Source organism: Musa acuminata, chromosome BXJ2-4, assembly GCF_036884655.1.
Source record: "Musa acuminata AAA Group cultivar baxijiao chromosome BXJ2-4, Cavendish_Baxijiao_AAA, whole genome shotgun sequence".
NCBI lineage: Eukaryota > Viridiplantae > Streptophyta > Magnoliopsida > Zingiberales > Musaceae > Musa > Musa acuminata.
Genome location: NC_088341.1, coordinates 36,070,413 through 36,314,205, shown reverse-complemented (window position 1 = coordinate 36,314,205; position 243,793 = coordinate 36,070,413). Strand labels below are relative to the sequence as shown.

At 40.3% G+C, this 243,793-nt stretch overlaps 24 protein-coding genes, 4 long non-coding RNA genes, 2 other non-coding genes and 2 pseudogenes across 75 annotated transcripts; 16 read left to right on the top strand and 16 right to left on the bottom strand.

Annotated features, from left to right (window-relative positions):
• Window positions 1-1,557: 1,557 nt before the first annotated feature.
• On the top strand, window positions 1,558-3,262 carry LOC135608773 (LRR receptor-like serine/threonine-protein kinase FLS2; annotated as a pseudogene).
• A 4,546-nt stretch (window positions 3,263-7,808) lies between these two features.
• Window positions 7,809-21,800, bottom strand: LOC135610600 (sucrose transport protein SUT4-like). Of its 2 annotated transcripts, none has more exons than XM_065105300.1 (14): window positions 21,283-21,800; window positions 19,845-19,910; window positions 16,047-16,145; window positions 15,897-15,961; window positions 15,739-15,823; window positions 15,142-15,175; window positions 14,945-15,044; window positions 12,017-12,092; window positions 10,594-10,953; window positions 10,324-10,467; window positions 9,666-9,899; window positions 9,520-9,583; window positions 9,404-9,447; window positions 7,809-8,323 (listed from the first exon to the last, which is right to left on the bottom strand). In XM_065105300.1, the coding sequence occupies exons 1-14, from the start codon at window positions 21,559-21,561 to the stop codon at window positions 8,153-8,155; spliced, it is 1,821 nt and encodes a 606-aa protein (XP_064961372.1). In that variant the 5' UTR covers window positions 21,562-21,800; the 3' UTR covers window positions 7,809-8,152. The 2 variants fall into 2 exon arrangements, with proteins under 2 accessions (XP_064961372.1, XP_064961371.1); XM_065105299.1 differs by having other exon boundaries at window positions 7,885-8,323; window positions 9,400-9,447; window positions 21,283-21,735.
• An 805-nt stretch (window positions 21,801-22,605) lies between these two features.
• Window positions 22,606-27,819, bottom strand: LOC103979933 (probable prolyl 4-hydroxylase 3). Of its 2 annotated transcripts, XM_009396200.3 has the most exons (8): window positions 27,465-27,819; window positions 27,304-27,385; window positions 25,165-25,262; window positions 24,974-25,071; window positions 23,924-24,053; window positions 23,619-23,806; window positions 23,357-23,444; window positions 22,606-22,744 (listed from the first exon to the last, which is right to left on the bottom strand). In XM_009396200.3, exons 1-7 carry the CDS (start codon window positions 27,686-27,688, stop codon window positions 23,371-23,373), a joined length of 894 nt encoding a protein of 297 aa, XP_009394475.2. In that variant the 5' UTR covers window positions 27,689-27,819; the 3' UTR covers window positions 22,606-22,744; window positions 23,357-23,370. The 2 variants fall into 2 exon arrangements, with proteins under 2 accessions (XP_009394475.2, XP_064961370.1); XM_065105298.1 differs by lacking the exon at window positions 22,606-22,744 and having other exon boundaries at window positions 23,356-23,444.
• A 1,010-nt stretch (window positions 27,820-28,829) lies between these two features.
• Window positions 28,830-43,762, bottom strand: LOC135582245 (splicing factor U2af large subunit B-like). 6 transcript variants are annotated; one of them, XM_065105292.1, is made up of 18 exons: window positions 43,578-43,762; window positions 41,026-41,300; window positions 40,289-40,402; window positions 37,119-37,177; window positions 36,537-36,607; window positions 36,403-36,447; window positions 36,267-36,326; window positions 34,947-35,007; window positions 32,677-32,789; window positions 32,097-32,212; window positions 31,772-31,870; window positions 31,366-31,441; window positions 31,197-31,285; window positions 30,977-31,043; window positions 30,786-30,887; window positions 29,780-29,861; window positions 29,621-29,688; window positions 28,830-29,208 (listed from the first exon to the last, which is right to left on the bottom strand). In XM_065105292.1, exons 1-18 carry the CDS (start codon window positions 43,665-43,667, stop codon window positions 29,059-29,061), a joined length of 1,737 nt encoding a protein of 578 aa, XP_064961364.1. In that variant the 5' UTR covers window positions 43,668-43,762; the 3' UTR covers window positions 28,830-29,058. The 6 variants fall into 6 exon arrangements, 5 of the variants coding, with proteins under 5 accessions (XP_064961364.1, XP_064961365.1, XP_064961366.1 ...); XM_065105293.1 differs by having other exon boundaries at window positions 40,289-40,399; XM_065105294.1 differs by having other exon boundaries at window positions 41,026-41,323; window positions 43,578-43,718.
• A 6,197-nt stretch (window positions 43,763-49,959) lies between these two features.
• On the top strand, window positions 49,960-58,137 carry LOC135586673 (MLO-like protein 14). The gene is made up of 15 exons (XM_065105291.1): window positions 49,960-50,815; window positions 52,108-52,165; window positions 52,363-52,604; window positions 52,799-52,915; window positions 53,535-53,595; window positions 54,722-54,819; window positions 55,040-55,114; window positions 55,743-55,828; window positions 56,025-56,074; window positions 56,241-56,281; window positions 56,369-56,533; window positions 56,628-56,663; window positions 56,789-56,856; window positions 56,945-57,005; window positions 57,560-58,137. The coding sequence occupies exons 1-15, from the start codon at window positions 50,690-50,692 to the stop codon at window positions 57,971-57,973; spliced, it is 1,698 nt and encodes a 565-aa protein (XP_064961363.1). The 5' UTR covers window positions 49,960-50,689; the 3' UTR covers window positions 57,974-58,137.
• Window positions 58,138-58,877: 740 nt separating this feature from the next.
• On the bottom strand, window positions 58,878-75,456 carry LOC135582239 (K(+) efflux antiporter 2, chloroplastic-like). Of its 5 annotated transcripts, XM_065105286.1 has the most exons (22): window positions 75,168-75,307; window positions 73,286-74,914; window positions 70,555-70,720; window positions 70,266-70,356; window positions 68,861-68,997; window positions 68,692-68,751; window positions 68,484-68,603; window positions 68,308-68,376; window positions 67,801-67,866; window positions 66,132-66,221; window positions 64,955-65,059; window positions 64,755-64,883; window positions 62,992-63,201; window positions 62,562-62,711; window positions 61,652-61,705; window positions 61,469-61,527; window positions 60,158-60,224; window positions 59,902-60,078; window positions 59,696-59,752; window positions 59,502-59,576; window positions 59,242-59,376; window positions 58,878-59,015 (listed from the first exon to the last, which is right to left on the bottom strand). In XM_065105286.1, exons 2-21 carry the CDS (start codon window positions 74,875-74,877, stop codon window positions 59,257-59,259), a joined length of 3,594 nt encoding a protein of 1,197 aa, XP_064961358.1. In that variant the 5' UTR covers window positions 74,878-74,914; window positions 75,168-75,307; the 3' UTR covers window positions 58,878-59,015; window positions 59,242-59,256. The 5 variants fall into 5 exon arrangements, with proteins under 5 accessions (XP_064961358.1, XP_064961361.1, XP_064961362.1 ...); XM_065105289.1 differs by lacking the exon at window positions 58,878-59,015 and having other exon boundaries at window positions 59,100-59,376; window positions 75,086-75,456; XM_065105290.1 differs by lacking the exon at window positions 58,878-59,015 and having other exon boundaries at window positions 59,100-59,376; window positions 75,168-75,456.
• Window positions 75,457-76,147: 691 nt separating this feature from the next.
• On the bottom strand, window positions 76,148-80,747 carry LOC135582237 (probable ascorbate-specific transmembrane electron transporter 1). Of its 5 annotated transcripts, none has more exons than XM_065105284.1 (5): window positions 80,190-80,744; window positions 79,951-79,999; window positions 79,676-79,875; window positions 79,430-79,605; window positions 76,148-76,441 (listed from the first exon to the last, which is right to left on the bottom strand). In XM_065105284.1, exons 1-5 carry the CDS (start codon window positions 80,337-80,339, stop codon window positions 76,423-76,425), a joined length of 594 nt encoding a protein of 197 aa, XP_064961356.1. In that variant the 5' UTR covers window positions 80,340-80,744; the 3' UTR covers window positions 76,148-76,422. The 5 variants fall into 5 exon arrangements, with proteins under 5 accessions (XP_064961356.1, XP_064961357.1, XP_064961353.1 ...); XM_065105285.1 differs by lacking the exon at window positions 76,148-76,441 and adding an exon at window positions 76,636-77,653 and having other exon boundaries at window positions 80,190-80,743; XM_065105281.1 differs by lacking the exon at window positions 76,148-76,441 and adding an exon at window positions 77,822-78,989 and having other exon boundaries at window positions 80,190-80,747.
• Window positions 80,748-81,849: 1,102 nt separating this feature from the next.
• Window positions 81,850-84,923, top strand: LOC135610598 (uncharacterized). Its single transcript, XM_065105279.1, has 6 exons — window positions 81,850-82,245; window positions 83,107-83,678; window positions 83,749-83,941; window positions 84,015-84,079; window positions 84,155-84,365; window positions 84,442-84,923. The coding sequence occupies exons 1-6, from the start codon at window positions 82,093-82,095 to the stop codon at window positions 84,808-84,810; spliced, it is 1,563 nt and encodes a 520-aa protein (XP_064961351.1). The 5' UTR covers window positions 81,850-82,092; the 3' UTR covers window positions 84,811-84,923.
• Window positions 84,924-85,205: 282 nt separating this feature from the next.
• On the top strand, window positions 85,206-89,877 carry LOC135610597 (uncharacterized). Its single transcript, XM_065105278.1, has 6 exons — window positions 85,206-85,562; window positions 87,346-88,004; window positions 88,117-88,309; window positions 88,772-88,836; window positions 88,917-89,127; window positions 89,224-89,877. The coding sequence occupies exons 1-6, from the start codon at window positions 85,392-85,394 to the stop codon at window positions 89,560-89,562; spliced, it is 1,638 nt and encodes a 545-aa protein (XP_064961350.1). The 5' UTR covers window positions 85,206-85,391; the 3' UTR covers window positions 89,563-89,877.
• Window positions 89,878-91,587: 1,710 nt separating this feature from the next.
• Window positions 91,588-94,518, top strand: LOC135610596 (FT-interacting protein 3-like). The gene has a single exon (XM_065105277.1). The coding sequence runs from the start codon at window positions 91,588-91,590 to the stop codon at window positions 94,414-94,416; it is 2,829 nt and encodes a 942-aa protein (XP_064961349.1). The 3' UTR covers window positions 94,417-94,518.
• A 1,117-nt stretch (window positions 94,519-95,635) lies between these two features.
• Window positions 95,636-95,707, top strand: TRNAC-GCA (transfer RNA cysteine (anticodon GCA)). The gene has a single exon. It is a non-coding gene; the product is annotated as a tRNA-Cys (tRNA).
• Window positions 95,708-95,844: 137 nt separating this feature from the next.
• TRNAC-GCA (transfer RNA cysteine (anticodon GCA)) lies at window positions 95,845-95,916 on the top strand. Its single transcript has one exon. It is a non-coding gene; the product is annotated as a tRNA-Cys (tRNA).
• A 1,084-nt stretch (window positions 95,917-97,000) lies between these two features.
• On the bottom strand, window positions 97,001-101,683 carry LOC135582231 (uncharacterized). The gene is made up of 3 exons (XM_065105276.1): window positions 101,165-101,683; window positions 99,774-100,033; window positions 97,001-97,838 (listed from the first exon to the last, which is right to left on the bottom strand). Exons 1-3 carry the CDS (start codon window positions 101,168-101,170, stop codon window positions 97,223-97,225), a joined length of 882 nt encoding a protein of 293 aa, XP_064961348.1. The 5' UTR covers window positions 101,171-101,683; the 3' UTR covers window positions 97,001-97,222.
• Window positions 101,684-102,939: 1,256 nt separating this feature from the next.
• On the top strand, window positions 102,940-105,143 carry LOC135582228 (glycerol-3-phosphate 2-O-acyltransferase 4-like). Its single transcript, XM_065105275.1, has 2 exons — window positions 102,940-103,628; window positions 104,172-105,143. The coding sequence occupies exons 1-2, from the start codon at window positions 102,999-103,001 to the stop codon at window positions 105,051-105,053; spliced, it is 1,512 nt and encodes a 503-aa protein (XP_064961347.1). The 5' UTR covers window positions 102,940-102,998; the 3' UTR covers window positions 105,054-105,143.
• Window positions 105,144-105,413: 270 nt separating this feature from the next.
• LOC135610595 (probable anion transporter 4, chloroplastic) lies at window positions 105,414-112,441 on the top strand. 2 transcript variants are annotated; one of them, XM_065105273.1, is made up of 12 exons: window positions 105,414-105,698; window positions 106,076-106,294; window positions 106,419-106,999; window positions 107,125-107,232; window positions 107,405-107,560; window positions 108,675-108,890; window positions 109,396-109,605; window positions 110,312-110,449; window positions 110,796-110,897; window positions 111,289-111,354; window positions 111,684-111,768; window positions 111,914-112,441. In XM_065105273.1, exons 3-12 carry the CDS (start codon window positions 106,568-106,570, stop codon window positions 112,009-112,011), a joined length of 1,611 nt encoding a protein of 536 aa, XP_064961345.1. In that variant the 5' UTR covers window positions 105,414-105,698; window positions 106,076-106,294; window positions 106,419-106,567; the 3' UTR covers window positions 112,012-112,441. The 2 variants fall into 2 exon arrangements, with proteins under 2 accessions (XP_064961345.1, XP_064961344.1); XM_065105272.1 differs by lacking the exon at window positions 106,076-106,294.
• An 806-nt stretch (window positions 112,442-113,247) lies between these two features.
• Window positions 113,248-116,774, bottom strand: LOC135610594 (probable xyloglucan endotransglucosylase/hydrolase protein 32). Its single transcript, XM_065105271.1, has 4 exons — window positions 116,331-116,774; window positions 116,146-116,246; window positions 115,740-115,957; window positions 113,248-113,807 (listed from the first exon to the last, which is right to left on the bottom strand). Exons 1-4 carry the CDS (start codon window positions 116,527-116,529, stop codon window positions 113,444-113,446), a joined length of 882 nt encoding a protein of 293 aa, XP_064961343.1. The 5' UTR covers window positions 116,530-116,774; the 3' UTR covers window positions 113,248-113,443.
• Window positions 116,775-121,683: 4,909 nt separating this feature from the next.
• LOC135610592 (protein WALLS ARE THIN 1-like) lies at window positions 121,684-124,424 on the top strand. The gene is made up of 6 exons (XM_065105270.1): window positions 121,684-122,700; window positions 122,774-122,836; window positions 122,917-123,033; window positions 123,102-123,498; window positions 123,840-123,991; window positions 124,079-124,424. Exons 1-6 carry the CDS (start codon window positions 122,492-122,494, stop codon window positions 124,278-124,280), a joined length of 1,140 nt encoding a protein of 379 aa, XP_064961342.1. The 5' UTR covers window positions 121,684-122,491; the 3' UTR covers window positions 124,281-124,424.
• Window positions 124,425-125,592: 1,168 nt separating this feature from the next.
• Window positions 125,593-132,467, bottom strand: LOC135586557 (protein SOSEKI 3-like). Of its 2 annotated transcripts, XM_065105268.1 has the most exons (9): window positions 132,318-132,467; window positions 129,906-130,267; window positions 129,577-129,810; window positions 129,394-129,463; window positions 129,198-129,313; window positions 128,143-129,100; window positions 126,265-126,574; window positions 126,114-126,174; window positions 125,593-126,036 (listed from the first exon to the last, which is right to left on the bottom strand). In XM_065105268.1, exons 3-9 carry the CDS (start codon window positions 129,788-129,790, stop codon window positions 125,990-125,992), a joined length of 1,776 nt encoding a protein of 591 aa, XP_064961340.1. In that variant the 5' UTR covers window positions 129,791-129,810; window positions 129,906-130,267; window positions 132,318-132,467; the 3' UTR covers window positions 125,593-125,989. The 2 variants fall into 2 exon arrangements, with proteins under 2 accessions (XP_064961340.1, XP_064961339.1); XM_065105267.1 differs by having other exon boundaries at window positions 129,577-130,267; window positions 132,318-132,466.
• Window positions 132,468-133,785: 1,318 nt separating this feature from the next.
• LOC103980100 (zinc finger protein ZAT5) lies at window positions 133,786-135,334 on the bottom strand. Its single transcript, XM_009396387.3, has one exon. It carries the CDS (start codon window positions 134,705-134,707, stop codon window positions 133,907-133,909), a length of 801 nt encoding a protein of 266 aa, XP_009394662.2. The 5' UTR covers window positions 134,708-135,334; the 3' UTR covers window positions 133,786-133,906.
• A 1,883-nt stretch (window positions 135,335-137,217) lies between these two features.
• LOC135610591 (uncharacterized) lies at window positions 137,218-140,653 on the bottom strand. The gene is made up of 2 exons (XM_065105269.1): window positions 140,276-140,653; window positions 137,218-138,741 (listed from the first exon to the last, which is right to left on the bottom strand). Exons 1-2 carry the CDS (start codon window positions 140,366-140,368, stop codon window positions 137,578-137,580), a joined length of 1,257 nt encoding a protein of 418 aa, XP_064961341.1. The 5' UTR covers window positions 140,369-140,653; the 3' UTR covers window positions 137,218-137,577.
• Window positions 140,654-144,710: 4,057 nt separating this feature from the next.
• LOC135610590 (AT-hook motif nuclear-localized protein 20-like) lies at window positions 144,711-146,207 on the bottom strand. Its single transcript, XM_065105266.1, has one exon. It carries the CDS (start codon window positions 145,634-145,636, stop codon window positions 144,836-144,838), a length of 801 nt encoding a protein of 266 aa, XP_064961338.1. The 5' UTR covers window positions 145,637-146,207; the 3' UTR covers window positions 144,711-144,835.
• Window positions 146,208-147,068: 861 nt separating this feature from the next.
• LOC103980131 (uncharacterized) lies at window positions 147,069-153,375 on the bottom strand. The gene is made up of 6 exons (XR_671295.3): window positions 153,102-153,375; window positions 151,361-151,701; window positions 148,799-148,837; window positions 148,621-148,675; window positions 148,088-148,543; window positions 147,069-147,981 (listed from the first exon to the last, which is right to left on the bottom strand). It is a non-coding gene; the product is annotated as an uncharacterized LOC103980131 (long non-coding RNA).
• A 1,710-nt stretch (window positions 153,376-155,085) lies between these two features.
• LOC103980144 (uncharacterized) lies at window positions 155,086-158,807 on the top strand. The gene is made up of 5 exons (XM_009396430.3): window positions 155,086-155,327; window positions 156,735-157,018; window positions 157,287-157,376; window positions 157,679-158,049; window positions 158,154-158,807. The coding sequence occupies exons 1-5, from the start codon at window positions 155,153-155,155 to the stop codon at window positions 158,416-158,418; spliced, it is 1,185 nt and encodes a 394-aa protein (XP_009394705.2). The 5' UTR covers window positions 155,086-155,152; the 3' UTR covers window positions 158,419-158,807.
• Window positions 158,808-159,679: 872 nt separating this feature from the next.
• On the bottom strand, window positions 159,680-172,117 carry LOC135610589 (uncharacterized). Of its 7 annotated transcripts, none has more exons than XR_010486240.1 (5): window positions 171,503-172,117; window positions 171,147-171,417; window positions 170,637-170,798; window positions 170,222-170,349; window positions 168,016-168,571 (listed from the first exon to the last, which is right to left on the bottom strand). It is a non-coding gene; the product is annotated as an uncharacterized LOC135610589 (long non-coding RNA). The 7 variants fall into 7 exon arrangements; XR_010486238.1 differs by lacking the exon at window positions 170,637-170,798 and having other exon boundaries at window positions 168,016-168,432; window positions 168,533-168,571; window positions 171,503-172,110; XR_010486241.1 differs by lacking the exons at window positions 168,016-168,571; window positions 170,222-170,349; window positions 170,637-170,798 and adding exons at window positions 159,680-159,969; window positions 160,259-160,355 and having other exon boundaries at window positions 171,503-172,110.
• A 191-nt stretch (window positions 172,118-172,308) lies between these two features.
• Window positions 172,309-175,588, top strand: LOC108952140 (uncharacterized). Of its 2 annotated transcripts, none has more exons than XR_010486242.1 (2): window positions 172,309-173,186; window positions 174,687-175,588. It is a non-coding gene; the product is annotated as an uncharacterized LOC108952140 (long non-coding RNA). The 2 variants fall into 2 exon arrangements; XR_010486243.1 differs by having other exon boundaries at window positions 172,329-173,186; window positions 174,726-175,588.
• A 6,581-nt stretch (window positions 175,589-182,169) lies between these two features.
• On the top strand, window positions 182,170-184,799 carry LOC135610588 (uncharacterized). Of its 4 annotated transcripts, none has more exons than XR_010486233.1 (3): window positions 182,211-183,148; window positions 183,237-184,010; window positions 184,298-184,799. It is a non-coding gene; the product is annotated as an uncharacterized LOC135610588 (long non-coding RNA). The 4 variants fall into 4 exon arrangements; XR_010486234.1 differs by having other exon boundaries at window positions 182,229-183,148; window positions 183,237-183,500; window positions 184,596-184,799; XR_010486232.1 differs by having other exon boundaries at window positions 182,236-183,148; window positions 183,237-183,500.
• An 18,658-nt stretch (window positions 184,800-203,457) lies between these two features.
• On the bottom strand, window positions 203,458-210,822 carry LOC108952327 (uncharacterized). Of its 16 annotated transcripts, none has more exons than XM_018823291.2 (6): window positions 210,669-210,822; window positions 209,504-209,551; window positions 207,934-207,971; window positions 206,618-206,756; window positions 205,023-205,175; window positions 203,458-203,831 (listed from the first exon to the last, which is right to left on the bottom strand). In XM_018823291.2, the coding sequence occupies exons 1-5, from the start codon at window positions 210,762-210,764 to the stop codon at window positions 205,101-205,103; spliced, it is 396 nt and encodes a 131-aa protein (XP_018678836.1). In that variant the 5' UTR covers window positions 210,765-210,822; the 3' UTR covers window positions 203,458-203,831; window positions 205,023-205,100. The 16 variants fall into 16 exon arrangements, 2 of the variants coding, with proteins under 2 accessions (XP_018678836.1, XP_064961334.1); XM_065105262.1 differs by having other exon boundaries at window positions 203,458-203,826; XR_010486229.1 differs by lacking the exon at window positions 206,618-206,756 and having other exon boundaries at window positions 205,023-205,184; window positions 210,669-210,821.
• Window positions 210,823-212,474: 1,652 nt separating this feature from the next.
• Window positions 212,475-213,319, bottom strand: LOC135609170 (LOB domain-containing protein CRL1-like). The gene is made up of 2 exons (XM_065102264.1): window positions 213,028-213,319; window positions 212,475-212,954 (listed from the first exon to the last, which is right to left on the bottom strand). The coding sequence occupies exons 1-2, from the start codon at window positions 213,304-213,306 to the stop codon at window positions 212,604-212,606; spliced, it is 630 nt and encodes a 209-aa protein (XP_064958336.1). The 5' UTR covers window positions 213,307-213,319; the 3' UTR covers window positions 212,475-212,603.
• Window positions 213,320-216,399: 3,080 nt separating this feature from the next.
• LOC103980168 (uncharacterized) lies at window positions 216,400-222,956 on the bottom strand. Of its 4 annotated transcripts, none has more exons than XM_009396469.3 (8): window positions 222,840-222,956; window positions 221,793-222,095; window positions 221,296-221,498; window positions 219,552-219,902; window positions 219,218-219,418; window positions 219,037-219,107; window positions 218,457-218,596; window positions 216,400-216,942 (listed from the first exon to the last, which is right to left on the bottom strand). In XM_009396469.3, exons 1-8 carry the CDS (start codon window positions 222,865-222,867, stop codon window positions 216,635-216,637), a joined length of 1,605 nt encoding a protein of 534 aa, XP_009394744.2. In that variant the 5' UTR covers window positions 222,868-222,956; the 3' UTR covers window positions 216,400-216,634. The 4 variants fall into 4 exon arrangements, with proteins under 4 accessions (XP_009394744.2, XP_018677735.2, XP_009394752.2 ...); XM_018822190.2 differs by having other exon boundaries at window positions 216,400-216,939; XM_009396477.3 differs by having other exon boundaries at window positions 221,296-221,495.
• Window positions 222,957-227,666: 4,710 nt separating this feature from the next.
• On the top strand, window positions 227,667-229,205 carry LOC103973975 (uncharacterized). Its single transcript, XM_009388679.2, has one exon. The coding sequence runs from the start codon at window positions 227,667-227,669 to the stop codon at window positions 229,203-229,205; it is 1,539 nt and encodes a 512-aa protein (XP_009386954.2).
• An 11,068-nt stretch (window positions 229,206-240,273) lies between these two features.
• LOC135610587 (probable inorganic phosphate transporter 1-8) lies at window positions 240,274-242,451 on the top strand. The gene is made up of 2 exons (XM_065105261.1): window positions 240,274-240,384; window positions 240,618-242,451. Exon 2 carries the CDS (start codon window positions 240,645-240,647, stop codon window positions 242,244-242,246), a length of 1,602 nt encoding a protein of 533 aa, XP_064961333.1. The 5' UTR covers window positions 240,274-240,384; window positions 240,618-240,644; the 3' UTR covers window positions 242,247-242,451.
• Window positions 242,452-243,138: 687 nt separating this feature from the next.
• The window catches only part of LOC103980920 (ruBisCO large subunit-binding protein subunit alpha, chloroplastic-like), a 3,774-nt pseudogene continuing 3,119 nt past the window's right edge, over window positions 243,139-243,793 (top strand).

Below are 243,793 nucleotides of genomic sequence, written 5' to 3'. Positions count from 1 at the left end.
ACTTGACCGAAGAGACTTATATGCTATATTTTTTAAAAAATATAAAGATTAATACAGTAAACTATAATGGCTTAAGTCATCCATAATCAAATCGTAGGAGCTAAAATAAATTTTAATTATTTTTTAAACTTAAATTACACTTGTCATTTTATTAATAATTTATTGTGAGTCTATATCCACGTAAGCAGGCTATAACACCTATTAACTTAAATTTGACAAAAGAAACTTATATATTATATTTTTTTATATAAAAATTATTTTAAATATAAGTAAATTATAAGAACTTAAGGTCAATTAAAAAGGACTTCAACAGACTTGAACAAAATTCATAATTATCTGATCATAAATTCGGCTTAGGTTCGATTCTTATTGGATCTGTGATTTCTTTATAAAATCCATGTCAAACAAAACAGTCGGTCCCGATCCAATTTAGATATGGACCTGTGATTTCTTTATTAAATCCGTGCATATATACACACAACATAAAATATAAAGAATCGGATCAGATCTTTCGAACAGTAGATAAAGTATGAAGTTGTTATAATGCACATAAATGAACTGAGAATAAGCAAATTCTACCCGTTAGTGGCCACCTCATGTGAGCTACATCCAATTGAGACTCTTCCAGCATCATCACAATTGTTATTATAATATGTATTGCATATGTTAGGATAAACAACTCAATTGATAGAAATATGTTGGAGATGAGCAAACACAAAAGCCAGAAAATTTGCTGTGTGACCTTTTAGTGGTGAGCTCAGAAAAGCCATAAAGCTTGCAAATTGTTTGAGAACTCAGTACTAAAGAACCAACTGAGAACAAACAGCGACCAGGAATGCAGGGGCAAAGATCCTTTTTGGACCACTGTTCTTAGTTGAAGTGGAAAGACTTTTATGTGATTCTTCTCCATTTAGAAATATTTATTGTGACATTGGTCAACAATTTGATGTGCTCCTGTTGCTAAAGAACACAAAGACTGCAACTTGCACTTAATCAAGGCAGCACATTGCTTAGGCCCAACAGATCTCCATGGTTGAGCCATGGAGAAACCAAACGTATAAGGGCCTATCATTCTCTTTGATGCCCCCACTTTGATGATGGCAGCTCCGCGAAGCTCCACCATGTAAAGGCTACCCAGCTACTGATTTCATCACTATAAGTGTGGTAGATCATAGGCAATTCAATCCTAATTTGACATGATAATACTTGCAGTGGAAAGCATCACCTTCGGCTACCAAGCATGCATGTACCGGACACTGCCATCAGTTCCTTCTGGTAATTGCTCTGAGATGAGTTGCTGCAACTCCTCTTATTCTGAAGGCTTTTGATTTGTCATGGGCTTTAATGGAAGCTGTAGAGGGACAAGTGACGAGATTTTAACAATAGAAAAAAGAACAAAAACACCATTACCTAGGAAGGGGACAGTATACCTTTCATGAACAGGAAAGCTCCACCTCCATTCTGGGCCCTCTGTAGCTCCAAGGCTGTGACTCTCCCTGCGATGAGGTGGCAATCGAGGCCCCATAGCAATCGAGGCCGGTCCATGAAGAGAGGAGGATGACTGTGGCGTCCTTCAGAATGTTAGATTAGTGGAATGAAGAAGATTTAAGTGGGAGCATCCCTGAGAGATTCTTAGGCTTGAACCGCCTCACCCAGCTCTACATTGAGGATAACATCATGCTTCAAGGCTCGATACCTTCAAGCTTGGGGAGGCTTACCTCCCTGAAGACGCTCTCATTGAGTGGGAACCTTCCGCAAGGGCAGTTGCCTCCAACTCTTGGGTCTATCAAAGGTTTGCTCCAGATCAACATGGGGAGGAATCTTTTGACGGGCCCTATACCATCAGCCTTTAGCAGTCTTCATAGTCTGGAATCCCTTGATCTAAGCAAAAACATGTTGTCCGGAGAGATACCTAGCTTTGTTGGCAAGTATCAAAACCTTACCTTCGTTGACCTTGACTTTGACCTACATCCACGGAAGAAAGAGAAGCAAATTACTACTATAAAAGAGGGACACTTACAAATGCCTTAGGAAGATGTTCCTAGGCCATAAAACACCTTCAGCTTCCTAAACAAGAAGACTTCAAACCATAAGCAGGTTTTCTTGTGATGCCTGCTGTACTTCTTGTGGTGTTTGTGGTACTTCTCGTGGTGTCTGTGGTACTTCTCGTGGTGTCTGTGGTACTTCTTGTGATGTGTCTAACATCAAAGCTCAGGCCCTTATTTATAGTTTCAAGACGAGACAACAAGTCTGATTTTCCCGATGTGACTATGGGACTTGCCAAACTAACACTATGGACATCTCATTGAGTCAGAACAAGCTTACAGGTCAAATTCCACACCAGATTGATGGCCTCAAATCCCTCACTTCTCTTTCACTCAGTGCCAATTTGCTTAGTGGCTCCATTCCAGAATCCTTGGGCAGATTGCAGAAGCTATGGTATCTCAATCTGTCTAGGAATGGGTTTTCGGATCCCCTGCCTAATGAACTTCCTAATGGCTTGCCTTCTCTCTCATCCATACATCTGTCCTATAATGATCTCCATCTACAAACAATACCACATTGGATTTGGTGCAGAGAGCTTAGAGATGTACACCTTGCAGGCTGCCACATCAGGGGAAACCTCAAGCCATTTACATCACCAGAGTCCTCGAACTCCTTAGACCTGTCTGAGAATTATATCACAGGAGAAATTGGTGAGTTCTTCACAAACATGACAAACTTGTAGGAACTCAGACTATCCAGCAACATGCTCAGCTCTGACATCTCAAGACTTCAACTGCCTGACCTCCGCATGAATCAGCTCTATGGATCAGTATCAGGACTCCTGCAGAACGCCAACAAGTTCTTGCAATTAGTGGATATTTCAAACAACAGGATCACTGGAAGATTGCCAGAATTTAGTGGTTAGTTGGGCTTGAAATAGCAGGTCGTGTCAAATAATGGGATCTGGGGCCAAATCCCAACTTCCATAAGTCTGCAAAGGATTGATCTCTCAAGGAATCAAATCAAGGGGATGATCCCACCAAGCATGGGCCAAATGATGAAACTGGAATGGCTGGATTTATCAAGTAACAGGCTTAATGGCAGTGTACCAAATAACCTCACTAGATTAGTGAACATTAGGCATGCAAGCTTCAGGGCAAACAGATTGTGTGGGCAGATTCCTCAGTCAAGGCCTTACAACATCTTTCCTACTGCCGCCTATGCTCACAACATGTGCCTATGTGGGCAACCATTGTCACCATGTAAGAAACCCTAATTGGGTTGTATGAATACTCAGCAAAGTGCTAACCTAGCTATAATCAGTGAGGCTTCACTGAGAACAAGTTCTCCCTGTTCCCAATTCCTTTACCTTAATATTTTTGTATTGGAATCACTTACATTCACAAAAAATGTCATGAAGATGTCAATATACAAATGTTTTGTATCCTAATAAGACCCTAAATAAGGTAGCATCCTGAGCAATATGATGAGTGGCATGCATTGATATTTATACTAATCATTGTTCCAGTAATTGGTATGTTGCTGATCTATCACAAATTGTTGATTGTTACTGAATTTAAGGCATAATGAGACATATTTCAGTAATAAACTTTGTCAAGGTCACCTAACAACTCATCAAGGAGGTCCTTGTCCATGTTTGGCAAATTTCACTAGTAGTTCCATGACTAAAATCCAACAAAACATATTATAAGAACACTTAAATTTGGAAACAGATGGGGGCATAAGCACCACACAGAATTTGGTCCTAACACTAAACATCTTGAAAATGGTTTAGCCATATTGAATAAGCAACACATGAGAAACAAACTATCCAAAAGCAGTTAACGAGATTCTTAAATTTACAGAAAGGAGAAACAATTCTCATATGAATCTCTACTAGTAGTAGTCTCTTACTCCTCATTTTCTTCTTCTATATCTTCTTCTTCCCTATACGACCCTTTCTTTTCCTGTAAAAAGAGGAAGAAGCAATCACTTTACACATAAAAAATAGCAAATTGTGATTGAACTAGGGTTGATGAACAATCCACATACTTCCCATCATCTTCTTGATTGTGTTTCTCTAATGCTTTCCCTATTTTCAGCTCTACTGCCCTTTCAATGTAGGGTTTCTTTTCCTAGTTTTAGGCAATAAGAATTTAAATATGGCCACTCATAAATTATATTTAACAAATTAATAATCCAAAAGTCTATAAAACACTCCATCTGACATGGCCTTCCACTTCTCATCACCTTCCTTGGACACCTGTTATGATCCAGTCAAAAAAAGTAACAATGGAACAAACTGAAGAATCTTAATTTAAAATCATGAGCAGAGAACAAATCAAATTGTTATCGGGGTTAGCCTCTTTGTATGACTTCCTAAAGTCTTCCCTACAGCAACATTACATAGATCGAAATTAGTTAGGGGAGTCCTAAAAAGGCTTAACAATAGTTTAAATGAGAACTTGAGCAGTTGGAGGGCGCTTGGGAGCACTAGGGTCTTTGGACTTCTTCCCCTTCTTTGCCTTCTTCTCCTTACTCTCAGATGAGGCGACCCTCTTTCTGCAATCAAATGGAATGAAAAATTGAGCAGAAAGCAGAATGATCACATATGATTGTGCACGGACATGTTGTATGAGAATTACTTCTCTGTCGGCTTCTTTGCCTCAACTGCTTTCTCCCTAAGACTCTGCTGCAGTAACACTATCAGAATGAGACATAAGAAATCAATAATACATGAAATCACAAAAGAGCGTAGCAAGGGTCATTTTGGTTTTGGAATCGAGACCGCAGCTGTGCATGTCTATGAGAACAACAGCGACATCCTTATTGCATGCCTGGCTATGACCAAATCATAGATTTCAGCACCGGTGATGAAAAAGTCATGACAGATCGTTGCCCAACGAGTGCCGAAAGAGGAAGAAAGGAACGGATCATACCATCTGGTGAAGGCCCTCTCATCCTTGGCGTGCTGGCCGTCTCCGCCTCCACCCTCTTCCGCTGCCTCGACGGGTTGGACCTGGACGAACCTCTCCCCATCGTTAGACCTCACGAGAGAGATTGAGAAAGAGAGCGACGAGATCGGAGATGAAAGCGCGAGAGCAAGAGAGGAGAATCAGGGGAAGGTTTAGAGGAAGGACGACGGGGAGTTGAGTAGGAAAAGGGCGGGCTTCGAGATGCGTTTCGATTTCGCGTGCTCGAGAGTTCATGGGAGAAGGGTCGGAATTTTAGTGGTGCGGGTCGAGGAATTGGGTTGGTTTGGGTTTCGCTCCCGTTCTTTCCTGGTCGTGGATGGATGCATCGAACGGTTGAGGGAAATAGCTTGTTCCGGAAGATTTGCTTGGTTGACTGCTCGTAATGGACTGAACCGAATCCGACCCAATAACATGCAAACATCGAGTCACGCCACACTACGCTGTACAACACACGCTATGAGCGTTCGTCACCGTTTCAGTTGCGTACGATCAACATCAGATCACCGCATCATGGATCGATGAGGCTCATCAGATGGCTCTCACCGGTCGGCACTTGTACGTACGACGAGAATATTCCATCGAATCAAACAGGCAGTTCGAATTCTTAAACGATGACATGTGTTTCGTTACTTCTGTTTCGCTTGAAGCCCCATCAGGACGTCGTCTTCTCTCCCGAGTCGAAAGGCGGTGAAGGAGCAGAGAGGAGTAAAGGCGAAGAGCTAGGTCAGATATCTAAAGTTCTTCCTTCGCTTTTAATCTTTGATGACATCGAGCCTCGACTTGGGAGGAGAAGCGGCAGAGTAAAGGCGAAAATCCAGGTTAGATATCTAAACTTCTTCTTATCTTTGATGGGCCTCGAAAGCAACGATCTCAACTCCGATATGCTCGATCTCAAGAATCTGTCTCGAATTCCTCCGATTTCACTTTTAGGACACTTGGTTTCCAATCTATCTTGACGAATCCTACCTCATCTCCTTTTGATTTGAGTTGAATCTTCACATCCGATGGGTTTCTCTTTCGACCATCATCATTTGATCTATCGAATACTTCTTTCGTCGTGGAAATCACGGCTCATTTGGTATGATAGGATCCATGGCGCACGTAAGCATCGAAGGATTCTTTGCTCGTTCCTAAGCACCGTGAAACACGAAAACGTTCGGTAAAAAGTAATTTTAAAGTTGCATTTATATTTTGGGTTATGACTGAGAGAAAAAAAAGTAATTTTAAATGTTGATACTCTACGTTTACGTCAATAACTCGGGCTTATGAATCGAGCAATTCGTGATGTGGTGATAACGATTAGCCTCATAAGCACTCTAAAGCATATCTTTAATCACTAGAGACCTATAGTTAACATGGCAACCAGTGTCAAGAGAGTGACAAGTGACATAAGTAACTCGACGGATGTGGTGAGTCACGAGGAAGTTGACATCGTAAATGGATGTGTCATGGGTCAAATAAAGGAAGGTCACATCTGGCTCATAGTAGATCATCGCTCTTTTGCCACTTGCATTTGCATCAGCGACGATGCAGATGTCGAGTAGTCCTTTCATTACTTTACATTTATATCGACGTTGACATATATGAAAAGCATCATCTGCATCATTCTCTTTCTTTCCATTTATCTCACCTCTCATCATTAATCTCTCTTTTCATATGTAACATTCATTCGTAGCCTATAGTGATGTTACTATCCATCATCACCTAAAATATAATTAAGATATTAAAATTATTTTTTTACTCATTGTTTTCGTGTTTTTATCAATAAAACCTATAACGTTACGGTAAATGAAGCTAAATGTTACACTTACATAACTATAAAAATTTCAATATAAATTTTTTAAATCTAAGGATCAGGATACTGAAAAAATCTAATTAAATGAATAATGAGGTTAAAGAACCGACATTATCTATATATATATATATATATATATATATATATATAAGCTTTACTTATTGTTACACGCTTAGGGAGTAACGGCTGCTACATGGATAACAAACTAATCACGACACCCTCAAAGACGGTTGGCACAAGAGGTTGGCACGTGGCCGATCACTTGTAATACACTCGAGGCGACATGTCTCCTAAAAATAAATGAACGAGTATAACAAATTAACTATATCCAGCATAGTTTGATGCTACTTTGGAGGCATTTTTACCCATATCGGGTGCCACCGATAGAATGCATGTGCATATGCATATGATCGATTGGTTTCGATGATAAAACAAGATAGAGTCGTGTGATCAACTGCTCCAAAGAAAATATGTGAAGGTGACCTTTCAACAGCAAAAATCAATGATAATGAGATCAATGACAATCGTGCCATCCCTATATGGATTATTATGTACACTCTTTCTAAACCAAGAAACTCCAAACAGATTGAAGATGTTTGACACACTTATACAAGGTTACACGATTCCACCATAAATTCTCAAAATCAAAAAGAGAGATACAATTTCATTCAAAGGGATGCCGAACCTATGTTCTACAGAAAATAAATGCTCGGAGGCACAGAAAAAGGGGGATGAGTAGATTTCGATAAGGAGGCAAATGACATGTGCATCAATTATCCTTTACGCGACCATGAATGTTGTGCGTGTGAGGATGAAAACATACCTCCTGGCTGCGGTTGGTGAAAGAACTGATGACGCTTTACGAGAAGTCTACACAATGTGTCGAGCACACCAAACAGGATTAACTCATGACATGAACAGCACATAGCCATAGAACACATGAGATTTCATTTTCGGCAGTAAGGAAGAACTGTTCAAATATTACAGGATCATTCACAAAAACAAAACTATTACAAGGGTCAACAAACACCAAATAGTGTTAACTCATGACATGAACAGCACATAGAACATATGAGATTTCATTTTCAGCAGTAAGGAAGAACTGTTCCAATATTACAGGATCATTCATAAAAACAAAACTATCACAAGGGTCAACCAACATCAAATAGTGATATAATACAAACATGAAATATCCTCAAGTAATGGTTCCAGTGGTAATGACCCTATACCCTTCAAATGCACATGAATTTAACTCATTGACATCTTAATGATAAAAATTTTATTTTACCTATTATTGCATGCAACCTATAAATGGAAAAAGAATAGGAATAAATATCAATTGGCTGTGGTGCTTGACATATGAGATCCTAAAATATAACTCTGTATCGGTAGTAAGTCAACCAAATCCGTGGAAGCCAACAGAAGTGTAGGCATTTGAAAGTCCTGGTAATTTTAAGACAGCAAAAATGCCAGCTGCACAAGAAAAGACAGAAGCTAAGGCAAAAGCAGGGATGTTCCCTCCCCCGAAGAGGGCGTCCCAAGGCCCTGCACCGATAGCTACAATCATCTGTACACAAAATGCATTTAGTTAGTACACACTACAGAACATTATCAAGAACACACATATTTTTTCAAAAGAAAACTATTTACTGGAAAATATGTATAAGTAGACATATAGCGGCCACACAGTAAAGGTGTCTCGTGGACACGTATCTTTCTAAAATTAATTCCCTTTTCAGTAATTTGCCACTCTGTCCTGTATATTTACAGATTGCTTATATGAGCTACATGGTAATTTGAATGCATAGTTACTATCAGAATTAAAAGTATAAATATGACCTACTTTTGAATGTTTTATTTTAGTTGTCCATCGAGATTCTTTTTGCCATATCTGAAATTCTTTCCAAATTTTATTGGAAACATGAATAGAACATCCCTTTAATATCTGATGGGTTAATCATAAATGTCAGTCATAAAAACTGGTTCTTTTAAGAGGTAAGCTGCATAGACACCCCCTGAAATTTGACCCATTTGCAAACTCACCCACCCAATAAGGGCATTCACTAAATCTGTTAATACACAAAATTGTAAAGCATCTATAGATGCTTTCCATTATCTCTTCCTTCCAACACAGAACATTGTAAAATTAATTGATTCACTTTGACATATATCTAGCTTCACTCTTGCCATCTTATTACCAAGTGAGAGCATCTTCATACTCTTTAAGTAATTATGGCAACTAAAATTAGCACTTTACATTTGCACAATTTGCAAATTTTGAAATAAAAAAATTAAGCATTTCTGCTACAAACCCTTGTGCAAAGGTTGCTCACTTAATGTAATTTCCCCGATACGACAACATAACTACATAAGTACACAGACACAAAAGAAAAAGCCTCATGAAGTTCTGAAAGATGATTGCTCAATGAATGAGAAATAATTATTCTAAGAGACAAAGAAAACATTTATGCCTTAAAGAAAACATGTACAAGAAGTGTTGGGTGCACTAGATGAATTTATGGGAGTACTTGTGAAGTTATTCCAGCCAAAAAGTGAAAGAAGCTTCGTTGGTTAAAAATGAATTCTTTACCCATTCAACATTCAAAACGTATCAAAAAGATGCAAATAAATAAAGAAACAAACCAACTTGAGGAATGACGATCGCAAGATTCAGAACTCCAGTAGCCAGTCCTGCAAAATACATGTCAATTAGAAGAGATGTAACACAAGTAAAAAGGTAATAGCAAGTCAGTGCAAACTGACCTTGTCCTCCACCTGAGCCAGCAGTCAATTCTGCTGTCACAGAAAATGGAACACTATACGTAATCTGCCACATAATAAAAGTAGAATGCTTTTTAATCAGGAAGTGCAGATTATAGATTTATATGACTATGAAGATTGATGCTTACAGCTAGAGGAAACCCGAGAACTGAAAAGATAACCAATGCTGCCACCTTAATGGCCTTATTTCCTCCAAGGACATGTTGAATTCCATTAGAGTATTCACTGATAGACAACAAGCTTATGACTGTAGTAGCTGCCATACAAATAAACACGGTAAAGTTGCTCATTGCCCACACTAATCTTGCACCCATTTTCCGGCACATTGGATCAATAAAGAAAGAGCTAGCTCCAAGAACAACCTGTTGGAAGTAAAATCTTAGTGAAAAGCTTACTTTCAAAAGCATAGATATGTCTTTCAATAATGTTTGATCACACAAATAACATCACATATACACCCGGTTGTAGAATTACATGGTGAACCATCCTTATCAAGCTAAAATTCAGGTGCTACAACAAGATTTGAATGGTCTTAAGTATTTCTAGACTGCAGACCTTAAAAACCATTCATGCATTCAAGCAGATTGTATCATGTCAGCAAAGCACAAGAAATCTGTCCACACCGTGCCAGTGTAAAGCATGCACCAACTCTTACTGGTTTAACATGGGCTTTTGCCACACTGTGCCAGCTCATGTCTATCATGGACTTGCATGAGGTGGTTTGACCAGCATTATAATATGTATTTTATGTATGTATGTATGTATGTTGAATCACAACAAACTTACTGAATTCAGTAGCAAACCGAATGCACCTTCTCTGACGCCATTTTGATAGTCAGCTTGTTGGGTTGTATCCCCATTTGGATTCCCATGGTATACTTCTCGTCCCATCCAATCGGTATCAAAAAGGAAGAAGGGGAACCACGACAACTACATATGCGAGAAAAAAAAAACAAGAAAGCCAATCATGGAGGAAATGAGAATCCAAGCAATCAGTTATAAGCCGACTCTGAAAGTAAAAGATAGCCATAAACATGTCAATTCCAAACCACATACCCAGGTAAGGGCCATGACAAGAAGCACAGAATGCATTCCAGGCGGCAGATGCCTCATGCTTGTTAAAATGTTAACCAAAACTGCAGTAGGTCCATCATCAAGGGCTTCAATTTGCCCCCTATCACTGCCATGCCCAAAGTCCACAGAAGCATCTGTGCTAGCTCTATCATCCATCATATTGATTCTAGAGTTGTGGCCATTATCTAATTTCTCCCACTTAGCTTGTAATGATAGATGCTGGTACTGCTCAGGATCTTTTAATAGAGGTGAAGAATCGGACAAATGTTGTGCAGGCTTTGGTTCGAGTGGGATTTCTTTAGCGAAATATAGAGTCACGAGCATACAAAATGTAAGGAACACCTGCATGTAAAAATCATTTGAAATTTTGTTGCAAGAATATAAAATCTTAATAACCAGAACTAAATACTAGTCACAAAACCTAGAAACTGAAAAGTAACAGATTCTGATAGCAATCTGACCAGTAGTTAGATCAAGAATAATTAACATATTGCTTCTCAAATAAAGAATACTGAAGCATATACATTTTCACAATGCAGCTTGATCAACTGATAAAAATGTAAACATCAAGTGAAATGACCTCAACATAAGAGGTGACAAAATAATAAATTGCAAAAAACAGCTTTTGAAAACAATATGTAATAGCATATCAGTGCTTAGAGGTTTCAGAAAGCTAAATGGCAGCAGAAGACAAAGCACATGTGACACAATGGCAAGACCCAAGACATGATTGACATAGCACTAGAACATAGAGGGTTCCTTCAAAATGTACACAAGATAAATAAAGCAGGAGAAACTATACCTAGAAAATCCAAACAGCATGGCATTAAAGATCTCCAGCAACAAAGGGAAGTCATCCAATTTATTTATCTGGAAAATTCACAGAACCTTATCCGAATTCTAAATGCCTAACGCTGCTAATTACTGTATCATCTGAGATGCAAATGGCATAATATAAATTACAAAGTGGTTTATGTAACACAATTAGTCTAACAAATAACAACTTAGAACTGTATCACTCCTGAAATTTTTCAAAGAATGATGTGGTCTCTGTGTGTCCAACAGCAGGATTTCAGAGACCAGATCACCCCTGAAATTTTTCTGGGTTGTTTAAGTTCTCTTACAATTCCTCATCTAATAGTCAATCCTTTTACAGAACATCCTGCAGATGTAGTTACTCCTTAGTTGTAATGAAGAATAAAAATGACTAGGTTAGATGTATTACGCTATGAAAGAATGAAAGAAAAGATAATTCAATGGATGAAAATAGTATTAAACTAAAAAGAAATTCTTTGATGTTTTTATCAATTGTTGTACAAATTGGCAGTATTGAAAATTTGTCACTTGCAAAGAACACGGTATCAAGTCATAAACACCCCATGCTCCAACATAACAAATAACTCACCACAGCAACCAGAAAGGCAGCCTTTAGATTTCCACATACTTCACAGCAAGCCTCTGTTGTCAGAAAAGGAAACCACCTGCATGAGTTAAACTGATTACAAGGACTATGGTAAGGGTTTACATGGTGAAAATATTTTTTTTAATCAATGGGTAAAACTCACATTTGAACAATAACTTGTGACTTACAACCTCCTTTTTCAAAATTTTCTTAAATCAGATATGACACCCATACTCATTGTTGAAATTAATGATTTATCACTTTGTTCAAGGAGTCTTGTCCAAGCTTTGAGATTGAAGTTTGCAACTTGATCATTTAGGTGTCAGAAATTATTGTGTACAGCTATAATTTGTGGAGGTCATCAAGATCTTGGTTATGCAATTTTAGTTAAGAAAGTTGAAAAAGAAACACAAAATGGAGCTTTAGAGGTGAATCAAAATGATTTATGAGAAAAAACACGTAAGTGGTTCGTTTTCTTTAGCATCTTTGTTGGTAAGATATATGTAGTAATGTACAGTATGGAGAACCTGATCCACTATTAGCAGAAACAAAGAAGAAGATCAGATTGAGTTAAAACTAATGGAAATTGTCATGGATAATAGAAGTTGACATAGTAATGCAAATTATTTATTAGCAGATGCAATTGAATAACTATAAAACATTAAAAAGTTTCCGTAGCAAATCTGTGTTTAAACAGTCAATTCTTATTTGTAATGTTCTTTTCATTGTAGTCTAAACCAGGGAGGCAAACTTTATGACATCAATATGCAGAAAGCATAAAACTTTGTGTTCCTATACAGCAAGCAACATAGTTCACCTATATGTAGAGGCCAACATCCGGGTAGACACCAAGCCAAACACTCACAAATTAAAAAAAAGTGAGCAATGATTTCATACAATTTTTCAGATGTGCTTGGAATATGTTGGGAGGAAAATTAGATCACATCAGAGGGGAGAGATTCTGATCAAGTGGCTGTAATAAGTATTTCTCATCTTGAAACTCCATTATCTATGTGGTGCAAATCAAACAAGCACAAAAAAAAAGTAAGAAGTAATTGGAAAAGAAGAGGAGCTTGAAAAAAATTTATACAAGCTTCTTAACACATACGTGGTTATTTTGGGGTCAAGCAAACAGAGAAACAAGGAAAAGAAGGGAGTTCCAAAGGCTTTCTACAAGCTTCTAAACATACACACACATGGTATTTTGGAAGTTATAGACAACCTATGAGGACTCTCTAGCAAGTGGTCACAGAAGTTCCACAATGAAATTGATTTGTGAACGCTCAATAAATGCATGGCATTTACTTCAGAACGAATCCTTCTCACCAAAAGGAGGTAGATACAAAATGCAGAACATGTCATCATTATGCTACCATGATAGCATATTGGATTGTGCTATGGACTGGTACTTAAAGAAACAGTTTGTTTGTAATTGAAAGATAAAGGGAATTTCTTGCCCAAGAAGTATTTTTTTCCCTTGTCTCTATCTTTTTCAGTACATACTTTTAGTGGGTCCTAACCCAAAGACCCCTGTTACCCTTAGGATTAAGAAAGCAATTTAGTGTATCATAGCACAACCACGGGGAAATTTTATAGGTACAGCTAACTCATTAGGCAGTTTATAGGTGATTAATTTTCAATACGACATCTGATTGGTAGTTAGATAGTAACGTCACCAACATTTCTGCAATGATTTAATTGTGCAAAAATTTAGAAAAAAATAATCCTTAAAATGGGACGTCACCAGCTACTACAGCATCATTCTAATGGTTGTGAAAGTTCAATAATTTAGCAGAATAGGGTGATATGTTTACAAATATTAGCTTCCCAATAGTCCTTCAGTGGTTTAATCATGAGAATTGGTGTGTCACAGATAACTGCTTGAAAGACCAATTTTCTTCTCAAGCTGTATGGCTTTGCACATGGCCGTTCCCATATAGTTTCACTGGTTACTCCCACATTGTGTGCCAAACAACCATTTTGACTTGATGAGGTGAAGACTGCCCATGGTAAAACAACTACCCTACCAAACCTTGACCGTAGAGGTACGGGATAACTTGTGCCTACAAATGACTTCTATCATGATAGAAGAAGTCACTAAATATATACTGTTTCTGTTGTCTTATACAAAATTTGGTAATCAGAAACTTCGAAAGTAGGATGACTTTACAAAGTTGGAGAGTTTGGATTACCGCAAGTGAGTACTTTTCTTGCTGCAACCTACTAAGAGAATAACCAACGAATCAGGAAATTAGATCATGTAAAGTTACCTCTTGTATTGTTTCTCAGCTCCTATCTCTCATACCAGTTTGTCATTAACTTGTCAGAACTCTTATTAAAACTCTAAATAATTGTATGAAGTCATCATCATTCATTACATTATATTCCATACTTGAACATATATAAGTACATAGAAACAAATAAGACAAATACAAGCCCAAGTATATTTACAAATGGGTTTGCACATATACATATACTTTGAGGTATATGTATATGTAGATGTACACACATACGCATACATATACATGATATATATATATATATATATATGTGTGTGTGTGTGTGTGTGTGTGTGTGTGTGTGTACATATATACATGTATGTATATATATACATGTTCATATGTAGTATATGGATGTACACATCTTGTTTAACAAAAACTTGAACCCAAAGAAAAACTGAATGCAACACAGATACCCATGACCAGGTTTTCAAAAGTCAATCAAACCAGTACCAAAACATATAGCTTAGTAACAGTCAGTATCCATTTTTATACAGTCAGTATCCATTTTTATTGTGTTTGCAGTGAAGCAGGATTGTACAGGATGGTATATCATTCAGTGTACTGGTACCATATCGATCTGGCCAGGTGTCGAAACTAGTCTTAGACCAAAATTTTAAACTTGGTCATCATTACAGAGTTTGTCATGTACCTGTGCCAAAGTCCACTTGAACCAGATGAGAACCCTAAAATATTTCCAAGAGCCATCCATGAGCAAAATATGGCATTTGCAGAATTGCATTGGTCAGGGCCTAAACACAATATACATTGATTCAGTTCATAAAAGTCACATTATTCGACTAAGATAACTGTAAATAACACCTAGCAGAAGAGAGGAATACGTCTAACCTGAGAGATCTGCTAGAAGAGCACGAGCTGGACCCTAAAATTCATGCATACAACAGTATCAGAGAACTTATAAAGATGAAGTGTGCAACCTAAACCTATTATGACCAGTGTTCTAGGACTTCACGTGGTCACAAATGCAGAACCAGTAATGTATCCACCTTCCATGAAGCCCTTGCATTATTAAACAGGGCAAAAAACTGCATTCTGTGGTGGCCACATTATCAGTTATGCATCTGCACATGGTAATTTTTCTTTCTTCTTGTTATTATTTTTTATATACTTTCATATCATTGATATCGTGCTATATTAAGTATATGCTTGTCTTATTTCTAGTTAACTAAACAGATTCATGGAGTACCAAAAAGAACTCATACATGATATTGTCATAATTATTATTTATACTTGATCCTGTGTCCCTGATATGCATTATACGTTATTTATACTTGATCTAGTAGTTAAACAGATGCAACTACATGGTGGTACCTTGACCAACAACAGATTGCGGCCACTTTAAAGAACATTTACTTGTATAAAGTATAAACTCAAAAGTACGATTGGAGAAGCAAAGGAGGAATAGACAGGTTTGAAGTGGCTTACTTGCACTGTATTGTTAGCAAGATCCAGCATCCAAAATCCAATCACAAACACAGCAGCTGCTCGCCATCTGGGACCTTTATAATTTCTGTTTTTCGTAATGATTTAGGTTACAATCTAGTGCATTCAAATTTATGAATAATAATAATGAGAAAAGGTACCTGCAATGTTCCTTAGTATCACCTAGAATGACGCCAATATCAGCAGAGAACCCAATCAAAATTACCTAGATCAAAATATAGTTGGATTCAATCACTATAGGACAAGCAACAATTAACAGAGACAACAAAGGCTGATTTCTCAACACTCACAGCAAAAGAAATCATGACGCAGCCAACAAAAATGAATGGTCGCCTCCTTCCATATTTTGAATGGCATTTATCGCTCCATATACCAACACAAGGTTGAACCTAGGAACCAAATATTAACTTAGACAGTACCCAAATTCCTTAGTAAATAGGATGTTTCAGCACCAATAACCATCAGCAAAACAATAAAAAAAGACAGTCCACATTAATAAAAAATATGTATAGGCAGGAAAACTCCAAGGACGAACTATTTTAAAGTCAATAATTGCAGACAATTGATTGATGATCATGATGGCTTCAAAGTCATTATAAATCAACAATAACGAGAACAAAGCCAAAAGTCCCAACTATTTGAAGTCGACTACATGAATCTTTTGCCGTCATTGAGATCCGTAAAAAAATCATATGTCTAGTTAAATTTAAAGTACTTAAATCTTTATTTATAGTTTTCATTAAGGTCTTTTTATATCTTCCTCTACCTCACCTTGTATCACTAACACTAATCACTATAAATCAACACCATAAGCAAATTAATCATAAAAGGAGTTATGTCAAACCCATCACCCTCAAGTGACTCTACACAAGATAATCACTTTTTATAAACTCGGCAGGACTTACTATTCTCCTAGCAAGAGATTAGTAAGAAATATAAATAAACAACAAAGTTATGGGTGTCACATTATGAAAGAGAAAGACAATGGACCTTGAAAACTATGGACTTCAACAAACAGTCTAAAACCATATGTAGCAATAAAAAGGACATAAAGCTCCAAACACACAAAAAATTCATTAAGAAATGCTTCAGATTCCAATTGGAAAAGTAAGAATTTAGAATTATTATATCCTGAAAGAGGATCTTGATGCACAACAAATGCACAAGAAACCTACAAAAGCTTAAGATTTGCATTCCATAATAAGATAAGCAAAGCACTAACAATCATAACACTCCCATAGGAAAGCATTAAGACACTTCAAAAATGAAGTTTTTATGAAAAGAAGAAGAAAAAAGGTGTATCACTCGCAAGGCCAATAGTTAAATGCGTAGAACTTAATTTTGCTAAGATTAGTCTGTATCGACTGGTATTTACCGATCCTGGCATGAACCAACATGCTGTCACGAACTTAGCTGATTTTACCTAAGTCGTGTGGCACCCTTGCGTGTCTGTCCGCAAAGGTTAGCCTCCCCAAAACCTCCCACGGTCCCTTAGGACCTACAAAAGAGAAAACGGGTTAGAGAAAGCGCCTCACTCGGGATCCACAAGCAAACATCTCCGAAAACACTTCATAGCCAATGCAAATTACAAACGGACTTTACAAGCTCTGAACGGTTGCACAACAAAGGGTCAAAATGATCCACTACAAACCGAATATCTCTTACAAGTGTCCACATGACACAACCTTCATTTACAAGCCTACAACGACCACCAAACCCAACTAAAATGGGGTTATTAAGCCTTCGATCGTCCCTCTACATGTTGTGCAAAGTATAAACAAACCAAAAAACACGGACATACATAAGCATTACATCAAACATCTTGTTTAGAAGTTTGTCCGTGACATTGTCCCCCACCCATTCCTTCGACGTCCTCGTCGAAGCCTTTGCCGACACTGCAACTCCTCGCTTTCGCTGAGTCTTCAATCTTCTGCTCCAGCTGCAATGCGCCTCTTGGCTCCCAACTGCTCTCCGCTGCTGTTGTTGAGTAGTCGAACTTTAGATCCGTCATGCTGCTTCAACTCGCCAATGACTCTGACTCTAGTGTGGGGTTGGCTGAGTTGTGTTGATCTCTGTTGGTTCCTACGGATCCTTCAGATGAAGGAAAAGACCATCTTTACTTTGCGCCTGTCTCTTAAATACCTCAGGCTATTTGAACTGGGTGGATGCTTGTTGGAGCTTTAACGAGTATCGCCTCGCAAACTTTTTGAAGTTTTGGATCCTTCCTCCACAAAATTTGCCTATTGACTCTTCTTTCGCTTAGTTGTCACTTCCAAGTACATTCGCATCACTTCCGCTTTCGATTGGCATTCTGTTGGGAAATGAAACGAATAATCTGCTCTAAGTAGCACTGATCACCATTGGTGAAGATTTGACAACTATTATCTTCCATTATTTTCGAAGGGTCTTTAAACCTGTGCAGAGCTCCTCTGTTGGATAGATAAGAGAATTGGGGTACTCGGTTTCACCCATTCTCTTAAGAGTTGACAAGGCAAAGGTTACTTGACTTCGCCCACCTCCTCGAGGGTTGTACTCCATGCATCGAGCTGGTTACTGGCATTCATCTGCTCTTTGCTCACACTTCTGAAGCACTTAAAGTGTTTGCACTCCTCGCGTTGAGTTAGCTACTATAATTCACCTTCTCAATGCTATTGAACTTCTAGAATGCATGAAGTTTTTACCCCAACTTGGAGTAAGTCTCTAATAGTTTTGGTCGCCTCTAGGATTGTATCGTCTTCTCCATCAACCTTGCCGCCTACTCCACTGAGTAGCATAAGTATAGCACCACGTACTGCCTACTTCGTTCCTTGGTCGTGCAATCTTGCATGACCTGAAGTCCTTCACTTTCGACTATCTTGATGAAAAGCTCGTTGACACCGGTCTTACGAAGTTCCTTGGCCTCTGCCTTTCAACCTTGTCTCGGTACTTGGAGTTTGTCTTTGTATGCTCCACCTCCTTGACCCCTTTCATGACCAAGCGCTCTCCCTCCATAAGAGCAAGGGATCAATGACTTTCATGGAAGTCCCGTCTCTGCGGTACCATGGCGCTGCCATGCCCATGGCCCTACTATCTGTCGCCTCGCATTTGCATCTCTTTTCTTCACGATCAGTAGATATATCACTGTGGCACTCCTCCGAGTCCACCTCCATTCTAACTTATGCTTGATTTTGGGTAGCCAAGTCCCTCTGGACTCATCGTCGCTTCCTCGCCCCTTTCGACCCCCTGCTTCAACACCTCTATATTCTCCAAGCAGCTCCCTTTGGTCGATGGAAAGACAAACTACAAATCTCATGCATGGCCTCTGCCATCATATTGTAGGATTTGCACCAATTCTGTTCTCCTTAGCTTCCTTGGTAGCAACGTTCGCTTATTAAATCATCAAAGCCATGAATCTATCACAACTTTCACTATCTGTATCATGGCAGTATTTTTCTTCATCATGTATTAATTTCTTTTTCCAAAAACTAGTCACTCACATGGCACATCTCAGTTTTTTATTTTTTTCTTTTGAACTTTTGTCTTCTAAAGGCACACTAACAGATCAATGTTTGCACACATATGGCGGTCTAGGCAATGCAGTGAAGCATCTTAAAACATAGAAAATATGCACCTGCTTATCAAGTATCAACAAGCAAGTTTAAGAACCTATCTAGATCATAAAGCATTTTCATTGCACAGCTAAGGAGCATAACTAAATGCACCAAAGATTAGTTAAAAAAACGAAAATATATACCTTCCAATTCAAGCAATTGTGTCTAGGATTAATTTTTCTTTGAGAAAAAAATTAAGACATTTTACATGATATTTCTTCATACTCAACCTCTCTTTTATGACGCTTCGTCCAATGAATCTATGCCAAGAACTTAATACCAAAATAATGATTTAAGGTCGGAATATCATGAAACAAGATAATATCAGCTCATTCAGAACTAGTTATGACCAATTAACTCCCACAAAGCTATTGAGGAGAAAAAACATTTACATACTAAATGAAGCACTGTCCACATAATAACTAGCAGTATCAAGAACAAATCACCAAATTAATATCTTATTGCTGTTTCCTGGATAAACAAGCTGTGGATACTTACAACGAAGCCAGTTATTGGTCCACAAAGCCAAATGAATGATGAAAAAACATGCTCTATTCCTAATGTCTGCATAAACCAGGTTAATCAAATTTAGTAATAGATCTAAAATATTCAAGCAGGAAATAGAAGCATGTAGTCTATGACAAACACCCAAAAAAGAAACATTAATATTTCAAAATATTATAAATCTAAACCTATGTGTCAGACAGAACAAACCACAATAATAGCAAGTTTCAACAAAAAATTCTACACAATCAAGGAGATATATTGCTTTCAAAATTATCATTTATCAGTGGTGCATCAATGCAGGATAGACTGAGACATAAGAGTGAAAATCATCATCGTCAAATGGAGGTTTTCCTAATACCAAGGTTGTCACTCTTGACACAAAGGAAACAAACATTCAACAGGAATTCATATTTCTTTTCTGAATTTTTTCTTTTGTGCTCTCAACCAGAATATAAAAATTAAAATAATCCCCCTTTCCAAAAAAAAAATTCCCAGATGCTTACTTTACTAGTTTTTTTTAAACCACTTATCAAGGAGTTCATCATGTCAGCAACTTTAAAATCATCAATCTCCCATTCCTTTTGTGATAAATTCCTTTCCTAGATACTGGATTAGCTTAATGTGTTCTCTTTGTTGAAAATCTATGATACTTTGTCATAGTTCCTATATTTAAAATGATCCTTGTTATGGGCAATCACTTGAGAATCTGGACTACTATTTAGGGGGTAAACAAGCATAGTCTGACGTATTTTAGCCTAGGCCAACCATATATCAATATACAATCTTACATTATGCACAAGTACAGAGAGTCATGCACCAACATCTCCAATATTTCTGTGTCTGGTTACATTTATGAGCCACTTTAAAATAATAATGAAATACTAATTTAATAACAACTACAGATTTTTCTTCCAAGCTAAGGTAACATGAAATACTAATTTAATAGAAATAGTATGATATTTCCATAACATAGTATTAGTTAACTCAGAAAATGATGCATAAACTTTGTCATCGAAATCCTCTGAGTTATTAGCTCGATTTGGGACAGATTTATTGCCTGGCACAGCCTCAGTTATCTGATGAGTGATGGCTATCTTTAGAACTTCACAGAGCACCTGGGCATCTGTCTGGGGGCTAGATGAACACTTATTCATCATCAACCTATCTCGGTAATTACCTCTTAGATAATAGATATAAAACTGTGTGATCCCAATTCCACGAACCAAATTATGGAAAATTCAGACTACTTATGAACTCCCGCTACATAATTAACGGGAGTAAACATCCTAAATTTCTCATAATTCTTCAACCAATGTTACAGTTTGATCTTTTCTTTTTTCCTTCTAATATGTAATCCACTTCTTACTTAACATATATCAAGAGATCTGATTAAAAAAGAACAATAAATCACTAGAGAAAGCGATCCCACCTGGATGTAGGGTGTAAGCAGCGAAAGCTGCAAGGCCCAACCGAACTGCACGCCGGCGGCAACCATACAACTAAGAATCAACGTCTTCCAACCGGTCCTCTCCCGCGGCCGCGAAGGGCTCGAGGAGGAAGAAGGCGAAGAGGAAGGGATGGGGACGCTGCAGGAGACCTCGGATTCGTGGATCTGGCCGTTGGGATCCCCGTCGAGGCGGGCGAGTTCGACCTCGGCGTCGTCAAGGTGGCGGTAAGGGAGGCGGACTGGGACGGCCTCCGTCGCCATGGCGGGCTTGGATCTGCGGCAGGAATTCAAGATTTCGGGGACGGGATCCCCATGTGAGGGAGGACTCGTTCTTGGAATTTAGGGGTACGAAATAGCAGCAGATCTGAGACGATCGGGGGCCGAAGCAGAGGGTTTGTGAGGCGGAGGGAGATTTCAAGCGGAAGAAGCGTGTGGCACGTGCGAGGGGGGCCGGCTTGAGCCTTCGCTTCCTCGGCTTCACACAGGTGGGTGTGGTGGCGTCGGTGCGCTATGCTTGCACCCGCACAGCCACTGTTGTTCATCCTTCACGGCATGGAAAAATCTCAATTAAATAACAGTATTGCCCCTCCGCCTCAGAAAAGATCCTAACCGCTAATCTACGTGAAGTGCTAATCTCAGATAAAAGACGGACGGTTAGATGTAGTAGGAGCAGTGCCCCTATCCGTCAAGTTCTCGAGACATATACACAGCACAAAAAAGTAAAAGGTCATTGATGATTGATTGATTGATTTGTAACAAAATTATTCAAAAAAATATTTCAATATACATTGAAAGGAAATAATTATGATGTACAGATGATCGTTTATAATAAAAAAAAATTAGCAGCTGTAATTGGCCAAATGGCAACGTAATGATACTTGATAAAAGATCATGTCACACATCACAATCAAATAATATTCAACTTCACAGAACATGATCACAAGAAATGCTCCAGATGTAATAGACATTGAAGGTTAATTTTGTGCTGTAGATATAAAAATATGAAACTTTCACTGTCAGATCCATTATAAGCAGCCATTCAACCTTGCTTCAGATGGAAGCATGGTATTTTAAAGTGAAGTGGAAAATGCCTTGAAAGAAAGTTTGCACCATTTGGACAAAACACAGATGAGATTAATAACAGGAGTAGGGTCCAAAATCCATGAGTAGAATATTAAAGTCTGCGTATCAACGATACATTATTTACTGTATTTTCGGTACAAAAAAATACTAAAACATAATTCTCAAATATTACAATAAAACATCAGCACTCGATTTCTAAAACTAAAACAGAACTGCTGCAGGAAATAAGTATTCTTTTTTTATCATGTATGCTACACACAAAAAAAAAAAGGCAAGACTGACAAGCAGCACGATTGTTTCGAGTTGGGCAGAGACTTTGCTGATAAACACAGTGGAGATTGCAGCCACTTGAACTTATTTCCTGCAAAAAAGAAACAATGTAGAAAGATTATTGACATGCATGAAATATAACTCCTCAATTTTCAATTAAGAGCCTTCTTTCTCTTCACACCATCAGCAACTTGAATGAAAGAGTGTTCACATGCATGAAAAACGACATTCATGACAGAAGCAAAACAAGAGGAAGAAAAACAGATGTGATATCCATTACAAAAAGATCGAAAGAATTGTCTCTTTTCTAGGATGTCCTATGTTCCTACTCAATTTTGAAGATTTTATCAATCGAAAGAGTTTTTTAGTGGTAGGAACACTTAAATCTTAAGCATAACAGAGGTACTAATAGGTAATCAATAATGTTTGCAAAAATTGTGCTGTTTGAAGCTGTAACTCATGTCAGGCTTTGTGATAAAACTCCACCTTTATGATTTCAGCATCACAATCTTGTAGATGTTTTAACTTTTAATACATAAAGTTGAGGAATAACTCATACTTGGCAGGGACACAATAAATTCCAAAAGATGGCTTTGGACCATGAGATCTTGTGCAACAGGCAACTATTAGTTTATTAAGGAATATTTAAATTTCAGATGTTAAACTTTTATAAGATATTGCGGATGTGGAAGCAGGAAAGTACCTTCAGTGAAAATATCAAGCTTTATACTCATGGAGACGCATCCACTTTGGAGCAGACCACTTATTTCCCTTAATTACAGGGCATGCACCTGCAAGAATGAATCAGAAAATCTTCTGGCATAAGCTTTTAGTCAATAAGGAATTTTTCAGAAGATACAACATAATTTATAAAGAAAGAATCATTATTGTTACATCAAAAGATACTTTATGTCAGGGTTCCTGAATAGAAACTTCTCTGAATAAAGATATGATGGGCAACAAACCATGCAAACTTAATGGGTCCATAGTAGCATCAGGTTTCATGCTCCAGAAGAGTAAGGCATCTCCCATCTTTGGTTTTAGAGCAAGACCTGCCTTTCCACAATCCGATAGCTCATTGTACCCTGGCAACGAACTGCTGTTGACTTTGGCATTAGGAAACACTGTCTCACCACCTTCTTCAACATCCGAACTGTCCATAGGATATCAAAAGGAATAAAGGAAGAACCACAGAGATGGCTTCAGTGATAAGCAGTTTAATGCAACCTTAACACAGTCTTAAGGGAATCTAAGATGTGAAGTCACATACAGATACATCAAGAAGGTAGCTATCCGCTGACCCCCATTCTTAGTGTTGAATTCATCGGCGAAGTAGTCCAAGTGAGGTTCATATTTCTGACCAACTTCATAATGAAGAACTTGGAGTCCCTCCCCATGCTCTATATAATTAGATGAATCAGATCGGAGTAGGAATCCATGATGGAAGTAAAGGTCAAGTGCAAAAATATTTTACAAGCCGAATTTAGCTTAACTGGTGATCTTTAGTTGATATATTACAGCAATAAACTATGCTCCTTGAACTAAATAAAGATGTCAAGAAACCTAAAGAAAAACATCTTGCAGTTTAGCATTATATATATTCTTTTTCTGAGAATCATTCAGCGTTTTACTTTTTGCATTAATGCGATGGAAATAACTTTATCGTTCAACAAAATACATTTAAAATACCAAAAAAAGTTATCATGTTTTATGTCTGAATCATTTAGACTCTCCACAGTTATGTTCTAATTTTCCCTTGTACCAAATTGTAAATTGCCAAGTTCCCATCATACTTCCTCCTGCACATATATATTGTATAGAAAATATCAGATAAGGAAACAATATAAACAAGAAACTAAAGACGATTATGGATTTAAAATTTCCCATCTAAAACTGCTATGGTTATCCTGAAATGTTCTGCATATCCTACAGATTTGTATTTGTCTTTTCCATATCATTTCCGAAAATTTACACTGCCCAATGTTGTTGGTTCTAACCATATAGCCTCCTCCAAAGCTCATCCCTTTTTTCCTTTGACCAAATTTCATTAATTGTATTGTTCAGATTTCATAGGCTGCCTTTAAAGCAGGAAAGATATTAATTGACTAGTGGCTCTCATGAAGAAAACAATGTATAAGAAAACCATGTATAATCTCACTTATTGAATGTCTTCCAGATATGTAGATTTTCTCTTAGATATTGATCTCCTTTATAATTCTGTATAAGGCCTTTAAAAACTGAGAAAATTGGTTCAAGATGTTGTATCAAAGAAGAAGCAACAGAAACTAGTATCGATCAATTTCATTTGTCAATAACTTACCTACAGGTATGAAGGTATAGTCTGCTATCCTTTTTTCGATGGATCTGATTATCTTATCACGTCCTCTTTGAAGAAACATGCCTGAGCTTGTTCGAACACTATCAGCAAATACATATGTGAGTACTGACTGTTGAGAAGCTCTTGATTAAGTCAAAATTAGAAGTTTTGACAGATGGATGAAAACTGATAACCTGTTATCTTCACTCCCACCAGTAGTGCTATTGACAACTGTTGATTTTTTCATATGAGGCTTTGCCAGCTGAATTATGTACTCACATTCTTCCTTGGACTGTTAGAAACACATCTGAATCAATATGTAAATAGTGCACAGATAAAAATCCACCCGCCCTTAAATAGAGGCACAAGAAAATGAGGAAGTTGTAATTGATAAACCTCATGCAGACTAATAACATTTGCTAAGAAGTGTTTTCTCGTGGAAACAACTTAGTTTCCATCAAACACAGTGTATGACACTAACAGCAAAGAATTTACAGCTGTTGCATTATCTAAAATAAAACATTTAATGATCATCTTAGCTGCCAAGACAGAGTTGAAGAGATTTGCATAGAAAAAGGCTATGGAGGAGGAATAACAATTAGATACCACCTTGAAATGCAATCTGTTTGTTGTGTTCTCAAGTGAATTAAGGAAAACATCATGAAAATACTGTTAGTTGATTACCGCAAGGGGTTTGACACCAAGTGATTGCCAGGGAGTGTAAACATTAATGATGTGACCAAAAAATACATCTAAATCATATGCCTAAAGCTGAGTTCAGAATATGATGGTTAACTTAGCAGATTGTAGGAATTTCAAGTCATGATGACTTTCGGTCGTCGCATGCCACCACAGAGAACTGATATCAGCAAAGGAGCCAAAGAGACACAATGAATTATGAAACTTCATGCAATAACGAGAGACATCTCTAGATGAGGTATTGGGCATATGATTATATTTTGATCAGATTTTGTTTATACATTGATGAGTCAACATTTTTTCATTGGTGTGAGCATGAAGGCTCGTGAGGAATTGTCTGTTTTGAATGAGCCCGCACGATTTTACCCTTTCAGAGTAAGCCTCAAAAAGCACCTTTGATGGTAAGAGTGATCCTAGAGATTTATTAGCCCTTGATTCCCCCTACTCCTTAACCAATGTAGGACTCAATGCCCTTATCGATGCCTCCCAATAGGGGAGCTGAGGGCTCATGACCCTCCTAGCACCATTCTGATAAGTCAACATTTTGTTATCATTGGTGCGAGCATGAAGGCTCATGAGGAATTGTCCACTTTGGGTGAGTCTGTACGGTTTTACCCTTTTAGGGTGATCCCCAAAAGGTATCTCTAGTGATAAGGGTGATGTTAGAGGGTTTTAAGCCCTTGATTCCCCAGCTCCTCAAAGGTGCCTTTTGGGGCTTATCCTAAACAGGCAAAACTGTATGGGTTCACCCAAAGCAGATAATTCCTCACGAGCCTTCATGCTCGCACTAATGATGACAAAATATTGACTTATCACTTTCAACGGATAAGGACATTGAGTCCCATATTGATTGAAGAATAGGGGAACTAAAGACTTATAAGTCTCTAGCATCATCCTTACCCTTAAAAGTACCTTCTTGGAGCTCATCCTAAAAAGATAAAACTGTACGGGCTCATCCAAAACGAATAATTCCTTATGAGCACGTCATATGTCACATGTCACCGACTTAGTAACAGAAGTGAGGCAAAACACATGTCACTATGTGCAAGATTGCACAAGAAGAAAGTTAATAATATTAAATAATCCCCAAACTATAACGTCCCCAAAAGCCTGATGGAAAAATCCTATGATAAGGAATAGGAGACTTTGTATTCTTTACCTCTGAGCAATTGGAGGTCAATTTCATAAGCATAAAAGCAGGAGAGTAAAAGGAAACATTTGCATGACCTGAACTAATCATGTCATGAAATCTAATGCAACTTCAACAAGAATCGATTCCATGAAATCTAATCAAGAACAATGGAAAACAAAGTGCATCAAGTGCCAGCAAGTCGGAAAAGGGAAACTTGAACTTCGCTACATTCTTCATCTTCTCCAAGTATCAAGTAAGCATGTTTGCTGTTGGACAAAATGCATGAATACAGGACAGCTCCAGCATCAATCCTCCTACCAGGAAGATCCGAATCGATTAAGGTTTCAGAGCTTAAATTCCCACAAAAATAAGAAAAACCACACAAAAAAGAAAGAACCTCTCTAAATCCGTACTGCCCCAATCGCACAAATCACATTAATTTAGCTCGAACGGACACATGAATAAAGAAAACAATAAAGAATGGAAGGAGAAATAAACTAACCAAGAAATTATGGTAGACGAAAGCTCTGGGCTCCCAGGAGATGACCTCCGTCCACTGACGCCCGCTCTGGACGAACCCCTCCCTGCACCAACAAAAACAAAGCGGTCGAATCATCATGCCTGACCGCCAAAATCCACGAGAAAGGGATCGGAAACTCTTACGTCTTCTCGCTGTGGGAGCGATCGTGGGCGCGACTGGGTGCGAAGAGTGGGCCGATGGGGAGGGAGAGGACGTCGAGGGTGAGGAGCACGAGAAGGACGACGGAGAGCGCGAGGAGCGACGTCAGGGCCAGCGTGTAGGTCCTCGACTTCCGACAAGGGAAGAAGAACCTCTGGTTGGAGAACCGCGCCTCCGCCTTCGCCATGAGCGGCCGCAGCAATGCCATGCCCCACTACGGCTTGCGTAGTCGATCACTTTAAAACAGGAGGAGGAGGAGGAAGAAGAAGAAGAAGTGGTGACCATCGACAGCACGGTGGTTTGCGGGCGGGTCTAAAGAGTGGCGGACGGGATCAGCGGCGGTGTCGCCCACAAGGTCGTTTTGAGCGGGAGAAAACGGGAGCTCAGCGAGCGAAAGGGGAGGCGGTGGCGGATCCTCTTCACTTGGAGCTTGAATCGGAACCTTCCAATTGCTGCATCGCATCCGTCAGATCGTAGGGGCCCACCTAGTCTTCATGAATACCACGATACGGTGTTTGGAGAGGATCCGGAAGTGTCGGGGGAACGACCTGCCCCGGGTCGCAGCTGATTTGATTATGTTAAGCTCACATGTCTCGGCCGAGACAGGGAACACGGTTCCTCTGCCACCACTTGTCATGTCGGGCCCACGCGGTTGAGCCCCGACCGCGTCCTGCGTTTCCGGGGTAGGCGTCAAACAAAGGGCTGCTTTCCGATTGGTCTCCACCTGCGGGATCCGTCTTGTGGGTTCCATGGCGGAGTACCAATGGGTTGCAACTCCGCGTTCTCACCACACCAATCCGGTTGGTGCTACACCAAACCCGTGGGAGCCACCGCCATTGTGGCGTCCGGTAGCTCAGCAAAGTCGGAACCCTGACCCCACCGACCTGACATCAGCTCGATGGCAATTGACCACCCCGACGACGAAGACGGAGACGACGTGGTCAACCGGTTTTAGGAGGGTGGGCTTCTGGTGACCGCCCCCCCCCGAGCTCACTCGGCTAAGAAAAACCATGGAGTTCTCTCTCGTTTCTCTGTGGGAGCGTGGAACGAACGATACGTCGAAAAGTCAACCGTCAGATTCAAAGGTCTGAGAACTGAGGATCAAATACGCGTGCACGGGGGTAGAAAGACACGAGGTGGGCCTCACCTTGGGATCACGCGTGCGAAGGTGGCGCAGAAGGAGCGAGCAGGGTGGGCCGAGTGGAAGTAATGGAGCGTGGCAGCGATCAGCATGGTTGGAAGATCATCGATTCCAAGTTCGGAGTGCAGTCGAGAGAAGTAATGGAGAGTGGCAGCACCTGCATCGGCATTCCATGGAACAAAAAAATAAAAATCTTGCCTGGCGTCGCTAATAGGAACACAGAAAAGAACAAATCAGCTGGCATATAAAATACAGAGTTGCTCTGGAATGCACCCGATGATTATGATCGACAACTCACACTGATTATGAGCATGAAGCATGGTGAACAATAAATGGACGGGTGTTACAGGCAAGAAGTTAACGTTTAGAAAGGCACATGGTTGCAGAGCAGCGGAAAGATGGAACAAAGACGAGAAAGAAGGCAGCAAAAATCCTGGTCAAGCCACAACCATTGCGTCGTAATCTCCTGTGGCGAATTTTTCTTCGGAATAATATGTAGCACTGACAACATTTCCCCCAAACCTTCTACCATGGAGGGAAACTTTCGCCCTAGCCGAGTCCGTGACATTTGCAAACTCCAAAAAGACCTGAAACATAATTTTTTTATAAAAAAAATGCTGTAAGGCAGCATAATCTATTGAAAAGACAGAGAAGGTAATGCCTGGAGTTCACTTTCCCTTGACTAGAAAGTCTTGTAATTACAAATTATAGTAATTAAGAATAAGTTTGTGATTGGATGTCAGAAGACACAGTCATCCAACTATAGTAATTAAGAATAAGGCTAATTCAGTGCTTGTCGAACCCTTTACATGGCCAATGGAAAAAATAAGGACTGACAATCCTAATCTCACGGGTTGAGGGTCACTTCTTGATCCACATTGTGCTACTATACCATGATAAATTATAACTTCTACATTAAAATTATAATATGATCTTGTAATTCAACCATTTGACCGATTTACCGACTGGTCTCAATTAGAACCAAGAAAAGATACGTACCTTTCCGACTCCAGAAATCGATTCTCCAGTTGGACCAGGGCGAGGTATGACAAGATTTATCAAAGAACCTTGACAAACAACAGGAAAGAAGGGATAACATAATTGAAGGAAGAAAGCAATTGAAGGAAGGCATCCATAAGCAGTAACTCCAGAACTTACCAAACTTCTCACTTTCTTCTCTCATGTCCTCTAGTATTTCTTTGTACACCTCCTCATCTCTCAGTTCATCCACAGAAACAACCTTTAAACACCCAGTTCAATAAATTAATAAAAAGGAAACAACAAATTATCAAGCACTATGAAAATGAGACAGAATGCATCTGGCCGTATTATTATTTTTTTGAATCAAAGAACAGAAATAACAGACTTGCTAATATGCAGGTACACAAAATTAGTTTGCAAATGACAGAATGATAAGGTCATTTAATGTCACCTCAATTTGTAGATAAATAATCTCAGGTATCCTTCTTTATATACAATGATAACAGTTTCTTAAACCAGAGGTAAATTCTAGTCAGGATCTATATGTATCATGAACTAGCTATTTGTTGCATTATGTCAAAAGTTTGCATTTTGTCATGCAATGAAAACCAACACATAACAAGATGCAAGGCTAGCACATGAAACCCATGCCCATCAAAATAATGATTAAAGTAGTTTGCATTAATAATTAAGCAATAAAATTTAATAAAATAAGGAAATAAATTATATTTTTTATGAAACCCAATGTGGTGCCACAAATATAGCAGTAAAAAAGTAAAATAATAAAATAATATAATTTTTAGACTCTACTATTGTAGTATTTAAAAAATAATACAACGATAATAATTTATTAGTCAGCATCAAAGGCTTTGTTTGGAAAATTATATTGTCATAAACCTACAATAATATATTGATAAAATCATAATATTACTTGAACATTTTTCCCATTATGCAAATTGATCCCCGAATGCATCAATACAAATACCATATCTATATCTTCAGAATCTGCAAGTGCAAACATCTAAATAAGCCCTTCTGCATCAGTAAATATTGCACATCCTAATGTATGCATTTGCAGACGTTCTTATCAAGTTTTAGACCAAATGCCCCGTTCACTATAAATACTCTGTTTGCCAGGCGCCTTTAACAATGTACCAAGTGAAGAAAGGGCGGCAACGGCTACCTCTGTTAAGCATACAACTTTGGTTGGCGGTTCTGCAGATGTGTTGGCATTCAAAGCAAACCCCGGAAAATGCGAGGCACCACCACTTTGCAAAGCTAGTTTCTTCATGGAGCAGCTTCAAATTAGTGAAGATTATGCATGAAGAAATTTAAATGGGTTTAATGCCACCTCGATGATCTAAATCTATATACCTGAATAGCTATGTGTTCATGTGCCTGCTGTAAGATCAACTCCTGCTCTGGTTTCATCTGTCCCATGCTGCAGATTAGAATGAGGTATCTCCATCATAAGATACTATACTTGGGCATATAAAGTTATAAACAATAAAATTCACACAGAAGTTCCATTTACATGGACCGACACTAGACATTAGGATATGCCACTATTGCACCATTGAGCATACATACAAACCTGGCAGTGGCACGTCGGACTGTTAGTGTCTTTTCACCCATTTTGAGGCCATTAAGTGCAGCACATGCAATGTCAGTCACTGATGGATCCTAAATTAACAAAAGAGCTTTCGGATGGCATTAAAAATGTAGATAAAAAGGCAACACCATAATATTCAATTTAATTTTACCTGATAGACACAAAAACCATAACCTTTTGAGTTTCCTGTGTCTCTATCTTTTACAAGATCAAATCCACGCAGGGGTCTGAAATAAAAACAAGCCACAAGACCTCATTAGTATACAGTACAATAAAACAAACATATAACAAAATCCCTGCAACCAAGGTACTTATTTCGGAATCACTGAGGACTAAATCAATGGAAAAGAAAATTATATCAGCAGAAATTATGAGCCCACAAGTAATACATGAAGGTGGGTCATGCGGATGTGACACTTGAAATGAGGACAAATGTAAGGTAAGAAACTAAATGTATATATTTTTCAGAATATTCTCATCCCTTTTAACATGAGATGCTAAAAACATAAAAATACTAGGACAAAAACAACCAGAAAAAAGGGAATTAGTATTCACACCCAAACGATTCTAGGAGCTCCCTTATTTGTGCATCTGTGAAATAGTATGGCAGCCCACCCACAAAGACACGATCGGGTCCCTCCGATCCGCCAATTGCACTGTCAACAAAGCATATGATAAGTGTCCAGTAACTAAAGAAACTAAAGTATTCTAATACTTCAATTGAGGGCCACGTGAAATCAAACTGATCAAAAATACATAGAAAAACATCATAATATCAAGGCTGTCCAAATTTATTAAGTAATACTTCTTTTCCAAATCTCATTATTGTGAAAATAAACAAGATATTGTATCCCAGCCATATGAAAGAATGTGATGACACACCTGGGTAAAAGACCAACAGCAGCTAAGTTAAGATGCGGACTGGGTTGACTGGGTCCAAGTGTTGCAGCCAAGGAAGGATTATAGTCTGTAGGCCTTCGAACTTTCACTGGAACTCCCTTTCAAGATTAAAAGAGGTACACAAATGTAGATTAGCAAATTTGCTCTGCTGAGCTGGGGACAGAGAAAAAAAAAGAAAAAAGAAAATATTCCTAATCTATAACAAAGTACAGAAAATGATGACAGAGTTAAATGAGAGATTTAATTTTCCACCAAAGAGAGAATTCAAACCATTAACCACATGATAGGTGCTAGATAAGACAGCTAAAAATCAAAGGACAGTATGTTTATCCTCATAAAATACTGAGATGATCTTGTTGTATTCATTGTTGACACTAATTTCATATTTCATCATAAGCAGTTAAGCACAATATAGTTAAGTCAAGCTAGCACGAAATGACAGCAAGAGGATAACCAACTGTTAAGTCAAGCTAGCACGAAATGACAGCAAGAGGATAACCAACTATATAATTATGGATACCAGATGATGACAAAAAGGATGGTTTTTAGAATGTTAATGTACCTCAAAAATTATCCCATCTAATGCCATCGCATTACTTGCTTCTTCTACTGATCTCATCTCCACAAAAGCAAATTTCTTTTCGTGATTTATGTATACATTGACAACAGCATCACCTAAGAAACAAATATATCAAACTCATTTCTGAAAGAAAGTGTAAAAAAAATCAGCTTCCGAAGTAAAAGCAATAAACTGGATTACTAGAGGTTACGGGACCTTAGAGACTCAAAAGTCCAACCAAGAAAATGAATGTCGCAAATATACTCTACATAGCAATATATACCACTAACATGTTGTTGTGGTTACTAACTCTTTCCTTACATTTGATATTTTAGTACAATATAATACTTTTAGGTTTTTAGCAAAGTTATCTAGTTACATCCTAGAAGGAGATAGGCACGCTATCGTTTTATCCTTTCCAACAAATTAAACTAATTTGCCAGTTTGCTTTCAAATCCTTTACCAAAATATTAATGGCCATGACCTCTTGCAGATATAAGCATGTTGTCACCGTGTTAAAAAAATAAATAATTAAAAACATTAGAAGGGAAAGTCAGAGGAGACAGGTGGAAAGCCTACAGAAGAGAAAATGCAAGATATGAGCGATGCAAGCACAGAATGGTGCTAACGAGTAACAACAAAAGATTTATATGGGAATATTCAGGCTATCAGAGAGTTGAGTGCATATTGGAGGTTGATGATCTTGGTATGTGTACCTAGGACTGATTCTGTTATGAATCTGTTACCCAAACCAGCGGTTATGTTCCAAACAACCAGTTTCGGTCCAACCATGGTATCGAAGACAATTGAATTGGTATAAACCAAAATTTAAGGCTTCAGTCTTCCAAATGCCTTTTCACCTCATTCATATTACCTCACACCTTTTTCACAATAGACTCGGAACTGCCATGGACAAGATGGAGGGGGAACAATAAGCCAGTTAAATAGGCCAACTGCTGGAGGAGGTGTGCAAGTCATGCCACCATCATGTGACTGTCAGCAATAACCAAAACAGCAGGTGTGGTGCTTATGGCACTTTAAATCTTTCAGACAGTGACCAACAGAACAGAGAATAGAATCATGTAATGAAGGAAATCCCTGAGCGGACAAACTCCAAATGTCATGTGGGCTCCCCACCTCTAAGCATATTGCATGTTCACAACATAAGAGGGAAAAAGAACACTCTTGTTTGCACAAAGTCATATGCATGACTATTCGGAAATAGGCACAAGAAAATTATAAAGAACATAAGTGCATGGTCAAAGTACATACATTAAGAGAAATCATAAGATATTAGCTTTTAGGTTCCATAAAGAATTTACTTGTGTCTATTTCTACCTCCCCATGCACCACTAGTCCAAATTGGCTCATCTAACCAATGCATTTACACATCATAAATTTATTGCCCAAACAAATTCAATTAGTTTTCCCTTGATTTACCCTAATCAAAGCTGCCTTCTATTATTAATGAATTGTAAACACTTCTTTTTAATTTTTTTTATTCAAGTAAATCTGCAAATCAATGAACATGCAAAATCTAGCACAAGGATGAACTACAGAGACTAAAGTAAAGTAATTAGGTTCTCATCATCCAAAATCTAGGTTGTAATGACAATCTGTACCAAATTAAGATGATATATACACCCAATACAGCACAAGGATCAAAACCAAATAATTTAAAGAAGCCCTATTCATTAGTCAAGCCATAAAAAAAAAAAGCAATTAAGTGTCTAGTAAGAAACTAAATTCACATGAAAATTTATTTGAATGTAGCATGAACTTTTGCCTGCCACATATACAAGATTAATTGCAAAAGATAGGCTCATTAGAGTGCTATAGAAAAAACTATGGGCTTAACCTAAAATGCAGAACCCAATGTTTTTGTTTCTTCTTATGCACAAAACATGCACAAGAATTTTTAAATGGGGTGGAATGTGGCATAGCATCTGTGACAACAACAGTACAAGCCTAGTTGCAAGGCATGTCTGATCAAGTGGAAGGCCTCAAATAAAATTATTGGCTTAATCTGAAACATAAATTCTAATACATTTCTTCTTTCTTTATCATATTTGATACTTCACATGCAAAAATTACACCGCGTAAACCTAACTTGTAATGTTTTTCCTTTTTTCCTCTCTGGTGCACTGCCATCAGAGCATTTGAGGTTAACCGGACGCAAACACAATAAAAGTATAAAACATGTATCGCCACAGTTAAACAACTAGAGAGAGAAAACCATTATGGAAAAAGAACGACTTGGAAAATGTTTCTACCTGGACCTGCAGCATTTCCTCCTATGGCAGACATTACATGGCTAAAAAATGTAGCAATTGTCTGTTTAGAAGGCCAAACAAGATATAAGTTACCACATGCATGGTAGACAAGGAATATCAAGTTCTGATAATACACATAATTATGCAACAAGCTGATCCAAGAAACAAAGATCAGGGAAATACAAATAACTGCTCCACTGACTAGACTAATCATGAGGAACCTTCAGAGAATACAACTATGGAGCATATTTTAGATACTGGAGCATTTAGACAGAATTCAACTACACATGCTCTGAAACAAACTTAACCTTAAATGTCTATGCTCATCTGTGCATATTAATATGCTCTTAATATAATCCTTGATATTTATGTGCTCATCTGAACTGGTGTACATAAATATTGCAGGCAGGTTCATATACTTCCCATTTTCATTAATGACATTCTAAAAGCTCTTCTAATTTATGATTATTTTACTAAAGAAGCATTGTATAATTTTTTATACACATACAAATTCAGATGTCGGTAAACATACACAAAGGTCATTTATTGTAAAGACATTGAAACATAGATATACTACTATTGCATGTATGGTTGCAGTGACACAGTTACGTAAATAGTGAATCAGCATACCCAAGTTGTATATCCGGTGCACGAGATTCCAATCAATACGGGGTCTGGGGAGGGTCAATGTAACATAGAGGATGTTTCCGTACAATAGGTAAACAAAGGTCACAAGGGAGCAACCAAGACAGAGGTACCAAGAATACAATAGAAAAGCTCATTTGATGCATAACAAATTTCTATATACTTATATGTGTTCCCTAAAAACAAAAACAATTATTTACGAATAACAGGATGAACCTGGAGAATCTAGAGTTGTCACAAGGGAGCAACCAAGACAGAGGTACCAAGTATACAATAGAAAAGCTCATTTGATGCATAACAAATTTCTATATACTTATGTGTGTTACCTGAAAACAAGAACAATTATTTACGAACAACAGGATGAACCTGGAGGATCTAGAGTTGTTACATATTACACCAAATAATCACTTGAAAAGGAATATATAACATAATCTGATGTACTTAAGTCATATCAGTACAAACAGAAGATGATATGAAGCAACATAAGTTTGTGCAGGTGGAAAATCAAAGACGATTAATGGCTGGCATGGTCTTCTTATATTGTCAACTAAATGGTAATGCTTTATATTTTGGGAACAAAAGATCTTGTGGGAACACAATGATTAAATAATTTGTGTCTTGTCTGAGAGTATCAGGAAAATTGCCACTTAGAACAAAATGCAGTCAGAATAGAACCTGCTCATTTGCCATGGGAGGTAGGCCTCCAACATATACACGGCGTGCATGCCTTGTTGCCTAAAACGAGAGCATCTTCAAATCCTAGGCATTTCAATGAAACAACTTAAGATCAAAAGAAATGGTCACAAGTTACCTGTTGAGTCACCGCTTGTGCTGGCATAAGTGCAATTGATCCAATCTATGCCAAATAATTCAATTTTATGTTAACAGAAACATCATATGCATGTAATGAACAAGGTATCTGAGAAAAGCAAAATTCTTAAGTACCTGATGGGTTGCAACAGGTAACATGGTTGGTAAAGTTCCTGTCACAAGTTGTGGAACAACAGGCAGTGACCCTATATAATGTAAAAACAAACAGCAGGGAATTCAACAACACAGAAATTTCTGCTTCTGACACTTGTTCACTCCTCTTTTAAGGCAAACATTCCTACTTAATATGACTTGCATTATCAACAGCAAAACTCAAAAAGAAAATAATACACCACTGCAGCTGATGGGGATATTTCTCTTAAGTCTACCAAAGTGTGATAATTCCCGGTTGAAGCCGATTCCACAACTCAGTGCATTGGTTCCTTGAACATATATTTGTCCCTCGAACATAAAATCTACTGTAGGCACGCCTTTTGATAGCATCTTGGGATACGTAGCCCAATATTGCCTTCTTACCCATACGAAAACAGAGTCACAGAGAAAGACACACACACAACAGCCAACAACAGAACAATGGTTCTCAGTCTCCATATAAAACTATTATAAAGTAATAAATAGTCCTATATAATTTTCATAAGTACGAATTTCCAATTGCTGATGATGGACAAAATAGCAATAACTTAACAGGACACACACCTGCAATGGCAGTATCAGACACACCAAGAGGAGCCATGTCAAAACCACTTGTACGCTTACTGCAGAAGGAAAAGGAACAATAAACTCTCCGCATCATAGTCAGAACTTAAATAACCTAAGGGAATAAATTTTGGTTGAATGTATGCATTTTCAGGGTCTTAATAAAATGACTGTTGGCCTAATGCACTTTTTGCTGTGTAAAGCATTGCCAACTCTGTAATCGAATTAAGCTTCCCAAGAAAATTATCTGGACATGTAATAAATTGTGATTATTCACGTTTTAAAGATAACATAGTCCAAGAACAAATGCAGACAGGTTTATCTTTTAAATTATCTTAAAGATCCCTAAATATTTGATCCTATACCTAATTATCGAACTCTGCATGGAGGAAAACCTTCCTATATAAAAGTATATATTGTCCGAGAATAGAGATAATTAATTAACTGTCGCTCTATCACCAATATAAGAACAACCACAAGAAGAGTAATTGGCTGGACGTAAGGTGGCCAAGAAGAACACTTGGTGCCAGTGTAAAATTGAAGATTGAGAAATGAAGATGGCCGGACAGAAATACGTGAAGAGAATAACCCCATCCATAGTCTCGTGTCATATAGACGAAGTGCTGAACATGCCACCTCCATTGCCTTAATTTATCTAAGGGTACATTATAGGGCCCTAATTAGTGTTATCAAGTTAACTACACCTGCTATTTACCCCCATGGCATGTTGTCAAAGACACCAGGTGTTAAAAAGGCACCAAGGTTTCAAAACACCTGAGGCATTAGGCGTTCGCTCGAGCGAAGTGAGGCACTCATCAATACAAAAATGAAAAAAAAAATACGATTAAGATCATTAAAATAAAATTTAGACAAAATAAGAGTTCCATAAAATTTCATATTAAAAATATCACCACTAAATATCAAACTATATTCATTTAACCACCAACAAAACATTAAAGTGCTAAATTGTCTGAATCTAATAATGAAATAACAAAACAAAAGAAGATTAACATCTAAATTAATATTATTCAAAATTATAGCAAAAATTAATAATTCAAAATTAACATCAAAATTAACGATTCAAAAATCTAGCAATCGCAATAAGGGAGGAGGGAGAATGAAGGAGAGGGGGCTATGGTCTGGGAGCAAGGAGGAGGAGCACGCTATCACGAACAGGGGAGCGGGGCCTGCAATGAAGGGGGATAAGAGGGAGGGGAAGAGAGAGAAGGGAGGAGCTGTAGTTTGGGAAGGGAAAGGAGAAGGGTGATGGTCCGGGAGGGGGAGGATGGTGTCAAGGAAAGGGGGGAGCTACGACGAAGGAGGAAAAGGGAGGAGAAGTGGGAAGAGAAGAGGGTGGGGAGCTGCGATGAAGGGGGGTAAAGGGTGGAGGGAGGAGAGAGGAGAGAGTATGTGATGGCGAAGGAGGAAAAGGAGAAAGAGGGAGATACTAAGGAAGTGCTCGCTGGAGGACGATAAAATCGTCGTCGCCATTCATCGATGGAGAGGAAGACAGCTGCCGTTTGCCAAGACGCTACACCATTCACCGAGGAAAACGCTATAACGACGAGAAGACCAGCTCGGGTGTGCGCAGGGGAGGGGTGTGTTGATCCTGTTTCATTTGGTTCAATCAAACCAAATGACTCTCGATTGACTTGCAATCGATAACCAAGGCTTAACCCAACCATATTTGAATCAAGCAGGCACCTGTGTCACCCAGAACCTAGGCTAGGCGAGCGCTTGGGCTGCACCTAGTAGAAGTCGCCTGCTTGGCCCATTTACCAAGCTTCGGGCCTCACCTCGCCTCGGTTGGGTGCCAAAGCGAGCGCCTAAGTGTCTGTCTGGTGACTTCATTGCTCCACGGTACAAACATCAAAAATGGACTACAAGTCTTAACAACTTTCCATATTCAAAACTGACTCTTCAATTTTTAAGAATCACGACCCATTTCAATCCGTAAATGGTGCAAACTATCAATTAACTATGACTTCTAACATTTCTTTTGAATGGACAAAATAGAATTTGGGTTCAAAATTTCAGATAAGATGTATGATATATGCCTGATGTCAACTTTTATCTGGCACACAGAATGAGAGACAAGGCTGCATACTTCTTCAACAGTTCCAAAATGAGGTAAGGTGCAAGATGAGCAGCCATGCAGGTCTTTTCAGTGAAGGAAACAATTGATTTAACTTCGAAACTATAATAACAAATGACTCAAATTATAATATGACTTTCTAAAATGTCAGCTAGCAATTTCTTAGCCAGTGTAATGTATTACCTCAAAGATAGAGAAAATATTTAGGAGCAAGGCTGAGAGTCAGACCTCATGGTAGCAGGCTATGCTCAATAGCATAAGAATAAACAATTATTTGAGCATTTAAAGCATCCTCTAATTCAAACCACACATGGTGTAAAATAATACACAAGTATATATTTTACTAACAATTTTAGTATGAAACTATTTATGCACAACTTTGCAAAAGCAAGATGGATCGTACAGCAGAATGAATTCTGTGGAATAAGATCTCTATTGCAAAGTTGAAAGTGCGTCAAACTATCTAAAGGTGTGACCAATGCTATGCATCCAACTCACTGTATGATTTTAGGCATGCACTGATAGATTAAGAGGGATTGGGGTTGGGAAGAAAAATAGAAGACACGGATATACTCTCTTGCGGACTTGCTCCATAACAATGAGAAAATGGGCTTTCAGATTTTCTGTTGAGTCATTCCTCAGTTATAATCAGTAAATCTCCTACTGAGACAACATAACACTTCCAGCTCCTATCCTCCGTCCTTTGTGCACAATATACCCCGTGTGAACTCGCTATGGCTTAAATTTTGAACATCTAGCATAATACGTAATTCTCTCAATATTTTCCCTATATGTGTCATTCTTAAACCTTCTGTAATCAAATCAATCCAACAGCCACTTGCAGAAGTTCTTACCATACCAATTGTTAAAAAATTTCTTTTATCGTATCCCTACATCTGCAAATTGCATCTCAAAAAAAAAAAATCATTCCTAGTAAGCAAGGCCAGAGCCAAGAACCTCCAAGACCTGCTATATGATTCTTATGCACAAAAAGGAGAGAAAACAACAAAATATGATAAATAATGATTAAAAACAGAAAAAAAATATAAACGTAAAGGAAGAAGAACAGAGGTACCTTTTAGAAGGAGAAGGTGATCGTGACTTAGTCCTCTTGCTGAATCTATCCTTTGAACGTGAGCGTGACCTATGTTTTTGTCTTTTCTCCTTTTCAATATCATATTTCTGCCTGCTAAAGAAGCAAAAGAGGCATGCATACCCTTAGAATGGATCAAATATGGCATACTATTAAAAACTCGAAACAAGGCACTTGTCAGTAAAGTATTCACTTCTATCAGAAATAGTAAATGTATATCCAGTGAAGTGAAATTTCAGCAGAAAAGGAAAAAACTAAGTTTTAAAAAATATAATAACCAACAACAAGATGCACCAGTATATTCGGTTCAATGTTTTTAAGTCATACAAAAATAGATATGCTTACATGTAGAAAGACCATTATTGTCGCGACTAGATAGAAAAAATCATACTTCATTTTTTTCATAATAATCTAAACTATGTCAGGAAGCAATGTTTTTATTTAGGTTAATATCCGTGTTTCAGTCTAATATAGAGCCTTATTGCAGATATGTTCACATTCTATGTAAGTTAAAGTGAAAGAATTTGATTATCCCCCACCACCCCACCCAAAAAAAAAAAGGAAAAAAAAGATAAAGCAAAAAAACATTACAAATTGAATTAGGTGTAAGACTATTGATGATTAAGGATAGTAGAAGAATGAATTTCTAGTATCGTAAAAATTAGAATAATTAATATAAAAGCTGCAATCATCACATCCGGAGACATAATCAAACATACCGATCATTATCACGGTTGTGGAAGCGATCCCATTCATCAAATTTGTCCCTTCCTCTCTCATCATTTGTGCTTCTACCTCTTTCATAGTCCCTACGTCGATCCCGATTTCTTTCTTTCTCTCGATCCTGACCTCTCTCCTTTCTTCCAAGTCGACTACTATCTCTTTCCTTCTCTCGGTCCCAATCTCTCTCTTTATCTCGACCGCCTTCATTTTCCCTATCTCGACTTCTCTCACTCATCTTTAGCTTCTCCCGTATTGATCCATGAGAATTGCGCTGAAAGATGAAGCCAAACTTCTCTATAAAGTAAAACAAATAATAACTGTACATTAACTGAATTTCACATGTATATATCAACATACCAAATGTGAGGATGAAACTGCAATTCATAATGAATATTCTTGCGAGACCTAAAAATGTTGTGACTTGTCTAAACCTTAGTTTTGAATTAAAAATGTGCATGCAATTGAACTCAAGATATGTTGGGCTCAAAATTTTGTCAGTAATGGAACACAAATTATCAACTATGCATGTCTATATACTATATGCTATACTGCTAGGACGTGGGAAAGCAGATAACTGCATCTGGAGATTTGTGCTTAAGTTCTCAGTTTTAGCAAGATAATGATTCTAAATTCTAGGAAAACTAAAGAACCATAAATGAAGTTGTTACATGATGGTTGAGCTCACTAAAAAGTTTTTAGCTCAGCAAAAACATTTTGGAAATTGGAAACATAATTTGGAAAAAGTGGTTCATCTTGGAGCAGTAAATGCCAAGTTCCCATGCCAGAGCAAGCAAGGTCTTGACACTCTGGAATGAATCCAAGATTCTGAGGCTGTCTTTTCTACACTGCAAATAGGAATACTGCACTGAACTATGACATGGACAGAAATGAATATCATTATGTTATTACATGATTTGTACATATAAATGTGCAACTGAAAATTTCTACAAAAGGACAACAACCTTTATGGTACATGAGTATAGGTTATTTTTTGGTAGGGTTTAGCTTAATATTTACAGTGCTTGAATATTTACACTAAATAGTAAATAACATTATGTTATTACACTGAGAACACTCAGACAATTATTCATATAAATAGAAAAAATAAGCAATAAAAATACTAGCAGAACATGAAAGAAAAGAAAATATCCTGAAAAACAACAATAAGATCACGAACGAACTCTAGTACGCTTAGTAAAACTAATAGAATATATAGCTAAATATAAACTACATGTTACATATTCCAATAGTGTATGCACAACGTGATTGATCCACATCCAATATATAGACTATCTATTTGATATACTAGGTATCAGGTTTACACTTTTGGTACATTGTTGCCGTTTCTTCATAATCTTCTTTCTTGTTAAAACTCGACATCCTTATTTTCAACTTTCTCAATAGAAGATCAGAAGAAAAATATATATTGGTTTTCTCTCAAATTACCAACTATCAGAGCGGAACCAGATCTGAAGAAAAATTAAGGTTTGCACTGTTTTGCAACCCCCCAGCCCTAAAAAAAAAACAAAAGACAAAAGAAAAAAATATATTAACAAAACAAATTATGCAATATGCCTCCAAATTCAACCAAATTCTAATGCAGATCATGATCCTGATCGCCCAAACCCTATCTCCTAACCTATGCTTTATCAGCTGAATTAATATGTTGAGTGAGTAGCTAGATTTACAAATCACAGTGAAAATTTAAGTGGAGTCACCAACTGTACGAGAGAAAATGAGACAGTTTTTTGGTGGACTTCGACACATTGCATACATGGATGAATAAGAGGCTAAATGCAAGCAACCTAGTCTCACATTTATTTTGATAATTTAAACGAAGAAAAGGTTAATTCTTAAAACAAAAATATTCCACCGATGAACCCAAAGATGTCAATGGAACACGTCTGGTCCAAACTGGGCTTATGCCATGATGAGTAAACACCCCATATATCCGTATCTGACCAGATCTATAATCATGCTTCATCATATTAATCCACAATAAATGTTCATTTTATAGTTCAGTGGAATGTACAAAAAAATGAATTCCATTATTCGAGTTAGAAAAAACAGCAGAAAGATGAAAGACTAAATAGTTTACGAACAATTATCCAATATTTTTATGTTATTGTTGCTCCTTTAAGCTAATTGCATAAGTTCTACAAGTATTTACAGGTACCAACCTCGGCCTGTATATGTTACCAAAATGTGCAGTAGGATAAAGGAGCTGGTTTCAAGTCCATCAGGTTCATGTGGAGAATCCGTGGCAGATTAACTTATAATCAAATTGGATATTTTCCACATATATGTCTGTTTATTAAAGATTACCAAGAAACCGATGTTGTATTCTACGAGCCAAATTTCTGGCGTTTGGGAATGCAGATTCTATATAACCTATTCGACTAAACAACCGATTGGTGTTTTCTCAGCATCTTGCTGGACCAGTTCGTCAGCGTGAGAAAAATAAGGGGACTTCCTTTCAAGATTCGGAAAAACATCGAACCGATCCGAGAAAAACATCGACCGAGGGGAAGATAAAGGGAGACTCGACCTCGCGATGGGATTCTCTCTCCTCGAAGGCGATCCGATCGCGTCCTCCACCTCCGGACCTGCTCTCGCGGCGGCGATCAGAGGCGGACATCTCGTCGCCTGTGTCCCGGACGGAATCAACCCTAATATCGATCGGGACCGAGGTAAGTCGGTGACGCCAAATAGGAGGGCAATGGGAGGACAAACCGATTCGACGAGGATGAAGCCTTGTGCCCACCGAGTTGAATCGGACGGGTGAACCCAGTAACTCGCGTTGCAACCCGAGTTTCGTGGCGATCCTGAGTGGACTCGTTCATGCATCCGAGTTTCCGAGTTGTTGTACGATACATGAATTGAAAGACCTTTTAGTTAAACTCGGATTCTTATACGCTGCGAATTTTTTGACATACAGAAAAATATATTCTTAAAAACGTTAGCACGAGTCATTTAGGCATAAACTTGTAGGGGATATTTAAGTGGAAGCATTTATAGAATTCATTGATTTTGTTAATCTAGTGCATCTTAGTTGTTGCTATCATTTTTGTATTGATGTTATAATTATGTTATAATAAATTTTATTTGTCAATTCAATGCGATCGAGTTGATTCGATTTTTTTTATTAAATATTATGGTTCAGAGACAATTGACTTTTGAAATGATATACAAATTCTGTCATGTTTATAAGTTTTTCAATGTTCTATAATAAAATTTGATAATCCACTTGTATTCATATGTGATAAGTTAATAGTTAATCGTCATTGATATGATCTTATGAGAAATTATCCGCTTTGAATATATCCGTATGATTTTTATCCTCTTAGGACTCGTGAACTCCAACTTTGTGGGTTAGGATAATCCGACGAACTTATAAATCATTTGTTGTCCTACTCACTAATCAATGTGGACTAAATATTTTTATCAATGCTCCCTCGTAAGATAGCCAAGAACTCATAGTCCTCCTTCTAGCGCTAATCCAATAAATCAATATTTGATCATCATTAATATAACTTCATAGGCTTAAGATGAATTATCCACTTTTATTCATATGTGATAAGTCAATAGTTAGTCATTATTAATGCGGTCTCATGCGAAATTATCTGCTTTGAACATACCCATACGATTTTTATCTTATTGGGATTCACAAACTCCAACTTTACGAGTTAGGATAATCCGACGAACTTATAAGTCATTTGTTGTCCTACTCATCAATCAATATGAACTAAATATTTTTATTAGTGCTCCCTCGTAAGATAGCCAAGGGCTCATAGTCCTCCTTCTAGCACTAATCCAATAAGTCAATATTTGATCATCATTAATACAACCTCATAGGCTTAAGAGGAATTATCCACTTTTATTCATATGTGATAAGTCAATAGTTAGTCGTTATTGATGCGGTCTCGTGAGAAATTATCTGTTTTGAATATACCCATACGATTTTTATCTTCTTGGGACTCGCAAACTCCGACTTTGTGGGTTAGGGTAATCTGACGAACTTATAAATCATTTGTTGTCCTACTCACCAATCAATATGAACTAAATGTTCTTATTAGTGCTCCCTTGTAAGATAGTCAAGGGCTCATAGTCCTCCTTCTAGCCCTAATCCAATAAGTCAATATTTGATCATCATTAATACAACCTCATAGGCTTAAGAGGAATTATCCACTTTTATTCATATGTGATAAGTTAATAGTTAGTCGTCATTGATGCGATCTCATAAGAAATTATCCGCTTTGAACATACCCATACGATTTTTATCTTCTTGGGATTCACAAACTCCAATTTTGTCGGTTAGGATAATCCGACGAACTTATAAGTCAGTTGTTGTCCTACTCACCAATCAATATGAACTAAATGTTCTTATTAGTGCTCCCTCTTAATATAGTCAAGGGCTCATAGTCCTCCTTCTAGCCCTAATCCAATAAGTCAATATTTGATCATCATTAATACAACCTCATAGGCTTAAGAGGAATTATCCACTTTTATTCATATGTGATAAGTTAATAGTTAGTCGTTATTGATGCGATCTCATAAGAAATTATCCGCTTTGAACATACCCATACGATTTTTATCTTCTTGGGATTCACAAACTCCAATTTTGTCGGTTAGGATAATCCGATGAACTTATAAGTTAGTTGTTGTCCTACTCACCAATCAATATGAACTAAATGTTCTTATTAGTGCTCCCTCTTAATATAGCCAAGGGCTCATAGTCCTCCTTCTAGCGCTAATCCAATAAGTCAATATTTGATCATCATTAATACAACCTCATAGGCTTAAGAGGAATTATCCACTTTTATTCATATGTGATAAGTCAATAGTTAGTCGTTATTGATGCGGTCTCATGAGAAATTATTCGCTTTGAATATACCCATACGATTTTTATCTTCTTGGGACTCGTGAACTCCGACTTTGTGGGTTAGGGTAATCTGACAGACTTATAAGTCATTTGTTGTCCTACTCACCAATCGATATGGACTAAATATTCTTATCAGTGCTCCCTTGTAAGATAGTTAAGGGCTCATGGTCCTCCTTCTAGCGCTAATCCAATAAATCAATATTTGATCATCATTAATATAACCTCATAGACTTAAGAGGAATTATCCACTTTGAATGTATTTGAATGATTTTGTCCTTCGGGGCTCCTGAGATTAAGAGTGATCAGAGAAATTTTAAACATTTGGTTTCCTATTTATGGGATTAAATATCCTTACAAACATGGAGTGTTAGTTATTGTTTATTAAATTTATTTTATTTTCATATTAATTTTAACATTACCGTATAAATCGATCATAAAATATGCACCAAATGAGCTTACGAATCTTCCTTCCAATGGAGTCGGATTGATTCCGACACCGCCGACTTCATCCCTATCCTCTCCCATTGATGACATCGATGAACTTAGTAACAGAGGGAACTGAGTTACTCTCGCAAATCATTGTGCATGTACTCATCTCGCTGCTTTCCTGCAGTACTCAGCACTGTCAGCTGTGGATTAGGTGTCTTCGGTGAGCAGAAGCAGAACCAAGTGAGCATGTGAAGGAGAGACATGCGTCGCCTTCGCATTTCAATTTCAGGAAGCACATCACATGGGATTGCCATTGTCATTCAATGTGATGGAAATCATCGCTAAGTTTCTGATAACAGATAAGATTTTTTCAACACATAACAGATAAGTTTATGAAATCTCTCTATTTTGTTGAGATAAATTATCTATTCTGTTGAGGAAAATTTTCCATTCTAATCTGTATAAATAGGAAATGGACATATTAATATATTCAAGCTTCTTCAATAAAGCTTCTTATCTTATATTCTTTTTAACAGTTTTATGAGAAACATGTTGAACTATCAATGCATCCCAACTTATCTCACGCGACCCTTTTTTTATTTGTCTGACATGTTAGGAAGAATCACTCTTATAAGGTTGATAATATGACGTCGAGTCGAGGAGGATGCTGATTCGACCTCACGAGTTTAGAAGATTGATTCGATAAATCGTTATTTCATAATCAAATTTGATGCACTATTCAATTATTCACTAATGATCGGATGATACATATAACTTCACATTATAAAAAAAATTATTTTGATGCTGTTAGATTATATTATAATTTATAATTGGATAAGATATATAATATAACTAATTAAATTCTGATAACCTATATTGACTAATAGAAAATAATTTATTTTATAATAAAAAATAATTTATTCGAGACCTTTTGCTCTTAGTATATTATGTTTTGTAATTAAGATATTACAAAACGTAAATTCGATATAATGTTATTTGATTTTAATTATGACATAAAAATTTATATTAAAAAAATATCTTTTAACCGAATACACTCGTTTATTGATTGTGTGCTAATAAAGATACGATCACGAATCACGTGTTAGACATCGATCGACGAAGAATATTCGACGTATCAGCCCGGACAGAAAGGCGTAAATAATGGAATCACGTCGGAGTCAAATGAAACAGCAAACTATTGTTTGAAGTCGGACCATATCGTGTCGGCGTCGGCGTCGGCGTCGAGTCGCTCTCACCCAATCGTTTTCCCTTCTCACGTCGGATTCCAGCTTCGTCGTCGCGTCGCCCTCACCGCCGATCCCCCTGACGTCACCACGTCCATTCCTGCGCTTCAGCTGATACCTTTACGTCGTTCCATCTCTCCACACCGACGGCCACCGCCACCCATGTCCGTCCAAGGATCGCATGCATGCGTCCATGGCGCGCGGACGATGACAGCAGAAGGTGCATGGTTTGTTGGTGCGCCGACGAACGAGTGACGCCGTGTGGTGTGGCGCCCCGCCCCCACCAGCGACCGAGAAATCGCGTCGGAGAGACGGTCTACGTTCGTTCTTCCCGGTAAATTAGTTGATATAGAAGACAACAACAACGAGTGAGTTATGGAGGCTAAGCATCCATCGGAAGTGAGATCGAAGGCTGGAAATTAATGAGGTCGGGTTGGTGCACAGTTGATGGATTTGGTCGAGCGATATCAGCCAAATAATTCCACTGCACAAGTATTAGTGGAAGAGGTCGTGTACATCAACACAGGTGGCTTTTGTTCATTAATGTTCGTGGCCCCCACTCCCTTGTACTTCCAAATTATCTATATATATAATTGGCTTACTTGGTTCCATTATCATAAATTAGCTTTGTTCCAAAGATGTTGAATCTATGTCAAATCATCTTTCATGGCACAAGAGTTGATATTTCTTACTTTTTTTTTTTAAATGATTTGACCCAATAACAAATGATCTATATATATTTTATTTTGTAATAATCGACCATATGTATAGAATCAATCTGGATATTAGTCATGATAAAAAAATATAATATTATGTGATATTGATCACAAACTCTTTTATCCTTACATACTTCTTTCTTATCCTTTATGATAAAAAGACAATTACAAACTCTTTTTTTTTATATATAAAAAAATATCTTAAATCTACATTTGGACAGATCAAATCTATTCAAATCTACATTTTGAGGTATCATATTATTAAAATCTATATTTTTACCTTGGAGACATCTCGAATAATCCTACGCATATAGGTCCAAATCATGTTCGACATATCAAAACGTCAATGATATTTTTTTAAATATTTTAAACATAAATAAAGATCTCCGACGAATAAAATCATATATATATATATATATATATATATATATATATATATAATTAACATGCAATTTTACCTCTACAGGACAAATATTGTTCCGAGTCAACATCCTTATAGAAGGGATCATTCCAACTTACATGGATGAAATGATGAACACAATGACTATTAGCTGTCTAATGATATCGGTATACTCCAAAGTCAATTTAATATCACATGGAAACGAAGACATGCCACAAAGAGCAATGTGAATTATATGAATATTCTCAATGATTTAGCCAATAATGTTCCGAAATATGACTACTTCATTCATTTAAATACTCGAACGAGTGTAGCCAACATAATGACTATCCTGTCTTTGTTTTTATTCTCAAACACCACACCAAGTGGGAGAAAAAAAAATCTACATCATCAATCTTCCGAGGAAGAACATGAAATTGCTAATTACATTATACATGTATGACCATAAATATGTAAAAAATGATTCTAAAATTTCAAAAAAAAGAGGGATTCGATCGTAAAAACTTTTACTCGATAAATGAATTATTAATTAATTTAAAAGATTATTAAAGATATTATGAACCTTTTGCCTTGGATGAGATAAGCCTATTGGATAATACTGTAAATTTAAGGGATACAAAATGAAAATTTTAAAAATATTTTTTTAAGAAAAAGGTCTAAAATGATAAATAAATTTCTTATAAGAAAATCATCATCTTAAAAAATATATATTTTTATTTATTTGTTTGTGTTCCTTATTTATTTAGTCAGGCACGATCTATTTGTTGGGCATGTGATACAAATAGTATAGTAGTGTTTATGATCATTTTATCATTCGTAAAATCGATAATTCAACCCTCGACATAACGTATTATATGTTATATCAATATAGTCGATGATATTTAAAAAAAATAAAATTAATTATTTTATTTTTATAATTATCCTAATATAAAATGTTAAAATATAAAAATTATGATACAACGACTAATATATAATTAGCCTAAATTTAAGGGATACCAAATTAAAAATCTAGAAATAAAGGTTTTATTGAAAAAGGTCAAAAAAAAGATTTTTTTTTTCTAGAAAAAAATTATCATAATAAAAAATATGATTTATTTTTATTTGTTTGTTTGTGTTCTCTATTTATTTAGTGAGGCTAATTAGTTGTAAGCCATTTGTTTGGGTTGGGCATGTGAGACAGGCGGCAGCGTTCATACTCCTTTATTTTACTGTACTACTACTGTGTTGGCCATGCAATGATGGCGAGAAAGAAGGCAAGGCAAAGGAGTATTGTATTGAGCCGAGGTTGACCGGTGAAGCTGGCGACTGATAGTTTATAGCTCCACACACTCGTTCCCCGGTCGCAGCTGCCTCTCCCTCCTACTATTTTGGCCCTTTCGTTTTGCTTTCCATCTCGTGCGTGTGTCAGGCGGGGAGTGTGGGAGAGCGTCTCGGTTGCAACCCCGAATCTTCTCCTCCTCAGGGAGCTCCTAGAAGGGCCCTTTCTCTTTGTGTCTTGGCACTTCGTAGGTCACGGACACCGGAGGGGTCCGGTTCGTCTCGGGTGGGTGTGTCCTGACTCATGAGGTAGACCTCCAGGACGCTTCCAGTAATGGTGTTCCTGTAGATGAGATTTTGGTTTCTATTTCTTGTGTTTCTGATATATTGGGATCTTTCAAAGGAGGGATTTTTACCCCGCCCCTCGAAGTGTTTGTCTCTGAGAAGAAAGAGAAGAATAGGATTTCTTGTTGGCATTTAAAGAATCTTGACGTTGTTGGTGTGAGCGTGGGAGAAAGATGAGGTTTTGATTCGGATTTTTTTTCTTGGTTATCTGCTCTGGGAGATGCTTTTTGTGGTCTTATCGGAGTAGTTATCGGAAGAAATTAGTAGGAACGCGAAGGAGAAGGAAAGGGGGAAGAAGGAGGGTAAGAGGTTGATGTAACTCTGCCTGTGATTTTTGCTACTTAATGCCAGAGATTAGAGAAATCTCCTGAGAAATCGAGGTCTGGAATGTCGACCGAGTTGCCGGAGTCGCGGTCATTGGCACTGACGCCTACCTGGTCGGTGGCCGCTGTGTTGACGATCTTTGTGGCTGTTTCTTTGCTGGTGGAGCGATCCATCCACCGCCTGAGTTCTGTAAGTGCTTCTGGACTTTCTATTTCGATTCTTATGACACCTTGTGATCTAATCTGTGTTTGTTTGTGTGATCGATCACGGTGATATCTGTGTCTTCCTCATATGTTCTGAAACCTGGTAAGAAGAGTAAACGATCATAAATTATCTTGGGAACTAAAGCGTTGTTTGCGAGATGTGTGCCTCACATGATGTTGCGGACGTTTATGCCAAAAAATAAAAAGCTATTGTAGGATTTGGGTCATTTCGCTGCTTGAGCTTTTATGCTTGCACAATGAGTTAGCAGCTTTTGTTTTGGAACCGGAGAGGTTCGATTAAATATTCTTGCCGTTTCCCTTCCAAATCGCTCTGTCAGTATTCTAAATTTTGATGTGAACTTCCATGGTTCCATCTAACTGGATTCACAGGTTTGAGTATCCTATTGTCTGAGTTCTGCCCTAACTCCAAAACCTTGGGGACAAGAAAATGCAAAATCATTGTCGCACAACTTTATATGTAATTGTTTTCTTAGTCTACTTATTTTCTTGCTTCCTTGTAGGTTGACTGAAATTTCAGACATCCATGTGATGTTTTTGTTGATATTGGCAGCTGACATACTTGTCCTGAAATTAAATGCAATCATATCGCTTCCCTTTATTTTTTTACTTCATCAATGTGCAGTCTTTTGCTACATTTTTTCTCTAATGAAAATAGTGCAATCATATGATTTCAGGTACCTCTGTGTCTCCGTTTCTTGCGGGCCAGTCCATATATTTCTTCATGCTTATTCCTGTGCTTCACATAAGATTCTAATTTGTGCATTAGCAATTCTGTGAACGTTGAACACTTATTTTCTTTCTCTTATTTGTTCTTCACTAAACTATATGGTCGCTAATATAGTAATGCTAGTTATAGCAGCTTAACTTTACCATGATTTTTCACAAAAATCATCAATATACTGGATCGAACAGCTCTTCATGGAGATGCTTTAGTGTATATTGAAGTTTACTTGATAGATTGACATATCTCGTGCTTCATGATATATTAATCATCGCTATAAATTACTTGCGATTGTAGATGTTTATAGTTTCTACTGAGTCTGATTTTTCACTTTGGCAAAATGTAACTCTCGGACTAGCCCATCCGATATAACATTTGCCAACCTGAGTTGATTCATGTGGCACACTGCTGAAACCTTTTTTTTCTCTTTTTGTAAATCATAACCACTGTAACATCGAACAGGAAAGTAGTTTCATAGTTTTGTTTCAACTAAAGTCTTAAGTATCTTACTTTGTTTTATCTCACTTTTTGTCTAGTGGTTGAAGAAAACCCATCGGAACCCACTTTTTGAAGCACTAGAGAAAATGAAGGAAGGTATTCGCCTTTTTTTTTTATTAAGTGCAACCAAACAAAGTTGCCATTTTGGTTTATTGCTGTGAAAATGTTGTGAGGACTACAATTCTTCACCTCTCTATTTTTTCTCTCTTTCTCATGTATTGGCACAGTATATACTTTTGTGACTGTAATGGTGCTTGCTTGATCATCTTACATGTTGATCTGTTGTGCTGCAGAACTAATGTTACTTGGATTTATATCGCTGCTCCTGACGGCCACCTCAAGAACTATTTCAAATATTTGTATCGATTCAAAGTTCTATAATAGTAACTTCTCTCCATGTACCAGAGATGAGGTTGAGGATGTGGTGAACACCGAGAATAGCCCACCTCAACATCACAAACAGCTTATGGGCATTGTTCATCATCTCTCCTTTAAGAGGACTTTGACTGAGCTCAGCCGGAAGACCTGTTCAGAGGCATGTGTTCATCCATTACGAAATTAAGATCGTATGAAGTAATGATGAAGCTCTCTAGTACATTGCTGTTTGTTCTTTATATACCTTATTGTTTTCCAGCTTGTTTCTCATGCTTACAAGTTGTTTTCATTAATTTTGTTTAGTTAATTCTGGGAAGTCTTGATTACATAAACTTGAGTTCACATGATCTGCAGGGTCATGAACCATTTGTTTCCTATGAAGGCCTGGAACAGCTACACAGGTTTATATTTGTGATGGCAATAACCCATGTGTCCTACAGCTGCTTAACAATGTTGCTTGCTATTGTAAAGGTTAGCGGATATGGTTCACTCATCCTGGAAAACAAAAAAAACACTGATAACGTTGATGTATAACCTACAAATGTTCTGTACACATAGACGTGCTTATTTGATGAAATATCTTTTTTTTTTTGTGCTTTTCAATTTGCTATTCATTTTTTGTTCATTTTTTGTCTCATAATAATGCCACCAGAGACATGTTAACACAGAGATAAGGACAGCAAAATGTGTCAGGCATGTACCTTAACATCTCTGAGTTAAGACGACAGCTCACTTTAATGAAGACATTAATGACTTGGTCGATTGATGTTATTGCATTGATATCTTTTTGGGGCTTTATTTTGGGGAATTCAGTCCCTTTTCTTTTCTCAGGTCTTTTTCTTAATATTTTATTCTTCTTTTTAATCTCATAAAACAGGGTGTTAGTTTCACTGTGGGAATATACATCCTTAAGCCATATACATTTACATGAATAACAGTAGAACTCATAAAATCTTATATTTTTATACTTTTTAAAAGAAACTTATTTTTTTATAGCACCTCATTCTTATATGCATTTTAGCTGTTTATTTTAGTTGCATATATATACTCGTGGAGGGCTAATATTGTCGTTGCCATGTTATCTGAACAGATACATACTTGGAGAGATTGGGAAGAAGAAGCTCGTAGAGATCACTATGATTGTTATGGTGGTAAGATGCCTGATGGTTCTTTGGTCAATGGTCTAGAGTGAAAAACTTTTAAATCCAAGTTTCAGATATGGAGCAACTATAATTGATTCCCGCCTATTTGGAGCAAGGCTTCAACATTATGACCACGGAATATAGATTCATGTTTCTTGACACCTTGAACAAACTGGCGTAACAGTCTACTATTTGGTCATTGGTTATGGTTCAGTGCACATGCATTCTTAGAACTCTTAAGTAGATTTCAATAAACAATTATTGTCTCCCTGAACATTATCAATGGCTACATAGGAAGTCTATCTTTGTTATCACCCAGCCCGATGGGCTATCCCAAAATGCAGAAGCCCAATTTAATAGCATCAGTCCTCAAACCTTACATAACAATCCAACCACCATTCACTTCCAATGTAAGACTAACTGTAGTACATTAAGATTTGTTTTTATCATAAGACCAGATGACTATCCTACTAATAGCTAGGGTTTAGGTATCTTGGGCTATGTGGTTTAAGGCTCATTTTATCCGAGTTACTAAGCCAATGAGCCAATTGGGCCATTTGTGATGGTCTCCTGATGTAGTTATTGTAATCTGTCTTCTTTCACGAGGAATATCCACTGCAACACGAAGTTAACTATGTTTTCATTATGTCAATATCATGCCAGTTATCAGTGACAGAGCTACATATTGTGCGACTGTGATTGAAACTTGTTTGCTTGTCCATAAAATATTTGTTCAATATATGTTTAGATTATGCACTTGTTAGTTATTTTTGCAGTTCTAGTTGATGCTTCACATTGCTTGTTGACAAATTGTTGACGATAAAGTGGAATAACTTACCAGATCCTAGCTGGTTACAACCTTCATAATGTTAAATTGCTCTTGATACTAATGATATCCTCCTAGAGGAGTTCTTCCTTTAACATGATTGCCATCACCTGGTTCTGGAATTTCACTGAGCTGTTCATCTTTGGCTATCGTTAGTTGATTTTCTGGTTGGTTGCTTGGTGTAATCTGTCCAAATTCTCTATCTTATCCTTCGACAACAATTCAATGACTTGAAAGATAGTTAGCCACATTGATTTCATCCTGCTTTTCTGTCTTCAATCATCATTATTTTTTAATTTCATGTTTCAGCGGAAATCACAAGAGCATTGCAAATTAGAAGGCAGTCAAGCTTTATGAAAATCCATTCATCAAATTCGTGGACCAGAAACAAATTTGTTATTTGGGTGGTAGGTGCAAACTATTAGGTTTATTACATTAAAAACCTAGTCTATATTTTTGATACACGAGGAAAGGCATATGAGAATCAATAAAAGCACAGTATTCTTTGTTGAGGATAAAGTGAGTGAACTTAGAGAGATTAGGTGTGTTTACTCTTGGCAAGTACTGTTGTTCAGTTCTGCAATTGTATATTAACTGCTTTGCGGTGTCCAATTAATTATTCTGCAGACCTGTTTCTTTCGCCAGTTTGGAAGATCGGTTGTACGAGCTGATTATCTTACCCTCCGTCGGGGATTTATGCTGGTACACCATAATCTGAATAGTGAAGTGGTTTGGATGCAGATTTACTTCCTGTTTACTCGTGAAGGCATCTGTAGTTATTAAGTCATAGCGCTCATCTGTTATTGTGCTTTTATTCTTTCTACTATAACAATGAATACAAGCCCCTTATGTTTTGTTTTCTTCTCCATATTTTTTATAGTGTTTTTCTTCTCTAAAGTGTACTGATTTTGGTATAAGATAAAATAACATGAATAATTTTAACCAATTATTTACAAAAGCTTGTTTGCATCTCCCTTTTGACCAAGCATGTGTTAGAGAAGTAATGTGAATAATTTTAAATTTTCAAGTTGCAAGTAAACCAATTATTAAGTGTATTTCTTAAAATGGTACTGAAAATTGGTGACAATATCCATGTCATTCCTTTCTCTTTTTTTTTCAGAGAGAAGTGGTGGAAGTAGTACACTGACAACTGTTTGTTTAATTTCTTTCCTTCTAAGATAAAATTTGCAAAAAAACAAAAAAGAACCGTGTATCATTATTCATTAGCACCTAGTAGTTGACCTAGTCACCATACAATGACATACTTTGGTGAAGGAAGATTCTTGTCTTTTCTCGGAGACTTATCTTTTTTCTCATGTATAAATGGCAGAACCACCATCTGATATCGACATATGATTTTCATAGCTACATGATACGCTCGATGGAAGAAGAATTTAAAAGGATTGTTGGTGTAAGGTTGGTTGAAGTTTGCGATGCGTCATGTCCATTTAATCTAATTGAGCATCTTTATTCTTCATTGGTTATTATATTCCAGCTAATTCTACTGAACTATATTAAAATATTTATGATTAACCTACTTTGAACTGTATAATTAAATCATCATGTTCCTTTGATATACATTAACTAACATTCTAAATTTTAACTTATGCAGTGCACCATTGTGGGGTTTTGTTGTTGCATTTATGTTGTTCAACATAAATGGTAAGTTTTAATGATACTTATTCCTCAAAATTCCTTCACATGTAGGTGTGAAATTTCCAAAATTGGGAATTTGTTATTGATTTTCCCCCCAGCACTCACATTTTGATTCTTGGTGTTACTCTAGTCTTCCAGTTGCTTATTGCAACTACAACCATTTGTCTTGCAGGATCTAATCTTTATTTCTGGATTGCCATTATTCCTGTCACGGTAAGTACTAGATTGTTCATTACTGTTAACTAGTTAAGAAATTAAATTGATCGCATAGTTCTACCTTTCATTTGTCCGTCTATGCAGCTTGTGCTCCTGGTGGGTGCAAAGTTGCAGCATGTTATTGCAACTTTGGCACTTGAAAGTGCCGGCTTAAGTGAATTTGGTGGTAGATTAAAACCTCGAGATGATCTATTCTGGTTTAAGAAACCAGAGCTCTTATTATCATTGATTCATTTCATTCTTTTCCAGGTATGTGCTTTTTCTTTATTTTATAAACACTTGCATCCTTTTTACTTACATGCTTACGAATGAATAAAAATTAAAGGCTTTTTGTCGCCTGCAGAATGCATTTGAGCTCGCTTCTTTCTTCTGGTTCTGGGTATTCTCTCTCCCTTTTGATCTTTGAGTAAATAAAGTTGGAAATATGATTAATCTTGTTGGTCAAGTCAAATTTAGCTTCAGTACTTAATTGCATCACTACACCTTTTGGCTGTTATTTTACAGTGGCAGTTTGGCTACGATTCATGCTTTATTAAAAACCATTTGCTGGTATACTGCCGCCTTATCTTAGGGTAAGCAATTGCTGGCCAATGATGATTTAACTGGTTTGGTAGGAAGACCTAAAATGGTCAGTTCGATGTTTGTTAATGTGCCTCTCAGGTTTGCCGGTCAGTTCCTCTGCAGTTACAGTACGTTGCCGTTGTATGCGCTGGTTACGCAGGTATTATGCCATGAAGTGATAATTAGATTTCTGGTCATTAGACAAATTTATTGCTTCAGTTCTAGAATAAATTTTGGAGGGACAAAGATGAATAAATTGATTTATGTGAATATATATTGCATTATGCAAAGTGTAAATGCATGCATGTATATGTTATAAATCTAGACCATGCATATCTGTGTATACAACTTTTTATATTCTTCAAATAAATGTAATATGTGCTTAACAAATACTTCTATTAAGCGGGCAGCTGATCTATGTTTGCTCCCTTGTAAAAAAAAAAAAACTTGGCCTCAAATTTATGCATATGGATACTTGTTTGATCCGAAACTTCTACGTTATTATTTCTTCCTTGAAAATACTTGTCATAGCCAGAACTTATAAACACATGCATACATACGAGTGGCAACCAAATCATCGGTATGACTATCAAAATGTGTAAAGTTATACCAACCTGATTGCTTTGAGGACAAGGTTGTTTGGTTTCTGGTCACTCTTCTCCATTTACATATATGTACACGCTTTGCTGACTGCTATATGTTTTTGTTGATCAGATGGGATCAAACTACAAAGCTGCACTTCTTCCGCAAAGAATCAGAGACACGATCCATGGATGGGGAAAGGCAGCAAGGAAGAGGAGAAAGCACCGACGTGGTATGGATGAGTCGACGATCCACACGGAGACGAGTACCGTGTGCTCCATCGAAGAGGATGAGCAGGAGTTACTCGAGGATCCCTCCGACCATTCATATATCCGGATTGAGTTGCAGCCCTCTTCGACCATCACTACTACCATTACCGATAGCGACCATCCCACAGTTCGTAATGGGGGTTCCACCTACATCAACGACGATGTCGCTCTCCTTCATTCGTTATCGGTACCTTCTTCCCCTGCCCTCTCGGGGCGAGGAAATGGAATATCAAGGTGTGCTTCCATGCCAAATTGGAGAGGATCAAGAGATGCATGAAAATTTAGAGAGACTCCTGAGAGAGAGAGAGAGATATATATGTGTATAATGATCGTATGGTAATAGGTAGTCTAAGAGTTAGCTGCAAGTGTTTTCCTGTAATTCCCCTTGGATGAATACCTGATGTAAACAAGATTAACTGATGATGAACTTGTTTTACCCGAGGCTTAAGCATCGCAAATATTTGATCTCTGATAAGTTTTATCATGGATGGTGTTGTCTGTAATAGTTGCAGCAGCCATGTAGAAGCTCGTTATTGATTTGACAGTCTTTATCTGGCAATTGAGCTTAAGTATCAGACTTACTGCAGAAGGAAAACAAACATTGAAGCCGGTTCGATTACCCCGAAAGTAGAAAAAAAAACCCGGTCCGAGGGGCCACAGAGCTTTATATATACCAACCAACCCACGTGAGCTCATGATCGGCTCAATTTAGCTCGAATACCGGTCGATTTGAGGCCAGCCTTCTCTTAGATGGGTCAATGCAGTCAAACATGCCTCATAGATCATCATAATTCTTAACGGTCCGGGTCGGGTCGAATTTGGCTCGCCGGTTCACTTACACCGAGGGTAGAAATAGAGTCGGATCGTATACGCTACATAGCGTTACGTTATGCATATGTGGTTGACCTGAACAAAAAATAGCTCATGGCCGATTCTATTTTGACCCGAGTTCAGGTTGGTTTTGGTTTTGCGACCACCCTTCTCTCAGACTCGATCGATCGATCACGCAGGAGAATAAGAATCATAAGTCATACGCATCAAACGTTCAGGCCGGTTCAATTACATCGACCGGCTATCTGATGATCATCAACATGCACGTATGACCCATTTCCCAGTCTCGAACAATAGGGACAAAGCCAACCCATACGAATTAGGCGCTCACTGATGCTAAACTCAGAAGAGCAAGATAGGAATTACCTGTAACATTACCTCTTACTGCAAGCCATAGCACATCCGGAGTTTTTGCTCCAACTTTGGACGCCAGTGGCTAGTGAGCTTATGTGAAGAAACAAACTTGCGAGGCTGAGGATTTCTGCATCCTGCAAGGTTATTTTGGAAGTATGAAATTTTAAAGCTAGGAATTTTCTCCAATACACCATCCTGAAACAGGAATTCAAATTGCATGAAGCAAAATTTTGATGTCATATAACCTATGAATGAAGTATTATATCTTTTGGGTTCTGCAAGTATTTTATTTTTTCCTATACAAATTAGATTTTCAAAATAAATCGCCAACTGTACAGCTAAACAAAATTTTATTATCACCTAATCTGTGCGAAATTATATTGCCAATGTTCCTTCAATAATTTCATTCTCATCAGAATCTGAACTCTGGGGCTTTGGCTTCGACGCAACCCGTGAAAATCCGTATCCGAGGGAGCTACCACTTGTTTGACATAACTGCAAGTACAGAAAGCTCATCGCGTGAAGGTCAGGGAACTTGATGCAGCATAAGAAATTAGAGGTTAGCACACAAAAATAAATCAATTCAGCAAGTATAACATGAACAATTTGTGATATTTTACCTCCGTGAGCTCTGAGAGATGACGATTTCTGAATTCATTGATTGTTGCAGCAATTTCTGACATAGGCAACTTGGCCTGAAGGGGAACATAATTCTCACAGATTCAATGAACAAAATCAAGCCAATGTTATCTATGACCAAGTACTAAATATTCAGAATCATGTAAGTTCAATCACACATTGATATTCAGTTTACCTGTGCAAGAACAGCTGATGCTAACTGGAGACTTGGTTCCAAAGTTTCAGGGACAACCTTGACAATATTCAATAGAAAATCTAATTAGAATGTCAAAATGATCTTTTCATCATGATATAGTGATGTCTATATAACTGAAGAAAACATGTTGACACTTTTTTCTCTCTTCCTATGCTTTGAAATGGAAAAGGGATCGCATAACCTACCGCGGATGCACCTGCCTTCTCCAAATTAATGCCATGATCAACATCATGGGCCCGAACAAATGTCTTAACATTTGGAAAGTATTTGCTCAGTGCCCATACTGCTCTATAATTTGCACCAGGAGTATCTAAAGCTATTGCAGCAGCACAAGCTCTGTCAGCACCAACTTTATGAAGAACCTGAAAATTAAGATTCCTGAATCTATGCCACAGATTATTTTATATTATAAGTGATAAGCAAAATTAAAGCTTTTCTAACCTCTCGGCTCCCTGCATCTCCAAAATACACAGGAAGGTCAAGCGCACGTCCAACCGCTACCCGGTCACTGATAATATGGCATGAAAGATAAACAACTTAACAAACAAAAAATAATTGGAAACAAGTAAGAGATTTAAGTCAAAGAAAAGTAGATCCTTTCTGATGAGACCATTTAAAGTTCAAAGTATTGTAAAGATGTTCTATCAATTTTGCCATCTCAACTAATATGACTAAGAACTTCAACTGTCACAACGTTCAAATGTACATGTCAAAGATTTTAATTTAATTTACTCTCCAAACAACCCAGAGGATCTTCACCATTCCTTTCTATCTGAGGATAGTTTTAATCCTGTTGTCCTATGCCATATATGGCTGTAGCATAACAGTGATATGCAATAACCGCATAATCAGATGCTTTGTTTATATCCAAAATAGTTACAAATGTAAATCCTCTGATACATATAATCAGATTTATTTTAGTGTGCCAAAAATTATGCTTTGTTGGGTATAAAATTGCTCCTATATCCTTGGACAATTTAGTTGGTAGTGGTAAGGCTTAGCCATGCCAGTATCATACAACTAAAAATTCTGATGCTTCTATATTAGGTAAAATAATGCAGATGAATGAGGATTACATTTCAAGAAGTGCTTTGCTAAAATATTTCAAAGTTTTCTATTGAGTACTCATGTATATACTACTAGTAGTGATCATTTCTGTGCAGGAGACACTCGAAAGCACATAGGTCAGTAGCTGGCAAAGTTGTGACCATATAAACACTAAATCAAGATATGCAATTTCGCCTGGTTCGGTATGGCATGACCAGTATTTGCCGGTCCGATTGCCAACCGGCAAGCAGACCAACCCAATTTCGAGTGGTTCAAGTGTAACACAGGATTACGGATCGGTAAGCCCTATGAACCGGGCAGTGAGGGTTGTGAATTAAAAATTTTAATTCAGGCTCGGTTCAAGTTCAGGCCCGGCAATGGACCTGGATCGGACAGTAAGCCCAGCCAGATTTTTTATTTTAAAATTTAAAATTTAAAATTAAAACCCCAACTTATCGAGTCGTGTATTCTTCCCCATGTCTGCCTATACCGTGCTGATCCAACCCGGGACCAGTACAGGGGTTCGGTATGAGATTACATTCCATGCACTTAATTATACAGAAATGTAAGAGCATGCCTATCTACTTCATGCCTGAGTTCATCATGCAATTTTTTTTATGTAAATACATTTGTACTTTAAAGAGCTCATATCATTAATATAAAAGTATAACATAAGCCATATAAGAGAATACAAAAGAACCTTACCTTCTGACGTCAAGGGCAACAAATGGAATTAACCTCTCGGAAAGAAGTTGGGCTATAATCTAAAACAGAGAGACCGAAAAGCTGTTACATTTTGAAATGAACATAATACTGTGGGAACATCATATATTGGCCTGGTTCGAGATAAGCAAATTAATGTGTCAAAGAGGAGGGTAGCAGAAGTACCTGACCAACACGTCCAAATCCACATATGATTATATGGTCTTGCAGATCATCAGTCTATACAAGAAAAGATGATAACGAAGATTAAACTTCTGGCTAGCTATAAGTACATAGTAACAATTGTGGGATAATACAAAAAATAAAATATTTATGAACCATTTATACGTGTAATTTACTTCCAAGCCTCAAGTAAAATATAAAAAGAATTGGGAGCCAATCCGTGGCTAATAGTAAGACACTAAGCTGGAATTTCAAAACATGCAGTATTCCCATAACAAACCAAATATCAGTTAGCATCCACAATTCTACTTTTCTTTTTTTGCACAATTCTACTAATATTAATCATCACAAAAAGTGTTTCGCTTGCAGAACACTAGGTTTACAGAAAATTAGAAATTGGCAATTTTCTTGCTAATCAGTTGTATTACCTAATTAAGGACATGAAAGTCATATTCCAAAACAACACTTTAATAATTGTTAAATAAATATTGTATATGGAGTTCTTTATGCTCAAAGGTATGTGGACGTTTAAGTATGGCAGGTCAGACCATTGTTGCAGAAACCTTCTACCAGTATTTCAAAGAGCTTCACAGGTGTCCAAGTGCCGGACAAATATCCAACTCAGGGGCATATCTAAGATAAAGATACACGAAAGTTGATGCAGAATCCAGGCTAACAATTGGTTGAAAATATAATGTAGTGACATGTGTATAAACATACAACATGAAACAGATTATCACAATTTTGCAGAATCCTGCAACTTTTACCCAGAAATCCTTAAGAAGTAATGAAATGTGTGTGCAAATATATTTAAAAAGCACTGAATATCCTTGCTGACCAGATTCAAAAAAATGAAAGAAACTTGTACCATAAGATCCTATTGTATTTGAAATGAAATGTCCAATTATTTTACCTCACTTTCTACTGGCAATAGACTTCTGACGTCATGCTGCTCAAATCTAGAAGCAAGCAACTGACCTCCAGCAGCTAACCATGGCGTAAGAGCCATTGAAATACCAACAACCAGAAACAACAATGATGAAAGCCGAGAAGATAGGATACCCTATATACAAAAAATAGAATAAATAAGTTTCATCTGTCAATCAAAACTATCTAGCCATTTCTATAACAGGAAAAGGAAAAAAAATCTATAACAGGATAACCCTTAATTTTCCCCTGATGGCATAATTATGTTACTGATGGAGCCAATGCATAATGACATGTATAAGCATGCTGCAACCTAAACAAACACCAATTAATATATATTGTATGGTCGCGACATATTTGGAGAAAATAAATAGTATAAAAGAGCTCTTAAAAAACACCAAATTCAGAAAGATCACCTGATTTACAGCTTCTCCGAAAGCAACAAATGCAAATTCTCCACCAGGAGCTAGGAGAAGACCAACTCTTATTGCCGCTATAGGCGAAATGCCAAATAGTCTACCCACTAAGGCAACCAGCACAGTTTTTCCAACAATTAAGAGACTCAGTGTCCCCATAATAGCTGGAAAATTTCCAAGCAGCAGTTTTGGATCAATGGACATACCAACCTGAAAAAAAAACACACATGAAGTTTATGAACAAGTTTGTCAATGACATAGAAAATTATACACATTACATTGTACATTCAGGCCACGGTATACAGTCCAATAACTGGCATAGTTTTCTCAATATAACCAAAGTTCAGAAACTTCTTATACTAAGGCTAAAGCTGACATGATACTAAATGAGAAATGCTATCTACCATGGCTCATCGCATGTCCTAGGGAAAGCTTCATACAAGACATGCAGAGAGAGAGAGAGGCCCAGCAGACTCACACTCCATTGTGCATAGGATCACAGTATGTAGCATTAGGTGTGTGCCAATGAACCAGTCAATTGAGAATGTAACTCAAATCATTGCATTTGTTTTGTATTGGTTTAATTTTTCTATAATGACTGGCCTGGTATAGTTTGAAAAAGACAAAAGTAGAACAACTTTCAATTTGGTTTGGTTTGGTCTGTGGTCTAAGAAACATCCATACTAAACCAAACTGGAAATGATATAACCATACATAATACACGGTGCTTGGGAGGGTATCCTATTTGCATCAACCACCTACAGGACCCAGATCTTAATTAAAGGTGATCCACAGTGGTCATTTGGTGGTTGTCCGGTGAAGGGCTGGCTTGTGCAGCTGCTCTCTCCTTTCTAGCTGATGTTTCTGATTGCACTGCCCATGGCCATCATATGCAATTTTCCCATATATTAGCAGACTGGGAGGCAAAATTTGTTCTTTTTTGGAGTGTTGTACCCGGTTAATTCCCCAGCAAATGCCTTGGATTTAGCTAAAAATGATATGCATGATGAATGTTTCTGTTACTTTTGGAACAAATCTTATGGTGGTCTTGAACCCTATTTACCACAAAAAAAAAAGATCCTACAAGTTATATATAATAATCAATATACATAGAACATATTTGTTAGAATTTTTAATGTAAGTGTTATGAATGTAACATTCACATAAACTATAATCACGTATAACATAATATACAAACATTATACAATCTTGATACCAGACCAAATCAACTAATTTTGGTTGGGTTTTTCCTTGTGGTTCCATACACTATATATGTCTGATTCCATTCTAAATTTCCACAAAAAATTAACTGAACCAAACCATGTGAACCCTTATGTAGCATTGTTCAAATAGATATTTAATGAACAGCTAAAGAGTTCTTCACCTGCATTAGTTAAGCAGATCGGTGGTTTCTTTTCCACTCTTTCATATTTTCTATATTTACTACTCAACAAGGATTCAATAATAGCATATCCTTTTATTGCTTCACTCTTTCTTTATAATTTACTTGTATGCAAATATGTAATGGATGTACAAAAAGGATATATAAAAGCATAAAGTAACTTCATAGCATAATGGCAATGTGAATTTAGCCCAGCATCATTGTTGTCTAAACAATCAACATGAAAGGATGCTTTGAAAAGCAAACATAAAATACTGACGGATAGAAAAATGGGTCGTGCATTGACTCTCAACCTGATTCACTTGCTTTATGTAACAAAATCATGAAGAAATGGGACACAGGATTCGGATATAGTACATACTGTCATGAAAAAGAGGCCCAACAGAAGGCCACGATAAGGAGCAATATCTGATTCAACTTGCAAGGAAAATTCTGTCTCTGCTAGGAGAAGACCAGCCAAAAAAGCTCCCAAAGCCATAGAGAGTCCAGCCTGTTATAGGAAGTTCCACTAATGATCATTTGAGAGAACAGCAGGGAATCATAATAAATAGTTGCACATACCCTTGCTGTAAGAAGACTTGTTCCCAATATAACAAGGAGTGTATTTGCAGAAAATATCTCAGCATTTTGGTTTTCTGCAATTTGCTTATAAATTGGCCGAAGAAACTGCCAGGTCATAATAGCCAAAGACAATTAATATATATTGAGAAACATGATGAACTCGAAAAAGAAAATCCTACAAGATGTATGAACAGAAAATTTTGTGTTGTAACATCAAATTTTAACCAAAAACACTCATTTAAGCACACTCTGTCATGCAAACTGACCATAAAAACATGTCTTACTCAAACAATACAAAACCTATATCCAAAATAAAATTATTCCAAGTGTCAATAGCAAAGGAAACATCTCGTAATCAAGAGAAACTTTCAGCATATCAGGATAGCGGTAGTGAGAAAGTGAAATTAAACATAAAGAATTATGAAGGATATTACAACGTTAAATCAATCAGGAGTTAGAGCGAAATTAAAAAAACAAAACAAAGAAATCCATATGGAATAAGATAATACAAACAAGAATAACAAAGTTCAGCCAAAAAAAAAAAAACTGACAAAAATAAGCAAGATGGAAAAGTTAACTTGCTTGGCTTAGCAAACACGTCACTCAAAATTAAACAGTATATAGGGGGTGTTATGTTTAACACTGCCAATGTGAGTCCCAAGCCCGGATGAAAAAGGTAGAGGGTTGCATTAGGTCACTGACAACCAGCGTAACATTATATCAGTCTCATGAACATTGATCATATCTGATTTCAATATAAAGAAAGTTAGGTCATCACCCGAAAGTGACAAGTCACCTACACCACCTAAGTGTCCCGAATTGGTCTTTGCAGATCTTAATTACGGCAAAAGATTCATGTAGCAAATCCCAAATAGTTAGGACTTACAGTTTTATTGTTGTTGTTGTAGTTGTATAAGGGGTCTTATGTTTGTTGGTCCCTTGTTATATTACACTAAAATGGTTTAAAATACCAGTTGAACTGGTAACAAGTACTGGTAAGGTGAATATAGTTTCATATCATACACCATTCTTTTCAACAATACTATGCAGGACATGTCGATAAATCATTAGCTATACTTGTATCATACTGATCCAATAGGTTATTGCAACTAATATCAAACCAGTATTTAAAAACATGATAATAATGAAATATTTGTTCAATAAAAGTCCAACTTACCAAGCGTCCTCCAGCAATTATGGCAGCGATAGCAACTATTGCTTTTACAGCAGCCAATCCAAGAGCCTCTGCTATTGCTTGAAATCCCACCTGAGGGAAGACAAGACAGTCAACAAACAATAATTTTCTTAGCTTATTTTATGAGCTTGCACTTGAAGGAGATCTTGATCAATAAGATGGTAAAATCATATAAATTACGTAGTCATCAACCCCTACCAAAAGTATAGATATGATGATAACCTACAGTTAACCAAGCAAAAATAAAAAATAAAAAAGACAGAAAGATCATCGCTAAAGAACTCACAGTCGATGATAACTTGCAAAAAAGTTCTTAGAAAAGTGCATCTGAAGTAGTCAATCAGATTATCAGAGTGCACCAAAGTGCAAAACCACCAACAGGGATACTGAAAAGTAATTGTCTTAGCAAATGAGGCAGCTCAATTAGTCTGGCATCAAAAGATGATGACAGGTAACATTCGCGGTCTTGGTATACAAGGGAATGTGGATCTACTACTAGCAACTTGATTCTTCTTATATGATTCTTGTATTCTATCAAGGTCACTTGGTTCATTAATATTTACTCTCAAGTTTTTATGCAGACAACTTGATGAATTGTGATCTGGCATCCGATGATTATTAGTTAGGGCTTCCAAAACTAAAGATTATTTGGTTTCTTGAACCATAAACCTATATGATAAGAATCAAAGACATTCATTTATCAACTTCATAGTGCTATTTAGAATGCTACTCTTCATAATTTGAACTTTTTAGTGCACCATATATCCCTCTATCATGATGCAAATTCTGTAAAGGAAGAAAAAAATCTTCAGAGTATCTGAAGTTAAAAAAGGTGGCTCAGATCAGAAGGCTCCTGCAAATACCAGAGTTTGGGAGAGTAAATAGACACAACCTTGTAACTGCAAGCAGAAGGCTATTATGTAGCTTCAACCTTGATAGACAACCTTACCATAGTGACATATATATATATCTCTCTCTCTCTTTCTCTCTCTCTCTCTCTCTCTCTCTCTCTCTCTCTCTCTCTATGTGACTAAAGTACAATGTGTTACATCACTTTATTTTTAAAAAAAATATTAATGAGATGGAGTGTAGAGACAACTATTATGAAAGGCTGAATGCTACATCGGTAAGGTTGCATTAAGGCTAAGCGCGGACCTTGGTATAACAGTAAGGTTGCTCCTTTGCGACCTGGGAGATGGAAACATTCTCTTTAAATATTTAAAGTAAGACTGCGTACATTGACCGTCCCCAGATACCGCATTGGCAGTCTTATGCACTGGACACACCCCTTTTTGCTGAAGGCTACATCACAACCCATTTAAGGCACCATAACTAGACCTCAAAGAGTAGACAACAAGATATCAACTCAAGCTCCATAAGGATACCAGCCATTCTACCTCAGATCTTAGGAAAACTGATCCCTAAATGCATCAAATTTTGGGGAGAAAAATATCAGTTAACATCTGATTTATCCTGTAGCTAACAAGTCAAAATCTAGTTTTTCTATCAAAGATAGCTATTAATGCTATAGCTTATAAAGATGGTCATACAGTTAAAACCTATATTAGGGTCACACTTTAATAAGATTTTATGAACAAGCTGCTATAAAAACTAATAAAGCATTGCTAAAAATGAGTAAATAGAAGGTTACCCCTCCTTTGGATGAATTTGGCGAAATGAGAGGTATCAGTATCAGCAGAACCACCACTGCTAAGTCCTGTGATAGATTACGGTAAGGCATCAATTACTAGATCAAACAAAAAATTATTAACAGGAACAGAATAAAAAATATATAGCAGCAAATACCACGATATGATATTCAACTCCTTTAAGCTGATAGAAAAATGCAAGGCAAATTACAAGCAGGAAAAAAAAGTTCCCTTAGAATAGAGGATTCTTTTGTCAATATAGGCTTTAAACTGATGGAAAAATACAAGACTAATTACAAGCAGGACAAAAATGTTCCCTTAGGATAGAGGAATTCTTTTGTCAATATAGGTAACACACAGCAGCTGGGAAGATACATATAAGACAAGACAGCCTGATATCTGATTTAACTTGCAGGCAGACAAATCTGGTTTCAAGTTCAGGATATTGTAAATTCATATTGCAAGCACCAAGCAGAAATGAAACTTCTACCTAGAAAAGATAGAGATACCTGAAAGAGTAACACAGAAAAAGTAGCACGTCCATGGCGTGATGTGCTCTCCCCTCGTTCTTGCAGCACCTAAAAACGTGCAAGTTGATAACAAAAATGAAGTGATACACAAAATATACACATGAAAATGGACATCCAGAGTCGGAAAGTAATGAGTAGTTGCAAAACAAATATACCTGCAAGACAACTGCTGTAGATGATAGAGCCAGACCATTACCGATAACAATTGCTGCTGGGCCCAGTTGCCCAGAGACTAAATGCGCTATCAAGCCAACTACTATTGCAGTGACCAAAACCTGTGAATTGTCAACAAAGCAACAACCTACAATAAACAGTTTTGCACAGGATCACAATTACAGAAGAATTACAGCACAATGGAATCACCTGAGCAGATCCTAAGCCAAAGACATATTTCTTCATTGAGCTTAGCCTTTCAACAGAAAGCTGCAATTGTGTGTCATAAACTCAGTTGTCTCATCAAACAAGTTCAACAAATGATCAACTATTAGTACATCAGCAACCGATAAAAAAAAATATAACTTCAACACACTACCTCAAGCCCAATATTGAATAGCAAAAACACGACTCCAAATTCAGCAATGGCCTTTGTCCCGTGAACATGCCGAATAATAGACAGCCCATATGGACCAATCAAGATACCAGCAGTAAGATATCCAAGTACAGGACTACCTAGAAGATACAATAGAGAATAAATGAAGCTATTCAGATAAATTCTTTGAATAAACACAGGTAATCTCATAAGACAACTGTAGGAATTCACCTATTTGACAAGGCAGAAGGCACTGTGACCAGAAAGAAGAATATTACATGCAAATTTTTACATGTAATTGTCTTCATTTTTCACATTAAATCAATTTTCTATGATAATTTTTTCAGGAAAACTGTGTCCATTATTTTCATGACAATAATTCTATTTTTCCTTTTTGGACCACCCATGAATTTTAGTCCCCTCGCAGACTATAGATAATCAATGTTGCAAAAGAATCACGTAAATATGTTCCATATAAGAATCACCTTTGGCATATTTATATACTGAATGCAGCTGTTCCTTATAATCTTTATCAATATTTACCACATAAATTTGGTCTCCAAAACTGTCATTTTTTCCAGCCTAGAGTTGCAGCATATCTTAAGGTCACATAGAAAGCATAATGGGTTTCAGATTTCACTTTGAGACTCGACCAGAACATACACAAATATTTTGGTATTGCATTGTTTTTTATATAAAAATGATGAAAAAAAATAGTTATCAGATCTTCCATCAATGCTGAAACCATTTCCTTGTATTAATTGACTTGTATGCATAATTAATAGTATCCATGTTTTTGTATATGTTCCACTAACCACCATCACATCATCATCCATGAAATGACCAACTTCGTCTAGCTTCATTTGCATATATGTTTCAACCTATGAAATGTGAAAACTACAGAGTAATATATGACCTCAAAAAAAAAAATCCCAATTAATTGTCAAGAACTTTATGCTGTGCATAATCATAGTTATAACTTGCTACTGTGAACAAGATTCTAATTACTCTATGTTGGATTCATCAATTCTTTCTGACTATAATTATCTCCTTAGCCAATATTTATCTTCATAAACCATTCTAAAAAGCCGTAGCCAACGGACATCTCTAGTTTTATTATGTTCCTCTCTTAAGTAGGTGATCTTGGCATACTTCACTGCATCATTTTGCTTTTATCATAATCTATTAATCCTAGTCTTTTTCCCACAAAACTAGAAGCCCATTTTTAGCACTTCAATAAAACAGATTATATTTGCTTTCTCCTTGACGAACAAAATTTAACAGGGTGTTCTTGTGGTGAAATATGAAAATCAACCAATAAAAAGGGTTGATTCTGTAGAAAAAGAAATAATTAATCAAATTGATTTTTGCATATAAACAAACAGTAAAACTCCAAGCACTTGCTTACCTCCAGGTATTTTCTGGAATATCGGTACAAAGATAACGCTAGCTAGCAGTAACCACAGCATGTCAAACAGGGAGGCCTCTTCTTCATTTATCTGTCAGAACAAGAGCAAGAAATTATGTTAGTAGAGAAATGCAAGGTTAAAGGAGTATTAACAAAATTAATGGGAAGTACCTCTATATCAAAAATACTAGAGAACATTTTTATTTGAAAGTCCATGATATACTTTAACAAGCACTAAAATATTGTGTCACAAATTATAATGGATGAAAATCTGCAATTAAATTAATACCTCTTGCTGAGGTAAGAGTTCAATAAGTTTCTTTAATCTTTTAGGGATCTTCCTTATTGCTCGAACCACAGGCTTGGCAGATGAGGCCACTTCTTCAATACTGATTACATCTGGCTGATGAAGCAATTGTGAGGTCCTTTCAACCCGATTACTTAAGAAGTAAGCCCTGGCACAGCAATTAATACATATTGAATTCCAAAGCATTGTTCGTTGGCATGAGAGCTTAAAATAAAATAGTTAGACAGGAGAATCATGAAAATCAATAGCAATTAGGATGAGAAACCAACTGTATTTATACTTTATATGCCCTTTCTGGGTACAGGAGAATCATGAAAGAAAATTTAAGAAATTTAAGAATTACTAATAAAGCCATTTTGTATATCTTCTGTCATATCAAGTATTTGTTGCTAGTTGTTCTAGGGGTGTCATCATTCAAGCCAACCATGCATTTGTTCTACAAAATGTAATATTTCACCAAGAAATGATGGCAAATATACAAACACTAGTTGGTAATCTTACTATATAAGCAATTAAAAATGGACCTACAAATTTTACCATAGACAATATTTCCTGTGTTAGATGCCTACAGGAAATACAAATAGGCCATAAGTGTAATTGATCTACCAGTAAACAAGGACAAAAAATTTAGCACCATAAAGTAGGCATAGCAATTGCTACACGATAGATAGCAAAGATGTGAAAGTCTATTTGGCAAGGTCTGGTGGACATGAAGCTTTGAAGAATCACGATACCTATATTTCCAGAAACTGAGAGAAATTGACATACCAAAGAACAACAGGCTTGGATGTGTAACTCTTGGGATGCAAGCAAGTTAAACAAATGCATGTGGTAGCATTAAAAAGACTGGAGCCACAAGTTGAGTTAGAGATTTCCCAACCTGATCATTTTCTAAGGCCAACCAAGAGCAAGTCAAAGAAAACTGCTCATGGCCAAAAGGTGTGGTGATATGGAAAATTTCTCATATCAAACGGGTCCAAACTTAAGAGAAAAAGTAAAAACTAGAGCAGCAATATAAAGAACCTCTTCGATAAAGTAAAAAGAATAAGATCACCGGTAGGGTGTGAACATCATAGAGCAAGGGTTGGCGCAAACTTTATCCACATTATTTTTAAATTTGCTTGTAATAATCAAGTATATCTCCTTGTACATTTACTTGTAAGAGGATAGAAAAGGAAATATGGAATCCAAAAAAGCTACAAATTTGATTGTAATGATCATGAATATTTTCTATAGCTAAAGAGCAAACACCACCAAAAGGACAGGAAATAAAAGGGACAAGGATACCTTTAGAGTACTCCCTTTTGGGGCACAAAAAAAAAAGAACAAAACATAATGCTGGTAAAACAGTGGAGCGGATAAACTAATAAATAAGTATCCCAATGAACATAAAAGACAAAATTATCAGGGAATGATCCAGGTTTTGCTCCCAAAGCATTTAAAAGATGTCAAACCACAGACATCATCTACTAAAATGGTTCAAAGGGTTAAAGAGAAAGAGAATTGTGTCACTGATGCCCAGATAATCCAAAGAAAACACTAACAAGGCAGAACCCTATAACCCCTAAGCACGAAAAAATGAAACTCTTAAAATAAAAGAACACCAGAGCAAAAGGTAGATGTATAAAGGGCTAACATGTTATACAACCACCTTATAAAGAAAGGGAGCCATTAGTGCGCAACCGACATATTGCAACAGACAAGAAATGATTTTGGAGTCAGTGAGTTGATGAAATTTATGATTTCTATATGTAAGATTTGAATTAAGTTAACACAAAAGAGAAGCAAAGGTACCTTTAATCAAATCAGAAGTTAACCACAGATGGATTTGTCCTTGATAAATGGATAATGAGAAAAAAAAAAAACATTATGTTGAGAACATATTTTAGTCCTAATATAAGAATACACTAAATCAAGCAACACAGAAATCACCTCGAATACTAACAGTACTACTAAAAAGATTTAAGAGGGTCAGGTTCCAACGTCAGAAGAAAGCCATGAAATATCAAATATAGAGTTAACGCACTAGTTCTATCAAATATCAGAATTGCTTATATTTCAAATGAAAAAAAATATATATAAAAGTATGATCCACGAGAAAGTGGTTATGCCTAGTCGATCACCCAAAACAGTGTCTGTTGTTAAAGTCATATGAGCACATCATAAGGTAACAAGTATACCATCTACTTTTAGGAGAACATTTCTTAGGACACGCACATCAACTCCTTTGCAGGAAAGAGGGGCTCATGCATATCTTTATATTTAATGTAGATTCAGTGTAAACCAAAAAGAAAGGCTGAGCAGAATGTTTCGGATTCTTAAGACTTTCAAAAGCAATTTCAACTCCGTTATTGGATAAATTCTCTTCATCAACTTCATTAGCATAATCACATAGCACAAGTATCAAATTATCAGTCTTTAGTTACATGAATCTGTAGATACATTACACCATGATTCACAGAGATTAAAAAAAAAAGAAGTTGACGAAAGTTAATAATAGCAATACTTAAAAAATATTGCCCTTTTTATGTTCCTTGGTTCATCCAAACAAGGTCCCTCTAGACCAGGGTGCTTTGAATTGCAGAAAGTACAATCCACGACAGTTAAGAGCTAAACAGAACGTAATGATTATTTGGAACTACCTGACACGGAAACATTGATAAACCATGAAGGATTTGAGTAGCAGAAGTTAATGCATTACCATAAAACTCACCCCATTCCAAGAAACATAATTCCGATAACCAGCTTGGGTGCTTGCTTCTTCGCAAAATTAACAAGGCCATGGAAGACAGAGGCAAGTGTAAACTCTTCATCTTCTACATCAAAAGAGAAAAACGATGCAGAAAAGAACCTTGACGACTTTTTCAACGAAGCCTTGGGTGCATTAACAGTTGAAGAACTATCCCTAGTGAAGTCCTTTTGTTGTTCCTGCTTCTTTGCCTTTGACTTTTCAAACTCTATATCAGCTTCTTTGGTAAAATCCAAAGTCAACTTCCCATTCTCTTGATCACTCAGTTCATCAAATGTTTCCACCTCTTCAATGCTTCGAACAGCCACATCACCAGCCACAAGTTTATCACCAACCAACGCTTCATCTCTTTCGGTAGTAGCGTCGCTGACAGTACCTCGTGTAACCTCCTCAACAACATTTGCTTCCTCCTTAACCACCTGGTCCTGAGAAGGTTGTGCTTGCTGCTCAACAGCATCAGCAGAAGAGACAGCTTTCTCAGCTCTCTGTAGTGCCAGCTCCGCATCATTAACACGTTGAGTAGCCTCCAGCTCAAAAGCCACTGCCTGTTCAGCGAGAAGCATAATGTTTGCCACATCCTCCTCAGCTTTTAATGAATCCAGCTGAGCTTTCTCAGCAATCTGGCGCAACCTCTCTACTTCTTTTTGCAGTTCCTCCTTCCTCATCTGAATGCGTCTCAAACCTTCTGCACAGCTTTCCAAGCTTTCCTTGCAGCCACTGATCTCTTCTCGAGCAGATACAAGTGCTTGTTCCTCATCATTCTCCATTGAAGGTTCTGTCAATGTCGTTTGTTCCTTTTTGGAATCAATAGCTTCTGCTGCCACGTGCAGCCTAGCCTCAGCCATTGAGAGGGCCATGGTGGCCTTCTGGACTGCTTCTTTGGCAATGTCCTCTTCGTTAATGATCTCCTGAATGGAAGAAACAGCAGAGTTAACATCTTCCCAGGCTCGTTCCGCTTCATCTTTTAAGGCGATCGCTGTTTCTGATATCTTCTGTGCCTTCTCTTCAAACATGGTACTGTTAAGCCGAGCAACCTGCAATTCCTTGCTAGACTTCTGTAGCGATTCCCTCAACTCATCCACTTGATAGGCTTCCTTTTCCTCCGCCTCTGGACCACTCAGCTTTACATCAGAGCCAGCCCCTACTTCCGAGTCTTCGATGGAAGGCATCTGCTCATCCACTAAGTTGCTTTCAGTGGCATCAAAATTCTGATTGCTGGCACCAACATATGCCAAAGAATCATTCGATTGACAGTTTAAGAGCATGGATCCCTTCAGAAGCTTCCGAGGGTTCAAGAAATTGCCTTCGAAAGGTCTCCTCCATCGCCCGGAAAAACTAAACGGCTCACTATAATCTCTCCCGAGCACTGAACCCAATGAAACACGACCATTACCAAGTCCACGCACTCCCCCGCCCAAGGAATAAGACTTGAAGCAGACCTTAGTTTCACGAAGTACGCTGCGACTTTGCCCTCTGTACGTAAACCTCAAATAACTGGAGCCATTGCCGTAATCGAACGCGGTCGTCGGCCGAAAACCACAAGTTAAATCCATCATCCACTTCCGGTGCAGACAAATCTAACACTTCCCCCACCTGCGGAAAACAAGCAGACCAGCATCATAATGAATAAATCACCAAGCACCAAGCACTCAACAAATATAAGAAAGCTCCCAATGACGGATCAAGATGAACATTAAACCCTAGAAAACCGGAGGAAAAGAAAATTCCAATAACGGATCAAGATGAACATTAAACCCTAGGGACCAGCGGAAAGGGGCGTCCGAGGAGCTCAAAATCGAGCTCTAATGAGGGCGCCGAGGGCAAAGGGGAAGCGGAGGAGTCGTACGGGCAGATCGAATGCCGGAGCTCAGTCGGAAAGAGATCAGATGATCAGTGGCGGAGAAGACGATGCAATCGGTGGCGGGAGCTCCTCTTTTCACCCCCCGCCCATCCCGTGGCAGCGATAGGGAGAGGAGAAGCAGAGAGCAGGGGCGGAGTCACGGAGAAGCGTTGAAATGGAACGGCGGGCGAGGAGGCAGTTTGCGATTGGTCCACAGGTTTGGGGACGCAGCGTTACCCTCCCCTTGCACGAATCACTCGCGGCTGCCGTCTTTTGATGCTTCGGTTGGGTTGAATATTCCTTGAAGCGGGCGAAGAGCCGCAATCCGAACGCTCGATGTGCATATTCGTCATCTATTCGGATTCGGATCCCATATCGGATCTGGTTCGGGTAATTGAAATCCGGCCCTTTAAGATAAATTAACAGGATCGTGCTTCTCGTAGTGTCTAAAGTCGTGCGTCAATTATGCACTCGTGGCATGTGAAAGCCCCCGTCTAAAGTCGTGCTTCTCGGCTCCATATAAGCACTACAGCACTGTCTCCTTCCTCGTCGCCATGGATGTGTACATCTCGGAAGAGTATGTCATGAGCAGGAGTAGGGCTAAAATGGCTGCAGCAGCATCTGAGGCCATGAAGCGGTCGGGGAAGACAACCAGCTCTGGGTTTCAGAAGAGAGAGGAGGAGGAGGAGGAGGAAAAGAGGAGAGCTCGGAGATCTGCGTAGTCGCACTCGGGAATGCTGCTAACCAGATGTCCTTTATATACCATAAACTGGTTTTAATGATGCACTGTCAGAATATGTGGTTTGTTGGATCTGCTGTGGTTGAGTTATTAGCAGGATTCATGATCTATCTTTTCTTTTCTCTCTTAGAATTAGAAGAACTTAAAGTAGAAAAGTTGCTAAAGGTCAAGTTATTGTAGTTTTAGTGGAGGAGATGTGAACAGTTTGGTGAATTGTAGTTTGGAACTTCACAGAATAATGGGAGACTGAAATGAACTGTTCTTCCTCTTGTTTTATAAGAAGAGATGCAGTGTGCTTTGGGAGCTCATTTAAGAAAGCTGTCAGAATAGCCTCTAACAAATCCCACCTCTTAGCACAGTAGCATGTCTCCTACTTCCTGTTTCATCGCCATTATTGTACTCCAGAGCAGCTTCTGCTCCTATTCAGCTGCTGATCCACCAACCATTGTTCTCTCTCTCTCTCTCTCTGTGTGCTGTGTCAGTGGAAAGAGGACACTTTCCCTGCTCTGCTCTGATCTGTGGTCAACACTTTGCCTGTTTTCTGCACTTTGCAGACATAAAACTACAGTAAGCAGAGATCGAGATTTCCCTTCTGTGAATGCGATGTAACTTTTGAGCATCAGGATGTGCAAAGTTGGAGTGGTAATCTGGTGACACAGATCAAAATGTAGCTTTTTTCAGGGAAAGACCTGATGAACAATGTTCCCAGCTACAGCAATAGATTTATCATCCATGTTCAACAAAACACTGCTTGATGATAGATATGTTAGAAAATAAATAGATAAACAAGTTGTAGAAGTAGTTGATTGTTATTAACATATCCTCCTTCCTTTTATACAGGTTAGAAGGAAGAATTTTCCTCAACAGGTGATGAGAGGCACTAGAGTCGATAATCTAGTTGGACTGGCTAGGTGTTGGAGAAGTTAGGAGATTTGCCTGAGGCCAGTGTGACGGAGCAGGGAGGCGGGGACGAGACCGACAAACTTTAGCGGAGTGGCCGACTTTGTCACACAGTTGGCAAACGACCCGTCTTTGATGTCTCGGTAGGGCCATCAATTTAAAGACGGATGATGGCTGGAGTTGCCACTTTGCGAGAAGTGATGACTAGGAGGATAGGAGGGGTGTTGCATGGAACTCACAGAATCAAGAGGCGCATTAGCCAAACCTTGGATGATGTTCGGCGAGTACCGAGTGCTCTTCCGTTTAGACTTATGACTGACTTGAGCAGTGACAGTTGATCCAGGTAGTTTGTCCTCACGCTTCAAGTACATCTCGTAGTCAGTCAGCTTATCATAGAGATCTTCAAAAGAGACTGGCGAGTCGCGTGCCCGAATTGCAGCAGCCAATTCCTTGTAGTCGGTGTCGAGACCATTGAGGGTATGAATGACAACCTCTTCGTCACATAGGGAATGACCTATTAAGGCCAAGTCATCAATGATAACCTTGATGTGTTGTAGATAATCAGAGATACTACTTCCCTCTTGTTTTGTCACCATAAGCTTGGATAGAAGACTGAGCTTGCGAGTACGCGAATGATTTGCCAGGGTGGTTTGCAGTGTAGACCATGCATCAGCAGCTGTCACACATGAAGATATCAAGGGAGCAACAGATCCAACAACTGAAGCTTGAATGGCTTGGAGGATGAGACGATCTTGACGTAGCCACAGTTTGTGAGCTGGATTGGGTACTGGACTGGGATCGCCGGGGATGTTGAGCATGGCCGGAGGACATCTGAAAGAGCCATCAATGTGACCTAGCAAGTCGTATCCAAATAAAAGATTAGAAAATTGAGCTCGCCAGGACGCATAGTTGCCACCCTTTGATAACTTAAAGGGTATCAGCGTGGCAGCATTGATAGAGATAAGCCCTGTAGAAGAACAAGAAGTGGGAGTCCCTACAGGAACTGAAACATCAGAAGAAGTGAACGAAGACATTTTTTTTTCTTTGTTTTTTTTTTTTTTTAGAAAAGTGGAGAATGAGGGAGGGGGCTGCTGCTATAGATTGCTGCAGCAGATTGGGCAATCTACAACAGTGCCCAAAGTTGTCGGCAGCTGCTGTGGATTGCTGCTTACTGCAGCAGATTGTAGAGGCTGCAGTTTGCCAAAAGGCCACGAAAACTGCAGCGATTCTCAAGACTGTGGTTCGCTGCTGTTGATTGTTGCTTGCTGCAGCGGATTGTAGAGGCTGCAGTTCGCCGGAAGATGGCTGCGAAAACTGCAGCGGTACTCAAGACTGCGGTTCACCGGGAAATGGCCGCGAAAATCTACAGTGTTACTCAAGTAAACTGCAGTGAGAGAAATCTACAGCAATTAGATGTAGACTATGGTTCACTGTTGTGGATTGCTGCTTGTTGCAGCGAATTGGAGAGGCTGCAGTTCGCCGGAAGATAGCTGCGAAAACTACAACGGTACTCAAGACTGCGGTTCGCCGGGAAATGGCCGCGAAAATCTGCAGTGTTACTCAAGGAAACTGCAGTGAGAGAAATATGCAACAATTAGATGTATAGAGAAAAGCGGCAACGAAAGCTGCTGTGGTAGAGGAAGGAAGATGCAGTAGTTGCGGTTGCTGCTGGCTGGGAAGCGACCGCGACAGCGAAGGAGGAAGACGAAGCAGCCGTCGTTAAGCAAGGAAGACTGAACGAGGAAGACACCATCGTTCACCGTTCGTAGCTATTGAGGAGGAGGACATCGCCGTTAAGGAGGCGCCGTTGTGTAGAGGGAAGCGGCAGCGAAGGCTGCTGCGGTAGAGGAAGATGCAGCAGTTGCGATTGCTGCTGGCCGGGAAGCGAGGAAGGCACCGCTATTCGCCGTTCACCGCTATTGAGGAGGTAGTGAGAGAATGTTTTCCTCCTTGCGTGACGACGACGGAGAGTGTCTGCTGTAGGCAGCAAATAGGAGAGGGAGCAAGGCCGGCGAAGAAAAGCAAGACCGACGATGAAAAAAGAGAAGAAGTGGATGAGCAGAGCCAAGACGATGCTCGTTACTGGCTCTGAACCCTGTCTTGTGCTTCTTCAGTGACTCCGCTTGAGGCAGCATGTTACTGTGGCCGCTTGGCTAACACACGGCGATACTGTTGTCGCCAAGGAGGAACTGCTCTGATACCATGTTAGAAAATAAATAGATAAACAAGTTATAGTAGTAGTTGATTGTTATTAACATATCCTCCTTCCTTTTATACAGGTTAGAAGGGAGAATTTTCCCGAGAGATTTCATGAAACAGTTAGGAAATCTCATCTACTTATCAAGATATACTGAACAAAGTCCAGATCGCAATCCTGTTCTGTCAGCAACCAAGCACAGTAGCTATTACTTTATACAACAAATATTATTCTGTTCCTCGCTATGCTACAGACAATAGAAAGCTGAAATCTAGAGAGAGAAAGGGAAAGAAGCATCACATGCTCTGTCAGTCTCCGGTGTATATGTTGGAGTAATCTATGTAAGGAACGATGAGAGAGAGCACCACAGAGGCTCCTAGCAGAATCACAACCAAGGCAGTCGAGTTGACCAAGAAAGCTTCCGGACTGTACCTGTGTAATATTCCTGAGGTCTCGAGGAAGGTGAGCTTCTCCAGAAACCCCAACTCGGCCGTTGCAATCGCCAGTAGGTAGACGAAGACGCCAAACAGTACATGCCATGCAAGATACGCTGTTCTAAGGAACACTGAAGCTCCAGGATAGAGGAAGGTGACGAACCCGAAAATCCACTGTAGAAAGCAAATCACTGTGTCAAACAAACACAAAACAAAACAGAGAATCAATGGCCTGATGCATCACCTGAATGCCATAGAGGCAGATCGTCCCAAGCCCCATCCAGGAGTGCAAGCTGTAGAGGTTATCGATTCCACTTTCGTTGTGGAACTTGAAGGCAAAATAGATTCCAAAGACGCCAAGCACAAGGGCAATTGCGTGAAGGATCAAATGGATAGTCTTCTTTACTCGTTTGCTCCAAGGAAGAGTTCTGTAGCTCATCGTAGCTGTACCATAATCAAATATAAAGACATGAATTCCAGTTAATTTCTGGTGATTTCGAAGAATTTTAGCTGCTCTACCTTCACCGCCCATGATGATGAAGCCGATCAACATGAGAACCGGATGCACCTGCGAAATTGCAAGAAAATTCTATGCATCACTCACACGAATTGTTCATCGGCATCCACATAGAACAGGGCTTCTTTCATGAAAGCACACTCCAAGAGGATCAAACGTGTTTCCACTAAATCTAAAGAAACAGGTTGCTTGATAGTTACAGCAAAAGAACGAACGAGGAAGAGGAAGAGATTGTAGTTACGTTAAAGATGAGCGATTTGTTGGCAGACTCAAAGGCCAAGCCACCACGAAAGTGGATGCACCACACCAGAACCATCACGGCCGCCGTCGCCGCCAGTAGGTGCGCTATGTACATGAAAGCCTTCGATTTCGACCTCACCAGCCCTCCCATCTTTCACTACTTGGCTCCTCTCTCTCTGTCGTTCTCTCTGCTGCAGAAGAGAGAGTACATGTACAAGGAGGCTAATGAGGCCATTGCCAGTTCAGTGGTTGCAGCATAAATAGCAGTCTGTTCTCCACAACTGACAAACGCCAATCGAGATGAGCACCACATCAACATCTGCCATGGGCATCTGGAGTTGAACTTGAGCGCTTAGCCTGACGGAAACCTTGAAGTGAACCGGGAAGATGCAGGCGCCGCACGTTCCTGGTACCGGTGAGCCTCCGCGTTATCCAGAAACCAATGGATGTGGGAGGACCGTGTCCGTTCGGGTGCCTGTGGCGGGCTCAAGGACGGCGAGGCTTCACACAGGCGTGGCTGGCTTCCAGCCATAACGCTGTCCAATCCACGACGGCCGACAGCGCAAGATACCGATCCGATTACTGTGGAAGACGAAGCTATCTGTTGTGGGATTTGGCGTCTTGGGTGTTGTTTCAGAGGGCTTGATTGCAATCGTGGCATCCTCTCATTGCTGCAAAAGGAGGAAGCAGTCTGTGGTGGGATTTGGAGTTTTGGGTGTTCGAAAGCAAAAGCTTGATTCCAATTGTGGGTCCACTCATTTTTAGGTGATGTTGAAATTATATATATTTTATATTATTAGCTGTGATAAGTGTTTTTCTAATTTAATAAATAAAAATAAATTATTTTAAAAAAATATTCTTTTTTTAGTCATCACTTCACTTTTCTAAGATTAATTATTATTTACTCATGACTTTACTTTTCATCATCGTTCAAATTGGAACATCGGAGGGATCGAGTTACGCTACCTACTATCATCTAAATTAATTTTTTATGAATACTAAAACTATCATCTTGATCATTTTTAATTTTTTTGTATAGTAAAGTCGATAGAGATGTCACCAACGATTATACCATCGCTTATGATAAATTATAAAAATATTTATTAGCTAATACCTTTGTAACATTAAAATGTACTAATATTTCTACCTTTGCTTTTTTTCGAAATAGGGTCGAAATTTAAATCAAACTATAAGCATTGAATAAGTGTTCTATCATAATTTGGATTTTAAAGTTTTTTTGAATGAGTGCTTTGTCCTCGATAAATTAATTAATTAATTATCCTAACAAATAATATCGAAGTCGACCTAATATGAAATTGTCGAGAAATTTATGAGTAAAAATAATATCTATAAATTACTCGAGTCATCATCGAGTTAAATATTTGATTGTGGGTTATATTGTTCCGACATCAAACCTTTGAAGTCATGATAATGGATCATAAGAAATCGATGAGTATGGACACAACTTGGATCATTGTTGTTATGGGAAAATTGGATTATTATTATTTTGTCTCGTGGTAATAAAACTAGAACATGTCGATCCTTTGACAAGTCAAACCAAACCTTGCATGATTCCTACCAACTGCCCCCAGTTCATCGTCCCCATTAAATATCACCATCTTCCTTACTTTATTAGGTGTTGACCAGTTCATAGGGGAGAGGGGGATCACTGCTGCCGAGCTATTTCTATAGTAGAATAATGTCGGATACCAAACGCGACAAATGATCGCCCAATGGGAGGCTGGAGATGGACTTGTGCAAAACCTAAACATGCAAAGTAGTGCAGGAGAAGAACATGCATCAGAAATCTTCGCCGCCTCCAGAGGCAACTCCGCTTCCAGTTTTTAAGGTCCAACCACGTCCGTGATGCAGTCCCTGTGCCCCTTGTGATTTGGCTGCAGCATATGGAGAAGATGAACGCCCAGATGAGCAGGTCATGGAATGGAGAGGAAAGCAAAGGGAGGAGCGCCCCGGCCTCGACGTCCTACGCCGTCAAACTGGTCATCGCCGTCTTCGTTGCCCTCGTCGTCCTCGTCTTCTTCATCTCTAACAGCGCTGTAAGTGGGGTTCTGTGTCTGTGTTCTCGGTGTTAGAACACCGTATCTTATCTATGAAAGGATTTATAGAACCGATCGAGTTTCATGGATTCGATGGCTATAATCGTAGGTTTTGCACTGCCCCAAGTTTAATCGTCTCGCAATTTAGTCTCTGTCTTTGACTTTTGCTTTAGATGTCGGATCCTTCTTTTCCTTCTTCCTTCTTCCTTTTGGAAGAACTCATTGTTTGAATGGGTGGTCACTTTTTTTTTTGGGGATTCATCATTTTGACTTTTCTTCTTGTCATTTATCTAATAAATTGATGCGCAAATTTCTCTCTCTCTCTCTCTCTCTTCTTTTTTTCTGTGGAAAAAGACTTGAAATCCAATCTTTATATTGATATAACCTTTTTCTTTTTATTCTTCTTTATTGAAAAGGATCATTTTCCTTGAATTATGGGGATTTGAGAGAATTTTTGAATCCAAACATGTCCAAAACCCAAAGATCCAAGAATTAAAAGTATAAGGTTTTTTGGTGATGCATTAATTAATAGACTACACAGTTCCATACCAACAACTCCCCCATCATGATGAGCATTGTTTAATATCATTTATTTGATAGTGTGATTACAGTTTTTTTATTGTTGTTGTTAATAAAAAATTACTCATTGATAATTACATAATTAAATATTGTGAATGTGAATGTGTCTTCGTCGGTGATGGATGATGGTGGTTTGACTATTCACTTTGACTTTTCTTTCAGAGAAAAAGTCATGACCTTGAAATCAAAGAATATATATATATATATATATGTATATGTATATGTATATGTATGTATGTATGTATGTATAGTGTCGTATTATAATATGTTTTATAATTGCAGACCTTCGGTTGGAGCGAGCAAGGAATAGATCGACAGTCTCTCAACACACAAATCTCGAAAGCTCAATCGAAACCTCAACCAAAACTCATCACCTTGAGCTGCCCAAACCATACAGGAGCGTCGGCCGTCTGCCAACGATCTCCCAACGCGGCGGCGCCTACTCCCCTGCACCTCACCGCCAACCAACCGTCCCCCACCTGCCCCGAATACTTCAGGTGGATTCACGAGGACCTGCGACCATGGAAGTCCACCGGCATCACGAAGGAGATGGTCCAGCGCGCGCGCAAGTTCGCTACCTTTCACATGGTGGTGCTCGACGGCCGGGTCTACGTCCAGGAGTACTTCGGCCACTCCCTGTCGAGGAACGTCTTCACCTTCTGGGGTATCCTGCAGCTCATCAGCCGGTACCCCGGCCGTGTCCCTGACTTCGAGCTCATATTCAACTGCATGGACATGCCGTCTGTGAAGTCCGCCGACTACAACTCGTCGGCACCGCCTCCGCCGCTGTTCCATTACTGCAAGGACGATCGAACCCTGGATATTCTCTTCCCCGACTGGTCCTTCTGGGGCTGGTAATCTGAGTCCCTGTTTTCTTCGTTTCTGTAAGCTTTGAGCTGATCGAATGCATTGATCTTTTGGAAGGCCTGAGACAAATATAAAGCCATGGGTGCCACTGATGAGGGAGATGAACGAAGGGAACGCAGAGGTGGAATGGGCGGAGAGAGAGCCATATGCGTACTGGAAGGGCAGTCCATTCATGGGCGGCAGCAGGCAAGACCTTGTGAAGTGCAATGTCACCAAAGAACGAGACTGGAATGCTCGGATCTACGCCCAGGTATATCTTCAATTTGCCTATAACATGAGAACCAGAATCCCTCGGATGAACTCTTACCTTCCCCTTTCCACAGGATTGGAACAGCGAGGCCAAGCAGGGGTATCACCGCTCAAACCTGGCCAGGCAATGCTATCACAGGCAAGTCTGCTTCCGTCTCCTGTCTGCAGCGATGCATGCACGTAGATTGACATGGGGAAAAGGTTTGATGAGCAGGTATAGGATTTACGTGGAGGGACTCGCGTGGTCGGTGAGCCAGAAGTACATCTTGGCGTGCAACTCGCCGACGTTGTTCGTCGACACGCGCTTCGTCGAGTTCTTCCAACGAGGTCTCATGCCCGGCCACCATTACTGGCCCATAGCAGCCGACAACAAGTGCAGAGGCATCAAGTTCGCCGTCGACTGGGGCAACGCTCACCAAGAGGAGGTCAGCATTTTAGCTACGCACTAAGATTCAACCTACGGCGACACAGTTCACGACACATCTCTTAAAACTCTAACAGGCACAGGCGATCGGGAAGGCGAGCAGCGACTTCTTCCAACAGGAAGTGAAGATGGATCACGTCTACGACTACATGTTACACGCACTGACAGAATACGCCAAGCTTCTGAAGTACAAGCCCACGGTGCCGGAAGGGTTCACCGAGATCTGCATGGAGTCATTGGCGTGCTCTGCCTCGGAGAAGACCAAGAGCTTCCTGTTGGAATCAATGGAGAAGTGGACTCACGATGCGGAGCCCTGCACTCTGCCTCCACCTTTCACTCCAGAGGAGCTCCACCAGGTGCTCGAGAAGAGGGCCAACGCGGTGAAGCAAGTGGAGATGTGGGAGCAGAAAGCTTGGGAACAAGAACAGGGGAACAAGAGCACATGATGAGATCAACGTCAAAGCAAAGGAACGAAGGCTGTAACTTTTTGAGTTATTCTTTGCATCATTTTTAATGTATTAAAATCACATTTTATCTCTAATAATTATTATTATTTTTATTTCTTTTTTGTGAGAGAGAGTGTTTGTGTGTGTGTGTGTTATTAACTCACGACAAAGCAGCATATAATGACATCAAACAGCAACGGTATTTTGATCCAGCTGTCATAAAAGAGGAAGTCGCAAAAGACACGGGCAGCGGGGCCCACCGAACTACTACGCTGTGGAATTAGTGATGGGTGTACCGAACAAAGCGACGTGACCAAATAGGAGGCCGCCACGTTGACCTTAAACGACGAAAAGTATACTGAGCTTTCTTCTTGAAGAGGGGAAACGAGGAAGTGGGGGGAGAGAAGGGGCAGTGCAGTGGAGAGCACGAGAGGGACATGATGGAATCGGACATGTCGCCGACCTCCGGGAACAGCTCCACATGCAATTATTGAGGCCTGGACTCACTCTGTGACTCTGCTGATTCGGAGGCTCTCGGTGACTGCTGCTGCTGCCGCTGATAGATTCAGCTGTGCGGCGATATGGCGATGAGGGCACGATTGGGTAGGTTGTGGGACGGATCTCAAGTGAGGTCCGAGTCGTCGGAGAGCAAAGGGAGGAGCAGCGTGGCCTCAAAGAGTTCCCCGATCAAGCTGGTCGTCGCCCTTTTCGTTGCCCTCCTTGTTCTCGTTTTCTTCATCTCCAACAGCACCGTAAGCGTCACCTTGGATTTTGTCTTCTTCCTCTTTTTGTATCGTTTTCGATTCAAGAACTGTGGTTCCTGTTTGAAGGATTTTTCTGGTAGATCTCCTCAGTTTGTTGTGCTATTTTGGCTGGAGAAAGGGATCTCCTTACTGTTTTATGTGCACATAGTTCGTTCACACTTTTCCTTCAATTATAGGAACATTTAGGACTTGGATTGAAGCCCAATTTTTCAGGAAATTGAATTGAATTGAATTGGTGTAGCCAATTTTCTGACCCTTTTGGTAGATTCCATTATAGTGATCAAAATTTATTGGGTTTTCAGTTCGATTTGTCTATTCGCATTTTCTTCTTTATATTCACAAATTGAGACCACTTCTACGAAATCATGTTCAAAACATGAGAATGAGTTTTTTTAGTATAATCATATTCAAATGCTATAGTAGAGCTTTATTTTTCTTGGTTAATATAACATAGTGTTAGGACTCCTTCTGGAAAAAAAAAGGAGATAATAATAAGATGTTTGAATAGTAATTCTTTTTCTTATTTTATTTGTCACACTCCTTCTATCGATTTCAACTAAAGTGATGTGTTGATGATAGTAGACAAAGGGAAGCATGTCGGCATCTCTCATATAGTGAACATTGTTTTACCAAGTCCATCACATTTATAGCATTAATTTAACCTGCAAGAGAAGAATATACCAAATAAGCACATGCTACATGTTACCAAGGTTCCAAAGACCAAATGTGCTCTAGATCACAGTGCATCTGATGGGATGAACCAATGTATTTAGGAACATACCATCATTTATAGTTGCTGATGATTGGTATGGTTTCCCTATCAGACTTTTCTTCCATGTCTCCAAGTGAACTAGGGAGAGAAGAGTCCAAGACAGTCAAGGGTATGAAAAATAATAATAGTTAATATAGAACTTCTTGGCAATAGAAGAGGAGCAAAGCATGTAGCTAATGAATGAAATCTTCACATGGAATCAGTCATTAACAAATCATGAATGTTAGTTCTCAGAATTGCCTTATGCACTTTTCAGATCCTTGGACACATTTCAAATGAGAGCACTAGGTCGACCAATAAATTTACTGTGGGCAGCAATACAGATTAACTTTCTGCTATTTGATTTGAACTAGCCTTTGAACTTTGAGCTGATCCTATAAAAGGTAGAAACTGTTCAAGTAATTCTAGCAGTTTTGAATCGAGTATATGAGCATACGAGAAATAGAGAACAATGGCAACAAGACAACTGTTATCTTTGGTCTTAATGCGAATTTTCTTGACCCTTATAGACTTGTAAAAGTCATGACCATTCTTGTAAGATTCTTTTACCATGAGAAGAGGTAGTACATGAAAGTATTATTTAAGGGCACATCTATGCAAATGTTAAGATAACATATTCAGGTTTGTTTATGCAGGTATGGTTATTTCTAATTCATGAACAATCATATTAAAGCATTACCTCTGGCAGCAAACAAAATTTCATACATATTTTTTCAAGAGAACACTTTTCTTTCTATGTTTGGAAATTCTACATCCTTACATGGTTGATGTGGTTGAGACAAAGCCTTACATTTATTATTCTTATAGTAGATCCCACAATAATGTCTGACTAGACTGTTGTATCAATCACTCATATCTGCTATGGATAAAATGACTATGCAAATGACATTAGTTTTTTTTTCCTTTTTCGGTGTACTTGAGTACCTTTTTTAGCTATTTAGTATCACCCAATCTATTCTTTCTTTAATGCTAAAAAAAATTCATATTTTGGGTTTGCAGACCGTTAATTGGAGTGAACAAGGAGTTGATTCACAGTCTCTTAAAACAAAGGGTGAACAAGGAGTAGATCCACAATCTCTTAATAAACAGAATGAACAAGGGGTAGATCCAAAGTCTCTTAATAAACAAGATGAACAAGGAGTAGATCCACAGTCTCTTAATTCCCAGCCCTCTAAAGCACAATCAGTACATATTACCTTATCCTGCCCAAACCAAAATGCAGCCGTCTGTCAAAGATCTACACTGGCATCTGCTCTCTCCCTCACCACTTCCCAACACTCTGCTACCTGTCCTGAATATTTCAGATGGATTCATGAGGATTTACGTCATTGGAAGTCCACAGGAATCACGAAGGAGACGGTTGAGAGTGCTCAAAAATTTGCCACCTTCCGTTTGGTGGTGCTTGATGGTCGGGTTTATGTCGAAGAATACTTTGGACATCTCATGGCGAGGAATGTATTCACCCTCTGGGGCATCCTCCAGCTTGTTAATCGTTATCCTGGGCGTGTCCCCGACCTTGATCTCATGTTTAACTGCATGGACCAGCCAGCTATTAAGTCTGCTGAGTACAGGTCATCGACTCTGCCACCGGTTTTCCATTACTGCAATAATGACCAGACATCAGATATTCTTTTCCCTGACTGGTCCTTCTGGGGATGGTAGTGAATATTCAGATTCAATAGTCCTGTTGCTTCTTTTTGTTTGAGATTTTACATCATTGGATGCCCTTCAAGCTGTTTCCTGCTAACTGGTTGTAATGGTTATTGGAAGGCCGGAGACGAATATAAAGCCATGGGTGCCACTGATGAAGGAGATGAAAGAAGCCAATGAAGAGATTAAGTGGACAGACAGAGAACCATATGCCTTTTGGAAGGGCAATCCATTGATGGGCCGGAACAGGCATGAACTTCTCAAGTGCAACATGACCAATGAACAGGACTGGAATGCTCGGATCTATACCCAGGTATGGCATAAATTGGTCTAACAATGGGAAGAAGTTTGCTTACTTTAAAACCCATGGAGGTCCCTTATTGGCAGCATGAGACTTTAATTGATAGACTTGGCTATAATTTCAATAACCATCTGAACCGATAAGGATGCATAACATCAGCTCCATTGTCGATCCTGTGTATTTCACTTGGTCTGAGTATTACTAGCAATTTGTCATGTTTGAAGTCATGGAGCTGCCATGGTCATCCTTTTTGCCACAGCTGGATGGCTCGTATGTGCCAGGCATCTTTCTTTGAATTGGATTCTCATTCGGTTCATGAGTAGGTGATTCCTAAATCATGCTCCACGGAGAGCAGAACGGAAATTTATTGCAGGAAACACTGATTACATGGTAGTTCTAGCAGCGTTAAATGTGCCACCATATTACTTGTATCTCATTTTTTTCGTTCTGATTGATAATACAACTTCTCTACAGGATTGGAAACAAGAGGAAAAGCAAGGTTTCGAGCACTCAAACCTGGCTAGGCAATGTAGTCACAGGCAAGTTACTTGTGTTTTATAATTAAAAAAACAAACTTTAATCGACATATCTCACTCTGGGGAAAGGTTTTGATGGACAGATATAGGATTTATGTGGATGGTCTTGCATGGTCAGTGAGCCAGAAGTACATTATGGCATGTAACTCGCCTACATTATTTGTGAACACTCCTTGGTACGAGTTCTTCCAAAGAGGCCTCATCCCGGGACGTCATTACTGGCCTATACCAGAGAACAATATGTGTCGAGCGATCAAGTTGGCTGTGGACTGGGGCAATGAGCACCAGCAGGAGGTACACGTTTAGTCTTTGCACAAGTGGCTGATCAATTACATGCCTATTTGCTCACAAATTAAAATGGGCAGATCCTAATTGTTGTTAATCTAACAGGCACAAACTATGGGAAAGGCGAGCAGCGACTTCTTTCAAGAAGAAGTGAAGATGGATTTTGTGTATGACTACATGTTACATGTACTGACCGAATACGCCAAGCTTTTGAGATACAAGCCTACAATACCGGAGAAAGCTACAGAGTTCTGCTTGGAGTCCATGGCCTGCCCTGCCACAGGCGACGAAAAGAAGTTCCTGTTGGATTCAATGGAGAAATCAACTCATGATGCCGAACCTTGCAAATTGCCTCCGCCCTTCACTCCAGAAGAGCTGCAGCAGCTGCTTGAGAACAAGGCTAATGCTGTAAAGCAGGTGGAGATGTGGGTGCAAAACACTTGAGGATGATTAGGGTTAAGCTAATTGATTAGTAACTTGAGCACAGAGTGTTTTTTTGTTGAAGCAAATGGATCTGAGGGGACCGCAGCTCACACCCTCATCCTCGGTATTTTCTCTAGAAGATGTCAAATGCTCGAGAATTATGAGAAATGGAGAACTATATGAATGCATAATTAATGCCACGAGATCTTCAGAAGCCCTAAGGATATATTTTCTTGTTAAAGAACATGAACATTTACTGTATTCTTTTCTTATTCTTGTAGTGCAGTAAATGTGATTGGCTTTGTATTGCAACTATTCTATCATTCTCATGTAGCATCTTGCCAGGCCAGGTTTTAATTTAGCTAAGTATATTATGTTTTTCACAATGACTGACTATAAAACTGGCATGTAGTCGATTCCAAATAATTGTTGTATCTATTTCTTACAAATAAATGTTCTTCCGCAAAATACTGTAAGGCAGAAATTTTTATTGTAAATTATTAGAATCATTTTATAGATTTAAATATATTTTAAATTTTACTAATTAATTCTAATCATTGCTAATCTATATATATAATATAATATAAGTTTGAAAGGATGAATATTTAAAAATAACGTAATAATAGTTGATATCTTAAGAAATTAAAAGATGAGGTTCTAAAAATAAATCAGACTAAAGTTTTCATATTTGTGTTTGTTAAGACATCTAAATTAATTAGCACATCATAGTAAAAATGATTAAGTCTCGGATTCAAAGTTCGGACTTTGAACCTAAATAAAATAAATATTTAAATAAAAAAAATGTTTATAGGTTTGAAAATTATCACAACATCAATTCCACGCTGTCACGGTAATCCACGTCAACATTATTTACTTTCCTATCAGAGACGCACTCGTTCCCCCATCCCACCGAGCACCCGAATTTTCCACCCGCGTGACGACTGTGAACAGCTCAGAAGTCCTCTGGGGACCCACCATCGTAGCATTGGCCTTCAGCGCAACAAGGCGAGTAATCCAAGTGTTTCTGCCGAAAGGACCCCACATAAGAAATTAGACCGTTCCATTTATTAATTCAATCTTGATTTGATTTGATTCGGTTTGATTTGATTTGATTTGCTGTTCTGCGCCGTTAAATACAATGCATGTCTACGTGACGCGCCCAACTAAAAGGACACACCACTCCTCACCTCCATTCTTTCCCGCTCCGTCCTTCCCTCCTCCCCCTCCTCCTCCTCCTCTGTTAGGGATTTGAGACCGTGGGAACCCATCCAACAGCTCCACATCCAGTCGCGATTCCAGTCGAAGCCGTTCTGCCCGGAAGGTAAGGATACTTGCTTCTTCATCCGATTCTGTTGGTGTTGTTGTCCTTGTCGCTATTGGTGATGGTTCGGAATGGAATAGGAGTTTGCCGATTAGAGTGGGGTGCAGAGGATGTAGCTCATGTAATATCTTTTGATGGAACCATCGATCCATTGTTCATCTCTAGACGGAGAAGATCGGTGCTACCCTTTGTGGAATATCTTTTGATGGTCGTGGTTTCTACGCTTTTAGCATCTTCTAGTTCCAGCCATAATTCGGCGAAGTTGTTCCTTTCATTCGATCACAGAGTAAGTGGTAATCAGTAGTTCCTTCGGTTGCTAAGATCTTGAGTTCTTTCCTTTCCCAATTTCAGTCTTCCCACCTTTGGAACTCAATAGATCCGTCAACTATTCCTTAATTACAATGATAAAAGATTTGTTGTTTCGTGAAATTTCTTTACTCATTCGGCTTGCAAGATTAAATGCGCCTATCTCGTTCGACATATTGCTAGCAAGAATGGTTGTTGAAATGGAAGGTTCATAGAACTAAAATGGATTCTGTCCTATTGCAACAACAATAATAATCAGTTCCATGTGTGGGTTTTCTTTTCATAGCTTTATTCAGTGACGAAGGTGGGATTCGTCACTGAATCTGATTAGAATATGCAGATGCAACCTCTTATACCATTTCATGTTGGCTTCAACCATGCAGATCTCACAGAGGAGGAGTACATAAAGCTTGACGACGATGAGCAGCTACAAGTTGGGTGTGGAAGTTGTGAGCGCCCATGACTTGATGCCCAAGGACGCGCAAGGTTCTTCCAGCCCCTTCGTGGAGCTTCAATTCAGTGGCCAGAGATTTCGTACCACCACCAAGGAGAGAAACCTTAATCCGGTCTGGAACGAGCGCTTCCACTTCAACATCCCGAACCTTGGTTCTCTCCCTCAGCTCGCCCTCGAAGCTTCCGTCTACAGCATGAGCAAAGCTTCACAACCCCGGTCGTTCCTCGGCAAGGTTAGCATATCCGGAACCACTTTCGTCCCCTACGCAGATGCTGTGGTCACGCAGCACCCACTGGAGAAACGTGGAATGTTTTCTCGTGTAAAGGGAGAGCTCCGCCTCAAAGTGTTCCTCACCGTTGATCCCTCACCGAATTCTTCCGACCCTGTTCCCAAAGCTGATGCTCCGAGTCAAGCTTCTCAAGCAGCTGCCAAAGAGGTCGGCCAGAAGAAACAATCTTCTGCTCCGGCCAAAGAGCAACAGAACCCCAAGGTGGTCATGTTCTCCTCATCGGCTCCCTCTCAGCAGCCACTGGACTATGCGCTGAAAGAAACTCGCCCTTTACTCGGTCGTGGTGCTGACAAGCCGGCCACCACGTATGATCTCGTGGAGCAGATGCAGTACCTCTTTGTGCGCGTCGTGAAGGCACGAGATCTTCCGTCCGGGGACGCTAAAGGAAGTGTTGAAGTGAGAGTGGGTGACTACAAGGGGACTACGAAGCAATTCGAGAAGCAGCAGAACCCGGCATGGAATGAGGTGTTCGCGTTCTCCAAGGAGCGGATGGAGGCACCGGTTCTTGAGGTGGTGGTGGTGGTCAACGGAAAGGATGACCCTGTAGGGGTCGTACGCTTTGACCTTACCGACGTCCCGACACGTGTTCCCCCGAATGGTCCACTGGCTCCAGAGTGGTACCGGCTGGATGACAAGAAGGGGGAGAAGACGAAGGGCGAGCTCATGCTCGCGGTCTGGTTCGGAACCCAAGCGGATGAGTCGTTCCCGGAGGCAGGGCTTCCGGACGCAACGGCTCCCGTCGATGCCTCTCACATCAGGTCAAAAGTCTACCATGCGCCGAGGCTATGGTACGTCCGAGTCAACGTGATCGAGGCACAGGATATAGTGATGGCCGACAAGTCCCGGTTTCCCGATGTCTACGTCAAGGCTCAAGTCGGCAACCAGGAGTCGAGGACGAGTACGGTCGCGACGCGGGCACACAACCCCATCTGGAACGAAGACCTCATGTTCGTGGCGGCGGAACCCTTCGACGACGACCTCATCCTTTCTGTCCGAGACAGCGTGGCACCAAACAAGGACGAGGTCATAGGCAGCGCCATCGTCCCTCTGGGGTCCGTCGAGAAGCGGCTCGACGACGGCATCATCCATGGCCGGTGGTTCAACCTAGAGAAGCCTCAGCAGAAGAAGAACAAGGACAAGGACAAGATTTCTTGCCGGATTCACCTTCGTCTCTGCCTGGAAGGTGGATATCATGTGCTCGATGAGTCCGCCAGCTGCAGTAGCGATCTCAGGCCGACGGCCAAGCAGCTGTGGAAGCCACCGGTGGGGTTACTCGAGCTCGGCATACTTAACGCAATGGGGATTCATCCCATGAAGACCCGAGAAGGGAAGGGGACGTCGGATACCTACTGCGTAGCAAAGTACGGCCACATATGGGTGCGTACTCGTACCGTACTCAACAGCCTGTTCCCCAGATACAACGAGCAGTACATGTGGGAGGTGTTCGATCCAGACACGGTTCTCACGATTGGTGTCTTCGACAATTGCCACCTGGGGGAGAAGGGATCCAATGGCAACAAGGAGGACGCGATGGTCGGCAAGATAAGGATACGTCTGTCGACCCTCGAAACAGGCCGTGTGTACACACACTCGTACCCGCTCCTGGTTCTGCAACCCTCGGGGCTTAAGAAGATGGGCGAGCTCCAACTCGCCATACGGTTCTCGACCACATCGTTGGTCAGCATGATGTGCATGTACGCACAGCCCCTGCTGCCAAGTATGCATTACGTACGGCCGCTGACCGGGATGCAGCGGGAGTTTCTGCGGCGCCAGGCCATCCAAGTCGTGGCCGCACGACTCAGCAGGACGGAGCCACCCCTGAGGAAGGAAGTGGTGGAGTACATGTGCGATGTGGACTCTCACAAATGGAGCATGCGACGGAGCAAAGCAAATTACCACAGGCTTCTGTCGGTGGTCGCGGCTGCCGCCGACGGGATCAAATGGTTTGGGGATGTTTGCGCGTGGAAGAACCCCATCACCACCTCGGTGGTGCACCTGCTGTTCTTACTGCTGGTGTGCTTCCCGGACCTGATACTGACGGCGATGTTCATGTACCTGTTCTTGGTGGGCATTTGTAACTACAGGTATCGGCCACGGCATCCTCCGCACATGAACACCCAGCTTTCTTATGCGGAGGCGGCGATTCCGGATGAGATCGAGGAGGAGTTCGACACGTATCCCACCGGCGGGAAGCCAGAGGCCGTTCGAATGAGGTACGACAGGTTAAGGGGAGTCGCTGCAAACGTGCAAACGGTGTTGGGAGAACTGGCGAGTCAAGGGGAGAGGGTGCAGGCGTTGCTCAGCTGGAGGGATCCACGGGCGACGGTCATGTTTGTGGTGTTCTGCTTGGTGGCAGCGCTTGTGCTGTATACTACCTCGTTGCAGGTGTTGGCTACCTTTGCAGGCCTCTATCTCATGCGCCATCCCAAATTTCGAGGTAGGGTTCCTCCTGCACCCGTTAACTTTTTCGTGAGATTGCCGACGAGGGCGGACTGCATGATCTAGAATTAGATGGCCTAATTTGTTCCGCTTTAAGCCAGTCGTAGTTGCTTTTATTGTTGTTGTTATCATTATTCTTTTACCTTGTGATCAATATTTCCATCTATGTTTTCGGTTGATGAACACTGCGAGTGATCTATTAAACTTTCTTGAATTCCATTTTTTGGTTATCGAGGAGACAGGAACAACTAAGCTTTGTCCCCAGATTACTTTCTTCGAAATTGCTTCATGTCACCTCATTCTATGAGTGCCATTTATTTCTCCCTACTTATGTTGTCAATCTTTTGGGTTCATGAGCTCATGGGGTGAGGATAATTGGGCCAAAAAAAAATAAATTATATTATTGAAAAAATAAATCATAATTTTTTCATGATATATTATCATGATTCTAAATGATAAAAATTATGATGATATGTTATTATGTTTCTATCAAATAATGAGGATCATCATCTCAACATGATCGGCTCAGTTACGAAATGATTTAGATAAATATTTTCTATTAATTAAAAAAATATATAATTATCATATTTTGTAATCTTTATAAGTAAATATCCACTATCAATAAAAATTCATGCTAATCAGTTTTTCAAGCTTGAGGATTCTATTGCCAACATATTATTGTCCATCTGAAATATCAAATTATTTAAAAAGGAAAAGTCCTCCCTCTATCAAAGGAATATGGATACATTCCAACGTGGCTACTAACTATTATATTGTTTACATTTATATGCAAAATAAAGTGATTGTTACCTCATCGAATGAAAGTAATATGGGTTTGGAGCAAAGCATCCTCACTCGTGTGTTCATTGAGAGGGTCGACGGGTGTATATCCCTATGACGTTGAGTCTTCCTTCTAACGCTAAAAATATTGAGAGAAGAAGTTGTTGACGTCATGGGTAGCCCGATGTGATATAAACCCATATGAGTAGGGTTGTCTGAGATGTTTCCAAGGTAAAAATACTAAACTCTCGAGGTACCGCTTGCATGAAGACTAAGTTCGAGAGATGTTTTTGGATTCGGTCCCTCCGACCCCCAAGTTAGTAATCCGAAGATGTATGACCATGGATATGAGTAGTCAAAAAAGGTAAGTACCCCCACTCATTATGTTGAACATAAGCTTTTATACTTAGTTGTAAAAGAGTAAAATAATTCATGGAATATTCTACAAGGAGACATTGATAAAAGATTCCTATATTAAAAATCTCAATCAATCACTGTTCAACAAGGGTCCATAGCTCAGTGGTAGAGCATTTGACTGCAGATCAAGAGGTCACCGGTTCGAACCCGGTTGGGCCCTGTACATTTTTCGTTTATAATATTTTCTGGTTGTTTGCTTTCAATATTATAAACTGTCTCGTGATTCATAATTTGTGTTCTAACGATGTCATTTGGCTGTTAAAATGTTATTTATGATCCTTAAAGTTAAATCAAAATGGGTCCATAGCTCAGTGGTAGAGCATTTGACTGCAGATCAAGAGGTCACCGGTTCGAACCCGGTTGGGCCCTAATGATAATTTTATTTTTAATGATATTAACAGAACAATTTTAGAAATTTATCGTATATTATGTGGTATTTATTTTTAACACTAACATTTATCATATACCATCTTCTAATCTATCTTTGCTCCTCGAACACACAGAAAACTAGTTAGTGATTTATCATGTGTCACTGAGTTCGTCATATGCCATCAATCTTTGAACCTATATCGAGAAGGAAAAATGGAACAATAACATTATTATTTAATATATATGATAGGGGTAATAATGGCGACATGATGTGTCACGACGTTGGCCTCACCTGGGCGCCACTCTGCTCGAGGAGGAGGGCAATAATGCTGACTCGACACGCCCTGACGTCATCCGCTCTCAGACAACGACTTCATCGTTTTCTGACCTCGCGCGCTTGACCGAGACAGAGGAGGACGACAACCGACCCTCGCCTATACCCTGCGGCAAGTCGGTTCTCCACGCAACGTCAATAGCAATGTCAGACGCCATCAGAGGTACGATCCGGGCCGAGCTTCCGACCCGACCTGTGTGCAGGTACAAGGGCGAGGTTGCGTCTTCCCAGCGCCGCGAAAACGCTTCGCTCCACACGCAACGTCCCGCCCGGACCATTGCAACCGGCCACCCCGGCTGCCCCGAGGAACGCCTCGCGAGATCCCCCGGCATTCGGACCCGAACCAAGCCGCGACGGCCCCGAGGCCACGGCATATAGTTGTTTCCCGCAACAATATATATCATCGTTTCATCTTTGAAGAATCTCAAATATATCATCTTTTCCTATCTTTGTTTCTAGAACAATTCATATAGCATCATTTAACCCTACCAATTGCTCCTAAGACGAAGAATCTTAACGAGAAAACTAGTTATATCATGTTTTTTAACCTATCGTGAAAGAGTACAGCGAAGTCATACCTCTTAAAAAGGACTCCACGGTTTCAATGGCTTCCTTGCTTTGATTCTCGGACGAGTCGTAACGTCTGTCACAGTAAACGAAAACATCGAAACTTTAACTACTGTGGGCTACAGTATGTCACAAACAAATGTTTTATCGGATGAATGCAATGTCAGAATGGTGTACAGATCATAGGAAAAAACCAAGTGTTCTTAGAATTATAAACTATATACAAGAGATTGAGAAAAAGAAAGCTGCAGTTAGAAAACATGTTACAAATCTCTGATGGGATGTCAGAATGATTTTCTTGCTTGTCTACATTTAGAAGCTATATACAAGAGACTGACAGCATATCTACATTTTAATTGTTTTTCTTGCTTGTTTGATTAAAGAATCGTTAGAGAGCAGCACCGATTAAGCGAGAAGAAATGGAATAGCAAGATTACTAATACTTCTGTCGTTCTTTGACTCGCTACTCTCAACGATCTCCTTCAAGCTAGACCATCCTTTTCTTCGCCGCTTGCTAGAGCCTCCAATCGCTCGTCCCGAATCAGCAGTCGCCAAACTGTTGTTGGTTGTCGAGTCATTAGCCTTCTTCCTCTTCTTGTTGGATTTATTGATCAGCTTCATTAGTGGAGTAACTGGGCTCTTAGTAGCAACAGATCCAGCTGCAGCATTAGTATCAGGACCGCTAGAGTTCAACTCAGAGTTGAGTTCTGGTTCAACAGATCCTGCTGCAGCATCATGTTGAAGCACCTTGGTGGCCACACCAGAGTCGCCTTTTATCTCACTCATGGGGCCATAGGAATTTGATCTTGAAGAGGTATGACCTGGATGTGCATCCAATAGAGCATGGACATGGCCTTTTGCAGTGCCTGGTTTTAGGTTACGGTGAGAACAGAAATGGCATGTGTAGATTACATTGTTCTGTCGGGGAAATCGTGACTTATTAACCCGTCGTCTTCTCTTGTTGGTAACTTTTTCTATTCGTACACTGCAGCTGTTCCCAGGCTGCAAGATGGTTTCACATCTGCAGAACTTATAGCCGAAGCAATTTAGTATAGACAAAACTAATTTTATCACAGTACAGCATCAGAATATAGTAATCACAAAAGAAAAATTAAAGATCATATATAGCTGCATTGGTGCTCAATTATGAATCTATGATATTGTGGAACAGATAATCCATATTGAAGGTAACTCATTAGTAAACAAGAACCAAGAGGGAAGATTTAACCGACTATCATCTGAACCATCAAATATCGGTGACCAATACAAGCTTCAACTTATTAGGAATAGCAAAAGGTATAGCTATTGGACAGTAGCTTAACTCAGATTATAAAATAAATACTATATGAGCGGGATGCACTTTCAGATACATTGTAGACTTTTCAGAATCCATTACTCTAAGTATAATTTAAGGTCTGACGTCCCAAATCATTGCACACCAGACCTTGACAAACTATCTATTATTAAGAAGAAATTTGATGAGTACAATCAATTCTGATGTTTTAATTGCTCTCTAACCAAATCGGTACTACATGAATCCAATATGCACATTTGAACTTTTATGATTGATGCAAGAAAAAATAGTCACATGGTTAGTTCACTAAATTCTAGTGAAATGCTACCTCAAACAGTGATTTCAATAGGCACTCGGGCGAGGTGAGGCCCGAACGCCTCGCTTCATTTCCAGGCAGCGCGCTTCAAAGAGGCGTCGCCTGGGCACTCGCCCAAGCCCAGGCATTGGGCGCTTCGAGCAAGCACCCGGGTTAAACCAGGCGACCGAACCAGCATTTTAGGTATGATTCGGTCTTCGGTGCTTTAGTTGGTTCAATCGAACCAACTAAAGCACCGATATCAGCCTTCCTCTCGCGACTTCCCAACCCTAACCCTACTCGTCACTGTCGCTCCCGCTGCTCGTTGCTACCGCTGCCATTGTCGCCGCTCCCGCTGCTACCGCTGTCACTATCGCCGCTTGTGGCTCCCGCTCCCGCTGTCACTGCTCGCCGCCGCTGTCACTATCACCGCTCGTCGCTCCTGCTCCCGCTGCTCTCTACTACCGCAGCAGTTGCCACTGTTGTCGCTCGCCGCTCCCTCTCCCGCTGCCGCTTCTCGCTGCCACTGTCGCCACTCGCCTCTCCCATTCCCACTCCCACTCCCATTGCCGTTGCTCGCTGCTACCTCTTCTCACATCAACTCGATAGTATACTGTTAATAGTATATTAATAGTATACTATTACCTATACACTAGTAACAATATTTTTTTTATTTATTAGATTAATAAAATATAATTTTAATTTTAATACTACTAATTTTTATTTATTTGAAATTATTGTTATTGTTTTGAATTTTGAGATTTTTTGTTAACGTGATATTATAATTTTATAAGATTTTTTAATTTAATATTATATTTTTATTTAAATAATTATATTTATTAATTATATTATATATTTTTATATTTTAGCGCCTCGCTTAGCTTGGGTGAGCGCCTAGTGCCTCGGGCGTTTTTAGACCTTGGTGCCTTTTGACGCTTAGCGCTTTTTAAATCACTGACCTCAAATAAATAAAATATATGCAGAACCCATAGTTTAGCTTGTATTTGACATAAGCTCATATGACATCCATGAAAAAAGGCTCCATCATTTTAAAAGAAAGTTTTGATTACATGATTTATACAAAAGGGAATAGAAGATGCAATCTCATCATACTTAAATGTTTCATGAGACTAATGTTCATTTAAACTAGCAGTTTACTTTGATTAAACCTGCAAAGTAGGTGATTGGCAATGCTAATTCATTATATGTGAGTACAATAAAATAATAATAATCTTAACCCCTCTAAAGCCTCACATTCATTTGTATCTCCCCAAAAGTACATATTTGCCAATATATTAATTAACTACTTTTATTTCCAACACAAGATCTTCCATAGGCATGTAATACCGATAGGGGGGGAGGATTACCTCTCACAAAGAAGAGTTGATGGGTCCAGAGGAATCCCTGAAGCTTCTGCCTTAGAAGCCAACCGTTCTCCCAAAAATGCAGCAAGAGGAGCCACTCTAGCTTCTTTACTAGCCCATGTTGCCAAACGCTGAAGATGCTGCATCCTCAAGATAGAACTCACGTCCACTTGTTTTACACCAGTGTTCTCCTCACGAAGTGTTGCCCCTTGATATATTGCTTGGTTGGCTCGTAAGACACCCTGCTTTTTTGTCCTGCCCATCTACATAGGCCAAATTGCAAATTTGTCAATTCCACAGATCACCATGTAATTAATGAGCATAACCATTTTGCGCATGACGATTCAGTTCTGTGGTTGCTCTATCTGGACTTCAGGTCATTTTAAATGATAAAGTGCTATAGCTTGCAAATAAAAACCCCGATGTTGTCAAAGATGCTAGGTATTAAAAAACGCCAATGTTCAAAAATGACTGAGGAGCGAAATGAAGCGCCCACTGAAATAAAAATTATAAAAGATATAATTAAGGAGGAAATAATCACTATAAAAAAAATTAGGTAATACATGAGTTTCATAGTATTTTATGTTCAAAACATCGTCACTAAAACATCAAATTAAATTATTTTAACCATCTATAAAACACTAAAGTACTACATTGCCCAAATCTAATGGAAAGAATAATAACCCTAAAACTATATTTGTCATGATTCAAGATCCTAAAGCTGCAGCAACACTCCAAAATACTGGCAGTGATAAATTCAATCATTTTATACAATTCATAAGTTATTATTAACAAATAAGAACTATTATAATTAATAATTAACTTTACTATTAAATTCAAGAGGAGGTAAGGTCGAATGGAGCTGTCGGGGAGAAGAAAAAAAAAAAAAAACTGAGGAACTGTAAGGTCAGAAGCAGGAGATGCGCTATCGAAGGCCAAAGCAGAGCAAGGAGGCTCGGCGGCTCTGCTGGGGAGAACCAGAGAAAGGGCGTGAGGATCCCAACAATGGTCTGATTGCAGCAGAGGGTGGCGGGGGTAGAAGCACGAAAGAGGAGAGAGAGGGGGGGAAGGTTCGGATGTGGGCGGCGGCGTTACGGCAGAGTAGTAAGGAAGCGGAAGGGGAAGGGGGGCTGTCGGGGACTCTCGGCAGGGGGCGACGGCGACAGAGGAGGAGGGATAGCGACAGCAGGAGGGAAGGAAAGTGGGGATGGGGAAAAGCACGGAAAGGAGGAGGAGGAGAAGGAGGAGGAGGAGGGAAAGCGAGGAAAGACGAGGGGGGCTATCGGGGAGGCTCGGCGGGGACGACGGTGAAGGAGGAGGAGGAGGAGGAGAAAGACAGCGAGAGGGAAAGAGAGGCGGGAAGCGGGTCGCCGGCATAGAGAGGAGAGACATACCGGCATTGCTGAAGGGCGACGGCTTCTCCGGGAAGCGTTTCTGAGGCGGCGGCAGGGACGCAGACGAGCAGACGAAGGATAGCTAGGTTTCCTTCGCCAGCGGTCGCGTGGGAGGGATTTGGGTGGATGTTAGGTTAAATCATCGGCTTGGTTGACCCGAGTGTAACATTTGGGTTCAACTCAAGATGAGTCAATTTCAATTACTCTTGAACTGACCTCTACGTGTCAAAGGATATACCCGAATTATTTGGAAGAACGTTGAGCCTCTTTACCGGACATCGAAGAGGCAATATATCAAACAACTAATGGGCATACAAAGATCTTTCACCACAGGCTTGTTTGATGCCTGCGGTTTCTTCCGATAGGGGTTTTGTCTACTACTCATATCAAAGAGGCAATATTGCAAACAATTAATGGGCATACAAAGATCTTTCACCACGGCCTTGTTTGATGCCTGCAATTTCTTCGGATATGATAGGTGTTTGTCTACTTACTCACATCAAAGAGGCAATATAGCAAACAATTAATGGGCCTACAAAGATCTTTCACCACGGCCTTGTTTGATGCCTGCAATTTCTTCGGATAGGGGTTTGTCTACTACTCACATCAAAGAGGCAATATAGCAAACAATTAATGGGCATACAAAGATCTTTCACCACGGGCTTGTTTGATGCCTGCAATTTCTTCGGATATGATAGGTGTTTGTCTACTACTCACATCAAAGAGGCAATATAGCAAACAATTAATGGGCATACAAAGATCTTTCACCACGGGCTTGTTTGATGCCTGCAATTTCTTCGAATAGGGGTTTTGTCTACTACTCACATGGAAGTCTTGTAGACCTTCAACGCTGCGGTAGGAAAACGGCGGCGGAGTAGAAGACGACGACGACGGAGATACGCAGGAGGAAAAAGGAGACGGAGACGACGACGAACGATTGCCTCGACGTCGGTCGGTTCCAGTTTCCATAGCTCTCTCGAACCGCCCGTCAAATGGTACGATAGACCGGCTTTGAACCGGTTCTTGGTTGAATTTTCCGAACCATGTTCCGGTCCGGTTTTCTCGTTCTATTACCCATTGAATCTGCCTATTAAACCGGCCACCTTCTTCTTCCTCCTCTGCCTTGCCCTCTCCTCGCTGCTCCACCACGGTTGGCACCCATGGGATTGCATGGGCCTTACGCCGGCTGGCTCGATGTTTGCCTCGGTCTACTGCACTGCCGGCATCTCAGGTGCAGAAACCAATCCCTTCTGCTTCGATTGCGGCAACATCATAAATGCAGCAGTGAACTTTTAGCTGCTGCTCCACAATTACGTATGAAGGTATCGACGTTGCAGTCTTATGCATGAAGCCATTATTATAATACTATTTAATACAATTATGATCTAATTAAATAAAGGAAGGAAAAGTAAGCTGAAAGCTCAAGTTGGTTCATCCATCACAACTACTGCTGTCTACTGATGTAGACTCAGCAAGAAGAATGCATTAAACCAATCAACTACTCCAACTAGAATCATCAAGTTTCTAGCTTGATTTATTGTGGGTCGTACAACTCTCCAAACTCTTATCTACAACTCCATTCTCAAGATATGCTCAAGCCTGTTTTGATCTAATATGTCAAGAAGGGGATTTGGATTGCTGATGTTGATTACATGTATAACACAAAGAAAGATGGTATACTAATCAGCATCATCCACCATATCTGCTGCTGCTTATCTAACAAAGAAAGTAAAGGATTGATTCTCAACTAACACCAACCTCTCACAAGCTTCATGCGAGCCTCACCTTTATACACTGCCCTCACGCACAAGACACCCCATATTCCATTTCCGCCATGCCTGCGGAGGGTCGCAAGAGCTTCCCCTATGTGTCACGGTGCGATCTTTCTGGCCGCGAGGGGCACGTCGCCGCGGCCGACCTTGACGGTACCCTTCTCGTCTCCCGGAGCTCCTTCCCTTACTTCTTCCTTCTCGCGGTGGAGGCCGGCAGCCTCCTCCGCGGCGCCGCCCTGCTCCTCCTCTCGCCGCTGATCCTCCTCGTGTACAAGCTCTTCTCCGAGGCGGCCGGCATCCAGATGCTCATCTACGTGGCGGTGGCGGGGCTGCGGGCCCGGGACGTGGAGCTGGCGGCGCGGGCGGTGCTGCCGCGGTTCTACGCGGCTGACGTGCGGGCGGACAGCTGGCGGGCGTTCCGGGCGTGCGGGCGGCGGCGGGTGCTGGTGACGGCGAACCCTAGGGTGATGGTGGAGGCGTTCGCGAGGGAGTGTCTGGGGGCGGACAAGGTGCTGGGGACGGAATTGGAGGTGGACGAGAGGACGGGGAGAGCCACGGGGAGGGTGGCGGAGGGCGGCGTGCTCGTGGGTCCGCGGAAGAAGGAGGCGGTGGAGAGGGAGTTCGGGGCGGCGCCGCCGGACTTGGGCCTCGGCGACCGGGAGTCCGACCACGACTTCATGGCTCTCTGCAAGGTCGGTCTAATTCGTTCCGTAACTTTATTAACGGCGTTGGGAGTTTCTTGCTCTTTAACTGCTTTTGCAACTGTATTAACTGATCTCATTTTCACATTTATTTTCTCAAATTAGATAAAACTAATTTGGGGAGAAAGATCAAACTAATTGGGGAAGATTTTTTCTAATTTATTATTATTTAGAAATGCTTCCTGTTTCTAAAAATGATTAAGAAGATGCCATGCTTTAAAGGAACCAAATCGTGCTTTATTGTAATCCAAACTTCCCTCTCCGAGTGGTTTTGATCACTTAAAATTAAAGCAGAAATTGGATTTGGAAGAAATTAGGCATTGAATTGTAAAAACAAAAACAGTAGTTTTGTTTATATTTACGAAAATTAACAGCTTTTATGATATATTGTGTTCACAGCAGAAACATCGTGTGGAAAACAATTCGCTGTGTTTCGAGCGTAAGTTCGAAACACCGTGCTTTACGTCGAACACTTTGTGACAAGCCTATATAGCGCTGCCAATGTTTGAGGGAGCTCCTCATTTGTGCGTGCAGGAAGCTTACATGGTTCCCCCGGACCCGAAGGCCGCTCGTGTCCCGCCGGAGCAGCTCGACTCGCTCATCGTCTTCCACGACGGCCGCCTGGTCCAGAGGCCCGACCCCCCCGTCGCCCTCCTCGTCCTGCTCTGGCTCCCCCTCGGCTTCGCCCTCGCGCTGTTCCGCGTCTTCTTCAACCTTCTCGTTCCCGGCCCCTTCGTCCGCCACACCTACCGCCGCACTGGCATCCGCCTCTCCATCCGCGGCTCCCCGCCCCCGCCGCCCTCCCCGGGCTCCCCCGGTTCCCTCTTCGTCTGCAATCACCGCACCGCCCTCGACCCCATCCTCGTCAGCGTCGCCCTCGGCCGCCTCGTCTCCTGCGTCACCTACAGCGTCAGCCGCTTCTCCACCACCCTATCCCCCATCCCCGCCATCGCCCTCTCCCGCGACCGCGCCGTCGACGCCGCCCGCATCGCAGCTCTCCTCAAGGAGGGCGACCTCGTCATCTGCCCCGAGGGGACCACCTGCCGAGAGCCGTTCCTGCTGCGGTTCAGCTCGCTGTTCGCTGAGCTGAGCGACAGGATCGTGCCGGTGGCGATCAACACAAGGCTCAGCATGTTCCACGCGACAACGGTGAGGGGATTCAAGTTCATGGACCCCTACTTCTTCTTCATGAACCCGAGGCCGACGTACGAGGTGACCTTCCTGGAGCCGCTGCGGGAGGAGCAGACGTGCAAGGGCGGGAGGAGCCCGGTGGAGGTGGCGAACCACGTGCAGAAGGTGATCGCCGGGGCGCTCGGCTTCGAGTGCACCGCCCTCACAAGGAAGGACAAGTACACGAAGCTCGGCGGGAACGACGGCGACATCCGATCGCTGTCGTCGTCCTTCAAGAACGATTGAGTCGTAGAACAACAACACAAGCTCCTCAGTAGTCTGCAACAATACTGTGCATGTACTAAAACTGAATTGAATACGTTTCGTTTCGTTTCATTTCATTTCATTAAGAATCGGGGAAAAGTTCGCGGATCGGACGGTCAGAATTGCTTCTTGATCCACACGACGAGTGGTTGGCATCGGCGGATCCCGTCACGAAACTGGATTCCATCCATCCTCGTGCTGCCTCCGATCCAACGGTCCATGATCGATCAATCGGACGATCAAACCTTATCCGAGAACCAAAGGGCGCCGCGTGGCAGAAAGCAAGCCGGAAGTGGGATAGTCCATAAAAGGTAGAAACACGTCGGCGGTCGCTCCTCCTCCTCTTTATTTCCCGCTTCTGAAGCCAATCACTCCCACTTATCCTCTCGCCCTTTTCCACATCGACGGAATCGAAACTTCTGCTCGTCGTCTTTCTTTCCTTCCTTCCTTCTTCTTCTTTTCGTTGATGCGGTCGATTTCTTCTTTGGTCTCGGTACCTTTTACCTAGATCTCTTGCGTGGCACCTGGTTTGGGATTTCCGCCCACTGTTTGAGAGCTCGAATCGGGTCGGAATGGCGATGGGAACTCTGGTCTCCGGCAGAGGATTCGCCTCCCCTTTAGTACCAGGTCCTTTTTCGTTTTCTTGTACGAAGTATGATTCGTGACCCCGTTTCTATTTCTACTTCGAAGAAGTGTGCTGTACGGTGTTTCCCGACTTGTGATGCTTGCAATTTTACTCTGAAGATGATGCTAAGTACTGGTGGAACCAAAGTTTTGCGGGATACGTGTTTTTGCTTGCGTAGACTTGATTTGTTGAGCAATGCAAGTTCAAAATCTTGTTTTTTGGTAGAATCGTTGTTGCTACTCATGGAAGGGTTGTAGTTTTTAGTGTTATTTGTTTGACAGTTCGAGCAAAGAGGCCGCTTTTATTGTGTGTCGTGCTTTCAAGTATCATTACCAACACCAACGTGATTCACTGACATGCGCCATCATTTTAATGCTAGGCACTTCGTTTGAACAAAGTATTGGAATCGGAAAGTGATGTTCCTAATTCAACCTTAAATTTAATGTTTCCATAACCTGAAGAGTTCAGCAAAGCAGATGTTTTATCTGGTGCTGATTAAATGTTTTGGGTCGATTGAGAAAAAAAACATATTGTAATGGGAGGAGCAAAAGTGATATAAATGTTGGCCTCATAATATCGAACTTATATGACTTTTGCGGTAAGAATTGCATGCTAATTTTCACTCGATTTAGATAAAGAAAAATACACTAGGATTGTTTTTTGCTCACGTAAAGTAAACTTTTTAGGAAGGAATAACAAAAAAATTGCCTCCTATTCTGCAGGAAAAGTGTATCAAGCAGAGTGTACTAGTGCACATGATAAAAAGATTCATTTCAAGTTTCGCGGCGAACGAGCTGCTTGGGTTGGAAATTTTGTCTTGTTCAGCCGAAGAGAAAGTTATTATTTGTCTAGTACTTCAGACAAAAACGCCATGATGAAGAGAGACAGTTTCCTTGGAGAATTGGAACACCCCCAAGCAAGATTCTTAGGGAATTGTTCAAGTCTAAGGCCAAGCAATATCAATCTCAAGCAGAGATCTCCTGCGAGAACAAATTGCTTTCTTTCTTCAGATGGTTTCCCCAGGCTGCAGAGGAGAAAATTGGATAGTTCTGGAATTTCAGATGTTCCTCATGATCAAACTGTGTATCATTTGCCAATTAGAACATGTGCAAACTTTAAATCTGAGCAGTATGAAGTACCAGAAACACAGCTTGATTCGTTAAATTCTTCAGAAATGCCTAGTGAAGCCATTTTGATTGGTGCAAATACGACAGAAGTGTCTCCTTGGTGGGAGCAGTTTCCTAAGCGATGGTTGATTGTGCTACTATGCTTCTTTTCATTTCTACTTTGTAATATGGACCGAGTATGTTATTTTTCTATTTCTACCAACAAAATTCTGACCTTCCATTGTAATCACATACTGTTCTCTTGATGCATATAGGTACTGATTATGATCATTTTGTGTTTATTAATCTGAGTTTAAATCAGGTAAATATGAGCATTGCTATCCTTCCAATGGCAGCAGAATTTAATTGGAATCCAGCAACTATGGGCCTAATTCAGTCATCTTTTTTCTGGGGCTATCTACTCACCCAGGTGTGTTGTGATAATGCAAACTGTTTCATATTTATTCTTTGTTGGCATAGTTATCTGGAATACGGTTGAGTATGTTGTAACATCCAGAGTAACATTAGTGCCTAATCCAACCATGTTACATTGATGTTTTCCATGTGTTGTTGATGAGACATGTGCTTTTTGAAATCTGCAGATTGTTGGAGGTATCTGGGCAGATAAGATTGGCGGTAAACTGGTATTGGGCTTTGGTGTTGTCTGGTGGTCAATGGCAACAATTCTTACTCCAATTGCTGCTAAGATTGGACTCCCATTTTTACTAGTTATGCGTGCTTTTATGGGGATTGGTGAGGTCAGTTTCTTATATAATGCCATTTACTTTTCCGTTGCTCTTGGAAGGACTATTTTTTATGCTTATGACAGGAAAATTGCACTGTGATGATCTTCTTTACCTGTCAGTTCATGTCACAAGCCATGTGCATGAACTTCATACTCTAGGTCTGCATTTTCAGAGGATGGTCTTGTTGTTGATTAAACTGCTAACAGCCCATACCTCACTCTGGATTTATCCAGCCTTTGAGCTAAACTAGCTTAGGCCATCTTAACACTTTATTTTACACGCAATACTGTACCAGCGGGACTGTTAATATTGGATCTTTGACTATCATGGCAATCCATGTGCATGGCTGGATGATTATTACTACATTCATTCAAATAAAGAAAGGAGCAAAATTAATAATTTAAAAATGACTAAAAAGAGTAAGTTTCCAGATCATTATAAGCTGCAGTCACAGCTTCAGTCCTTGATTCTCTTGGTTCCTGGTTGCAAGAAACAAGGTATGGCTGCAATAACAATGAGCCGCTGTATGTCTTGCTAAGTAGTATTGACTTTCTAGTTTTTGCTGGCCTGCTGAATAGAGCTGCTTCACTACCATAAAAGTTTGTGGTTATTAACTTGGAAAAAGATTATGTCATTGTTATAATAAATTGCAATTAGCTGGACACTAAGAATTGTCTACATCAATAGTGCTATTTATTTCAATGTGGCTACGTATCTTTCCATGACTAGGATACTGAGATTGTTATTCAATCTCAGTCACATTGCATGAACAATGTTTTTTACAATACCATCATTAATTTATTATTGTACTGTAAGCTCAGTGCACGTTTTGATATTCTGGAACCCATCTATTGGAATGTATCATTTGTATAAGCGATGGATGGCATGAAAGTAAGAATAACTGCAAGTTTGGAGGATCTAGAGTTTTGTCAGAAAGGAGCAGATAATGACATAGCACAGAATGCAAGTCCAGTGTGAGAATGAACTTGGAGTAATTTGAGACTTCATTACTAGTTAGTCTTTGTTTGCATTCGAATCTCAATAATTCTGATTTGCTGTCTATATTTTTCTTCTTTCTTTAGAGCCATTGTCATCTATATGAAAGTCTCTCTTATTATCTTCACAGGGTGTTGCTATGCCTGCTATGAATAATATACTCTCCAAATGGATCCCTGTATCTGAGAGAAGCAGATCTCTTGCACTGGTATACAGTGGAATGTATCTTGGCTCTGTCACTGGCTTGGCTTTTTCACCGATTTTAATTCACAAATTTGGCTGGCCTTCGGTTTTCTACGCATTTGGATCCCTTGGAAGTGTTTGGTTTACACTGTGGCAAAGCAAAGTAAGCTATGTTCTTCCACTTTTATTCCATTCCCTTTCTGTTCATTCCACGTGGTCTGGATTTAGGAGGGTTTCTGGTAGTTGTGGTGATTTGTTATGATGGAAATCATTCTGGACTTATTTCAAGTTGATGAAATGATGTATAACATCTGCTGTATGTACTTTTACTAATTTAATATATAGAGCAAAATTGATGATGTTAATTTTGGGACCACACAATATACAATGTGTTACTCCGCATGTGCATATTGTATGACTATGTACATGTGCTACATGCCAAATGAATCTAACAAAAAGAAAAAGGAAAAAAGACGACATGTACATACGTATTTGAAGCTAGTATTTGCAATTATATGTAGGCACACAAAATATGACTCTATGAAAATGTATTTCTAGTTGATATGGTGACCTATTAGTAGCTTACTGAGTGTATCCATGTTTCCTTGGTGACGTCAGTTTATCATGTTTGTTTCCTTCTCTCATTTGTTTCTTTCGTCTCCCCTCAGGCGTATAGCTCTCCAAAAGAAGATCCAGCACTTAGTGCAGAAGAAAAGAAGCTTATTCTAGGGGGAAGTGTATCAAAGGAGCCTGTTACTTCCATTCCATGGAGATTAATCCTGTCAAAGGCTCCAGTCTGGGCTCTGATAATATCCCATTTCTGTCATAACTGGGGCACCTTTATTCTCTTAACCTGGATGCCTACATACTATAATCAGGTACTCTTAGTTTCTTTTCTTCTCAACACATGCCAATTGTCTTGATTACACAGTTTGCATACTGGAATTGTTGATAGGATATTCTCACAATCAATGTATTCTGGAGTGTGTGACAATTTCTTTAAAAATGGGCATGAGCTATTGATGAATATTACAATTTTTACCTGAACACAAAAGCTAGAACCAAAGGCTTGTTATTTTATCTCATTTTTACATGCTGAATACCTTCCAAAAGCCAAAAGAAATTCTTTTTTTTCAATGGTAGTTGTAGGCTTCTAGCTGTCAATTTGCTTCGTGCTAATCACTATCACACATCTTCTCTCTGTTATCTTATAGAGGACTCCATAATGCTTCAAAACAAAATGCACGAGGAACTGTATTGAAATGAAACCTATCAAAAATGCCAAGTCTCTTAACTCTTACTTTAATGTTGGTAAAAATCCAAAAATGCACCTGTACATGCCTATTAAGTTTGATAGTGAATATGATATTTAAGGTGCAGTATCAGCATTTGTTATCTTTGAAGATGATAACTGTGATTTTTACCATATTAAGATATTTCTTGCTCATGCATGATCATAGTACAGAGCTTAGATGACGATGACTATTTAAATACTTTCTCATATCAACTGCTTAACCACTTATGGTTTATCAATATATTATAACTTGCATCTGATGTATCGGGTATTTGATTGGTTTTCTGCAGGTGTTGAAATTTAATCTCACAGAATCTGGTCTCTTCTGTGTCTTGCCATGGTTAACCATGGCTGTGTTTGCAAATATAGGAGGATGGATTGCAGATACTCTTGTGGCCAAAGGACTTTCTATAACCACTGTCCGTAAAGTAAGTACTCACCTTGACTATCTGACCCGAATGCAGAATATCATTGTTCTGCTCCATTCATAATTTACTCTGCAACAAATCCTCTTAATCATCTCATGGTTTTTGTTGAAGCACTACGATGATTCTTCTTCTTGCCAATCCCTCGGTCTCTCTCCTTCTTCCCTTTGTCACTCTTTACCATGTTTTACTTTCTGTCCACAGTGGCTCTATAATGTTTCATCTATGTATCTTAAGAAACTTCTTTCTTGATGAGATCTTACTTGTCAAAAGAAGGGCTGTTGAGATAAGTTTGCAGATCCAGTACTATACACAGGTTCATTTAATGATTCTTTTGTACATCTTGCAGATAATGCAGTCAATTGGCTTTCTTGGGCCTGCTTTCTTTCTCACACAGTTGAGCCATGTGCGCACTCCAGCCTTAGCTGTGTTATGCATGGCATGCAGTCAGGTCTGTTTCATTACAAAAAAGAAAAGAAATCTTAACTTAATTCAAGTTACTCTTTCTATTGGTAAATGGAGCCAGGTGAAGAATACGCCACGCTTGTTTCAAAATGAAAAAGATCTGAATTACTATACTTTTACTCCATCTTTGCATCTTATTTACTCTAAAACACTATTGGCTTTTCCTTCCCCATCCATTTTCTTTCTGCAATATTGAATGTCCACTAGAAAAATTTGATTGGGTGTAAGAACCAGACATCACGACTGGCTGACACATTGCAAGTCCCAGCCGGTCTTAACTATGTTAAAATGCACAATATCACCTTTTATGTACTCTTTACTAAGTTTCTTACTGTGTCAACCTGTATTAATCATGTCACTCTCTCTTTCCTTTTCAGGGTAGTGATGCCTTTTCCCAGTCCGGTCTATATTCCAATCACCAAGACATTGGGCCACGTTATGCGGTATGTTCTGCTTTATCATCACTGAGGCATTTACTAAAGAGTTATGGAAGATTAAATGATCATCTTGGAAAGTCAACGTTGTTGTGAAATAATGGACCAGAAATATACCGTGTCCCACTTCTATGGCATAAATGATAAGAAAAAGCTATGTGATTAATTCTTTGCTTATCAAAAAATGAATTTGATTCTGTGCCTAATAGGAAAAACCCTGAGGAGACCACATAGCACTAGCCAACTAAGGTTTATAGACATGTTAAAATGCTTATCTATCTGGTAAGCTACTTTTATTTCTTGCAACACATATACTTATATATCTTTGGAAAACATAGGGAGTTTTGTTGGGACTATCAAACACAGCAGGAGTTCTTGCAGGAGTTTTTGGTACTGCTGTAACTGGATTCATCCTACAACGAGGTAATCATTTATTCTTCTTCTTTTTTTTTCCCTTTTTTTTGATGAAAGTTTATTCTCTTCATTTCCATTATAACTTATCGAACTTTCAACTTTTAAGTTTCTTTTTCAAATTATTTTTCTTTCTTTGAATCTTATAAATTGGCAGGTTCTTGGGATGATGTTTTCAAGGTATCTGTCGTCTTGTACATTATTGGCACCCTGGTTTGGAACATCTTTTCCACCGGCGAGAAAATTCTCGACTAAAAAACAAAGACAACCAGAAGATGATTCAGCTACTATCGATACAAAGAAAGTGATTCGGTGAAGGTATAGAGATTAGAAGCAAATGCATCATTATTTGAGAAGCCCAAAGCAAATGTACCATTCTCTTAAGGCTACTACTGACAGTACTCCAAAGATGTAGCCACAAGAGCCATTTTTAGCCTGTCAAACAGCATCATGCACGGGTTACTACTACATGGCCCCAATTGGCACATTAACGCCCAGTAACATCATCATTGTAACCAAGAAGCTTTATGATCTTGGAGCTGTCTTTGGGTTCTTTATTCAATCTCTCTCTGTGTCTGACAGAAAGAGGAGAAAAGAACAGCAGGAATGGCTTTATGTCTTTGCCTTTCTCCTTTGGCTCCTTGCACAGGTGTTCAATACAAGTCATAGATATCTATTTATGGCATTTAAAGGGGTAAGCCAATCATCTATTTCCATAAGCATTTTACCTTATCAACTGTGTTATCAATCTCTCAGCAACATCATCCAACAGTAAACCAGAGCTCTAAGTTACATAATTATTTCATTGTTGAAAATTCAGTTCCAAGATACATTTGATTTTGAAGTTAGGGCATTGTTTCAAGTGAAAAATATTAAGAAAATGGGTGTGTCCTCTAAGAATATGTGATCTTTTGTTAAAGAAATCATGGTGGATGCCTTCTGATAAGATTGACAATAAATATTTATGTATATTAATATTATGAAACATACAAAAGGAATTGATGGATTCTATATGGTTTTATCCTTTTCGGATGGATGGATTGTAATCTAATTTTTTTAGAAGATTACTATTTACAATCTCCTCTTTATTATTTATAAATTTTATTTAATTTTTTTTAATATATTAAAATTATTCTTTTATAAATAAATATAAATATCCATTTTTTCCTTCCTCTTCTTTATCTTCCTCCTTGAAAGATAATGATGTTAAGTGGGGCGACGCGACAAAAAATGATATGGATAAGAAAAAAAAAGGGGGGATAAAATTAAAATTTAAAGGTTATAAATAATAATAATAATAATAATTTATTAATTTTTTAAGAGATTATGAATGATAAATAGGTTGTCAATAGTAAAAATAAAAAATAAAAAGAGACTCTAAATTGTAAACCCTATTTTTATTATATTAAACTTTAATCTTTGAATATTTTAACCAATATGAAATTAAATATGATTTCATCGAATAATCCTAAAAGAATCGATCGACGTGTAGACAGCTTACTCCATCTGATTCCCTTTATTTGTCCTCGTACAAACTGGAATGATGCAAACACCATCGTTTTCGGAACCACCTCCAACCTCGTAAAGGCCACACACATTTCCCCCTCTTCCACAAGTGTCATCGAGAACGACTACGTAACACAAACAGACCCTTTCCCCTGGGGAACAGAGTCCCCCCCCACCCCATTCAGCTGCGGCACTCGGGCGTCAGCGAATGGTCCCGCTTGGGATCCCTGCAGTAGTTGTAGACCATGAAGTGCCTCTGCGCCCATCCCATGGCGGCGAACTGCCGGCGGCTGAGCCCGGCGCCGTAGCTGGAGGAGGGCGCGGGGCGGCAGCGCGGCGGCGCCGACGGCGCGCATCCGCGGACGATGAACCGGGTGAACCGCGCCACGAACGGCTGGTACCGGTAGTCCGCCCGGTACTTGCCGTCCTCGGTCGCCCACGACGACGCGTCCCATATGGAGCCGTAGAGCCACATCGGCCGCTGCGGGAACGTGCCGGCGCTCTTCCTCGGGTATTGCCGTATCGGTACGTCGTCCACGAAGAATCTGCACACACAGTCAGTCATGCATGACTTACCTTTTGCTCTCCGAGTCACCCCTTCACAATTACTTACTTATCCTGTTGACTGCCTAATACCCTTAATTAATTAATCATCCCTAAAAATATTTGTTTATCTAATTTATGTCTTAAATCTCTCTCTCTCTCTCTCTCTCTGTGATTAATATCCAGCAGTGTAATTAATGTTTTATTTATATGAGAATCCAAAACACCATTAATGACAGTGTCCTTAATTACTGTTTTCAAGCTAAAGTTTGTGCATACATATAATTTTATTTTTATTTGATTCATAATAACAAGAGGATAAATTTTCATGAATAACTTACACTTCCTAAAATTACCTAAACAAAGTGTGAAAGCTTGAAGACAAAAATATTGGTAATTTCTAAAATTAATAACTCTTTTGATATTTCTAAAGACTAACGACGATAAACCGTAAGATCCTAACTATTTGGGATCAATTACATCAAAATTCTACATAAACTAATAAACTTGATTAAATGAGAAAAAAATATAAATAAATTATATTCGAGTACAAAATCATGTACCTCCTGAATGTTCCCAAATGCCCAGGGATGAAAACCATCCATTTATAAAAAATAATTTCTTAGTTAAATCTCCATCAAATTTTCTCCACCAGAAGTACTATATCACTACTGTTGAACAAGTTGACTACATAACATTACTGTGGACTCCTACATCAACTGTGAGTGTAGAGAAATATTCTTCTCCATCCATTACTAGTAGTGTAGTAGGTAACACTAGTTGAATGAAAATGATTCTGCATATCCAACAAGCTAAATTGAGTACTGGGCTGTGTGGCCATTTCTTGAACTTGACACCCTACCACAAAGGGGATTGGCATGCATCACAAATTGAAGTCAAGCGTGGAGCACCAACCGCAATGGTCCATAGAGGTTCTTGTGCAGCATTGGAGTCCACTACAGGAGTGCTGGGACCCATAAGCACTCTGTTTTTGTTTGATAGGTGGTAGAGGCACTCCTCCTCTTTCCTAAATCTGCAAGTTGACTAGAAAAACCCATGAAATTGCATGCCTACTGTTCTCATCTGCAAGTATCATGGATGGCTACACCATGTACTTCCTTCCTGCCACAGTGATTGACACAATCCAATGACTGAGGTGTAATGTAGCAAACATTGCTGAAAACAAGTAGGAAAAGGTATTGCTACATTGGACATTTGGGTTATTCCTTCCACTTTATGACCTCACCTTGACTGAAGTAGTATGGTGGATGCCTTCTTTTTAACTTTCTCCTACTTCCTGTAGTTTTTTACTTTGAAAGATGGCTTTTTAACCTCCTCAACAACACATTAACCTCGCAAAATTTGCCTGTATGTTTTTTTTTTTTTATCTTGACTGAACTATTTTGATGTCTGTCTATCTTGTATCCTTCTCTTTACTATAGTTTCTCTAGAAAAAGGACCTTTTGTCTTTGTCTTCAACCTTGTTTAGTTCATAGATGGTTGTGCCAACACATGAAGCAAAACCAACACGAAACATAAATAGCTAGAATCACTACTTTGAAGCTTACCTGTTCTACCTATACCATATTGTAATCTGCTTTTGTCTTCACTGTTCTAACAATTATGATGGCTGCAATTTCTTTGCCTACAGGACCTTTAATCTTAGGTAGTTCAAAAATGGATGCTAACACAAGTTAAATAGTTAGGAGGACTCCATGTAAGTCTGTATCACACTCTTGTCTGCTGTTTAGGTATTATGATGGCTGCCTACTTTATTCCCCCCTCCTCTCTCTACTAGTTCTTTAGAAAGAGAGCCTCTTTCTCTTTGGCTTCAGCCTTGTCCAATTCAGTGATGACCGTGCAAAAGTCGAATCAAAGGCAACACAATATAAAGGAAAATAGAATGGGCTCCAGTTAAAGCTTCGGTTACTTACATGATCTCATTTGGATTCCAAAGTATGCCGTAGTTATGGAATCCAGCAGTTGGATCAAACCATAGGTGGAACTTCATCTCCCTGCCGATGATGTTTCCATCGCCGCTTCCTCTCACGTACACGTTTGTTTGCAGTGTGTATGGCTTCCCAGGCGTGGTTCCGAGGAACTCGATATCCACCTCATCATGGAACCCAGGATGCGCTTGGTTGTTCGATAGCTGCAAGGCATTTGCCGATCCATTAAACGCTTCCTGGTTCCTAAATCTACGCTACGAATCGCCACAAGTATCAAAAAAAAGTTTGGCAAATGCCTGATCGAGATTCGCAAGATATATCCAACATCATCGAGCCAGAAGCAGAGTTAAGAAAGGCGAACTCTTGGGCGAAAGAGATCGAGGTTCCTCACATAAAAAGCAGTGATCACTCCTGCCGTGTAGCCAGGTTGGAGCTTGATTGATGCGCCAAAATACCCATTTCGGAATGGGCGAATCGATTTGAATCCACTTCCTGTCAGGCATTTGAGCAGCAGGCCATTAGCGATGGAGATATCAGAGAAAGACGCAAAGCATGAAAGCAAGCAAGTAAAGAGACCCGAGTTCCTGTCGAGCCAAATTGTCACCGACGACTGGTCTCCTGAGACCGATTGGTGCTCAGGACCCCAGAGGTTGTTAAAGCCACGGTCGAAGCCTCTCAGAGGCCTGAACCTGTAGCTCGGGTAGTAACCAGGGGAAGGTTGAGCATTGCTCCAATGCAGCATAACAAAAAGAAGGCAGGGTAGAAAGAGATCCATGGTTGGAGGCACTGTGATTAATGCTGATGTGCAGGAAAGGTGTGGCACCACAGATGAAATAAATAGAAGGCTTGCAGCTCCCACCGGAAGAAGAGCAATAATGGGAGGGGGAGTGGCAATGTGCAGGAGGAGGTTGGGACAAAGAACTTAATGGGTTGGGCAGAAACGAAGAGAGTAAATGAGATCTAAGGGCTCCGAGGGGAGTTTGGTGAACGATGCAGTTAAAGAGGGAGTACCACTATTGTGCTCCTACTACTCCCCCCATCACTCTCGTTTGTAACTTCGCTGGCGAGAGGAGGCCAAGGATGGATGGTGAAAGGAAAAGGTAGTGTTTCGTACCTGCAGCTGCTCAGCACTGGGTTGTAAGCTTGTGGAGAAGTCCTCCCATTTTCATGCATCTTGGCTCCAGTCCAATCATTGATGTCTGCCCTCCTTGACCCATCACACACACCCTCACCCCATTTTTCTCTCTTGCCTTGTACTGATTTGAGGAAGGAGATCGGATTCATTTGGTTGCACTGCCACAACAAAAGATTAGCATAGCAGCAGCTCATCTGCTGGTGTTTCTCCAGCAGTCTAATATATTTGTACACTGTTCGACATTCAGGAAGGCATATCTTTCTTCTTCATTGGTTGTCATGTCCGAATCTATGTGAACCATTTCGCTGAGCTAAAGAAGAAGAACATCAGCAAACTGCATGGCCACTCTACAGCATGCAAATTAACTAAGGCTAGAAGCATTTGGAGCCCATACTTTCTACTGTAAAGTCCGAACGAGTGCGATGTGAGTGATGTGAGGCAGATCAATTAATTAGGTTTTGTGCCAACTAATTCCTTGTACTGGTTTCACTTTTGTCTGTCAGACCTCAAGAAGCTAGAGGTTCATATGGAGCATGATTACAAGCAAAAGGACGCTCTTATTAGCGAGGACCTTTAAGCTGCCAATCAAAGGACAACATCATAGTAGTTTAGACTTGGCATTCTGACGAACAGTTCATGGGCATGATTTATTTATGAGACAGACGACGGGGAACGATGGATCGATGATCCAAAGGAAAGAAATGCGATTACGGTGAGATGTTGGGTGAGCAGTGGAGGAGTAGGTGAGGTAATCATGGGAAGACTGTTTACCTTCACGTGTAGCGAATCCCATGCAAAGCCCGACGTGAGGACAGAGGAGGGGGAGAGTGCCGTTGGGCGACTTGACGTTGGGAAAAGGCCCGTTGCTTGGCTTCCTTCTGCCGACAGTGCGTGCTTGTTTGGAGGACGCAGGTAGCCGTGGGGACGTCAGCCTTCCTCCTCCTCTTCTTCTTCTTCTTCTCCACCTCCATCCAGTTTAACGTTGGAGGTCTCCATTTCTATGCATATGGGGAACGACTTCACTTCCCTTTTTTGTCCTCAACATCGTCTTCAAGATCGACTTAAAATCAATTTTATATATATATATATATATATATATATATATATATATATATATATATAGTATTTATAGCATTTTCATATAATATTACAGTGTTTTCAGCAATAAAAAAAACATGGTATAATATATTATAGTGTTTTCAGTAATAGAAAATACTATAACAAAAATACTATAAACATAATGTTTATAAATCTATATAAAAAATATTATATTATAATATTTTGAGTTAATTATATATTATCTCATGTAATTAGTTATTTTTACCGTCTCCATCTCTATACTTTTACATATTGTATTACGATTCCTATACTTACGAAATTAAATTCTTTAACTTATTACTTCAACAAAATTTATTTATTAATTTTTAATAATATAAATTTATCTTTTTAATCTTGTATAGAGATCTCCGTTTTATTTTCGTAAATATAGAAATCTAAATGTAACTTTTAAAAGTATAGAGATCGGGATACTAAAAGAAAACTAACTATAAAAAAATAATTTTATAATTAATTATAATATTTTTATGCTATATTATAATATTTTAATAATAAAAATATTATAATATAAAATAAAAATATTATAAAATGGATCAATTAGGATATTGATCCTTTATTTTTTATCAAAAAAAATAAATTCAGGTAATAAAAAAATGAAAAGACTCCATATAATATTAAAAAGAAAAGAAAAAAAAATTACCCAGACCACCGTCGTCGTCGCTTCTTCTTCTTACTGCATCCCAAAGGTGGTTTACAGAACTGAGGAGGCTGTCGGCTGGTTCTTCCTTCAGGTGCCATCAATCATCACCATCATCATCGGCGCCCACTTCACCCGGCCAATCAAATGCCCGGAAGAGCATCCGGTGTTCTCCGTACTGTAAACGCTGCGTGAAGAGACCCCTCAGGTCAACAACACCAGCAGACGCCATGACATCGACGTTGAAGGCACCGACACCCCTCTCTGCTCCCCCTCGCCGAGTTTTTAATCTCCTGCGCATCCTCTGTAGCTTTTTACTCTGTCTCTTCAAACTACTATGAACTCAAGTTTTCCCTAACATTATTAGCATCTGTATATGCTTCCAGTGTTAGCAATGTTAATTCCAAATTTAATTGGCAGTCAGTTGACCGATCATATTCATCTCGATCGATTGGCAAGCAGCTCAATTTCATGTTCGAAATCTGTGGCAATCCATCAGTTTATATGTCAACTCGGCCATCAACATCTGAATTTATTGGAGTAGGGGATATGTAAGTCAATGAAGTCGGGTCAAAATGTAGTGGACCGATAAGGTTATTGGGCCTGATTTGAGTCCACCCATCAAATCAATCGGCCCAGCCCAATTCTAATCCACACTGCATGTGACAGGATTTGCACCCGAATCCGATAAGGGATTTACGAGATCCAGCCTGTCCTGTTCCACAGGCATTAAGGCCTGTCATATTGGATCATCCAATATGAAGTTTGGTTCTCTAAATTGCATATAAATGTATGCAGTCAATATACATTTGCCAGGTTTCTAAAATGTATATAATTGTCTAAAATGTCGGTAGACATTTTCCATTAGTTAATTGTAGATTTTTAGGTGGGACCCACTTGGAAGAGGCCCAAACTGAGAGCACGTCACCCCCTGAGAAATCTGCGGGGGTGATTAAGCTCGGCCACCGAAATATCTCGTTTTTGCGTTCCCTGGGTGAATCGGCGGTCATCGAACGTGAGCTTATCTATGGTGGGCGTTGACTACGGCCACTTGCGGCTGCGCCCACAGAATAGATGGTGCATTTGGACACGCCTGCTTCTTCCCTGCCCCCATCAAATATCAACGGCAGAGGAAGGGAGTCTTCCACCACCCGACCCTCAAATATCAACGGCAGAGGAATTGGATTCTAGCTATAAGAATTTGGTCGGAGGAGGAGCTGGAGCGAGGTGACAACTAAGAGTCCAAGCTCTCCTCGGGCACCCCATCGATCGCTTGGTTCCTCTCCGAGCCCCACGCCGGCAGACACTACCCATCAGTGCTGGTCTGAGACTTGCCAGTACCAGCATTGTGCTCCCCGTGACATGAAACCATCAACTCAAAGGACGGACTGGTCCCAAGGGAGGATTCCGACATCATTCCAATCTGACTACTTCTGATACGAATAGGAATCATGAAGCTCCTCCAATACCACCCGCCCCGGAGCAACCATTCGTGGCTCATGACCGACGAGGAATCTGAGCCTCCCTCTCCGGCGGATGCCATCTTCTCAATCAGTCATCCTAAGTGGGATGTGCCGGCTTTTGCTTCCCATTTATTCGGTGGGTGGTGGAATCGATGGTATGGAGTTCAGGCAGGCGCACTAAAGCAAGCCTTTGCAGAGAGAGAAAGAGAGAGAGTGATGTGTGTGTGTTCTTCTAGGGAAGAGAAGGGGAGGGGAGAGACGATGAGATAGTGCATCTGTGCAGGCTGGAAATCCATGCATCTGCTTTGGACTTGCTGCCGAGTCACCGAAAAGAACGCAGCAATTTCCCATCAGTTCATGAAGCGACATGGGACGTGATTTGTCGGACGACATGCACGTACATTACCCGGAGATACTGCTTAGACCATCTTCATTTGACCATTTCACTTACCAAGAGAATAGATACCGGCAAATATCATTTGTGTCTTAAATCTGACTTCAGTTTGTTGCTGGAGGTTGACGATGAACCGATAACCTAATCTTGGGAACAAGAACTTCCATGCTCTCGATGAGGAGAGGAAACAAAGGCAGATGCTGTAACATCTCCAGGGTTCCAAGGACGGCCGAGTGAGCATTTGCAGTCACTTCATGTCTCAAAGTCGCTGAGAGCATGCGTTGAGGGTGGAAGACAAGGACGAGGCGTGCCTTCCCTCTCTCTCTCTCTCTCTCTCTCTTTCCACAGGATCAGTGAGAGATTTTGTTTGCCTCAGGAAGTGGGCAAGCAAGGGTCATATCACGTACCCTGTAGTGCATTCCACGTCCAGTCGATACAAGGATGTTCCAAATGTGGTATTTGGGAAGGAAAAGATGTCTGTCTTTTGAAATTTAATTTAAATTAAAAGTTATTCTCATCTTATTCTTTCAAAAACAAAATCATTTAAGTCTAAATACAAATATTTTTCTGATTATATATTAAGATAAAGCAACACTTGATTTATTCTTAAAAAAACTTGTTTGGATATTCTATTATAGGAGTGTTCAAACGGATGCGATTTAGGTCTTCCTTATCCTTTGAGATATTTTTTAGAGCTCACATATTTCGAAAGGATAAAATCGTACGAGTACGTCGCTCAAAGTAAATAATTTCTCGCAAGCCTACGAGCCGTACTAATAACGACCGATCAAATTGTCCCTTATTAGTTTTAAAAATCAAATTATCGATTCAAACTCATGTCATTAAATTTTAAATTTAAAATACTAACCATTATATCATGTAATTTATTTACATTTAGTAGTTTTGGAACTATTGGTTCGGATTTGATTCAAAACTATGGAATCGTTGACCGGATTCAATCTAATTCTGATTGATTAGATCCTGATTTCGAATCGAACCACGATCAACATGCTTAGTTTACATAAATAACTCTGGAAATTAAGATTCTACTTCTCGATCAGAATTCCTTACGCAGCCACTGCTAAAGATTCTTGCCGGCATGCAGCTTAAGAAATGTGAAGTTGCAGCACACTGATCTTGTGGGGAAAGCAAGCGATGTGACCACGAAGCTACACCGAAGAGAAGATGAGACACTGTAGTAGATGCCATCGATGACGGCAACGTATAGACAACAACATAGCAGACCACCAGTTGGAACTAGCAGAAGCACACAAGGCAAAAAGCTTCTCCTTAGCAGCCTGCACCAGGTAGCGAGCATGGACTGCTTTGCGAAGGGAGAGCAAGGGCAAGGTGGCAACAGAGGGAGGCGCATCGCCCGATTCAGGTGCCATGGCGAAGAGGAGAGCTGTGACGGTGATGGAATGATGGCTTGTCCGGGAGGGGGAGGGCAGGATGTTTCTTTAAAGGAGGAAGAGGGAGGAACCTGAAGGGTCTGCTGCGAGGAAAAGGGCTGCACGCCTGGATTGCATTGCAGGAGGACTTTGGGAGTGGCAGGCGAGTGGAACGCAGTGCTAAAAGTTGAGCTCGCCGGATTCAGGTCGACCAAAGAGAGATGGTGTTATCATCATCATCATCTTGCCCCACCCAGGGTTGACTGAATCAGCACAGTAAACACTATACAGAGAGAGAGAGAGAGAGAGAGAGAGATGTTGCCGTTGAGAGTTCCCAAACCCACAGGAATCCATGGCAAGCGTTACAAAGCGCCTCGCCGCAGATTCCAGTGTGGATGGAGGAGAGAGAAGGTGGGAGACAACCCGAAGACAACATCAGTATATGTAGCTTCTTTTTAGAGCCTCTCTAAGGCGACACCACCACACCGATCTGTACCCTCCTCCCTCCTCTCCACTTGTATATAAACCCCCCTCACCGCTGCTCTACTCTTCGCACCGCTCGCTCCACCTCTTCATTCCTTCGTCTCAGGTGGTGGCTGAGATGGCGGACGTGGACGCGAGGAAAGTATGTGGCGTGCCGGAGAGGGTGCAGCTGCACGTGGCCATGCTGGCCCTGCAGTTTGGCTACGCCGGCTTCCATGTCGTCTCCCGGGCGGCCCTTAATATGGGGATCAGTAAGGTGGTCTTCCCCGTCTACCGCAACATCATCGCCTTGATCCTCCTCGTCCCGTTTGCCTACTTCCTGGAGAAGTAAGAAGACTTGCGATGTCCATGAGTAGGTATCAGAAGGATACGTCATTTGACCATGGTGTTTGCTGTGCAGGAAGGACAGGCCGGCTATGACTCTCTCCTTCACCGTCCAGTTCTTCCTCCTAGCTTTGTGTGGGTAAGATCCATCTGTCATGTCTACATCTACAGCCCTTGCTTCGAAGCAATCTTGAATTCTCTGTGTTGTTTTCATGGTAGTATTACCGCGAACCAGGGTTTCTATCTACTCGGCCTCGAGTACACCTCACCGACCTTCGCCTCCGCCATCCAGAACTCTGTCCCGGCCATCACCTTCCTCATGGCCGCCGTTCTCAGGCAAGATTCAGTCACCTTTGCGGTCCTCACCCACGGTATATATGATGGCGTGAGGTGCTGATGAACAGGATAGAGAAGGTGCGGATCGACCGGCGCGACGGGATCGCGAAGCTGATGGGAACCTTGGCCTGCGTCGGCGGCGCCACCGTCATCACCTTGTACAAAGGCCCGACCATCTTCGGCCCCTCGCGCGCCCTCAACGGAGCAGACCAGCTCATGGCGCCAACCATGGGCAAGGACTGGACGCTGGGCTGCTTGTACCTCATCGGCCACTGCCTCTCCTGGTCGGGCTGGCTCGTGCTCCAGGCGCCGTTGCTGAAGAAGTACCCGGCCCGGCTGTCCGTCACCTCCTACACATGCTTCTTCGGGGTGATCCAGTTCTTGGTCATCGCCGCCTTCATCGAGCGGGATGCCGAGGCCTGGAAGTTCCACTCTGGCGGCGAGTTCTTCACCATTCTGTACGCGGTAGGCTGCTCCCTCCCCAGTCTTTTCGGCTCTTTTTAGGTTTTCAATAATGCATGCATGCATGCGCAGCGTAATGCACGAAGCAACAACAGCACCCTCTGTTCATCGTTGCAGAGAGTTCTGTAGGTTCCATGTAGAAATCATTATATGAATCGAGAGAGGGAGACAAAGGTCCTCTCATCATGCCTGTAATGGTTTAGCAGACACAGGAAATGGAGCAGAGAGCAGCTCGACATACTTGATGATTCGTCACATTCGCTGATGGCAACAAATAGACGGGCCAATGCAGCGAAGGTGTTCGACCAAGTTTCATGCTACTAACGAATCGGATATGAATGCAGGGATTTGTGGCGTCCGGCATCGCCTTCGCGGTGCAAATCTGGTGCATCGACAGGGGCGGCCCCGTGTTCGTGGCCGTCTACCAGCCGGTCCAGACTCTGGTCGTCGCCATCATGGCCGCCATCGCCTTGGGCGAGGAGTTCTACCTCGGCGGGTACTCCATTCCTCTCTTTCGTCTGTCTAATCTCTGTGCCCATTCTAAGCTTCCACTTTGTGTAATGAGATTCAACCATTCTTGCAGCATAATTGGAGCCATCTTCATCATAGCTGGGCTCTATCTGGTGCTATGGGGGAAGAGTGAAGAAAGAGGCTTTGCTGCCATGGAAGCGGCCATCGCTGCCTCCTCCAACCCCGAGCACGATGCTGTCAGAGCTGCTGCTTCCTTCAAGGCTTCCTCTCTGAAGCAGCCACTCCTGCCATCAACAACCTCAGAGAGTGTCTGATGAGCAGCTCCTTTGTGCTACCATGAAAGAGCAGCAGCCTTACATTATGCTCACTCGAATCCTTTGAGCTTTCGCTTAGGGGAAAACTGCTGCTGTAAGAAGAAAAGGGAAGAAGAGACATGCTTAGTGTTGCTTTTCTGCTGAGATTTAGTTTGAGGTTTGCCTTAGTATTTGTCTGCTACTGCTGTCCACTTCTACTGCTTGGAAGCTTGCAAACAAGGATCTGAGCCTCTGTCTTGTCTTTTAACTATGGTATTTTTCCTTGCATATGAGAGAAAAGGATGGTTGTCCCTCTAAGAAGAACAACTTCCAATTTGATGACACAGACATAATCAAGTGTTAGAGTCCATAAATCAACATATCATGTCTCCTCTCCTTACCTAAGCTTTTAGATGCAATGACATTGATCAAAAATCTAGAATCAAGTAAGTCAGATAATTTGGATTTCTTAACCCCTTAAGCTTCTCTTAAGAAAGATGTACTGATACATTGACTTCTCTAAGCTTGATCTTATCTTAATTCAAGCTCACACTTGATGGACTGAAAGATGTTGATGGGTGAATCAAAGAGGAGCCATCATCCATGACTCTGCATGTTTCTGCAAAGATAATGCAAGATTTATCAGTCACTTTTGCACACACACAGCATCAAAAACCAAACCTGTTCTTGTGTTTGATCCTGTCCTGGCTTCATCCAATTTTAACAGGTGGTGGATGATACTCAAAGCTTCAACTATATCAAAAGAATTAGTTGAAGTTATGACTAAGTTTGGAATAGTTTCTTCTGATATAGTTGCAGGCCATTTTCCCAATCAGAAGGAACCCTAACATGGGTGTGAGGGTTCAACATAGTGAGCAACACAATGATCCCATCAAGGTATGAATGCATTATAAAGGTATGATGAGTTTGGGACCTGAGACAATTTATTTGGGAAAGCCACCAGTATAAGGCATTATTCCAAATATTTTTCTTGCAACATAAGAGGACATTGTAAACCCATCATCAATGCAGCTGCACCATTACAACTCACAAGATTGACTGAAGCCAACAAGAGAGAGGCAGAAGAAAATGCTATCAAACTTGTTTATTTATTTCACAAGATACCAATAAGTTGAAGAAAATGGGTATTTCAACGATGAAAACAGCGTTTCATGACCGACATCAGACATCCACGGCATCATTATGAAAAAAAAATGCCTACATATACCGTTGGAAAACAATATTTCAACCATCATAGTTCACCTTTGGCACATGTCAAGCTAGATTCTAGAATGTTCTGAAATATAATAGTCAATCTGAACAAAACTTCACATAGCCAACGAGAATATTACACCCAGAACTTCATAGTGTTCCAATCAAATGGAAATATGTTCTACATCACAAGGCGACATATCATATACAGGGTTTCTTGTCAAAAGTAGCTAATTGCTATGCACAGCTCTCCTTCATCTATAGATTGTAGATACAATGTCATGCAGGCTTGTTATTAGGCCATAAAAACTGAGAAGACTTAGCTTACATAGTGCAAGGAAGACAACATTTCTTTTCAAAGTAACAATTCAACTTCAGGATGGCTTAACAGCCCCAAGATATTAATAAAACAATGGCACTTTTTTTGCAGGTAGGAAACCTAAAAGGTTCTTTCAAGGGTTGCTAGAGAGAACAACTTAGAACTAATAGAACAAGTCGAAAAACTGAACCAATGGCACTCACGGGCACTTTAAACGTTGCTGACAGACATCCCCTTCAAGCGCAGCTGTGAAGAAAGCAGCTGAAAGTGAAATGAAAGACATGATGTGGGAACACTGGGTAACTGTAATCAATCAGAGCTACCTTCACTATCATCACATCGAGATCTAGACTGGATTATAACCCGAGCTCCAGAAGTAAGCCTGAAAGAATAAAGTGAAACAAACTTTTAGGGGCAAAATACCAATAACCTTTATAATTCAGTTTCAGGTGATGTAGGCAATATAACTCAACTTTCTTCGATCTTGATCACCTTCTCTTTTTCTTCTCTGAAAGATTCTAACCTCATGGATAATCCTTTGACTGAAGAATCATCTACTATTCTTTTACTTCCACCATTTGACGAACTGATTGGTGAAGATTTGAATATATCTGGTCCAGCAGAAGAATTCCTTTTATCTGAAACTGGGGACATCATTGTTTCATTCTGGTCATTTCTGGAATGTTTGCTGGATGTAATTTTGATAGTCCTAGGGAGACACTTCGATTGAGCTGAATCCACTGCCTTTTCTTTGTCCTTTTTCATGAAAGGAATGTTGAAGCTCCTGCATCATCAATATTTCTGTCAGCATACAAGAAATATCAAAACCAAAAAGGCTATGGCACCAAGAACCACTGAAAACTGAAATTACGAAAATGACAAAAACAGAAGTGAAAATAGGAAGACTGATTCACAAGGAAATATCGATTAGAAAACAAAAAAGGTCAAAGTTTTTATATGTATGCTAATGGTGATGACAAATCAGCCAGTTATGGCATGGTCAAAACTCAAATTCACCTCGATGCCATATTGTCCTGTACACACTATAACAATGACATCCTAACATGGTAATGGCACAGTCAAAACATTACACTACAGGTTTTATGCTTATCGGCATGAGAAAACATAAGAAAGAATGGTGTATCAGCACAATCACTTAAACATTGGAATGTTCCAGGTCATGGTACAAGTGCAGAAATGAAAGGAAAAATGGGAATATGGTGATCCTGCACCTTGTAACTATAAATCAACACACTATCAGTGGGCATGGACCTATGTCAATAGTATGTTGACAGAAATCCAAATGAACTCATTGGGACCAAAAATCTTGGATCCTTCATCCATTCATCGAGGGACAATTATATCCTTCCTCTCTACCATTGCAAAATTTCTGAATTTTCTTCAACTCTTAAGAAAGATAATTGCAGAAACAACACAACTCTGTATTTTGTTATGATCATCTATCACATATATAGCAAACATTCAGTGCCACATGAAATATATCACCCCTAGACATTTCCATTCTAATGTAATGATTTCATCCACAATTCATATTAAACAATTTAACTCAAGTGAGTGATTTATATTCCCCAAGAAAATATTATCTAGGTTAAGCAGCTGGAAAAGAAAAAAAAAAGCTTCAGTACACTTGCTGAAGGAAGAGAAATATAGGGTGTGCTGTGCGGAATTTGTGGAAAAGAAAATCTGTGCTGCATTATACATCAAGAAATATTTGGTTACCGCTCATTCCAGGAAGATCCAACATACTCAAGTCCTTGCTTTACCATCACTTAAGAGGTCTTTTAATGTCTCTAAAGATATTCGATGTTTGAGGAGGTCCGTTACAATTCAATTTCTAAAAATAAAGTTAGTTATACATACTATAGGAAGAAAGGTTGATATGTTCTCCAAGAGGCACACCCCATGTTTTATGTAAAAAAATAGGCAGGGAGCTGATAAAAATATACTTTGATAAACTTAAAAGAAGGTTAAGTATTTTCAACATCTTTATTAGTGTAGCTAATCAAGAAAAGGAAAAATTTTCTTCTATAAACTTTCCTTTTTCTCCTTTGATACCTGATAATCAATTAAATTTCCAAGCTGCAAAAAGTAAGAGAAAGAATACGAATACGATATGACGGTACAGATAACACTATCATCAAGTGAGGATGAGACATTCTATTCAGCAAACGCGGAGAGACTTCCCCAGTAAACATAATTATGTGGTGATTTTCAGACAATTCAAATTTATGTAAATGAGAGCCAATCAATTGGGCTATGTGAAGAATATTAGTACTTCATAGAAATAATTCTATACCAAAAATTAACTTAAGCATTAAAATTCTGCACTACCTGTCCTCATCAAATAAAGATGACTGTTTTAGATCAGCAACTCCTTCCCCTGTTTCTTCCTTGTACTTGTTTGGTTCAATCATGCTCCCATTGATATATTCCTTCTTTTTCATCTTTAAGCCCATTCCTCTTTGGCTCTCTGGCAAGCAGTTAATTTCCCCCAAAACTATTGGATTGGAAAACATTGGTGAGCTGAACTTCATATCAGTGAACCTTGGCCTATAGGTTGGCACAAATCCGAAGCCATAGTGGTCTTTCACAGAGATTGACCCACATGTTATCACGTTCATGAGCATATTTGTGGCTTTAAATTTTGGCCCAGTTGGCAGGAAAACATCCTCCTCCTCCACAACCCTGAAGTTGTTCCTTTTGTTTACTTCATCTCTGATCAAGGACTCCAGCGTATTCATCTTCCCACAAGAAAAAGGAATACTTGAAAATGTTGGCGGTGGTGATCGCTCTACTTTAACGATCTCAGTCTCCTCCTTTACGCACATTGTCTGCTCGTTTTGGCTCTCGCTGTATTCAAGATGTGGAGGCCTATCATCGGTGGAGACACCGACAACTCGTGTGTTTGTTCCACAAGTCCTCCTTCCTCCACCATCATCAGTTTGAGTCGAGGCATCCTGAGCTCCGATGGGCTTGCAGATCCTGTAGTCCGCTGGGTCAGGGGAACCCAGTGCCGACGATGGGGCAGTTCTACCACAAGGCTCCGGCGAAAAGTTCCCTGAGGAGCCCGATCTACGAGTAGAGGGTGACAGCTCATCTTCTTGCATTGCAGGAGGAGGATTTGGTTGCATTGTCGACGTCAGGGGAAGTTTTGCCTCCTTAATTACCACTGTTGCCGAAGAGGAAGAACAAGAACCTTCTTGGCCTTTAAAACAAACTGGTGGTGAGTCTTGCAGAGGGTGTTTCGGATTCTGGACCTTCACATTGCTTGTGCCGTTATTGTTCCGATCTATATCCAACCAAAGCATCATTCAATCTGATCATATAATTTTGTTTCCCACACTCAACTAGCAATGATTAAGGAGGGATGTGAATCCCCAATGTACCTGGAGGGGTTTGATCCAAGAGCTCCGAACCTTTGAGCACAAACTCATTGCCCTGCGCCGGCAGGATCAAATCGTCCTCGGAAAGGTCATGCCACACGAATCCATTCTTGTAGCTCCTGCATTACCATTACATCATCAGTCAACCAAAAAACCAAGAATCTAGGGTTCTTCCAATCTCAAGTTCGTCCAAGATTACCTCTTGCAAGACCAGGAGTACATGGCGGCCATTTTCCTGCCTCTCAGCACATTAAGCCTATCAATCACATCTACACCAACCCAACGAAGAAGGGAGATAAAAAGAAGGAAGATCCACAACGAATCAAACACAACACAGACTAAAAAGAGACTCTTTTTTGTTACTCAAGATCAAGTCATCTACCTCTGAGGTAGAGTCCTTCGGGAGAGGAGAGGGGGACTTCGATGAAGTGCGGGTGTTCCAGATGTCGATTCCTGCAGAGGTAATACACCACCGGAACTTTTCTCCCTTGCTGCTGCTGCTGCTGCTGCAGTGGGTGCTTGGGAGGCGGCTCGGTCCACACTTTGGTCCTCTCCGGGCTGGTTTGCGGCGCATATCTTCTCATCCTCGCATCCATCTCCTATCTTCAGCTCGAGGCTTGGTTTATGTCAAAAAAGGAAGCTTTTTTCTCATCATGCTTCTGGATTCGAAGGAATTCAAAGAGGTGATCGGAGGTGGCTAGCAATTCCTACCAAAAGGAGGAGGGAGGAGGAGAATGCCGAGCAAGTGGTGTCCAACAACGATGAAGAAGCGGACAACTAATTAAGAGGGGAGAAATGATGCGGCAATTATTGAGGCATACATGAGCTACTGCCGAGGAGAAGAGGAAGAGGAGGAGGAGGAGGAGGAGGAGGAGGTGGTGGGCAGCCGCTCGCTGTCAACACAGGTGGGATGCTGCACGACGTGCGCAACACTGGAAGGGGCGGATGACTGTTGCCAGTGTCATCTCCTTGTGGAGTATGGAGTCCAGCAGACAAAGAAGCCATTGTGAAGGGCTCCATCACCATCATATGGAGTACATCTCCCACAACCATCTACTCCATAACAGTGCATGCTGCAATTACCTCACATATAAATGATAATATGGTAATAATTACAAGTAAAAATGTACACACACATATATACATATATATATATATATATATATATATTTGTACAAATAAAATTTATAATATCAAGTTTATTACTTCCACCCCCTCTTTGTATTCTTGATGGGCATTCATTATAGACATATGATGATACATATAGATGATAGAATAATGCTAGAAAGGTTTGATGCCATCAACTTTTCATCAGTGTTTGACCAACTGTTCATCAAAGTGGTCTTAAAGAAATGCTACTAATTTTCTCTCTTAATCATTAACATCAACAGGAAGAGCGAGTGGAATTCTTGTACTCATGTGAAGCAAAGAGAGGCAGCAGCAGTGCCTCATCTGCTCCTGCAAACAACGAAAGGAAAAGCTAAAAGGAAAGCAAGCGGAAAAGGACTTGAGTGGCAACGCACTCATTGGCACCGTAGCGGACACGCGGAGGTGGTGTTGATGGATGATTTGGCCGCTCTTACTGTCTTCGCCTCTCCCCGTAAGCTTTAGCTTTGGCAATTATTCGAGGAGGAGGAGGAGGAGGAGGAGCATTGCTCCCCACGCCTCATTAAATGCAGGATTGTTTCTTTAGATCACCTGTCTCTTTAGGCTTTAACAGCCTTTACCCGCTTTTAATGGCGTTTTGCTTTGAGAGGATGGTGTGAGCAGTCGGCCAAGTGATTTAGGCTCACTTTTTCCTCTTACCGGTGACCAATTCTTATCAGAAGAAATAGAATTTGGACAGCTTTGATTGCTTGCACTACTGAGGACAAATCTGCTGATGTTTCAGACTCTTACAGATACCTAAGTCAATCAAGAAAGATGAGTTTTTGGTTCCTTGTTTCAGAGAACCAAACAACAATAATCAAGAAATCAGAAAACAGACTGATTGTTTTTTGGCTTTGGAAATCACTGTCAAGACAAATTTTCCTTGGTATTTCTTGTTTAATCTCACTGGACAATTAGAAGTACTGAGATGAATATTGCAGAATTGATCTGCAGTTGGACCAGACCTGTACTTCCACCTACAGAAAGGATCAGAGAGAGAGAGAGAGAGACCCACACACCAATGTAGTGAAAACAGAATTTTGACCAGAGGAGGCCATGAGATGAACACCCACAGGGAACTCTTTTTCTTTTCTAGTGTTAACACCTACATCTTCTTTTGGTAAAAGTCTTGTGGACTACATCATCATGTGAAGCTCATGCATCACTGTTCTTGCATTGTGTGATTGTCTTGAGTGCTACAGTTGATGATTAATGGAGCATGGGAGGCTCATAGTTCATCTAATAGTCAAGTTCATTTTTGATGAAATGTGCAGATTTCTTGGTGCCTTCCATGAGGTAAGCCATGAGTAAAACAAGCAGCAGCAGCAACATGAAGTGGGCTTATTTCTCTCAGAGGAGGAAAGTGGAAGCTCCCTTTCCAGGGAAGGTCACAGGCTGCTGCTGCTGCTGCTTGGTTTTTGCTTTGGACTTGGCACAGGAGTCTACCAAGAGGATGAGCTGTGCCACTGTAGACATCTACTTTGTTTCACGGTTTATTAGGTGTGCAGTGTCTTGTACTTTGGAGCCATGGCCAAAGGTCACAGATTAAAGTACTAAGCTCATGATCACAGATGCAGTTGAGGATTCCTGTAGCATCTCATGCCTACACTCTACTCTGGCTTTGGACTCTCTCTCCAGAGTTTAAGCTTAATCTAAAGCTTAAAAGTAGACTCATAAGAAAGATTATCTTCTTTCTTTTTCTTCTTCTGAAGACAACTACTAAGCCTTGTCAGGTGCAGATCACTTTGACATTTCCTCGAGTGGGTGATGGGCTGCAAGAGCTGACCTCATTACAGAGTCCACCAACTACTAACATGATCCACACCATTGGAGTCCACTGAAGAGCTCTATTCTATTACTGAATCCATCGTCTCACATGGTTTTACTATGTAAGAAATCAGATATACGATTGAGACATGAAGTAAAAGCTAGGCTGAGAAAGAAGACAGAAAGAAGCTGGTTTTAGAACATTACCTTTGACCAAAACGTTGATTCGCTTCTGGACTCCATCCACTTCTCGGAAACAAAATCTTTGGGAAGAGCAGTGAGATTTCTTGTGGTCATTGCTCTCCTCTCCTGACGAGTCCAAATCAGAGAAGGTAAGGCTTCTAAAAACCATGGGTTTGACCTGCAAGAACAACAGCATGGTGGGTATATCGATCAGTCCAAGTACACATTGTTGGCCTTTGCTGACCTAATCCCAGAGCTCATCTGTCGGCATACCATTCAATTCCATGTGAGTCCAAATCATTGAAAGTTGGTGATGTCAACGATGCCCACTCTGATCCCAATCCACCCCAATCCCCATTGGTCAACTATGACACGCCAGCCACTGTTCATGCAGCTCCGGCGAGAGGTAAAGCTAGAAAAGGTTGGACCAAGCTTCGGTTGATCTCAGCATTCACATCCGTTCATGTACATTCGGTTGCTTGCCACTGAACATACCATTATGCATTAAAAGCCTACAGAAGATTGTGTGGTCTTCAAGTTGATATCACAAGATATATCATTCACTGCACTGAATGCAGAGAACTCCACTCCTAAAAGAGTGCGTTAGCAGACCACATGCAAGCAACACAGCCACCAAATAATCAAAGAAGAGAAGGCAACCCACTTAGCTTAGAGCATTAAAGTAGAGAATGAATTATGAAGAGAAGCTAACCGCCCCCCCCCCACCTCCATGTGACGATGTCAAGCTTCTTCTTCTTCTCCTCGTCTTCCTCTTCATCTTCCTCCATGTTTTTGGTCGCTTCAAGCAAAGTCTCCACCTTCTTCTGCTTGTGCTGCACTGCTATAACGTGCACTCAACTGACGCCAACATTAAGCATCAAAGTTCTTGGATTAATTATTATATGGAGGTGCTTCCGCTGACTTGCTCCTCAAGTACTGTCCCCAACTCTTTGCTATGTGATGGTGCAATCTCAACCTTCGGCATGAGAGTGCTGATTAAGGTTTGACACTCCCTAACATGTGATGTGGGCAGTGATGTGTTGAGGAGATAAGCATCAGCAGCAGCCTGTGGATACTTGCACTTCTATCTGGCGCAAGTGCGTGATTGTTTCCTTGGTAGGGAAGGGGAGTCACCTACTTGTCTTTTCCACAACTCTTTGTTTTTATTCCTTTGGCATTTGATATGAGGGGAGGTTGGCTAGCTGTTGGCTTGCAGAGAACTCTCAAATCTCAGTGAGATAGATGAGAACCTGATCCATAACTTTTCCTTGGTGGTGGAGAAACCAAAAGCCAATCTAACTCTCCCATGCATTCCCACACAACTTCCCCTGGTTTTGCTTTTACTTGTTTCTTCTGCAAGTGTACACTGTGTCACAACTACACGAGAGAGAGAGAGAGAGGAAAGCTACTAAAACTCAAAGAGTACCCTTTGCACTCACTCAGCTTTCATCAGCTCAGTGGCTTCCTTCCTTCTCTCATCACATCAAAGACGAATGCAAAGAATCAATTATATATGTTCAGTTAAATACAATTCATTTGATATGCCATAGTTCAGAACAAAGAAATGAAGACAAGAAAGGAGGAGGAGAGGTTTGCTTCCATGTATTGATTGCTCAGTAATGGCAATCCACCAAAGCCGAGGCTGAGAAAACAAGCGGCTGCTGAGTTTCAAAGGGGAAGGCCGCGGCTGGAGGTGGCAACTTGGGTAGGTCTTGGGAGTCATCATCTGATGGAGCGGGGAGATTGAGATCCAAGGGGAGGACGTTCTTCTCCTTCTTGGCCTCCGATGACTCGGTTATGGGGCGGTGCCGCCGCATGTGGCCGCCGAGAGCCTGCCCCGAGGAGAACTCCGCTCCACAGATCGAGCACTCGTGCACCCTGGGCTTGTTGATGTTGATGATGTGTGACGCCACGGAAGGCTTTGCGATCGGAGAATTCATGGTTATTTGTGGGCCGTCTCCGTCGTCCACCGGTGCCAGCTTCGGCTTCTTGTGGCTCGTGCGGTGCCCGCCGAGCGCTTGGAAGGAAGGAAAGCATTTGTCGCAGGTCTTGCACTGATACACATAGACGCCGGGCTTCCCGTTCGTGGTCGTGGCCGTCTCGGTGAGCTTGCGAACGGTGGACTTCTCGGCCTGGCTGGCGTTCTCCACCGCGGTTTCATTCTCTGCACCTGCAACTAACGAACGGCCCTGAGCGAGGAGGATAAGGCAATTGGCCATGTCCTCCTCTTCCTCTGTAACGCTGCTGGAGAGCTCAGCGGACGAGGTAGACGAAGCCGGGGACACGGCGGTTGCTGCGGCCGCCCTCTGCCGCTTCGTCCTCTTGCCTTTGACGATGGCGGTGGCGAACCGGCCATTGCTGTGGCTGTTGTCACTGCTCACGCTATGAATGTTCTGATCCTCCACAGCATCCATCCCCACGTCTCAAGATTTCCAACACAGACGAAAGAGAGAAAACAAAGACGGAGAAGAGAATTAGAAGAAGAGAGTGGGAAGAAAGAGGGAGGGCTGTCGATATATATATATAGAGTGAGTGGATTGTGACCAGGCTTTGTATTTATGTGACCACCATGAACAGTAACCGAGAGCAAGTCCGGCCTGTCCTTCCATTTCCAACCTCACTTCCACACAGCTCATACAGAACCACAACAGAAACGCTAGGGAGACCAACGATCAAGAAAGGCATACTTTGTAGATGGGCCGAGCGAGAGAGAGAGAGAGCAGTGAACACTTGACTGTTACCTAAGCTTCGTTAATAGGAGTTAAAGCCTCAAAAAGACAAGTGGTGAGGCTGCTGCCTCCTCCACAAGAGAGAGAGAGAGAGAGAGAGAGGGTTAGCTTTGAAGGAAACCAAGGATTGTTGATGACAAGATCAGCCTGCTAGACTGGACTCCTCCACAGCCTTCTAATTTCCTGCTCTGCTTGCTTTCTCTTTGCCGTGTACTTAATTGAAGGAGTGGAGACAGTGTGTGGTGTGCTGTTTGTGGTTTGCTGGTTTCCAACTACTAAAAACTGCTAGTGCTGAGAACAGTGGGGACTGGTAGTAGTGGTGGAAGTGTAAGCAGACATCCACATATCTCAGCATTCATTAAAAGCGTCTCCCTCTGCCCCTGTCTCTCTCACCCCCCCTCCTGTTTCCACAGTTCTGAAGAAGGATACAGCTGAGCTGCTGCTAATGCTTACATGATTGAGAAGCAATTGACTTGGATTTGTTTAGGCCTTCTTATTCCAAGTGTTTTGATTTAAGATCGAAGCCAGATAAGCATAAGCCATACTTTGGATTGAGATGATCTTAGGACATTTCTGGGCACCAGAGCAGGATAGATTCATGGCCAACCAAGTGGCTCTCTTTCTGGTCGTGTGAGTCACGAAAGGTGCAAGAAACGCATACTTCTCCAATCTAAAACATGCACAGCTCTCTCACACTTGTTCTACTGGTCTTATTGTAATGGCATGGATGATGATGGCATCATGTTGCTGAATCTTGGTGAGCCAGGAGCAAAATTGCATCTTAGATCCAACCACAGACAACTTGCCCTTCGCTTCAGAAGCTGCATGAGTGGGAAGTGGACTGGAACAACACCGGTAGTTTGCCGGAGAGCACGGCAATCTCTTATACAATAATTGGCAACTTGGCAGCACATCTCACATCAGACAGAGAGAGAAGATGAAGAGAGAGAGGTAGAGATTAAAGGGAATTGTGTGGCATCTGATTGCTGCAATGCAGTCCAGAAACACACATTTCCAACAGAGATGAATTCGGTGGCCAATAAATATGCTGGAGAAACAAAAGAGTCAGAGAAGATTGCTCCAGATTCTGATGAGCATTAACTAGGAAGAGAGTGAATGCCTTGGGACGAGGCAAATTAGACTCCAAATCATTTCATCCATCCTTCGTTTGTGCTACTGTTTCTTGCTGGCTTGCAGCTGGAGAGTCAAACTTGTTTCACCGACTGTCGACCTTTCACCATTAAGCTAAAAGCTTAATTCTACCAACAATCCAACAGACAGCTGCAGAACAGCAGCTTTCGGAGTTAAATATCATGGTGGGAGCTACAAATGATGTCATGGCCACAAGCTCCAACGCTATCACTGGCACTAAATGCAGATGCCGAGCAGCAACAACAGCAATGGACCAATCGTGTGACCAGTTGCTGTGGAGCGCCACATGAAGTTTGTGAGTTGGAATTGATAGGTGTGGCTGTGACAGAGGAACCATCGAAAGATAATGACCCCATAACCACTCATCTTCCCAACTTCAGGTGGACTCTCCCTTCAGCATCCAGTGAGAACTTTGCAGCTCTTAGTGGACAACCACTCCCTTGTTTCCGATGCTACCATTGTGGCAAATGCTTTCTGAGGCAACAGAATGAATGTGAAAGGCATGTCCAACCACAGAGGAGAAGATTAGCTAGGAAAAGGCTAATTGGATTGCCTGACATACTTGTTGATGATGTTTTTGTAGTTCTCAATGAGCATTAATCCAAACACTGTGGTTGGACATGGATATGATGGTGTTCATGGATTATGTTGAAGATTTGGAGGGCTAGAAAACATGGGGAGAAGTCAATTCTCCCCTAAAAGATGAAGACAGAGACATGCTTAATTGTTTTCCTTGATGTAAAACTGGGATGGAGTTCCTGTTCTCATCACAACTACAAATCAACCAAGAGGTCAACAAATATAGGCTACACGACCAAATACCATAAGAATACCACATTGCATGCTGTCTCTTTATGTTTTAAACCTACAAATAAATATATTTAGATAATCTAAAAGCACTCGAATGCGTTGAATTGCAGTGAATGTGTCCAGGTAAGCATACTCGGAAGATGAAGACCTCAAAGTTACATTGGAAGGGGCATGAACCTGAGGATAGCAAGACATATCACTGAAGATAAATTGGATCAGATACATAAAGGCACTTAGAAAAAGGTTTTGAACATACTATATGAGTTCATGAAATATGTTACAAAGGACTTTTGTTTCTGATTATTAGTCAGCAAGAAGGCAAGTAGACTATTTAAGTGTAACAACGGTTAATACAGATCAAGAGCGTGAAATCCTCTCTTTATTTCTGTCCGATGCAGGTGAGATAAGACCATCAGTATTGTCTCGAAATCAAGTTCATATAGCCAATTATCATGCTTCACTGTTTACCCAAACAAAGATATTCACAGGTGGATCATGATCCCCAACATGTCTGTCTCTCGTGACTGATAATGGACCTAATTAACAGTTGACGATCCTTCCCTGATGTACATGAAGCAAAGCAAAATTACCAATCAGCTTACCCCTGGTTGTATCATTGGGAAAAATGCCCAGCTCTTCCGATGTTCAGTTGCCGTGCCAGCGACCTTCTCATTGGCCCACCAGTCTGAACCAACATTAGGCTCTGAAGCAACACCATCTGAATTATCAAATTTGAATTCTTTAGCTGGAGTAACAAAAGGCTGAGCTTTCTCGGGCAAGTCATGGTAGGTATCATCAATGCTGATTCTGCTGCTGTTATCGGTTCCAAAAGAAGGATTGGCTTTGTCATTTCTTGCAGTCAATATTTCTGATTTACCTTCACCTGACATTGCTACTTTCTTTTCCAAGCGCCGTGCAAACTCTTCTGCAGTTAACTCAAATGATACCCTGTGATCCATTGTGTGTTCATTAATCTTAGGCACAATAGCAGGGTCCACTACTGATGCAGCTGCTGATATCTGACCATCCAAAAGTGATCCATCATTTCGAGCATGTCGGGGTATAAGTTTCCGTGCAGCAATTCCTTCAGCACTTAAGATTTTTGGTGGTTCACCAATAAGGAATGATTGGAAGGAGCCAGCAGCAGAGGAATAGAATTCAGGATCAGGGAAAGGCGATGAAGTACCCGAGCAAGCCGAACTTGGTGATATGAGGCAACCTATTGGGCTTCCAGGATAAAACTGGTAGGATTGAAACTCATACACTTCACTCTTCTTACAGTTAGCATCGATGGAAGAAGTCAACAGTTTGGCAAATGGTACCTCAGGCGATGAAGGGGTTGTGAGATGGAAAGGTTCCGGTGGGGGAGTAAGTGGAGCAGTCGACGGTTCAGTTGTGAAGGTGGAAAAGACAGGGGGTGAAACTAATTGGGTCTCATTTGCATAGGGCCCAATAGCAAAGATGGAAGCTGGGCCACTTGGAGAATAGGAACTTCGTGACAAAGCAGAAAGAGATACAGGACCTGCAGGTGATTGTGTTGCAGATGGGATACCTGATGGCAGAAAGGATGCTGGAGAAGAAGGAGGTGCAATAAATGGAAGTCTCACTTCAGGTGGATGGCTTGGATTACTACGTGCAGAGGCATCTGACACAGAAAATGCTGGTTCAGGAACAAGGACTGCGTGGCTGATGCGCCTGCCATTTCCATGACAACCAAAGCACCAATACACACTGAGCCAGGCAGTCCATCTTTTCCTCTGGCAGTTAAAAGACAAATTAATATTGATGGAATCCAAAAAAGTATATATTTGTATAGCATTACTAGCATAGTCTGAAAAGCCCATGAACTTTAACATGCAGATGGAACAAATAGAAGTTCCTCGCAGATTGCAGAGACAGAGTGACTCAACATAATTCGCAGGATAACACAGACCTAAATATTTTAAGATGTTGTGCCATTAATCCATTCATATTAACCCACCCAGTAATGGGCAGAGGCCAGCTATCTCATAATTTATGATGCTAAAAGTTAAAAAGGGCTGCCTAGTGGTGAGGCTTCCGTTTATGCGAGATTTAGGAAGACCCAATGCATGTAGTCTAATCTTGATGCTAAATAGTAATTACGTATAGCAAACATGAAAGACATTATTATTATTCTAATATAAAGAGAATAACAAATCATATGCTTCTGAAATTCGATATGGAAGCCCAGTTACAATGAACATATAGAAACTTTGCAAGGCTTGGACACATTGGTGACACAAACTTTTCCATGTTTGACTAGTTCAGAGGTTGGCTTCCCTCCTCTTCTTGAAGAGGTCTGGGGGTACTCATCCTTGTAAAGGCAGTGCCCAGGTATTTGCATCAAAATGATTGATTATGTTCCTCCATGTTATATCCCTTTGCTAACATATTGTTTTTCATGATCCTTCAATTGCTTCATTCCAATTGTTTAAGGGTTCAGACGTAATAAGATGCAAAGTTCTTGCACCCAAGAGAGAGGCACAAAACACAAGCCAAAACAAAAACCTTGGTGAAGTGAAACACATTTAGTATGAAAACATACCGGTAAACAACCATAAGAAAAATAATAAAGAACAAGGTGCACTAACCATTTCCTGTCATTTAAATAATCAAAATATTAAAATCCTTGCTTAATTAACTTGAGTAGTAAAGTGTTGTGCTGATTGGAAAAAAATACAATAAGTGTTATCTTAACTGTCATCAAACCTACAAGATAAGCTATTTTCTGAAGCAGTATCTCGAAAAGTGAAGATATGGTTCACCATCTCCTCCTAGTGTTCGAATTTATAAACCCCGAGATCCTGTTCTCAGTATTAGAGAGCATAGTCGATTGTTTAGATCAATTTAATGGAACAAGACCTTTTTGATGATAAGCATTTACATAAGTATCAAGCTTAAGGCATCCTTACAAAAGGCCACATAATCTACATATTAGACACACTCTATATTCATCTCCGATCACTGATATCAGTTCATAAACAGTTGACTAAAAATTATACAACCTCTAAACAACGAAATCCTACGAAGAAGCAATTGAAATCTAGCATAATCAAATCCCTGAGCAGTTATAAGCTCCCTGCCAAATTAAGCTGATCCGAAAAATTCCTCCTTTAAGGTACCCTAGCAATTATACACCCCAAAAAAAACCGTTCCATACAACAATTTCTTGTAGATCTGAACTGATTAAGGTGAAAAAAATTTAACAACATTAACAACCAAATTAAAAACTTAGGGCACAAGAACAAGGAAGAGAGAATGACAACTAACCGGAACGGCGACCTGCTGAACCCGGCTTTCAGCAGAGACGATGGCCGCCGCCGCGGCATTCACGGTCTCCACGCTACTATGAATCCCCCTCATCTCTTCCCCTTCCCGATAAGAAAGAGGAAGACTTTCCCAAAATCTACCCCCAAGTCCCCCAAATCCCCCCAATCACGTACCACAGTTCCGGCAAGAACAGCTCAAATCCCGTCGTCGAACGTGAATTTGCCACCGCGAGACCAAAATTCCCGACAAGAATCGCCTAATCACCGAGAAAAATCACTGGGATTCGAGAGCCGAATCCCCTACGGAGGGGAATTGGAGTTGGGAGAGACGGAGCGAGAGAGACGGGGGCAGTGCGGAGAAGAAGGCGAGGTTAAAGTGGGGGTTGAATGAGCCGAACCATTTTAAAGAAAAAGAATCTTCAATTTCCTGCAGAAAAAAATAAAAATAAAAAGCTACGAAGGTCAAACACGGCACCAAACTCTTGACTCCAAATCTGCATCTATTTACCACTTTACCTACCCGCCACTCTCCCATTGCAGATTCCTCTTCAACGCATCCAACGCGAAACGAACGGTCAAGATTGTTCGACTCCGCGATAGTAAATGGTGTAGAAGGGTGAGGGTAATTAAGTAACTTTACACGCCAACATCACGTGTGCCTCGACGACTTGACATGATATCGGTGAAAGCGTTTTCTCAGCTGTTCGTTTCGTCGCTCGCGCAGCTCACCCCACGTGCGCCCGCGGGGGGCCCGCCGGGAAACCGCGTGAGCTCCACCCCGGTGGGCCCGAGAGGGTGGGGGAGGGACGGCTGGCGGTAAGCAGACGGGTTCGTGGTGGGTTAAACACGGGGACGCGAGGAGAGAAAGTGATTAGTGGAGTCATTAGACACTAATCTTTTGTTTATGGTGGGGGCTGTCGTCATCTTCTGCCTTCGCACGCTGCGGTGTCGGGAGTTGGCTGTTTGACTTTGGAGTTAAGCGACGGACGGGGTGACGTCGGGGTAGCCGTGCGCATCCTACGAGGGCCTTTTTCTCTTCCACGTGTCGTCCCGATAAGCTTCCCACGCGAGGCCACATTGGCAGCCCATGAAGGCCCGATTCAATTGGACCAGCCCAAGACTCATCCCGATCCAAGCCGGTTCTGCTATTGAGCGGCTCAAATGTGGGCAGACCGAACCCATCTAGATGCGGCGCAGCAAGCTGGGCGGGCCGGTTTATGTCGGTTCAATAAGCTCCGGCCTAATTGGGAAGCGTAACGATTCGTGGCCTTTGGGTATGTCAAGCTCCCGCTCTCATGAAGGATCGAGCTTGTTTTGGTTTAAATTTGATTTGATTTGGATCAGATCGGATGTGTACACTAATTTACTAGTCGAATAAGATTTTAGACAACTTATTTCATCTAATTTATTATCAAAATATGATATTATTAGGAAAAAATATCGGTGACATTTTTGTTAGTACAATATAGCCCTGATCCGTACGCACGAAGTTGTTCAAGATGAAAAGAGCTTTCTCTTGACCTAACCTGCACAAAGATCGAAGTCAAGAGAGGCTACCTGAGCTAGTCCCTCCGACGATTAAGTTAACCTTGAGCTCAACTTATCTAAGTTTTCGATTTGTGTCCCGTTATCTAAAGTTAGAGGATATGTTTTTATACCTGACCTTGAAGAAATAAAATATTTTATAAAGATTTTACGAGAGAGACGGATTGTAATCGACATGAGCTATCCTTAGACTTTCAAAAATATTTTTATGAATATTCTATAGAGGAGACGGTTTATAACCGACTCGAGTTGTCCCCTAGATTTTCAAAAATATTCCAATAAATATTCCTAGAGAATACAGTTAATATCCAACCGAAGTTATCATTGGACTATCGAGAATATTCTTATGAATATTTCATATGGAAGATGGTTGATAACCAACTTAAGTTACCTCTTAGACTACTATTCGTATTGGTAAGCGAATCACGGACCTTATAAGATGTTTGCATGGTTGATTGATTGTGTATTTCTTATTGGTATTATTTTTCATGTTTTAATCTTGAGTTGATAAAATCATTATACTTTTGTTAATACGAAAAGTGACAACATTTTTAATTGTTGATCTCTTTTTTTTTTTTTTTGTTCGTCTTGGATGTTTCTTCTCTTCCTCTAACTTTATCTCAGTTTGTATCCTTCACGTATGGATGCGCATCTTTCGACTTGTGGTAAGAGGAGATGACTGTGACCATCTTCTTTGACCTACGTTAGGACACGTGAAACACAGCTTATCATTCGCGGTAGAAATTTCTGCATGAAACATCCTGTCCACCTTTTGTCGTCAGTGCTACACTTTCCTGGTCAAACTATGTGCAATCGAGAGGTGAGGACCATCTTCTTGTTCTCATGCAGGCAAGCAAGATTAGCTAGTCAAAAGAAGCGCATTAACTGGACTTTTCTTTCCCTTGGTTTCGCATCAGTCTTCGACTCCACTGTTTGATTACAAATAAACTTTACCAATCCTCATGATCTTGCAGATTCTCTCTGTCTATTATCCTATCGAACTAAACCACAAGGTTTGTGAGAATATTATCCTGGGTTTACTTCAAATGAGAAGACAGGAGGAGGGCATACATAGCATGGCTTTGAGATCTGGAAATGTTTGTTTGCACTCACTAAACAATGAATGACACCTTAAAGTGGTCTACTTTCATGGAGCAGATGATGCTCCATCAACGATCGTAATCAAACTACCAAAGGAATATGGCCATGAAGCAGACATATTTAACTTCAAATCTCGCTTGATCTTACTATGCATGGTCCCCCTTCCTGTTGCCACTGACAGCAATTGTTTGTGCATGTTGATCAGTGGATTCTCTCTCAACCTCAGTGCCAAGTTCATCCATCATCACCAAACGAGGAAGCTCTTGCCATGGTTAAAACCTGTTCAGATCAAACTTCCTCTCCATAAAACTATGTTTATAACGTCGGCATCTCATCCAAACACCTCACTGTTTCGACCAAATCAGTGTGAATATGAGTATGATGTTGGGAAAATAAACGACAAAGTAGCAGTCAATCTAACTAAACTAAACGAGTCTTTAACTGCGGCTATTGCATGAGACTTGAAAGCAGCAGCTTACGATTTCATCATGACTGATGTTGGCTGTTTCAATCTAGTCTTTATTGGATCGAGTCCTTACATCATATATACGAGCCATGGATGGACTTTGATGCAATGCCATGCGACAATTGTGAAGTGATGTCTAGTCTATCCATCCACAAACAAGATCTTGAAAGAGAAAGACAGTGACATGATCTCCACATGCAATCTTTTCCTTTGCTTAGCTATTAGGCTTTCCTTGGTTTCAATTCCGAGTCAAATCTTTTTCTGCTTCCTGTTCCTCTTCGTTACAGGAAGATTTAGATGTTACGAATCAAATCAGAAAACCATCATCAAAGTTTGAACAAACTGAAATCACGAGGAACTGTTGCTACAGCATTTTGTGATCGTGGAGACACTGTCGAGTTGCCTGGTCATGTCATCTTGATGCCAAAGACTTTTCTTCAGCTGCGGTTTGTCAACGAAATCTCTGGAGTTGAGAACTATGACAGTAATTAAACAGGTAGTGGCACGGCGATCAACAGTTCTAAGATGCAAATGTTAACCTAACCTGCTGAAAATTAGGTCTACTCTTAGTACTTTCAAGTAGTTTATAGTGATCGACACAAGCAAAAGAGTGGTTTGAATCAAAAGCTACTACTGATGGATCTGTAGTCGAAACCTCGGATTAAGAAGGAAGAACAAACTCATCATAATGAAAATGGTAGAGATTAGCTGGGATGATATCAACATTATTAAATTGTATCAAGTTTCATTGCTAGCACTACCATGATAAACTAATCATCAAGTCAGTGAACAAAAACATAGGTGGTTCGAGGAATAGATTGTGAGATCCGGTTGATGTTTGTCAGAGGAAGACTTGGCCTTCTACCACAGCAGATTAATGTTCATTTCATGTCCATCGTGTGCCTTAGTTCTTCCTGGGTGTACACTGGTCTTCAATGGAGAAAGCACTTGGGAGACTAACATGATGGGGGTTGAGAGGAGGAAGAAGAAATCCGAAATCAATCGACATAGGTGGAATATTGGCATCACTACTTGATGGATGATCAAAGAAGTGGAATTAATATGCCATGATAATTATGCCTACTTTTTTGGCATCAGCTTCTTTGATGAATGAAGGCTTAGCTCATAGCAATCATCAGTACCAGAAGGCTAGCAATGGATTGACTCGAATGAAACTATATGACCAATTCTATAGGGTGCAGAAGAATTCATGTGCTTGTAATCATAATCCAATGAACCATCACAAGGAATCACTACTTGTAATCGTAATAACATCATCATCATACTGTTTATTAGTGGTTTAATTTGTCAGGAGTCCAAAGACAACACACTGCTGCTACTGCTACTGCTACAACTACATGGTAGGCAGAAATAACTGAGAGCTCAACCAGTGTGAGCTCCATTGACTTCTACGTAAAGAGGCTACGTACTCTTGTGATGCTTCTCCTGTTAGAATGGAGCCCGCGCATGAGCCCATTCGAAGGCGTCGTGCCCCATCTGGCCGCCGCCGTTATGTGCCAGATTCGGCGGCAAGTTGTAGATGGGCAGCGCCGAGGGGTCCGGCAGCCCTCCGGCCCCGGGCATCAGTGACGCCACCCCACCATGCAGCTGCACCGGGAGGCCGCCACCGACGCTCTCCTCAGCTTCCTCGAGCGGCAACCTCTCGTAGGTAGCGTTGGCGAACGTGGAAGCTAGGACCATCACCGTCCCCGCGGCGATGAGCGACCCCACGACGCTGCCGCCCACCACCTGGCCCTGCCCACCGGCCAGGTAAACCGTCAGTCCGGTGGTCCCGGGCGGAGAGGGGCCGGGGAGGAAGGTGCCGGTGAGGGACAGGATCTCGAAGCGGCCGTGGAGGGCGACGACCGCGCCGGGCGAGGCGGGCTGGCGGAGCGTGACGTTGGCGACCGTGCCGGAGCCGCTGAGCACGCAGACGCCGCGCTGCTTGCGGCGGGCGAAGTGGGCGATGGACTCGGCGATGTCGGCGCCGCCCGCGACCTCCATGACGTGGCTACGGAGGGCGTTGGGGCTGTCGCGGGTGACGAAGATGGGGGGCTTGGGTTTGTTCTTGGACCCCGGGGGGCGGCCACGGGGGCGACGGGTGCTGGCGACGATCGCACCCTCCCTCGGCTCGCTGTCGTTGTCCTTCTCGTCCTCGGCGGCACCGCTGCCTCCGCCGCCGCTCCCGGTGGTGTCGGATTCCTTCACCCCCATCTCCTGCTCGTGGCTCTTGGGATCGGAGGATCCCATCTCTCCTCCGGGAAGGCCCGGCTGCCCCGCCCACCAAGGATTAGCCGCCAGCTTCTCTGTCTCTCGTTCCTTCTTATTCTTACAGAGCTTTGTTCCTCTTCTTCTGCTCGCACTCAGTTGCTGCAATCTCCAAAACAGAGAAGGATTGAAGAGGGAAGAGGGAAGAGAATAGGGGAAGGCGGAAGGAAAGAGGAGATATGATGTGCACTGGTCCACGATGGAGAGATAAAGAGCTGAGGAATATGTTTATTATAATGTTTAGGGTAGAAGATGCATTCTCTTCCATCCTCTTTGTTCAAACTTAGGAATGCAAGCAGATGGGCATGACCTGATTGATATAAGAGGGAAGACTTTTCTAATCCATTGCTTCTTTAGGTGTAAGCAGTGATTGGTTTGGTACTGAAATAGGTGACGCAGTAGAGAGAGAAAGAGAGAGATGAAAATTAGAGTTTCCAATGCAGTAGGACCATATGTCAAGCTCAGATTTGTCATCTGCAATCTTATTTACATCTACAGTGCTACTAAACCTGCAGCTCAGTTAGACAACTTATCTTCTCTGTTGATAGAAAAGATAGAATGACAAAAAAAATCATTTAAATTGATGCAAATATGTACCACAACTATTACCAGAAAAGATGAAACATTAATATAAATAGAAATTTAAATGTTCTTAACTTAACCAAAAATATTATTTTCAGAAAACTTAATAACTATCCAAGCAATAAGTCAACCTCTATCGAAGCATCTGCTTTTGAGCTGACCACTGACAAGAGACAAGTGGAAAGCAACCTCAGTTTGACAGATGGCTTGGTCAATGAAACCAAGAGCCTCTCTGAAGCTACATCAGAACCTTGATCCAGTCAGGCAAAAACATCTGCAAAATCACAAAAGTGATGCTTGGTCTACAAACTTGAACACGAACATGTAAATTCATTTCAATAGCTTCCTTTGGTTCCATTTATATGAGATCCAAGAAAGATCAGCATCCACCATCTTACCCAGCTAAACAAAAAGACTATAAATCTACAACTACTTTACGACTGCAACATGAACAAATTGGTCAGTGCTATCTTTATTGTTTCTCTTGCATGTTTCTTTCTACCTTTTATAAGCAAAAGGGGTGAACGAGCTTGATGGGTCAAAGCCGCCTATGAGAAGCTAGGTGTGTGTGTGTGTATGTGGATATGTCTACATATATAATTCTTCTAGTGTATCAGGATGCAGAGCTGGAAGTGTCTCCAGCAGAATTTTGGACTAGATTGAGACCAAACTGCAAAACTATCATTTGCTAGTCTTTCATGGATCACAGAAAGAAATGTTGGGTGATGAAATTTCATTAATTAAATACATCCAAAATCTGAAGCACCTCACCTTCACATTCCAGACTCTTGACCAAAGTGCTGCATCACATCAGGCTGGAACCCCTAGACATGAGCCATTAAAAAAGTACCCCTTAACCAACTTGCCAACCATATTGTGTTCTGTAATAGAAGCTACTCTAATTAATGAAAGCAAAACTGTACATTATAGCCATAGCAGTCTATGAATAATTTCACTCCTTCATGCCCGATAAGAAAGAACATGAGTGACTTCGGAATTCGAATAAAAAATTTCTCTTATGAATGATTCCTATGATCCAATTTTTATGTGACTTACCAACTATAGGGAAGATTAAACTTCCTAAAACAAAGCTGGAGAGATAACCTACCTCCTAATTTATCAAATTACATGAAACAAGTAAGGGTTTCATGATTACCTAATATAATAGTATCAACTTTTAAGAGTCCCAAAATGGTGGTCCAGGGCACAATTTGCAAGTACAACGGCTCCCCACCTAATGAGATCCTGTCATGCTATGCTATAAAGAATCCAATTGCACTGTTCTAGCAATAAAATACTAAGAATGATAGATTAACAAAATAGTGGCACAGCTTTCATGAAATGGATAACCTACATTTGTCAAACATAAATGATGGTGGTGTGTGCGTGACCTTCCAACCTGGGCCAGGCAAGAGCAGTAGTTTATGTGGAGTACAGGTAAGGAGCACATGAAAAGGGCAGATGTGAACCAAAAGATGATACACACTAAATCTTGTGAGATGTAAACCCTTGTTTTAAAATCAATCTTTCCCATGCATGTACCGAAGACCCAACTTTTTTTACTGTATGAGATCAATCATACCTAAACCAAAGTTTCTCAGGTCTTAAGGTAGAACACATGTTTGCCACTGGTAGCTCAGGGTCACATGAGTTGGCAGCATCAGAAATGATGAAGGGTGATGAAAAGAACCGAAACATTTGTCCCTTATCCAAGCAGCAAGCTATCCAGTTCATGGTATGTACCCCTGCAAGGATGCATCACAAAAGAAAGTACAAGGTTAAATGACATTGTCACTGCACAGTTTAAGAACTCCGTACAACAAATCATTTATGTACCCCTTTTTTACTGACCTGGTGGTGCTCCAGGATTCAGATGTCCTACCCCTCCCTTGGAAAGATGCATATATTATTGATAGAGAGAGAGATGGTTGCAAGTTTGCAAAGTGAGAGAAAGTTGCAATTTACATTTCGAAAGTTCACTTATCATGTGACAACAAAGAAGCACACAGTTCCTTAACAAATACAACTAACAGTAATCACAATCCATGAACTGTCTGCGTTTCAGAAAGACTAGCCAAGAGCACCTAAAATCTTATATATTGAAAACATGCCTTCAGGGAAGACATTGCACAAAGCACCAGCATTAGAACATAGGCAGAACCAAAAGCATGCGCTCTGATATCTTGAAATGATAAAAATCTAAAGAACACTATGACTGCTCCTTTCTCAAGAATAAGCAAGTAAGAAGAGGGTCATAAAGGACGCCACAGGGGTGGCCATTCTACGACTCGATTTGGTCTCGAAAACCTGATACCAGAAAGCTCAATAAGTTCAGCAGTCCAGATATAAGGATTACGGTAATTCATGAGTTTTAAACTATTTACCATCTTCCTGAATTGTTCCAGTAAAAATGCCCTTTGATGAATCCATATCATTTCCCTGAAACCAAACATAAAAAGGTTGATGTATAACGGCCATGATTGAAAAAGGGGTTGGAGGATATGGAGGAAAGGAACAAGGGAAAATACATGTAAAACCACAATACCATATGTACCAACATACCATTGTGACCCTCAATCACTTCATGTATGACATCGTCAACTGTAAAAGAGCATTGAAGCATATCAGAAGTTGTCACGTGTTTGGTCTAGACATCAAGAGAAAACTATTTAGTGAACTAGCAGAAAAAAGTGAAGCTCAAACACCAAGGGGAAGAATTTTGATATAGTTGATCATCAAGGTGAAAGAGCACGAGCTGCATGAGATACAGGGAATATGGAGATGGAGAAAAAGGACTCCTTAGGTCAGAACAAGAACTAACTTGACCATCCAAAGATGAACTACTTCCATTTTGAAGGTCTTACAATACTTCAATTTCTTCATCAACCAGAAGCCTAAAAGACTGCTTGAGAAAAACAATCCAACTGATATGGCTTGTAAAGTTCTTCATTTCATAATTATAATATACCCAGTCTGCAAGATCAACTGCCTTTGGCTGTTAGGTGTGTCCAGCCTTGGTGGGCTATATATGTTGCAACCAAGGTAGAAAGACAAAAGGAAACCATCAGACAGAAAAGCACATATCCTCACACACATCCACATACAGATCTGTGAAGACATTGCACTGGCGCCTGTGCAAAATATACAAAGACTAAATTTTCACACCATGAGCAGAAAAGAATTTCCAAGATTCCCTTTCTGGTTCCATCTGATAATTAAAGATATGCTTTAATTAAAGAGATCCATTTCCTATTTCCAGTATAAAATCTAGTTAAAGGCATATAAAGACATGCTTGAGATGCCTATATTTGGTAAAGTCATCAAATAACTAATCTTACAATTGCTAGAGCATAGTGCCTATTGCATTTGCTTTTGTTTTCAGGCAGTAATTGGAGCCTACATTCCAAAAATCTTATCAGTACTGAATTAAGTCTCGTGCTTTTGGTGTCAAATACTAAGAAGTTCAGACTTATAATGATTTTAGTAAATATTTTTTGGAAAATAACAAAAACGGGGGAATAAATTATGCTACACATCAGAATATGAGATCATCAGGAGTAACTCCATGTCAATGCTTGTGGTTGATGAATTCAGCATGTTACGAGTTTTAAGGCATGAAGAGATAGCAAAATGAAGTTACTATAAAATCAGGGCAAATAGAATTCCTATATCTCAAAAACAAAAAAATTATGGTGCGTTTTATGGGTTTAGTCCATTTTGCTAATTGCCAGATTGCTAAAGAATAAAGCTTCTCCATGTGCCTCAATTCATGGCACCTCATAGGCCAGAGTTCAGTCATTGTTCATTCACTTAAATGTAATATGCATATAAGTATATAAACATATGTAAGGTCAAAACAAATCAACTCATTGAGTTAATATGGAGCATAAAAAAGTGAAGCATCTCCTCAGAGGACCCAAATATTAGACATTTTTCATTTGCTAGTACTAAATATTCTTATGTATATTTATCTAAAGATTCTAAACACACATAAAGTAAATTTGCCTTCAATTTCCAAATTATTTGATCAAGAACACATGAAGAGTGGGATATATCAACCAACAAAAGGAGGTTTAGAACACAAGGGATCTGTGCTCACTTTTCTAAATTATTTGATCAGAAAAAAAAGAGGATAATTTGGACTTCTCAAAAAATTAAGAGCCTCAAGTGTTTAAGGGCCAAGGGGGGGCTGACCATTTAATAAGTCAGGGCTAGCTCCATATTCGACCAGCCAGTAACAAACTCCAACACAAGCCATTTTATTTGATTCAATTGAAACTTTTTTTTTCCACTTACAGATATAGCTAAAGATGGGGTAGATTCAGTCCCTAACTGATCTGGATGAAATCTCACTCTACTTCTGATCCACATCTTGAATGATTATTCGCCACACGACATGTAGCTGGAGCTAACAAATAGAGGTTACCATATGAAATACACGATAAAGAGAGCATAAAGAAACTAACATTGAGATAATTTTGATTTGAGGAAAACTAAGATAAGTTCCAATAATTATAGTCCAACTTCTAGAGCATCAAACTAGATAATTAGACCTGCTTCATTTAAGGCAAAAATCCAACCCATCTGAACAAATGCAGTGGCCTGTAACCAAGTTTGCTAAAAAAAAAGATTTTATCTCATGAGAAATCACATATTACCAATCTTTGGTTTGACAACCAAACTTCTTTCCTGAACCCAAAACTTGACAATCAAATGTCACATATAAGGTGTCAATTTAAGTCGCATCATAATTCATAAGCCAATAACTTGTTTGAAGTGATCCTTAGCCAACATGACTAAAAATGCTTAATTCCTGATTATTAGCATTAGGCTGCTAGTGTCATATATACCAAATCAATTGGTTTTTCAGAACTAACTGGGATTTGACAATTTATCCCACTCAAATTCATGAAATCTTCATTATGAAGAGTAGCTCAAAATCGTCCTTTGAGATCACAATGTTGGACTAATGTGAGGTGAACCAGCTAGGCATGAAAGAGGTACACCATATCGCACATGTTGGCTCACATGGAGAGAAGACCTAAAAGTTCTTTGATACCATCTAGTGACATTGCCAAGATGCATTAGACAAAGTCAAACTCAGATAATAAGTAAAGACCATACCTTTTCCTATTTTCCAGCATAAGACTATGTGGATATCCCATAAATACTATCACTCCATGAGCCTGACATGGATGAATGCTCAACTGGCATGATAGCAGGTCATGCAATAGTCTTCCAGCCAGATGCCCTTCCATGAGCCAAGACACGCCAGCAATGAACAAACAACAGTTGGGACCCATGGGGCTTGATATTCAGCATTTTGTCATTACTAGCAAACCCAGAAGGTATGAAACATCCTACTGGTCTTGCTTTCGTGCATGGATTCAGTTCGGCATGTATGACATTTAACCAAATTTCACCTACAGAAATCTTCTCCATTGTATTCTTAAAACAGACACAATCTGTAAGAGAGTGGAAAATGAGTAGCAACCAACATATCACTTCTTGTTTTGCCAACTAGCTAATGCAGCATGACCACAACTAAGATATATATACAAACAAGTTCATAAGTACAGTTAATAACTGGTACAACAGAGGAAGTTTCTAGAACAATTGTCACATGAAAACTTCTACAAGTAATTGAAAAAATGCTGAAAAATAAAATAGCTTGTGCTAGAAAGTCTAACCACAAGCTTCTTAGTAGAAAATGTATCTCAATGGAAAGCAAATTATCATAAAAAGAAAAGATAACAGAAAATCTATCTAATGCAGCAAAGAAACATTTTGGGCCTAGATGTGGCCAACTTGCCCTCACGGTTCAGAAGAACTTAGCTGTAATGTGACTTTAGTTGCAAACGGATCACTTTTAATTAGGTTTTGTTAGTGTCAGGCAGGCATTTTGATAGTGACTAGTTCCTGTTTAAGTGAAACTTCTGATAGACAAATAGGTTTATCAACTTTTTGGTCAAGAGTTCTAAATGGCCAAATATCAACAGGTGTTATATGGATCCACTTTAGGAGTCAGAGGATCAATGAAACTTAGCTCACTTGAGGTGTTAACAGAAGGGATGCTTGGCTGAAAAGCTACTCCATTTAGGAGGGAATTTTTGGCAGAAAAGTAATACTATTTGTCAGTTCAAAATACCAGTTTATTTCCTGTGAATAAAATGCAAAATCATAAACTAACCACCATAAATTATAACCTATAAAATGTCTATCTGGTCTCAAAGGGTCCTACTATGATTAGGTTAAGCAAGTTGTTTACCTATGAGAGGTCTAGTTGTCTTTCTTGCTAAGATTTTATATGGGAACAACATCACCCTGTCTCCCACAACTCCTACTACTATGTGACCTTTTACACTAACCAAGAGGTTATGGCTAGATTATCTCAGTACTTCTATTGCAATTGAGTCTTTCAGTCAGTTAGCTTTAGGAGACTTTTCCTCTTTCTTGAACTCACTATAAGCAACATCCTAACACGTTTTCACAAATAAAAAGACAAAGCATGATAAAGAAAGACCTACGTTCCTATCATTCTCATGTCCATCATTTCCAGGGTAAGGGAAAGATCAGAACTAACCTTCTCTTAAGGAAAAAAAAAACTTAGAAATTTCTACTTCCTCTGCCTTCTTCAAAATTCTTTTCTCTGTCAATTTTGTTAAGTTTCAGTGCAGTTGCATTGATGGATTTAATGTACATAATCGTACGACAAATAATACAATCTAAGCCACTAGATAAAATGAATTTAACGAGCACATCAAATCAAACCCAATACAGAAATCTGTAGCAACGAATATAAATGAATCGGAAACACAATCGAATCATTACAACTTGATAAAATCCTGATACATCTTTCCCGTACCTGTCGGCATAAAGTAACACTGTCTAACAAGATTAAATTGAAGAATGCAGGATAACTCTTGGGATCTTTCAGCAACAATCAGAAGCCCTAGGCCGGTTCGTCGATCCAAAAGCATATCGATCCATCAACACATCAAAATAAGGAGAAAGAATCGGCTGCAACATAACAACCTTACTCCGATCGCGTAGCCCAAATCTGGCGTCGGGTTTCTTTTGCGCACGGCGTCGGATCGGGAGGGAGAGAGAACGATGCTTTCTTTTCTACGGTTTTGATGAATATCGCGGATCTTGATGCAACCTGTAAGACTGCGCGTATCTTGAAGCGCCTTGGATGTGCGGCGCAAAGAGGATCCGAGTTCCCTATCATGATAGCGTGAATCTTGACAATTGATGCGTGACGGAAGTTAAATGAAAACGTTTGTGTATGTGTATTTATGTATAAAAAAGCATTGTCGAACTTATACGATAGGGATCGAAATCTCACCATTCGTAGTGTCAAGCGATGCTTTCTTTTCTACGGTTTTGATGAATATCGTGGATCTTGATGCAACCTGCAAGACTGCGCATATCTTGAAGCGCCTTGGATGTGCGACGTAAAGAGGATCTGAGTTCCCTATCATGACAGCGTGAATCTTGACAATTGATGCATTACCGACAGAAGTTAAATGAAAACGTTTGTGTATGTGTATTTATGTACAAAAAAGCATTGTCGAACTTATATGGCATAGAGGGATCGAAATCTCACCGTTCGTAGTATCAAGCACGGATCTTAATGCGACCTGTAAGTCTCTTCGCGCCTCTTGAAGCGAGATAGACGCAAAGATGTCGACAAGTAGCTGTTCAAACGCCTTATGTGAACATTCATATTCATTTAAATATAAATAAACATATATATACATATATATACGGACATATGTATTCATTCAAATGTAATTCTTTTAGTGTATATAGGTACAAGTATCAATATACATATTTGAGAAACATTAGAGCAAATTTTAAAAATATATTTCTTTCAGTTTTCACTTTTTTCGGGCAAAATATATCTTTTTACTTTATTTCTACTTAATGTCTTTATTTTTTTAAAAAAATAAAATTATCATTAACATTCGTCTCGTCGATCATCGAAAAGGCTAGGTCGGTTGAGGAATTTGGTGGGTGTCCATCGTTTCCAAACTCAAGCACATAACACCATATCTCTTCAATTTCTTCGGGCATTCTTACTTTGTGGGGGTATGCATTATGCCGCAAGCTCCTTCAATTTGTCATTGTCACCCGCTTCAAGGTTATTGAATTAGATAACTGATGTTACGATGATATTGTCACATTTATCGATAAACCACAGATGTAGAGCACCTTCAACGCTCTCACAAATAAGTTAGATCTCAATTTCCATGACTATAGACTCCTCATCAAGAATAATGTCCTCGATGAAGCGACCCTTCCTTCGATCGTCTTCGCTTGTCTCGATGAGTTGAAGTATGCCAGTTGAAATATCAACAAGATGCTTACTCATCTTTTGATCGAACACATCGATGCTAAGCATTAGATGTTGGAGAATAAGAATTATATGATGGTTATTTTAGGATGTAACAAAATCTCTATTTTTATATGACTATTAACAATCACCTTCATCGAGGTTAGGGAAAAGAGGACAATATGAAGGTGACGAGACCTCGGAACGAGGTGAAGGCGAGGGACAAAAGCAATAATCGATAGGGCGATGAGATAAGCGAAGATCGATAGGACGAATGTCATAATAATTTTATTTTATTTTTAAAAAATAAAAGATAAAAAAAAGGGTTGCTATGGAAAAAAAAATGAAATTTAGGATTTTTTTGAAAATTTATCCAAAACAATACAAGCATCTAATACAGTAAAATAAAAATAAAAATAAAAATGCAAATCTCATATTGGACGGGACTTATATGTAAATATAAAAATGTTAGGAAGGTATACAAATATTGCATAGTACGGGGATTATTATGTTGAAAGGAACAAACTAGCTTTCATAGAGGGCTTCGCACGCGTGCTTCTCCCCCAATCTCTCTATCAATGGCGGACGACCTGTTCCAGGGCTTGCCTCCTCCCTCTACGGCGTCCCCGCCGCAGCTCCCGGAGCAGCCTGCGGCCTCCTCTTCCAAGAGGGATTCGCCCCCGCCGCCGGCTCCGGCGCCCATCCTCAAGAGCGCCCTCAAGCGAGACAAGCCCTCGGACCCTCAAGACGCTGGTGCGCGATTCTGGTTGATAAAGATAGCATCTTTTATGTGCCTTTCTATATGTGGGTCTGAGTCGTCTCTTTGTCTTACTTGGTTGTGTTTATTATGTCTAATTATAGTTGTAATTGTTCTTGGTGCGTCCTTAGGGTTCGTGGTAGGATTTCCTTTGGTAGAGGTATTCATAACTTTCTTTATGACCTCCAACTTGAAGCTTTCTTTAGGTCTGCTGTTCACTGGTTTTCACTGTCGTCTTTGGTCTTTCTGACTTAATTTCCTTGTCTCTTATCCCTTTCCCCCCTCTCCCTCTTCCAGCTTAGTTCATTTGCGCTAAAATTGTAGCGGGCGTAGCTAAGATCTTATTTTGACTTGAATGTGTTGGACCTTCCTCGGTGGTATGATATCTGGACATGTATTGCAAGATGTATCTGAGTGGTTAAATTAATATTTGATTACTTTTTTGACTGCTTGCTGGATGAGATTTTTGTTTTTGTGACTGAAATATTGGAACAATTTAAAGAAAGTCTGCAGTGGTGACTCTAAAAGATGAGATGGAGTATGCTCATATGATATGACAATTATAGTTCAGCTTTTTGCTTGAAATTGATATGAAACTAATAAGGATTTTAACTGAAATTACTAATCTTCCCCTCTTCGTTTCCTAAGCTATTTGGCTGTTGTAAGGCTTGTCTTAGTTTCTATGAAAACTCTTCGACATAAGTACAAGTGTGTTTCCAAATTATAAAATTTTATGGAAAGATACAACCTCAAATGAATACATATACCTGCTTCTTCTGAGACTCTTGAACTTCTTAATATTAGTGATATCGACCCTTATTATTTTAGTACTTTATGAAGAATCTTCAACTAACTGTGGAACTTGACTAAGCAGCTTCCTTGTAGCAAACCAAGTGGAATCATCTGGATAACTCTGAATAAAGCTAGGTAAAATTTTTTCATGCAGTTGCTGTTGCAGTAAAATCTGTAATGTGACTTGCTTTTTTGGGTCAAACACATAGAGCTTCATACTACTTGCAAAGATAAATGTTCTAGGTTCTGAGCATATATTTCTAACTTTCTTCTTATATATGGTTTAGTTACATCTCAAGCAGATCCAAGTTAAGGTACTAGAAGTCTCTTGGAATTTTGAGTTGTGTCTTATGAATATTTGTGAATACTAGACCATGTTTGTGCTAGAAACATGATATTTTTAAAAAATTTGGTTAGTTTCATGTAATATTCTCTTTTGCTGCCTTACTAGGAAGGATTGATGAATGAGAATCACTAAAAGCCACCCAATTAGTTGGGTTAAGGCTTGATGGTTGTGGTTATGGTAATTATCTTCTTTTGCACTGGGACTATTTTTAGGATTTCAATTTGTTGCATTTTGTAAAACTAAACAACTTGACATACTTTTGCAGCACCTCAGAAGCGCCTAAGGTTCAGAACAAGTGTTGATGCTACAGAGGCACAAGTTATAGAAGCAATGCAAAAGATAGCATCACACATAAAGAATCCTGCAAAGTTCAGCAAAGCATCAAAACTTGCTGTGCAACTAATCCAAGCTGGAAGTGTCAAGTCAGGAACTAGCAATCAGTTTTTTGATATTCTGGAAGCTGCAATGGCTTCGCCATCAGTTTGTAATGAGCCTTCACTGAGAATGGATTATCAAGCCTTATTTTCAGCAGTTCAAGATGTTGCAGAGGTTAGCTTTTCAGAGTCTTTACATATCTTTATCCGCTTGATTGTGGTAATATCTGCAGGATGGGCTTTCAACATGTCAGTAGTATTTGACAGAATGTAGAGAGCTTTTGATGCTTCAGAACTTTGACGGAATCTTGTGTTTATTCTAAAACCATTTTTCTACTCTACCTAATGTTTCCTTGTTCCAAAATACATTCTCTCTGATTCAGTTGATATACTGTTGAAAAAAGATTGTCCTTACCTATTCTTGATTTTCTCATGAGATGCAGTGTTTTAGTAAAGAGCAGAAAAATCAGCTGGCAACGTGGACTTTGCAGGCGGTGGTTGCAAATGATCTTTATACCGATGACAGCTTTGTGGTATGCATTTTTGAACTCATAAAATATCATATAATTCTTCTGATGGGCTATTAGACCTTTTAGCAGTAACATGTTAACATGTTTTTACTAATTAGTGATTGTTTGCTTTGGAACCCTGCAGAAATGTGTTTCCTGACAATTGCAGTAACTTAATGCTTGCAATTATATCGATAATAAACATCAAGATATGTTTATTAAATGGTTTTGGTGATGATATAGTATAAACATAATGAATTGTTATAGCAATCTTTTTCTTTATAGTTTTTGTACCTACTTTGTAACTGACAATTGTTATTCTTTAGTACTCAAAAGCAGCAGGAAAGATCAAAGATGCAATATCTAGCCTCCCTCATGCTACAGTAGATGATGACAAAGAAGAAGCTGCAGCACTGGCACTAGCTGAAAACAAAGCAGTAGGCAAAGACACTGCTGAACTGGGTACTACTACATCAGCTACTTTGTCCGAAACGAAGATCCATGTTTCTGATCCATTTGGGTTAGATGTTTTGCTTCCAAGCAAATCCAAGAAAGACGAAAGAGCGAGAGGAAAGGATGTGACAACTTCAAACCAAAAGGAAGAAGAAGCAGAAGAACCTAAGAGATTTATCAAATCTCAAAGAGAGGTTTTACTATTATGTTTGGAAATAGCTGCACGTCGTTATAAAGTGCCATGGTAAGATCATCGAAATTTGTCACATGATACACTGTTTGTGCTTTTATTGCTTCTATACAAGCATTCAACGTTGTGCACTGATGTCATGCCTTTGGTTTTCTCAGGGCTCAAACTGTTATTGATATACTGGTTAAGCATGCTTTTGACAACATAGACAAGTTCACGGCTCGACAAAGAGATGCGATTGAGAAGCTATGGGCTTCAATTAGGGAACAACATATCAGAAGAAAACAAGGGAAGTCCGTGACCGGTAAACTTGACATGAATGCATTTGAATATCTTCAGGAGAAGTATGCACGTGAGAAGATTAGCATCCGTCATGCTGTCGGAGGTGGTGGTGAACGCCGTGCTGAACAGTGGCTTGGTTAGCTCTCTCCATCACTTGGCTTTGATTTTTATTTTTCTCACAATGAGAATTGATCTATTCAACACTGTTCGGTCAATGTACCGAATTTGAACTTGTTACCGATGGCACTGCAAGTTGCTGATCTCTTTCAAAGTTATAGTTCGACATCCAGAAGGATCAAACAATGTGATTCCAGTGATGTACTATCAAGATAATGGTTCTTTAGTGTATCGAATGTACACTTTTATCATCCTTAATCATGGAAGTTGATTTGGATGTGAATGTAAAATGGTCGGTGTAATACGTTCATGGAGTGATTGTCAACATCCTACCAAATTGTAGTCATTGACTATTGTGTTTATTCCCATATCGAGAAACTCACACGAAAATGCTGCTAGGTGTTGATGATTCATTTTGTATTGTTAAACTGTCACATATTGGAATAATGTTAGTCATCAATATGTTCTTCTTGCAGTCTTACCATACAGGTATATGCGGTACATAAATCAACAAGAACTTGTCAGATAGAATGTTTCTCATGAAGAAATGGAGATGCAAGATTTATTTAGCTCATGAAGATTTGTACATTGGACTTATACCAGTTCATATACAATGGAGAGATGTTTGCTCCAGAAAGATGGATCATGAAAGCATCATATGAATGGAGAAACTGAAGGATGTTTCACCAATCATTCATTCATAGAGAATGATCATGTATATTTGCAGAAAACAAGTAACTAAAGTGAACACAGCTGCAGGTTCTTATCTAAGCTGGTAGCAAGATGTACATCCTCAGCTGCAGTGTGTGTCAGTTTATGATGCTTTTGGAGGAGAATTTAGATGACTATTGGTAACTATACAACTTAAAAAGTTTATGATGATTGTGTCAAAGTCGTATGAAACAACTAAAACAGATTAGCATATCAGAACAATAAGCTAAAAAATTGAAGAAACGGAGAACCTTAACATTACTTGTATGTTCTATCACACAGCAATTTAGTGCACTCCACAAGCAACACATCCTTTTGGCATATACATCATATAACTGACTTCTCAAAGACTCGGCCATTGAAAATTTTGATCCTCAATAATTAACAAGAAGGCATGAATTCATATAAGTGACATCTCAAAGATACATACAAACTTTGGGTATAGTTCACCAGAAAATCTGTAAAATACATCCATAACCCACAGAATAAACATACATGTTTTAAATCAAGTCAAGGAAAAAAAACATTTACGAACCCTAGCTGGATAAGTCAAATGATCTCTCAACCTGAAAGAAGATGCATAAATTCATGTCATCACATGGAAGTACATCACTGAATGAAATGTTAAAACGAACCACAAGTTCCATGTTGTGGGGTGAGGGAGATAGTGAATGCAGAACTCTGATTGCCATGATGAATCCGATAACTAATAATCTAAAGAAATAAAAACATTTACTTAATAAGCTAGTTCCTAACAATGCTCCAGCAAAATAAATCTGGCACTACAGTGAAGATGCACATAGGGCCACTCTAGCTGTCTGCTTGTAAGTATTCGGCTATATGGGTGTTGCAGCACTATGTTCTCTGCAAACTAATGCAATTAAAAAAGATGTAATATCTCCAGATTATCGACTGCAGAAAACCAAATTCTTAGCTTGGGAGGAAAAAATCAATTCTCTCAAGAAATAAAATCAAGAGTGGGAAAATATGCCAAAAGGTCTTGCAAAGGATAATCTTTTTCCAGAATAGGTTCTCAAACAGGGCAAATTAAATTGAAAGAAAATAAGTTTAATCAGTAAATCTGCATAAAAAAAATGAGATCGCAAAATAAATTGGTTGCATTTGTGTCTTTTGAGAAATGGAGTTCGCTTACTATGGTTTTTGTGATGATTTTGCCTCTTTTATTTTGCAGTCTTGCTGCTGCTTTCATATTGATGAGTGTTGCTGTGATCCATCCATCCTCTATTTATCTGCTAATATCACAACTCAATCTTGAAGTATATGCTAAGAAGCTACCCAAGCTTGACAGTGTACTTCCGGATCTTTATTTTAGAGAAACATCTACATAAGTATGATTCATTGTGGTTGGTAGTGAGAGTCCCAACGAAGAACATTAATAAGAAGTTGCATGGATGTCAAAGAAACTTTCTCAAATATCATTATGCATCAATCCAGACTGCTATTTGATAAACACGTTTGTGACTCATATTTGATCGTTTAGAACCATTAGGATTTTCAAAACTGAAATTAACATTATTTAACAATTTTTAGTACCATTTATCTTGACTAATTAACTGTCTCATTAACTAACTGATAGATCAACTATAGTAAAATCATTTAGACATTATTTAACTAACTGTCTCATTAAACTCAACTCTTAGTAAACTCGACTTACCGAAGCGATGGTGTGGTAAGAATCGAAAAGAAATCACTTGGCGTTGTGGAAAGGTCGGACCTTTATGCCATACAGGGACCTATTATTGGTTCCATCAGCTCCAGCCCTCTGCTGAGGACGGCACTGCGAAGCACTTGGCCTCGGAAGCATGCTGCCGAATGCAGTGCCAACGGATTGCCAATACAACACCAAATCTTGTATCTTCCATCAGCTCCCACCCTCATGCCACAAGCCAACACCAGCGCAGATACCTCCATCTTCAAGATCCTCGAACCTAAAATCCATCAAGGAAAGCTCCAAATCAGCCGTAAAATTCATGCATTTCGCTGACAGAAGAGGCCTTCCAAACCGAAAATGCTCACCTTTGTTTCTGAGTCGAGCAAGACCGAACGGGGCGATGGGATTCAAAGAAGGCACTTTGTCTTCTCGCCCCTCGCCTCTCTCCTCCCCTCGTTCATTTCCTCTCCTCTCCGCTTCAAGAAACATCTCCTCTTCAAGAAACAACCGTGTTCCTTCCCACGGCGGAGGAACTCGTGGTCGACTACCGTCATCGGTAGTCGCCTTCGCTGACGTTTACAGGACCGAGGGATACTTCTTTGCGGAGCGCAAGCCCAACTCGCGCGTGGATCGAAAGGCCGGCACCAGTTCTTAGACTCTGGACAGAAAGCAAGAACTAGTCAACAAAACCGTCACCAGGCGTGAGATGGTGGTGAGGTGAAAGAGCAGCCTTTTCCTTCAACGACTACCGGCAGAAGAACTCCGGGTGGACGATGTACGAATATGAGATGTGTTCTTCCGGCTTATTTGACATTTGTTTCGATGGTGGTTTATAAAGTGGACTCAACTGTTTCGATGGTGGTGCCGTCGGAGATAGCCTGATGCAAGATCTTCATAGAACTCGTCTCTCGAAGCCGAAGAACAGATCTCATGTTCGTCCATCGTCCACTCTCTTTCGCCGGCCGTCGTTAAAGGAAAGTCAGCTCTTTCGCCCCACCCACGATCTCGCGGCAGCCGACGGTTTTCTCGCCGACTTCTTGCTGTTTTACAGAGTGAAGAACCCATTCGTAACCTTAGGGTTTGAAAACCCTAAGAGGCTTGGTTTTTCCTGGGCAGCGATGGGCTGCCGGGACGGACTCAACCCAACTTCTTGCTTTTTGAACGTGGACTCAACCGTTTTGATAGAACCGGTGCCGGCCTTTCGATCCATGCGCGAGCCATGGCTGTTCTCGAACTTGCGCTCCACAAACAATCCCTCCTGCCGATCGTTGCCAATAAGATTCAACGGCTCGGTGCCATAGACCGAAAGCGTGGCCAGGGAAGGAGGGGGTGTGCTGGCGATCCAGTTGGTGAGGTAGTCGATCACGAGTTCCTCTGTCGTGGGAAGGAACCCGTCCAATTTGGATGGTAAACCGATATGCGGAGACTTCCCTGCTACGGATAGTTTGAATTATAATAATAAAAAATAGGTCCCAACCCATTTTGATATTAAATAACAATAATAATAATAATAATAATAATAATAATAATAATAATAATTCCTTTGCAAAAATCCTGTGGGCATACAAATTTGTCCTTAGCAAAACCTGTGGGCATATAAATTATCCGTAGCAAAGATTTGCTTAAAAATTTCACAACGTAGCATATTACAGCGATAGAAATGATAAATTAATTAATGCCATGCCAAGCAATAGCGTTGCCTCTTCGCCACTTTAATGCTGCCTCTTCATTATTTTTATAAATTTTTTAATATAAATTAATTACTATAAATAATATATTACTTTATTATTAACTTTTATGTTTGTATATTATACTTTTAAAAATAATTTAATTTAATTTAATTTCCTTAATCATGTAGATAAGTTAGGAATTATACTAATCAATTAGATTATTAATTGATTTATTTCCTAATAAGTGATGTGATTTTTAGGAAGTAAATGATATGCATTCCATTTTTATATGTGAATCGTTATAAATAAATATTATAATTTTATCTTTGTGTAAAAGTAAAATAAAAATTAAATTTAAAATAAAAATTAAATTATTACTTATCTTTTTAAGAAGATCTCATCTTCTCCTATATAAAGGGGGCTCCTCCTCTCTCACCCCACACCAAGCCTGAAAATGAGAGGATTGACGAGAGAACTTCTCGATGAGATGATTTCGAGGAAAAGATAGTCAAGGAGAGGTAAGATCATATCTTTTCTAATAAACATTGATTTATATTTTAAAATCTTGATATTGTGATTGTTAGATGCATAATAATGTTTTAATTTCGAAATTTTATAATTAATAAATAATGATAATTGATTTGTGATGTTAGAATAATTATTTGATTTATATTGATTTCTTAAGCTTAAGTGAATTTAAATATTGATTTAATTATTAAAATTCTTATTTTTAGATTAATATAATAGTTTAATTTATTTAATTAGATATATCTATGTTTTAAGAATTATGTATGAATTTTTATGATTTAATTAGTTTTAAATTTAAGATCATGAATTTATTGGTAAGGCATGATCCATCCCATGTGGCCAAGTACGATCCAGTCCATGTGACCATGTATATTTCAACCCATGTATGGTAAGGTATGACCCAACCCATATTGCCAAGCATGACCCAGCCAATATGGCTAAGTACGATCCAACCTATGTGGTCATGTACGTCCCAACTCATGTGACAATGTACGATCCAACCTATGTGGCCAGGTATGACCCAACCCATTTGGTAAGGTATAACCCAATCATGTAGTCAAACATGTGCAAGCTCATATGACTAGGTACGACCCAGTCCATGTGGCCAGAACAACTCCAACTCAGGTGTCTAGGCTTGACCTAACCCACGAGCCAAGCATGGCCCAGTTCAGTGGTAAGGCTCAGCCCAACTTATGAGTGAGGCTTATCCTAGTCTATGAAGTTAAGCCTACCCAACTATGCGATTGGCGTTGGACACATCGTCGCTCATCTATTTAGCCTGTTGTACCTCAACTCAACCTATTACTTGAACAAGCATGTGCAACGCAAATGACTCATCCAAGACTCAGGTGGGTTGGTTTAGTTTGGGCTAGCACTATATGACATAATCCAATTTTCTTTTCCTTTATTGGTTTGAGCTCATCAATTAACTAAATCAAACATGGGTTAATGCGAGGTATTCCTGACGTGATGGAGAAGTCGTCTCTTGAAGTCAGAGGAACACATCTTGTACTCATAAATCATCCACCCGGAGTTCTTCCACCGGCCATCGTTGAATGAAATGAAGCCCTTTCATCTCACCACCATCTCGCGCCCGACAATGGACTTAGACAGGTTCTTGTTTTTTTTTAGAGTCCAAGAATCGATGCCGACCTTTCGATCCACGCGCGAGTCACCGTTGTTCTTAGGCTTGCGCTTTATAAAGAAATAGCCCTCATGCCGATCGCTGTCGAGAAGATTCCCCGGTTCAGTGCCGTAGAGTCCGTGAAGGCGATAGTGCAGCCAGGGAGGGGTGTGCTAGTGACCCAATGGGCGAGGTAGTCGACCACAAGTTCTTCCGCCATGGGAAGTAACCTGTAGCCTCTCGGAATGAGGTCGACAGGCTCCATGGATGACGGAAGACGATAGTTGTTTTTCGAAGAGGAGAGGAAATAAAGGAGAAGGGAGGAGAGGCGAGAAGACACTGAGTGAGAGTGAGAGTGGCAGAGGAGAGCGATACACGTATACGTATACAGAGGCAGGCAGTGGGTGGGTTTCGGATTCCATATTTCGGATTCCAAATTAATTAGATTAACTTGTATTATATATTTAATTAGGAATTAAGGTGCCTACATACATCTCTCAATCAATGTTAATGATCATACAACTTGTAACTTGCGGTATTGCTTCTCACTTAGATCATTGTCATATATATCATTATAGATCATATAGATCATTATCATTATCAAGGATATGCAACTTTTCAAAAGCAAATAACAAGTAAAATTGCACATAGCAATACGTGGAGACAACATTATGTACCACATGCAAATGCAACCTTTATTTTGAAATTAAATTGCAATGTCTGTTGTATTAGATCAATTGAATGGGAGGAGAAATGAGAATATCATATACTAATGTTTTGGAGTCGCTACTTAAGAAGCAATACGGCAGGTAAGTTGTATGATCACTAACATTGATTGAGAGATGTATCTAGGCACCTTAATTTCTAATTAAATATATAATATGAGTTAATCTAATTAATTTGGAATCCGGAATCTGTAATCCGAAACCCGCCCACTGCCTCTATATATGTATATGCGTATCGCCCTCCTCTTCCACTCTCACTCTCTCTTCTCGCCTCTCCTCCCTTATCCTCCATTTCCTATCATCTTCGAGAAATAACCATCGTCTTCTGTCATCCATGGAGCCCGTTGACCTCATTCCGAGAGGCTACAAGTTCCTTCCCATAACTCATGGTCGACTACCTTGCAACTGGGTCGTTGGCACACCCCTCCCTGGTTGCACTATCGCCTTCGCCGACGTCTACGGCACCGAGTCGTAGAATCTTCTCAGCAGCGATCGACAGGAGAGCTATTTCTTTACGGAGCGCACGCCCAAGAACAATGGCGACTCGCGTGTGGATCAAAAGGTTGGCATCGGTTCTTGGACTCTAAACAAAAAACAAGAACTCATCTAAGTCCATCGTCGACGGGTGCTCGATGGTGGTGGGATGAAAGAGCTTCCTTTCTTCAACGAGGACCGTTGGGAGAACTCTAGGCGGACGATGTACGAGTATGAGATGTGTTCCTCTAGCGTCGAGAGACGAATTCTCCGTCACGTCAGAAAGAGCTTGCATCAACCCATCTATGGCGACATGGAGGCTACGATGGAGATGGTCACCAGCGGGCAGCAGTTTGGTTGGGCATAAGAGAAATAGAGAGGAATCTTCTACACTCTCATCAGCAGCACCAAAGAAGCTGTGCCGGGGGATGGTTGCACATTCCATCAGAGCATTGCAGTCCGACGTCTCACCACCTCCGACCGCGATGGTGCAATAGCCCTTATTGGCAGCAACATCACATCGGCGAAGCGGTGATGAATCAGCACTACTACAGCGGTGAATCTACGAAGAGGTAGTGCCGCTGCACCATCGCAGCGGCAAAGAGGCAATGCGACGCGACGCCATCGTACGCTAGAAGAGCCCTAATCCGAAATGAACTGGGATCCACCCCCTTTTTATTTATTTATTTATTATTTTAATTCGGACAACCCGAAAAGGGGCGGTCTGTGTATCGATCTATACCTGCCTATATGTACTACACAAACTACACCATTTTGGGCGGTATAATAATCAAATTGTATCATTTTGGGCGGTACAACAATCGTTGATGTCTGCAATCATACCTCATTATAAGATCCTAATTAATGCTTTAAATTATTATTATTTTAAAAAAAATCATATTTTGCAAGGCTAATATTAATTATTAAAAGACAGCAAAAGCTATAAAAAGGACTCATCGATGCATGGATGATAGAACATATCAAAAAGTGCAAGGACGATGAATATCATAATAGTCATGAGACAGAAATATCAGATGATATTAACAGAAATCAGCACTAGAAGAGTTTAGTGAGAGCTCTAACAGCACCAAGAGCTGAGTTCCAGAATCAAGGATAGCCGAAAACAAAGACTTGTTTCTTCAGAAATCAAAAGACATCTCCATATCAAGAAAAAATTAAACGTAAAGAAATATGTTTCAAAAGGAAAACCATCGAGTTTATATATCTTATTTTACAAAATCATTTTTTAGCATACGAATGAGAAATATGCTTCAAAAGAAAATAAGCACCATTTAGGACATCTTTTCCATTTTACGGCTTTGGTTAGAGACAGGAAACTTTAATTTCATATATACACCACACTCGAGCTCCCAGATAACACATCATACATAAGTAAGACAAGAAGATATAAAAGCTGAATTATTTTGTATAGGATGATAACCATAAGAGAATCAAATATTGTAGCCTTCTTGGCTTTGTCTTTGGCTGACTTCATAAAGTCAAATAAATGTAAGTCTTTCATAGCACAAGTTTTATTCTATATGTTGCTTTTTCCTTGAGATTCATACTGAAATTACTCATGATAAATTTTTGGATTGCCATATTTATAGTGTTTTTGGTATTGATCAGATTAATGGTACAGTATGCCAAATCTTTGAACTCTTTTAACTCAAGGAATTACTAACAATATACAGCAGAAATTGACAACATGAACATAAGGGAACGTAAAACAAAGTAACTAAAAATAACTGGCCTAAATAGTATTAATGGAGATACTATGAAATGGTCAATTTCTGCTTTGTGCACAACTAAAAACATGTACATAACCAAGAAGTGGTCGTTGACTTATTTGTGCTAATAATTCTGAATTCTTTATACCTTCCGCAGCAATAATCATAAATAAGGAAAAACTTAAACCAAAACTTTGCAATATTACGGTAAATAAGCGAAGTCCCTAGGCAGCAGTACTGTAGTACCGAATGAGTTCCAGCAAGGTCTACAGTGTACACTTTGGTGAGCTTAATGCATAAGTTAAACAGCACTTTAAATTCATGAAAGTGCACGAGAAAATTGACACCATAATCCAAACTAATCACTGACTGCAGAAGTTTAGCATAGCAGCTGAAAAGAATCGATAAATAAAAGAAACTGAGACTGTTCAATGTTGCGTTTATAGAAAAACAGATCTTTTTCTTTTTTCTTTGAACTACTGGTATAGAAAATAAAGCCAATTTGCAAGTTCAAAGTTCTAATGCAGTGGAAAAACATCAACCTACAGCAGAGTTGTTGAGGATTCAAATACTACTACTTCAAAAACATAAAAAAAAAAAAATCCTTTAAATTCCTCTCGAGAGAAAGAATCAAACCACTGGTTGTTTGCAGGACAAAACGCATATATTTAAAACAAAGCACTTACATGAATTACAAAAACTGGGCACTTGACCTTTTAAATTTTATGAATGATCTGCTTCAAAGATAGACTAATGTAGCTAAAATTTCTAACAAATCCAAGAAGATGAGTAAAAAGATTGTAGTCAAAGCAAGAGGCGGACTTCGTAAATGTGGAAGCAGAACGAGAAACTGACATGGCAAACCACACGAAGTCCTGAAGATATGGCACTGCGAAGCACTTCGCCAAATGCAATGCAGATATCACCATCTTCGTAATCGTCCAATACGCTATCAGGCAATCAAGCAGAAAGCAGATGGTCAATATCCTTTCTTCAAAAGATATGTCAATCTTTTTCCATGTAACAGAATATAAAAACTCTACATCCAATTCCTTATCCTCCAAGATATCCACAATAATGTTGGACATTGATCTATATAACCCTATCATCATTGTAAAGAATATTCAAGTGGATGTGTTTAAAGAACAAGTGATTGTCTTTGCCCGAATCAGTATTGTCCCTCTAAGTCTTGCCCAAGAATCACCATAGAGGCATATCATCATAATACATTTCAAAGTAGTAGTCCCTTGATACAGCATGTCTGAACTTTGCAACATCTTCCTTTGATAAGTTTTTCTCACAAAGAGACTTTAACTGCTTTTCCTCCAGAAAATTGAACTCATATGGAGCATCGACCCGATCACCATTTAGTACTTCCCCAAGAGCTTCTTTTCAGTAACACGATCTAAATAAGCAGAGTTAGTATTGCTAACAGACTTATGCAGCTTAGTAGTCAATGGAGCAGTAAGGGTAGTCGATGGAACAGTAAGGATAGTCAAAGGAACCTGGTGAGCAAAATGGCAAGTCATAGTCAGCATGTCTCACTGCAGATGCAAAAGGGAAAGGACTGTCATATTTAAGAGACACTGAAATGTTAAGTATATAATAAATATCCTAAAACAAGAGCATCACTAAGAAGGGTCAATGAGAGGATCAAAGGCAGCAGAATAATAGGACATGGTAATATTTAAGGCTATAAACAAGCGAGTTGAAAATAACCCTCACGATCCACAACAAGCAGCATAAACATAGTCATGTCAAAATGGTAAAGAACTAAAACCACTACAAAATGGATTTTTTAAGACTTGACATGGTGCAAGGTCTAAAATCCCTGATCTTTTATAGATTTTGGTTTGCTATAATAGAAATATTGACAAATCAAGATAAAACAATGGTAAAGGATTGGAAACACTACCCTTTGATGATTAGTGATCAAGTGTTCATGACTTCTTCATTTCTGCTCTTAAAGTTGATTTGGATGTGAATGTAAAACGGTCTAAACTCGGTGTAATACGTTCATGGAGTAATTGTCAACATCCTACCAAATTTTAGTCATTGACTATTGTATTTATTCCCATATCGAGAAACTCACATGAAAATGCTGCTAGGTGTTTATGATTCATTTTGTATTGTTAAACTGTCATATATTGGAATAATGTTAGTCATCAATATGTTCTTCTTGCAGTCTTACCATACAGGTATATACGGTACAAAAATCAACAAGAACTTGTCAGATAGAATGATTCTCATGAAGAAATTATTAGTCAAAGATCAGATCGCTGGAAGGATGGAGATGCAAAGAATTATTTAGCTCATGAAGATTAGTACATAGGACTTTTACTAGTTCATATACACTGTAGAGATGTTTGCTCCAGAAAGATAGATCATGAAAGCATCATATGATTGGAGAAACTGAAGGATGTTTCACCAATCATTCATTCATAGAGAATGATCATGTATCTTTGCAGAAAACACGTAACTAAAGTGAACACAGCTGCAGGTTCTTATCTAAGCTGGTAGCAAGATGTACATCCTCAGCTGCAGTGTGTGTCAGTTTATGATGCTTTTGGAGGAGAATTTAGATGACTATTGGTAACTATACAACTTAAAAAGTTTATGATGAATGTGTCAAAGTCGTATGAAACAACTAAAACAGATTAGCATATCAGAACAATAAGCTAAAAAATTGAAGAAACAGAGAACCTCATGTAGAACTTAACATTACTTGGTATGATCTATCACACAGCAATTTAGTGTACTCCACAAGCAACACATCCTTTTCGCATATACATCATATAACTGACTTCTCAAAGACTCGGCCATTCAAAATTTTGATCCACAATAATTAACAAGAAGGCATGAATTCATATAAGTGACTTCGCAAAAACAGACAAACTTTAGGTCTAGTTCACCAGAAAATCTGTAAAATACATCCATAATCCACAGAATAAACATACATGTTTTTAATCAAGTCGAGAAAAAAAAAAATTTACGAACCCCGGATAAGTCAAATGATCTCTCAACCTGAAAGAAGATGCATAAATTCATGTCATCACATGGAAGTACATCACTGAATGAAATGTTAAACGAATCACAAGTTCCATGTTGCGAGGTGAGGGAGATAGTGAATGCAAAACTCTGATTTGCCATGATGAATTCGATAACTAATAATCTAAAGAAATAAAAACATTTACTTAATAAGATAGTTCCTAACAACGCTCCAGCAAAATAAATCTGGCACTACAGTGAAGATGCACAGAGGGCCACTCTAGCTGTCTGCTTGTAAGTATTCGGCTATATGGGTGTTGGAGCACTATGTTCTCTGCAAAAGAATGCAATTAAAAAAGATGTAATATCTCCAGATTATCAACTGCAGAAAACCAAATTCTTAGCTTGGAAGGAAAAAATCAATTCTCTCAAGAAATAAAATCAAGAGTGGGAAAATATGCCAAAAGGTCTTGCAAAGGATAATCTTTTTCCAGAATAGGTTCTCAAACAGGGCAAATTAAATTGAAAGAAAATAAGTTTAATCAGTAAATCTGCATAAAAAATGAGATCGCAAAATAAATTGGTTGCATTTGTGTCTTTTGAGAAATAGAGTTCACTTACTATGGTTTTTGTGATGATTTTGCCTCTTTTCATATTGATGAGTGTCGCTGTGATCCATCCATTCTATTTGTCTGATAATATCGCTACTCAATCTTGAAGTATATGCTAAGAAGCTACCCAAGCTTGACAGTGTACTTCCGGATCTTTAGTTTAGAGAAACTTCTACATAATTATGATTCATTGTGGTTGGTAGTGAGAGTCCCAACGAAGAACATTAATAAGAAGTTGCATGGATGTCAAAGAAACTTTCTCAAATATCATTATGCATCAATCCAGACTGCTACTTTGAAGAATCTCTTTGATAAACACGTTTGCGACTCATATTTGATAGTTTAGAACCATTAGGATTTTCAAAACTGAAATTAACATTATTGAACAATTTTTAGTACCATTTATCTCGACTAATTAACTGTCTCATTAACTAACTGATAGATCAACTATAGAAGAATCATTTAGACATTATTTAACTAACTGTCTCATTAAACTCAACTCTTAGTAAACTCGACTTACCAAAGCGATGGTGTGGTAAGAATCGAAAAGAAATCACTTGGGGTCGTGGAAAGGTCCGACCTTGATGGCATACAGGGACCTATTATTGGTTCCATCAGTTCCAACCCTCTGGTGAAGACGGCACTGTGAAGCACTTGGCCTCGGAAGCATGCTGCCGAATGCAATGCCAACGGATTGCCAATACAACACCAAATCTTGTACCTTCCATCAGCTCCCACCCTCACGCCACAAGCCAACACCAGCGCAGATACCTCCATCTTCAAGATCGAACCTAAAATCCATCAAGGAAAGCTCCAAATCAGCCGTAAAATTCATGCAAACAAAGGTGAAATCTTTGTTTCTGAGTCGAACAAGACCGAACGGGGCGATGGGATTCAAAGAAGATGAAGGCACTTTATCTTCTCGCCCCTCGCCTCTCTGCTCCCTTCTCCGCCTCTTCGTTCATTTCCTCTCCTCTCCTCTTCAAGAAACAACCGTCGTCCATGAAGTCTGTCCACGCTGTCGCCTTCGCTGACGTCTACAGGACCGAGCGATCGACAGGAGGGATACTTCTTTGCGCGCGTGGATCGAAAGGCCGGCACCGGTTCTTAGACTCTGGACAAAAAGCAAGAACTAGTCAACAAAACCGTCGCCAGGCGCGAGATGATGATGAGGTGAAAGAGCAGCCTTTCCTTCAACGACTACCGGCAGAAGAATTCCGGGTGGACAATGTACGAATATGAGATGTGCTCTTCCGACTTATTTGGCATTTGTTTTGATGGTGGTTTATAAGGTGGACTCAACTGTTTTGATGGTGGTGCCGTCGGAGATGGCCTGATGCAAGATCTTCATAGAACTCGTCTCTCGAAGCCGGAAGAACACATCTCATCTCGTCCATCGTCCACCCTCTTTCGCCGGCCATCGTTAAAGGAAAGTCAGCTCTTTCGCCTCACCCACGATCTCACGGCAGCCGACAGTTTTCTCGCCGACTTCTTGCTGTTTTACAGAGTGGAGGAACCCATTCGTAACCTTAGGGTTTGAAAAACCTAAAAGGCTCGGTTCTTCCGGGCCGAGATGGGCTGCCGGGATGGACTAGACCCAAGTTCTTGCTTTTGGAACGTGGACTCAAACGTTTTGATAGAACCGGTTCCGGCCTTTCGATCCATGCGCGAGCCGTCGCTATTCTCGGATCTCTCTTGCTGATCGCTGCCAAGAAGATTCCACGGCTCGGTGCCGTAGATGTTGGCGACGGCGAAAGCGCGGCCAGGGCAGGAGGGATACTTCTTTGCGGACGGCTCGCGCGTGGATCGAAAGGCCGGCACCGGTTCTTAGACTCTGGACAAAAAGCAAGAACTAGTCAACAAAACCGTCGCCGGGCGGGAGATGGTGGTGAGGTGAAAGAGCAGCCTTTCCTTCAACGACTACCAGCCGAAGAACTCCGGGTGGACGATGTACGAATACGAGATGTGTTATTCCGGCTTATTTGACATTTGTTTTGACGGTGGTCTATAAGGTGGACTCAACTGTTTTGATGGTGGTGCCGTCGGAGATAGCCTGATGCAAGATCTTCAGAGAACTCATCTCTCGAAGCCGGAAGAACACATCTCGTCTCGTCCATCGTCCACCCTCTTTCGTCGGTCGGCCGTCGGTAAAGGAAAGTAAGTCAGCTCTTTCGCCCCCACCCACGATCTCGCGGCAGCTGATGGTTTTCTCGCCGACTTCTTGAGTGGAATAACCCATTCGTAACTCAACAATTTTGAAAGAATCGGTGCCGGCCTTTCGATCCATGCGCGAGCCAGTCACTGTTCTCGAGCTTGCGCTCCGTAAAGAATCCCTCCGATCGCTGCCGAGAAGATTCCACGCGACCACGAAGGGAGGGGTGTGTCGGCTCCACGCGACCACGAAGGGAGGGGTGTGTCGGCGACCCAGTTACCGAGGTAGTCGACCACGAGTTCCTCCGCCGTGGGTAGGAACCTGTAGCCTCTTGTCGATGGGCTACATCGATGGTTGTTTCTCGAAGAGGAACTCCAAGTAATTTGCAACTCCAAGGAACTTTATCAAGTATGTTCTACATATTCATCTACTTTATATGCTACTATCATGCAAATAATGTTCTACATATTCATCTACTTTATATGCTACTATCATGCAAATATGTTCTACATATTCATCTACTTTGTATGCCTCTTTGATATTCGCAAGAATAAAAATTTGCCTATAAATTTTACAACCTATCGTATTGCAACGACAGCAACGATATCATCTTGGAAAGGATTGGAAACACTACCCTTTGATGTGAACCAAAGTTAGGAATCTTCCATTTATGGGAGAGATCAGAGATTATATTTAAAAATAACTATTAGGAAATCAACATAAATTTATCTAATGGTAAAGGATCATGCATCTTGGATCAGAGATTATATTTAAAAACAACTATCAGGAAATCAACATAAATTTATCTAATGGTAAAAGATGATGCATCTTGGATGGATAATCTGTTTTGCATCTTGTTTTACATCTTATCATGCAACCTACTTGGTCAATTCACATTGTAGAGCTTTTATGTAGAAGAGGAATTTTGATTTGTAAAACATATTATATTTTGAAGAGTTCACTTGAGTTAAAGTTGCTCAAGTGAAAACATTCCGATCCCCGAAGTCATCTGTTAGTATTATGCAACCAAAAGAGCAACATATAACACAACATAAAAATAACAGGAATTGGTGTTTAGCTAACAATTATATCAATGCAACATAGTAAGTATTTTTAGTAAATGCACTAGAAGACAACATTAGATCAATTTCTTATAGTTTAATGAATAAATTGCACTGGAAGACAAAATAAAGGTCATTTATAGTCTGTTTAGGATTGAGCAACTTCAACTCAAGCGAACTCTTCAAAATATAATATGTTTTACAAATCAAAGTTCCTCTTCTACATAAAAGCTCTACAATGTGAACTGACCAAGTAGGTTGCATGATAAGATGTAAAATAAGATGCAAAACAGATTATCCATCCAAGATGCATCATCCTTTAACATTAGATAAATTTATGTTGATTTCCTGATAGTTGTTTTTAAATATAATCTCTGATCCAAGATGCATGATCCTTTATCTGATAGTTGTTTTTAAATATAATCTCCGATCTCTCCCATAAATGGGGGATTCCTAAGTTTGGTTCACATCAAAGGGTAGTGTTTCCAATCCTTTACCATTGTTTTATCTTGATTTGTCAATATTTCTTTTATAGCAAACCAAAATCTATAAAAGATCAGGGATTTTAGACCTTACACCATGTCAAGTCTTAAAAAATCCATGTTGTAGTGGTTTTAGTTCTTTATCATTTTGACATGACTATGTTTATGCTGCTTGTTGTGGATCGTGAGGGTTATTTTCAACTCGCTTGTTTATAGCCTTAAATATTACCATGTCCTATTATTCTGCTGCCTTTGATCCTCTCATTGACCCTTCTTAGTGATGCTCTTGTTTTAGGATATTTATTATATACTTAACATTTCAGTGTCTCTTAAATATGACAGTCCTTTCCCTTTTGCATCTGCAGTGAGACATGCTGACTATGACTTGCCATTTTGCTCACCAGGTTCCTTTGACTATCCTTACTGTTCCATCGACTACCCTTACTGCTCCATTGACTACTAAGCTGCATAAGTCTGTTAGCAATACTAACTCTGCTTATTTAGATCGTGTTACTGAAAAGAAGCTCTTGGGGAAGTACTAAATGGTGATCGGGTCGATGCTCCATATGAGTTCAATTTTCTGGAGGAAAAGCAGTTAAAGTCTCTTTGTGAGAAAAACTTATCAAAGGAAGATGTTGCAAAGTTCAGACATGCTGTATCAAGGGACTACTACTTTGAAATGTATTATGATGATATGCCTCTATGGTGATTCTTGGGCAAGACTTAGAGGGACAATACTGATTCGGGCAAAGACAATCACTTGTTCTTTAAACACATCCACTTGAATATTCTTTACAATGATGATAGGGTTATATAGATCAATGTCCAACATTATTGTGGATATCTTGGAGGATAAGGAATTGGATGTAGAGTTTTTATATTCTGTTACATGGAAAAAGATTGACATATCTTTTGAAGAAAGGATATTGACCATCTGCTTTCTGCTTGATTGCCTGATAGCGTATTGGACGATTACGAAGATGGTGATATCTGCATTGCATTTGGCGAAGTGCTTCGCAGTGCCATATCTTCAGGACTTCGTGTGGTTTGCCATGTCAGTTTCTCGTTCTGCTTCCACATTTATGAAGTCCGCCTCTTGCTTTGACTACAATCTTTTTACTCATCTTCTTGGATTTGTTAGAAATTTTAGCTACATTAGTCTATCTTTGAAGCAGATCATTCATAAAATTTAAAAGGTCAAGTGCCCAGTTTTTGTAATTCATGTAAGTGCTTTGTTTTAAATATATGCGTTTTGTCCTGCAAACAACCAGTGGTTTGATTCTTTCTATCGAGAGGAATTTAAAGGCTTTTTTTTTTTTTTTTGAAGTAGTAGTATTTGAATCCTCAACAACTCTGCTGTAGGTTGATGTTTTTCCACTGCATTAGAACTTTGAACTTGCAAATTGGCTTTATTTTCTATACCAGTAGTTCAAAGAAAAAAGAAAAAGATCTGTTTTTCTATAAACGCAACATTGAACAATCTCAGTTTCTTTTATTTATCGATTCTTTTCAGCTGCTATGCTAAACTTCTGCAGTCAGTGATTAGTTTGGAATATGGTGTCAATTTTCTCGTGCACTTTCATGAATTTAAAGTGCTGTTTAACTTATGCATTAAGCTCACCAAAGTGTACACTGTAGACCTTGCTGGAACTCATTCGGTACTACAGTACTGCTGCCTAGAGACTTCGCTTATTTACCATAATATTGCAAAGTTTTGGTTTAAGATTTTCCTTATTTATGATTATTGCTGCGGGAAGGTATAAAGAATTCAGAATTATTAGCACAAATCAGTCAACGACCATTTCTTGGTTATGTACATGTTTTTAGTTATGCAAAAAGCAGAAATTGACCATTTCATAGTATCTCCATTAATACCATTTAGGCCAGTTATTTTTAGTTACTTTGTTTTGCGTTCCCTTATGTACATGTTGTCAATTTCTGCTATATATTGTCAGTAATTCATTGAGTTAAAAGAGTTAAAAGATTTGGTATACTGTACCATTAATCTGATCAATACCAAAAACAATATAAATATGGCAATCCAAAATTTTAGCATGAGTAATTTCAGTATGAATCTCAAGGAAAAAGCAACATATAGAATAAAACTTGTGCTATGAAAGACTTACATTTATTTGACTTTATGAAGTCAGCCAAAGACAAAGCCAAGAAGGCTACAATATTTGATTCTCTTATGGTTATCATCCTATACAAAATAATTTGATAGATAATTCAGCTTTTAGATCTTCTTGTCTTACTTATGTATGATGTGTTATCTGGGAGCTCGAGTGTGGTGTATATATGAAATTAAAGTTTCCTGTCTCTAACCAAAGCCGTAAAATGGAAAAGATGTCCTAAATGGTGCTTATTTTCTTTTGAAGCATATTTCTCATTCGTTTGCTAAAAAATAATTTTTTAAAATAAGATATATAAACTCGATGGTTTTCCTTTTGAAACATATTTCTTTACGTTTAATTTTTTCTTGATATGGAGATATCTTTTGATTTATGAAGAAACAAGTTTTTGTTTTCGGCTATCCTTGATTCTGGAACTCAGCTCTTGGTGCCGTTAGAGCTCTCACTAAACTCTTCTAGTGCTGATTTCTGTTAATATCATATGATATTTCTGTCTCATGACTATTATGATATTCATCGTCCTTGCACTTTTTGATATGTTCTATCATCCATGCATCGATGAGTCCTTTCTATAGCTTTTGTTGTCTTTTAATAATTAATATTAGCCTTGCAAAATATGAATTTTTTTAAAATAATAATAATTTAAAGCATTAATTAGGATCTTATAATGAGGTATGATTGCAGACATCAACGATTGTTGTACCACTCAAAATGATACAATTTGATTATTGTACCACCCAAAATGGTGTAGTTTGTGTAGTACATATAGGCAGGCATAGATCGATACACAGACCGCCCCTTTTCGGGCTGTCCGAATTAAAATAATAAATAAATAAAAAGGGGGTGGATCCCAGTTCATTTCGGATTAGGGCTCTTCTAGCGTACGATGGCGTCGCGTCGCATTGCCTCTTTGCCGCTGCGATGGTGCAGCGGTGCTACCTCTTCGTAGATTCACCGTTGCAGTAGTGCTGATTCATCACCGCTTCGCCGATGTGATGTTGCTGCCAATAAGGGCTGTTGCACCACCGCGATCAGAGGTGGTGAGATGTCGGACTGCAATGCTCCGATGGAATGTGCAACCAACCCCCGGCACGGCTTCTTCGGTGCTGCTGATGAGAGTGTAGAAGATTCCTCTCTATTTCTCTTATGCCCAACCAAACTGTTGCCGCTAGTGACCATCTCCGTCGCAGCCTCCATGTCACCATAGATGGGTTGATGCGAGCTCTTTCTGACGTGACGGAGAATTTGTCTCTCGAAGCTAGAGGAACACATCTTGTACTCGTACATCGTCCACCCAGAGTTCTCCCAGCGGTCCTCGTTGAAGAAAGGAAGCTCTTTCATCCCACCACCATCGAGCACCCGTCAACGATGGACTTAGATGGGTTCTTGTTTTTTGTTTATAGTCCAAGAACTGATGCCAACCTTTTGATCCACACGCGAGTTGCCGTTGTTCTTGGGCTTGCGCTCCGTAAAGAAATAGCTCTCCTGTCGATCGCTACCGAGAAGATTCCATGACTCGGTGCCGTAGACGTCGGCGAAGGCAACAGTGCAACCAGGGAGGGGTGTGCCAACGACCCATTTGGCAAGGTAGTCGACCATGAGTTCTGGGAAGGAACCTGTAGCCTCTTGGAATGAGGTCGACGGGCTCCATGGATGACAAAAAACGATGGTTGTTTCTTGAAGATGATAGGAAATGGAGGAGAAGGGAGGAGACGCGAGAAGAGAGAGTGAGAGTGGAAGAGGAGGGCGATACGCATATACATATATAGAGGCAGTGGGCGGGTTTCGGATTACAGATTCCGGATTCCAAATTAATTAGATTAACTTATATTATATATTTAATTAGAAATTAAGGTGCCTAGATACATCTCTCAATCAATGTTAGTGATCATACAACTTACCTGCCGTATTGCTTCTTAAGTAGCGACTCCAAAACATTAGTATATGATATTCTCATTTCTCCTCCCATTCAATTGATCTAATACAGCAGACATTGCAATTTAATTTCAAAATAAAGGTTGCATTTGCATGTGGTACATAATGTTGTCTCCACGTATTGCTATGTGCAATTTTACTTGTTATTTGCTTTTTAAAAGTTGCATATCCTTGATAATGATAATGATCTATAATGATATATATGACAATGATCTAAGTGAGAAGCAATACCGCAAGTTACAAGTTGTATGATCATTAACATTGATTGCGAGATGTATGTAGGCACCTTAATTTCTAATTAAATATATAATACAAGTTAATCTAATTAATTTGGAATCCGAAATATGGAATCCGAAACCCACCCACTGCCTGCCTCTGTATACGTATACGTGTATCGCTCTCCTCTGCCACTCTCACTCTCACTCTCACTCAGTGTCTTCTCACCTCTCCTCCCTTCTCCTTTATTTCCTCTCATCTTCGAAAAACAACTACCGTCTTCCGTCATCCATGGAGCCTGTCGAACTCATTCCGAGAGGCTACAGGTTACTTCCCATGGCGGAAGAACTTGTGGTCGACTACCTCGCCCATTGGGTCACTAGCACATCCCTCCCTGGCTACACTATCGCCTTCACGGACTCTACGGCACTGAACCGTGGAATCTTCTCGACAGCGATCGGCATGAGGGTTATTTCTTTATAAAGCGCAAGCCCAAGAACAACGGTGACTCGCGCGTGGATCGAAAGGTCGGCATCGATTCTTGGACTCTAAAAAAAAACAAGAACCTATCTAAGTCCATTGTCGAGCGCGAGATGGTGGTGGGATGAAAGAGCTTCATTTCCTTCAACGATGGCCGGTGGAAGAACTCCGGGTGGATGATTTATGAGTACGAGATGTGTTCCTCTGACTTCAAGAGACGACTTCTCCATCACGTCAGGAAGATCTCGCATTAACCCATGTTTGATTTAGTTAATTGATGAGCTCAAACCAATAAAGGAAAAGGAAATTGGATTATGTTATATAGTGCTAGCCCAAACTAAACCAACCCACCTGAGTCTTGGATGAGTCATTTGCGTTGCACATGCTTGTTCAAGTAATAGGTTGAGTTGAGGTACAACAGACTAAATAGATGAGCGACGATGTGTCCAACGCCAATCGCATAGTTGGGTAGGCTTAACTTCATAGACTAGGATAAGCCTCACTCATAAGTTGGGCTGAGCCTTACCACTGAACTGGGCCATGCTTGGCTCGTGGGTTAGGTCAAGCCTAGACACCTGAGTTGGAGTTGTTCTGGCCACATGGATTGGGTCGTACCTAGTCATATGAGCTTGCACATGTTTGACTACATGATTGGGTTATACCTTACCAAATGGGTTAGGTCATACCTGGCCACATAGGTTGGATCGTACCTTGTCACATGGGTTGGGACGTACATGACCACATAGGTTGGATCGTACTTAGCCATATTGGCTGGGTCATGCTTGGCAATATGGGTTGGGTCGTACCTTACCACACATGGGTTGGAATATACATGGTCACATGGACTGGATCATACTTGGCCACATGGGATGGGTCATGCCTGACCAATAAATTCATGATCTTAAATTTAAAACAAATTAAATCATAAAATTTCATACATAATTCTTAAAACACAGATATATCTAATTAAATAAATTTAAACTATTATATTAATATAAAAATAAGAATTTTAATAAATAAATCAATATTAAAATTTACTTAAGCTTAAGAAATCAATATAAATCAAATAATCATTCTAACATCACAAATCAATTATCATTATTTATTAATTATAAAATTTTAAAATTAAAACATTATTATGCATCTAACAATCACAATATCAAGATTTTAAATTATAAATCAATATTTATTAGAAAAGAAATGATCTAACCTCTCCTTTATCTTTTCCTCGAGATCATCTAATCGAGAAGTTCTCTTCTCTCGTCAATCCTCTTATTTTCAGGCTTGGTGTGGAGTGAGAGAGAAGGAGCCCCTTTATATAAGAGAAGATGAGATCTTCCAAAAAAGGTAAGTAATAATTTAATTTTTTTTTAAAATTTAATTTTTATTTTACTTTTACACAAAGACAAAAATATAATATTTATTTATAACGATTCACATATAAAAATGGAATGCATATCATTTACTTTCTAAAAATCACATCACTTATTAGAAAATAAATCAATTAATAATCTAATTGATTAGTATAATCAATTAGTATAACCTAACTTATCCACATGATTAAGAAAATTAAATTTAATTATTTTTAAAACTATAATATACAAACATAAAAGTTAATAATAAAATAATATATTATTTATAGTAATTAATTTATGTTAAGAAAAAAATTATAAAAACGATGAAGAGGCAGCATTAAAGTGGCGAAGAGGTAACGCCACTGCTTGGCATGGGATTTGAGCCCTAACCTTCGCTTTTTTTTAAATTTAATTCTGAAATAAATTGTGACCCATTATTTTTTTATTTTTTATTATTATAATTCAAACCATTCGAAACATATAGTCTTTGTATATCGGTCTATGCCACAAAATCCTCACCATAAGATCTTAATTAATGCTTCAATCTATTATTATCTTCTATCATTTTCATGATTTTGATATAATTGAATAATTTCTTCAAATCAAATTAATTAAGAAATATTTGAAGGGTTTTCATCTTTTTATAGTTGACTGACGGCTTCTTGGAGAGGTTATATAGAATGATCATTTACTGTTTTTCAAAGATGACTAGCAATAATAAACACGAAATTGAAAAAAATATTAGAACAGTTAATCTCTGATACAAAACAAATTGCAAACTGGTTGAACGTTATAGATAATTTTAATTTTGCTTCAAGCGATCATATGTGAAAATAATTATGCTCATTTAACTTGTGCTAATAAATATTTATGATTAGAAAGTAGATGGCTTAATATGCTACGTTGTGAAATTTATAAGCAAATCTTTGCTAAGGACAATTTATATGCCCACAGGTTTTGCTAAGGAATTATTATTATTATTATTATTATTATTATTATTATTATTATTATTCAGATCATTGAAAAGCATATCGCTAGTTGATCGTTATAGATAATTTTAATTTTACTTCAAATGATCATATGTGAAAATAATTATGCTCATTTAACTTGTGCTTATAAATATTTATGATTAGACAATCAAGCAGAAAGTAGATGGCTTGATATCATTTCTATCATTGTAATATGCTACGTTGTGAAATTTATAAGCAAATCTTTGCTAAGGACAATTTATATGCCCACAGGTTTTTGCAAAGGAATTATTATTATTATTATTATTATTATTATAATTCAGACCATTGAAAAGCATATCGCTAGTTGATCGTTATAGATAATTTTAATTTTGCTTCAAACGATCATATGTGAAAATAATTATGCTCATTTAACTTGTGCTAATAAATATTTATGATTAGACAATCAAACAGAAAGTAGATGGCTTGATATCATTTCTATCACTGTAATATGCTACGTTGTGAAATTTATAAGCAAATCTTTGCTAAGGATAATTTATATACCCACGGGTTTTGCTAAGGACAAATTTATATGCCCACATGTTTTTGTAAAGGAATTATTATTATTATTATTATTATTATTATTATTATTATTATTTAATATTGAAATGAATTGGGACCTATTTTTTATTATTATAATTCAGACTATCCGTAGCAGGAAAGTCTCCGCATATCGGTTTACCATCCAAATTGGACGGGTTCCTTCCTACGACGGAGGAACTCGTGGTTGACTACCTCACCAACTGGATCGCCGGCACACCCCCTCCTTCCCTGGCCACTCTTTCGGTCTACGGCACCGAGCCGTTGAATCTTATTGGCAACGATCGGCAGGAGGGATTCTTTGTCGAGAGCAAGTTCGAGAACAGCTATGGCTCGCGCGTGGATCGAAAGGCCGGCACCGGGCACCGGTTCTATCAAAACGGTTAGTCCACGTTCGAAAAGCAAGAACTTGGGTTGAGTCCGTCCCGGCAGCCCATCGCGGCCCAGGAAAAACCGAGTCTCTTAGGATTTCCAAACCCTAAGGTTACGAATGGGTTCTTCACTTTGTAAAAGAGCAAGAAGTCGGCGACAAAACCGTCGGCTGCCGTGAGATCGTGGGTGGGGGCGAAAGAGCAGACTTTACTTTAACGACGGTCGGCGAAAGAGGGTGGACGATGGACGAACATGAGATCTGTTCTTCGGCTTCGAGAGACGAGTTCTATGAAGATCTTGCATCAGGCCATCTCCGACGGCACCACCATCAAAACAGTTGAGTCCACCTTATAAACCACCATCAAAACAAATGTCAAATAAGCCGGAAGAACACATCTCATATTCGTACATCGTCCACCCGGAGTTCTTCTGCCGGTAGTCGTTGAAGGAAAGGCTGCTCTTTCACCTCGCCACCATCTCGCGCCTGTCGACGGTTTTGTTGACTAGTTCTTGCTTTTTGTCCAGAGTCTAAGAACCGATGTCGATCCACGCGCGAGCCGTCCGTAAATAAGTATCGCTCAGCGTGGACAGTGAAGGGTGTGCCCCTGTAGCCTCTCGGAACAAGGTCGACGGGCTCCATGGACGACGGTTGTTTCTTGAAGAGGAGAAGAGAGGAAATGAACGAGGAAGAGGAGAAGGGAGCAGAGAGGCGAGGGGCGAGAAGACAAAGTGCCTTCATCTTCTTTGAATCCCATCGCCCCGTTCGGTCTTACTCGACTCGGAAACAAAGGTGAGCATTTTTGGTTCGAAAGGTCTCTTCTGACAGCGAAATGCATGAATTTTACAGCTGATTTGGAGCTTCCCTTGTTGGATTTTAGGTTCGAGGATCTTGAAGATGGAGGTATCTGCGCTGGTGTTGTGGCTTTTGAGGGTGGGAGCTGATGAAAGGTACAAGATTTGGTGTTGTATTGGCAATCCGTTGGCATTGCATTATGCTTCCGAGGCCAAGTGCTTCACAGTGCCATCTTCAGCAGAGGGCTGGAGCTGATGGAACCAATAATAGGTCCCTGTATGTCATCAAGGTCGGACCTTTCCACAATGCCAAGTGATTTCTTTTCGATTCTTACCACACCATCGCTTTGGTAAGTCGAGTTTACTAAGAGTTTAGTTTAATGAGACAGTTAGTTAAATAATGTCTAAATGATTCTACTATAGTTGATCTATCAGTTAGTTAATGACACAGTTAATTAGTCGAGATAAATGGTACTAAAAATTGTTCAATAATGTTAATTTCAGTTTTGAAAATCCTAATGGTTCTAAACGATCAAATATGAGTCACAAATTTGTTTATCAAAGAGATTCTTCAAAGTAGCAGTCTGGATTGATGCAGAATGATATTTGAGAAAGTTTCTTTGACATCCATGCAACTTCTTATTAATGTTCTTCGTTGGGACTCTCACTACCAACCACAATGAATCATACTTATGTAGATGTTTCTCTAAAATAAAGATCCGGAAGTACACTGTCAAGCTTGGGTAGCTTCTTAGCATATACTTCAAGATTGAGTAGCAATATTATCAGACAAATAGGATAGATGGATCACAGCAACACTCATCAATATGAAAAGAGGCAAAATCATCACAAAAATCATAGTAAGTGAACTCCATTTCTCAAAAGACACAAATGCAACCAATTTATTTTGCGATCTCATTTTTTATGCAGATTTACTGATTAAACTTATTTTCTTTCAATTTAATTTGCCCTTTTTGAGAACCTATTCTGCAAAAAGATTATCCTTTGCAAGACCTTTTGGCATATTTTCCCGCTCTTGATTTTATTTCTTGAGAGAAATGAATTTTTCCTCCCAAGCTAAGAATTTGGTTTTCTGCAGTCGATAATCTGGAGATATTACATCTTTTTTAATTGCATTCGTTTGCAGAGAACATAGTGCTGCAACACCCATATAGCCGAATACTTTCAAGCAGACAGCTAGAGTGGCCCTATGTGCATCTTCACTGTAGTGCCAGATTTATTTTGCTGGAGCATTGTTAGGAACTAGCTTATTAAGTAAATGTTTTTATTTCTTTAGATTATTAGTTATCGAATTCATCATGGCAATCAGAGTTCTGCATTCACTATCTCCCTCACCCCACAACATGGAACTTGTGGTTCGTTTTAACATTTCATTCAGTGATGTACTTCCATGTGATGACATGAATTTATGCATCTTCTTTCAGGTTGAGAGATCATTTGACTTATCCAGGGTTCGTAAATGTTTTTTTTTCTTGACTTGATTAAAAACATGTATGTTTATTCTGTGGGTTATGGATGTATTTTACAGATTTTCTGGTGAACTATACCTAAAATTTGTATGTGTCTTTGAGATGTCACTTATATGAATTCATGCCTTCTTGTTAATTATTGAGGATCAAAATTTTCAATGGCCGAGTCTTTGAGAAGTCAGTTATATGATGTATATGCCAAAAGGATGTGTTGCTTGTGGAGTGCACTAAATTGCTGTGTGATAGAACATACAAGTAATGTTAAGTTCTACATGAGGTTCTCCGTTTCTTCAATTTTTTAGCTTATTGTTCTGATATGCTAATCTGTTTTAGTTGTTTCATGCGACTTTGACACAATCATCATAAACTTTTGAAGTCCTATAGTTACCAATAGTCACCCAAAGTCTCCTCCAAAAGCATCATAAACAGACACACTGCAGCTGAGGATGTACATCTTGCTACCAGCTTAGAGAAGAACCTGCAGCTGTGTTCACTTTAGTTACTTGTTTTCTGCAAAGATACATGATCATTCTCTATGAATGAATGATTGGTGAAACATCCTTCAGTTTCTCCAATCATATGATGCTTTCATGATCCGTCTTTCTGGAGCAAACATCTCTCCAGTGTATATGAACTGGTAAAAGTCCTATGTACTAATCTTCATGAGCTAAATAAATCTTTGCATCTCCATTTCTTCATGAGAAACATTCTATCTGACAAGTTCTTGTTGATTTATGTACCGTATATACCTGTATGGTAAGACTGCAAGATGAACATATTGATGACTAACATTATTCCAATATATGACAGTATAACAATACAAAATGAATCATCAACTCCTAGCAGCATTTTCATGTGAGTTTCTCGAGATGGGAATAAACACAATAGTCAATGACTACACCTACCAGCATTTTCATTCGAAACATATCGGTCTATGCCACACAATCCTCACCGTAAGATCTTAATTAATGCTTCAAACTATTATTATCTTCTATCATTTTCATTATTTTGATATGATTGAATAGTTTCTTCAAATCAAATTAATTAAGAAATATTTGAAGGGTTTTCATCTTTTTATAGTTGACTGATGGCTTCTTGGAGAGGCTATATAGAGTGGTCATTTACTGCTTTTCAAAGATGACTGATAATAATAAATATAAAATTGAAAAATCTAAAGTGAGAGTTCTGGTCCAAGAAGTACCAAAGTTCAAAAAGAAAATTTTACAGAAATTCTTAACAACAATGGCTGGAGATACGTTATTTCGTTTCCACATCAATTTTTTATTGTGTTTCTATTATAATGATTAAGAAATATATTTTAGTATTAAAGATTTCTTATATTTGGTATTAGAGCCGATTGACCTCTGCCTTGATATGAAATAGTTATTTTTCTACCATGAATATGACTTTATTTTATTTTATTTTTTAAACTTCTTGATATATTTCATATTGAAATTATGATGATATGATATTTTTAATAATTTTAGACAATAAAATGCTATATTTGATTATATCTAATCATGCTTATAAGTCAATTTTATATGTCTAAAATGTCTAGTGATCCATATAATCTTAATTAATTAATAATTAGTCAAAGCATCCTTAATTAATTAAAATTATATATAAAGTTAAAATAAGGATCACATAGGTAATTAGACATCATATCGTAACTGATTATATTTCATATAATAATTATTATCCCATAGGATTTTTTTATTATATTAATATAATTAATCCGGATAAAATATCATATTATTTTCATAATTTACCCATAGGGATTATGAATTAGAATATAATTTGATAGTTTTATCATAAAGACCATTTGAATCTATTTGAATTAAGAATTTAGTTCACAGGCAATTTTTATATCATGAAATTCATATTTTTTGGTTTGTTTCACATTGGTAAAACATACAATTTAGACTATTAAGCTTTAAATTTTGACATAAGCATGTTTGATTTTATACAGTTTCTCAAACTGTTAATTTCTCTGATATTCGATGTGATATTCCCAAACATAATGGTGATAACCATAAGATATGGAAGGAGAGGGTTCTCCTCTATTTAGGGTGGATAGATATTGATTATACTATTAAGAAAGACGAACCACCTACAGTCACTAATACTAGCATTCCAACTGATGTCACGTTATATGAGCGATGGGAGCGATCCAATCGGCTTAGCGTGATTTTTATCAAAACTAACATAATTGCTGGTATACAAGGTTCTGTTGACCAGCATGAAAAGTCCGAGACTTGCTACAAGCTTTTGATAAGCAATTCATCACTTCGGAAAAAGCACTAGCAAGTACCCTTATAATGAAATTTTCATCCCTTAGACTCACCGACATAAAGGGTGTGCGTGAACATATAATACAAATGCGAGATATTACGACTAAACTCGAGATTAATAAGTCAGAATATATTTTGAACACCCTTCCACATTACATTTGGTATCAGAGCATATTAGCACTGAATAGATGATTACTGATCCTTTGACTAAAGACATGCCACCTTTGAAATTCAAGGATCATGTAGAGAAAATGGGACTTGGTTCCATTTTGTAATGATATTGAAACTTTTATATATTATGATATTTTCTCATTCATGTGCACATTATTTTAAGAAAATATATTGTTACCGAACCAAGAATAAACATAAGGTTTATTCATTAAAAATATTACCGCATTAAGATTAAGAAACTAAATACATCGTAATATATGGATGATAATACTTGCTCTTAGAGGACTTATCGCTATGATTCATGTATTTATTTATTAAGAAAGTTGCTAAAAAAGATTAATTCAAATTATTAAGCAAGACGCATGGATCAAGTGAGAGAATTTAACCATTATTATTAAATATCTTATTTAATAATTATGTAATTGTTCTCATTATGATTTATAATTCATTATCATGAATTTCTTCATTTATTATGGTCTAAATGATTTCAGTTTTTTATTCATTATAAATAAAATTATTATTATTAAATTAAATATTTAATATCATTAAAATTCTTTATTATGGTGCAAACGTTATACATTTGAATTAATTCTTGAATGAGTTGGTGATAATAAATATTCTTGATGCGAGAACATCTATATAAACAAGGATTTTGGTCTCTGGGCTCAACATCTCTTTGAAGCAAAAGGATTTCTTACATCATCTAAAGCGAGAGTTCTGTGCCGAGATGTGCCAAAGTTCAAAAAGAAATTCTTGACAACAATGGCTGGAGGTATACTATTTCATTTCTGTATCAATTTTTATTGTGTTTCTATTATAATGGTTTAGAAACACATTTTGGTATCAAAGATTTCTTACAAAGTTTTCTGTCACATGAAGAAGAGCTAGCATCAACCCATCTTTGGAGGCAAGTTCATGAAAATAATTGAGTCTGCGTTCACGGAGGCCACGACAGAGACGCTCATCAACGACAATTTCGTTAGGCAGAAGAGAAATAGAGAGAAATATTCTACTCTCTCATCAGCAGCTCCGAAGAAGCCATGCCGAGGGTTGGTTGCACATTCCAGCGGAGCATTGCAGTCCGACATCTCACCACCTCCAACCACGGTGGTGCAACAACCTTTATCGACTCCCGTTGTGACACCCCTAGAGAGTTGTCTTTCCTCATGTATGAAATAATGTTCTTGTCGTTATAGGATACTACCAAGGGTCTTCTGTGATAGAACCACCTCAACATGTAGCTCCACCACCCAAGAGAATTGGCTTTTCTCGGAAGAATGACTAGTGATCAAGCTTTTGATGAGCAATTCATAACTTCAGAAAAAGCACTACCAAGTACCCTTATAATGAAATTTTAATCCCTTAGACTCACCGACATAAAGGGTGTGAGTGAACATATAATACAAATGCAAGATATTACGACTCAACTCTTGATTAATAAGTCAGAATATATTCTGAACACCCTTCCACATTACATTAGGTATCAGGGCATATTAGCACTGAATAGATGATTACTGATCCGTTGACTAAAGACATGCCACCTTTGAAATTCAAGGATTATGTAGAGAAAATGGGACTTGGTTCCATTTTGTAATGATATTGAAACTTTTATATATTATGATATTTTTTCATTCATGTGCATATCATTTTAAGAAAATATATTGTTACCGAACCAAGAATAAACATAAGGTTTATTCATTAAGAAATATTACCGCATTAAGATTAAGAAACTAAATACATCGTAATATATGGATGATAATACTTGCTCTTAGAGGACTTATCGCTATGATTCATGTATTTATTTATTAAGAAAGTTGCTAAAAAAGATTAATTCAAATTATTAAGCTAGACGCATGGATCAAGTGAGAGAATTTAACCATTATTATTAAATATCTTATTTAATAATTATGTAATTGTTCTCATTATGATTTATAATTCATTATCATGAATTTATTCATTTATTATGGTCTAAATGATTTCAGTTTTTTATTCATTATAAATAAAATTATTATTCTTAAATTAAATATTTAATATCATTAAAATTCTTTATTATGGTCTAAACGTTATAAATTTGAATTAATTCGTGAATGAGTTGGTGATAATAAATATTCTTGATGGGAGAACATCTATATAAACAAGTATTTTGGTCCTTGGGCTCAACATCTCTTTGAAGCAAAAGGATTTCTTACACCATCTAAAGCGAGAATTCTGTGCAGAGATGTGCCAAAGTTCAAGAAGAAATTCTTGATAACAATGGCCGGAGGTATACTATTTCATTTCTGTATCAATTTTTATTTTGTTTCTATTATAATGGTTTAGAAACACATTTTGGTATCAAAGATTTCTTACAAAGTTCTCTGTCACATGAAGAAGAGCTGGCATCAACCCATCTTTGGAGGCAAGTTCATGAAAACAGTTGAGTCTGCGTTCACGGAGGCCACGACAGAGACGCTCATCAACGAAAATTTCGTTAGGCAGAAGAGAAATAGAGAGAAATATTGTACTCTCTCATCAGCAGCTCCGAAGAAGCCATGCCGAGGGTTGGTTGCACATTCCAGCGGAGCATTGCAGTCCGACATCTCACCACCTCCAACCACGGTGGTGCAACAACCTTTATCGACTCCCGTTGTGACGCCCCCAGAGAGTTGTCTTTCCTCATGTATGAAATAATGTTCTTGTTGTTATAGGATACTACCAAGGGTCTTCTGTGATAGCACCACCTCAACATGTAGCTCCATCACCCAAGAGAATTGGCTTTTCTCGGAAGAATGACTAGTGATCAAGCTTTTGATGAGCAATTCATCACTTCAGAAAAAGCACTAGTAAGTACCCTTATAATGAAATTTTCATCCCTTACACTCACCGACATAAAGGGTGTGCGTGAACATATAATACAAATGTGAGATATTACGACTAAACTCGAGATTAATAAGTCAGAATATATTCTGAACACCCTTCCACATTACATTTGGTATCAGAGCATATTAGCACTGAATAGATGATTACTGATCCTTTGACTAAAGACATGCCACCTTTGAAATTCAAGGATCATGTAGAGAAAATGGGACTTGGTTCCATTTTATAATGATATTAAAACTTTTATATATTATGATATTTTCTCATTCATGTGCACATTATTTTAAGAAAATATATTGTTACCGAACCAAGAATAAACATAAGGTTTATTCATTAAGTAATATTACCACATTAAGATTAAGAAACTAAATATATCGTAATATATGGATGATAATATTTGCTCTTAGAGGACTTATCGCTATGATTCATGTATTTATTTATTAAGAAAGATGTTAAAAAAGATTAATTCAAATTATTAAGCTAGACGCATGGATCAAGTGAGAGAATGTAACCATTATTATTAAATATCTTATTTAATAATTATGTAATTGTTCTCATTATGATTTATAATTCATTATCATGAATTTCTTCATTTATTATGGTCTAAATGATTTCAGTTTTTTATTCATTATAAATAAAATTATTATTATTAAATTAAATATTTAATATCATTAAAATTCTTTATTATGGTGCAAACGTTATAAATTTGAATTAATTCTTGTATGAGTTGGTGATAATAAATATTCTTGATGGGAGAACATCTATAAAAACAAGGATTTTAGTCCCTGGGCTCAACATCTCTTAGAAGCAAAAAGATTTCTTACACAATCTAAAGCGAGAGTTCTATGCCGAGATGTGCCAAAGTTCAAGAAGAAATTCTTGACAACAATGGCTGGAGGTATACTATTTCATTTCTGTATCAATTTTTATTGTATTTCTATTATAATGGTTTAGAAACACATTTTGGTATCAAAGATTTCTTACAAAGTTCTCTGTCACATGAAGAAGAGCTGGCATCAACTCATCTTTGGAGGCAAGTTCATGAAAACAATTGAGTCTGCGTTCACGGAGGCCACGATAGAGACGCTCATCAATGAAAATTTCGTTAGGCAGAAGAGAAATAGAGAGAAATATTCTACTCTCTCATCAGCAGTTCCGAAGAAGCCATGCCGAGGGTTGGTTGCACATTCCAGCGGAGCATTGCAGTCCGACATCTCACCACCTCCAACCACGGTGGTGCAACAACCTTTATCGACTCCCGTTGTGACACCCCCAGAGAGTTGTCTTTCCTCATGTATGAAATAATGTTCTTGTTGTTATAGGATACTACCAAGGGTCTTCTGTGATAGCACCACCTCAACATGTAGCTCCACCACCCAAGAGAATTGGCTTTTCTCGGAAGAATGACTAGTGATCAAGCTTTTGATGAGCAATTCATCACTTCAGAAAAAGCACTAGCAAGTACCCTTATAATGAAATTTTCATCCCTTAGACTCACCGACATAAAGGGTGTGCATGAACATATAATACAAATGCGAGATATTACGACTATACTCGAGATTAATAATTCAGAATATATTCTGAACACCCTTCCATATTACATTTGGTATCAGAGCATATTAGCACTGAATAGATGATTACTGATTCTTTGACTAAAGACATGCCACCTTTGAAATTCAAGGATCATGTAGAGAAAATGGGACTTGGTTCCATTTTGTAATGATATTGAAACTTTTATATATAATGATATTTTCTCATTCATGTGCACATTATTTTAAGAAAATATATTGTTACCGAACCAAGAATAAACATAAGGTTTATTCATTAAGTAATATTACCACATTAAGATTAAGAAACTAAATACATCGTAATATATGGATGATAATACTTGCTCTTAGAGGACTTATCGCTATGATTCATGTATTTATTTATTAAGAAAGTTGTTAAAAAAGATTAATTCAAATTATTAAGCTAGACGCATGGATCAAGTGAGAGAATGTAACCATTATTATTAAATATCTTATTTAATAATTATGTAATTGTTCTCATTATGATTTATAATTCATTATCATGAATTTCTTCATTTATTATGGTCTAAATGATTTTAGTTTTTTATTCATTATAAATAAAATTATTATTATTAAATTAAATATTTAATATCATTAAAATTCTTTATTATGGTGCAAACGTTATAAATTTGAATTAATTCTTGTATGAGTTGGTGATAATAAATATTCTTGATGGGAGAACATCTATATAAACAAGGATTTTAGTCCTTGGGCTCAACATCTCTTTGAAGCAAAAGGATTTCTTACACCATCTAAAGCGAGAGTTCTGTGCCGAGATGTGCCAAAGTTAAAGAAGAAATTCTTGACAACAATGGCCGGAGGTATACTATTTCATTTCTGTATCAATTTTTATTGTGTTTCTATTATAATGGTTTAGAAACCAATTTTGGTATCAAAGATTTCTTACAAAGTTCTCTGTCACATGAAGAAGAGCTGGCATCAACCCATCTTTGGAGGCAAGTTCATGAAAACAGTTGAGTCTGCGTTCACGGAGGCCACGACAGAGACGCTCATCAACGACAATTTCGTTAGGCAGAAGAGAAATAGAGAGAAATATTGTACTCTCTCATCAGCAGCTCCGAAGAAGCCATGCCGAGGGTTGGTTGCACATTCCAGCGGAGCATTGCAGTCCGACATCTCACCACCTCCAACCACGGTGGTGCAACAACCTTTATCGACTCCCGTTGTGACACCCCCAAAGAGTTGTCTTTCCTCATGTATGAAATAATGTTCTTGTTGTTATAGGATACTACCAAGGGTCTTCTGTGATAGCACCACCTCAACATGTAGCTCCACCACCCAAGAGAATTGACTTTTCTCGAAAGAATGACTAGTGATCAAGCTTTTGATGAGCAATTCATCACTTCAGAAAAAGCACTAGCAAGTACCCTTATAATGAAATTTTCATCCCTTAGACTCACCGACATAAAGGGTGTGCATGAACATATAATACAAATGCGAGATATTACGACTTAACTTAAAAACTTGAGATTAATATGTCAGAATCTTTCCTAGTACACTATATTCTGAACACCCTTCCACATTACATTTGGTATCAGAGTATATTAGTACTGAATAGATGATTACTGATCCTTTGACTAAAGACATGCCACCTCTGAAATTTATGGATCATGTAGAGAAAATGAGAATTGGTTCTACTTTGTAATGATATTGAAACTTTTATATATTATGATATTTTCTCATTCATGTGCATATTATTTTAAGAAAATATATTGTTACTGAACCAAGAAAAAACATAAGGTTTATTCATTAAGTAATATTACCACATTAAGATTAAGAAACTAAATACATCGTAATATATGGATGATAATACTTGCTCTTAGAGGACTTATCGCTATGATTCATGTATTTATTTATTAAGAAAGTTGTTCAAGAAAGATTAATTCAAATTATTAAGCTAAACGCATGGACCAAGTGAGAGAATGTAACCATTATTATTAAATATCTTATTTAATAATTATGTAATAGTTCTCATTTTGATTCATAATTCATTATCATGAATTTCTTCATTTATTATGGTCTAAATGATTTCAGTTTTTTATTCATTATAAATAAAATTATTATTATTAAATTAAATATTTAATATCATTAAAATTCTTCATTATGGTCCAAACGTTATAAATTTGAATTTATTCTTGAACGTTATGAGTTGGTGATAATAAATATTCTTGATGGGAGAACATCTATATAAACAAGGATTTTGGTTCCTAGGCTCAACATCTCTTTGAAGCAAAAGGATTTCTTACACCATCTAAAGCGAGAGTTCTGTGCCGAGATGTGCCAAAGTTAAAGATGAAATCTTTGCAGAAATTCTTGACAACAATGGCTGGAGGTATACTATTTTGTTTCTGTATCAATTTTTATTGTGTTTCTATTATAATGATTTAGAAACACATTTTGGTATCAAAGATTTCTTACAAAGTTCTCTGTCACATGAAGAAGAGCTGGCATCAACTTATCTTTGGAGGCAAGTTCATGAAAACAGTTGAGTCTGCGTTCACGGAGGCCACGACAGAGACGCTCATCGACGACAATTTCGTTAGGCAGAAGAGAACTAGAGAGAAATATTCTACTCTCTCATCAGCAACTCCGAAGAAGCCATGCCGAGGGTTGGTTGCACATTCCAGCGGAGCATTGTAGTCCGACATCTCACCACCTCCAACCACGATGGTGCAACAACCTTTATCGACTCCCGTTGTGACACCCCCATAGAGTTGTCTTTCCTCATGTATGAAATAATGTTCTTGTTGTTATAGGATACTACCAGGGGTCTTATGTGATAGCACCACCTCAACATGTAGCTCCACCACCCAAGAGAATTGGCTTTTCTCGGAAGAATGACTAGTGATCAAGTGTACATGACTTCTTGATTTTTGCTCTTAAAAATTTGTTCTATTACTCTATAAACGAAACCTTGTGTTTCTTTATTTATCTATTTTTTTAATGATAAAAGTAGCCAACATTAGAGGAATATTATCTTTAACGGACGAACAAAGATTAAGTGGAATAGTGAAAAATAAATATTATTTGCATCTTATACAAAAAGCTTCTTATTTGTACGAGTTTTTGAGAACCGTTTGAATCATTCTTTATTTAAACCGGTCCTCAAAAACTCAAAATGCATCTCATTACAACTTTATTTTTTTGCATTAGCTTTTCTTCGAAGAATGATTAGCGATCAAGTGTTTATGGCTTCTTGATTTTTGCTCTTAAAGAATTATTCTAATACTATGTAACCAAAACCTTGTGTTTCTTTATTTATTAGTTTTTTTTTTTATAAAAGTAGTCAACATTAGAGGAATATTATCTTTGATTGATGAACAAAGATTAAGTGGAACAATGAAAATGAAACATAATTTGCATCTTATATAAAAAAACTTCTTGTTTGTATGAGTGTTTTAGAACTATTTTAATCATTCATTATTCAAAATGGTTCTAAAAAACTTAAAATGCATCTTATAAACTTCTCAACAACTTTATTCTTTTGCATTGGCTTTTCTTGGAAGAATGATTAGTGATGTTCATGGCTTCTTGATTTTTGCTCTTAAAGATTTGTTCTAAACTTCTATAACCAAAACCTTATATTTTTTGTTTATCTATTTTTTTTTGTGATAAAAGTAGTTAACATTAGAGGAATATTATATTTAATTGACGAACAAAGATTAAGTGGAATAGTAAAAATTAAACATTATTTGCATTTTATATAAAAAAGCTTTTGGTTTGTGTGAGTTTTGTAGAACCGTTTGAATCATTCCTTATTCAAAACGATACTCAAAAACTCAAAATTTATCTCATTACAACTTTATTCTTTTGCATTGGCTTTTCTTGGAAGAATGATTAGTGATTAAGTGTTCATGGCTTCTTGATTTTTACTCTTAAAGATTTGTTCTAATACTCTGTAACCAAAACCTTGCGTTTCTTTGTTTATCTATTTTTTTTAGTGATAAAAGTAGCCAACAATAGAGGAATATGATCTTTAACTGATAAATAAAGATTAAGTGGAATAGTAAAAATTAAACATGATTTGCATCTTATATAAAAAAGCTTCTTGTTTGTATGAGTTTTTGAGCATCGTTTGAATCATTCATAATTCAAAACGGTTCTTAAAAACTTAATATGCATCTTATTACAATTTTATTCTTTTGCATTAGCTTTTCTTGAAAGAATGATTAGTGATTATGACTTCTTGATTTTTGCTCCTAAAAAATTGTTCTAATACTCTGTAAACAAAACCTTCAGTTTCTTTATTTATATATATTTTTTTGTGATAAAAGTAGCCAACATTAGAGGAATATTATCTTTAACTGATGAACAAAGATTAAGTGGAACAGTGAAAATTAAACATGATTTGCATCTTATATAAAAAAATCTTCTTGTTTGTGTGAGTTTTTGAGAATCATTTAAATCATTCCTTATTCAAAACGGTCCTCAAAAACATAAAATGCATCTCATTACATCTTTATTCTTTTGCATTGGCTTTTTTTGAAAGGATGATTAGTGATCAAGTGTTCATGTCTTCTTGATTTTTGCTCTTAAAGATTTGTTCTAATACTCTATAACCAAAACCTTGTTTTTTTGTTTATTTATTTATTTTTATGATAAAATTAGCCAACATTAGAGGAATATTATCTTTAACTGACGAACAAAGATTAAGTAGAACAGTGACAATTAAACATGATTTTCATGTTATATAAAAAATCTTCTTGTTTGTGTGAGTTTTTCAGAATCGTTTAAATCATTCCTTGTTCAAAACGGTTATAAAAAATGTAAAATGCATCTCATTGCAACTTTATTATTTTGCATTGGCTTTTATTAGAAGAACGATTAGTGATCAAGTGTTCATGACCTCTTGATTTTTTATCTTAAAGATTTGTTCTAATACTCTATAACCAAAACCTTGTGTTTATTTGTTTATCTATTTTTTTTAAGATAAAAGTAGCTAACATTAGAGGAATATTATCTTTAACCAACGAACAAAGATTAAGTGGAACAATAAAAATTAAACATGATTTGCATCTTATATAAAAATGCTTTTTGTTTGTGTGAGTTTTTGAGAACCATTTGAATCATTCCTTATTCAAAACGGTTCTCAAAAACTCAAAATGCATCTCATTACAAATTTAATTTTTTGCATTGGCTTTCGTGGAAGAATGATTAGTGATCAAGTGTTCATGGCTTCTTGATTTTTGCTTTTAAAGATTTATTCTAATACTTAGTAACTATAATCTTGTGTTTTTTGTTTATCTGTTTTCTTTTGTGATAAAAGTAGCTAACATTAGAGGAATATTATCTTTAACTGATGAACAAAGGTTAAGTGAAACAATAAAAATTAAATATGATTTGCATCTTAAAAATTTGTTCTAATACTCTATAACCAAAACATTTTATTTCTTTGTTTATCTATTTTTTTTATGATAAAAGTAGCCAACATTAGAGAAATATTATTTTTAACTGAAGAACAAAGATTAAGCAGAATAGTGAAAATTAAACATGATTTGCATCTTATATAAAAAAGCTTCTTTTTGTGTGAGTTTTTTAGAACCGTTAAAATCATTTCTTATTCAAAACGGTCCTCAAAAACTTAAAATGCATCTCATTACAACTTTATTTTTTTGCATTGTCTTTCTTGGAAGAATGATTAGTGAAGTGTTCATGGCTTCTTGATTTTTGCTCTTAAAGATTTATTCTAATACTTAGTAACCGAAACCTTGTGTTTTTTGTTTATTTGTTTTCTTTATTATAAAAGTAGCTAATATTAGAGGAATATTATCTTTAACTGACGAACAAAGATTAAGTAGAAGAGTGAAAATTAAACATGATTTACATCTTATATAAAAAAAGCTTTTGGTTTGTGTGAGTTTTTTAGAACCGTTTGAATCATTCGTTATTCTAAACGGTCCTCAAAAACTCAAAATTCATCTTATTTCAACTTTATTCTTTTGCATTGGCTCTTCTTAGAAGAATGATTAGTGATCAAGTATTTATGACTTCTTGATTTTTGCTCTTAAAAATTTGTTCTAATACTCTGTAACCAAAACTTTGTGTTTTTTTGTTTATCTGTTTTTTTTGTGTGATAAAAGTAGCCAACATTAGAGGAATATTATCTTTAACTAACGAATAAAGATTAAGTGAAACAGTGAAAATTAAACATAATTTGCATCGTATATAAAAAAAATTTCTTCTTTGTATGAGTTTTTGAAAACCATTTGAATCATTCCTGATTCAAAACGGCTCTCAAATACTTAAAATGCATCTCAGTATAATTTTATTCTTTTGCATTGGCTTTTCTTGGAAGAATGATTAGTGATCAAGTATTCATGGCTTCTTGATTTTTACTCTTAAAGACTTTGTAACCAAAACCTTGTGTTTATTTGTTTATCTTTTTTTTTTTTGATAAATGTATCCAACATTAGAGGAATATTATCTAACTGACGAACAAAGATTAACTGGAATAGTAAAAATTAAACATGTTTTTTTATCTTATATAAAAAATCTTCATATTTGTGTGAGTTTTTGAGAACTGTTTGAATCATTCCTTATTCAAAAAGGTTCTCAAAAATGTAAAATGCATCTAATTACAACTTTATAATTTTGCATTGGCTTTTCTTGGAAGAATTATTAGTTATCAAGTGTACATGGCTTTTTGATTTTTGCTCTTAAAGATTTGTTCTAATACTCTGTAACCAAAACCTTGTGTTTCTTTGTTTATCTATTTTTTTTAATGATAAAAGTAGTCAACATTAGAGGAATATTATCTTTGACTAACGAACAAAGATTAAGTGGAATAGTAAAAATTAAACATGATTTGCATCTTATATAAAAAAGCTTCTAGTTTGTGTGAGTTTTTTAGAACCGTTTGAATCATTCCTTATTCAAAACGGTCCTCAAAAACTCAAAATTCATCTCATTACAACTTTATTCTTTTGCATTGATTTTTTTGGAAGAATAATTAGCGACCAAGTGTTCACGACTTTTTGATTTTTGCTCTTAAATATTTGTACTACTACTATGTAACTAAAACTTTGTGTTTCTTTGTTTATCTTTTTTTTTATGTGATAAAAGTAGCCAACATTAGAGGAATATTATCTTTAACTGACGAACAAAGATTAAGTGGAACAGTGATAATTAAACATGATTTACATCTTATATAAAAAACTTCTTGTTTGTGTGAGTTTTGGAAAATCGTTTGAATCATTCCTTATTCAAAACGTTTCTCAAAAACTTAAAATGTATCTCATTACAAATTTATTCTTTTGTATTGGCTTTCTTGGAAAAATGATTAGTGATCAAGTATTCATGGCTTCTTGATTTTTGCTCTTAAAGATTTTTTCTAATCCTTTGTAACCAAAACCTTGTGTTTCTTTGTTTATCTGTTTTTTTTTTTGTGATAAAAGTAGCCAACATTAGAGGTATATTATCTTTAACTGATGAATAAAGATTAAGTGGAAGAGTGATAATTAAACATGATTTACATCTTATATAAAAAAACTTCTTGTTTGTATGAGTTTTTGAAAATCGTTTGAATCATTCCTTATTCAAAACTATTCTTATAAACTTAAAATGTATCTCATTACAAATTTATTATTTTGCATTGGCTTTCTTGGAAGAATGATTAGTGATAAGTATTCATGGCTTCTTGATTTTTGCTCTTAAAGATTTTTTCTAATACTATGTAACCAAAACCTTATGTTTCTTTATTTATCTTTTTTTTTTTGTGTGATAAAAGTAGCCAACATAAGAGATATATTATCTTTAACTGATGAATAAAGATTAAGTGGAGCAGTGAAAATTAAACATGATTTGCATCTTATATAAAATAAAGCTTCTTGTTTGTATGATTTTTTGTGAACCATTTGAATCATTTCTTATTCGGTCCTCAAAAACTCAAAATGCATCTTATTATAATTCTAATTCATTTTATTCTTTTGCATTGTATAGTGAATGATTTTAAAAATCTTAAAATCAAAGACAAAAAAAATTTATTTTTGTATTATTAATGAAAGACTATCGATGAAAGTAATTAGATATAATAGCTTGCCCCTCATCACTTGATAGCAAGAGAACAACTTCAAGATAAATACCAATACATATTAGGATGGATGATCCGTTTCGCATCTTATTTTGCATCTTAACATGTAACCTATTTGGTCAGTTCCTAATGTAGACGACTTCAAGGATTGGGGGAAAAATTAAATATTCTTTTTTGCTACTTATTTATCAAGATATAGCTATAAAATATATTTCTTTTCATCAATAGTTTGCCTTTAGCAACAAAATATATTGCATCTCCAATATTGATTGGAGCAACAAGAGCTTCCATTAAAACTCTTCAGCAAGATTTTTCTTTTTTCAGTGCAAAAATTATTTTCTCATTTAAAGGTTAATTCTATTTAAATTTGATGGTTTGTTATTCGATCTTGTATTTATTTGACAGGAATATATAAATGGTTATTCACTTATAGAGTATACTTTAGAGTAGAAAGTCGATTTTCTTAACAAGAAAAGTTAAATTTTCTTTTAATTTAGAGAAGAAAAGAAACTTATGCCCACAAGTTTTAATTAGGACAAATTTTTCCCTAACTAGCTTTTAAAACAATGAAAATTTAATTGAAAGAAAACAATGTTAGTAAAACTCCTCAATAAGAATTTTTTATTTTTCAGTGAAAACAATTTTTTTATCATTTAAAAATTAATTTTATAAAAATTTGAAGGTATGTTATTCATCAAGATCTTATACTTGTTTGACAGGAATATATAAATGGTGATTCACTTACAGAGTATACTTCAGAGCAAAAAGTCAATTTTCTTATTAGGAAAAGTCAAAACTTTTTTCTTTTTTTAAAATTAGAGAAGACCAGAAACTTATGCCCACAAGTTTTAATAAGGACAAAATTTTCCCTAACTAGCTTTTAAAACAACATAAATTTAATTTAAAAAAAACAATGTTAGTAAAATTCCTCAGCAAGAATTTTATATTTTTTAGTGAAAACAGTTATTTTCTCATTTAAAGGTTAATTTTATATAAATTTGAAGATATATTATTAATCAAGATCTTGTACTTGTTTGATAGAAATATATAAATGGTGATTCGCTTACATAGTATACTTTAAAGCAAAAAGTCGATTTTCTTAATAGGAAAAGTTAAAATTTTTTTAAAAAATTATTGAAAACTGAAAACTTAATAAATATTTTTGGATAACCATAGTGCCCTCCACTAAGTTACCTAATATCCTCGTTTATAGTGTTTTTGGTATTGGATCATATTAATAGTATGGGTGAGGTTAAATCATGTAAGTATGCCGAAGCTTTTAACTCTTTGGTTTATTTGTCGATATCTATAAAGGATAAAATAAGGGAACGTAAAACAAAGTAACTAAAAATAACAGGCCTAAACAGTATTACTACTGGAGATTCCCACTTAAAAGCTCAATGATCACTAACAGATGTTTGAGGATACATTTATGTGTCACTTCAGTCGCCAATAAAAAGATTGATATCAGTTCAAAAATCATTGCCTTACTTACCAATATGAAATGGGTAATCCTGTCCTTGGAAATCTAAGGGGTTTAGATATGACTCGGAAGGAGACAAGAGGATGATAAGCCATATATCAATCTTATTTCTGGAACATCGATGAGAGACAGAAGAAGAAGAAGAAGAAGAAGAAGAAGGAAACAATAGATCTATGTAGCCATTTAGTTTCTAATTAAATATATAATACGAATTAATTCGGAATCCGAAATCCGAAATCCGAAACCCGCCCACTGCATCTATATACGTCTACGCGCTCTCCTCTCCCACTCCCACTCTGTGTCCGCCTTCGTTTCCTCTCTCCTCTCTTCAAGAAACAACCATCGCTTTCCGTCGTACATGGATCCCGTCGACCTCGTTCCGTCAGGCTACAGGTTCGTTCCCACGGCGGAGGAACTCGTGGTCGACTACCTCGCCAACTGGGTCGCCGGCACACCCCTCCCTGGCCGCGCTGTCGCCTTCGCCGACGTCTACGGCACCGAGCCGTGGAATCTTCTCGGCAGCGATCGGCAGGAGGGTTATTTTTTTGCGGAGCGCCAGCCCAAGGCCAGCGGCTGCTCCCGCGTCGATCGAACGGCCGGCACCGGTTCTTGGCTTCTGAACAGAAGGCAAGAACCCGTCAAGTCCATCGTCGACGGGCGCGAGATCGTGGTGGGAAGAAGGAGCTACCTTTCCTTCAAGGACGGCCGGCGGAAGAACTCCGGGTGGGTAATGTATGAATACGAGATGTGTTCATCCACCTTCGAGACACGAGTTCTCTGTCACGTGAAGAAGACCTCGTATCAACCCATCTCCGGCGGCAAGTTCATGAAATCGGTTGAGTCCACGTTCACGGAGGCCGCGACGGAGACGCTCACCGGCGGCAGCAGTTTCGTTGGGCAGAAGAGAAATAGAGAGGAATCTTCTACTCTCTCATCAGCAGCACCCAAGAAGCCATGCCGGGGGTTGGTTGCACATTCCAACGGAGCATTCCAGTCCGACGTCTCACCACCTCCGACCGCGGTGGTGCAACAGCTCTTATTGGCTCCCGTCGTGACAACCCTGGAGAGTCGTCTTCCCTCCATCGACTCCGTGGCACCGAACGAAGCCGGAGTCCCAGCCGCCACCCCATCGTCAACGGACGTTGGTGGAGACGACCTCGGGATAACTGCGGAAGAACTCGAAGCATTTGACCTCGGGATAACTGCGGAGAAGCTCGAAGCATTCTTGGCTTCGTCTTCGTCGTCGGTCGATCTTGGCAGTGAGCAGCACTGCACCGACGATGCTTTCTTTACCAGAGAGGTCGATGCTCTCCTGATGTCCGATGCCACCGACACAGCCTCGACTACCATCCCCAAGGCCTTGCCGTCAGGGCTCGTCGATGTTCTCTTGATGCCCGATGACACTCGGATTGATTCGACCACGGTCGCAGAGGTTTCCTCGTCGATCGACTTCGTCGTATGTGAGCAGATGCACTGCACCGACGGTCCCTTCTTCATGAGCCTGGAAGAGGTCCATGCCTTCTTGATGTCCGATGACACCTTCATTGCCTCGACTACGATCCCAGGGGCCTCGCCGTCATCCTCAACCGGCCTTGCCGCGGTGCAAACGGAGTTGCAAGCCTGCTTGATGTCTGATTCGACCACGGTCGAAAAGGCTTCGACGTCATCGTCGGACGACGGCTTGCTGCAAGGGATTGAAGCCTTCATGAAGTTCGATGACACCCCAATGGATTCGACTATGATGTCGTGGTTGGAGCAGTAGCTTTGTTTGTATGGAAAATACTGTTTGTTCATGTATATCATAATAATGGAAGGAAAAGAAAACATATGTTCATGTAAAAATTGGCCAATAACACGATTCATTTTTCATCCCAACCCATGTATTGTTGTCTCCTTTGATGCGATGTTGGTCTCCATAGGATGGTATAACGAATGAACCAGCAATCTGATAGAGAGAGAGAGGTCACAGTGTTCTCCCAATGCATCAAAATACCGTAGTGGGCAAGCATCCTATTAGCCCACCATCCTCTATCATCAACTTCTCTCAAAGTTCGAAATTGCTGGTTTAGATGATTGGTATTTGATCTGGAAATATAAAAACATGAGGCACAATTGGGAACTGATGATGTTCTTTTTATGCATCCAAAAAGATAACTAGTTTTCATTAGTGTAATTGAATGCTCATTCATTTGACTTGAACCATGAATGATCAACCAAAGAGCAAAAGAATAGAAATGAGATGCAACTACTGCATTTACAGTGCTAATTCCTGTGGTACACACAAACCTTGACACTGCTAATTCACTCACTGATCATATATTTAGCAACATCTACACTCCACTAGTGCTAACTCACTCACTGATCATATATTTAGCAACATCTACACACCACTGTCAAATGGGCAATAACTATACAACACCACCAAATTGAGATTTCTACAGCATGGAGATCATCAGTGTAGTTTCAGTTAAAAAAACTAGAATCTATTCTCTCGATGCTCAAGCAAACGATAGCTCGATTGTCCCTGTTGACATTTCGATACAATAGATAGGTTTGGAAGTTAGAGCAAGTCTGTACAGAGGAGGCCACCATCAATGCCAATCTCTACAACATCAGTTGCACAGGTATGCACATCCCTTGGAGCACTGCACCATTAGACATCTTCCCCATGGGTACCTCCAGCAATTAGGTTTCCTGCGTCTAATCCCACAGCAACAGTTGGTCGTGAATGTGGTGCTTGTGGTGGCAGTAGCCTCCCTATGTATGTCTTCACTAAAGCGATAACAACAATCATAAATTATTAGTATATAAGCAGAGTCTGTAAACAACACTATCGTAAAATCAGATCAATTCCAATAAAAAATTTCTTATCCAACAAAGTCTACGGTATTCACTTTGGTGAGTGCAAAGAAGAAGTCAAATGACACTTTGAATTCATGAAAGTGAATGATGGAATTGACAACATATGCCAGACTGATCACTGAATGCAGAAATTAAGCATAGCATCTGATAGGAATCAATATCTTTAAGAAACTGATAGTCGACTGTTCGAAGTAATTTCGAAGTTTCTGATACAATGGAAAAACATCAGCTAAATTCAATCCATAATAGTGTTGTTAAGGCTACAGTTGCAACTACTTCGAATCTTTCTCAATATGTATAATACTAGGTTTAATACCAATTATTATGATTCAACTAAATAAAACTACGGATCCAAAAATTTGAAAGCCATGAAATTAGGTGACCTTAAATGATTAACATCAAGTTAATGATTGTGGGCTCATCGAGCCTTATGAACCATCACAATTATTCTTCCACTTTTGATACTATGGTAATCAAGATAATTTTGGTGACCGAACTCACATAGCTTACATTCAAGAAATAATTCAGCAACAAGGTATATAGTGTATTTTTGGTTCACAACCAATGTCAGATTTCATTTCACAAAGAAAAAAAGGGTGAATTCAGCATAGAAACTGGTTAATTACACTGAAACTGCACAATGGTGTTGTGATGGTGCATCTCCAATATTGATTGTAGCAACAAGAGCTTCCATTGCCAGTAAAACTCTTCAGCAAGAATTTTTTATTTTTCAGTGAAAAGTTATTTTCTCACTTAAAGGTTAATTTTATATAAATTTGGAGGTAAAAATATTTTATTCATCAAGATCTTGCACTCGTTTGACAAGAATACAAATACTGATTCACTTACAGAGTATACCTTAAAGCAAAAACTCAATTTTCTTAATGGGAAAAGTCAAAACTTTTCTTTCTTTAAAATTAGGGAAGAGCGGAAACATATGCCCACAGGTTTTACTAAGGACAATTTTTTCCCTAACTAGCTTCTTAAACAACGAAAATTAAATTGAAAGAAATCAATGTTCATCAATAAATCTGAAAGAAAAACGAGATCACAAAATAAACAGCCTACTTTTATTTCTTTTGTCAAATGGAGATCACTTACTACGGTTTTTTGATGACTTCTCCACTAACTAGAATGTTGACTTCTCCACTAACTAGAATGTTTTGTTTCGCAGCCTTGCTACCCTATACTGCTGCCTTCTTGTTGATGAGTGCTGCTTGGATCCAGCCATCCTATTTCTCTGCTGATATCACTCTGCTCAATCTTGAAGTATTAGCTGCCGTTAAACACATTTGAAGTATCTGCTGTGAAGCTGTAATCAAAATTTCAAGCTCGAAAGTGTTTCAGCATCTTTATTTAGAGAAACTTCCACAAAATTATGTTTCACTGTGGTTAGCAGCGATGGTCACAAGAACATAAATAAGAAGTTTCATGGATGTCAAATAAACTTTCTCAGTGATTATTCTGCATCAATCCAATCTGCTACATGGAAGAATCTGATTACTTTAGTTAACACTTGTGCTACTCATATTTTATCTTTTAGAACCATCAGGGTCTTCAAAACTGAATTTAGCATTAACCAATATTTCTTAGATAATTTTTTAGTGCCATTTATCAGAACTAACTCGATGAGTTAATTGTCTCATTAACTTGACGGATCAATCATAGTAAAATCATCTGAATCTTTATAAACCAATGTTGATTCTTAAACTCAAGTTAATTATAGTGGACTCATATAATCTTTATCGATCGATACAAGTCTCTTCGAACATCTGATGTGTCTAAAAATGTGACATTACAAGTGATGAGATGCGAGGTTAATTCTCTGGTGAGATCTTCCCAAAGTCATAAATCTTAAAATATATCAAATGTATACCAAGGTTTAACTTATCGGTCCACACCGGTGTGCCGCCCCGGACCGGTGTACCAACACATGGTACATTGATGCATACTGGTGATTCGATAAGGAAGAAAATGAGGTTGAAGTGGAAGGTCTGATGGAGGAATAGAGGAGGAAGAAGGAAGAAGACGAAGAAAAAATAAGGAAGAGAAGAAGTGCAGCGATACCTAGGAAGCAGCGGCAGCATCAAGAGCCCTAATCTGCCTTTTGTTTTTTCTAATAAATGAACTCGGATCCACCCCTTTTTAATTTTTTAATATTTTAATTTGGACAGCCCGTGTATCGGTCCATGCTTGGACGTATACACAACGCCCAAACCACACTGTTTCAGATGGTACAACAATCCTTGATGTATGTAATCATACCTCACTATAAGATCTTAATTAATGCTTCAAAATATTATTATTTTAAAAAAATTATGATTTTTCAAGGCTGAACAGTTTCTTGGAATTAGATTAATCAAGAATTTGTAGTTTTCAACAACAAATTCCTCGCCTACGGTAAAAGAGAGGCAAATAGAATCAACCCATGGAGACCACAAGTGGTGACTAGAAATTAATGCTGAAATAACCTTTTACCTTCAAGCTGCATATAAAAGGAGGTCGTTATGTAACCAACGAAACCAGAAGTCAGAGTATTTATGACAACAAGAGCTGTGAAAAGGACTCCCCGATGTATGGATAAAACACACCAAAAAGTGCAAGAAGGACGATGAATATTGTAATGGTCATGAGACAGAAGTATCAGATGATATTAACAGAAATCAGCACTAGAAGAGTTTAGTGAGAGCTCTTACAGCACTAAGAGCTGAGTTCCAGAACCAACGATAGCTGAAAACAAAGACTTGTTTCTTCATAAATCGGAAGATATCTCCATGGATATATTTCCATCCAGACTCCTCTTGAACTTCAAGAGACTCCATATTAAGAGAATGTCTTCATGATAATAGTATTTTAATGACAGATGAAAATTAAACGTAAGGAAATATGATTCAAAAGGAAAACCATGGAGTTTATATATCTTACTTTATAAAATCAATTTTTGGCACAAGCATGAGAAATATGCTTCAAAAGGAAATATGCACCATTTAGGACACCTTTTCATTTTTATGGCTTTGGTCAGAGACAGCAAGCTTTAATTTCATAGAGACACCCTCAAGCTCTCAGATGACACATCGTAGATCGGTAAGACTAGGAGATCTAAAAACTGAATTGTCTCTCAAATTATATTGCACTTACATTTACTTAATCGTATCTAGATCTACATGAATGGAGAAAATGCTGACGTGTTGATAAATGCCAACTAAATCTTTATTTTGTATGGGAATATAACTATAACAGAATCAAATATTGTAGCCCTCTTGGCTTTCTCCTTGGCTGACTTCACAAGGCACAAGTTCTATTCTATATCAAGGTTCGTTGTACCGTACCGTACCGGCGTTTCGACCCGGGCTCGATACGGTACGGTACCGATGTACCGAGCGGTATGCCCTGGTGTACCGAATAATTTTTTATTTTTTTTCATACTATAGCAGTGCTACAGTATAGTACTGTAGCACTGTAGCGGTACCGAGCGGTCCACGTACCGATAACTTGTTGGACCGGTACATACCGCCCGGTACGGGCGGTACGCTTCAGTACGGCAGACCTTGTTCTATATATTGCTTTTTTCCTGATATTCATCTTGAAATTACTCAATGTTCAATTTTTGGATTGCCATAATGTCCTCCACTCAGGTACCTAATATCCTCATTTATAGTGTATTTGGTATTGGATTAGATTAATGGTACAGATAAAGTTAAATCATGTAAGTATGACAAAGCTTTTAACTCTTTGTTTTATTTGTTCATATCTATGTATAGAGGAGGAATATCTGCTACCCACATGATAAATTTTAATACGAAGTCCATGGAAATTGTTGAACTATAGTACCACCTTAATGTTTGCCATTATTCAAAAACCACAAATCAACTCAGAACAACTAAATGACAATAGAAGCATTTCATTTACAAATATATTCAAGCACAAGAGTTTCAAGATGCAAAAACAGATTGCAATATCTACTATCAGATCAACTGAATGGTCAGATATTAATCTTGAAGCATCCACTTACTCAGTTAGTCCCTTCGAGCTGCATATAAAAGGAGTTCGCTGTGTAAGCAGCAATACCAGAAGTCAGAGCATATATGATATGAGAACTGTGAAAAGGGCTCCTCGATTGTATGGATAAAACAAACCAACAAGTGCAATAAGATGAATATTGTATTAGTCATGAGACAAAAGTACTAGATTATATTAACAAGAATCAAGATCTTAGTAAGAGTTCTTACAACAGGAAGCACACCAAAGCAAAGATTTTTTAAGCCTTGACATGGTGCAAAGTCTAAACTCCCTAATCTTTTATAGATTTTGATTCTCTAAAAAAGAACTATTGACAAATCAAGATGAAGCAAGGGTAAAATACGGAAACACTACCACATAAACCATGTGAAAGTTATCTCTGACGTGGTCCAAACTCAGGAATCCCTAATTTATAGGAGAGATCAAAGATTATATTTGAAAACAACCATCAGCAAATCAACATTTTAAAATTATCTAATGGTAAAGGATTGGAACCAGTCGCATAACGTTATCAGGAATATTTATAATGATCATTCTGATACTCGTATTTGAACTTCTCAATAAGGGATATCATTGCTCACAAAACTCAAGGAATTACTGACAATATACAGCAGAAATTGACAACATGTACATAATGGAACGTAAAACAAAGTAAGTAAAAATAACAGGCCTAAACAGTATTAATGGAGATACCCGGGTAGAAGCTCAATGATCACTAACATTGGCTGAGAGATGTTTGAGGATACATTTATGTGTCACTGCAGCTGCCTCTGAAAAGATTGACATCAGTTCCAAAATGAATGCCTTACTTACCACTATGAAATGGGTAATCCAGTCCTTGGAAATCCTAGGGGTTTGATATGACTCGGAAGGAGACAACAGGATCAGTCAAATATCATCTTATTTCTGAAAAATCGATGAGAGGCAGAAGAAGGAAACACAGAGAAAAGTGTAGTTTCAGTTCACATGCTAGCTATCGCCTTCCGAGAAGTGGTCGTTGACTGATTTCTGCTAATAATTCTGAATTCTTATACCTTCCGCAGCAATAATCATAAATAAGGAAAATCTTAAACCAAAACTTTGGAATATGATGGTGAATAAGCGAAGTCTCTAGGCAGCAGTACTGTAGTACCGAATGAGTTCCAGCAAGGTCTACAGTGTTCACTTTGGTGAGCGTAATGCACAAGTTAAATAGCACTTTAAATTCATGAAAGTGCACGAGGAAATTGACACCATATTCCAAACTAATCACTGAATGCAGAAGTTTAGCGTAGCAGCTGAAAAGAATCGATAAATAAAAGAAACTGAGACTGTTCAATGTTACGTTTATAGAAAAACAGATATTTTTTCTTTGAACCACTGGTTTAGAAAATAAGGCCAATTTGCAAGTTCAAAGTTCTAATGCAGTGGAAAAACATCAACCTACAGCAGAGTTGTTGAGGATTCAAATACTACTGCTTCACAAAAAAAAAAAAGAAGCCTTTAAATTCTTCTCAATAGAAAGAATCAAGCCACTGGCTGTTTGCAGGACAAAACGCATGTATTTAAGACAAAGCACTTACATGAATTACAAAAACTGGGCAATTGACCTTTTTAATTTTGTTAGAGTTCTGCATCAAAATGTAGACCAGTTAGTAGCAAAGACTGCTAACCAATCTAAGAACATGAGTAAAAAGATTGTAGTCAAATCAAGAGGCACACTCTATCAATGTCGAAGCAGAATGAGAAATTGGCATACAAACAACACAAAGTCTCGACGAATATAGCACTGTGAAGCACGCTATGCCTTGCCGTCTTGGCAAGCGAGCTGCCAAATGCAATGTGGGAGATGAATTGCCCATACTAGATCAAATTTTAGGGACCCAAAACAAGCATACATTCCATAAAGTTTCTCCAAATTATTTATAAACATTCCATACAAGATCAAATGCTATGATATATGCATGTACTTCGTAACAGGCCATTGAAAACTTGCTGATCATCAAGTAGTTACATAAACATTATGATGGACCCGTCACCACCTCCCAGCCTAATAAAATTATTGGCCCAATGATACAACAATGCTTGAGTCCAAATTATCGGTAGTAAGTTCATCTAGCCCTATAAATCATAATAACATACTCCCATTTCCATGATACTACTGTCCTGACTTGCGGCCGAGCTCAATGGTGCAGCCTGCCATGAGGTGGCCTTTTGCCCTATTCTCAAATAGTCCTTTCCTAGTTGGCTCCACTCAATATGAATTTTCTTTAGTAAAGTGGGCAAAAAATGGTCAATATGAAACCGAAAGATAGCAAAACAAATCGATGTCATAACACAGAGCATACTCCGTTCAACTGAGCATCCAAAATTAGTTTGAATTGTAAAATGCAAACTCCAGTATCCAACACAACATTTTTCTACTAAAAAAAATATACTCTGGTCAGCATTTTAACTTGATCATAGACATAAAGCGTTGCCTGGTTGACAGTTAACAAGGATAAGTTCTTCCACAAAACAATACAAGAAAAGGATAATGTTATTTCAAGAACAAATTGAAGCCCTAAAACTCAATCCATTGTTCGCTGAAAAAAGAAAGCTAAAACTACAAAGAGGGAAGGCACAATTAGCATGCGATAAGCAAAAGGGAAGCAGTAAAGAAACTTGGCATCAGCACGGTCAAAATTGTAAGCGAATGGGGGCAATAAGCGGTAAAAAGAACAAAATTTCTTTTCATCTTTCGTTCACCTTGAATTGGACGCGCAATTGGGAATTAACACTAAAGAAATCCCAGAAAGTGATTGCGGATGGAGTAAGATACCCCCCAAGAACTGCAAAACCCATTCCTAACACCCCTCGGCTAAGATGAAGATGAAGGCGGCCACGGACAAAGGTCGTAGTAGGTCCGACAAATAGTCTCTTTGCATAAGAATGGATAGGAATATCTCAAAATTAATTTTTTTAAAAAATTTACTATATATACATATATATATATATATATATATATATATATATATATATATATATATATATATATATATATATATACACATATATATATCCCAATTAAAATCCCAATTAAAACTTGAGTTCCATTTTTTTTCTTTTTTTAATTAAAACACATCAAAATCATTTTCCCTTTAGAATCTCATATATATATATATATATATATATATATATAAGAAATAACTATTTTTGTGAATGTCACTTATCAGAAATATACCTTAGAAGTCACAAAAAAGACGGACACCGTCAAGATTCTGGCACGAGGTGCGCGATGGATCTAAGGAAGCTACTAAGATTTCAAAAGCCAACAACGCCATAACAAATGAAGGAACCTTTACATTTGACGAAGTTATGACAAATAAAGAAGTCATCGTATATGGAGCCATCGAATATCAAGAAAGGGATCAATGAGATCATCACTAGCAATGAATGAAGAAGACAAGAGGGGCAAATCCAATGAATGCCGTCAAAAACATGACCGATCATGATTAAAAGAAATCCAAGACATTCTATTTCACATCATTTTATTAGATTAGTGATTATAGATATAGTTGAGGCTAACTTTTTGCATCACTTGGGTTTTCAGCTCCACATACATTTAAAAAAAAAAAAACTATTGAGAATACTAACTCTTAAAGTAATCATCATATCTTCTATCTTTTTGAATGGTGAAGTTTGTGCATCCAAATCTTACATGTAGCTGCAAGATATGATAAATTTGATGCTAATAACTACACCACATAGTGGGTCTAACATATATATAAGTTAATGCAAATAATTGAACAACAAATGTCATTATGTCAACATCAATTTTTTAGGAGGTAAATGTAGATCATCCTCTGTAGTGTCATCTATTTATTATCTTAATTCTCTTTGATATTGTTTTATTAAAATGTAGGTATGTTAATTATCTGCCCCCCCACCAACTTTCTCTCAGTGATATTGTGAGTTTCTTTGATTGCTTATGTATAAAAATTAATGTAATAATTAAATGATAAATTTATTTTTATCAAATATCAATTCTTATAGGATGTAGATTTCATATATGTGGATTATCCTCTATGGTATCATCTACTTGTTTCTCTTCTTTCTTTTTTTGTTAATAGGTAGACAGTGATGGATGTTGATTATATATCCCCACCAAACTACATCTCAAAGCCAATTAGGATAATTATTTTTAATAATTAAAATTTTTATTTATCTATTTTAATTATGTCTAATTAATTGACGAGTTAGATGGACTAATAATTTTGTATTGATCTTAATATTGATTGATGGCAGACCCCTTAGAAGAGAGCTTCAAAAGAAATGAGTATTTCAAGCTTGTGAATGAATCTACCAAGTCTAATTTAATCTAGCAATAAAAGTGCCATAGAACTTGGAACTCATTTCCACCATTATGAGCATTTGATGCTTGTCGTCTTCGGTAGATTCCTTGTTTGTTCTGTTCTGCATGCAGTATTCAAATAACTTGGAGCTCCATGGCTCTCCATTACGAAGACAACATGAGCTTGAAGAGTGCATCGCCATGCCTCCTCGTCAGGTCTCACATGTACATAGATAGGACCAAGAAATGCTGCTGCAGCGAACTCGTGGAGAGTTTCGAGGCACAAAATTTGTGTGGATGGATGCCGACGATCGAGGGTCTCCTTCTTCTTCTGCTGCTGATGCTTCTGCTCATGCACAATTCAGGTGACCAAATGCCACCGACTGGAGAAGCTCCTCCATGTCATGACACGCCGGCCTCCATGCGTTATCCTGCACGTCGAGCGAGTTGGCCATGGCGCAGGAGGAGCCGTCGTCGGTCACGTACGAGGAGTGGTGATGGTGACACTGTTGAGAAGACAGAACCGCGTCGTTGGGGTACGGCATGAGTTGGGGATTCGTGGCGGCGTCTGATCCCAAAGGTCGAAGAAAGCTATCCCCTTGTCGGTGACGTGGGAGCTTCTCACTGAACTCGTCTTCGTTGCCGAAGCCTCGGGCAGTTTGAGCCTTCAAAGAAGCTAACTGTGCTTCCAGAGTCAGAATCTACGAGACGAAACAGAGGATCACGATTTGTGTCGAGGAGGAAGCAGCGGCAATTCCGAGTGCTGTTGCTCACCTGTTGCTGGAGAGCGAAGATGTGGGAGACGCAACCGTAGACGGGGTCCTGCAGCCGGGCTTGGGCCTCGTAGGAGATGGTGAGCGCCGCCTCGGGCCGGTCGGAGACCGGCAGTTGCAGGAGGAGCTTGGACGCGTTGCTCGCCCCGAACACCTTGTGGATGGCGGCGAAGTGCGCGGCTCCTTGTTCATGGCAGAAGTAGGGGGCGAACACGCACCCTCTCACGCACTTCCTCCTCAGGAACTTGCAGGCGCCGCAGGGAGAGCCGAACCCTGTCATCTCGGATGATGATGATGATGATTTGTGACGATGATGATGACGATGGAGCTGCCGATCGCTTTGATCTCAGCCTCCGCGGAGGATCGCCAGCTTCTTATAAGCACCAGAAAAGAGCGGAGCGGATCACACTACAATACCAAATAGGTTATTTGCGTCGGTCTGGTTAATGGCCAGCAACAGCCATTATTATACTACGGCTGGGCCTTCGTTTCGTCTCGTCTCCCTTTCGATTCCTTAGACGACAGAAGTGGCTCGAGATGACCCACCCCGTTCCGGTTTGCTTCGGCACCAATTCTTCTCGTTTCTTCTGCTCACGGCCGAAAGGCAATGTTTACCTTCGGTCGTGTTACTCGTGATCTATAGCCAAAGACTCTTGTGATGAACACAGCCAAAAGACATGAACATGAGAGAACTGCAGTGACATTACATTCCGAACAGTGCATTGTGCATTCCTCACAGCGTCCTATCATTTCTTGGACTCATTTTGTGGCAAGCGATACTGGTTCTTGAAATCTTTCGGTTCCTTGATTTACCATGTTCAGCTCGATCGTGAAGCTACCGATTATGACCACACCTGATCTTTCTTTTCCTGTCATCAAACAGGAGACTCTCATCAGGAATTGATGAGAGGGATGATAGGATATGCCGATTTTGCTTTGAAATAATTATCAGGACATATAATAATTATTCACGTCTGTCGTCATGGCATTATCATCTACCTGCAGCTCATTATATTATGGTTGCCATTGTTCTGCTCATCCAAGCTTGTTTGCCACTGAGCCATGGAGGTATGGCTGATTCTGTGACGGCCAACACAATACCATTTCTTTTTTCCGAGTGAAGGCCAAGCCATCTGGCCAGACTGCATGCGAGCAGAGGAAGCACACCAACAGCACTCGGAGAAAGAGAACTGTTTCTCTGGAGATGCCTGCCGTGGAGAGAGGTGAGAAAGAAAGCATGCCTCTACCTTTGCCTTTCATGTTAGGCTGTGAGATACGACTCGACCTTAACAATGGGCCTTTGTTCTTTGATCTCCAAAGGATTACTTCTTGAAGGCTCACTATGAACAGTAATGCCAATGGTTCGCGTGGTATTATTGTAAGATCTCCAGAAGAAAAGGTACAGCCAAAGCCCACATTTCTTTCATGTTTCTACAATGACACGCACCATTACTAGTGAAAACATCTTCGTGGCCACAACTCGTTCTGCTATGTAATTTAATACTACTTCCAGTCGGAGAAAGACGATTTGGCATTTGTTCAAGGCTCTATGGGTAATATGCATGGAGAGAGAGAGAGAGAGAGAGAGCAGGAGACAGTGCTGGAAGCCTGGGGATTCACCCCGCATGCGCCCAACACAAGGGCACAAGGATGAGATCACCGGAACCTGTCAAATCGAAGCCCCACCACGTCGCAAGCGTGTGGTGCGGCAATGGAGGACAGTGAATGATGGCAGCCACAGGGCTCTCGCGGCAACGGCGTGAGAAACCAGGGTTAGTGGGGGTGGAGGGTTGGGAACAGGGGAGACAAGCCCAAGAAGAGACGGTAGTAAAGAATCCAACGCCTGCCCTTTGGAGCTCACGATTAGGCGCGCAGTTCGTATCATTAGGAGGAGATGCCCAGATAATTAGAGCTCATCATCATCGTTATTAATCATCAATGATTTGCTTGGTTCTGTGCACCTCGAACGCGACCCTGAATCTGCCGTGGAAGAACAGGATCCGGATGCCGAGAGAGCGTGCGTGAACTCGAATTCCTGTGCAATCGTCGTTGCCATTTCTTGGAACAGTTGCAGGAAGAGAAACCTCGTGAAAGTACCCTCATGAGACTGGTCAAACCGACAGCGAGGTCACGTGAGGGGGCGCCACCATGGATGTTTCTTTCCACATGATGACCAGATTCCAGGCTTTAGGCTTTGTCTTTCTGCGACAATCCCTCTCTCGTCGTTGTCATGAACGTCCGAGCATGAGATCAGTTCCTCCGGGCGAGGGTTAATGCATGAACTAGTAGTCGATGCAGAACAGGTGGTGCGACTTCATGCAGACACCGCCATGCATCTTTCTCCAAGAATTGCCATGCACGGGGGCCAACGATGGCCAGAAGACCAGCGGTGACTGATGGATACAGGACATGAGGCAATGGGTTAGCTGTCACGTCCAATCGATCGTGGTGTTCGTATGTGGATCAGAACCGGACGTAGCGAGTGAGTCGGAGACAGTTCTTCCAAGCGCTGGACCCCTCGACGAAGCATATAGCGTCGATGCCTGCAGTAGAAAAAGCCCCTTCGAAGGTGGGAGAGATGCACGACGAGGATGTCAGTCGTATGCTTGCTTGTTTGTTTGTTGAGGTAGAGAACTCGGAGTGAGACTAAATGTAAAGCCGGAAGAGAGACGATATTTAAAGACGTCAAGACTTATTCGTTGTTCGTTTTTGAAACTAATCAACTTATTCGTTGCTCGGATAATACAAAAATATCTCATGACTTAAATAATTCCAATTAGACCTGAATTACATATATTATTAACTCACATCATACAAATGAATACACAAAGAAAAGAATTTAGAAAAATAAATAGGTAGATAAATTCACTATCATCACCCCACAAAAAGCGTAAGAAAAATTAAAATTGGGACAACCACCAACCTAAGGTAACTACCATTTTTGTACTGTTAAACTGAGTATAGGATCACATACCATACAAAAGGATTCCTCAATGTTCACTTTCATAAATACAAAACGGATACATTAAAAATGTGCAAATAACCATAACTCCATCCAACCCAATACTCCGCACAAAAAAAAAAAAAAAAAAAAACATTTCACATTTTATAAAGAAAAAAATAGCAAATCAAAACCCTGTCAAAAGTAAATATGAGATCAATTACATATGAGAAAACACTCGAAAGCACCGAAAAAAATGATAAATAACTCTAAAAAGGATCGCGAATATGCATTGAATACCTTGATTGCGTTGCCTGGTGACCAGATCATACAACAAAACTACTGACATGAATTCTTCATACAACCAAATACTTATTTATCATTGTTGTAACCATATCTGAAAAAAAAAAGGCTTGCCAAAACCAGATAAAATGCATAAAAGCAAATTTCTACAAATTTATTTCTGCCATCTATACATGGAAAACAATGCCGATACACTGAAATCATAAGTTATTTGGGGATTCCATACACTAAAAAAATTCAGCATGGAGATCAAGAATCTAATTACATAATGGTCAAAAATGTATGGCTTGGATATCAAAGGAGCCCTTTTGTGTACCTCAGCCCAATCATATCTTTAGATTTCTGCCAAAAGGCAGAACATGTTTCAATCACTAGAGATTGGCAGGCTTTTGAGCACGTCCCTTAGGGCAAAATAATGGCTATCGCATCTATGGTCAGAGATCAAATTGCCAGAAATCATTATCCTACGGAAATTTTGATCTGGATGCCTCTCCCAAAGTGAATATGATTCACTTTTCTTGCAGCCATCAATATCATCAACATTACGCTTGAGGTAATAAATGGTTCCTGGTACAAAGAGCTCCTCCGGAAGAGCTTCCTGTTGTTCAACAATTGCTCGGGCATCTGTGTTGAACTTCATTGAAGCAACAGAATCTTTTCCTTGGATTGCTTCTACAACAAGAGAAAGCCGCATCATAATCCACATATTCATAGGTCTCTTCATGCATCCTTACCGTAAAGATATATACAGCATACTCATTTATAAATTACTTGTCACACAGAATTACAGACACAATGATTCCATATGAAGAAATGATTAGTCTGCCATCAAGCTCATAGGCTGGGAGGACACAGATGCAATGATTTATGTAGCTCATGAAGATGATCCATGTAGCCAACCCCAAATAGTTAAAATTTTATGACTTTGTTGTTGTTGTCGTTATTGTGGAGACAAGTAGTGCATAAGATTTCACCAGTTTGCATAGACTGTAGAGATGTTGTCCTAGAAATCTAGCTCATAAAGGTGTCATGTGTCAAAGGATGTTTCACCGGTCATTCATTGACAGATCAAATACTGTATGTTTGCAAAAGCCAAGAAACAACTGAAATAAACACTGAAGTCCCCAGGTTGTGCCTGGAAACAGGATATTACATGCTAACAATGAACTATCTTAACAGATCCAACCTTGGTAAATTTTGATGATTTAACCTAATAAAGCTTAAGAGTCATGGCCGAGCAGCAACAACTGAAACATATCTTCAAGATCAATAAGTAGATCAGGAGTGGAGTGTGATTAAAAAGGCCTCCATATAGAGCCAATTGATCAATTCCTCAGAATGTCACAGTTATCTAAGCTGGAGGAGACTTTAGATGAATAAGGTATGATGCTGTTGGAGGAGACTTTAGATGAATAATGTAACCAGCTGGAACATACCTCAGCTGCAGCATGCATCAAAAGCGTCTGATGCTGTTGGAGGAGACTTTAGATGAATAAGGTAACCATAGAAAGAAAATGGGGTTTTTGGGGTGCGGGAGGGGGGGCGGGAGACGTGCAGGGGGTGAGAGAGAGAGAGAGAGAGAATAGACCAAAATGGCCAGGGTATCCAACAAATGGTCATCAATGAAACATATGGTGGAAACATAAATGATTTGACAAATGCAATCAAAATCACCAAAAATTAACCATCAAGATCATTTCAGCATAGTCAAGGTCAGATCTTCACATTACGTATTCCACATTGTTAGTGGTTCCTAACCCAGTTATATGAAAGACACACTACTTTTAATCCTACACTACTAGTGACCATTCTAAATTCATAAAATTCTACTGCTATAAAAGTTTCTGTTGGTTATTACATGACATATATTGGCTATGGCATTTCCCTAACATGCATACAATAAAAAGTCTCAAATGTGGAAAATGCACATCTAAGGTATTAATAATTATTTAGATCAACCGCTATTGCCTACATATATCAATTTAAGAAAACTCTTCCAGAAGTTGCATCTAAAAGTTAATCATAGAATTTAGCTAAAATGACCAATTAGAAAGATTTTTTACTAGGCAGAGTTGAAATAGCTCTTCATAGAACAAAATTCCATGCAATTTATGTAGATATTTTGATATGATATCAGTGAGATTTTTAGCACAGTGCCAAGATCACAATATCCTTGAGAAGCATACCAGAAGAATTTGATGTGTTCCTAAGCTTAGCAAAATAAGTAACTTTCCTAGCCACATCTTGCACTGAAGAGACAACTTGTTTAGCATTTGTAACCAAGTCTACAATCCCTTTCCAGTCTTCCTTCCCTAGGACGCTCATCCTGAAATTGTTATGAAATAACTAAAACAGATAAGCACATCAGAACAATAAGCTAAAAAATTGAAGAAAATAAGAGAACCTCATGCAGAACTTAACATTACTTGTATATTCTATAAAGTATAAACAGCGATTCAGTGCATTCCACAAGCAACACATTTTTTTGGCATATATATCATATAAGCGACTTCTCAAAGACAACATTCAAAATCTACTTTGTGAGCCACAACAATTAACAAAAAGACATTGATTCAAGAGGATGTCTTTTCTGCAATTGGAGGGGATTAAAAACAGTGGGGAGCAGATTTGACTCAGCCCAACCCAGCAATGACTCCAATACCCAATATCTCACAGTCATTATCCCTTGTGGCCTGATGACACAAATAAGAATGTGGTCTGATGTTTAAAAGTCTTAAAACAATGCCAATACTTTGTGATACTTACCAATCGGCTTCCAGAATTTCATTTCGCAATCTTGTCAATGAAACTATACTCAACCTAGGAATTATATCATCCTGCAAAAGAAAGGAGAAAAGGAGTAAACAAAAAGAGGGCCATGCATCAACAGGAAACTACAACATCAACAAAATTACACAACATACAAGTGTTGTTGTCTAATGCTAACCTGTAACACAACTGTAGTAACATAGCTGGCACAGCTTTCAGCCAGTTCTTTTGAGACACAAGGTGGAGTTCCAAATCCAACAGCAGATACTATGTCAGGATCAAATCCCAACTTGTCCGCTGATTGTTTCCGCAACATTATTGCAAGTAAAGCAGCTGATGCACCACCAAGGGAATGCCCAACCAGCCTTAACTTATAATCCTGTGGAAACAAAAAATATTGCCAGTGACGAAAGTAGTTACAGAGTTAGCAGAAGCAACTAACATAAAGGAAATAAACAGAATTAAACATATAAAGCAACTTATACGGTAATTATAGCAAATCTTTTACCCACCTTGTGCTTTCCCAGCAGTTTTTGAACAGTGCCTAACTCGTGATGAAGATACCAACGAGCAGCTTCAGCTGTTCCAAAGTGGGTGGAGAAACCTTCAAATGACACTTCTTGATTGCTTGAAGAAACTATATCAGTAATAAGGTCATAGACATTATGAGTTCCACGAATCCCAAAAATAACCTGTTTGTTGCGTGTGTCGATTCCAATGTAGTAACCAGGCCTCAGTAGACTTGAAGTTTTAATGAACTTCACAATGTTCCTCTCTCGAAGCATGCTATGCCGTGCAAGAGCAGTAGCATTGTCTTTATAAGAACCCTTTGCTAGCTCAAGATAATAGATAAGCTCTTGAACCTGGGAAATGCCAGATTGTGGAAGTCAGAATCATTATAAAAATGCCTACAAATATTCTCTAAAAGAAGAGCTCAGTTATAGTTACTTAGACACACAAGAGCTTCTAGGGTTCACCAATTGAATTTTTCAATTAAACACGAGTTCATAGGTCACTAGAATATAAGAAATTAGACAAAATTTAGGTTGAGTTTACTAGAAGTTCTATAAAATACATCCATAACCCACAGAATAAACATACATGTTTTTAATCAAGTTGAGAAAAAAAAACATTTAAGAACCCTGGATAAGTCAATGATCTCTCAACGTGAAAGAAGATACACATATTCATGTTATCACACAGAAGTATACTCCGATGAATCCTTGTACAAACAGAAATTTCATGTTGTGAGGTGATGGAGATAGTGAATAAAAAATTCTAACTGACATGAATTAGATAACTAATAATTTCAAGAAAACATTTACTTAAAAAGCTAGTTCCCAACAACAATCCAGGGACATTAAACTGGCACCATGGTGAAGATGCATAGAGGGCAGCACCATATTCTCTGCAAAAGAATGTAGGTAAAAAAGATGTAATATCTCCAGATTATCTACTGGAGAAAGCTAAATCCTTAGCCTGACACAGAAGTCACTTGTTAAATACTTATAAATATTTGGGTCTTTCATCTAAGTTGGACACGTTCAGAGAATGCTTAAAGGGCATTGACAAGAGCAAAGTTCTCAAAAATCCTACATTCCTACTTATTGATACTTGTCTAGGCCCCCAAAGACAATGTTCAGGGAATAGATATCATACTCCTCTAGAAAGTATTCTTCTGATGTATCAATAACTTACGCTCTCATATTGACTATTCTAGGGGATGTCATGAGTTCTGAGACTGCCACAATAAACATCCAAACTCACCTCCTACTAAAAGGACTCTGCTTAAGTTCACTTATGCTACCTATGAATTTCCTTTAGTAAAGTGGCAAAAAAAAGTGTCAATATGAAAAAAGAAAAGATAGCAAAAAAAAATATATCAATGTCAAAACAGATAACATAATCTGTCCAACTTGTAAAGGATGCCAGCAGATAGAAGCATCCAAAATGAGTTTGGATTGTAAAAATGCAAACTCCTGTATTAAGACTTCCAAGTTTTTTCAAAAAAACTCTACTGCAGTCGACATTTTAACTTGGTCATAGACATAAAGCCTTGTCTGGTTGGTACTGGCTTCAAACAGCAAACAAGGATAAGGTCTTCCAGGAAATAATATAGGAAAAGTACATCTCCAATTATAAAAACGCCGCCATTTGCTTCAATAATTCTGATTTCAGTGCTTTCATTAAAAAAAAAAAGTATATAGTGTCAATTGTCAATGACATCTTTTGGTGAGAGAATAGGCAAGAAATTACTATAGCATCTGAAAAGATCTGAACACCCTTGAACTCCTCAATCTTCTTAGACGAAGCTTGGCTGAGGTAAATAAGATAAAGACCAACTGTTAAGTCGCTGAGGCTCCAGTCCTGAATGCCAACTTTACTTCGCTGAATACTCATAAGAATCTCACTGAAAGACCTAGTGCCAAAGGGTGTACTCTGCTTCTCGTTGCTACCTGCTGCAAGTCAAGCACCATTGTTATAAAGAATCCTTCAGATCCTTAGTCTGATGTCTGAATATGTAAATACTGGCAATGAACTAACAAGCAAAAAATTTTGGATAAATACCTGCAGTTGATTATAAAATTGCAAATTATAAAAGTCATTTCTGGCAAAACATAAAGAACACTACAGAGATTTTAAGAGTAGAGGAGACAGCAAATTATCAACAAAAACTTTAGTTGACTATTCTGAAAGTCAGAGATCTAACGGCACAAATTGAAGATAAGAAATCAAGCAAAAAATAAAAGAACCTGCAGAAGATGCCCACTTATACAACTGCAACGCTGGATCAAGAGCTTTGGAGAGCCAAGCAACTTCAAGTTTCCGCTTCCATCCATCATCATCATCAGAACTATCTCTACCACTATCATAGCTACCAGGCTCGTCATGCTGGGCATCTTTAATATGCGGTAAAGTTTCAGCCTTACTTAAGTTAGTATTCCGCACTTTCTCCGATTCCTCCTCTTCGGAGTGTTGCGAAAGGCATCGGTTTAGAACACCAGATACAAGTTGCAGGTACGAATCCTGTTTTCTCATAGAGCGTATGCTAGAATCTGGAAGGGAAAAGAAATTACAGAGAAGAAAGGGACCAGATAAAAAGATCAAATCTTTACATGAACAAGACGAAGCACCTAATAAAGACTCATTTACAATATTTGAAACCCTTTTTTCTCATTGGTATTTCCACCATGTAGATGAGCAAGAAAGAAAATACAATTAGATGCAGATCACTCATGGTAGCGAAGGTGGACATTGGAGTTCTTCTTCAATTATGATCTCCTTTTCATTTCCATGAAAAAAATCAAATTTAGAAGAAATCAGAGAGTTCTTGAGGCCTTGTAAGCAAAATCTTTTTCTTTTTCGTCTAATAAAAATTGCAAGTTTTACCATCGTCATCATCAAGAATCGGACTACAATTAAAGCTAATTGAAGCCCTAAATCTCAATGCATATCTCGCCGAAAAAAGAAAGCTAAAATTACCAAGAAGGAACACAAAATAAGCACGCGAGAAGCAAAAGGGGAGCACCAAAGAAACTTGGCATCCGCACGGTCAAAATTGTAAACGAATCGGGGGAATAAGCGGTAAAAACACCAATTTTCTTTCATCTTTAGTTCACCTTGAATCGGACGCGCAATTGGGGATTACCAATAAAGAAATCGTCTTTGCACCAGAAAGTGACAGCGAAGGGAGTAAGATATCCCCCAATAACTATAAAACCCCTTTCCTGATCTCAGGTTTGAAAGAAACCAAGAGGCAGCCGGAGAACAACGAAGAGAACGCGAGAAGAAGAGCGTACCAAGGTGAAGGAGCAGCCGCTTCGCCATTTCCAGGTGCGGTGGCCAGCGCCGCAAATGGCTGGCTGTTCTCGATCGAGGGATCGAGAGAGAGAGCGAGAGAGAGAGAGGGAGTTCGGGTCTAGTTCAAACTCTATCGCGAGTTGCGTCTGATGTCAACAACTACTCATCAGACTACTGGATGACTTTCTGGGACCCGGATTCCTTCCATCCCAGGTATGTCAAGGGTAGCAGTCTCTGTTGACCCATAATTCCATTGGATTTTTCGAGAGAGAGATAGATCCGTAATGGGTGAAACTCTATCCAGTTGGGTCTGTTATCGTCAACTACTCATTTGATGACTGGACGATTTGAGTGGGACCCTGCACGTCGTTGTAATAGGTATAAAAAGGGTAGAAACGTATGTGAACTCGTAATTCCACTGGATTTTTCTCGATCAAAATCGATGACGAGGTTGAGGCAACCTAACTCGGGTCGGACCACAAGACGATCCGGTCTCATATGATGTGCCGTGACATTGTAAGAGATGATACATTCGTATTCCTAAGTGTTTGATGAAATGTTATTTCACTCATAAACAAGTAATTGTGCAAAATTATTGACTGGTTCTGTCGTGAAATGTTAGGTGTTTATTTATCCTTTTTTATATATATTTTATAATCTTTTTGGTGTTCTTTTAGGTTACAACTGGTGTTATTTCTTATTATCTTTGTATTACTCATTTGCTTGGCATTTAAATTGCTTTGTGTGGTGTTAGATGATATGCCGCATTTTGGCACCATCCACGCGGCATCAGGACTTACTAGGCCAACGTAGAGTGACACCTCAGATTTCATGAAAGGCTGATGCATTGGGAGAACACTGTGACCTCTCTCTCTCTCAGATTGCTGGTTCATTCGGTATACCATCCTATGGAGACCAACATCGCATCAAAGGAGACAACAATACATGGGTTGGGATGAAAAATGAATCGTGTTATTGGCCAATTTTTACATGAACATATGTTTTCTTTTCCTTCCATTATTATGATATACATGAACAAACAGTATTTTCCATACAAACAAAGCTACTGCTCCAACCACGACATCATAGTCGAATCCATTGGGGTGTCATCGAACTTCATGAAGGCTTCAATCCCTTGCAGCAAGCCGTCGTCCGACGATGACGTCGAAGCCTTTTCGACCGTGGTCGAATCAGACATCAAGCAGGCTTGCAACTCCGTTTGCACCGCGGCAAGGCCGGTTGAGGATGACGGCGAGGCCCCTGGGATCGTAGTCGAGGCAATGAAGGTGTCATCGGACATCAAGAAGTCATGGACCTCTTCCAGGCTCGAGAAGAAGGGACCATCGGTGCAGTACATCTGCTCACACACGACGAAGTCGATCGACGAGGAAGCCTCTGCGACCGTGGTCGAATCTATCCGAGTGTCATCGGGCATCAAGAGAACATCGACGTGGCCTGACGGCGAGGCCTTGGGGATGGTAGTCGAGACTGTGTCGGTGGCATCGGACATCAAGAGAGCATCAACCTCTCTGGTAAAGAAAGCATCGTCGGTGCAGTGCTGCTCACCGCCAAGATCGACCGACGACGAAGGCAAAGCCAAGAATGCTTCGAGCTCCTCCGCAGTTATCCCGAGGTCAAATGCTTCGAGTTCTTCCGCAGTTATCCCGACGTCACCTCCACCAACGTCCGTTGACGATGGGGTGGCGGCTGGGACTCCGGCTTCGTTCGGTGCCACGGAGTCGATGGAGGGAAGACGACTCTCCAGGGTTGTCACGACGGGAGCCAATAAGAGCTGTTGCACCACCGCGGTCGGAGGTGGTGAGAGGTCGGACTGGAATGCTCCGTTGGGATGTGCAACCAACCCCCGGCATGGCTTCTTGGGTGCTGCTGATGAGAGAGTAGAAGATTCCTCTCTATTTCTCTTCTGCCCAACGAAACTGCTGCCGCCGGTGAGCGTCTCCGTCGCGGCCTCCGTGAACGTGGACTCAACCGATTTCATGAACTTGCCGCCGGAGATGGGTTGATACGAGGTCTTCTTCACGTGACAGAGAACTCGTGTCTCGAAGGTGGATGAACACATCTCGTATTCATACATTACCCACCCGGAGTTCTTCCGCCGGCCGTCCTTGAAGGAAAGGTAGCTCCTTCTTCCCACCACGATCTCGCGCCCGTCGACGATGGACTTGACGGGTTCTTGCCTTCTGTTCAGAAGCCAAGAACCGGTGCCGGCCGTTCGATCGACGCGGGAGCAGCCGCTGGCCTTGGGCTGGCGCTCCGCAAAAAAATAACCCTCCTGCCGATCGCTGCCGAGAAGATTCCACGGCTCGGTGCCGTAGACGTCGGCGAAGGCGACAGCGCGGCCAGGGAGGGGTTTGCCGGCGACCCAGTTGGCGAGGTAGTCGACCACGAGTTCCTCCGCCGTGGGAACGAACCTGTAGCCTGACGGAACGAGGTCGACGGGATCCATGTACGACGGAAAACGATGGTTGTTTCTTGAAGAGAGGAGAGAGGAAACGAAGGCGGAGACACAGAGTGGGAGTGGGAGAGGAGAGCGCGTAGACGTATATAGATGCAGTGGGCGGGTTTCGGATTACGGATTTCGGATTCCGAATTAATTCGTATTATATATTTAATTAGAAACTAAATGGCTACATAGATCTCTTGTTTCCTTCTTCTTCTTCTTCTTCTTCTTCTTCTTCTTCTTCTTCTGCCTCTCATCTATGTTCCAGAAATAAGATTACCCATTTCATATTGGTAAGTAAGGCAATTATTGAGTTTTAAGTGGGTATCTCCAGTAATACTGTTTAGGCATGTTATTTTTAGTTACTTTGCTTTACGTACCCTTATATAAGTGTCGTCAATAATTCCTTGAGTTTTGTGAACAATGATATCCCTTATTGAGAAGTTAAAATATGAGTATTAGAATGATCGTTATAAATATTTGTAATAATATTATATAATTTTAAAATATTAATCTGTTGATAGTTATTTTTAAATAAAATCTTTGATCTCTCCTATAAGTTAGGGATTTCTGAAACACGGTAAATATCACATGGTTGTGTTGTCTTTGCATCAAAGCTTAGACTTTGCATCAAAGATTAGGGAGTTTAGACTTTGCATCAAAGCTTAAAAAATCTTCGCTTTTGTGTGCTTCAATGTTGTAGCAGTTTCATGTTGTAAGAACTCATACTAAGATGCAAATTCTTGTTAATAGAATCTAATATAATATTCATCTTATTGCACTTGTTGGTGTGTTTTATCCATACAATCGATCGGTGAGCCATTTTCTTAGTTCTCATGTCATATATACTCTGACTTCTAGTATTGCTGTTTACACAGCGAACTCCTTTTATATACAGCTCGAAAGGAGGACTAACTGGGTAAATGGATGCTACAAGATTAATATATCTGACCTTCTCATTTCTCCCAGATAATTCTACCAATCAGTTGATCTGATAATAGACATTGCAATCTATTTTTGCATCTTGAAACTCTTGTGCTTGAACATATTTATAAATGAAATGCTTCTATTGTCACAATTTGTGACGATAATAACAAATTGTTCATCTTTTGAACAACATCCAATCCAATGTTATTTCATTCATTTTAATTCACACAATTTTCAAGAGTTTCCATAGAGTTGGTATAAAAATTTATTATAAAAATTTTCAATGATATTCCTTCTGTCTTTCCTCCTCCGAACAAATAAACCAAAAAGTTAAAAGCTTTGACATACTATTAATCCAATCTAATATCAAAAATATTATAAATAACGATATTAGGTACGAAAGGGGGGACTATTAATCCTATAAACATCCCCTAGCGAGAGGTCGAGAAAGGGGGGACTTTTCTGAGGAAAAAAACCCCAAGACTTGAGCTAATTTGATCGTCGGAGGGGTCGGGCTGAGCATCTCGACCCGACCTCTGTGCAGGTACGAAGCCGAGAAGTCCCCACCCGGAGGAAGCTACCGCGCCGCCCCCGATCAGGGACCGCACCCGACCGCCTCAGTGCAGACGAGGAACGCCCCAGGGAGATCACCGCCATTCGGACCCCCGAACCAAGCCGCGATGACCCCGCGGGTCACGGCTAAGAAAAAGGTGTTTACACTAACATAATGGCGCTAGAAGGAGGGCCCGTCCGAATGTCGAGCGATCAACAGGCCCGCTCCGCCGAGCCCCCGGCCGACAGGTCGCACCCGACCGACGCGGCGGGAGAACATCCCCTGCAGGAGGGGGTTCGAGACGAGCGCCTCGCCGCGATCTCGGAACGCTACTGGCGACTGTTCAACGACCTGGGTCTATCGCCGCCCATCGGCAATCCCGGTGGCCCGTCACCTGTGCCACCCGAAGCCTTCTACGACCTCACACACCAGGTCCGGGCTCTTACGGGAGTGATGCAGACCATCATCCCGCTGGTCTCTCATCCGACGCCTTCACACTCAACCCTACCTCCCCAACGGCAACGGTCCGCCGCCCAGACCCACGCACCGCTTCCCGAGTCTCCCGCTTCACCTCTGGGCCAGTCGACCCAACCCGGGAGCGGAGGAGCGGGGGATCCAGCGACGCACCCGACGCCCGAGGCCCCGCTTTTAGACTCGACGGAGGGCCTGTGGGCCCAGCTGCGCCTCGTAGGTCACCGACTGGACGAGGTGCAGCGAGAGATTCGCAGGACCAAGGGAGACTCGGGGGCCGAGCAACACTAGGGGTCCCCTTTCACCCCCGAGATTCAAGAGCAAGCGATCCCGCCGCATTTTCGGCTCCCTTCATTAGACGCCTACGATGGCGCCACCGACCCGGCTGACCACGTAGCCGCTTTCCGCGCCCAGATGGCGTTGTATGGGACGTCCGACGCCCTGATGTGCCGGGCTTTCCCGACAACCCTGCGAGGCCCAGCCCGGGCGTGGTACAGCAATCTGAAGACCGCGTCCATCGCCTCTTTCGACCAGTTGGCCAAGGATTTCGAACTTAACTTTCTGGCTCACGCCAAGCCGAGGCCTTCGGTGGCAATGCTCCTCGGGCTCAACCAGAGGGATGACGAGCCCCTTTCTCACTTCGTGGACCGCTTCACCATACAAATTCGTGGGCTGTCTGATGCTCACCCCTCTTTGATGATGCAGGCATTCATGATGGGCCTGCGGCCTACCCGATTCTTTTGGTCTCTGGTGGAGCGACCCCCCACTTCGGTACCCGAAATGTTACAACGCGCAAACCAGTTCGTCGCTGCTGAAGCATGGGTGGTCGGAAGGCGCGACGAGCGCAAGAGGGTTAAGCCAGAGCAGCCCCGGCAGCAACAGCCCGCTACCTCCCGGCGTAGGGCTGGCGGACTCGACGATGCGGTACCCAGGTCTCCTCCCCCAGGCCTGAACTCCTCCCGGACCGAAATATTTCTCCACATCAAGGAGAAAGGCCTTCTCAAAGATCCTCACCCGATGAATAGCCCGCGCGAACTCGCGGACCGCTCCAAATACTATCGTTTTCACCGACAGCCCGGTCACGACACCGAACAGTGTCGAGAGTTAAAAAGGCAAATTGAGGAGCTCATCCGCCGTGGGCACCTCGGCCCGTATCTCCGGCCAGAGAAGGAGCTCTCACCACGCCCGGAGGGTCCCATCGAGCGACACATAGACGTCATAACCGACGGACCCGTGGCCGGAGGGAGCTCCGTGGCGGGCGGAAAGGCATACGCCAGGGCCTCCCTGGCCGAGGCTTCCAAACACGAAGAAGGGCCCGAAGTCACTTTCCCGACCGGGGAACCTGAGCTAGCCGAACATGATGACGGGCTGGTGATATCAGCCAGAATCGTCAACGCGCAAGTAAGAAGAATCATGGTCGACACTGGGAGCTCGGCCGACATACTTTATTGGGATGCCTTCCAGAAGCTCGGCCTGGTCAGGGAGAACATGAAGCCGGCATGCTCGACGCTCACGGGGTTTACCGGTGCCTCAATCTCGTCACTAGGGGCTGTCACCCTGCCCCTAACTTTGGGAGTTTCCCCAAAAACAAAAACGGTGATGACTTCCTTCCTGGTGGTCGACCTCCCCACGGCGTATAACGCCATCCTCGGACGACCAACCCTCAACAAGATCCGAGCCGTCATCTCGACTTACTACCAGACCATCAAATTCCCGACCCACGATGGGGTCGGGGAAGTAGCTGGAAACTCCTGGGAGTCCAGGCGCTGCTACTTGACTGCTATGACGCTGAATAAAAGAGCAAGGGTCCAATCCCCGCTCGAAGACCCCCGAGAGGGAAAAAAGCTGGCTCCCCGCCCCGAACCAAGGGAATCCACCGTCGACTTACCGCTAATCAAAGGCAGGCCCGACCAAACAATCAAGATCGGGTCGGAACTACCCGAAGCGGAGTAACAGCAGCTCGTCAGCCTTCTGCAAGCCAACGCCGACATCTTCGCTTGGACGCCATCGGACCTAGTAGGAGTCCACCCAGAAGTCGCGTTGCACCACCTAAACATCTCGTCCGATGCCCGCCCGGTGAAACAAAGGCCCAGGCGGTAGGCCCCAGATCGGCAACTTGCCATTCGAGAAGAGGTAAACCGACTTCTGGCGGCCGGTTTCATATAAGAAGCCAGGTACCCACAGTGGCTCTCCAATGTAGTCCTTGTCAAAAAGCCTAATGGAAGCTGGCGGATGTGCATTGACTATACCAGTCTCAACAATGCTTGTCCGAAAGACTGCTATCCCCTACCGAAGATCGACCAGCTAGTCGACGCCATAGCCGGCCACGCCCGTCTCTCGTTTATGGATGCCTTCTCGGGGTACAACCAAATCAGGATGGCGCCCGAAGACCAAGAACACACAGCCTTCCTCACCGAGCAAGGGGTATACTTTTACAAAGTCATGCCGTTCGGGCTGAAAAACGCCGGGGCCACATACCAGAGGACGGTGAACAGGATGTTCGCCCATCAGATTGGACGAAACGTGGAGATATATGTCGACGACATGATCATGAAAAGCAGAACAACCGAGACTCATTCCTCCGACTTGGCTGAAATATTCGACACCCTGCGAAGGTTCGGCCTACGCCTCAACCCTGCCAAGTGCGCCTTCGGCGTAACCTCGGGGAAATTCCTCGGATTCATCATACACGAGAGAGGGATTGACGCCAACCCGGAAAAGGTCCAGGCTATCATTGACATGCAGCCCCCTCGGACGATCAGAGACCTGCAACGCCTTAACGGGAGGTTAGTCGCCCTATCATGCTTCCTTTCCCGATCGGGAGATCGCTGCCTCCCCTTCTTCAAGGCCTTGAAGGATCCAAAAAACTTCCAATGGACGGCGGAATGTGAAAGGGCCTTCGAGCAGATGAAGCAACACCTGGCCAACCTCCCCCGACTCGTGTCAGTCTCCCCAGGGGAGAAATTGAGCCTCTACCTCGCCGCCTCTCAGCACGCGGCCAGCTCGGTTCTGGTCAAGGAAAACTCCGGCGACCAACTACCGGTCTACTATGTCAGCCACATGCTAAGCGGACCAGAGGGACGCTACCCGCCAATCGAAAAGCTGGCACTGGCGCTCGTCCTGTCAGCACGAAAGCTCCGCCCTTATTTCCAGGCCCACCCGATAGAGGTAATAACCGATCGGCCGCTTCAGCTTGTTTTGTCTAAATTCGACGTTGCAGGGCGTCTCCTCAAATGGGCGGTGGAGCTAGGCGAGCACGACATACGGTACATACCTCGGACCGTCGTTAAAGCCCAGTCCGTGCCAGACTTTATCGCGGAGCTGAACCCGAGCACAGGCGAAGAACTCGAGCCACCGCGTGAGACGTGGACCCTCCACGTAGACGGGTCGGCCAACGCGAAGGGCGCCGGCGCAGGGCTGGTGCTGGTGACACCTGACGGCCGCTCGATTGAGCGTTCTTTCCGCTTCGGGTTCAGAGCCACCAATAACGAAGCAGAATACGAAGCCCTCCTAGCGGGACTCCAATTGGCGCTGGAAATGCGCGTGACCGACATACGCGTCGTCACCGATTCACAGCTGGTGGCTAAACAGCTTGACGGCGGATACGAAGCCCGGGACCTGACCATGGCGAAATATCTGGCATAGGTAAAAAACCTTGCCACCAGGTTCGCCCATTTTGAATTGTCGAATGTTCCCAGGAGCGAGAACCAGCGAACCGACACTCTGGCAAAGCTGGCATCCGGTTCGACCCCCCGTGCTCAGCCCGAGACCGAAGAGCTCCCTCACCGAGCCATTGAGATCGTCACTACGGTCACGGACGGCGGGCCGGCCACTTGGGTACAGGAGATGCTACGCTTCAAGCGGGACGGGACCCTCCCCGACGATGAAACAGCGGCTCGACGCTTGCGTTGGACGCAGGCATGGTATTCTGAAAAAGCAGGACGGTTGTACAAGCGGTCTTTCTCACGCCCCTTGCTACGCTGCCTAGAGCCGAACGAAGCCCGGACAGTTCTGTCCGACATGCATGAAGGTGCCTGCGGGGAACATATAGGCGAACGAGCCCTGGCGCACAAGATACTCCGACAGGGGTACTACTGGCCGACCATGCGCTAGGACGCGAAAGCTTTCGTGCGGCGATGCAGCTCATGCCAGGAGCAAGCCCGCATCGCCCGACGGCCGGCGGTCTTGTTCACCCCCGTCGACTGTGCCTGGCCATTCGCGCAGTGGGGACTGGACATACTCGGACCTCTCCCGCCCGCCTCCGGGCAGCGGAAATACATCATCGTGGGTGTGGACTACTTTACCAGGTGGGTCGAGGCCGAGCCCCTAGCAACCATCACGGAGTCACAAGTGGAGAAGTTCGTATGGAGAAACCTCGTAACTCGGTTTGGTCTGCCCCAGTCCATCGTCACCGACAATGAGCCTCAGTTCGCCAGCGGGAAATTCCAAGAGTTTTGCGCTAAACACAAGATTCAGCTGAGGTTCAGCTCGGTGGCCTACCCCCAGGCGAACGGACTGGCTGAAGTAACCAACCGATCCATCATCAACGGTCTCAAGAGAAGGGTATCCGCTGCCCGGTCGGCTTGGATCGACGAGCTCCCAAGCGTCCTGTGGGCGTTGCGCACTACCCCTAAAACCCCGACGGGGGAGTCTCCCTACAGCCTCACATTCGGAACCGAGGCCGTACTACCCCCCGAGGTGGCTGTCCCGACTCCGCGGACGGCGGGCTACAGCGAAGATGCCTCGGGTGAAGGGCTCCGATCCAACCTGGACCTGTTCGAAGAGAGACGGGCCGACGCGCACTGAAAAACCCTCTCTTACAAAAGAACCGTAGCGAGGGTCTACAACCGGATGGTACGACCTCGACCGATAAAGCTAGAGGACCTGGTCCTGCGCAAAATTGAGGTCAGCCACCCGACCCGAGTGAGGGGGAAACTGGCCCCGAAGTGGGAAGGACCCTATCGAGTCATCGAAGTACCCCGACCGGGGACGTTCCGACTCGCTACTATGGATGGCGACCCTGTACCCAGGACTTGGAACATACAGAACCTTAGAAAATACTTCGTCTGAAGATGCAGACATTACGAAAACCCAGAATTTGGAAGAAAAGGTCACTTTATTTCAAAAGGGGTACAGGGACTCGACCACAAGGAACAGACCGACCCATCACACCCTTAACCCCGACTCCGACATACAAAAACCAAACTCATCACTCTCCTGGAGTCTCTGGGCGGTCGTCGAATGGCACGTCCTCCGGCATGTCCACCTCCTGGTCCACGAGATGAGAGGCGAACGGATCTCTTTCCACCTCGGAGCCGGGAGGGCATGAGCCAAAGCGACCTAGGGCGATTCTGTATCCATACTCGTAGGATACTCGCCCCATTCGGGTCAGTCCGAGCTCGAAGTTCTCGGACTTCTTATAAGCTTCGATCGCCTCTCTGTCCTTTAACGGGCGAAGGCGAATCTCCTCGGCAAGCGCATCGACAGCAGCGTGGGCTTTAGCCTCGGCCTTCTCCACCCTCTTGGTAAGGCCAAGCGCCTCCGACTTCAATAGGCGAAGCTCGGCCCGATCCAAACGAAGAAACTCTTGGAGTTCCTTGACCGAATTGCCCGACTGCTCGAGCTCCGCCTTCAGGCGCGCCACCTCCTCCTCGGAGTCAGTTGCGCGCTTCTCCGCGGCCGCCACCGCTTCTGGGCCCGACCCGGCCCGAACTTCCTCTAGCTGGTGGCACAACTCGGAGTTGCACTCGCTGAGGTTCCAGATTACCTGGCCGGCATCACGCACTCGGTCCATCAGCGCCGTCGACTAGTGGAGGCCCTGCCACAGAAAAAGAGTTGGTCGACACACAGTCACGAAGACGCCCGGAGTTAACAAAACACTTACCAGTGTCAGAAACCACCCCGCCTTGCTGAGCATGGCCTCCGAAGGCAGGGTGTACAGGTCCCGAGCCAGGTCGGGGTGGAGCACACCTCGGAGAAAGGCGGCCGAGGGATCTCCCCCGGCACACACCTTGTCCCCTCGGGACAGCCCCTTCCAGCGGGCGACTAGTGGGTCGGAGGCCTCCCCCGGTGGAAGCTCGCCCATCACTAACGACCATAGGGGCTCGTCGGCCCCCGTGCGTAGCCCGCATAGGTCGCCCACCATAGGCGGGCTTGACCTCTTCCCGGCCACCCCTTGACTGGGCCCATCAACTCGGGAAGGCCCGTCGTCCCGGACAGTCCGCTTTGCGCCCATGGTTCTCAAGGAGGCAGCCCCCGCCTCGGCTCTCCCGGGACCAGCTGTCTTCGCCTTCTTTGACGGGCGCCCCTCCGGAATCTCTAATGGAGCGTCCGCCGAGCCGGGCATCGGGTCGGCGGAAGGGCACGGAGAGGAAGCAGCGTACGGGCGTGAGGAAGAAACCGACGATGAGCGACCGCCGCGGAGTGATAGAAGCTTCATTCCTGCATAGGAAACAAGCAAGCCATCACCAACTGTGGAAACAAACAAGACACGGGGAACACCCGCTATAAACATACCCCCAAAAGCCGGGCTAAGACCCGCCTCGGCCAGCCACTCCTCGGTCATAGCTCGGATGGCCTGAGAACCGGGAAGGATTTCCCGAAGCCTCTTCAGGTCCCGACGCTCCTCGTCGTTCAAATGTGGGACCGTGTTATCTATCACCCTCACTGCCCACCGAACTCCGAAGCCCCAATCCTTCGACCAGCTAACATAGAAAAACCGCCCCTTCCACCCTTTGTTGTTCGAAGGGGCTCCCCCGACGCGAAAGCCAACCCGGGCTGACACGAAATAGCCCCCCGGCCCCTTGAGAAGGCGGAAACAAGAGAGAAAGAGGTTTCGGGTAGGGGTGATGTTAGCATAATAACATTCCCCTAAGAACGCTACTAGGTAGCGCCATGAGTTAGGCGCCACCTAGGAAGGCGAAATCCGCCACAAAGAAAGACAGGAGACAATGGTGGGGTGAAGGGGGAGGCGCAACCCGGCCTCTATGGCATCTTGGGTCAGCGCGAAACCTCGAGGGATCGGGTCGTACGACCGCTGCCCCGGATCAGGTGCAACCAGGACAAACTCCTCCGGGATGTGATAACGCTCCCGGAGCTTTTCCAGTGACGACCCGCTCACCACCGAGTCGAGGTCGTGCGGCCACATTAGAGCCTCGAGGGCTCGTGCCGCCTCCTCGTCTGGGGGGGACGGAGGCACGCCCTCCCGGACTCTGTCAAGGGACAAAGGCGAAGAGACAGGCGAGAGGGACATCCTTACCGGCTTTAAGACGAACAAGGGAGACGACGAGGGAGAAACTGGAGAATGACGGCGTAGGAGAGGAGAGGGTGCGATGACAGAAGGGACGACGAGGTCCGGGACTCAGCAGCAAGAATCGTGAAACGGACAGAGTGCGCCATTTATCTAGGAAAAATCCCGCCAAAAGAGACGTCCCTCCGTCTCCCCATAGCGGCCGACAGCTCATCCACACACTCACTCATCGCGTCATGTCAGAGAAGGCCAACGAACACCCTATCATAAATGCGGACCCAAGGCCGCTACAGGGAAGGAATGGAGAACGGCCGCTGCGACTCCTCGACGCCGAAAAGGAACGGCGATCTTTCCGCCAGCCCGCCCGAGACGTGCTCCTCGGCCGCATGTCCCCGAGACCACCTCCTCGGCGCGGCCAGCCCGCCCGAGACGTGCTCCTCGGCCGCATGCCCTCGAGACCACCTCTTCGGCGCGGCCAGCCCGCCCGAGACGTGCTCCTCGACCGCATGTCCCCGAGACCACCTCCTCGGCGCGGCCAGCCCGCCCGAGACGTGCTCCTCGGCCGCATGTCCCCGAGACCACCTCCTCGGCGCGGCCAGCCCGCCCGAGACGTGCTCCTTGGCCGCATGTCCCCGAGACCACCTCCTCGGCGCGGCTAGCCCGCCCGAGACGTGCTCCCCGGCCTCATGCCACCCAAAGCACCTCTGCCGCGCGGCCTATTCGCCCCGGACATGTGCCTCAATCACGAATCGCGGAGAGAACCACCATTTGCCGATCAAAGCCACGCCTCGAATCCCCTCTATCCAACGCCGAGCCATGGCTTCCTTTAGGGGGGGGATATGATATGACAAAAAATGGCAGACCCCACTCCTGGCGACGCCCCCCGCACGTGGACAGGCTCGGTGCCCCAGGGGGGGGCCATAAAGGCGACGGTCTGCGTCCGGACGCCAGCCTCACTGAGCCCGCAGCCCCCTCGGTTGACCCAGCACAGTCGGACGAGACAAAAGCAGGTAACGGTTGAAGCTCGCCCATACCCTGCGATCCCCCAGTCTCCCACGCAACATCCTCGGCGATGTCGGACGCCATCAGAGATACGACCCTGACCGATGTGATGGCGTGCCCGGTAATGCCGAGTTCCCCTATAAACGTCCCATAGCGAGAGGTCGAGAAAGGGGGGACTTTTCTGAGGAAAAAAACCCCAAGACTTGAGCTAATTTGATCATCGGAGGGGTCGGGCTGAGCATCTCGACCCGACCTCTGTGCAGGTACGAAGCCGAGAAGTCCCCACCCGGAGGAAGCTACCGCGCCGCCCCCGATCGGGGACCGCACCCGACCGCCTCAGTGCAGACGAGGAACGCCCCAGGGAGATCACCGCCATTCGGACCCCCGAACCAAGCCGCGACGACCCCGCGGGTCACGGCTAAGAAAAAGGTGTTTACACTAACACTTTGTGTGGTGTTAGATGATATGCCGCATTTTGGCAACATCCACGCGGCATCAGGACTTCTAGGCCAACGTAGAGTGACACCTCAGACTTCATGAAAGGCTGATGCATTGGGAGAAAACTGTGTGACCTCTCTCTCTCAGATTGCTGGTTCATTCGTTATACCATCCTATGGAGACCAACATCGCATCAAAGGAGACAACAATACATGGGTTGGGATGAAAAATGAATCGTGTTATTGGCCAATTTTTACATGAACATATGTTTTCTTTTCCTTCCATTATTATGATATACATGAACAAACAGTATTTTCCATACAAACAAAGCTACTGCTCCAACCACGACATCATAGTCGAATCCATTGGGGTGTCATCGAACTTCATGAAGGCTTCAATCCCTTGCAGCAAGCCGTCGTCCGACGATGACGTCGAAGCCTTTTCGACCGTGGTCGAATCAGACATCAAGCAGGCTTGCAACTCCGTTTGCACCGCGGCAAGGCCGGTTGAGGATGACGGCGAGGCCCCTGGGATCGTAGTCGAGGCAATGAAGGTGTCATCGGACATCAAGAAGGCATGGACCTCTTCCAGGCTCATGAAGAAGGGACCGTCGGTGCAGTGCATCTGCTCACACACGACGAAGTCGATCGACGAGGAAGCCTCTGCGACCGTGGTCAAATCTATCCGAGTGTCATCGGGCATCAAGAGAACATCGACGTGGCCTGACGGCGAGGCCTTGGGGATGGTAGTCGAGACTGTGTCGGTGGCATCGGACATCAAGAGAGCATCAACCTCTCTGGTAAAGAAAGCATCGTCGGTGCAGTGCTGCTCACCGCCAAGATCGACCGACGACGAAGACGAAGCCAAGAATGCTTCGAGCTCCTCCGCAGTTATCCCGAGGTCAAATGCTTCGAGTTCTTCCGCAGTTATCCCGAGGTCACCTCCACCAACGTCCGTTGACGATGGGGTGGCGGCTGGGACTCCGGCTTCGTTCGGTGCCACGGAGTCGATGGAGGGAAGACGACTCTCCAGGGTTGTCACGACGGGAGCCAATAAGAGCTGTTGCACCACCGCGGTCGGAGGTGGTGAGACGTCGGACTGGAATGCTCCGTTGGAATGTGCAACCAACCCCCGGCATGGCTTCTTGGGTGCTGCTGATGAGAGAGTAGAAGATTCCTCTCTATTTCTCTTCTGCCCAACGAAACTGCTGCCGCCGGTGAGCGTCTCCGTCGCGGCCTCGGTGAACGTGGACTCAACCGATTTCATGAACTTGCCGCCGGAGATGGGTTGATACGAAGTCTTCTTCACGTGACAGAGAACTCGTGTCTCGAAGGTGGATGAACACATCTCGTATTCATACATTACCCACCCGGAGTTCTTCCGCCGGCCGTCCTTGAAGGAAAGGTAGCTCCTTCTTCCCACCACGATCTCGCGCCCGTCGACGATGGACTTGACGGGTTCTTGCCTTCTGTTCAGAAGCCAAGAACCGGTGCCGGCCGTTCGATCGACGCGGGAGCAGCCGCTGGCCTTGGGCTGGCGCTCCGCAAAAAAATAACCCTCCTGCCGATCGCTGCCGAGAAGATTCCACGGCTCGGTGCCGTAGACGTCGGCGAAGGCGACAGCGCGGCCAGGGAGGGGTGTGCCGGCGACCCAGTTGGCGAGGTAGTCGACCACGAGTTCCTCCGCCGTGGGAACGAACCTGTAGCCTGACGGAACGAGGTCGACGGGATCCATGTACGACGGAAAACGATGGTTGTTTCTTGAAGAGAGGAGAGAGGAAACGAAGGCGGACACAGAGTGGGAGTGGGAGAGGAGAGCGCGTAGACGTATATAGATGCAGTGGGCGGGTTTCGGATTACGGATTTCGGATTCCGAATTAATTCGTATTATATATTTAATTAGAAACTAAATGGCTACATAGATCTCTTGTTTCCTTCTTCTTCTTCTTCTTCTTCTTCTTCTTCTTCTGCCTCTCATCTATGTTCCAGAAATAAGATTACCCATTTCATATTGGTAAGTAAGGCAATTATTGAGTTTTAAGTGGGTATCTCCAGTAATACTGTTTAGGCATGTTATTTTTAGTTACTTTGCTTTACGTACCCTTATATAAGTGTCGTCAATAATTCCTTGAGTTTTGTGAACAATGATATCCCTTATTGAGAAGTTAAAATATGAGTATTAGAATGATCGTTATAAATATTTGTAATAATATTATATAATTTTAAAATATTAATCTGTTGATAGTTATTTTTAAATAAAATCTTTGATCTCTCCTATAAGTTAGGGATTTCCGAGTTTGGAACACAGTAAATATCACATGGTTGTGTTGTCTTTGCTTTATCTTGATTTTGTAATAGTTATTTTTCCATAGAATCAAAGATTAAGGAGTTTAGACTTTGCATCAAAGCTTAAAAAATCTTCGCTTTTGTGTGCTTCAATGTTGTAGCAGTTTCATGTTGTAAGAACTCATACTAAGATGCAAATTCTTGTTAATAGAATCTAATACAATATTCATCTTATTGCACTTGTTGGTGTGTTCTCTCCATACAATCGATCGGTGAGCCATTTTCTTAGTTCTCATGTCATATATGCTTTGACTTCTAGTATTGTTGTTTACACAGCGAACTCCTTTTATATACAGCTCGAAAGGGGGACTAACTGGGTAAATGGATGCTTCAAGATTAATATATCTGACATTCTCATTTCTCCCAGATAATTCTACTAATCAGTTGATCTGATAATAGACATTGCAATCTATTTTTGCATCTTGAAACTCTTGTGCTTGAACATATCTGTAAATGAAATGCTTCTATGGTCACAATTTGTGACAATAATAACAAATTGTTCATCTTTTGAACAACATCCAATCCAATGTTATTTCATTCATTTTAATTCACACAATTTACAAGAGTTTTCATAGAGTTGGTATAAAAATTTATTATGTAGATTCCGGATATTCCTTCCGTCTTTCCTCCTCCGAACAAATAAACCAAAGAGTTAAAAGCTTTGGCATACTATTAATCCAATCCAATATCAAAAACATTATAAATAAGGATATTAGGTACCTGAGTGGAGGATATTATGCCAATCCAAATATCTAACATCGAGTAATTTCAATATAATCTCAAGGAAAAAGCAATATATAGAATAGAACTTGTGCTATGAAAGACTTGCATTTATTTGATGTTGTGAAGTTCGTCGAGGAAAAAGCCATGTTGACTAACTTCTACCACCCGAGTCATCGTGTGGGCAACTTTGCATATTCGGGATCAGACCAAGTCATGTTGACTCCTTGGCCACGACGTAAAGATTCACCAATATTTTGGTACTATAATGAGGACCCGAGGCTTATACCTCGGCTATGAGCCTTTGGCTCCCTTACGAGAGAAAACATTGATAAGACCATTTAGTCTCACATTGGTCGAAGAGTACGTGAACCAAGAGCTCATAAGTTCGTCATGTCTCCCTTATCCTCAAAGGTGTCTTTTAGAGCTCACATACTCTTAAAGAGTACGTCCATCGTAAAAAACGAATAATTCCTCATGAGCCCAAAGATCGTACCAATGGCCAACCGACGAAATGATCCAAATATATCTTATTTACTCAATTAACTTGTTAGATTCAAAAAATAGTCTTATTAAATAAATCTCTTACAACCTTAGAAAACTTCTCGTCAATGGTTCAAACATGAATATGTAAATTAAATAAAAATATTTTTATAAGATTTCACACTTCATTTATATTTATCATGGAGATCATTATTTATCTATAACAACAACAATAATTATCTTTGAAAAGATATCTCTGATAGGAAATTATCTTTGTTTCTTTGCCACTAATTATAAGATACACAAAGGAAAATAAAAACCTGTAAGCTTCCCCTTTTCCCAAAATCGCAAGTCCTACACATTCTACTGTATCATTGTTAATTGCGTGGTTAATTTGCACTTTGCCTCTTCCTCTTCCTCTTCCTCTTCCCAGTCAACGGAGCAAAATGTAGTGTGCCACTTTCCAAGGCCAGGAATTAAAGGAGGTAAGCCGGCTTTTTGAACCCAACGCTCCTCTGCTTTCCTCCTCTTTAGACTTTCCACCAACATGATAACTTCACATATCATATATATATATATATATATATATATATATGGTCAATGAACAGTGGAAGATTACTGCATAAAAGTAGAAGGCCAGTTAAGAGGGGGGCACCAACATGGCAATTGAAATCTGTACATAGCAGCAAGTAAAATACCACATGAATCACAAATAATCTTGCATTTGACCGTCCTTTTGACCCGTCGAAATCCCAAGAATATTCTTCTCCAAGATTCTTGCATCCCCAACGCTGGTGTCCTTCCGCGTCCTCCACTATAAATGCTCGCCAGCCCGCGTCTTGCCTGCTCGCCTTCGCGTCGCTCGGTCTCTTCGGTTGCTATCTCCCGCTAAGTGGTACGTGAACCGGCGCTTTTTGTGTTAGGGTTTCTTCTTCTTCTTCTTCTTTTCTTGTCTGTTATTGTTCTGCATTAGCTGTCTTCTTTCCGGATCTGGTTCCTTCCTTTTTAGTTCTCCATCAAACGATTTGACGATTTGTTCCGGTTTTGGATTCCAACAATATCTTTATTTTAAGCAAAAATGCCGACTTGTAGTTTTGGATTCATCGTCTAAACCTGATGAGTTCACAGGGAGGAGAGGAGGAGAACAAGGCGAGCATGTCGCAGCAACTCCAGGTCTTGAACGCGCTCGACGTCGCGAAGACGCAATGGTACCACTTCACGGCGATCGTCATCGCGGGCATGGGCTTCTTCACAGACGCCTACGACCTCTTCTGCATCTCACTCGTCACCAAGCTCCTCGGCCGCATCTACTACCACGTCGACGGGTCCCCCACCCCCGGGTCACTCCCGCCCCAGGCCTCCGCCGCCGTTAATGGCGTCGCCTTCGTTGGGACCCTCTCCGGCCAGCTCTTCTTTGGTTGGCTCGGTGATAAGATGGGCCGCAAGCGCGTCTACGGCATGACCCTCATGATCATGGTCATCTGCTCCATCGCCTCCGGTCTCTCTTTCGGCCACGACTCCAAGGGCGTCATGGCCACCCTCTGCTTCTTCCGCTTCTGGCTCGGCTTCGGTATCGGCGGCGACTACCCTCTCTCCGCCACGATCATGTCGGAGTACGCTAATAAAAAGACCCGCGGGGCGTTCATCGCCGCCGTCTTCGCCATGCAGGGCGTCGGCATCCTCGCCGGCGGCATGGTGGCCATCGTGATTTCCTCCGCGTTCAAGAACAGGTACCAGGCTCCGCCCTACGCCATCGACCCCGTTGGCTCCACCGTCCCCCAGGCCGACTACGTCTGGCGCATAATTCTCATGTTCGGGTCCCTGCCGGCGGCGCTGACCTACTACTGGCGGATGAAGATGCCGGAGACGGCGCGGTACACCGCCCTCGTGGCGCAGAACGCGAAGCTGGCGGCGTCGGACATGTCCAAGGTCTTGCAGGTGGAGATCGAGGAGGAGCAGTCGAAAGTGGAGCAAATCGCCAACGCGCCGTCGAACGCCTTCGGCCTCTTCTCCAAGGAGTTCCTCCGCCGCCACGGCCTCCACTTGCTTGGCACCGCCACCACCTGGTTCCTCCTCGACATCGCCTTCTACAGCCAGAACCTCTTCCAGAAGGACATCTTCACCGCCATCGGGTGGATTCCCAAGGCCGCCACCATGAACGCGCTCGAGGAGGTCTTCCGAATCGCCCGGGCGCAGAGCATCATCGCGCTCTGCGGCACCGTGCCCGGCTACTGGTTTACCGTCGCGCTGATCGACATCATCGGCCGGTTCACGATCCAACTCCTTGGGTTCGCCATGATGACGATCTTCATGCTGGGCCTCGCCATCCCGTACCACCACTGGACCACCAAGGGTCACCAGATCGGCTTCGTCGTCATGTACGCCTTCACCTTCTTCTTCGCCAACTTCGGGCCCAACAGCACCACGTTCATCGTGCCAGCGGAGATCTTCCCCGCGCGGCTCCGCTCGACCTGCCACGGTATCTCTGCGGCCTCCGGGAAGCTCGGCGCCATCATCGGCTCTTTCGGGTTCCTCTACCTGGCGCAGAACCAGAACCCGGCCAAGGCCGACCACGGGTACCCTGCGGGCATCGGAGTAAGGAACTCGCTCTTCCTCCTCGCCGGCTGCAACCTCTTGGGCTTACTCTTCACCTTCCTGGTTCCGGAGTCGAAGGGGAGGTCGCTGGAGGAGATGTCCGGCGAGAACGAAGGTGACGAGCAGGCCGCGGGAGTATTGAACAGGACCATGCCTGTCTAATTACTTGCACGCGTGCTGCCACTGCCACCATTATCGTCCTTTGTTGCTCTACCGTTCTTTCTATTAGAATGTTAAGCCCTAAGCATATTACCTACTCCGAAACACCTGCTTAAAGGCCATCAGAGGGGATGCTCCAGGGCGAGTGATCGCGTCGTTTTGTACTCGCTATGATGTCAAGGTGTTAATGAAGATTACGTTGTTTCTTTGTTCTCCTCTCTGAAACTTCCACTGCAAGTGCGATGAGACATCGAAGTAAACTCGAGTCCTCAGCATCAGGCGTCAAGATTCGCATATGCCCGCGAGAAAGCAGCGTTAATGGCTTCGGACCGGTAGCAGAGCCGACCACTCGGGCCGGAAGATAAAGGAAGTCGGTTTGCCAATCGATCCGCTGACCGGTCCGGTTCAGAGTTTTGACGTCATCATGACGACATACGATGGGAACCCGTTCCGTTGATCTCACGTGCAACACGCCTTCTCGGCCTCCGCTAGCCGGCCTCGCTCCCATCTCTCCGCCGGCGCGCCAAACCCTAAACCGAACTCCCGCGTGATCGTGCTCTTCGGTCTTCCTCCTCCTGGAACGTCCTCGATCTCCTCCACCACATCTCGTTCCGATCGCGCGACGATACGCTTCCGAACCCTTCTCCGGCGAAGTGGCAGCGGCAAATGCGATCTCGATCGCTTCCTCCCTAGGCTCCCCTCGACGGATCCCTTTCTGCCTTTTGCTTCCGCCTTGGTCATGTTTTTTCTGGGTGGGTCTACTGTTTCTGTGATCGCCCTATTTGTCGTTTCCTGTTGTGGCTCGTGTGATGGCTGTTTTGTGATTGGGATTTGGTCTTGGGAGGTGCAGCGTTCGGGCTTGAGGAGGAGGGCGAGCGGCGGTAGCTACAGGCCGATGGTGGTGCGAGACAGGGCCAAGGAGATCGCTTTCGGCCAGAGCTCGTGGTCTTTCCTCCAGGCAGGCATTGAGAAGCTCGCGGACGCCGTGGGAGTCACCCTCGGCCCCAGGGGTACCTTCGTTTCGTCTTTATCTCCTCGTATGTTCTGGTAATTGTTGGCCTTTTTGTGCATTTTCCCTTCTGCTGCAGGGCCCTTTCTATGTCAGTAATAATACAATGCTACATTTTGTCATGTATTAGTTTAGAAAGCTGTCGAATCTTTCCCTTCTCGTTACATTATCTGGTTGGTTGTTCTTTTGGTACAGTATGTTGTGTCGAAAATGAAGGGAGGTGTTGGATGAGGTTGGGAACTCCAAGGTAGTTAATGGTGGAGTCACAATTGCCCAGGCTATTGAGCTGGCTGATCCTAAAAACGAGCAGATCTTCATCTGTTCTTTATTTTGTATGTTGAAGGTGGCAAGTTAGACCAATGACTCCACAGGTGATGGGACGACAACTGCATCTGTCCTTACTCGCGAGACCGGTAAGTTGGGTCTGCTAGGTGTTACTTCTGGTGAACATCCTGCTTCTGTCAAGAAGGGGATTGACAGAAGCTAGTTGAAGAGCTTGAGAAGAAAGCAAGGCCCGTAAATGGGCGTGGTGACATCAAAG

What these genes read in the sequence shown, in the direction of transcription:
- LOC135610596 (XM_065105277.1), top strand. Translation starts at nt 91,588, where the DNA reads ATGAGCAGCTACAAGTTGGGTGTGGAAGTTGTGAGCGCCCATGACTTG.
- LOC135610595 (XM_065105272.1), top strand. Translation starts at nt 105,644, where the DNA reads ATGGCGATGGGAACTCTGGTCTCCGGCAGAGGATTCGCCTCCCCTTTA. An exon ending in CTTTTATGGGGATTGGTGAG is followed by an intron (nt 107,561 to 108,674) that starts GTCAGTTTCTTA and finishes TTATCTTCACAG; the next exon opens with GGTGTTGCTATGCCTGCTAT. An exon ending in TTACACTGTGGCAAAGCAAA is followed by an intron (nt 108,891 to 109,395) that starts GTAAGCTATGTT and finishes GTCTCCCCTCAG; the next exon opens with GCGTATAGCTCTCCAAAAGA.
- LOC135586673 (XM_065105291.1), top strand. Translation starts at nt 50,690, where the DNA reads ATGTCGACCGAGTTGCCGGAGTCGCGGTCATTGGCACTGACGCCTACC. An exon ending in TCCGTCGGGGATTTATGCTG is followed by an intron (nt 55,115 to 55,742) that starts GTACACCATAAT and finishes TATAAATGGCAG; the next exon opens with AACCACCATCTGATATCGAC. An exon ending in TTGCCATTATTCCTGTCACG is followed by an intron (nt 56,282 to 56,368) that starts GTAAGTACTAGA and finishes CCGTCTATGCAG; the next exon opens with CTTGTGCTCCTGGTGGGTGC.
- LOC108952327 (XM_018823291.2), bottom strand. Translation starts at nt 210,764, where the DNA reads ATGGGTTTTGCAGTTCTTGGGGGGTATCTTACTCCATCCGCAATCACT. An exon ending in AATTGCGCGTCCAATTCAAG is followed by an intron (nt 209,552 to 210,668) that starts GTGAACGAAAGA and finishes ATTTTGATGCAG; the next exon opens with AACTCTAACAAAATTAAAAA. An exon ending in GCCCAGTTTTTGTAATTCAT is followed by an intron (nt 207,972 to 209,503) that starts GTAAGTGCTTTG and finishes CTGCTTACACAG; the next exon opens with CGAACTCCTTTTATATGCAG.
- LOC135610592 (XM_065105270.1), top strand. Translation starts at nt 122,492, where the DNA reads ATGGCGGACGTGGACGCGAGGAAAGTATGTGGCGTGCCGGAGAGGGTG. An exon ending in TTTGCCTACTTCCTGGAGAA is followed by an intron (nt 122,701 to 122,773) that starts GTAAGAAGACTT and finishes TTTGCTGTGCAG; the next exon opens with GAAGGACAGGCCGGCTATGA. An exon ending in GAGGAGTTCTACCTCGGCGG is followed by an intron (nt 123,992 to 124,078) that starts GTACTCCATTCC and finishes CCATTCTTGCAG; the next exon opens with CATAATTGGAGCCATCTTCA.
- LOC135610594 (XM_065105271.1), bottom strand. Translation starts at nt 116,529, where the DNA reads ATGGATCTCTTTCTACCCTGCCTTCTTTTTGTTATGCTGCATTGGAGC. An exon ending in GAGTGATCACTGCTTTTTAT is followed by an intron (nt 115,958 to 116,145) that starts GTGAGGAACCTC and finishes AATGCCTTGCAG; the next exon opens with CTATCGAACAACCAAGCGCA. An exon ending in TGGAATCCAAATGAGATCAT is followed by an intron (nt 113,808 to 115,739) that starts GTAAGTAACCGA and finishes CTGTGTGTGCAG; the next exon opens with ATTCTTCGTGGACGACGTAC.
- LOC135610597 (XM_065105278.1), top strand. Translation starts at nt 85,392, where the DNA reads ATGGCGATGAGGGCACGATTGGGTAGGTTGTGGGACGGATCTCAAGTG. An exon ending in TCTTCATCTCCAACAGCACC is followed by an intron (nt 85,563 to 87,345) that starts GTAAGCGTCACC and finishes TTGGGTTTGCAG; the next exon opens with ACCGTTAATTGGAGTGAACA. An exon ending in GCAATGAGCACCAGCAGGAG is followed by an intron (nt 89,128 to 89,223) that starts GTACACGTTTAG and finishes TTAATCTAACAG; the next exon opens with GCACAAACTATGGGAAAGGC.
- LOC135582231 (XM_065105276.1), bottom strand. An exon ending in TCAACTCTTCTTTGTGAGAG is followed by an intron (nt 97,839 to 99,773) that starts GTAATCCTCCCC and finishes TAAGTTCTGCAG; the next exon opens with ATGTGAAACCATCTTGCAGC.
- LOC103979933 (XM_009396200.3), bottom strand. Translation starts at nt 27,688, where the DNA reads ATGGCATTGCTGCGGCCGCTCATGGCGAAGGCGGAGGCGCGGTTCTCC. An exon ending in GGTGGGAGTGAAGATAACAG is followed by an intron (nt 25,072 to 25,164) that starts GTTATCAGTTTT and finishes ATTTGCTGATAG; the next exon opens with TGTTCGAACAAGCTCAGGCA. An exon ending in CTATACCTTCATACCTGTAG is followed by an intron (nt 24,054 to 24,973) that starts GTAAGTTATTGA and finishes CTAATTATATAG; the next exon opens with AGCATGGGGAGGGACTCCAA.
- LOC103980144 (XM_009396430.3), top strand. Translation starts at nt 155,153, where the DNA reads ATGGCGGACGACCTGTTCCAGGGCTTGCCTCCTCCCTCTACGGCGTCC. An exon ending in ATACCGATGACAGCTTTGTG is followed by an intron (nt 157,377 to 157,678) that starts GTATGCATTTTT and finishes GTTATTCTTTAG; the next exon opens with TACTCAAAAGCAGCAGGAAA. An exon ending in CGTCGTTATAAAGTGCCATG is followed by an intron (nt 158,050 to 158,153) that starts GTAAGATCATCG and finishes TGGTTTTCTCAG; the next exon opens with GGCTCAAACTGTTATTGATA.
- LOC135610598 (XM_065105279.1), top strand. Translation starts at nt 82,093, where the DNA reads ATGGAGAAGATGAACGCCCAGATGAGCAGGTCATGGAATGGAGAGGAA. An exon ending in TCTTCATCTCTAACAGCGCT is followed by an intron (nt 82,246 to 83,106) that starts GTAAGTGGGGTT and finishes TTATAATTGCAG; the next exon opens with ACCTTCGGTTGGAGCGAGCA. An exon ending in GACTGGTCCTTCTGGGGCTG is followed by an intron (nt 83,679 to 83,748) that starts GTAATCTGAGTC and finishes ATCTTTTGGAAG; the next exon opens with GCCTGAGACAAATATAAAGC.
- LOC103973975 (XM_009388679.2), top strand. Translation starts at nt 227,667, where the DNA reads ATGGCGTTGTATGGGACGTCCGACGCCCTGATGTGCCGGGCTTTCCCG.
- LOC103980100 (XM_009396387.3), bottom strand. Translation starts at nt 134,707, where the DNA reads ATGGATGCTGTGGAGGATCAGAACATTCATAGCGTGAGCAGTGACAAC.
- LOC135609170 (XM_065102264.1), bottom strand. Translation starts at nt 213,306, where the DNA reads ATGACAGGGTTCGGCTCTCCCTGCGGCGCCTGCAAGTTCCTGAGGAGG. An exon ending in TCTTCGCTCTCCAGCAACAG is followed by an intron (nt 212,955 to 213,027) that starts GTGAGCAACAGC and finishes TTCGTCTCGTAG; the next exon opens with ATTCTGACTCTGGAAGCACA.
- LOC103980168 (XM_009396469.3), bottom strand. Translation starts at nt 222,867, where the DNA reads ATGGCGAAGCGGCTGCTCCTTCACCTTG. An exon ending in AGATCTTTTCAGATGCTATA is followed by an intron (nt 219,903 to 221,295) that starts GTAATTTCTTGC and finishes GGCATTTCCCAG; the next exon opens with GTTCAAGAGCTTATCTATTA. An exon ending in GAACACATCAAATTCTTCTG is followed by an intron (nt 216,943 to 218,456) that starts GTATGCTTCTCA and finishes CTCTTGTTGTAG; the next exon opens with AAGCAATCCAAGGAAAAGAT.
- LOC135610600 (XM_065105299.1), bottom strand. Translation starts at nt 21,561, where the DNA reads ATGGCGACGGAGGCCGTCCCAGTCCGCCTCCCTTACCGCCACCTTGAC. An exon ending in GATACTAAGGAACATTGCAG is followed by an intron (nt 15,824 to 15,896) that starts GTACCTTTTCTC and finishes TACGAAAAACAG; the next exon opens with AAATTATAAAGGTCCCAGAT. An exon ending in CTGCCTTTCTGGTTGCTGTG is followed by an intron (nt 10,954 to 12,016) that starts GTGAGTTATTTG and finishes TTTTACATGCAG; the next exon opens with GTGTTCCTTACATTTTGTAT.
- LOC135610587 (XM_065105261.1), top strand. Translation starts at nt 240,645, where the DNA reads ATGTCGCAGCAACTCCAGGTCTTGAACGCGCTCGACGTCGCGAAGACG.
- LOC135586557 (XM_065105268.1), bottom strand. Translation starts at nt 129,790, where the DNA reads ATGGATGCGAGGATGAGAAGATATGCGCCGCAAACCAGCCCGGAGAGG. An exon ending in CGAAGGACTCTACCTCAGAG is followed by an intron (nt 129,464 to 129,576) that starts GTAGATGACTTG and finishes GGGTTGGTGTAG; the next exon opens with ATGTGATTGATAGGCTTAAT. An exon ending in AGGTGATCAAGATCGAAGAA is followed by an intron (nt 126,175 to 126,264) that starts AGTTGAGTTATA and finishes CTTTATTCTTTC; the next exon opens with AGGCTTACTTCTGGAGCTCG.
- LOC135582228 (XM_065105275.1), top strand. Translation starts at nt 102,999, where the DNA reads ATGCCTGCGGAGGGTCGCAAGAGCTTCCCCTATGTGTCACGGTGCGAT. An exon ending in ACTTCATGGCTCTCTGCAAG is followed by an intron (nt 103,629 to 104,171) that starts GTCGGTCTAATT and finishes TTGTGCGTGCAG; the next exon opens with GAAGCTTACATGGTTCCCCC.
- LOC135610591 (XM_065105269.1), bottom strand. Translation starts at nt 140,368, where the DNA reads ATGAGGGGGATTCATAGTAGCGTGGAGACCGTGAATGCCGCGGCGGCG. An exon ending in TTCAGCAGGTCGCCGTTCCG is followed by an intron (nt 138,742 to 140,275) that starts GTTAGTTGTCAT and finishes TTTAACTGCCAG; the next exon opens with AGGAAAAGATGGACTGCCTG.
- LOC135582239 (XM_065105289.1), bottom strand. Translation starts at nt 74,877, where the DNA reads ATGATGGATTTAACTTGTGGTTTTCGGCCGACGACCGCGTTCGATTAC. An exon ending in CTACAGCAGTTGTCTTGCAG is followed by an intron (nt 68,377 to 68,483) that starts GTATATTTGTTT and finishes GCACGTTTTTAG; the next exon opens with GTGCTGCAAGAACGAGGGGA. An exon ending in CAAATTCATCCAAAGGAGGG is followed by an intron (nt 66,222 to 67,800) that starts GTAACCTTCTAT and finishes GTCTTCCCTCAG; the next exon opens with GTGGGATTTCAAGCAATAGC.
- LOC135582237 (XM_065105280.1), bottom strand. Translation starts at nt 80,339, where the DNA reads ATGGGAGGGCTGGTGAGGTCGAAATCGAAGGCTTTCATGTACATAGCG. An exon ending in CATCATCATGGGCGGTGAAG is followed by an intron (nt 79,876 to 79,950) that starts GTAGAGCAGCTA and finishes ATTATGGTACAG; the next exon opens with CTACGATGAGCTACAGAACT. An exon ending in TCTGCCTCTATGGCATTCAG is followed by an intron (nt 79,606 to 79,675) that starts GTGATGCATCAG and finishes TGCTTTCTACAG; the next exon opens with TGGATTTTCGGGTTCGTCAC.
- LOC135582245 (XM_065105292.1), bottom strand. Translation starts at nt 43,667, where the DNA reads ATGTCCGCCTCTGATCGCCGCCGCGAGAGCAGGTCCGGAGGTGGAGGA. An exon ending in TACCTGTTGCAACCCATCAG is followed by an intron (nt 36,448 to 36,536) that starts GTACTTAAGAAT and finishes TATTTGGCATAG; the next exon opens with ATTGGATCAATTGCACTTAT. An exon ending in AGAAGAAAGTGAGAAGTTTG is followed by an intron (nt 29,689 to 29,779) that starts GTAAGTTCTGGA and finishes TTGTTTGTCAAG; the next exon opens with GTTCTTTGATAAATCTTGTC.
- LOC135610590 (XM_065105266.1), bottom strand. Translation starts at nt 145,636, where the DNA reads ATGGGATCCTCCGATCCCAAGAGCCACGAGCAGGAGATGGGGGTGAAG.